General features: G+C 42.1%; 18 protein-coding genes, 3 long non-coding RNA genes and 1 pseudogene across 52 annotated transcripts; 9 read left to right on the plus strand and 13 right to left on the minus strand.

The window, feature by feature from the left end:
• Window positions 1–7,041: 7,041 nt before the first annotated feature.
• Atg17 (autophagy-related 17) lies at window positions 7,042–32,346 on the plus strand. 2 transcript variants are annotated; one of them, XM_077417466.1, is made up of 10 exons: window positions 7,042–8,710; window positions 13,977–14,185; window positions 24,623–24,911; window positions 25,770–26,715; window positions 26,782–26,996; window positions 27,089–27,719; window positions 28,553–29,302; window positions 29,385–29,693; window positions 29,850–30,695; window positions 30,808–32,346. In XM_077417466.1, exons 1-10 carry the CDS (start codon window positions 8,643–8,645, stop codon window positions 30,925–30,927), a joined length of 4,383 nt encoding a protein of 1,460 aa, XP_077273592.1. In that variant the 5' UTR covers window positions 7,042–8,642; the 3' UTR covers window positions 30,928–32,346. The 2 variants fall into 2 exon arrangements, with proteins under 2 accessions (XP_077273592.1, XP_077273593.1); XM_077417467.1 differs by having other exon boundaries at window positions 7,044–8,710; window positions 27,089–27,209.
• Window positions 32,347–33,924: 1,578 nt separating this feature from the next.
• LOC143903668 (uncharacterized) lies at window positions 33,925–45,040 on the minus strand. 2 transcript variants are annotated; one of them, XM_077417499.1, is made up of 6 exons: window positions 44,287–45,040; window positions 38,609–38,711; window positions 38,205–38,435; window positions 37,601–37,870; window positions 37,026–37,119; window positions 33,925–35,591 (listed from the first exon to the last, which is right to left on the minus strand). In XM_077417499.1, exons 1-6 carry the CDS (start codon window positions 44,295–44,297, stop codon window positions 34,252–34,254), a joined length of 2,049 nt encoding a protein of 682 aa, XP_077273625.1. In that variant the 5' UTR covers window positions 44,298–45,040; the 3' UTR covers window positions 33,925–34,251. The 2 variants fall into 2 exon arrangements, with proteins under 2 accessions (XP_077273625.1, XP_077273626.1); XM_077417500.1 differs by having other exon boundaries at window positions 38,205–38,449.
• Window positions 45,041–72,270: 27,230 nt separating this feature from the next.
• On the plus strand, window positions 72,271–74,061 carry Mei-w68 (meiotic W68). The gene is made up of 4 exons (XM_077417567.1): window positions 72,271–72,386; window positions 72,496–72,986; window positions 73,121–73,478; window positions 73,718–74,061. Exons 1-4 carry the CDS (start codon window positions 72,271–72,273, stop codon window positions 74,016–74,018), a joined length of 1,266 nt encoding a protein of 421 aa, XP_077273693.1. The 3' UTR covers window positions 74,019–74,061.
• Window positions 74,062–74,659: 598 nt separating this feature from the next.
• Window positions 74,660–137,789, minus strand: LOC143903664 (A-type potassium channel modulatory protein DPP6). 9 transcript variants are annotated; one of them, XM_077417489.1, is made up of 14 exons: window positions 114,342–114,491; window positions 114,107–114,229; window positions 97,619–97,863; window positions 86,965–87,071; window positions 86,510–86,708; window positions 82,948–83,022; window positions 82,656–82,708; window positions 81,822–82,376; window positions 81,359–81,677; window positions 80,817–80,995; window positions 80,502–80,724; window positions 79,977–80,421; window positions 79,662–79,867; window positions 74,660–79,575 (listed from the first exon to the last, which is right to left on the minus strand). In XM_077417489.1, the coding sequence occupies exons 3-14, from the start codon at window positions 97,718–97,720 to the stop codon at window positions 79,474–79,476; spliced, it is 2,565 nt and encodes an 854-aa protein (XP_077273615.1). In that variant the 5' UTR covers window positions 97,721–97,863; window positions 114,107–114,229; window positions 114,342–114,491; the 3' UTR covers window positions 74,660–79,473. The 9 variants fall into 9 exon arrangements, with proteins under 9 accessions (XP_077273615.1, XP_077273611.1, XP_077273617.1 ...); XM_077417485.1 differs by lacking the exons at window positions 114,107–114,229; window positions 114,342–114,491 and adding an exon at window positions 137,011–137,789; XM_077417491.1 differs by lacking the exons at window positions 114,107–114,229; window positions 114,342–114,491 and adding an exon at window positions 137,011–137,788 and having other exon boundaries at window positions 97,628–97,863.
• Window positions 89,098–143,183, plus strand: LOC143903708 (uncharacterized). Its single transcript, XR_013258792.1, has 4 exons — window positions 89,098–91,607; window positions 100,774–101,010; window positions 141,511–141,639; window positions 142,632–143,183. It is a non-coding gene; the product is annotated as an uncharacterized LOC143903708 (long non-coding RNA).
• A 2,751-nt stretch (window positions 143,184–145,934) lies between these two features.
• Window positions 145,935–155,744, minus strand: LOC143903667 (venom dipeptidyl peptidase 4). The gene is made up of 14 exons (XM_077417498.1): window positions 155,632–155,744; window positions 154,182–154,239; window positions 153,791–154,017; window positions 153,384–153,458; window positions 153,258–153,310; window positions 152,490–152,686; window positions 152,089–152,258; window positions 150,527–150,627; window positions 150,180–150,428; window positions 149,730–149,944; window positions 148,131–148,413; window positions 147,017–147,211; window positions 146,764–146,924; window positions 145,935–146,621 (listed from the first exon to the last, which is right to left on the minus strand). Exons 1-14 carry the CDS (start codon window positions 155,644–155,646, stop codon window positions 146,311–146,313), a joined length of 2,310 nt encoding a protein of 769 aa, XP_077273624.1. The 5' UTR covers window positions 155,647–155,744; the 3' UTR covers window positions 145,935–146,310.
• A 3,623-nt stretch (window positions 155,745–159,367) lies between these two features.
• Window positions 159,368–173,607, plus strand: Vari (MAGUK p55 subfamily member vari). 4 transcript variants are annotated; one of them, XM_077417510.1, is made up of 8 exons: window positions 159,368–159,646; window positions 163,526–163,641; window positions 169,375–169,677; window positions 170,285–170,521; window positions 170,696–171,170; window positions 171,253–171,587; window positions 171,801–171,875; window positions 172,308–173,607. In XM_077417510.1, the coding sequence occupies exons 1-8, from the start codon at window positions 159,547–159,549 to the stop codon at window positions 172,482–172,484; spliced, it is 1,818 nt and encodes a 605-aa protein (XP_077273636.1). In that variant the 5' UTR covers window positions 159,368–159,546; the 3' UTR covers window positions 172,485–173,607. The 4 variants fall into 4 exon arrangements, with proteins under 4 accessions (XP_077273636.1, XP_077273638.1, XP_077273637.1 ...); XM_077417511.1 differs by lacking the exon at window positions 159,368–159,646 and adding an exon at window positions 161,210–161,691; XM_077417512.1 differs by lacking the exon at window positions 171,801–171,875.
• LOC143903646 (uncharacterized) lies at window positions 160,456–161,273 on the minus strand (annotated as a pseudogene).
• A 285-nt stretch (window positions 173,608–173,892) lies between the features above and the next one.
• LOC143903700 (reactive oxygen species modulator 1) lies at window positions 173,893–177,031 on the minus strand. Of its 3 annotated transcripts, XR_013258783.1 has the most exons (4): window positions 176,834–177,023; window positions 176,441–176,579; window positions 176,182–176,357; window positions 173,893–174,696 (listed from the first exon to the last, which is right to left on the minus strand). XR_013258783.1 is itself a non-coding variant. In XM_077417565.1 (3 exons), the coding sequence occupies exons 2-3, from the start codon at window positions 176,569–176,571 to the stop codon at window positions 176,249–176,251; spliced, it is 240 nt and encodes a 79-aa protein (XP_077273691.1). In that variant the 5' UTR covers window positions 176,572–176,579; window positions 176,899–177,031; the 3' UTR covers window positions 175,939–176,248. The 3 variants fall into 3 exon arrangements, 2 of the variants coding, with proteins under 2 accessions (XP_077273691.1, XP_077273690.1); XM_077417565.1 differs by lacking the exon at window positions 173,893–174,696 and having other exon boundaries at window positions 175,939–176,357; window positions 176,899–177,031; XM_077417564.1 differs by lacking the exon at window positions 173,893–174,696 and having other exon boundaries at window positions 175,939–176,357; window positions 176,834–177,021.
• LOC143903683 (endoplasmic reticulum-Golgi intermediate compartment protein 3) lies at window positions 174,397–178,166 on the plus strand. Of its 2 annotated transcripts, none has more exons than XM_077417534.1 (8): window positions 174,397–174,532; window positions 175,082–175,147; window positions 175,219–175,335; window positions 175,410–175,450; window positions 175,530–175,600; window positions 175,684–175,907; window positions 175,993–176,121; window positions 177,434–178,166. In XM_077417534.1, the coding sequence occupies exons 1-8, from the start codon at window positions 174,448–174,450 to the stop codon at window positions 177,769–177,771; spliced, it is 1,071 nt and encodes a 356-aa protein (XP_077273660.1). In that variant the 5' UTR covers window positions 174,397–174,447; the 3' UTR covers window positions 177,772–178,166. The 2 variants fall into 2 exon arrangements, with proteins under 2 accessions (XP_077273660.1, XP_077273659.1); XM_077417533.1 differs by having other exon boundaries at window positions 174,398–174,532; window positions 174,989–175,147.
• Window positions 178,167–178,385: 219 nt separating this feature from the next.
• On the minus strand, window positions 178,386–180,486 carry Mterf3 (mitochondrial transcription termination factor 3). Its single transcript, XM_077417532.1, has 2 exons — window positions 178,791–180,486; window positions 178,386–178,699 (listed from the first exon to the last, which is right to left on the minus strand). The coding sequence occupies exons 1-2, from the start codon at window positions 179,680–179,682 to the stop codon at window positions 178,422–178,424; spliced, it is 1,170 nt and encodes a 389-aa protein (XP_077273658.1). The 5' UTR covers window positions 179,683–180,486; the 3' UTR covers window positions 178,386–178,421.
• Window positions 180,487–180,624: 138 nt separating this feature from the next.
• Tmem18 (transmembrane protein 18) lies at window positions 180,625–185,082 on the minus strand. The gene is made up of 5 exons (XM_077417557.1): window positions 184,735–185,082; window positions 182,380–182,497; window positions 182,251–182,305; window positions 182,059–182,152; window positions 180,625–181,992 (listed from the first exon to the last, which is right to left on the minus strand). Exons 1-5 carry the CDS (start codon window positions 184,810–184,812, stop codon window positions 181,858–181,860), a joined length of 480 nt encoding a protein of 159 aa, XP_077273683.1. The 5' UTR covers window positions 184,813–185,082; the 3' UTR covers window positions 180,625–181,857.
• Window positions 185,083–185,133: 51 nt separating this feature from the next.
• Window positions 185,134–187,909, plus strand: Prors-m (prolyl-tRNA synthetase 2-like protein, mitochondrial). 2 transcript variants are annotated; one of them, XM_077417527.1, is made up of 7 exons: window positions 185,134–185,274; window positions 185,440–185,656; window positions 186,002–186,253; window positions 186,537–186,798; window positions 186,903–187,081; window positions 187,169–187,381; window positions 187,456–187,909. In XM_077417527.1, the coding sequence occupies exons 2-7, from the start codon at window positions 185,537–185,539 to the stop codon at window positions 187,738–187,740; spliced, it is 1,311 nt and encodes a 436-aa protein (XP_077273653.1). In that variant the 5' UTR covers window positions 185,134–185,274; window positions 185,440–185,536; the 3' UTR covers window positions 187,741–187,909. The 2 variants fall into 2 exon arrangements, with proteins under 2 accessions (XP_077273653.1, XP_077273654.1); XM_077417528.1 differs by lacking the exon at window positions 185,134–185,274 and having other exon boundaries at window positions 185,527–185,667.
• A 209-nt stretch (window positions 187,910–188,118) lies between these two features.
• Window positions 188,119–191,984, minus strand: LOC143903669 (armadillo-like helical domain-containing protein 3). Of its 2 annotated transcripts, none has more exons than XM_077417502.1 (11): window positions 191,849–191,984; window positions 191,052–191,238; window positions 190,686–190,971; window positions 190,410–190,543; window positions 190,084–190,294; window positions 189,698–189,992; window positions 189,398–189,615; window positions 188,926–189,158; window positions 188,726–188,852; window positions 188,348–188,622; window positions 188,119–188,259 (listed from the first exon to the last, which is right to left on the minus strand). In XM_077417502.1, the coding sequence occupies exons 2-11, from the start codon at window positions 191,196–191,198 to the stop codon at window positions 188,167–188,169; spliced, it is 2,019 nt and encodes a 672-aa protein (XP_077273628.1). In that variant the 5' UTR covers window positions 191,199–191,238; window positions 191,849–191,984; the 3' UTR covers window positions 188,119–188,166. The 2 variants fall into 2 exon arrangements, with proteins under 2 accessions (XP_077273628.1, XP_077273627.1); XM_077417501.1 differs by lacking the exon at window positions 191,849–191,984 and adding an exon at window positions 191,528–191,823.
• Shop (sulfite oxidase) lies at window positions 191,904–194,651 on the minus strand. Of its 2 annotated transcripts, none has more exons than XM_077417523.1 (8): window positions 194,473–194,651; window positions 193,729–194,352; window positions 193,451–193,637; window positions 193,243–193,368; window positions 192,984–193,176; window positions 192,707–192,910; window positions 192,523–192,582; window positions 191,904–192,423 (listed from the first exon to the last, which is right to left on the minus strand). In XM_077417523.1, exons 1-8 carry the CDS (start codon window positions 194,511–194,513, stop codon window positions 192,182–192,184), a joined length of 1,677 nt encoding a protein of 558 aa, XP_077273649.1. In that variant the 5' UTR covers window positions 194,514–194,651; the 3' UTR covers window positions 191,904–192,181. The 2 variants fall into 2 exon arrangements, with proteins under 2 accessions (XP_077273649.1, XP_077273650.1); XM_077417524.1 differs by lacking the exon at window positions 194,473–194,651 and having other exon boundaries at window positions 193,729–194,120; window positions 194,210–194,350.
• A 142-nt stretch (window positions 194,652–194,793) lies between these two features.
• On the minus strand, window positions 194,794–198,458 carry LOC143903690 (uncharacterized). Its single transcript, XM_077417549.1, has 6 exons — window positions 198,324–198,458; window positions 196,941–197,193; window positions 196,463–196,593; window positions 196,199–196,377; window positions 195,847–196,070; window positions 194,794–195,460 (listed from the first exon to the last, which is right to left on the minus strand). The coding sequence occupies exons 3-6, from the start codon at window positions 196,587–196,589 to the stop codon at window positions 195,292–195,294; spliced, it is 699 nt and encodes a 232-aa protein (XP_077273675.1). The 5' UTR covers window positions 196,590–196,593; window positions 196,941–197,193; window positions 198,324–198,458; the 3' UTR covers window positions 194,794–195,291.
• Golgin104 (coiled-coil domain-containing protein 186) lies at window positions 198,450–204,548 on the plus strand. 3 transcript variants are annotated; one of them, XM_077417468.1, is made up of 9 exons: window positions 198,450–198,668; window positions 198,806–200,504; window positions 200,953–201,223; window positions 201,499–201,902; window positions 202,202–202,737; window positions 202,814–203,073; window positions 203,233–203,256; window positions 203,400–203,549; window positions 203,909–204,548. In XM_077417468.1, exons 1-9 carry the CDS (start codon window positions 198,566–198,568, stop codon window positions 203,987–203,989), a joined length of 3,528 nt encoding a protein of 1,175 aa, XP_077273594.1. In that variant the 5' UTR covers window positions 198,450–198,565; the 3' UTR covers window positions 203,990–204,548. The 3 variants fall into 3 exon arrangements, with proteins under 3 accessions (XP_077273594.1, XP_077273595.1, XP_077273596.1); XM_077417470.1 differs by having other exon boundaries at window positions 198,601–198,720; XM_077417469.1 differs by lacking the exon at window positions 203,233–203,256.
• A 209-nt stretch (window positions 204,549–204,757) lies between these two features.
• On the minus strand, window positions 204,758–217,503 carry Adar (adenosine deaminase acting on RNA). Of its 7 annotated transcripts, none has more exons than XM_077417509.1 (8): window positions 216,772–217,503; window positions 213,694–213,767; window positions 212,413–212,476; window positions 211,309–212,118; window positions 210,827–211,212; window positions 210,401–210,695; window positions 210,127–210,317; window positions 204,758–209,906 (listed from the first exon to the last, which is right to left on the minus strand). In XM_077417509.1, the coding sequence occupies exons 1-8, from the start codon at window positions 217,133–217,135 to the stop codon at window positions 209,808–209,810; spliced, it is 2,283 nt and encodes a 760-aa protein (XP_077273635.1). In that variant the 5' UTR covers window positions 217,136–217,503; the 3' UTR covers window positions 204,758–209,807. The 7 variants fall into 7 exon arrangements, with proteins under 7 accessions (XP_077273635.1, XP_077273631.1, XP_077273630.1 ...); XM_077417505.1 differs by lacking the exon at window positions 216,772–217,503 and adding an exon at window positions 214,193–214,332 and having other exon boundaries at window positions 210,401–210,707; XM_077417504.1 differs by lacking the exon at window positions 216,772–217,503 and adding an exon at window positions 213,885–214,254.
• On the plus strand, window positions 214,397–228,142 carry LOC143903702 (uncharacterized). Of its 2 annotated transcripts, none has more exons than XR_013258787.1 (4): window positions 214,397–214,637; window positions 215,656–215,848; window positions 225,529–225,740; window positions 228,019–228,142. It is a non-coding gene; the product is annotated as an uncharacterized LOC143903702 (long non-coding RNA). The 2 variants fall into 2 exon arrangements; XR_013258786.1 differs by lacking the exon at window positions 228,019–228,142 and adding an exon at window positions 226,060–226,162.
• Window positions 219,055–228,729, minus strand: Jef (major facilitator superfamily domain-containing protein 6 jef). 3 transcript variants are annotated; one of them, XM_077417483.1, is made up of 12 exons: window positions 228,060–228,729; window positions 226,974–227,227; window positions 226,681–226,889; window positions 226,117–226,443; window positions 225,832–225,953; window positions 225,410–225,635; window positions 225,016–225,150; window positions 224,592–224,861; window positions 223,997–224,255; window positions 223,485–223,778; window positions 223,247–223,359; window positions 219,055–222,958 (listed from the first exon to the last, which is right to left on the minus strand). In XM_077417483.1, exons 1-12 carry the CDS (start codon window positions 228,464–228,466, stop codon window positions 222,848–222,850), a joined length of 2,727 nt encoding a protein of 908 aa, XP_077273609.1. In that variant the 5' UTR covers window positions 228,467–228,729; the 3' UTR covers window positions 219,055–222,847. The 3 variants fall into 3 exon arrangements, with proteins under 3 accessions (XP_077273609.1, XP_077273610.1, XP_077273608.1); XM_077417484.1 differs by having other exon boundaries at window positions 223,294–223,359; window positions 226,681–227,227; XM_077417482.1 differs by having other exon boundaries at window positions 226,681–227,227.
• Window positions 228,730–230,751: 2,022 nt separating this feature from the next.
• On the plus strand, window positions 230,752–233,655 carry LOC143903710 (uncharacterized). The gene is made up of 2 exons (XR_013258794.1): window positions 230,752–231,778; window positions 231,888–233,655. It is a non-coding gene; the product is annotated as an uncharacterized LOC143903710 (long non-coding RNA).
• Window positions 233,656–234,170: 515 nt separating this feature from the next.
• On the minus strand, window positions 234,171–236,045 carry LOC143903689 (nuclear receptor-binding factor 2). Of its 2 annotated transcripts, none has more exons than XM_077417548.1 (3): window positions 235,893–236,045; window positions 235,301–235,557; window positions 234,171–235,195 (listed from the first exon to the last, which is right to left on the minus strand). In XM_077417548.1, the coding sequence occupies exons 1-3, from the start codon at window positions 235,917–235,919 to the stop codon at window positions 234,712–234,714; spliced, it is 768 nt and encodes a 255-aa protein (XP_077273674.1). In that variant the 5' UTR covers window positions 235,920–236,045; the 3' UTR covers window positions 234,171–234,711. The 2 variants fall into 2 exon arrangements, with proteins under 2 accessions (XP_077273674.1, XP_077273673.1); XM_077417547.1 differs by lacking the exon at window positions 235,893–236,045 and adding an exon at window positions 235,784–235,834.
• Between the last annotated feature and the right edge of the window lie 10,950 nt (window positions 236,046–246,995).

Raw genomic sequence — 246,995 nt, forward strand, 5'->3', positions numbered from 1 at the left:
AATTCACAGGAAAACGCAGGTAATTAAAACCTATGATAATCGAGAATCTCTCTTGGGCTTAGGGAGTCGGGCCGAACAAAAGAACGTAGGCTCGAACGAACTGACCCTCTGTCAACCGCATATACCTGCTACCTGCTACCTGCTAACCTACTACTGCTCAGAGAGACGCAAGCTTTCGTCTTTCGAATGCGACTGTGAATCGTATATAAAGTAATTATTAATTTTTACGCGAAACGTTTCTAGGAGACAGTAATATCGACCACATTTGTGAAACTCCTAGACAGTGAAAAACGACGGTCTATCTTTATGTTTAGCTGGTTTAGCTGACAAAGAAGTCGGCTTCGAGCGCGGCACCTGGCAACATCGTGTTTGCGGTTCGGGAAATCATAGTCGTTCGATCAAATCGACCGCCTTTATCGTGACGTATGTTCGGCGAGCAGGTGACAATGCCGAAATGCAATCTACTCTTAATTTTAACCGTTAAACAACAAGGAACAGGTGTTGCAGTCGTTATCGACTAATGAGTGCAACCGTTGCGACGAGATACGGCTGGAGGAGATATGCTCCGATCGGTTCGTCCTTACCTCACCCTCGCGACATCATTTTAGCTAAGGCGCCTACGCAACGTAGGTTTCTAATTTTAGACGACGTCTCTCGCGCCGTTTACGCGCAGACACGCGATCGTCCGGTCTAGGATTTATTAGTCTGCGACTGGCAAGCTCAAATAAACTGCTTTTACATACAAAAAAGCGGACTGTCGTTTTTTATTGTCTTAAATTCCAATCCGGAATTTATAATCAATTTTGGAAATTATTGCCTCCTGAAAATATTTCTATAAAAATAATTAAAAGACGGAAACATATGCATCTCTCTGAATAGTTACAGGTAGACGCGATCGACAAAGAGAGCTTACTCGAATCTGACCGATTTGAGTGTCTTTATATGTAATTCCTTCATTTTGTTCAGCTCGACTAGGCACAGGCGGGATCCAGCCGCAGCCTCGCACTTCGTCTAAAACGCGCCCATGATTTATTTGCGCGTCCAAAAATAATCATCGCAACTGTTAGCGTCGCTTCTCAAATATTTGCCCGCGAGGTCGTTTAGGAACGCAATTCGGATCTTATCGAACCGTAATCGAGATTCGGGGAAATACAGACTCGAAAGTGGGATCAAGCGCAATGCTACTATTTGCACGACGCACTACGTATTATGCGACATTTCTTATCTCCTATCTCGCCCCCGATTCTTTTTCCGCTATGCTATACGATCGTTGTGAAAAGAGTGCTACGCATCACCGGCACTATGCGGACGAACGATAAAAAGCGCGGCCGATAACCCAAACAAGAAACGCTACGAGGCAATGGCGTAACGGAGACGCTAGAAAAATGGGGCAGAAAGGCTGGCACACAAAAAGAAAGATGTATTCGTCTCGCGATAAATATTAATACGGTCAGGCGCAGCAAAGTTCGGTCGTTCTTCTCCCGATCGCGCCACCACCACCACCACCACCACGGTAATAAAGACATTATCTATCGATTCGCATCGTCCCGCGTGTCCGTGTATAACAGCGCTCGCATTGTAAAATAATCCGGCATTTTCTGGGTCATTAACCGCGATATCGATCGCGTCGGTATCTCGTCTCGAGGAAACGCCACGCGAGGCGACCGCGTACTCGTCGACTTTTTACCAAACCCATTTTTTAAACCTAAAGCATGCAAAGTGAAAACACGTGCCCCACATTTAACATCAAAATACATAAAAATTCACTCGTACGATAAGCTTATTTATGCGCTGCGCGTAGTTACGCGAAAGAGAAATCGATCGAGTCGATTTTTGGATCTCCGCGTTTACTCATATCAGATATTGCAGAATATCGCGGTGATACGCGCGATAAAATCGGAAACCAATTATCGCACATCCGCCCGAGAACCATCGTTGTCCCTCGTTCGATTAATTGGCATTTTGTGTCGTAACGTCTTTTTAAAACGGCTGTATCTGAGAAGCTGCGTACACTGGACTTGGTTCTCTTCCGACCGTAATAACGCGTACGCCAATGATCGAACGGGTTGAGAGCATACATATATTATACGAGCGCCACGCACGAAGTGCACGTGCGTGAGCTGACCTCGCTCTGTCCACGCACCTCCCGCATGGGCTCTCTCCAACGACTCGCTCGCGGGACGCTCGCGCGGCGCGCGCGGCTGAACCGACAACCGAGAGCGAGCCGAGCTGAGACCTTCGTCCGAGGAGAGGGAGGAAAGAAGACAGCGAGCTAAAGGAAATCTCTCGTGTGTATCGCGATCGCATATACCGTATACGCGATCGGCGCATCGGACCGTTCCCGAACAGAGCTGCTTTCATTTCTAACAGCGGAGCGCGGAGAGACGTAGAAACGCTCTCCCCCTTCCTCCTCTCGTCTTTATATCCTCCCGCACCCCGCACCGTTACTCACGATAGTCCTTTCTCTCGACGAGCGAATTAATCGCGCGACTTCTCCGCGCGCGCGCGTTTCGCACGCTCGGATTTCCTTGTCTTTGACTGTTCCGCAATTCCGCGAGACGCAGAACGTCCCTTTGTGGATTTGTCTTTTTCTCCCCTCTATTCTATACCGTCCTATTAATCGGAGAACACGTTCGAATGAATTCGAATAACGTCATTGTATTATTATCCAGAATTGTTATTATTTTGCCACCTTTGTTCTAGGTTTCTGGCTTAAATGGAAAATCGCGCGGCTGCATATCTCCAACACGCACACACACACACACACACACATTATTATTTCTTCTATTGTCTTAAGAAAAGTAATCAAATGTACTTATAAGAGTATATACATATATCAAAAGTAATAAGAATATTCTTAAAAAAAGACGCAAATGTGTTATTGTGTTATTCGGCGTTCAGGTATATTTCGGCTATAGCTACGTGAACAGATTTGCTACAGTCCCACGCAGACAGGTTTGAACAGGTTTGGACAGGAACAAACCTGTTCACGCGTCTTTCGAGTATTCGTTGACTTCGGAGAATTTACCGTAGCGTGTCGGAGGAGGAGGGGGAAGTGTGCCACAATCCGAACACTTGAGAATCCTCTTCTAACATATAAAAAAAATTAAGGTAACCGCGTACACAAAAACATTGTGGTTACTCGAATGCGTCATCAGACGGAAAAGGCGTTTGAATAAACATCTACGTTTTAAAGATGTGAGAAAAGATAAATAAGAATACTAAGAATATTAATAGATTAAAAGCTGTGATTCCCAGTTTTGTGGTCGAACAGAAAAGACGGCACGTAGACGGAAACAAACTGTTAATTGTTAATTAAGAATTAGGGTCATAATTATGTTGTTCTTATCCTTCTAATCGCACACGCGCGCAATTTGCTATCAATATTATTATTAGAGCTTTATCGGTTCTCGCCAAAACAAATATTAGTTCAACTATGACTACACCCGCGCCTAACCCTTTCTCGGAACTTGGGGCAGCCCGTTCCTTCTTTCTTTTTTATCGCTGTATAGGTACCTATATAAACTTTCGTTGTTGCGTTTAGTTTGTTATTTAGAGAACGATTAATTTCGGAGAACATTGTACATATCGCTTTCATCAATCTATACATATATGTATGTCACGTAAATATCTTGCAAGTTGAATATTATATTACATCAGAAACGTTCAAATTTACTAGTCGCGAGTCAAGAGAGTTTCCGAACGTTATCGATCGCGCGATCGCGAAGATTCATCGAGGATGACGAAACATACCGGTTCTTTGCGTTCGCGAGAATCGTGAAATCGCGCGTCAATCGATACACCGTTTCTAGGCCTAGCGAAACTAAGGAAATGACGTCGCACGTATCACGGATATACGTATAGAAGACACGCGTGGGCGAGATATTAGATATGACGGAAAAATTGAAAAATTTTATGTTTATTCACGCGTACGTATAGGAACTTGTTGAAATCCGTTCGTGGCAAGCCTCGTTTCCGCGAATGCATTTCTAGGAGGGGAAAAGAATCATCGACGATCGACGACGACCACGCGATCGCATTCGAGGGCGAATCGATTGAAATCGGTACGGCCTCTGGGGGACCGCGTATCACGCTCAATTCATTTACGTCAACGATAAATTAAATTCATGATTTTGCGCCTATCTGCCTCGACGCGATAACCAATAAGATAAGTCGTGACACGCATTCCGGCAAATTAAACAAATATACGACCTTGCTGTGCCGATCGGTGACACGGCGAAAGACGCGGCGTAAGTGTATATTATAATACCCGAGTCTGACTCATTGTTTTATCAAAATGTTAAGTATCGGTTCGATTCTTGTCGCGCAATATCGCATCACTGTGAGCATCGAATAATTGATATATCGAATATTCTATGCGTCTTTGCGTCTGCCAAATCGCTCGAAAATATTCTTACAGATATACGCGTCAAGGTCTACGACGGCATACGCGTTCGTGAATCGATAAAACACTTGTGCGTTTTTAGGATACGTTCAACTTTCTCCAGATGAGCGTTATTTCATCCGTCAAAGAACGTCTCGTTCTCTCTTTCTCTCGTCCGCGAGAGGCATATGATTGCGCATTATTACGTACTTGGAGCTCCCCCGGTACGTCACGTTTAGCACGAGCTCAACATCCTTATCAACCGCCACGCGCACGTGCAATTACGACGCCAAGAACGGCCTTAACTGCGTCGGAACTATTCGCGCGACGCAGTAAGCCACGCTTACGCATTCGAATTAAAATTCAGTACGTCTAGGCGCTTCATTGTATTCTAATTACTCGTGGAGCCGTCCGACGCGAATCGCCAAGTGCGTCGCCGAATTCTGAATTCTGTTGGATCGGCACGTAATAACGGTGCTCGGTCAAGATTCTTTACTTTTACTCTCGATCGTCCTTGGCTCGCACCTATGTGAACGAAAAAAGGAGAGGACCTTCGCGGTGGACGATTTTATTTAGGTTTTATACGAATCGAACTTTACGCAGCTCGAGATAAAAGGAGTTCGCGCGTCGGGTCTAATTCGAGATAGCTTGACCCAAAAGTACGCCGAACGGCGTGACCGGTGCGGCATTCCTCTCGTCATAAAAATAATACGGAAAAACGCAAACGCGCGCCCGTTTCTCGACGCTTATATACCGCGTCGTTCGGCGTCACCGCCAAATCGAAAGTATTAATTACCTCGGCCACGGTCCGCGGTCGGCGTACATGCCTCTTGCACGCGTACCGCATCTATACGCCTCGTTGCTAAATCCGTTCTCGCTTTAGCGCTTACGGAGCATCGCACGGACGATCCTCACCTCCGACTTGGAGGTGTCGTCGAACCTCGCGAGCGATTACGGGGTGTCGCGTTATTTTCGGAAGTAATGGAATACGGAATTCTCGGATCTCGAGCTGCTTTTCCTCGAGTCTCGTAATCTCTGCGCGAGGAAAGGAGAAAGAGAGAGAGCGAGTATTTCCGAAAGCGGATACGGGAAGTACGGATATCGATCGCGTGGCGGAGGTGGAGGGTAAACAAACGTGACACGAGTCGCCGGTCGCCGCTGCGTGGTCGAGCGGAGCTCGTTCGAAAGTCTCGGTACCTCCCAATCCTCCCATTCGTCGCGCGCCGTGCGCCTCGGAATACGCTTTGTCCTTTGTCGTCAGGCGACTGCACGCGCGGCGCGGCGACGCGGGCGGCCGCATCCCGAGGTCGCGCAAGCGCGACGAGAGGATCGAACGGCTATAGCGGCACCATCGCCGTCGGCTCGAGTCGATCGCGCGTCGCTACGCGCTACGCGACTTCAATTATTGAGGAGAATCCGTTGCGACGGCGATACGATTTTCACGACCGAATCTTATTCGGGGGCTCGGACTTGCGCCAACGAGCTCTTACGTCGAACGGAGCTTCGCCCTTGCTGCGAGCCGTGAATGAGAACCGCGGAGAAGGGCAGAATGCTTTTCAAAAATAGCCGCTAATGGTCGAAGCGGCTTGTCGGAAAGACGAATTCCGACGCATTTTTTATGGGAGGGAAGGAGCTTGAAAGACTGATGCAACGCGCAGGTTAGATACGAGGGCAAGGGATTTTATTCTTGGATTTTAGGATCTAGTTTTTACGAATCTAGATTTTACGGCATCGGATAAGAGTTTGGCTGTTTTTATTATTTACGGTACGGCCTGAGAAATACTTGGAGCTTTTTCAAGATGGAATACTATTACGACGCGCGTAAACAACGCGCGTAGAATTGCGCGTTCCTCAGTCGCCTTAAATGCTACAAATTTTTTTAAGTGAACGCGGATTACGCGCGAAACGTGATTCACTTGCATAGATTATCTCCGATTATCTGACAACGAGTACAGAGACGTTATCGTGGAGAAAAATATATTTGCAGTGTCCATCAAGTCCGCTGTTTAATTAGCGAGCGTCGGTGCACTCTAGGTCAGGTGTATATACATTTATTCTCCCAACAGGGGAGCGACGCATGCGCAACGCCGACGTCACGAGCGTGATCGCCGACTTTTATCGCGCGGGTCTCACGCTACGTAAATTATCTAGGTGTATTTAGGCGGACGGGCCTAACGGTTAAGCTTAAGTAACGTGTTCAACGTCCCGTGTAACGTTAAACGCGAATTGACGAATTTATTGTTCGAAACGACCGATTCCGTTACGATAACGTTTCCAACGTGAGCTATATATATATATTTAAAGAAATCATTATCTAAATTTCCGTAGCGATTTAAGTGTTAAAGATTCTATTTCGCTTCGCTTTTCTCCAATATGGATGTTTTTTTTTCCTTCTGTTATTTACCGATTAGGTTGAGAAGATGAATAGTTCTAATTCTTTAAAGCGCGATAATTCTGGATAGGTCCGGGATCCGGGAGTGGGAGTCGGGGAGCTCGGGCTCGGAATCATGTCCGTCGGTGGCCGGCGGCCGCGCCGCGCGACGCCAGCTCCGCGGGTCGCGCGACGGCGGCGACTGGAGTCACTTCTCCCCCCACCGCCGCGCCACGGACGTTCTGTCCGCCGTGCTCGGCGCTCGGCGCGGCGGCGCGGCGGCCGCGGCACTCGGCAGTAGGTAAACAGCTGGCGACGCTCCGCGTCAGTACGATACGCGGAACGGGACAGCGCGGAGCAGGTCCGCCCGTCGTCCTCCCCCCTTTCCCCTCCATCCAGTTATATCCAGGCGAGATCCCCGACCGACGCGACGCGCGTTTCTCGGTCGCTGTCCAAGCCGAGCCATCGCCGTCGCGAGTCGCACCGACGCGGAACATTCCCGATATTCTACAGCCGTCGACGAGGAGGCGAGCGGCGTCGCCGTGGAAAAGCAGCGGGGAAAGCGGAGCGGAGTCTCTTTGTTCGACGCGAGCGACTCTGCGCATAGACTGACAGCGGCAACGCGCACGACGCAGCATTGTTTGCGTTTTGTGTCGCGCGGCTGGTTCAGCGTTCTCCCTTTTCGTCGGCCCTCTTCACGCGAGACGACCGACGGTGTCGTCTCCCCGGACGAGTCGGTCGGATTCCCCCAGGAGGTAGCCAGGGACGAAACGAAACGGGACACGGATCTCGCTTTCTCGCCGCGGCCGTCGCCGTTGAACGACGGTGTCGCTCGAATCGAGAAGCGAACGAACGAGAGAGCGCGGTGGTGGCGTAACGCGGCGCGCGAGTGCTTTGTTTTGCCGAGCAGCTGATCCGACGCGACCGCAGCTCGGGCAGCTACGCTCGCGACGACGAGCGCGTTGGCTTTTATCTCCGGCGCGGGCGCGCCAGCGCGAATCGTCCGTGCCCTCCGGCCCACTCTCGCCTCGTAGTCGGGGACCCGGAAGAGATCTCCCCCGGGAGGCGGGAGCAAGCGCGTTCGCCCTCGACGAGGCGTTCCTCGACAGCGGCCCCCGTTGCTCCGAATCGATCGCCGACCCTTCGCGTTGCCAGACGGATTTTCGTCGAGTCTGACGTAGCGCGACGCATCGAGGGTGTAGAAACCGAATCGATTTTAGCGATCGGACGCTCCGCGGGGAGGGAATAGCGGTGGTGAGCGCGACGAAGGGATCTGGGATCGAGGTCCCGAAGAGTGCCGCGCGCGCGGTTCCGACGGACTGCGATTGTGACGGTCGAGCGTTCGAATCCCGTCATCCTGGACGCGCGTGAACCGTCGGGGAACTGCATCGGCTTTGGGAGCGGGGAGGTTGCGACATAAGGTACGAGGTACGAGAGAGACGACGCGACGTCCCGGCGCGTCGGCGGGCCCCGAGGAACGAAGGAAACGATCGGGAATCGAGGATCCCTCTCCGAGGCCACTTCCGAGCGATCCGGGTCTCGCGCGCGCGCGCGCGCGAGAGAGATACCTGGATGATACTCTGCGACGCGGCGCGATTCTCAGAGGCTTTGTCCCGGGATCGACGGCGAGGATCGCGGCGTTGATCGATGCGGCATAGTCACGAGGGGGCCGTCCTCGCGAACGATCGAGAACGTGGGGTACGGCCCCGATCGAGCTGACTAAAGGGAACCGTCCGAGCCGAGGGCCAATCCTACTGCTGACGGAGCCCGCGCCCCGCGGTGGAGAGAGGAATCCGCGACGGGGGTGATACTACTTGGGCCACTATTCCAGCGGTTTCTCCTCTTGTCGTTGTGTCGCCATAAAGGCGCCTATCCACGAGACGCAACATGCTCTTCATCTTCCACGTCGATACCGGCACCACCGTCACCTTCGACATCAAGCTGGCACTGCAAAGGTAAGATACGCTACAACGTTGTGTTCCACCCGTTAAATAATATTTGGCTCCTATTAAACGGCGCGGAACACATCTCGTATTTGCTCTCGAATTACGTAAGGGGTCACAATCGCCTCGCGTCGCGATGGCATTCCGGTTGCGATAATAATAGCGGCAATAATAAATAATAATCGCGCGGCATTTAGCGATTCTCTAACAGGCCGCCGCGCCGAAGGCTAACGAATTGCAAAAGTGAGCCGCCTCCGGGCGACGGACGTGGGCGAGAGACGCGGATTCGCGTCGTACTTACCGTACCTACCCAGTTCACGCCTCACGCCTCGCGCCTCGCGGAGAGGAGCTTTCAGAAAAATCGCGGCGACCGACGGAGACTCTTCCGCGTTGCGTCGCGGATTCGCGCCGAAAATAATACCTATACGCGCGACGAAATCGACGCAACGCGACGCGGCGCAGCGCGACGCACGTGGGTGTGGGTTGGCTCGTGGCGCGCATGGGCGCGCACGAGTTTGACCCAACGGCAAACTCGGCCAAGCTGATGACACGCGCGCGCATGATGCAAACGAGCGCCGCTCTTTCGATATTCCGACCGCTTTGGTCGAGCGGACTCATCCTCCCAGCTTCCCTCCAAACGTTTAGCCGCGAACAGTTTACAGATGAATCTCTTAAATTGGTTCTACGATACGTCGTATTCGACTCATTGTAGAACTGGCCTTGAAGATGAAGAAACGACGTACCTGCTTTCTTTTAAATTTAAGTATATATGTATATTGTTGCAAAAATCGACCCTAGGAAAGATCATTGAAAAGCAAATATCTCGCGAGATATTTCATATTCTATCTTGGTACACTTTCTGATGTGAAATGTGAAATATTGTAAAATACATTGTAAAAAGCTTGTGAAAAAAGTAATGTCATAGAAAGTTGAATCTCGTTACATCCTTCCTCTTTTTGCTCTGCATGCCGTTTTAATTATTGAGAGAAATATTTCCTCTACAACTTGCTAGAATTACTCCGCATTTCGCAGTTTCTCGAATATATTTTTAACGCGGAAACTTCGATATTTTAACTTCGCGATAATATGTAATACAACTCGAAACATTTATTATTAAAATAATATAATTGCAGGTTGTGTAGAGGACTTCGTATATCCAACGAGAATCGAGATATTTCCAGGAGTAGAAGCGACTCACATTTTAATCAGTCGGAGCTTCTTACCGTTAATTATAAAATCGTTATTTCATGCAAATTAATGCGGAAGAATATAAAGTATTTACATTAACGTGCGTTATCTTGCGCAAGGTCCTGTTTTGCGTTCTTATTCCGTCGATAATTTAAGAGGAGCCTTTTAACGTACTATACGCCGCGGTTAAAAAATTAAAATACTTTGCGCGGCGTGCAATTATTTATTGACGTGGACGCGGTAACTGATTGACGACGATCATTTACGTTTATTTTCAAGAGAGAACCGTCAGAAAACAGTCTCCTTGGTAAAAAAAAGTTTATCCCATTTATTACCGTCATTTGTCCACGTCGGGCGACGATGAAGATCGACGCTGGGCGGGGGAATTATAATTTTTACGCATCGGTTTACCGTGTGGGCGTGTGATAAACTGATAAACGACCTTCGGTTGCGGATAGAGACATCGTATCGGTGAAGCGAATGCATCGCGGCATCGGTAGCCCGTTCTACGTCTCGTCGTGGAGGCGATTATGCGCTTTCGAGAAACACACGCGTGGCGCGTGGCTCTGACGCGCGCACTGAAAATATATCATTTGGCTCGCGGCGCGTTCTACATTGTGCGCGCGTAACGCGTGCGCCGAATCGCGTCGAATAACGAGCTCGGCCGCAAGCTCTTAATGCGCAGCGTTCTAAGGGAAGCGGCGGATTACAAGGCTCTCCTCATATTCGAGTGACGTGACGTCGGAGTGTCAATTGAGCAAAAAATTATCGACGACGTTTGACGACGAACGAGAGCGATTGCGTAATCGGAGCGCGATGCAACCTCTGTAATCTAAAATTGACGCGTCGTAACTTTCGGATTATTATTCATTACGATAAACCCCCCCCTCCGTGTTTTGTCTCATATTACGATTTTTTCCCCTTGCTCTACCATCCCTCTATCTACATCGGAGCGCTCGTTTGCATCGGTAAATTAAGACAGCGGTCATCGGCCCCGTTCGCGTCGCCAGCAATTAACGATCTGTGGTCAATTCGCGAGGGCGTCCGTCTCCGTCTCGATTTGCTTTTATTCTCTGTGTGTCTGTCTAGTAATCGCGGGTGCGCGGTTCAAGCGAGAACGAGTAAATAATGTCGCACGGTCTAGCCGTAGCGTCGCGATTAAACGCTGAGCTAGATGATCCGTAATAACAGTGGGATCTGCAAAAACGCTGGCTACCGCTCGTATCTCGCTTGGTTACCTTCGCTTTGTTTACTTACCTTAGTCGATAAGCGCTATCTGCGCGTCGCGCGAATGAAAATCACGCGAGCCAACTTTGCGTTCAGCGTGAGTCGATGCAAAGCGCATTCGCTCTTGTTCGTATTCTTCCCGCAAAACATTCTGCGCGAAAACTCATGTGAAGTATAATATGCGGCCGTCGCAATCATCGTAAACATTGAAGTTTCGTTCAGCCACTTTAAATTATTTCAACGCTTTGCACGTACAATTAAAATATGTTAATAAAAATTCCTCTTTGATTACCTTGTAGCGGTAATTAATAATACGTTTCTGCTATAACAGTCGTTTAATTGATCAAACGTGTCTTGCTCTCTTCTTCGGAAGAAAATCTTTTTTTCAAACAAGGCCTCGTTTCTGAGAAAGGTGACTTTGAAAGTTGAATGACTAAAAATATATCGCGCTCCTTCGAGTTTGGACGATCTTCAACGAGTCGTGCGCGTCATTCAGATTCGCTGTAACAACTATAAACACGCAAATAAATGCATAACCGCTGATTCAAATAAAAGAAGAGTTTTCTCTTCTCCGTTTTTCCGTCCTCTTTCGCTCGCTCGCTCGCTCGCTCGCGAAGAAGCTGACGCCTTGAAGAAATCGCAACGACGAGCGTTGTCGCGTGCGCGCGAGTGAAATACGAGCCGCGTCGCGCCGTAACGTGACGTGCGTAACCATCGACGACACGCAGTCTCGGGACGCGGCGAGGCGCGCGGTTGAACGTGCTCGTAGTCAGCTGTAGCCAGCTGTGTATAGCGTCAGCCACGAGTGACTGGCGATAATTCCGCGCTCGGTGCTCGGTGGCTCGGTACTACGTTTTCTCGATCGGCCGCGCTAGCGTAAATCCGAGATGTTTGATCACTCGCCGCGCGCTCGACACCTCGGCCAATTCAATTTTCGCCGAGAAAACGAAAATTGAGCGCAGATTGCGTAACAAACGACACCGGAGACGTCAATCTTCTTTGCCGCAACAAACCCGCCGTGAAAGGCGGTCAATTTGTCCTCGTATTCGCGAGCGGAATAATCATAGCGACAATTTTATTAACGTCGGCGAGCACGTAACTGCAAGCACGTCGTTCTCCTATAATTAATGCGCCGTGCATCTCCTCGCGTCTTCTCCTCGCTCCTCGAAGTAAGAGCACTCCTTATCCGTTATTTAACCTTGCGCAGAGTGTTAACGATGCCCGACGTACCGCTCCGATTCCTTTTAAACGTCATTTATGACCGCTGCATTCCGCACGAGCCGAGTCTTTAAGACTTTTTTTTAAAACGTCGTAAAGTAAGAAGAACTCATATATCGATCGCGATATTACGAGACACGGTTTTAAAACGATCGCGAGCGAAACGATCTAGTTGTATAAGGACGAAAAAAAAAGGAATGTTAAATGTCGAAAATTAAAAACAGTCGCGGTATAGATAACACTTAAGAGCTTAACGTTACGCGCGATTACGCAACGCTTCACACGCTATGCGATTACGTTTTTTACCTCTTCTTTTTTTCCTTTTTTAATGCACTCGAGCTGCACGTGCAGTACGTGATTGACAGAGTGGTGGTGGTGGCAGTTTAATTACTCGCACGCAGATTTTCGAGGCACGTGCACTGCCACTGTGCTGCAAATAGGTATTGCCCATCGGTTTTGAAAATTAAGGACGTTCTCTCGTCCTTATACTAGAGAAAATCGATTTTCTTAGGATTTTCTTGAAACTGCGAATATACGTTAATTTAGGTGTGCTTTATGCGTGGTATAAATTTCAGTACCTCTTCCGGTATAAAAAATCAAGATACTGAGCCTCAAAGTTTCAACTTTTACTAATGAAAAATTTTCCAGGCCAAACGGTAAGAGATACGAGGTTGGCCAAGAGGACCAAAGTTGCTCCTCTCGTCGAGTTCTGTAAGGAAATAATGCCAAAATTAAAAAAAAATTAAATTTAAAAATTTTTTTTAAACTTTTTGAGGCTCAGTATCTTTATTTTTTATACCGGAAGAGGTACTGAAATTTATACCGCGCATAAATCACATCTAAATTAACGTATATTCACAGTTTCAAGAAAATCCTAAGAAAATCGATTTTCTCTAGTATATAAGGACGAGAGAACGTCCTTAATGGCACTTCTCCATCGCGCGTTGCGTCAGTCAGGGTACCGCGAGCGAGGCCCCGCGATTGTCCTTAACACGAGCGCATCTATCTTGCGTGGCGTAGCGTGGTTAAAGCATTCACAATACGCGTCCGATCGTCTTTTTATCCTCGTTATTTCTTCACTCTTGCGTCGCATCCGGCGATGGAAACGCACCATCCGGCAATTACGATCGCGGTACGAGCTCTTTACGGAAATCAGGTCGTAATCAGCCTAACCGTCTTTCAACCGAACAGCGCTTCTTGCCTAAAGGCGTGATATCGCCCTTGATTTACTGAAGCGGAAAAGACTTTCCCAGTTTCAACGTGCAGGAGGATCGAGAAAAGATACTCGATGTTTAATATTTTCATCTAACTGCACAAACATTACTTAATCTATGTATAATCTACATACATTATATATATCTCAATTATTTTAATATTTTTTTTAGACACGATGTATTTGAAAATCTAAAAGCTTCTATCTTGAAATTTCTGCTACATATTGTCATAATCATTGTTAATAACAGAAATATGTTCAAGTATCGATATAATTGTTTGTTATTCTAAGAATCACGAAGGGGGGGGGATAAAGTTCCAAGAAAAGAGTTGGAGGAAAAGTTTTCGAACGCGAAGATAATCTCTGTTCTATAACGTCTAAGCGTAAGCTCCAGTCACCGATCGTTCATGCGTAATTGACTTTTCTGTGCAGTGTCAGTCAGCTGATGGAGGCGATCGAGAGGGAATGTGGTGTGGTAGCGGCGCATCAGGTGCTGCTCATGAGCGGAGGCGAGTGCTTGGAACCACATGCACGCGTGTGCTCCTACTCGGCTGGAACCGACACGAATCCGATCTATCTGTTCAGCAAGGCCGCCATTGAGAGTAGCCTTCCGCCCACGCCGAGTATAGATTACGGTTCCGGTGAGTAACTATATAAACTTCTTTTTCTTCACCCGCGAATCTTATCGTATGAAATATAGACGATGATTAATAGCACGCCAATTTGCGTAATTATACGTTAATACCGATTATATTAATCGGAAAGATATTTTCTCGCAAGCAAAATATGCTTTTTTTTTAACAAGAAAAATATTAGCACCAATATCGGTTTTATACGAAACGTGACGGAAGAAAAATATTGTTGCGGATGACGTGTATTTAAATGATCCGTGTTTTTGCTAATTAATTAATATCAATTGTAAACACACTTGTACGTGCGGCAATATTTACACCAGCGTGTATCTCGGGATGAACCGGTTTTTTCTGTAGCGCGATAATTTCGTCAACTCATTTGAAATGCCCGATAGCGTATCATTAGGTTCTCACGGTTTATAATTCTGTCAGCATTGCGAGTGTGAGTGATTAATTTTGACCAACGCAAAACCGAAGATGTCGAGAATCCGTCACATCGCGCGGTTTATTAGCATAGAGAGTCGTTTCGGAAGAACAATCAATAAGATCTTTATTGTTATTGTTTTTCTTGGAAAGGAAAGAAGCGGGAGAGTAATATATGCGTCGAAATAATCGTCACCGACTTGATGTTTATAGGAACATTATATTTCCAAGAATATTATATTTTGATATACGTCATATATATCTTTATATTTTTGCATCTCGTGATGAAGAAGATTAAGGAAACAACGCGCGATGCTCTTTTTCAACAGAAATGCGTTTCTGCTCTCATCCCGTTACTCTTAATTCCCGAGAGTTTAATTAGGCTCGGTGATACGCGCGTTGTCCTATTTTATACTTTCTTTTAGTCACTCTCTTCTTTGTTTTGTCCCGTTAGATTGCCGCGTGTCGACTCGCTTCATTACCGCGCCCGTTCTCTCTTTCTCCTCGATATCGTGCGCGATCGAGGTGCGAGCTATGATTTAACAGCGCGCATACTTCTTGTGGTGAGTCGTGTTTCTAGACCGTTCGTGATACGACCCCAAATCACACCCATCGTGAAACCAATACGCCACCATCGATCTAACGCGAGCGATCTAGCGATCGAACTAGCATACGAAGGCACGACTTTTCCGAGGATCTAAATCAGCACAACTTTCTGCATATAAATTATACCGATAAGAATTATGTAAAGAAATATTTCATAAAATTAAAGAGACGATCTTTATATTTCGAATGTTGTTTCATTAGGCGTAAAAAGTCTCTCTTGAAACCATACAATTTTTATTAAATCCATTTTTTTCACAGATACTAATATTTAACGCAAGTAATAAATGTACATTTTGCTGATTATAATTTTTTTTTGTATTTCCTTCGATAAATCTGTGTTTCTTTCTCTGTTATAACGACCATTGGTGCGATAATTATGCAAAAGGTGCTAGATTTATTCCAGTTAATTACACCATCGGGCATATGTTTTCTCGTGCTAACATGTCATGTCCAGCACGATGATCCAGCACACGAGTACGAGATAATGGGAGGTACGGATTATTTATCCGGGACGCCGTTAGGCCGCTAATTGGCATCAGAATGTAGAACGGCAACGGGCGCGTTATGCATCGATTAAAATCTTCATGTTGTCGCGTAAACTTTGCCGGGTCATAGACGTCGACGTCGTGAGACTTCGACCGCGTCGTTAACGAGGCTCGTGATCAACCGTTCGACCTGATTCTGTTATCCACGGGATAACCATCTGGTTCTCCGTTGGCGTGCGCGCGCGGCGCGAGCAGTTGCATAGATCTCGGCGACGTGACATCGAGAGCATCAAGTTCCCGTTGCATATAACGCGAAACTAGGCCACTCAGCGCGCGGCGTGACGCTTTTCCGTGGAGTCACAAAAATAGTCGATCGGTGCTTCCCGAAGTCGCGGCGAGGCAGCTTTAAACTCTGTCGATCACACGGAGGTTTTTCGTGCGACGTACTTAGGAGCAGGCTTCAAGTGCAGTCGCTTCTCTCGATAGACGAGAAGCGGAGACATACGCGTTGAGACATTCGTTGAATTATGGCAGACGTATTTCTACGGTCAATTGAATTACGGCGCGTATACAGGCGAAGGTAACTCAAGGAATGGACATTTACGAGTCCACACGAGGCTTACGGAACGAGCGAATGGAAAGTCCGAGCTTCTATCATTGCTGCTCTGGACTGTCAACGTTATGAACCTCGAACGAACACGCGCGTATTAAATAATAGTAGGTCGTTATGTTCGCTTCCACTAAAGGAACTCCGAGTCGTTGACAATTTATCGAAATGTATTATATCTCGGGATGCTCAACTTCGATCAGGATTAAATTAAGCTCGGGCGACATTGAATTGGTCATTGTTTTGGAGCGGATAGGACGGAACCGTTTATCGGGAATCGAAGACATCGAGATGACGTTGGAATTGTCAGCTGACTGGGAATCAGAGAGGCCTCCATCATTGATCGCGAGAAACACGAAACTTGACGAGATAGTACGGGATAATACAGCAATTCAACGCTAAACATATCGCAGCGTTATTTCTTCAACGATGAATGATTGATTCTTGCTTGAAACGAAGAAGACACTTTTATACCTTGTCCGTTTGTACTTTCAGTGTCGCGCGATTATCCAACATTGATATCTGGTGAACCTCTTATGTCAATTTTTATCAATATAGATTAATCTCGGTTTAACTTACTTTTTTATCTTTTGCTAGTTCTAATAGTAAGAATTAGAATGTCGATTTGAAGCGATCGGATTTAAGTGATCCGAGCGTTGGCTTTGCCATTAAATTTAATAATTTTCTATCAGTTATTGGCTCCGACTTCGCGGTCAACTGAATCTCGCGGACACGAGACGCGAGCGAAATTGCATTTGCCGTAAGATGATATCTTTGGCATTACGCGATATTTCATGATTCCATCTTCGACTTGTGATCTTCGATTCTCCAGAGATTGACCTTTATAAAAATTTTATCACAGGCAAAACGGCACAGGTCTCTTTCTCTTCGTGTTTCCTTATATCAATTATTTCTGGATCGAGAGAAAATATTCTCATTAATCTGCAGGATCGGATAATATTAGACCAAACGAACAGTCGACAAGAAACAAGTAACGATATGTAATATTTAACTATGAGTTGAATCATAAGATATTTATAATTAGGGATCACACATAGTGTCACAACGGTAACGATATAATCGATACATCGATCAATATATCTTGCGTCTATCTTTTGCGCGTTTATGTTGTCGCACGTAGAAACCTTATTGGAGCACTTATTTCCCTCGTATCCATAAATATACGTACCTAAATATACATGCATTCTAATTATCTGCCTGTGACGCGCGCGCGCGCGCGCGCGCGATAAGTCTTCCTCTTTTAATAACCATACGGCACGTAGTCTCGTTTGCGATACGTAATATCGTGGCATTGCAAAAAATTACATCCGCTATCGCGTTGCAAGGAGATACATTTGCACCGAGCCGAAAACAGTAACGATAGCTTTACATTCGGAGTCGACGATCTACTGGTACAAATCACGCGATACAGAAAATTTCGCAACATTGCATAAAACTCGCGGTAACCGCGTTTGAAAGCAAGCGAGCGATTTCCCATGTGAGTATCGACGACGGACTTCAACGTATTTCATCTCCATTCTTATGGTTTGAAACGAGGACAATTCGCAGTCAGTTTACAAAATCTACTCTAACCGTTAGATCTTCCGTCCTGAGACCGAAGTTAAGCCCGAGAACAGTTGCGCCGGGTCACCGTGGCCCATGCATAGGCTATTACGTTTTCGCTCTACTGTATACGCGCGTGTGCCAAGTATATGTGCGTATAAAGTCGATACCGTAACTAGGGGTTCGTTAGGTTACCACACGGGGTGGTTTTTCATTCCTGGCTTTCAGAGAAATGTTCTAAACGAGACAAAGATAACGACACAAATATATTATTATGTATTTCCTTGCAACAATGCTGTCCTGTATTTTCAAAATTATAATAATCTATAAATTGAAAAATTATTTCATCTAGTGTTATTTTAATAGGTATTCCACAGCATGAATAGAGCACATGTATGTCTTACATTATGTTTGAAAAAATTTTGTTTTCACGATTTTTGACTCAACGATACAGAAACAAATTTTACTTTTCGCGGTAATTAAACCTTGTGTTTGGAGCAGAACGCAAAATTTCAAGTTGGAAATTAGCAGAGGATTGATTTGTAGCATTCAGCATTTCGCAATTGCGAGAAATTTAACTTTCTGATGGGGAGCATCAGAAGGGTACGATTGAGTTGTGATATTTTATATATTTTATATCTTGTTAAATTAAAATAATAACGCAGTAATCGATAACTTAAATCGCTTATGCATTAAAGTATCGTTGTAATGTTGCGAAGGAATCGCGTGCAGACTTAAAAGCAAAATTGTTAAGGTAATGTCAGGGAATTGGTCGAAGCAATAAAGCACGAAACACGTCGGGAAAACGTTCTCGCGTTGGTCTGACGCTTGGTCGAGAGGCGGTCGATGGAAACCTCCGGCGCGGCGAGACCTCGGACAGAACCGCGGAAAGCAATAATACAGCGTGCGCGTGTACGAACTCGGTCGCATGTGCACACACGGGGATTACCGTAATCGCGTACATTGCTGCATCGAGTACGGCACAACAACGTTACCTCGGATGTGTGAATGCGCGCACGCGCGCGCATAAATATATTACTGCTGCATCTTATCGAGGCTCTCGTATACAGGGTGACCGGAAAAAAAAATACCGAAGAGTTTAAAGCCATATAAAAGTAGATAACTTTGTCCTAGTTGTAAACATTTCTAAATAGGGTACTGATAACGTTGGTAACGTTAAGCGCGCCGCGGGGATCTGTCGACGAGACATATATGTGCAAGTCGACGTGTGCGTCACGACGTGTCGTATATTTTTGGTTTCGACTACTGGTTTCCACGAATGAAAGCAGAATAAAACAAATATCGTCCATTAATCTCCGTTAAAGGGGTCACTGTTCCACATCTAGGCTATAGACATGTCTATTTTTTGTCTGTTTTTAATTATGTGCCTGCTTTTTTAATTATGCGTCTGTTTAACATTATGTGCATCTACATCTTTCAAGTCTTTTTTTTTAGATTATTCTGTACAATTACTATAGTAAAAGTGGCGACATATTGCGCCAGGCCATTTGCTAAAGCGACGAGAGCACTCCGGTAGGTAAACATACGTGCAATTGAAAGCGTCGGCTTATCGGAACTTTAACATCGTTGCGAGATAACCGCACGTGTCACGAGAAGTCATACGTGTGTCCCGTTCAAAGTAAGATTAATGAGATGACACGTAGGAATCTTGGTGTCGCTGATCACTGCAAGTGTCTGTTGCTTAATGATTTGCATTTACGACTTCAATTTCATATGATCGCCGTATATCATATACAAGCTATTCTTTTGTGATAACATATATATAGTTATGTTTCACGAATCTAGCACGTGAATACGATCACAGGCACAAAAGTCACGCAGGCAGCGCAGGCTAACGTCATTTTCCTTATTCCTATACATATATATCTCTGATATTGTACTGACGTTAGCGTTGGTCAACAGATTTATACTTTCAAATTGCACGAGCTATAATTGCGAATAAATATTTAATACTCGCGCGCACATCGCTGCCGGGCTTTTCTCGTAATAACTGCTCTACTCATTTATAATTCCGAAATGTAATCTTACAAAATAATAGATACTGTGTGCGAAGCTAACATATATCTTTTGTAACGTGTATAGATTGAACCCGATCGAACCCGTAAAATAAAATTTTTGCCCAACCATCATCCTAGAAAATTTTTATTTGCGTTATTATTGTTATATATAATAATAACGCGAATTTATCCGTTATTATTGTATATAACAATAATAACGCATTTTATGTAAATCAAATATCTCGTTACGCGTCACGATCTGTGTGCGCGGCTAGAATGTACGCTATTTTTTGGAAGATGATCGCAATTCGATTACTCGATCGCGCGGCAGTATAGTTATCGCGAAAACAACTTGGTGCACTCGTATGATAAATGCATACTCGTAACGAGTATCTGCTATTTCCATGTGTACGACCGCGTGTCGTAATCATTTCTGCATGACAGTGTGCGTGTGCAACGTGCTATATTGTAGACCGTAGTACTTACTTTAGTAGTTCATATTTTTTTCCCGCGTATCGCGACAGATCGGCCTACGCGATCGGCAAGGCTTTCCGCGTAACGTCGCGGCAAGTCCTTTGATGTCTCCGGATCGCGTGGTATAATCATTATATTATGTAGTTTGATAAGCATACTTGTGTGTGCCTTGCGGCCAGCTCTACTAACTGCTCGGCTGGAGCAGTTTATGATGCGAGACGTGCAAGTAACACAACCGCGATCAGTAGATTATTTTATGTAGATCGTCCTGCAACTTTAAATGTAATAATAGCTTTTCAAAATTTGCAAAATTGAATGTTATAAATGATAAAAAAAAAATCTTTCCCGCGCGTAAGTAGATAAAAGAATTTTTATATTCTCGCTAAGGAAAAATTGGCTTTATCAGACAATTCGATATATCTTTATACTTATTTTTTTTCTATTTTCTCTTTATATATCTCTCTCTTTGTTTTTAATTTACATTCAGATTTATTTGCGTTTTTATATGACCATCGTGTTTCACAGTCCGATTTATCTTTGTAATACCGTCTTAATTAAGGAAAAACTCGATACGAAAGAAAATTAATACATCCTTCTTGCCACGGTGGAGCGCGGGTGAAAGTTAAAGATCGGTTCGGTAGAACTTTCCGAGGAGATTAGAATGGAAATGCACTTTCTTGTTGCTGGCAAACACTCACACTTGGGGGGTGGTACACGGTTCGCGGCATCACGGCGGTTGTTTTATTCGCGGGAACCCGGCAACGACCGGCGCGCGCGAGCGGTGCAACCATGCGATTTTCCGTGTATCGCTCGGCCAGAGCCTAGCCTGCAATTATCGTGTGAACGAGGCCGAGCCTCGCCAATGGCTTTGTTTCGTACTTTAATGGCGACTCTTTCGAGATTCCGCGAAGCGCGCGAGTCATTCGGATCAGCATCGGTCGTGAATCGAGCGACGAAGCTGATTCAATTAAAAAGATATCAAACGATGAGAGAGGAAGAAAAACAGCTGCTATAGCGCTATGTAAGAACGTTGTTTCGTTTTGTGTGATGATGTTGTAATCCGTTGTACCGTTAAGCTTTTCGTAAAACGAAGAAACAATTATACTGGTGAGAAAGTGGAACGACATTAATATATATTTCGTTTCCTCGAAAGTGCTACGCACTCAGTCTATTTCACGGACTCGTCGTTTACTAAGACTCGATTCGAGTGCTTCCTGCTGAAACGCTTGGAGTGCCATAAGCGCGCCCGGCACCCCTTTAAGTATCGACAATGGATATTGTTGAAAGGAGAACGCGATAGACGCGTTTAATGTGACTTTAGGCGCGTCTAGGCATAAACAAGACATAAATATCGTTGCTTTTATTCGACTTGTGCATTAGCATTTTTCGAAAACAGCTTTTCAACAACAGGATGTCATCAGAAGACGTCGGACTTCCCGAAACTACGACGTCGACTATCTAAATGCGTCTTTAGCACGATTTCTCCGCGCTTCAATTATACCGGCGTTTATTGCTTCTCGTCACGAGCCATCGCGTCCGATTTTTATTTTTTGGCCCGTCCGCGCCGCGCGTGCAATTACCGTGCGAACGAGGTCGCGGACTTGGTTGATAGTCTCCGATACCGCATGCATCGACTCTGCCGCGATAACAAGCGCGGATTATAGACGCACGGGATGTACTCTTTAATAACTCTTCCGAGATCGCGAATAAGCAATTATTCCGCTATTTACAATTAGGCGGAATTAGATTCCAGTCTGGCATTCGAATCTACCGGTTGGAAAAACCGGTGGAGTCGACCGAATCGGAATCATTCTCTACCTCGGCAAGTCCCCCACCCCCGCGTAATAAACATAAGTCGTCGCGAAGCTGCGTCTCAGCGTAACGCAGGTTTCCACAACCCTTGGAACTTACACGCGCGTTATACACGCAAACTTTCGTTCAGGCACGTTCTATATAAAAGATACGATCGATGAAATGACGTATACGGTATACCTGCAACAGACCTATAGACGTAAATACCTTATGTTGCTGCTTTATCACATTTTTGTCGGTGTCTCAGACTCGGAATTCTCATATTCTTTCTTTGTTGTATAATGGTATCTTCAGCAGGAGAAAAATAGGGAGAGAGAAAGAGAGGGGAGAGGGAGGGGGGAGAGAAACTTTCAGCGTAAGAAAAATCTTCCATACATAAAATGATGAAGATCGTTGGTTCAACAACCGGCAATGATTTACGCCACGTTATATTTCAGGCTTCTCCGTGCTTTTTTTCACAATAATGTTTATTGTCGCGAATAATCTCTCGCGACTCAATTATCTCCTTCGTGAAAGTTGAAGGAACGTCTCGACAAGGAATGGCGTGCAGTCGATCATGTATACTCCGAAGTAGATTATAGCGAAGAAAAATATGTTTTTGTACGCGCCATTCTCGTTTGCGAGAAGTTTCGCTCAAGATTCTACTCAGATTATCGATTTGTTATGTTACGTAAAGAAATACGAGATAACAGCAATGCACATTTCGGCATAATACTCCGGTCGGAAAATGAGGGGAAAAATGTGCTATTATGTTTAAATGTAATTGCTGAATTTTTACACTCACGAGAAACAGAAATAAAACGTCCATTGTAAAGTTGCACGTACAAATTCGTATCTACATAATCGTGCGCATTTATGTACGCGTCCCGCGGTAAAAAAAAAAGGATTCACGTCGTCTAGATTCTCGGTATGAATGATGCGCGAGCGAACGGAATCAAATCGCAAGGGGACTTTCAGCTCCGTGATCAAAGAGCATATTGAGTAATTTAGTTATAATCTTTTTAACGCGACATAAAAACGCATAACGCGTGCAGAAAGATGAAATAAAAATTGATACATGTGTGAGAAATAATTATTGCTGCCAGGGGTTATCGTAAATCGTGACTTCCAGATTTGATAAGAAATTCCACAGTTTTTTAACCCGTATACATGTTATATGCATCTACAGCATGCTTTGCAAGTTAAAACAGTCAAGCATCAGCGTAAGGAGCCGCGATAAGCAATAATGCTTATATACATCCGGTACACTTTTCTTCCTTCTTCGCGATTATCTGCCGACGACTATTCATTTGACTTTCGAATATGATGGTATTGCGGCATCTTGCGTCGCCGATTGTTCGATCGTGCATAATGACGATACTTTTTGCACTTGCAAATCAGTAAGGTCACTCGGACAGCGGTTTATAGAGATTGAGACCGGTCACATATGCATTATCATCGTTTTAAGCGAGCATGATATAGAATACAGAAAATATCAGTCTATAAAATGCGCCGATATACGTGCCGCGTCATATTTCTTTCCTCTGTCTCACGTCTTCCCACTCTTCCCTTCCTATTTTCCCTCGATTCCCGCACGCACGCATGCATTAATTAATTAAGAACGTGGCTGAAACGCAATTCGTCTCTTGGATTTAGAGTGACGTAAGGTTGTGCCGAAGCGATGTGTGTCGCGGCGACCTTGAATTTTCATCGCGTGCCAAGATTATGCTTTCTGGCGAGCCTCGCAGGTCAATTATACACCTGCCACTTGGTTCAATCTTCGATCCGATGCATAGTTTTTGTCTCATTTCGACAAGCTCGTCATTAACATTTCGCGTTAGCGTTATTCTTGCGTGGAAGGAGAATATTTTCTACATATGTAGTTGCCTTTGTGACACTCGTAACACGATCTACAACGGATTCAAATTTCAAGTTCGTTGTGTAGACTGTTCGTGTAGAGCATTCGTGTCTCATTCGCATCTCCATTTCACTAACTAGATAGGGTCTCATTAAATTCTCGGGTTTAGTCGCGAGTTGCCAAGTTGTTTGCGCTTTCGGGCGCCTGACAGGCACAAAACGATTATGCATCGATTCCCATCCAAGCGTAGCGCGCGATGATCTAAAGGTAATGCAAGAACCATTTTACTAAAGTTAGAATTGAGGTTGCACACGGGATAAATGTAACTTTCTCTGAACCACATTCCTACAGAGAGATATATTGTTGTTCTGTGGTCTTTTCTCACTCAGTATTACACTGTAATTTGCGTGGCGCACACAATTTTCAAAAGAAATACTACAATGTCGATGTAATGTACGTTTTTCTTTTTATTATCATTACTACAGGTTTACCATTATTAGAGAAATATTCCAGGGCCGTTTATCACGTAACTATCGTATTACTCATATAATTTGTCAAAATATGCTAGCAATAAACGGCGGTACCGAGCATTTATCTTGATTTTTATTTATTGTTTATTAGATGTCGACCTGCAGACTCAAATCGACGCCTCGCTGGCGATGCCAGCCACCTATCAGACCCTTTGCGCACGTGCCCATTTGGCTCAGCAGTGTTGCGGCCTGGCGCGAGAGCAGACGAGGATCTGCGAGAGGCTGGTTCACGACCAGCATCTCCAGCAGCAGGGTTGGGCCGCGGTAGTCGCCAATCTCGAGGACATCACGCATATGTTTCAATCACGAGCCGACCAGTTCCAGCAGGCCTTTGTCCTGTACCTGGCCGAGAGGCAGCAACATATGAAGCTTCTTGATAAGTACGATCTTTTTTTAGTTTTATTTCATTGATGCGTAAAAATTGCAGAATCCTATTTTTATTTTCACATTCTTTTAACATCGGCAAATATATCGGAACTAGCTTTTGTAAGAAATTTATAGTCCATGACGTAATTTAATGAAAATAAAGATAGAGATAATTTCAGAGAATTATAGAATGGTGCTTTTACTTGCATGTTAGTTGCGTAAGTTAGTTAATAATTTATGAGTTTGACAATTTAATTGGTAGGACTGCATTGAACGATACAGCGACGCGATTAATGCGTAAAAACCGGTTCTTTTTTGTAGATTTTACCATGCTGATCGAAGCGCGGTACGATTGAATAATAGAATAGTGAGAGTACGGGTTAATAGGCTTAAGATGCGTTGCGGAATATTAAACAAATTTTTCGCATTAAATTACGAGCCAGTATAGCAGTTTATCATAAACGTATACCGTAATACTACTCTCAATAATTACTTTAATTACAATAGGATATAATTACCATTGAATCCACGTTTTAATTATCATAGCTTTGATTATCATGTTTAAATGTGGCCGCTTGAAATTATTATTGGCTATACCGCTAATGAGTAATTAAATGACGTTAGTACTAATTTTATTCAAAGATATGCGCATCAAAATTTATCGTAACGTTTGCCAAATATAAGCAAAAATACTGATTAATGATGTCTGATAAAATATCCTGATTGATAATAAATACTGAATTCTTAAATTGATAATCGAAAGTAAGATAACATTAAAATTTGTGTTTTCTATCCTATTTAAAAAAAAGCATGTTAAATACTATTAAATAGCGAGGTTACACGTGAAGAAACAAATGCAAATTTTATTACAGTTTTAGCGCCGATCTCGGTACTCTTGCGAAAATTCCAATTTTGCCGGCCTTGAGAGCTCAAGCCGAAGGCTTGTTGAGTCCGGATGATCAACCGAGTCAAACCTCCGAAACCGCGTCGGAGGATAGTGGGGAAGTGCTGAGTCTGCTACGATGGATCTCGGCGAAAGACAATCAGAGCAGCTTGGAGCAAGTGGCGGAGCAATGCTCGCGTGGCCTGGAGCAGTTCGATGAACGATTGATGCAGGCCTTGAAAGCGGAAGTGAACGCGGCCATCGATAATGCTAACAAGCAGGATATGAAGGAGATCAAGGGCCTAGGTGAGAGGCTGTTTGCCCTTGAACAGCTGATGGTGCAGACCAAGAGGCTCGTTCACGAACAGGGTGAGCTTGCTCAGGGTTTTCTGCAGAATCAGAATCGCGCGAGCAATTTGGGCGACGCGAGCGTCTTGCCAGATCTTTGCAATTCTCACCGCCGGCAGTTGCTCGTCATGTTGCAAAATCACAACCAGTTGCGCGACATCCGCCGCAGATGCACCAAGGCTAAGGAGGAGCTGTCGGTGAATATATATCATCGTCTGAAGTGGATCATGTACGTGGAAAACAAAATGGTGGAAGTGGGCAACAAACTAATCATATATCACGAGAGCTTGAAGCGGTTGCGACGACATCTGGAGGTGCTCCAACAGATCCACTTGGCTCCGCAAATGTACATGAGCGCGGTGGTTGAAGTTGTTAGGAGGCGCACCTTCTCGCAGGCTTTTCTCGTATGGGCAAGAAATCTGGCGTGTCAGCTGTTGACCGTTCACAGCGAAGAGTTGGCGCGTAGGCGAGAGTTTCAGAGCAAATTTGATGGCCACTTTTTGAACACTCTCTTCCCAGGTTTGGAGGACACGCCACCGCCCTTCGCAACGCAAGCACCTTCCGTCTTTGACAACGGGTTACCTAAGGTAAGATCCGCTGACTTATTAGATTACTACTATTCGCAAATAATTGTTCTTAATATTTTATTATAGCTAACCGCGGACGACATGGAATCGTTGAGGTCGCAGCTTCCGGACTTGGCGCTTACGATTTCTACGCCGGATTTAAGCGGTATCACGCAATTCTTCTTATCCAAGAGCTTTACCGAAGGCAGCACCGATGGCAACAAGGAGAAGGACACCACATCGGTGAGCACCGATATTCCCACAAAGGAACAAGAGCGTACTAGAGCGCCGTTGTCGGACAGGTGAGTTCTTGATAATGTATTTTGTCGCTTATGCAAGTAAAAATGTATATCATATAAACTGCGAATGTTACATGTGTTGTATCGATTTCCAGGGGCGATTTTGAATCCGAAACCGACACGGAGGAATTCGAGAAGATTGGTCAAGCCGGCGTGGACGTGACCAAACCCGGCGTATTCGACGGGGCGAAACAGAAACGGCAGAAGCAATTGGAGGTTGGTGCCTCTCGAAGCGTGTCCCCCGCTTCCTCGACCTCGACTAACGTCTCCCCGCTAAACTCGAAAGTCGCGGACTTAACGACGCGTTCGTCTACGTCAAGCGAACCCGGCTCTTTCCAATTTCCCAGCCTATCCGCCACGAGCGAGCGCCCGGTACAGCTAAGTCCGCTGACCGAGTGCGTGGAGAACGGCGTCGCCGATTCTTCCAGTTGCTTGCTTCGCAGTGGTGTAAGCGGCCTCTCGAACTATCGCGACGCCCTGCCGCTCGAGGAGCAACATTCCCTGAGTCCGAATCCCCCCTCCTTGCCACGGTCCTCCGTCATGTGCGACGGCCAGCATCAGCAACATCAACATCCGCTATCCGGTAGCGGTGGTAGCAGTCCTTCTGTAGGCGTGGGTGCTACCGACTTCATGGGTACCGAGTTTTACATGGACGAATCTCTGCCGAGCAGCCTCAGCGAGCATCCCGCCGACGGTCAGCATCAGGCTATCGTGTTCCTTCTTCAGGTACTGGACGACTTACAGCTCGCTAACAGACAGCTATCGTAGTTGTAGCCGTAAACGTTCCGTAAAGTACCGCTTTTGGCCCCACTACCTATCTCTAAAATTATTAATATGTTATAAAATATACAACTTCCTCTTTCTTTTTCTTCTTCTCGCCTTTTTTATTCTTTTCTATCACTACCCCTCCGCATCAAGATGTCAAATGTATTGCTCGGTACTTCGTCAAACGTACTAGTTGATTCGTTTTTCTTCTTTATGATTTTTAGGTACTTTCGTTATTATTATCTTTATATTCGTTAGGGAGCTATTAGAATTGACTATATGCAAATTATATTTCGTGAGACGTGGGTATGTATTACTGCTTGATTTATGTTCCGCAACCGCTCGAACTAATCGAATCGAATCTGTTGCGCTCCCTGATTTCTGTACTGCTTGCACAAATACAGTGGCACCCGATAATAGACGCGCGTGCATTGAGCACGTGCGTATACGTGCGCGCGCGCGTGTATATATATGCGTGCATCTTGATTTTTTACAGGATAGCTGGAGTCGCACTTGTTTCCCAATCCCTCTCGAGCCACATCCCTTCAGAGCCCATTGAACTCGTCCACACGATTGCTTTCGTAAAGACATTTGTTCTAAATTGAAATTGTTGCAATTTTGCGTTCGTGATTCCGCGCAATTCGTGATTCAAAATTAATCAAAAGAGTGGAGTTTTCCTTGAAAGACTAATCTCCTTGACGAATTCTTCTTGACTACAAAGTCGAGGACAATCCGTTGCACAAATTATGATTTTGGGATACTCATCGGAATATCTTTGGTGCTCGTCATTTCAGGAGAATCTCGGTAACACGCGTGAAGAAGTGGAAAGGTTGCGGTCCATCCTGAAGACTATGAAAACGGTCGTATGCGAGGAGCTTAGTTCTGTTCGGAATGAATTGGCGATTCTGCGAGATCGGTCTAGCGAGGACAAGAGCGGCATCATCGAGATGACAGAACGCGTTCGAGTGGCATTGTCTTTGCACTCGCGAGAGTATGACCGACGTCTTCAAGAACGTGAGCAGGAGCTGACGATCGAGCATGAGTACGAGATAGCTGATGTCAAAAAACTGATGCAGAGTCGCGAAGAAGAGATCTGCACGCTTAAGCGTAATCTCCTGGAAAAGGAGACCGAACTGGCGGAACACGAGCGACTGGTAGCTACGATGCGTCAAAAGTTGGAAGACGAGCAGATCGAGAGGAGGAACCTGCAGACTCGTCTACATCAACAACTCGAGGACTATTCGAGGATACTGGAGCAAGCGCGCATTGACAAGGAAGAGGCTGTGAAGAAAACGAATGGCGAGAGATTCCTCGAGATCACTTCTTTAACGAATTCATTGACGCAATGCCAGACACGAATTCAAGAGCTGGAGGAGAATCTGGCCACCGCGCGCACTGATCAGGAAAGAATGGTGAAAGAGGCGACCGACAAGTTGCAGATAGAATATAAGACGGAATTGGAAACAATTCGAAGCCGCTTTAAACTTATGACCGCTTCTACCATGGAAAGGAGTCCCAGCGATTCTAGTTTGGAGAAGATTGAAGTAAGTAACTTACCAATTTATTCCATTGTTATTGAAAATAAAATGAGGAAAAATGGAAAAATATAAACTTCATTTCTTTCAGCGGACAGACGTTATTGAGCTCGTGAATCACGAGGCGATCCTGGCGCAAGCGAGAGAAGATATGAAAATTGAGAATGCCATGGCGGTTCGTACTGCTATTGAAAAGGAAAGGGCTGATTGCATGGCGAAATTGGATAACGAATTAATATTGGCAAAGGCAGTAGTCGAAGAGAAAAATAGGGAAATAGAGATGTATAGAATGAGAACAGCTGCGTTGTTTGAACAGGGCAAACATTATAAGAACATGATAGATCGATTAATTGGAGAATTCGAACTGAAATCAGAGATACAGCAAAACTTGATGGAGAAGGTATTGTATCACATATCATATGCATGCATATTTATATCCTATGCTATAGTGATGAGTTAAAGAAAGATTTTTTTAGATTATTTTGTATATATTTTCAGATTGATTATTATATATATTTTATCTTTCTTATTTCATCGTTTTCTTTCTTGTATGTAGATGAAAAATCTTGAAGCGGACAAGGCGTGGTTGGAGAACAAAGAATCCGCGGAGAAGGCAATGCGAACGGTCTTGGAACAAAACGAAGATAACATGTATCCTCTAGAATCTGGAGTATGCAAGGACTTGAGCTACGATCGGTTGGATGCCGGTCAAATTGGTCTGGAAGATGTCTTCAAGGAATCCGAAAAATATGAGGTTGAGGTTTCAGAATCAAAGAAAGTACGATTGGAGGCTGATGATGATGATCTGGCTCGGCTATCGAGGCGACTTGAATCTCTCGAGAATGATAACAAGAGGCTGTCCTGCGAGCTAAATTCGATACGCGCGAGTAAAGTGGCGGCCGAAGCAAAAATGGAGGCGTTAATGACAGATAAAATCCGTTTGGAGCTCGAGTTACTGAAGGAGCGAACCAAGAGGACATTTGATATTGACCCGATGCCGTCAGAGACCCGCGACAAGGAAATGAATGCGTCGGTTGCGGTGGTTTCGGACGCCAATTCAAGGGACGCGGCCACGAGTCCAGAGCTGAGTCGACGATCATCTTCCAAATCGATATGCTTCCATCCCTCCCTTCCCTCGTACATACATAAGAAGGTCGCGGAAAAAGTCGGAAAGATGGTGCAACAGGGAATTGTGACCGTCACTAGCTGCAATCCGGGTGACGTGGTACTCGTAGTCTGGGATGCTGTACATGGCAACTACGCGGTATATCAGGAATCTTCGACTTTTTATTTCCTTCATTCGGACTATGTTGACGCACTGGACGTAGGAATGAATCCGAGCGGTTCTCGGAAATGCGTCCTCGCTGAAGTGATCGATAAGGAGTACTGTCATGCGAGGAAGGTAAGATTGTTAGTGATTAATTATTGCAGAATGTAGAGTTGCATTATAATATTAAATAGCATACGATACTCGTTACAGCAAAAAGTGAAATATAATCTCATTGTTCTCCTAGCATGAAAATCGGTATCACGTCCCACGTGGCACGAAATTCTACAGAGTGCGCGCTAAGCCACGAGATGCACGCGCGCTGACAGACGAGACAGGTTTGATGTCGAAGAGTCAACTACCGTAATTTTACGTTCAGACTGTGTCGAGAATCCCTTGATTCTTGCCTAGTACAAGCGCTGTGATCGAGGGTTTGCGTCGGCAGGCCGCGTTCGTTAGGGGACCAGCGACCCGGAACGCAAATCCCGAACTTACGTCTCCGCAACCATCCGGAAACCTCGGATCTAGGCCAAAACCTGCCAGAGCCTCTAGACGCATCCTTGATATCGATGAACGCTGGGGGGAGGGGGGTGACCCATGGAAAGAGGTATGCGCAAGTTGGGTAACATGAAATGAGACGGAAGGATGCGCCGGCGTTTTATTGTGATATAAGTAATTTTTAAACGAGTGAAACATATTTGCCGAATGCTGTGGTTAGCTGTGAAGCGTAACGATATTTGTATTCTTCGACTTTCCTTTTTTCATAACGAAAAAAAAAAACAAAGGAATGTGAGTGTCGTCGACGATTTTCTCTCAATAATTCGAATAGGCTGACCAGTGTATGAGAGAGGGATTAAACTTCAATATTATGGCGGTCTTGCTTGATCGAGGATACAGACACATGTGTGACTTGAATCTTTACTCCTTTTATATAAAAATAAAAAAATAATGCAAAACAAATCCTCGATCTTTGATGGGCGACGATCATCGTTCGTACGCGAACTGTTTCGCGAATTGGTGCAAACACGGATCGCCGATAAAAAAGGCAGTTTGCAAAATATGCTGATACGTAAGATAAACCGTTCGGTAGGATATTAAGCTACCTCGAGCTTCTCTCGAGGAAACGAAACGTTCGTCTTTGGCGTACTGCGAAGAAGTAGTAGTCTGTAATTACTCTTTTGTCTTCTCGATTCGAAACGCACGTGTACACCGCACACACACACACACACACATGTACGTAAGACGATGAAGACCCTTAACACGGATTCTCGAGGACGGACAGAGACATTTAGCTTCCCTTCTCTCTCTAAAACGCCGTTCCTCGTCTTTCGTCATCGTCGTCATTGTTCGTCGCACGAAATCGTATACGGAGTAAAAAGACTCGCATACATCGAACTAACGCAACCGCTGTGTAAAAAAAATGATGATCGCAATGCGTTTTATTATCGTCGTCAAGGCCGATGAAAAGTTATTCAATTTGAATCGCAGATTCGATCTCCGTATGCGATTTCTGTATTCATTTGCACCTACGGTTCTTACTAGACTAAACTTTTTCGTAGGTTCGATAGCGCCAGGGAAGCTCGATGCACCGAAATCCTCCAGGCATGCGAGACTAAATTTCACATTGCTTCGAACTGACTATTTAAGCTCACTTACTTTCACACTTCAATGATCGCTCTCTTTTTTAGATATATTTATAAATTTGCAACACCAACGACGTGGCTATTGAAAATACGCGAGTGATTCTGATTTTATCGTATACATTTAGAAGTAGATAGCGTTTATTCGATCCTTGCAAAAAGAGAACAAAATGCGTTTGCACAAGTGCAATCTGGAACTTCCAAAAAATTCTAAGTCATTATTGTCATCTAAGATTGTATGACCCTCGGACTAATTCAAGTAATTTGAAAATGATCGGAAAATGGAATTCTTTAAAAGGATACTCGCCATTTCTGAAGGAAGAGCAATCTGCTGTTGTAAATATGTGTAGATAGATGTGTCCGTATGCGATATTAATTTACACCTAATATACAGGTCGAGGATTGGCGAGGAAATATTAAACTGCGAAGTCGAAGAGCGGTCTTTCGACATTGTTGCTTATATTTCCGCTGAAAATCTCCAAGTCCTATCTACGTGCATCTTTGAAATAATTTTTTGCACCATGTGACACAAGATAAAGCGTGGCAGTGGCTTTAAAGCGCAATCTCCTAATTATCTAACTTCAATTTTTCGTCTTTAGAAGATACTCTAACGAACCACGTTGTTGCTCGAAATATTTTTCTCGAAGAAAGTGAGGAAGATCTGGTGCGCAACTGCGTCTTTTCTTCGCTCAATTATCAATTGATTTTGATAATTATTTTGATTTTATAAAATTGAGAACTAAATGTCGAAGCAACGCGTTCGTATAAGTTTATTCTGTTTGATTTAGTAATTTATTTGTTTGAATTTATTTAAAATTGATCGGCACCTATTGAAAAAGAAGTACAAACAGAAAATTTTCCGATGAGGAGAAGCAACATTATCGAGGTCGAATTTTTGGAAAGAATAAGTATAAGATAAAAAAAAGGCGTTTAACGTTGTAATAACTCTAATGAGATTTTGCTTTTTTTTATATGCCAAAAGATGTAGCTGTAGAAAAAGTTCCGATTTGTATTTGGCGAAGATTTTTTAATAACTAATTTGTAAATTATAAGAGGTGTTTCGTAAATTTAATTAGATCATAATATACAATTAGGCGATTTGGCAGTAAATTATATGGACGAATAGATTGGTTCGCAGGATTTTCGATTTCGTCTTTGATTTTCCGTTAATCAATTGGCGTTGATTTCTCTTATTGAATCAGATTAAACTGGCGAAGTGCTACGAATGATGTGTATGTTGTGTTAAGTGAGAGCACTTGTTTTTTATAAAAGAAAAAAAATGTCGGGGGAACCAAACAGAAGCGCAAGATCGACCGCCGATCGAGGCAATGATATACGATCGTTTTGATCGAGTTTAAGGATTATATAACAATAGCGATCGTGTGCATGGTGCAATTTATAAGATCGGTTTGTCACGGTTTCAGACGCGAGAGCAAAGCCTCCTATCTCCGTATTCTCCGTCGCATACATCCGATCTCAACGCCGAAGGGAATCGTTGAAATCCCATCGGGGCGCTCTCCTCTCCTCGGTAGCATCTTTCCCTCCCGACGCTGCATCATTTTAGGCTCTCGTTCTGGCCAACCTGCAATCGCGCGGACGTGTCTCGCATCCGTTCCGTTCGTGTGTCCTCTGTTACGTTCGCCGCACGCCAACTCTCACGTGAGAACTCTCTCATAAGAGATAAGTAAGGAAGATATCGCGCATGTGTAATCGAGAAAGTGTAATGCATAGACATAATATTATAATAATAATAGTAATATTGCATAACATACATAACAATTGTGATCGTGAGAGTATCTGTTACGAATAAATCAGTTGCAAATAAATCTTGTGACCTTTTTCCAAGCTACGCACCGGCTCTGCTTCTTGACTTCTTTTCCACCCCGATTCTTGAGACCTACGTTAAGCCTAAACGACCAACCTTCTGGATCAACTTGATAAATTAATTGCGAGCAAATAAACGGGTCTGTCCGTTTGGAGAGAAAGTGCAACACTATCTTATATTTATTTATATAATACAAATGAGTAGAGAGTGGCGACGAGAACGTTCTCTAATGATGAGGAATGTAGTTGTGCGAGTCCTGCGGACATCCCGGCAGCAGACTCGACGTCTCCTCGTTCGCGGAGCTGCACAGCATCCCGACTAGCGTGTAATCTACAAAGGGCGGCAGATCCAGGTCGGCGGTAGCCGGATCGCCGTAGTTGTTAACGTTGGTTTCGTGAGCCGCCGGCCCGGCGCTCATCATCTGCGGCACCCGCTCGAGGATCTCACAGGTGTAATGGCAACGTTCGTTGTTGGGATAGAAGAAGGACTCGGGGCTGTTTCGGGACTGGACCGACGTTTCCGCCACGCCGGAGTTGTGGAACAGCCTCTCCGCAGTTTCCGGCGTCTCTTGACCGCCGTAACAACCCTGAAGTCTCTCGTCCAGGTTCGTCTGGGTTGAATTTTGATGAACGACACGGTTGTGTGGGTGATTCTTAACGTCACCGTGCTCGAACATTTGGTGATAGCCATCGAAAGGATACGGCTTGCCCTCGGGACTGCAGTTGCGTCGCGCCGTCTCCCGCAAATCCTCGCTCTTCGGCCTCTGGTAGAGACCGTACTCCGCTCTGCTCACCATCGGGGGTTGACAACTGTTCTTGTAACATTCGACCTCTCTGCGCGAAGACAAGAGATCCTCCTCCTTGACTTCGAAACTTTCCAAGTGTAACCTGTTGTTCCGTTGATCCTGAGGCCAATAGGACTGCTCATGTTCGTCCTTCGCGTTTCCCTCGACAAAACCCTTTTGATTCTGCGATCGGGGGTAATTCTGGTAGCTCAGAACGTCATTTGCGGGCTGATTCTGATCCTTTTCTTGAACGTAATGGTGCATCGTTCTCCTGGAAGGAAAGCCATTGGAGATCTTCTCGGGCTCGAAGTTGGCGAAATGGAGTCTCTCATCCTGAGGCAGGCTCAGATGACTGCTGCTGGAGTCTTCGCTGAGAAACTGGTTCCAGTAACCCTGATCTTGATTTTGCTGTTTCATCTCGTATTTAATGGTGCCGCTGCCGAGGTCGAGCAACGTTGGTGGCGAGCGAGCCACGTCCTGGGGATTTGCAGAGAAATCCGGCCTCAAGGGTTGGTCAAGTTGAAAGATCTCTTCTGGTTGAAAGAGATCGCCCGTGAAGGGTGGAAAGTCGCCATAGGACGCCTCCTGGGGAACCTGGTTCGGCAAACAGTAACTAACGGGGTTCTCTTGCGGCGGAACGTCCTGCAGCCAATAAGCCTCGTCTGTGGCGGGCAGCTGTTGAGGGTATAATGTTGTTTGATGATGGTGAGACTGCGGATACGACGGTACGTTCGTCTGCAGCGAGCACATGCATTCGAAGGGCGGGCACGAGCACGAGTATCCTGCAACAATTTTGTCGTTACTATCATAATAAAAAATATAATTTTCTCAACACACAATAATATTTCATGTAATAATTAATATTATATGCAATATAAATAGCGACTTGTGTGTCTTTCGTTCTATAGTTATAATTTACAAGGTGATTCAATTTTCACGGTTTACCGCGGATCGCGTTAACCGTGATTAATCTCGTAAACTGAAAATTTTGAAATTTAATGCATTTTATGCACAGAGTCGCGACTCGAGATGATATTACAGCAAAAAAAGTGAATGATAAAAGTTGTCACGTTTATTCTATTGCATTATCTTTGTTCAAAATGCGCGGCAGTTGATGAAACGCGAAGATTTAAAGCTAGCCAATCCCAGGCCGCCTAAGTTGCCATTGGTTACCATTTGCGTGTGGCTTAATGGTCATGGTCGTGTTCGCGCGCTTCACGACGTTCATCGGTGGGTGAGAGGGTGAGTGACGGCGTCGGCGGTGTCGTTCTTGCGATCTCTTGGCGTGAAAGAAAGCGAGTACGTCTCCGGGAAACCGCGAATCCGCTTTCGCTACCGTGGCGAGTGTATTAAACGGGACATTCCTTCGTCAATGTTCGGTCTCGGCGCGACTCGCTTCGCGACGCGAGAATCGAGGTTACCGTACTTACAGTTAAGTTTCGAGCGCCATTACTTGTTGCACCGTGCCGCGACTCGAGTCGCGAGTCGCGAGTCGCGAGTCGTCGGTCGTCGCGAGTGCCGCGAGTACATCGACGAGCTCGAAAGTGGAATTCCGGATCTTCCGCGAATCAAGCGTCGGTCGGTATTAGTGAAATTGCGTTTCGCCAAATATAGTGTCCGTGTTTTGTAAGAAACAGTTTAATGTGAAACATCAATCTGGAGCTGCTGCTGTCGGAGCAATCGCCGGGACGACGAATGTTCGGTGAGTATTCGATTCTCTACTACTTGTGCCCGTAAGAATATTCAATACAGATTAAGCATTTCAGGCCTAAAACTTAATATACAGGATATTTCATAACGCAATCTTAATTCTAACAATAGATTCTCTAACGAATTTATAGATCTTTTCGTAGTGCAAATGTCCAGAAATGCTCCGATAATTGTAGAACTATTAAGAGCTGTATTTTGCAAATTAGGTTTCAGGGAGGCAAATAGATCACAAAATTGTACGCTTCGATTAATTTCAGATAGGTTTCATTGTAACAGAATTTTAATTTGAGGCCAAGTTACAAAAATGTTAATCTCGTCGTTAGATTCTCAAGTTCGCTTCGCGCGCCTGTAGTTCTCGTCGCCGAGGACGCCGAGTATCGATCTGGTCGCTGGCGCCATCTCGCTAGCGCAATTGTCGGCTTATGGCCAAAGGGAAAGTGCATGTCGGTGTATGTGTATTCGATGCTCTCGTATATTTGAACGTGATAATAAATCAAAATAATAACCTTTATCAGAGATCAGTGGGGGTGGCTGCGTCGTTCTCGACGGTTGTTCGAGCGTGTCCGTGCTTGGTCTTTTAGTTCCCCTTAGCGACATTAACTGTAACGAAAACATGCAGTTCGCAGAATTTGTTCATCAAATATCTTTTTTTTTTATCAATTGCAGGAAGGTACGACCAGGCGCGACCGTGAGAATTCGGCTTGATTTCTTCGTTACGGTGAGTCGTTTTTCTTTCCATTTGCAGTTAAATTATGCAATGCAATTACTGTGCATTAATTATATTTAGCTGTAAAATGTTTTTTTTTTCGCTTGCATTTTTTTCTTTTCGCTTGCAGTTAAATTATATTAATGTGCAATTATTGCATTAATTATATTTAGCCGTAAAATGTTTCGTGACGTATAATTATAAATTAAAGAGCGATTAAAATAATGATACAAATATATTATCCGGCCGACATTACTTGAAAAATCTATTAAATCGGTATTTAATCTTATTCGACCCCTGTGATAAAAAGGTCGCGAATCTGTTCTCGGATTAATTAACAATTATAACGCGATCGAATACGAAATAGCGAATTACCTTGGAGCCTAGGGCGGCCTCTCTCGCCAAAAGCACCGCCAACCCTCTGACCCTTCTACCGGCACCCACGCTTCTTCGCGCCTCCGACGTAGATTTTGCTTCCGGTCGCGGATGATCGTGCTGGCCTTTGGCTTGGAAGAAAATCGCGTGCTCCGTGTGTCGCCAAAAGTGCGTGACAGGATAACCGCAATGACCGCGACACGACAGTATCTCTAAGCGACCGGTGCATTGTCTATTGGGGCAGGGTTTGCCCTGTTGCTTCTTTCTGGCCTGCGAATAACAATGTTGAAGCGCGTGTTGAATGCGAGGAGAGATCGCGTCCGATAAACCGTTGACCCTTGATCCCTTGTTCGGGAAATTATCGGGAATTATCTAGAGATTTAATTACGGAATAGTTCAACTAAATAAAACTTTGAAATACTCCCTCGATTATCCACGAGACGTGGACGCGTCGCAAGGTAACCGAACGACGCGGACGCGGCGACGGAATTTTGCGTCGCGACAAGAATGCCGGCGAACGCGTGCGATTATCGCGCGAGCCGCAATTTACATTTATTATCGGGCCGAGATTTATGTTTATCGTTCCGTTATGCGCTTCGCTCACCTTATCGCAGATCGCCGGTCGGAGGTGAACCCTTCCACCGCCGGGCAGTACGCACTCCTGCGAGCACACCAGAACGCCCAGGCAACTCTTCTTCAAAATGCTCACGTTGTGATTGTTGGTGTTTCTCATCGCCCAACCGGAGGCGTGCCTCCTCGCTTCCTCGCAATCCGGCCCGTAGACTCTCCTCACGTGTCCGTCCGCCCATTCGCACCAGGGATCGTATTCCACTACCTGAAGCAAAATCTCTATTTTCGAGATCGCGGCGCGGCGTTCGCAGGGACGCGATTTCATTGAATTTTATTGGGAGGGAATTCGTAGACGCGTCTTATATTGGAAAAATAGGTATTTTGGGCCGAAAATTCGTCGGATTTGTCTCGAGCGCGAGGCGCGAGAAGGGAACTTACCCTCGGAACGTTCGAATCGTTTATGTCCCATTCCTGATGAGGGTGATGTTGCTGCTGGTTGCCGGCGACAGTCGCTGACATCGTCGGCGACCCCACGCGACTCCTGCAAGGAGAGGGACTTTACATTAGTAAACATTTCGTCGTTTCTTCAAATCTTTAAAATTATATCTTATGTAATTATAATCGTTCCAACCGCAATCGGCATCGATGCTCCCGCGAGTGCAAATTCGATTTTGTTGCGGTCGAGGATCGACCTTGGGACCCTGCAATCGCGGTTGTTGTCCGGAATCGAATTCAGGATCTAATTTAGTGTTACGCAATTGCGGTCGTGCCACGAGTCCGCGGCAACTTCGGGATAAAATCCCGATTTATGGTGCGTGCCCAGCCGTACTTCGCGCGATACTTATGGGAGTTCGTGGGTGGGCGCGACACGGAGCACGTTCAACGTCTTTCCGGAATCCTTGCATTCATCGCGATCGGGTCGAGGTGCGAAAGATCGATCCTCGATAACCCGTATAGCTACTCTCGAAATTTGTCGGCGGTGTGTCGTATCCGCGGTACATCTATCGTACGTTTATCTTTGCCGGTAATCGAACGTTTAACGCATTTGAAACGTGCTCGATAAAAGGTAGACGAATTTATTAACAACGTGGATAATATATTAATATTAATCGACAACGAGAGATAATCGGACTACGAAAAAATTATTTCTCTTTGTTTCGCTCTTGTGTACGTATAAATTCAATTGTTCGTCCACAACGCGACGGTTTTGAGATCAGCTTCTCACGAGAATTTGACACGAGTTGCGAAAATCCCTGAAAAAGATGGCGCGAAAGCGCCGGCGCAGTTGATTAATTCGTCCTAATGCGCGTTATTAATAGGGATGAATATACAGCTAATCTTTATGCTTCCAATGATCTTCTTGTCGGAATCTCTCTTGCCCAAGCGGCGCGAGAAACACTTGTGCATAAATCCTCTTATAAGTGTATCTCTTCGCGTCAGCTCGCAAAGCAGCTTCTGCCTTTCCCCCGTTGACATTAAAGTCTGCGCTTATGATCTGTGGCGGCATTACGGTATGCGAGGAGTCCTCGAGTTGCAGCCGAGTATGCAACGACCTCCCGATCGTATATCAAGCCTCGAATAGATTTTTCAGAGCTGCGATCTCCGCGAGAGAAGTGCGAGCGTACAGAATATTACGTACGCGATTAATGAGTAATTGAAGGATTTTTATAATAAATACGAAAGAAAGGCGGCTCTCTCGAGATCAAATAATTTTCATCGTTCTTTTTTGAGGAAATTATTTACTGTGATTTTTATAAAATCGCGCAAAGATTTCCATTATAGATATAATTTGATTGATATCTTTCGATAACGAAATTCGAATAACCGACAGACGCACTCGGCGAACTCGATTTCCTCGGTTCTACTAATTTAGGCGTCGCGGATCCGCGGGCGGACTTGTATATATTCACTCGCTCGGATCGGATTTACTTGTCGCGCGGTATGTTCGTCGGGGACGGCATTTCGAAAGAGTTTCCGCGCCTCCTACGGTGCTCTCGCACAGGTACCTACACGTTAGGTGCGCGCACGCAACGTTTCCGACGGTTTTATCGAGTCGCGCTCGTAGCCGGACGTTTACGATCCTGGAACACCTACTCGAGAACGCCTCATCGCCCGTGGGTCGCGTCCTCAACGACGCGGACCACCTCGTGAAACCCTCCTCACGCTGACATGATCACCGTCGAGGAGCCGTGGTTCCAATTGCCGCGATTACAGCGGCCGCCAATCGCGCGAAGCATGTTTACCGCGCCCCTTGATTCGACGCGCGGGCATTTACCTATCGCCTGACATATTTCGTCTATATAGATTTCCGATGGTGATCATTCGCATCGTTGCGTTGCCTCGGCGCCGCCGGCATCGCAGAAACGCCGCGATTAACGGAATGACTTCTTCTCATTGTACGCCGTCTCGCGCTTGTTGCAATATTTAACATCAATTTTCATTCGGGTATTTTATTGATTAAAAATAAGATATTCATATTTTTTGCTTGCGTCACACACACAGTGTGATCTGCATAATAAAGCAAATTTTAACTAGCAATTATAGAAAAATTATTTATCGCGATATCGATGATATCGACATTTTACCGCGAGGAGAAAGCGGTATTCTTGTTACTTCGCGCCGGACGATAATTCTGCCATCTCTTTCTCGATGATTCGTTATGCATAGCGAGAAGAGAACACGCGAGGCGCGTTTACTATACATTTTACGTCAACGCTTCTCTCTTTCTCTTTCTCTCTCTCTCTTTTCCGTGGATACGGCAAGGGTAGAATTGAACTGGGAGGATACGAGGGGGGACGAGGACAGTTTTAACGGAGAAAAGAGTCAGCTTAGGTGAATGATTGCCCGGATCGGTGATAAAGTCATCGCCTTTAGCACCGAGTAAGATGATACATCGGCGGACGATGCTGCGCCGAGATTGTCTGGAGCCCAAGACGTACGCACACGCGCGTGAACACACGCGTGCATTCTGGCGTACTATCTCGTGAGAGAAAGATGTAGAAAGAAACGATGAGAGAGAGAGAGAGAGAGTGTGTGTGTCTCCGTCTCGCGTCTTTCTCGGTGGTGTGGGTGCGCGTTCAGAATTTCAGATATTAAGGTAGATACGCGCCGCGACGAGGCCACTAAAATATCACGAAGGGCACACCGTGAAAAGGAAGAAATTTCTCGCTCTGTCCTCGTCCCTTCCTATTTCCTTCTTCGCCTTCTCTTTTTCTCTCGCTTATTCGTTCCTCCTGTCTCAGCTCTCTCCTGATTTCTCTCTCATTTTCTCCTCCGTCCTCTTTCCCCTCTCATTCTTGTTCGTTACTGTCCGTGATATCTGTGCCCGTTCCTGCTCGTAGCTGGGCTACGTCTGGATCTTTCCGCGAGATTAGCTCTCGTGCTTCTAAACAAGTTAATTCCCCGCGCTTTTGATTCGAGTTACCGATCGTGTCGTCCATCCGGAAATACCGAGCCGATAGTTATGTTGCCCATATCGTAACTTCACGTTTCGTTCGTTCATATTAATTTTCAAGACATTATTTATTTTTTATTATTATATTTTATATTACATTCCAATTCTCAAGAAAACTGACACATAAAAATATTTTTACGTGATTCTGTGCAAGAACAATTATTTACTGCGATGAGTAAGTTCAAAATATATTCGAAATACGAGAAAGTTATACCACTTAACGTTTAAATAAAATTTTGTGTTCTTAATTGAGAAGAAAATTAAACGATTAAGGATGCTAATAAGCAATATAATTTCCAAGCTACTCTCATTAATTTCTTTGTCTGTGCTCTTCCGGTTGCAAATTCATTTTTTGAATTAAAAGAAAAAGTGTTTAATGGTCCAGGTATTGACAGTTTGAAAGATTCAATGAGAAAAATCACGCGTTAACAACGTTTATTTTTCTTCGTTTTGAAACGATAAGCTCACGCGGTACTCGACACCCACGCGGTATCTCGTTTTTTTTTTGGATCTTGGCTCGCGATCGACACGAGTCAGATCACTCGATTTACGTTCAACGTAATCCCGTGATATAAAAACGACGTGCCTGATGATGGCCATTATTCAGTTTGCGATGGAGTATATAAAATAGACGGTGTATACCTGATTTCGTGCACTGTATATAACAAGTCGTTAAGAATAATAAAATAAAAGATTAAAGATTTATACTTGTGCACTTTTTCGACTTAAGGAGCATTTCACAAACTCATGTAACTCATCGATCAGCTGGCATTTTTTAGCGGTTTAGCGGTGAATGTTTTGGATTAAAAGTTTATCGCGCGTGGTCGATTGGGTGAAAAATATCTTTTAATCGATCTCGAGGACAAAATACCTGAAATGCAACTTTTCAAATTGTTTTTAAAACTGATCAGTTTAATCGGTAAAACCGATTATTAGTTGTTTATATTAAATTCCTTATATTGTTTTGGTCACACCGATTTGATATCAATCTTTGCGGTGTCGTCTGTTTACGAAGACAGCGTATCCACGTGTGATCTCGAATAGCAGAAGAATGGAGCAGTTGGGAGATGGCGCAAAAAATTGAGCAAAACATGTCGAGGCTCAATGAAACGCGATAGAACGAAAGAAAACCGGTCGGGCTGGATTTTTGTAAATCTGACTTTTTGCTGATTCTGTACGCCGCTCCAAGAGCACATCCAGCCGATCGCGTTGATCCCGAGATCCTAACAAGAGAGAAAAGGACGCGAGTATGTACAATCAGTTTGACGCGCCAAGTTTAGAGAAGCACGTTGGTCGCCTGACACGGGATATTCAACCGCAATTAATGTCACGTAATGTTGCAGTGTATTGACAAAGAATTCGAAAATCTTGATAAGAATTGTTGCGCGAATTTATCACAAACGCGACTTTTAAAACTAATACCAAGCAATTATATTTGTAATTAATTTACGCACGATTTGATATCGTCGATGATATAACACATTGTGAAAGAACATTCATCTGGAAGCAATTCAAAATTCCAAACGTCATTTTGTCCCATCCTGCACAACATCGTTGAATTAATACCGGATAAACTGTCAGCTTCCATTCGGCTGTCGCGACATAAAAGGATTCACGACGGGGGTGGGGCTCGCGAGAGGTACCGCGGGTTCAAAGGGTTTCTTGGAGCGACGAACAGAGAGAGAGAGAGAGAGAAAGCGTTCTCGAGATTCGAGATAAAGGGGGATCGTCTTACTCGCGGACATTCATTTAATCTGTCTTCGAGGTGTTGGACTGTGATCAATGGCGAGGCGGCAATACATCTGTAATCGGTTTTTCACAAACCGACTAGACCGACATGGCCGCTACCTCTCCGATTTGGAATTCTGAATTGTATTTTTATCTCGACTATAGTAAAACGAGCGAAAGAGCCGTGAAAAATTTGGGCAATTTTTAATATATGGATCAGAAAACGTTTTTACTATAACAGTTAAATTAAAAGCAAAAATTATTAATGTATTACCTAGGATAAAAATAACTAAAAAATTGTTTGGTTGTATGAACTATATATATACATTGTGCAACAAGAACCTTCTTTCTGATTGTCACTCTTTCGAAAGTGTGAGCAATTTAATATGAGAAAAAATGAAAATAATGATAGCCAGCATTGCTGATAACAATGCTTTCTATCATTACAAATATCAAAGAAGCGACAGCTCGCGCGCACGAATGGTCGTGCATGGCTCGATGAGGCGCGCATGTGTAAACGAGGGATTTCTAGAACATCTAGCGTCCAATCAGGCCTCGTGATAACGCCCACACGCCAATGGGAGACCCGCAGAACGCCCATTGATTAGATAGCAGCTCAATTTCTCTCGCTATCTGAAGGGAGAGAAATCGATGCCAAGCGCAAAAGTTACTAATTTTTTGCATTTATCAAGTTAACTGCTGAATCTTGTGTCTTATAAAGTCTAAGTTTAATTCGGAATGAGAGAAAAAAATAAGAAAAACATCGCGCGCTGAAGCCGGCTTCTCATAATCTGTATACGATAGATATATTAATTTTAACTGTAATCGTAATTTTCCAAAGAACCAATGTAGATCGATTAAAACGTCATTCTCTCGATTCGGTTGAGAGAAAAATAATCGGTTCGAATAAATCAATTAAAACGCAGATACTTACAGAACTACCATAGTCGATGATGTTTCGTAATTGATGTCCGGGTGCTTTGTTGATCAGTCACGATAGATGATTCGCGATCACCACGGGCGTCCTCGCGATGATTTATCACAACTGTAAAAACGCGCCACTTCGAGTCATCGATGCGGGGAACACGAGGAGACTGCACTTCACTCAAGGATAGTTTTTTGAAATCTTCGAAAATCGAAATCTCCGAACATTTCGATCGCCGTCGCGGTATCATGGAAAATAACCAGTTTCTCTAGAATCTACCATTTCAATTGGTGGATTTAAGAGCGCTCGTAGATTCATATTGCTGCTTGACGACGTTTCTTAGGTCGTTTTGACCTTCGGCTGGACTCTCTTAGAGCGAGAAATGTGTTAGTCAAATTCTCGCAGGCGTCTGCGGTACGTCAATCGATGTTGACGTTTGCTTCGGAGGTGAACAGGTGCGTGCCGATGCGTGCGGCACGACGTCGCTGCGCGAACTGAGGCAGCTCCACCACGATGGAAACTAGCTGGACTCCAGGCACGTTGTGCCTGGCAGAACGCGAGTTATACCGTGGTTGCCACCATATGTCGGCAAGCACCGCCTATGGGAGTGGCAGTGGCTAACCAATCGCCGGCTGCTTCCTTTTGAGGGTGCCTAATCGACGATAGCAACCCCTCTCGACTCACGGAGGAATCGATCACCGAAGGTTCCTCCCTGTGGCAACGGGATGTCTCCCGAACTTTGGTTCAAAGCTCTTCGCCGCGGTGCTCCGTTTCGATACATCGAGATTTGTACGGAAAATGATATATAAATCGTAGTTTTAGAAGTTTGTTTTCCCATCTCTTTTGTATCTCTATCCTGGAACAAGAAAGATAACGAATAAATATTCGCAAATATTAGGTAGATTTTGGAAGAAATCGATAAATTTTAATAGGGAGTCTTATATTTTTTACATATTTAAGTTTTGTTTTAACAAAATTAATTATTCGTGAAAGAATCACAGAAATGACGAATGAAATAATAATAAGTCGAGCTTATATTTGTAGTTCGCAATTACTATCAGACATTTAATTTCTTAATTGTACTAAAATTATTTAGCATTTGGCGATATCAAAAACAGTATAATACCAGAAAGATATAATATTTCAATATTCTGCCGGGCAAATACTTAATACTTAAAATTACACAATATCATTCATCGTGAAAGAACTGAGTGTTAATTGACTAATCGTGTGGCGCGATGGCCCGAGTTCGTAATCAGCTGGCAAGAGGGTGTCCCTCGCAGGAACCTCCCACTTCCTACCTTCCCTACAGTCCCGTTGGCGTTGCCTCCCCCAACCCCAGGTACCCGCATCCAAGACAACGGCCCGTTACGCTTCGATCGAACTCCAACCCACGACGCAAACATATCTGTCGAGGTGAACGCGTCCTCGGAATTGTGAAGTTGCGATCTCAACCCAGAAAAAGGACATAGAACAGACGTCGCCTGTCGCGGATATATCGCTGCAACTTTTCGAAAGCTAGAAACAACCGTTTCAACATTGTTCATTCTCTTCGTACACATCGCGAACGCGATTCGCGATCTTTGCCGTTTGTTATATGCAGGGCTTTCTATATAAATTGCATGACGATACAGACATGTCAGATTGCTTTCGAAATTTTTGTCTCACCCTGGACAGCATAAAAAATGATCTTTGAGGCTTCGCACAGTATTTTTATTATTTTATGGGATTAAATTTTCGACGTAGCCTACAACGTTTATTTTTTTTTCATGCTCTTGTAAAATGAGGTTTATCGCATCCGACGATCGACTTCCGCGCTTCGTTCACACGTGCGATTTGGTGACGTACTTTGGCACGTGCGTGTAGCAACATTTCTGGCGTTACTTCCTACCACGTGCATACAGGTGCATGCTAAGACTAGGCTTAGGTTCCCCAGAAATAAATTTTTGGTTCTTAAATAAATGTAATTCTACGTAGAATAAAGCACAGCTTCGATTTCCACAGCAATGAAACAAATTTCGAAGACCAATAAAATTTTTGACCAAATTTTTTAATTTCTGTTTATAACATCTCGACTTTTTTGGTTTCCGAAATTTTCATCATTGCTGTGGAAACCGGAGCTGAACCGTACGGTCAGTAACTGAAATTTATTTTTAAACTAATACAAGCTTAATCCTTAATTCTGCTTGAAGCGGTTTCCTGAAATTGAAACTAAATTTTTAACGTTTTTATGTATTTCTCACAATTACATTTGTATATACGACCTATCTTTAGTAACGTGAAGTCATCTGGAAGAGATCAGACACTACTCTTACGCTTTTAAGGTCTTATTGTTAGATATATTACAGTGTTTTAAAGACCAATTTTTGAAAGTTGGAATGTCGTTAGAACTAGCATTTTACACCGGATGATGACGTCCCTCTCCGTCCCGTCCCTTTCTCTCTTCTCTCTCATCCCCCACATCCTCTGTAGACCCATTAAACATGGAAGGAACCGTGGAATCGGACGGGGTGGAGAGAGGCAGCGGCGGGAGGAGAGAGACACAGTTCGAGGCTGTTTAAATACAGAGGGTGTGCAATCAGGAGTGTTTGCTGCCCCGCGCGAGTGAGCGAGCGAGCGAACGACTGAGCGGATCAAAGGATAAACGTTGGTGGGTTGGGGTGGCTGATAGCGAGCTGATTTGATTGTCGGCCTCCGCTATTGTCCCCGAAACTGGCCTATTGTACGCCTCCGTGACGGTACTCTGGTTACTTGCACACAGGTACCGCTCGCGTGTACCGGCGAATGCGTTCCTGTGCATGACACTATCTCCCCGCGTTCGCGACGTCGCGCCCCGCCGTTTCTACGTAATAAACGCACCGCGAAATCGCACGATGCCAGCCAGCGACCGCTCTCTTTCTCTTTCACACTCTCTATCACTATCTCTATCTTTCCCTTCTCTCGTCTCTCGAGACAATTATTGCGAATTATTGTAAAAGAAAGAAGAAGATCGCGCCCATTAGAATTTTTACGAGCCTTTTCTGACGAGCCATTAGTTCGCCTCGTCGCTTTGTGAAATTTTCTTTATTATACGTAAAACGAATTTCTCTCGTTCTTTTTAATATGTCCTACAAAATATTTTATAAAATGTCAAGATTAACCATAGCTGTAGCTGGGGATTAAAACTATTTTTTGTCTTCTTTCACTCGGTTTTTTTAATAATTGATCTTATAAGCAGTTGCGAAGTGACGGCGTATCGTTCGGGAAGGTCAAATTTTCGGGCTTATCCGCGCATCTGCCTCGCATTTGCATACAATGCTAGTCGCGTGCCTCGGCCGGCAACGTGTAGGAGGAGACTAAACCCCCTCTCTCAGAACTTTTAAATATTCCGTCACCTGTCAGCTACGTGCGCGCGTCCTTAAACGTAATGCTCACTTAACGGCCCCTGATTTTCCAGCGTTTATATCGAAGTAGTTAAACGATTCTGCTCATCACATTCTTCTTATGGCTACCATAATTCGGAGATATTTATTTAAGATACGCATATTTTAGATCTTTGAAACTGGTCTCTCTTTGATGATGCAATTTCATTTGCATTTCCCGATGGCCGTTCTTTTCAGCAATTCTTACCTTAGTTGAGAGCCAGATGACGAGAATATAACGTCGGTAACCCGCTCACGTCTCCGGGCTCGTGCCGGCTGCTTCCGGTTTTTCAAAGCGATGCTGCCTTCTGGGCCCGAGATCTCTGTGATCTGATGTGAACTCCATAATCCATTCAGGACGAGTCAATCCTCCGGCTGCTTTGTAAATCGCTTAGGGTTACGAACTCGCTCGACGGAAAATCGCGTCATTGACATAACGTATATACATACAATACACACGTACTCGGATAAATCCATGTTTGTTACCGTTGTCGCACTTCACGAGGATCAATCCGTTGATATACATTGGGAAAGTAAGTCGGAAGAAAATATTCACCGACATTTGTCAGAATATTACTTTTCGCGTTTACTTTGCATCTCGATTTTTTCTTTCGACGGCGATTTCCGTCGGCGGAAGCTATGAAAACATTACGGGCTTTATGGCGTGCTCTCAAAAAAGCTGATATCTATTGTCCCTGCGTTTAACCGATGTTACCCCGGAAAACGCGCCCTTCAGATCGAGAAAAAAATCTACCCCTCCGTGTATCCCTTAGGGCATTGCGACATATGCTTCGGTACGACCTACGACGAGAAGTTTTAATCGCCGGCCAATCATTTTTCACCTCGGCTGGAAACGCGTGCGCAAAGGGTTGACTTCGACGAAGAGGCGGAAAGGGCTCGTCATTCTTTCACTTTAATTTTTATAAAGCGGCTACGCGATTTGTCTTGATAAAGAAAATTTGTATAGCCTAGGATGATTCACGAATAGGTTTTCCCTGATGATCTTTGCTCTCATTTAATTACGTAATTAAAAGGTCCGTGGTTCACACGGATGATATCTGCGCCCCTTATCACTTTCTTTCTATTCTCCCACATTTATTACATCGTATATCTTATCTGTTAGGTGTCAATAGTAATACGATTCCGATGACTAAAGTTAAGATTAATAGAACTTTCTAACGATTGAGAAAAAGGGGATCCTTTTGATGGTCGTGAAATAATGTTTTATCTCCAATGGGAAAAATTCAACGATTATCTAGAATATTTTTGTGAGTTTTTTTTTTTTTTTAGACAGCGTGGAGCGTCGTAGAAAGTTTTAAGATTTAAGTACCGCGTGTTGGTTTCCCTTCGGTCGAAGGACTCCCGGCTTCTCATTGTGTGCCAATTGAGCCTCGTTTAAGGAGGGGGTGGTAGGTTAAATTGATTTAAATTGGTCTCGAAGAGCGCGCCCGCTCTCGCGGACCGACGAGAAAGGCGGGGAAAAATATCTCGCTGCAATGCTATCACCAAGTCGAATCTTTCTATGATACGGGAGCATTTATAGAACTCCTTACCTGTCTCTTTTCGTAGGTCACTATTATACATTTTTTTGAAATTTCATCGCGTTACGGAGTCGCCCATTAGGGCACCCGTATGCGCTCAGCTGCGAATTCACGATAGGCGTGCACGCGTTATATCACGTATGAGCCTATTTATAGATATTCCAGCTATCGTGTGTAGGATCTTTGGCTTTTCGATTTCAGCCGGGTTTTTTTTTTCTTTCCTTTTCTTCTTCAAATTTATTTCTCGGCCAGCGAGACCGAGATATATCTAAATACACGCCACCACGTCGTGATCGAGCGGTTCGCCGGAACACCTTTTGTTATGCGTTTAATTCAATCGAAAATCAATTTGACACTTTCAGAATCAATTAAAAAATTGTTGGAGATATTTGTGACGTATTTGATATTGTTGAAAGATAACAGAATATATGTAAATTATAAAATGTTAGATAATTCTAAAATTCGAATGAAGATTATGATTTACGGGCTTTGAATCACCAAAAACAATTGTATTATTAAAAATCAGTATTATTAGTAAAAGGTAATGATTACAGATAGATAAGATAGATACTGATTTAATTCATGAAATACGGACATTATCGTGCTCGAGCTAAGAGATTTTTTAGATCACTCTTGAAACGCTAACCCTTCGTTAAAAGACCGTCTCTTCCGTCGCTCTATTCGGACGCACGCGAGCATTACGACGCAATGGTTCGCGCATAAATTAAAACATTTATTCGACCCTCCGTGTCCGAAAATGGCCGATACCCCGCGGAGAAGATCCTCCGCAACGGAAACTAGACACGCGCGGACGATATAAATTTTACAATTTTTAAAAACCACCCCTCTCTTTTTCACGTGAAGGGCCGGCGATCGCTGCTCGGTTTAATTTCACAGAGTTCGCGTTATTAAATAAGCACGGCAGCATGGACGACGCACAAATATCGATCTCGAATGCCGGAATACCAGTCGGGATATTGTTCCACCGGTACCAGACTCGAATAGTCACATCTCCGAAGTCTAGCTGCTTCTTCTATTTGTACTTCGTAAATCCCTGTAACTTTATACGATGGGTATCTCGCAAAAGGGGTTATCAACAAATGTGTTCAAACATATAGGGTGTCACCAGACGCGAAAGGGGCCCCAGCTAAGACTAACCTACCCCTCGTGTCAATAATCAACCCTGTAATCCTTTCAGCACGCGAGGGATCCGACCGATGCGCTTGTAACCGTTGAGAATCGATTCACAAATGACTTCTTAATTTAATAATCATAATCTGTATTCTGAAGCTATGTAAGATCTAAAAAGTTTAAATCTATAAAAATTCCATCAATAAGTTTTTATCTGGAATGTTAAACGGGGCATAGGAGATTAGTGGTTCTTTCTTCATGTAAATATATTACATTTGCATGAAGGTTATATTAAAAAGCAATATTGGCTTATTTTATTAATAATATGTTAAGAGCAACAAAATGCCAGACCGCAAACGTTTCTAACGTTTGTAACACCCTAAAATGGACAATAGCCCCTAACAAGCGTTCTCATGATGGATCGTAGGCATTCTTCTTTTAAACGCAGGCACGAGTCACGACTCGACAAAGAGGCAGAAAACGTGCGGTTCTGCGAAAAGGTTCGCGTTCTCTGTACAAGGCGAATTCAATCCGGAAGCTGGACCGCAATTACACCCACACTATTCGCAATAACAGTTTGATGTTTCAGACGTTGAGTCCTGAACTGAAAGGACCAACAAAGTCGGGTTTTCAAAAGTTATTGCCACTACATCATCGTATGTCTCGACATGAGATACTTCGAAAATGGTTCTCGAAAAGCCGCGGTATCCGTAAAGAATCAGTCCCATCGGAGCCTTCTATTTTTGGGCGCCTTTGGCACGCGCCCCTTGTGGATAGGAAACGCTCGACTTCGTTTACGTCGGCTCGATGAATGGCCGATCGCGGTCTATTAAAGTGAAATGATCATCTTCCATACTGACAGACAAGCAGATTTCTGTAGAGGGGCGAGATAGACGGTTGATGCCTGTCCGTAATTCTATCTGGGAGCGCGCGTTCAGTGAAAACAGCATGCGCGATGTTAGGCTCATAATATAAATGTACACGTCGTATTAACTGAGTTGGATCATCCCACGATGTTTAATTTTTCTCAATTTTTAATCTGTAATATAAGTTCAGTTTGCCTAATTTTTTCATAATTAAGCATTGATATAGACTATTCCACAGAGAATTCCACGGGAAAGTTTTGTGAAATTTGGACAATATTATTACCAAGCTTGCAATGAAATATGTCAGATATTAACAGAAAAATGTTAAAATGAATGAGATATTTTTACATGCATATGACATTTTAATAATTGAAATATGAAATCGATTTTGCATAACATTGTGCTTATAAGGATTGAATACAGCCATTGTCAATTGTTAATCATCAATTTTGTAAGTATAACATGTCTTTTTAATAACGTAATGAGATTTAAAATATCATTACGATGGAAAAGTAAGATATATTTCTCGCAACGTTCAACGTATAGCTACCGCGAAACCCTATCTCTATCAGTGATGTATTAAAAGCGCCATAAAGGGGCTTGTCAAACGGCAATCATCCCCTATTATATAACGTCACTCCCCTCGCGACGTTCCGCCGTCGCTGCTGACTCGTGTGAACTCTGCGGAAAAGATAGGAAGATAGCGGAACTGTGGTCGGGAAATAATGTCGTGGCTCAGGGCAGAAGAGGTAAACTGATCGGTCATGTCATGCCTTATTGGCTCGTCAAGCCGCCCACATCGTGCGATTAAAGCTTTCGCTTTTCGCGCGCAGACTTTCTTCTCACTGCCTCCCACGATACTCTCACCAAATCCCCGGATCGAGGGCGACGCAAAACATATTTAACAATTTAGGAAATAAGTTGATCGAAGGAAATCTCAGACACACAATAAGCATTTATAAATTACCTAATTCGTAATTCTGCAAAGTTATCTAGCGAGCGATCGAAAAGGACGTGGATTTCATATTGAAGTCGTATATTATTAAGTTATTATTAATTATAGATCGTCTAAAATGAGCTTTGGTGGTTTTCATTCTTCAAAGAGCGTGAAAATCACGTGCCTCCTAGATCTGCCGGATAGCTTGCGGAAAAACGTCACTTTGCGGGGCGCGTCGCGTCGGTGCGGCTTCTTATCAGGATATATCCCCGTTTAACGACGCGATGCATGACGGCGGAAGGACCACCTGGCGTTCGCAACCACGTGTCGGATCTAGTGGACACGTGTCCGCCATGCATGTCTTTCGAAAAGCACCGCTCGTGCCATTCGCGTATCATAGCCGTGGAAACGTCGCCTTCACAAGCCCCTTGAAAGTATTATCGCCATGTAGGTACCATTATCTCTCAGTAGCTAATCACTATCGCGCATGTTCGCGGCGAACGAGTCTTTAATTATCGCGTTTATTCGCACGCTAAAGTAATATCTACTTGGAATATTGTGATTGTAACTAAAACTGAGTGTGATTAAAAATCTTTGAAGCAAAGAAATCGCTTAAGGGGCTTTAATTCGTGAATGCAGATAGTGTTCTGAAGTTTGACGGGTAATATACACATTGGCTGTACGAACGGCGCATCGGTAGACCAAACGTTATATGCGAATGCATCTTCGAGCATCCAAATAAACCAATATTTTTCCCATGGATATACATAAGCGATTCTTACGACGAGGGTGCACTTCACTGACAGCATGGGGGTACGGGTGCGCCGCGTACATGCCCCATGCTGCGCGGAGCAATACGCTACCAGTCCGAAAGCAGCCCCATAAACATCCCGCGCTCGCTTTACTCGGACCTCGAGTGCGCTCATGTGAATGCGCCGCTCGAGTGTCTCGCGAATCGAATCGTTACTACTTTAACAAACTGTTAACAGCCGTACGGGACAATTTGTGTAGAATAGCAGACAGCGCGAATAATAATTTCGACGAGCCGCGCTCGTCCGCATTAAAGTGCGCCGTGTAATTACCACGTGTATTCCTTTTTTTCCTTTGCTTTTATAAAACGTCACATTTTTGATAAATCGTCTTTGTTTGCGCGTAAATATTCTACCTTGAAGTTTTTAAGCAGTTACATCTTCAGTATAAAATGTCCCTTGCCTGCAATATTTAAATAAGCTTGAAACATTTAGTGCCAATGTACCATAGACACTCGACAGATTATAGAAGGGTTGTCAATTTTGGTAGCCGGTAGGGCGAAAGACAAGGAGATCGGTGATCGATTGGTTTGTCGGGAGACGAGGAAACATCGACTGGTAAGGACGTCGACAGCTCGAACCCTCCGCCTGACCTTCGATACGGATGCCAGCGGTACAAATGAACGGAATTAAGGGGCTTTTAGAGGCGTACGCGCACACACACGCTCGTCGCATTCAGCAGGGGTAGATAACTCCCGGGAGAATCACGAGGGGGCAAGAGCAGTGGGCGCGGAGAGCGGGGAGGGAACGTTTCGAGGGGTGCTCTTTGATTGGTGTGGGAAGATTCACCGCCAGTTAAGCTCTGCCACTGACTGCTCCTGCTAGGGAATTTCCCGACGTAACACCCACAAAGGAAATGCGAAGGGTGGTCGTGTATATATTCTCTAATTGACGATTACTATCCTGCTATTTACTACCGCTGCTATTTACTTACGTTACTTCGCTAAAATTATCCCTCTAGACTGGGAGTTTCTCCGACACCCCGTACGTGTCGATCTTCCGCGAATTCGAGGACTCGTACGACGTGTACAGGAAAATCAGAGATTTTGGGTCGTCGGGTTCTGTGTACGATTGCACTCAACTTTTCTTCGTATACTAACTTCGATTTTTTGGTGGGGACAGTAGAATTACTGATTCATTGGGCGATCAAACAATCGGGGGAGTTGATGAAGTAGCGTTTATCTAACGGGTGTCATAAACACGCCCTTTCCGTCGTAGCCGTCTCTGGCTTCCCATTGTCTTTCCGGTTACAAAGCCACAAAGCGATCTTTGCGTCGCGCCCGACGATGCAACGGCTCGGCCGAGAAATTGCGCCAAGTCGGGCGAGTTGTACCGGTCGCGGTTTAAGATGTTTATCTTGCGGTAGCCAGGCCGGAATGACGTGCCTTCACTCCGTATATATCTCAAGAGAAACGCAGTTAGGGACAAACGCGCGTGCTCCCGGCTCTACCTAAGATCCTCATCTATAGGGATGGACACTAATTGAAGTAGTTAAAAGGACTATCCTAATCAGGAGCCGGATCCGCAGCTATAGTGCCTTAAAGTGGCGTGACAGGCAACTTCCCTTTAATTCGTTTATTGCCCTTATTATAAGCGCCGGCAGTGGTGCATCAGCTTACAGAATGAAGATTTTGTTAGAGATTTCCAATCCGTAATTTAACGTTACTCGCTCGCCATTCCGAACGATTCTAGCGTCGCCCGATATCGATGACGCGAATCGTCCCGATGTTCTAGACAGCACATCGCTGTACAACGATTGCAGGAACGATAAGCTATCGTCCGTCCGCTAATAATACGTCTACCGCGTCATTTCGCCGCTTTGGAGCATGTATACATGTACGCGTGCGCCCGTACTGTCGAGCGAAGGTATGACGCTCCGATGTTCTGGAATTCGGTCCCGGCCATATGTCGACGAATCTACCCCCCGTGGAGTGGCGAGCGGTCTCCATTCACCGTGAAGAATTTATTCACCGCCGCGCCGGCGCTAATTTGCTTAACCGTCGCGACGCGCGCCTGCTCGACGCGATGTCTGAGGCTGCGAAAGTATCGGTTTCTTCGTCGGTCGTTTTGTCTTAAGCCTTCTATCGGCCGTGCCACTTCCTGCCGATCGTCGGGACCGTGCTCGTCGGCAAACAATATCCATTGCTCTCTTTTGTCTCGCCCTTCCACGGCAAAGGACGCGGTCTCGAGAGCTCGGAAAGCGCTCTTGGGAGATCCTTTTTCGCTTTCGTTTTCTTTACAATGCTAAGGGCAGTGAAATGATACTATTCTTCTGACGCTTTAATTTGATACAAATATGCATGTTCCTTATAGATGAAGCACATAATTATTGATGTTTTTATATTATTAGAGAGAAGGGGAGAAAGAGAGTCAAGTTTTTGAAAATAGAATAAGCAAAAATTTTATATCCAGAATTCCTGGCGACTCGCATCTAATGAGAGCAAATCGAGTTAGCTCAAGTTTCGTGTACATATTCATTTAATTCGTGGCTCTCATAATCTAACAGAAGGAGCCGCATTAAGAGGTGAATCATAGGTTAACACAACGCGGGTTTACGTTATCTCTTTCTGTCTTTCATTCTCCTTTCCTCTCCGTGTCATAATAATTGCAGCTTGGAGCAGGGGAATGGCAGCAGAAAAGAGAAATGGGCGGTAAGCAAAGGATAGATCCCGTGCGATACATTTGTTCCCTCGTGCCACGACGCAATTTGTGGAAATAACGATTGTATAATTGCCTTTTTTTTAGGGTTGGCCTAAAAATCGCGTGCCGCGTAAAACGTTTTCACGCTACTGGGGTCCCGACGACTTTTCGAGAAGTTAATTGTCGTGTTCCGCTTACTCCCGTTTACGGCTATTTTTAACTATATCTTTTCAGTTAAGCATCTTGCGCGATTAATCATCGTAAGTAAGGCGTTACGGACGTTAATATTTGATGGACAAAAATTCTCCGAAAGAAGTCCTCTCGGTTTTATCACGCGAGGAATCACATTCGATGGAAGGTGTGGTTTCGTTATATTGGACTCCATATTGCCACCCCCACATCTGCCATAAATACCTTTCTAATTTATGCCGTTTTAAACGCTCGACATCCCCTTCGATGATGTGCATGAGTCCTCGCGTAAAGTATCTAAAAAAAAAGCATACGCTCTTGTCGCATCGGGAACAGAACTGCAGGCTACGAAGTAGGGGAGGTACGATGGCGCACCAGTTGCTCGGGACTGTAATCGCTGCAATTACGTATGGAAATTTCTGATTCATCCGATCATGTTCGATAACGGCCCTGCTTTTCACATGAATTGCCAACGCTTAGCTGCCCAGTTTCCGCCTCGTTCACAATTCCTCACACGATAAATTCGCGAGCAAATTTACATTAAAATTGATTTGCTCATTGCTTATGAAATACGTATAAAGAATTTGTTTAATTCACATCGAACGCGTGGATGGTAAACACGTTGGATTTCTCGCGGCATGTTTTTCGTTATCGCCGCTGAGTTTTACGCGCGTTTCGGTACGATGCGTCAATAGAAAGATGATCTCGAGTGGGGCCTCTGAAAAGGGGCCTCTCTCCGGAGGAGCCCTTTATGCAAAGACATGTCTGTCGCGATGCTGCGCGAAGCAGGGTTTGGGAGTTTCGGGTTACTGCGCCGCCGTGTGTGGCGCCTCAGGTGTCTTCGATCTCTTTCATAGGTAAATACGCGATTCATAGCTTTTCACAGTGACGGTTCACCGCGACGTACCGGCAGCGCATTACCGAGAAAAATCATGAATCGAAGTCGCGACAGTTCTTTTCGTGCCTTATATTTTCTTTCTATCTATTTATTATTTATTAGTACTATATATAGAACTTTCGTGAGTGTTATGAGTTTATTAGTACTATAGAACTTTCATGATTTCATGAGTGTTATGAGCTTGGCGAAAGTTGCCAAGTATCGACGTAAAAGCCGACGACCTCATCAGGAACCAATGAATAATTATCATCTAGTAACAAGCAAATATCGCGTACTGTAGGAGCAATAATTACAGGCGCGCACGCGTTTCTGCTTCAACCGAGCAGGTGATGCACGAGGCGAAATAGATAATGGCTGAAACAAATACGCGATGATTATAACATACGGGCTGATTATCTGTCCTGGACTTTCCGTATTTGGCTTTTACCGCTCGCGCATGCGTTTCCTGTATCGCGTATTCATTGGCAATATCTGTCTTGCCAATTCATCTTTGGGGTTTTCACCGCGATATCACCTCGGATAAATATGTCCCTTTTGCATCACGCAGTATCATCAGAGTAAAGTTTTTGTTAATAAAACCGGAGATGATAAAAAAATTCTGAAAAAATATGATAAAATTCTATTATTTTCCATTACTTTTCGATTTATCTATATTTTACGTTGTGTCTTACATTTCAAAGAGAAATATTCGCTATTTAGATTTTACAATTTCAGAATTCGGAAAATATCGAATTTGAAAAGTTCGGAGCACATTCAAACAAAAATGTGCTCGATCCGATCGAGTGAGTAACAGCGTCACGAGATGATTAACTTTCCCTGGCATATTTGGAGCGTCATCAAAGCATCGTTTAGAATCATAAATCGAGTCGTGACTTGTACGCAGCCCCTCTTTCGTTCATTAGACACAGGGCGACATCCCTGCACATTTCGACACGAGTCTTTTACTCACCTAGTCTGCTTCCGCGTCAGCGCAATATGCCTCGGAATGCATTCGCTATGCTCCTGCAGCATCATCCCCGTTTATTTTTAGAATCATCGAATACGCGGGTGGAGGAGACCCCCCCTCGTGCTCGATGATCCATATGCGAGAGTAGAAACCTGATGTCGTCGAAACGTTTCGATGCACTCCGCGTAAAACACTTTCGTCATCGTCGAATAATGTATACCCGCGAGTGGAGCAGTCACGTTTTTAGAGATGCGTGCAAATAATATTTCTATGGCTGTATATTGTGTTAAGAGATTTGAAGAATTGCAATCCTTTAATGATAATGTTAAAAAAGGTATATATATATATTTCTGGTGAAACGATTAAAAATCAAACTTACTGTGACAAAGATAATTATTTCAATTTTGAATATTAGAACTGAGCGTTGCCAAAATTACGCAGTCAAATTAAGCTCATAACACTCACGAAAGTTTTATATAATACTAATAAATAATAAACAGATAGAAAGAGAATATATAAGACACACAATAGAGCGAATAATATATCATTCGCATTACTTTAATTCACTTATATAGTTATATCTTTCACGTCGGAGAAACTTGAATGATTTTTTTCACAAATGATAGAGTTAAAAGTTATAATGCCGTGCTAAGTAAGACATTATAACATTATATTCTTTATCATATGAGATTTACTTTGTGATGCGATTATTGCACATCTCATTACCGGTGAAAAAAAAAACAAAATAAAAATCCGCCATTTTTCGTATGCTAGATACGGCAGATGCAATGACGAGTGCTTCAGCGTCAGCACCTGTCCGTACATTATAAGCGCAAAAATAGATAGCTGTCTTTCTGCGTACTTGCAACACGATTTTCTCCGCGTCAGCATCTGCCGAAGCTCCGATCGATTCGGTTGTCCGATTTTCAAGGTTTGAAGAAGATTTGAATAATCGATTGTATCGGTTGGGTCATGTCGCGCGAACCTTACCTTGAGCTCGAGGTTGTATAAGTGTTTTAAGAGTACGTAGATTCTCTTATACTTAAAGTATGAAATACGTAATTAAATGTGTGTAGTTGTACTAACTGAAAAAAATAGTGATATTATCTCGATTGTGATGGAGTTCGTTTTAAAACCGTATTGAGCACGGTGCCGTCCGCCGGTCTTCGTCAAAAGATGCGCAGGGAAACACGTGAGACGATAGAGGGACGTCCCTTTTAGCGCGTATTTAGCGCTGGTATTCAATTTCGCACAATAAAGCGCTTTGTGGGATATCCGTTTACCCGGGGCACGTCGTGCGCGTGCCAAAATGAAAAAACCGCAAAACACTGCGCCGCGAGTCTTTTGTAGAGGAGGCCATGGGACCCCTGACCCCCTCTGCTTATTTTGCGATCGGTACAGGACAACGGTGTTGTTTCGTTGCTCCAGTTCGCTTACTTTCGTCTCTCAGCTCACGCTTTTCTTTAACGCGGTATGTGATTTTTATTTATTTTTCTTAATTTTTTCTTATAATCACACAATTAATCATTCGTCGCGCTCAACTTGGTATTCCGAAGGTAGGACTCGCCTGATATCTTCTTAAGTCGCGCGGCCGCCTCGCGTACATCTGCCGGGTTTTCTAAGGAAAATGATCCGACAACCAACAGTGCCGAGAGGGTGAAATCTTCTGCGCGATAACATCTCTTTCGTGAATAGGAGAAGACCGGCGCGGTGCCCTGCAGGATCTACCGCGCCAACGTGGCATAAAGCGAGAGGCGGCCGTCGCGGCGAACCGCGAGAGTCGTAAGGGCAAATTTTTGACGACCGGAGCGAGCGTGGCACGGAACGCCGCGCGCCGGCCGGCGTCTGGTCGTCGTCGCGAAGAGGAAGCTCCTCGCCTACATTATTTTTCTTCCACTCTACCTCCCCTTTCGTTTTGTCACCCCGCCTGTTTTCCACTTCGTTGTTTTACGGTTCTGATATTTTTATTCGCCGGCGACAGAGTGCCAGTGACACCCTGAGCAGGTGCTAGGCCCAGTGTGGTAGTCTATTTGCGTTGTCTGTCCCGACCGTTTGCACGCCCGGTGAGTCCGCTCGCTCGCTCGCGCGCGTGCGTAAGCGTCGTTTTGTGTATTTGAGACACGTCGGTGGAGAACCGCCCGATGCGGGCTCATTACCGGCACGAGCCAAAGCCGCGCCATCGAGCTATCGGCTCGACGTGACGCGCGCTACCGTCTAGCAAATTGTTTCTAACGGCGACGAGCGCGCTCGCCGGCTGAGGCTATAGGTGATGATATCGTAATCGTATCGTGTCCTCGATGCGCGGTCTCTCAATATTCTCTATTTCGACCAGCGGTACCGTTCTCGTCGCGTTTCGTAATCCGGGTTGATTGATTGAGAAACGGAAAAAAAGAAACACGGGGTGTTGACGAGTATCCGTATCGACGTTCCTCAAAGTATGGGCTGCGTCACATACGTTCATTTACTGTTTTGTAAAGATATAAAAATAATTTCTAAATCGTTCCTATTACAGGGATTATTTAGAAGCTTTCTTTTGTTGTCCCTGAGAAAGAATGATTTACGCAAGGTCGCGGATCACCGTCTCGTGAACCAATTTCTCGTTAAGGACGCATTGGATCCCGCTGTTTATCTCGCCAAACAGATCCTTATCGATTAAAAAAAATCCCAGGAGACAGTAATCGATTGGCAATTCGGTGGCGGAGTCTCGCCGTCTTAATTGCTATCATCGTGTTTCCCGCGAATAATTACTACGCGAATGCAACGCACAGTTTCTTTGCGTCGAATGCCGAGGTGCGTATCGTGCGATATAAAATGCATTTCGAAGATTTATTGGACAAATTAAACGCGTGCGTTTATTTATCGCACATAACAATCCTTTATTGCATATTTAGTAGTTTTTTTTATTTATATTACCGCGTTATATACCCTTGCTCTTATTGCCGCGCACCATATACCGCCACTCCTTATTAGTATTCATATTTTTATCGCGCGTTATTATAAATTACTGCGGTAATCGTAACGATACAGGATCATGAACCGCGCTCGTGCCCACGCCGCGCGAAACCGGCTTGCGAATTAGATGTGGGTTAGGGATCCCAAGGACGTCGCCGTGACTCGTTCCTCTTGATCCTTCTTGCGCGCCTTTTTCTTCCCATTGCGCCTTTCGTCTCGGTCGGCGCGCGTTCGCCATCTCCGTCCGTATCGGCTCGTTCTCCCTCGGATCCGTCGGTGAAGCCGCGTGCGTCTCTCGGCGTTTCTGCTAACACCGGTTTGTGGCGGTCGCGTGCCGCAGACCCCCTCCGCGCGACGCGGATCCGACGCTTTAATACTCATCTCCCGCGAGAGTCCCGAGTCAGCGGCGAGGAAGTCCTGTCAATATAAACGGTCTCGATTTTCTGCATAAAAAGATCGTGTCCCCTGGGAGCATAAAACATCGAGATCCTCGATCTCGGCTTTTACCGTAGTGGCTTTCCTTAAAATTAACACGCGATTCTAACGTCCACCTTTTGAATGTGTAGCGAAACGAGCGAGATAGTTTTGCATAATTTGGGAAAATACATATTTTAGAGAAAATATATACTGGCAATTTAATTTTATTATTTTTTTTACCTATACGATCGACATTGTGACACGTTGGCGTCATGCACGCTATTATAGAGGTGGATACGCGCCGGAGGGATGTTCGATTATCTGATCAGGTTAAACCGCGGGAGGCGACCACCGTCATCTCTTCTCGAACGGTGTGATCACAACCCCTTAGAAAATAAATAATTCGTAATCATCGGTGTCATCTGCGGCGACTGCGCGGCCGCTGTCGATCTCAAGGGCGGCCACATCTGCTCGCGACTGAATACCGATAGTGACATGATAATTTTGTCCTCGGATACATAGTTGATTAATCACCTTCTTTGGGATAAAAAAAAAGTATACTTTATACGAACGGGAATATTCTTCACCTGAGTTGATTTGATTTTTCTTAAGTAATGAGCAGCTGAAATTAACAGCGCATTTTTCGTGCTAATTTTATACAAACTTGCGAATATATAAACGAGGTACTCGAACTTTAATGCATATGTCCAAGGTAACCGAGCCGAACGCGAGAAAAAGATAAAGCGGGTAAAAACAAATCAAAGTCAATGCAGGCAAGCTTAAAATCAACCTCCGCGTATACGCGTATACGTTTAGTCCTGACGCACACACGTGTCTTTATAAAGTCGTCTTAAAAGCGCGAGTGGAGTCCTTTCACGTCAAGATCGCGATGCAGGTGCGACCGTAAGAAATTCATGTTATTACTGTTGACATTTCATAATTATTAAATGACGAGCTTAATTACGGTGCTCGTAAAACCCGCGGAGAAGCGTGACTGGGTCTCCCACGTCGCGAGAGCTCATCGGAGAGCTATCAGGAGCGTCCTTACGGGCTTCTGCGTGTCGTCTTGAACGGTTCCACCAAATGATGTGCCCCGTACGAAGGACGAGCACGATCGTCCCGTGGCTCCCGTGAATCTCGGGATAATCGACGTCTTTTTGTACGGTTGACCACCGTGGAATTTCACCAGGGTCCAAACCAGGGTAGAGAGAAAGAGAGAGAGCGAGAGGGGGTGGAACAGACAGCTAGGAGCTCGGAGGGCTAGAGCGCCCGTGCACGGATTCCCGCGGAGACATCGAGCGTCGAGATTGCAATAAATCAAACGCGCTATTCGGACGCACCTTCGTAGGAGGGCGAAGGGCGAAGGCGAGAAAGGGCCGGGACGAGAAAAGGCACGCTCTGTTGTGACGTTGGATGATAATTTGTCTGGGCATTCCGGCAGTTTGCAAGATTTAGGCACAAAGATCTCTGTGCTCTCATCGCGATAGCTTCTCTGTGGGTTCCGGAGCCGGTTCTTCGACAGTGGCAGGTTCTTCTTCAGAAATAATCAAGTTTGCATCTGCCCGCTTTCTCTCTGTCTTCCAAATTCGAATAATATATACGTCAGTATATAGATATATAGACTAATGCACGGCATCCATAGTAATGTAAGTAATCAATGATTGCGTTTTTTTTTGTCACAATATATTATAATAGAACGGCAAGCTATTTTAGCATCTAAATTGTTGAATTATGTTTTGTTGCGATTGAATTATAATTAACATATAATTCGCGCATTTCATATACTCCATTCTTCAATATCTGATTACTTTGTTATAATTGAGAATAATGTATTTGATAGTAAATGATTTTTTGTAGCGGTTTCTTAGCGCAATTATTTAACAGCGACAGGTGAATCTTTACACTTTGAAAAAATTTTCGCAGGCTGTGCGTTGCACGCACCTATCCTGCTCGCGGCACTTATATACGCGCATGCACAAACGCGGCTAGAAAAATGTCGCAGCTGCAGACAGACTTTGAAAAAGAAAGAGAGAAAGCGGGAAGGAAAAGAGGGAGCAGAGGTAATGCACTCAACCGTTAAGGTTGCCGCGTTGACCATGGGCAAAATGTAATTACAGCAATTAACTCCCGTATCTATACAACTCGTTATCTATCACCCAATTTATCGCGTGTATCAATCGTTTCTATACATAAAAATGAAATCCGTCTATAAAAATGCAACATAAACATCTTATATTTATCGAAGTGTTCGACAAAACATTGTAGGAAGCTTTTTTAAGGAACGGATAACTTAAGAAATTCTCGGATTGAAAAATGTTTTTCTTAGCAGCGACAACTGTATGTTGCTGTCATGTCGCGAGACCGAGTCAGCGGGAAAGTTCTGTGTCGCGTTCGCTATATCGGTTTTGTTTTCATAGATCCAGTAATGCTACCCCCATCGTCTCTTATCATTAGACTTCACGGATACCCGCGTGGCATCGACTTGCGCGTAAAAAAAAATGGAACGAGAGCGAGAAGAGAAAGAGAAATATAGAAAAAAAAGCGATGCACTTGCCTTATCTGATCCCACGTTTCACGACAGATTAATGTGGGATCGAGTCGTGATCAAGCACGGTGAAGAAGTCACTGCGCCTTTTATTGCTCGCGTGATGGATCACTAATATGGGATCCGCCACACGCACGAGAGAGGGGGGAGAGGAGACATCGAACGATCATTGTTCACGAGATCCTTTCGACGCGTACGACGCGACTCTTGATATCCTTTTCATTCCATCATCCCCACCCGCACGCCGAAAGAAGTCAGCCTGAAAGAAGAGCTCCGTCGTTTCCTTGAAATCGCGGATTCCCAGGCGATTATTATCTGTACGAAGAGTTAGATCTGGACACGGATGACGCGTCCATTGTCCCTTACCCTATATCGGAAGAATTTCTTCTCTTTTGCCCGTGCCCTTTCCTCCCCTTTTCTTTCTTTTTTCTGCGCCCTTCTTTATCGGGAGGGTGTCCCCTTTCGCTCCTCTCCATCTCGTCGCAAGGAGTCAATGGCTTCGGCTACGAGGCCCGAGTTGAAACCCGGTCTGAATGAAGACCTCAAACCCGGGCCTGAGAGGAGCGAGAGGCAGGTAGCCCTTCTCTTCGGTAGGTGGGCCGCACAACCGCACTCCCAAAACCGGCTACAAAATGTTTTATTTACGTAGTTCGAGGGGGATCCCCTTCGCCTTCTCTTCTTCCCGGGTCCCGTTCCGCTTTCTCACACTTCGCAAAGCTTCTCGAGGCCTCTCTGTTGTTCTCTTTTTTTCTCTCGTGCCGCCTTGAGGGAATCGCGCAAGGTGTTACACGAACGACCTGATTTCGGGACTTTTGCAACAAGTGCTACTGTGCGACCGGCCGTCGGCCGGCCGATCTTGTACATCTCGTGCCTGCTTCCAGATGTGACTGAGATATAGAAAATCCTATTCTTGCACTCTTCCTCACAAATAATCGCTATTGAAAGATTTCTCTTCTGATCACAATTTCTTTGTCCTTCGTTATTTTGTAAGAGTATCGGACGGATTCTCGTTAAACGGAATCGCGTTAGTCGGCTTTCGCATCACAAGAAGCGCAAAACGAGAAGATAACGTAACCTCCGCCTTTTTCTCTCGAGCAGATGCACGCATCTGCGTTTGAAATTGATCATAATTGACTGACCAATTTACGAGCTGCTCGAAGGCGAATTAATTGTAAGAGAGATGCGACATTAAATGACAGTCAGAGATTATTCAGCTAATACGATAAACATTTTTAAGTTACCTGGAATTATTCTATAGCCTGTAAAAAGTCATATATATATATATATATAGATGTCTCCAATTGTGCAAATAATTTTTATTCGCGAGAGAATTGTGAAGACAATCGAGAATCTATGTGACCGTTAATTAGATCCTTACATTATATTTGTGATTAATTTGTGCATCTACAATTAAAAGACAATATGAGATATTAATGGAATAATATTTATGAAAAGAGATACATTGTTAGATCTTTCTTGCACGCATTTATATATTTATAAAAAGCGCGTTTATTTGCAAAATAAGCGAATAAGGATGCGTTTACTTGCATCGTTGAGTCTCGTTAAGCCGACTGTGCGTCGATACGCACGGAGGGGTGAATCGCGCGATGTCGAAGGCGGCGGAACGGTCCAAAGAAATCGAATTTATGAGTGATGCGCGAGTAAGTACCAGCTGTTCGTTTGAAATTAAACGCCGACTTAATGTTGCACGGCACAAGCGTTCGCGCCCTTGACATACGCGTTCGGGATACTCTTCGTGCTCGTAAATGGCCGTCTCACGCCATTTTATGATAGTAATCATTTTTCTCGGACAGTCTTCCGTGTATTATGAATAAAGCGACTTTTGCAGTACAATCGGGATGAACTACGCATGCGCGCGGGTTGCGATAAAAGGATCCATGTTAATTTCCATTTTTAATTTCTTAAACCAAGTAATACGCGCGGGGCTATTTTCGTGCATTTTAAATCAATTTCTTCACTTTGGTCTCACAAGAAACGATAATTACTTTTCGCCCAACGCTGGTGAATTCGATTTGCGGTCGTTATTAAGGAACGCGCGTGCACTGGAAGATTACAAAGAGGGAGAGCATACGCTAAGAAGAAATAAAAGGTGAGCGTGAAGAAGGTGGGACCGAAGTGTGATCGTTCATGCGTCTCGATGACACGAATACGTACGCGTACACGCACACAAATACGACAGAGATGCGAGAGCCAGCAAGGTCCACCGAGCGACCTTCGATTGATTATTTATCGACAATCTCTACAGTGACACGGTATTGTTGGCTTTCGTGAATTTAGAAGACGTCGCATTGAGAGACATTTCGCAATTTTCTTTCATATCGATAAATAAGACTAGAATATTCAAAATATTTCTGTGCTGTCGATCCTTTAACAGTGTATACGTTTTATTTAAGAACGAAGAATAGATAAATCAGTAATTTGTCAGGAACAGAAATATTTTTCCCCCCGATTTCGAATCCTAAAAGTGTCACGACGACGATACGGATCGAGGTGACGCATCAATTGTGACGCAGTTTCGGAGCTGCGAAAAACATCCTTTTGTAAGGCGATTCCGAGTGGCGTGGGCTTGCGCGTTTAAAAGGATTTTCATTGCGAACCGAAGGGTTCCGGACGAGCTGCTTTTCACGGCCGTGAGTGCGGCAGGTCACGCATCCATTGTGGCGAGAGCTTAATGTCGTTACGTGGAGTCGCGATGTTATATGAGCGCATTATGGCGACGCGCGGTTCGACGGGGCGGCCTCGCGACCACAATACGTACGTTGCATCGATATTCATAGGGAGAGACATTCGACTTCCTCTTCTCCCCTCCCTCCCCCGAGTCTTTCTGCCCGAGCAAAAGGCGCGTGCTCCTTGTCCAGGTGATGCCAGACTGGTTGCCAGACCGCCGCTGCTCATCCGCCGACCGTTTTCCTTCGCCCTTCTCGTTCGCCTCCTCTCGTTTACTCCTTCACGTACGCTCACGGGAGAGAACATATGTTTACGAACAATGTGATTTCGACAAGGGTGCATTCTCCGAAAAGCCAACAAACCTCGGCGATCGCGCCTCCGTGATTCGACAGTTCGTCCAAATTCACCCTCGTTTTTCTATTCCGCCGTTTGTCTTACAATTAGTTGCTTATTAATTTCGTATACTAGTTTAGTAATTTATAGATCTGAAGATTTATTATAGACTTAGATATATGTACCATTACATTCTTTGTAATAATATTAAATAACATTATTGTTCCTCTATTCCTATTCCTATTCGGTAGAAGAAACCGAATCACATATGACAAAGGATCGTCATCTCATTATCGTGATGTCGTTAAGGCCGATCGAGAATTTGGAAGATCTGCCAGCTTATCGGCGAACGTACGTTTCTTATCGAAGCGCCAGTGATCCTTGGGGGTTGAACACGGATGGCTCTTTATCCCTCACCGTTAATTCCCTCTTAAGCCGCGATAAAGACCGCCCTTAAAGATCAAGTAATCGTAGCCCAATGGCATTCTCGTTGCTCTTAATTATCAGGAATTTTCGGGCGTTCGAGATATGATCTCTATCAGTGATGTACTTTATTATACCATATTCTACCGCGTAGCTGTTTTTGAGACATCTCGACCTTAGCAGTTACGAATTAAACGCGGCAAATTGAAAGTTGAAAAAGACGGCACTTTCGGCATTGAGTGCATCGCATGGTGCTCGCGCGCGGCAATTTCCAAGATGAATAATCTTGCGTGCTCGCGGAGATCATAATGAGACGAGGAAACCCGCGCGCGCCAAGAGTCACGGGTTGAAAGGTTAACTCGAGCGAAGCGCGTTGTGCACGCCGCGATGGTAAAAAGAGGTATATGTAATTTCGCGAGACACGCAAAGCTGCAAGGAGATGCGCGAACGAATCAGGCATTATTCTTCGGGAACGCATCTGCTCGCCTCGTAATCGCGAAAAATTCTGTCGCGGAAAAAAGCCGGCAGCTGCAAACTGCCTCATCATGTGGCACACGCCGAACACTTATTAATTCACGCACGGTGCACGCTTTCGCACCTATTTTAATCTATATCTGTACATTGAATCGCTGTATAATCGTCTCTCTTTCACGCATAATTGCACACGCAAATCACCGTCGCCGCGCATTGGGAGAATAAATTATCAAAAAAAAATCACAAAAATTATAGAAGTTGAAAAATGACCAAAAATTATGGATGGATAGATTATAGAAGATTAAGATAGAGAACAAAATTCGCGCATTAAAAGAATAAAAATAATTAATAATTCTAATGTAGTCTTTATATAAATTAGTTATAATATACTATTAAGTGAAATATTTACATCTTGACAAATTTTCTGGATATTGCTTTCCTGTACCAATTTGATATTTAATATAAGGGAGAGAGAAAAAAGGGGAAGGGAGAAAAAGAGAGAGAAAGAGAATGGCAAAAGAATCAAATATTATGAATAAAGTTTAAATAAAACTCTTTAAATAGACTGTTTTATACATTAAAGCTATAAAGTTAAAGAATATATATATATATATATATATATATAATTTATTTATTTTTTCATTAAAAAAGTATTTATATATAGAATATGTGTTATTTTAGTCTCCGGTGGCTTTAGTGGATTTTTTACGAAATTAACATGCAATTGATAAGGTAAGGTAAGCGACCTTCGGAGCAATGTGAAATTCCCATTTTTGTTTTAATTGGAGACTGGCTCGTTATGATCGAACCAGTTTCCCTGGTATAACAGACCTACACTTAACACGTCTGAGATCTGTGGCACGCGTAAAGACGGCTTTTGAGAGGATCGCAACAGTTTCTGTCGCCTTATTTGCCTCAGGCGCATCGCCGACAAGTCGTCAAACTTTTTATAACACACTCTTCCGACTTAGTCTTTCATCTCTAACCTCTTCTTTCTTTTCAATCAAAGATCCTTCGTTCTCTTTTAATTTTTTTATCTTTGATTTACCTCTACCTGTACAAAATACACTTTCCTCTATCCAATTTTCATTTGTTTTTCCTACTCTCATCTCGCTCTCTCCCAACTTCTTCCTATTCGTCATTTTCTCCATCCGTCGGTATCCTTGAGACGTCACGTTCGGTTTCTTTTCTTCTCGGTATAACCATGAAAATATTTGACGTGTAATAAGGCGACGCGTCGAGTAGAGGCTAAGATCTTATTTAGCCTCGAGCACTGGCCTGTTATTAAAGGAATGCTGAATTTAAGGGAAACGAAAGTGCTCGTTAGGTGATTACGCGCGGAAGACGCGTATCAAATTGGTACGTAATACCAATCATACCTTCGCACGAAACCATTTTCTTCATTGTTCCGTCGTCTTGAAATTGGCGCGTCTTTCCGAAGGATTTTAATTGATTTGTATCGAAAAAATAACGCAATTTTGAGATACGTCATTAGGAGCCGCGTCTTGGTATCTTTATGTAATTAAATAAAGTTTGAAATTACGTTTATTTTTTAGAAAGATTTTTTCACCCCAAATCACCGGTAGTCTCAATCAAGTCCTCGATGAATCGTTTAAACGACATCACGTGACGATAGTCGTTTTAGTGTTTTAGACTTTCTCAAGCTCACGTTTAAGTCAAGTACCGCACGTCAAACCCTCTTTATAGTGTGTGAACACGGTGGTTGCTACAATAACGTTGTTCGATCCCTCGAAAACCGCGGCGCGTTCAAGTAGTCTCGATAAGTGCACTTCGAACGATCAATCGTTCACGCCTGTATCGGTAAAACTAGGAAATTCCCTTCGTTCTGAAAGTTAAGCCGTTGCTTTTTGAACTCAGTCGGGCCTGCTCGGTAACATTCTAATAAATGGGACAATTTGTTGTTTCTTTTGTTATATGTACATAATTAATGTAAATATATCGAATACCAAGAGATAGTAACTTTAACTAGCGGTCACCCTACTGACTTTTTCTACTCAAAGTCTGTACGTTAGGCAATGTCCCGCTGTTTCGCAGCCGCGTTCCCCACCGTCTGGACAAATTCGATGCTATCTCCGAAAATCGCCTTGAATGTACCAAGACGCGCCGAATAAAGGAACGACAAGAGATCCGATCTCTTGACGTCGCCGATTGGAAAAACCTCGACTGTTACGATTTTCTGAATAGATTCGAGCTTCGAACATCGTTTACTTGCAGCGTCTATTCGTGGGCATTTAGGTCTTACTTAATCGCAGAATGCCCGGTGTATCGGGTTTCGAAAATCCCTGACCCCAGTATAAGGAAACTGGTTGACATGCGACAGGTATTTTTCAGATTTGATCGACTATATTTGGTTTCGTGCGAATTTAAATCGAGGGGGGGGGAGGTGATATTTGAAGCCGAGAAGATTATCGCGGTATTGAAATTCATAGAATTTCGTAGTCAACTGTCCCTCCACAACTTCATTTCCATTCTTGTAAATCGATAAACCGGAAGTCACAGAATTCGACAGGTACTCCGCGTACGGGTGCTTTTAATACTCCCATCGGTAGCACGATAAAATATTTCTTATGTCCTTCGTTCTTGCCGGCAGGCGTCCAGTTTCCTTCGTGTTCGCGCGCAAATGCAAAAGGGATTATTACCCTGGCGAGGTAGATCGAGTGCATTCGCGTGAGATTTCGTGAATATCTAATCTCGTGCGATTCTTCCTTCTTCGTCGCGTATCCAACTGACATTTTAAGGACGTGCCGACGACGCGTGTTGGTTTATATACGGGCTATTTGAGGGCTGGCGAGGGCATTCTTAGGGCTGTTTCTCCACTGTGCTCGTTGCACAATGTAACACTATCCCCCTTTGTAACAGCGCAGCCTTGGAGTGTCTTTAATGCGAAACCGAGCATGCTTGCCGCCCTGCATTATTTTTTCATGAATAATCCCGTTATGAGCATTTAAGAGGCCGGAACTTTAAGGTGGTGTTTCACTTTTGTTCGCGTGTATGAGCTTGTCAATGCGAATTCGCAGACATTCTTTTTAATTTGTCCAGAATTTTACGAGATAAATGTTCCCAAGTTAATCAATTTGCGTCAAATCGTTTGTTGTCTCTGAAATATTTTGGCACACGTTAGATATCATAGTTGCTCGTTAATATTCATTGTCCCTCCGTTTGCAAAAGTGTTGGAAACCCAGCGCATGTCACGGATTAGGGAAATTTATGTAGGATAGAACCCTACTCGATGCTCGTTATTTCCATTTTTGTCACAGTAGTGTTTCGCATGAATCGGCCGTAATTTAGGAATATGTTCTACGTTTACCTGACTGACACATTGTATGTGTATATGTATATTATTCGAACGATTCTTAAATCTTTATAAAAATAATTGTTTTATAAGTATAATTGATTTTTTTAAAAAAGCTATGGATTTCAATTCGGAAATGGCTAATTTCGGTCACGCTCGCCTTCCGGACGGCTTTCTATTAAAGCAATAGCGAATGCACGCCGAATTTCGTTACAATCGAACGTTTTGCAGTAAGGGGTGTGTGTTTCGCGCTCACAATAAGTCCCTGAAGTGTCTTTAGCACGTACAGTAGCGTGCCGTTCAATGGTCGGTGCTCACAAATGCGCAGCGGGGTGTCCGGGGCCTCTCTCGAGATTCGCCACTTCGATATGAATGTCGGTGATCGGGAGAAAAATTAATGTCTACTCCGTCACGGCTCCGAACGAGCCCTCGCGGCCAATACTTTACCTCGTGGATCGGGACCTAATATGTTTATTGCTGTGAGAATGTCGGCCTCGGATAGGTAGTAGATTTTTATCTGCCAGCGCCTTTTAACTCGTCTCTCGTAACATTCAACGACGACAAAGGCGTATCCGGATTCCCTCTCCGTTTGATTCGGCTTTCGTTTCTGAATCTAATGACGTTTCTTTCGGTGTCGTAATTTTTCATACCGCTCCAGCACGTAGTTCGCCCGATATTTGTGGAACGTTAAATAGGCGCTTTTACGTAAATGCCTAATTAATGCAAACAAAAGCGGGTGGGGTACGAATCAATTCCTGATTTATTCTTTATCAATAGAACGAATTAAATTACCAAATAACTTTTTTGTGAAATATTTTTGTAATACGATACATATATGCATATATATATAATAATGCATATAAATAAATATAAATTAACGAATGCATTATCAAATTGGTTATTGATATTTTTTATTTTTTTTGAAAACAAAATTTTCAGAAATGCAAATTATTTTTTGTATAGGATTACTCCATGTATAATATATTATTTCTCTATGATAAATTATTGGGTTGTTTTACCATAAAAGAAGTACTGGGCAAGTCTTTTGTAATTCCAAATTCGATAGTAGTACTTAATAGTTATAAATTGAACAGAAGTATAATAAAAACTTCTATGAAGCAGCGGCAGGCAATTGTATTTATTCTGCAAAATGATAAAATAAATTGTATATTAATACAGTATATTTTTTTCTTTTTTCTTTCATAGTTCTATCGATAGAAACGGTCTCTATACAAAGTTATAGGTCTGCTTTGCGCAAGCTGAAGGCATCTGTTGGGTTAAAGAAGAACTAAAACTGGGGTTATTGATCTTAAAAGATATTAACTATACACCGAGTGAATAATAATTATAAATAATTAATTGGTTTTATTTTCTCATTTCTCTCACTTTTCTGTAGAAGCATTCTCAATAGAGTGATATATACCATAAAAATAAATAATGAAAAATATATGAAACTATTCATTTATTATATTTTTCTTGATTTAGACAAAATGCAAAAGGCAAATAAAAAATTTCGTGGGCAAACAATCGCGTCGACCGCCGATCAATTTTTGAGCGCTCAAGAGAAATATATTAAAATACCGATAGTCGACAATAAAGAGTTAAGGTAAAATATTCAGAGCTGTGCTTGCTATATTTTTTATTACTCGCAAATAAGTTGACTTATATAACTCGTTGCATCAATCATTATCCTTTTTTTTTGCGTGTGAACTTAGGAAGGATTTAATCGCGCGCATTGAAGCTGTTACGCTGAAAATAATAGAACATATATCTACCGGACAGGCACCGTACATATCGTATTTTAGCGACCAAAATGTTATTTCGAAATCCAGCGTACGCGAAGAGAACGTTCATCCAGAATGCTCAGTCGATCCTCGAACGAAAACGATGTCCTTCAATGATAACTTAACTGATTTTGCCGAAGAGCAAGAAGCAGATGATGGAGATAATCCTAAAAATCCTAAAAAATCGGGAAAGACAACCGTCGATTTTGCGATGAAAAGCAGCAGAAATAAATTTGTTCTAATGGTAGTACTAATGGCCGAGGCTCATCGTTTGCTGTTAACAAACACGGTTAAGACCAGACGATCATTTTATTACGATCTGAAGAATGAGACCACCGGCGATTTGGTACCTAATCAAAGATACGTCGATCGTACGTTGAACGATGTCGCTAATTTATTAGAATGCGCGCCATGGGATTTGAGTGAGTTTGCCAAATACTATTTAATTAGGAGGACTGTATATATATTAATTAAAAATTACATTGATGCGATATAATAATAAATATGAAAAGATGAAGAATATGAGACAAAAATCGATAACTAGAAGTCCTTCCAGGACTGCTGGCAACGGCTAAAGGATTGGTGGCAGGAAATATGACCATCACACTAGTCGACAATCAAGTCATTGATTGTACGATATCGGGTGGTGCGCAGATTCCGCAGATTATTTCGAACGTAACTTCCATTCGTCTGAAAGCCGATTTCGTCTTGGTCATTGAGAAGGACGCGGTCTTTCAAAAATTGCTCGAGGAAAACTGCACTCGCGCTCTAAGATGCATTCTAGTGACGGGAAAGGGCTATCCGGACGTAGCTACGAGGATGCTGGTCAAAATGCTATCCGAGAAGATGGACCTACCGGTTTATATAGTCGTAGACCCGGATCCTTTTGGCGTAGACATCATGTTAATTTATCGGTAATTTAGTCGAAATTGCTTCGTTACTCTTCATCAGTTTTTTTTTCATGTATAAAAAAAAAGAATATATAAAAATTTTCTAATTTTAGCGTTTTATCATACAAATAGTTAAGTATGTTAAGTATAATACAAAAGTTAAGAATGTCGTACTTTACACGATTTTTCAATCACAATGCTAATTTAATTTTTGTGCGGGAAATATTCCATTTTTATGTTTCTATTATACTGGGTTTCCGCAGCTTCGGCTCGTCGACTCTTCGTAAAGAAAACGAGACCCTGGCTTGTCCTAATGCGCGTTGGCTCGGAATTCATCCCTCGGAACTGATTACTTTAGGAGTGAAAACAATTCCGCTCGCCAACGCTGATCTTATAAGATTGAGATCCATCGAAGCCCGGAGTTACGTAAACGAAGCTATATCGAAACAACTGAGTATATTGCGTAAGGGCAAGGCAGAAATAGAGGCGGTGTCTTCTTTTGCAAAGAACTTTTTTACTGCGACGTATTTATCTTATAAAATAGATGGCCAGGATTATATTTAAAGCGTAATATATATAAGATTTTTGAAAAATTGTTAGAAAAGTAGTTGGAATTATTAATTCTATATAATTGTCATCACGTTCTCAATCAAAGGAAATATGAAGAAAAAAAAATTTTAGTTAATATTTTCATAACAAATGTAAATCATTACTTCAAATAACTTCTCGATTTTGTGTGACCCATGCTTCCGGTTGAACAATCCTTTCGGAGAAGCTATCGTTACTATCCTCCAACGTTATAAGCTGCGGACTTTTATGAAACGAGCCTAGATATATAACACTGCTATCGGACGACCGTCTCGATGGGATGGGAGATTCAGTCGGGTCTGTCGTAGTTCCTATATCACGAAGACTTTTCGAACGTGTCTCGTATGGATGTTCGTGCAACCTTGAATATAAAGTCTCGACAATTTTTCAAATAACGCGCACTATAGAGAGAAGATATATTTTAATAAAATTACATTTACCGATTCTCCGAACACTGCTTTAAATTATCTGAGGAAATCGTGAGTTTTCTTTTTCTCGTTCGACGAGAAATCATAATTTCTTAAACTTGCTGTAAAGTCTGGATGTCTTAATTATTATTATACGCCTGTCAAATGTCGTCTGTCAAAGATGCAATGTTGAGGAAGAATTAAGAATACTTCAGATAATGTAACAGTTTATTGAAAACACTTTATCCGCCCGATGTCCGGGCCGAGCTCCGCTGATATTAAAAAACGCAGAATCTTAATAACATGATTATTTCGTGGATGTTACGTGGAAGGTAATTTGGACGACATTCACGAAATCGGCGAGCGCCACGTTATGAAACACAAACGAAGTTGACTGCATTTGCTTTTGAAAATTCTATCGAGTTTGATATCCACGCTCTCTTGTCAATCTGTCAATTTGCAAAAAAGGATTTGAAATATTTTTGAATAAATTTTAATAAATTATGATGATTGAAATAAAATTACAAATAGACTTTGCAAAATATTTAAAATTTTAAAATAATATTTCTGATTTTTATTAAGCGTGCAAATTCAGCGGTAAGTCTCTTTGAAACAGTTTAAGAAAAGTTACCTTTTCTTCTGATAAAAAATATTCCTAAAAAAATCAAAAGTACAATTTCCAACCTGCATTATAGCTCCTGGAGGTTCATTGCTTACTTTTTTCGACATTACCGTCAGTACAAGCCATTGATTGGCCGATTTCGTGGATGTTTCCGGTGCAGGTCCGTGCGAATATCGCCAAAAATTGAGTAGAAATAACTTTCCGTGCCCGTTCCGCGTTATGAATCGAAGGCGAGTATCGATCGAGCAGCTCGAACGACATCAATGGAATGTGTGTCGAGCATTTCGATGAAATGGATATAAAAAACAATCTATCGAGACTCTCTTTCTCTCTGCCGAAAACACCGAGCGGGCACAGACACGTTTGGAGCTACAAATCGTTGAAAAAAAGCGTCGCTTATCTTCAAGAAGTCAATTTGTAGTCTCTTTGTCGCTAGCTGTCATTGATCGTCAAACGATTCAAAAATTTTTTTTAATTTTTTGTTTATTCTCTCCAAATATGAAGAAAAAGAGACCAAAAAATTGGTGAATTATTTTAAATTTATATTTTTTTTAACAAACATCACAGATTCTTATAGATAAAATATCGTAAATTTATTTTTTCTGTGAAAAATCAGTGAAGATATATATATATATATATATATATATATATATGTGTGTGTGTGTGTGTGTCTATAACATACTTTTAAAAATCTAAACTACCGGGTTCAATTAACGCGTTTTGTTTGACGATCGTTCCGATCGATTGACTATGCGACACGAGTGTACTTAATTCGCTTTAATTTATTCATGCGTTCGCACGGGCCCCCCTAATCCTTATATTGACTTTTGCGTGAGAAAGTTATCAGTTTCTTTTAATATATTGCGTGTATATGTGTGTATTTGCGTGTATCTTTATGTATGCCCATACGAGTGTATTTTTCATTGTCTTTTACGTTTTTCTTTTTTTAGCGGCAATAATACGTTACCAAAAGCTATAGATACCCTTATGCGCTGCTACCAAGGTTTCTTTGTTGCGATTAATTTCATAATTCGCATGCTTGTGTTGCGTGCCTGCCTTCGTAATAATTTTTTTTTCCGATGCCCTATGCTTACGTTTAACGATTTGCCTCACTTTCTGCCGTTATTATATTTAATAATTGATTGTGATTTATATACACACGCATACATTCTCTCGCTCTCATTCGCTCTACCATTATTACTCTTTTTTCCCCTCCCCATCTCTTTTCCTCCCTATGGATCTCTCGCATTTCCGATTCCAATCGATCGATCAGTCACTCTCTCTGCCGCTTCTTCGGACTGAACCATTCGCGTTTCGATCGCTCGCGTTATATTTATTCGGGAATAATTGGAAGCGATATTGTTGACAACGAACATTTTGTTTCACTACAAACGACCATTCATTTATCGCGAAATGGAGGAATCCGGTTAAACCTAACGTACGTTGCACGTTAATTTCATCGGAAGATTCATTACACCGTATATAATTTTCAATGTTTAACATCGAAAGATAGCGAAAGAAGATAGGAGCAAATCCTTTCAAAGGATAAATCCATTCAACGGATAATTTTTTTCGAAGCCTCCATTACGCGTTACATTTTTGTACTTTCTACAGTCGACAGCGGGCACATCATCTCGACCTAACGACCCTTTGCATATTCTATAATACTTTTATCCTCGCAAAAATCGCTCTCGCAAAGTCTTCTCGGTCGCGACAGTTTGAAGATACTTCGTAGCGGTTTACAATACGCTCGAACCGTAGCGATCATTCACGAGTATTCATTAAAATTATTAAGTAATTTTCTCTTCTCTCCGTTTCTATTTATTATCGTTTGATTAGTTGCACTAGCCTTGATTGTCGGCATTTAAGGGCTGCTGCGATGGTATATATGCAGCATACACATGGCGACGTGCGCCACTTCCTCGTCTGAGCGCGCCTCTTTTGTAATTAACATTCAGGCTCGTAAATTATCTTATTTTTGAACTAGAAATTATATTGACATATAGTCTCGAACGTTATCTGCGATTTAATAATATTTTTATAACGAAATCATTTTACGTTGTTAATTAAAAAGCTGTAATCCAATTAAGATAATTTGTCTACTCATATTATAGTCTCAATAAAGGTATTTTGTCTCAGTTTATGGTAAAACGGTCTATAAATATTCTAATATTTATTAGAATTAACTGAATTAAGCTTAAATAAATCAACAGTAAATTAAGTCATATAAAAGACTCGTAAAGATATATACAGAGAATATCTAAGCCCATAACGCAAATGAATTGTAAGGCAATGATTCTTCAAGTTTACATACAGCTTTCGATTTTTGAAAGCTGTATATAAAACGTATCATAAAAACGTCGACACTGCCGCAGATATTTCCGAGACGTTTACGAGCTCTGTTGTTCTTCAACGACGTCGCGTTCATAAGGTTTCCGAACGTTCGCTTTTACAATAGTGGAGCAGCGAAATCAATTATATGTGACAATAAGCGTACGATGTCTCGTCATATCTTGTCTTCCACTGTTCCACCTGAAAGTACGGCATAAGCAAGCAAGTACTCGGGAGCCTCAACGTCGTATGCCGATCGCGCCTGATCGATGATCGACAGCTAGTCCTGACGATTGTAAGTATATATCGTCTGTTTAGTGTAGTCGTTCATCCATTCGGGATCGATCGATGTATTTCGAAGAGGTATACAATGAGTCTGATACTCGCACCTTCGACGAGATCCGCGTTCTCACGTGTGTTTCGACAAGCATGATTTCGTAAATCTTGTCGAAAATCGCGATTATTTAAAAACGAGTGATATCGCTCCTTTTTATCTATGAATCACTTACGATTTCTGCAAGCATCGACGCGGGGCCTCGTCGAAGGAGCTCCACATTTCTCTCTTCTGGGTGTATATATATGTACAAATATTCAAAATTCAAACGGGTAGGGAGAAGGGGGAGGGGCGGGTCGAGAGATGGGGGTACTAAGGATCTGTGTGGAACAACTTCTTACGCGTGTAACAATTATGATACATAGAACTAGGCGCCAAGCTGTACAACACAAAACTCACAGTAGCCGTCCGGATTCTATATATAATGGTAAATATACGTCGAATGCCTGTGGACGAACGTCACCGCATAGGCGTAGATACTTTTTCTCCGTTTAAAATCGGGGAGGCACCAGTGACGTAGCTAGAAAAAAAAGGAGAACGTATGAGACGGAAGGTTGCAAACTCTTTCTTTTGCGCAACTCGATTCGAGAGATCTTAGATCTGGGGATCCTCAATACCGCCGTAAAAGCGTCGATCGCGGTCCGCAGAGCCGGGGGGTCCCCCGTATCGAGACATATATTCCACTTATTCGAGCACCGTGATTCGATCAATTCCGTCTGGGAAGTGGGAAATAAAGAAAAGTGCAAGTTTGCAGACTCCCGATAAGCTCTGTACGTTGAAATGTTATATAATCCGTGTTAATCTCGCCTTTAATCGCTCGCTACGAAATCTCAGGCCTTTCCTATGTGAGCGCCTTTGGGACTTGGAACACAGCAAGACGTTGATGACGAGCTCGCAAACACTCGGCGTCGATTTCACAACGTTGTCCCGATGGCGCTACGCGAACGACGCGAATTTTTGCAAGCCGTCGATAAGCTCCGCATGTAATAGTAATTCGGTCTGCGCCTTCGAACATGCGCTTCGTCTTCTCTTTGTTCGTTTCTTGAAACTCGCCCGATATCGATTTCATGGCATGTACGCGCGTTTGTCTCTTCAGTACTTTTGCGACCTGTGCGTCATCGTCGAACAAGTCGCTCGCGCTGTTCGGTGAAAATTTACGATGACTGATTATGGAACTATCGAAGATGTTAAATTTGCGCAGAAAACGCGAGCGGCGTTTGTTCGATAATGTACAAAAATTCCGTCAAGGCGATTCCGTCTCGCTCCTCGTTTTCATCGGATATCCTTCGTGATTTCTAGATTCTCGAATCTCGCGATCTGGCGATGTAAGCATCGCTAGATGCGCTTCCAGAGAGAAAAATGAGTAGTTTCCTCGTAGTAAAGGAATCTTTAGGCAAATGAATACGTTATAACAATATTGCTATAAATGTCACTTTACTCTCATGTTTTCAATTCTTTCTGTCAATCTCTTCGTCTCTTTGCCGTATAAACTCGTACATACGCACGTCAAACGGCGTTTCTTCTTTTCTTAATTTTTTTTTAATAAACGATTGTTCTCGCTCTCTTCCTAACCAACGGTCTGATTTATATCGCGATTCAGGCTCTAAACGAGGAAATCATCCCGTTTACGAGTGTAATTGCCGTGACCTCGAGGACGAGTCTCCGTATTAACGTCCGTTCTGGATGTATCGGAATTAGACGCACTAGAGACAACAAAGGGTTCTTCGGCTTGAGGCACTAGGAGGGATCCAGGGCGAGGCACTCGGCGAGGAAGTCCTCCATGGAACGATAAACGTGGTCGAGCACACCCCTCAGGGCGTGATCTTCGTTCGCGTAACTCTTTTTCGAAAAAGGAAGCGACAATTAGCTCGAGTATTCTTCGACGCATCTGCGTCGTACGTTTCTCGTTCTCTCACCAGTCTTACCTGATATCTAAAGATGACTCCCGCTTCGGACAAAGCCTTGGCGAAGGCAATGCCGTGCGTGTAAGGCGCTGTAAGGTCGGCTAGGCCATGAAGAAGATAAAGGCTGCCACTGGGTACCAATCTCGCCCGTTGCGTAAGATCAGCCTCCACGTAGCCCTTGTAGTTCTCAATTGGGGCACCGAGGACTCGTTCCGTAAACGCGGAATCTACAATTGAGGGAACCGATTTATTAGTAATGTCAACGAGGTATATCGAGCAGAAGGAAAAATTAGGCGAGACGCACTCGGCGCATTTTTGCAAAATTTATATGCTTACTATAATACATCCAATCGGCGATTGGATTCACCGCGACGCCGCACTTGAAAACATTTTCCTGGCTACCGAGGACCATAGCTGTCACGTATCCACCGTAACCCCATCCCCATACGCCGACTCTGGTGACGTCGAGGTACTTGTGCGTTTTCAAAAGCTGTCGCAGCACAGTGAGCTGATCCTGTACCTCGACGCCGCCTATCTTCCTGAAGATATCCTTCTTTCCCTGACCACGGGCGCCGCGTACGTCCAATCTCACATAGACCACGTCGTTGTGACTCGACATGTACGTTCCCCAATCCATCTGGAACTTGTCGGTGACGGCCTCGCTGCCGGGACGGCCGTTCACCTCGACGAGCACGGGAAACGCCGCGTCCCTGAGCTCTTCCCGCCACGAAGGAGGCAATAGCAGTTGCACTTGAGCCCGCCAACCTTGAGGTAGCGGCACCTGCCAATCATTTCGAGTTGTATCATCGGTATAAAGCTGATCGGGATTTAGACGAAATCAGGGCAATATTAAATATCCACCTCGAAGTTTCGCTTGGTAGGCAGTGCCAGCTCTGACAATTTGTCCGCCCGTTGTAGTCTTGTGTCGTACAGCACGCGAATCATCTTATGCGTCGACATCATGTGCACGCCGGCGAGAGGAAGGCCGGGACCTTCGCAGTGCAGTACGTAGTAACCCTGCGTGTCGTTGTCTGTCGACGGACTGACCGAGGCACCGAAATGTGTGCAATTCGTATAATAGAACCTGCAACGTTCAATAAATTTTCTTGTTAATTTTGCACGACCGCGATAATCGATTACATCGGTTCATCTATCTTTCTTTTTCATAAGACTTGCCTACTGCTCCAAAGAACGTCTCCAAGATCACATGTCACGCACAACGGTTCGAAGTGACGGGGATCGTCCGCGGCGGGATCGCGTACCACGTAGAGATGTCTCTGGCCAGGTTTCTTCTCTCTAGTGCCCAGATAGTACACGAGATGCGCCTTAGTGTCCCACGCCAAGATCTCGCTCACCTGTTCAGAAAGCACTCACGCGATTAAATTTCCTTTTATTTTTACGTTATTTCTTAGTATATTTTTTATATTATATTATATATTTCTAACCATTATATTACATTTAATTCTATATATTTTATATCTCTTATATTATTCTTTATAATTCTACAATAATTCGTGATTAGATTTCAGAATAAAATTCAATTTACAGTTTTATATATCATATATTTTGATAAACGTATATGTCCTGGGTCTTGAAACATTTTTTATGTTATATGGCATATAAAATAATAAATAAAACTCTATTCTAAATTTTGATGCAAATTATCGTCCTAAGTGCGCTTTATAACTCACGTTATTCCGATCCTAAAAGCCGCTCACCTCGTAACGACCATGGGAGAGCACCGCTATTCTTTGTTTTTTTAGCGTGATGTGCTTTATATGCGTGAAATGCTCCTTGTCACCTTCCTGCACCGTGGCCAACAGCAGAAAGCTGTCGCCGTCCGGAGCGAAGAGAGGATGCGGTTGAGCATCCAGCCACAGTCCTTCGGGTGCTCGTTCCGAATGAGTCTCCTCACATTCCCACGAAGGAGCGCGGCAAGCCGACACCATAGACAGGTTCTGCATCCTCGTCATCCAAACGACGGCGATCTGCGAAGCGTCGTCGCCAACCCAGTCGGCCGATATCAGATAGTAATCTCTGAAAATATCCGCGAAAATGAATTTCATTATAATATCGGATCATGAACGAGCGAGGCAATATCCTATGTCGTTGTTCAATCTTCTAATACTAAGTATATTTTTCGCAATTAGGACAAAAGAATTCTTCAGTAATTTGACGTACTGTTCGTCCAAGAACGGCGGCGGTTTCAGCCTCTTTTTCATTAGCTCCGTGCTGACGTTCCCAGTACTGTTGTTGTTATTTTCCGAGCTTAAGTTCCCAAGTTCCATGATCCACAGTTCGACCTCCGGATTCGGCCAACCCGGTCTCGGGTATCTGACCGATCTGGAAGGTGGAAAGGATTTGGACGCGCTCTGGGGATTCGGAACGGCTCCGTCTTGACCCGGCATATTGAACCAAGGGAACTCCAACGCGCTCACTCTGGTGTCGTTGAACGTGGCATAGAGGATATGCGTGCCATCTGGGCTCGGCCAGATCGCTTGCGGTCTCGGCAGCACTTCCTCCTGATACAACCAGTCGGGCACGCCGTTGTAGATTATCCCAGGTACGCCCGTGTCGGTCAAGCGAGAGTCCTCCGTCGCGGCGGGCCCCAATCTAAGAAAAATGTCGTTCTCGGAGATCATCAGGAGATTGGACGTGTTGCCCAACCAGGTGGCATGTTGCAATCGCGTCTGATGCATGTGCCGCGATCCTTGGAGGCGAAGGGGTGTATGATGGCTGGCAAATAAAAAAGATTATAAAGTCGAATGTATGATGTAAGTTATATTTAGTGACTTTAATTGTGTTTTTCTATACAAATATATTTTTAGAGACGTATTCAGTGCGGACAATAGTAATAAAAAGATTCAAATAAGTTAGAAAAAAGAAAGGGAGAACGAAAAGTCATAAATTAATATTTTTTAAATTATTTTTGTGTAGTAAATTTATATAATTATATTTATATATATATATTGATCAAAATTGCACTTTTATATTTTGATTATTGAAAACACTTACTCATTCGTGACATCGTAGACAGTGTAAAGTGCGGTGAAAGTGTTCCGAAAGACCTGCAAAATCATCGATTTCTGTACCATATGAAATATAAAAGGATCGGGAAAAAAAGAGAGCTCGCAGTGCAAGGGAATGTGTTTTCGATAGCGATAATCGACAGCTAACTGCAACTAAATTGCGCCGCGTCGTATTACACGTCCGAGCGTTATCGATAAGCGACGGATCAGAAAGTTAGGATGCAGCTGCCGCGCGAAAAACTTTTCACCTGAGAGACTTCCACGTTTAAGCTACTTACCGGCTTGACATTGTGCCTGAACAATACGTAACGTAGATCGGCGCTGCACTCGTAGCCCTGAACGTTTAGTTGTCTCTGAAAGCAACATTTAATAAAAATTACATTACTTTCTGTACAATTCCGAGTAGAATCTGCTCTTAATATTACAATTAAATTCGAGAGCCAATTGTCTTGCTGTTAAAAGTTTTACGAAATACTTTTGTCTTATCGCAAAAAAATATCTTTTTCTATCTTTTAGACACTTTCATCAAATCAATTTTTATTCTGATATAATGTTAACAATTTTTTATATATGCAATATTTTCTTTATATATTTCTTAAATCGTCGTGTTAAAATCTAGAGAGAGAGAGAAAATTTCTTTGAATTTCTTTGAAATTCATTTTTAATATCCTGCAATATTCATGTTTTTACAAAACTTATTCTACTCGCGATTTTTAAATGTTGAAAAGGAACGGACCTAAATTAAGAGATAAAATGTTCTCATATGTACATAAAAGAGAAGTTGTTTTATTATTAACATATATCGCGTCCGAACACCTGCGTTCTGACTCGAGTTCGCCTCCGCTTCATTTTTTTTTTTTTTTAATGCGCAAGGTAATTTTATATCTCGTTTCTGGAGTTTAATAGGTTAGCAATTTTCGTTTGCGCAATTATAATTGGTTTTATGATTGGTATAGCGTCGCGGGTTTGTCGCGTTTAAGCTCAAATTGCGGTAGCATATCGTGCGAATAGATATTACACGAATATCGTGGCTGGGAGTCGATACTTGGTATTCGAAAAAGCTTCGAGACGAGCCGGACGCGGCGTGTCCTGGTGGACGCCAGATCGGATCAATGCGCCGTATATACACTTGTCTATAACGTCGCCTTTCGGTCCGAGAGGGAAAAAGGACGCAAATTTGGAACCTGTCCAGACTAAGTGGATCGGCTCTTTTGCGCACGCACACTTATCGCGCTACCGAGATCGATCACTCTTTCTGTCTCGTTATAAAGCCGCTTCTCTCCTTGTTCCTTTTTTTTCTCTTATTGCCTATGTCGGATCCGCTATGGAAGCATCTTGCATATTTCATTTTCTATAATATTTCCCCACATTTCTGTTAATTTTTTTTATCAGAAACTTGGCGCGTTAAAATTCTCGAAATGATATTATCAGGCGAGAACGTTTAATCGTCGCTTCTTCCCGCTCCGAGCTAGTATCTATTGTAATCGAAATGCCTTTAGACACAGATGGTATCGTTGAACTCGAAGCGCAATATCGCGCAGTACCTATCTAGAATACCTCATATTTACCCCGCGCGTGCTTGCAGCATCCTGGGTAAACCGTGGGATGCTCCGGATTCTATTTTATATGCGGTCTAGTCTTTGTTTCGCAACGCGCCGCGAGGCACACTCGGCTAGTTTGCCAATCGGTAGACCAAAACTGACTTCGATAAAGGGTTCGGCTTATACGCCATATTTTACATAAAAATTTTCTCCATACAGGAACGCTCGGGAACGTTTGACTGTTTATCGATTAGAAATTTACCGGGAGCTCGAAAAGGAGAAAATACAAGCTGAAAAAGCAGTATTTTGCATAAAAATACATGTTTTCTTGTAGACATGTATTTTTGTTTGCGTTCTCCGAACTTACCTCTCGAGGGAACTTTAAACTATTCCACAGGAAAAATTATTTGCTTCAGCCTGGCGGTATATATATATTTACCTCCGTTCGGCCGTTGCCTTTCCTTTATTCACTTACGCAACAATAAAGAAGTTAAACTGTTAAATCATAAATGGTTCAAAATTAGAAACTATTTTTTAACTGAGAACTTTCGAATCTTACAAGTTAAAAATCTATAAATTCATAAGTTTACCCCGCTATTAATCCTATAAGCAAAGAGAGAGAGAGAGCGCTCACATATTTACTTCTCTCTCCTGTGATTTATTCCTTTTCGCGTTCCTTCATTTTCGCATTTGCACGTTCCGCAGGAATATATCTGGCAGTTGGCGCGTAATTATCTAGCGAGTGCGAGGGTCATGTCTCCAATTAATCCTGGATAAGCGCGACAATAGCTCGGTATCGGCGGATTAGATACCAAGGGAGCTAAGATACCTCGGTGCATCACTAATGCGGATATTCCTGCCGTGGTTAGTGATTTAGGGCTCCGCAAAAATCTGATGGAAATAACGGTCTTCTCTTGGCCGATTGGCTCGGTTCTGGCAGAGGGTTATTATCCGGTCACATGAATGAATTTGGCAGCCGTTTGCAAAAATTCAATAACTCGTTTGCTCGAATATTTCCATTCGCAATGTATGTCGACCGACTTTATTTGACGTGATATTCTAAAAACAAGATTTGTTTATTATAACGCGAACTAATAACCTTATTTATAAACACAGAATTGATTCTTTAAATAAATATATTTACACTAGACAGTATATATTCGATAACTCTTCAAATAAAAATTAATTTGATATTATTAATATTTGATTTTGACGATGATTAAAATAATAATTACGCATGAGATGGTATGTACATGTTCAGAAGTCCAAATTAATTATAACTTTCAAATTTGCATAACCGACCGAAGTTATATATACTCAACCATTTCATCTTTTACGTCTTACAGAGTTTGGCGCGCGCGATTGTTACATAATTTAAAAACGGCATTCTGCATAATTAACTGCATAACAATTGTGCAATCATCCCGTAGAAGTTTTATCGTCGAAGACGCTAATTAACAACGACTCGCCGTTGGTTAATTAAATTATGAATTTGAATAATTTAACGCTCTTTAGATTCCAAAATTTGTACGTTTAGATTATATGTATATTGATTTGATATTTAATATTTCATGTCCAAATATCATCTTTTTCATCAAGATTGCAAGTTTATAAAACATCGAAACGAAATATAAGCAACCAAAGTTAAGTCGTACTAATGATTTTTTAACAAGCTTGTTAATAAATAATAAATTTCGAGTCCTTCGGGAAGGTTTCAAGTTTCTTCGCCTTTTAGATTTCTATCTCTTAAAGTAACTTTAATCTTCTAATCCCTTACCGTCGCGTTAGAGCAACAATACTTTCTTTCTTCATAAATAATTCTTCTGATACCTCGATTCATAAAACTCTCCCTTTCTCTTAAATAATTCCAATTATTTTCTTCTCCTTAAATATATCTACCTATCTTATCCAGTTTATATATCTAATATCATTAAGTATATATATATATATATATATATATATATATATATATATATATAATTGAGAAAAATTCTTAGAGCCATTGCCATAGAAAATCATCTTCTGATTTTTAAATCATATTACAAATCCGGCCTTAGGATGTTTATTTTATATATAACATATATAACGCAGGATTATTCAATTAATAAATGTAGGTTGTTATTTTATAACTTTTCGGAACAAATTTACGAATTGGAAATTTATCGTCATGGCACAACGTGATAACTCCTTTGTGTTTGCACAAAATTTACGACCCCACGATATACATATAATATCACCGGCATCGTTACACGACTCAAAATGCAAAGAGCGCAGTGGCATGCACTATGTGTATACGTACAAGCGTGTGATTAGAGACTAAAAGGGACACGACGTTGTAGCGGGTGTCTAGGAGGGTGAGAGAACCATCGTCGGCTTGATAGACGAACTTTTCATGGGTTATCCAAGTCGGTGGTAACCTGTGCGGTGTCAGGTCATCACGAAGGCACTCGTCTAACGTAAGACGCCTGCCACTCCAGTACAGGAGTTCGTCAACGTATCTGTAAACACGTCAAATTAATAAGAAAACAAATTTAAGTACAAACTTTTTCACGTATTTATAACAAATAAATCGAAATTATTTAGCTTTGACTATAAGAGATACACACTTGAGGGGTTAATGTTTTTTATATTATTAGCGAAAAAGAATTTTACATCATCTTTCTCTCTACTATATGTCTGATCTGAATTGCGGAGAATAGATTACTAAAAGTTCAAATAAAAGGAAGAGAAGGACAGCAAGTAACGCGAACTCACCCGAGGAGATAAATTGCCGTGACGATGCCAGCGATAACGAAACCGATGACCAATAGTGCGAAAACTATACTCCGCCAATTGTGGCCGCCATCTCCGTACGTTAAATCCTGTGAAAGAAGATAATCTCACACGTAATTATCGGTTGATCCGTCAGATCGATCGTTTATAGTGCAGAAGCGGATTAATACAAGAGAACATGCAAATTACGAATGTAAAGAGAGAGAGAGAGAGAGAGAGGGGTCTAGAGGATAATTAGAGGAAGATTTAATAACAATGTGTGGAAAATGAGCGATCAACATCACTCTAAAGATTCTGTATCTAAAGAGTATCTACACATCTAGAATATTTCCACTGTGCATATCATGAGAACATGTAATACATATTACATATATATAAAAAAATACTATATATATGGATATGTCACAATCACTGCGTATAATATTTTAAGAATGTATCGTCGAGATAAATTACACAAACATACACGCACACACACACAATATGTATAAAAATTAAATTATTATTACTCTACAATTTTTTACATCTCGGAAATCATGTGTGATTTTTTAATATATTAAGAAAAACGTGTCGCGACACATTCTCGCGGGATTTTAATTTTATTTTCTTCGTTTGTTAAAATTACACAATTTTGCTGCAGCCGGGACATAAAATTTAGGAAAAAGGAACAGAAACTAAATTAATTTACGTAATAATTCTTCTTTTATTAAAAAGAAGATAAATTCTATTGTTAAAATAAATTGGATTTAATGTGCGACAATAGCTTATTTATATCGAAATTAATTTGAAATGCGCAAGAAATGGTATACGGTGTGCATTTATTTTAGAATAAATTAAATATTTCGTAGCAGCGACATTTTCATTCACACGTGGCATTCGACTCTCAGCGCCTCGTTTTTCGCACGGCATATAGTTCGTCGTTGCGTATATACACGGTCATCGTTCTGCCATTCGCATATTATCGCACTTACACTTCAGAACGCGCAATCATTTCCTGCGATTATTACAATTAGCAATTACCAGTTCGGACGATTAATTATCTTCCGCAATAACGATTCATAATTGTATGGAGGCTATTTATCGAGAAGCAGGTTTGAATTATCTGTCTGAAATAAAGGAATCAAAACGACCTGAAATGGTAATTATGAAGTATATTGTTTTTGAACGATATTTATAGGCGAGACAATTATTTAACGACGCTATTTTTCATATTTTATTGCGCTTTAAATTTTTCATCAATCTAAATATAATTCGACCATCGTTTTCGAATGGAGAGCGCGAAATAATATACGAACCGCCGGACGACTCAAATAACTAAAAGCCGAAAAAACCGTTGTACGGGATGATTCGCCGGAAAAGAAAGAAAGACTCCATTTCGCGCGCTCGTCGGCATAAGCCCACAGCCCACATACTCTTTTTCCGGCTCTTTTTCGACTCGACGTAATTTCTTTTGAGAATATCATTTGTTCAATCAGACCTTTTACTACTCGTGCATGCATGAAATTCGTCCGATCTTATCGGATTTTGAAAATCGCGATAAAGAGTTAACTGCGCTCATTGTTCATCTATAGTTGAGACGTTTCTTGCGGTAATATCGTGTTGCCGTTTTTAAGAACGGGTTTTATTCTCGTATAGATCATAAAAGCGTTTTTGGGGTCGCGACGTTCGATCGTACCGTCGCGCGTCGTTAAGAATATCGCGGTTTTCGGTTGCTCTCATGGAATGCGTCACCGGCTGCGTTATGCATATTGCATACGAGTTATGTCCGGCGCCTGTATAGTCGGCCTTCTGTCCACCGGCACCGGACCGGATAACACGTGCAAGCGGTGCAGGTCATGTAATACAGATGAGTCGCACCGGATTTCGTACGAGGCGTGAGCTATACGATGTGCCGATCGTTATGTATGTACCTGTTAGAACCGCCCCGCACGTGTTCCTGCACGCGAATTTGCTCTCGCTTTAGGTAAACGCGAGAAAAGCGACATTTATCTTCGATCCATTTGGAGATCGGGCGAACGTTGTCTCTTAAAAGGAACGAGAAAAAGATTCGTCGACAAACGCGTCTTTCACGCGAATAATTAAATCACGTTGAGGTAGTTTCCCTGATCGATTCTTGCTGTATATAAACAGTCGTTTAATTCAAAAATTGATACAGCCGTGTATCGCGTGATGTATAACTTATTCTCCTCTCTTGTATTTACTATATACGTTTGTAAAGTTCGCGACAAGAGCGATAGTTACAGTTGCGCGGCACAAACGTCATAACTGCATCCTATTGCTCGAAATAACACCGTTAGCCTTGGTATTGAAAAAATAAACGTATAAGAGAGAGAGAGTACCGTTTTTCTCTCTCTTTCTATCTTGACTACGCGCCATTAGCGATGCAAAGAATTCCGACCTGGAATATAGTTTGAAACGATTTATCTCCTCGAAATAATCCCCCCCACCGTTTTATCTCGGATATCGCCGAGAATGGTGTTGGTCCGAACTAGACAAACGATCGCGACCGTGCCGCGCCGATTGGCCGACGTTATGCCGCGCGGTAATCGCTTTTGGACGACCCGACCTGTTTATCCGGATAAATAATCGCCGATGTCTCGTTCGAGCGATTCGCCATTTCCTTCCCCGACACCCGGCTCACTCTTTCCTTCTTCCCCGCCGATCGATTTGCCACCTCTTTGAATTCAAAACGCATCGCGTCGCGTGCACGTATGCGGCACGAGATATATAGAGGTGACCATAAATTCGCCCCCGCGCGCCGCGCAACGCGACAGCATCGGACTTCGCGAGCTGATATCTACATTGCGAAGTGTTGCACGATGCAGACATTATTTTGCGAAGATTCCCGCTGCCTTATACGGCAATAACGGGAACGGTGGAGATAGAGCATTCAATTTTTATCACCCGCGTGCAAGTTTCGTACATCAAATATTATTCCGCGGTGTGAAATCAGAGCATATAGCTATAATAACGTACGTACGTCTTTATGTATGTATGTATGTACATAGCAAACATACATACATACAAGTATACATGCACGCGTGAGTATGACATTATCACTCAGAAAGTCGAGATAGTTTTGGATGATAAACGATATTGTATGTTACATGATATTGAGTGTTAATATGACAGTGCTGGTTCCCAATTTATTTTATTCTCTTGCCGAGCAATTACATTTGCTTGGTTATCTTTATTTTTATTTAGAAGAAGCGTTTATGGGAAGCGACTTATATATTGAATTAAATAATATACGATGCCGCTCGCGTATGGTGCTAACGTTTATTGATTTTGTACTTTATTTTTTTTACAGTTGACTTTATCATATTGTACGAAGATTGAAAAATCTTGCGACAGAAAAGAATTATAACTAAAATAAAAATATATAACAATTTTTTTTACAAAACAAATATTTGATGCAGAAAATTAAAATTACATAAAGAAAAAAATTATTCGATATTAGCCGCCAAATTTTGTTCGATATATCAAAATTTAATTTTTATCTGTTTCAGCTGCATTTATTTCACTTTTCTCGAGATTTGACACATTAATTTTAAATAGATGTAGTTAAAGAAAATTAATCTTTTTCAATGCAGTAAATGTTTAATTAAAAGAGAGAGATAAGAGACCTGTTTGCTGCAGACATTCGTTTGTGTGACGCGTTGCGTTACGGAAAAATAGAAAGCAGTTCAGATGTGATGCGATATTACCGTTTTTAAATATACTACCGTGCTGTCGCGTAAATACGCGCCTTTACGTAACTCCTGTGCGACGTCGCACCAGGAACAAATACACATGTTTGAATAAAATCTTTGTGATTGTCAGTTGAGGTCCGACAGGGAACAGTTTTTAGATACTTACGCTGAAGGAAACTTTCAATATTTTTCCCAACTGTTTTACTGTTTATTTTTTTCGTTTTAATTACTCGCGTCTGTGTTTCATACAGCCAACTGGCGAACGGCCAAACGTTGCGAGGCAGTCGGTTCATTAAAATTTTTTGCAAAACTTATCGCAAGCGATGTTCTACCTTTACATATACTGTTCTCGTAAAAAAATACCGTTTCCGATAAGCATTAAATAAATTAAAATTTATTGGAATATTAGACAAGCCGGGTGGCGCTCGTTATGATGATAATAATAATAATAATAATAATAATAATAATAATAATAATAATGCAATTTTATAGATTAATTCGTATTCTGTCACTGGCGCGATGAGTTCGTCCAACAAGTTCGTCCATTCAAGAGACATAATAGTTTGTCAGACGAAATATACCTGGGCTTATATGCACATCGAACCAGCCGAGTACAATAGGGATTAATTCAAAGGAAATATCTACAGCGATCGTGCCGTAATTCGACATGACGGTTTTCGGGTATCCCACTATGGCGTGTAGTGAACTGTAACGGCACGATAGATAAGGTTGTCAAGTACACGGATGCATCGGCACATTGCATTCATTGCTGCATGTGTTCTCGGTCACGCTGCGTTTAGCTTATTTTCGTCAGTTTACGAAGCGCGAAGAGAACGTCACTGACAAGAGCAAGTTCATTCGTTTTTGCTGTATGAAATTTTAACGGCGATAGAGCCGTCGATCGCAACGTTTTTTTCTGACATTATTGTTCGTGAGGTATATACAAAAATATATAAAAGTATATATTTTTAAGAGTATATAGGTAATGCTCGATACAAGAAAATCGAAAGTAAAGTTTAATACATCATGTATATCGACGTGTAGAACTCTCATGCAATCGAACAATAATGTTTGATTCTTTGCCAATGGTAATGACAAAATTTATCGCCGACGATAAAACGGTGTAAGTTTCTTCCAATATTTGCTTTCAATATTTATCCCTATGACTAATTACGCCGAACTGAGGCGTTTCTAAAAATTTTAAATTAAATTTTTGATACACGGTGCGGTTATTTTCTCGTTTCGAATTCGCTGCTTTGTCATCGGATAGCTAAGTACACGGTCACGGAAGGCGATCGTTATTACAGCTCCAATAATGCCACGCGATACTGTCGTCGCGGCTACCGTTTCGCGATTCGCTACCGTTTCCAATTGTGGACCGTACAGGCCAATACGGCACTGTGCAATTTCATGCGTTGAGCCACGATTGAGAGAATTCGTTGTATTACCGCGAGGACGTTAATAATCGATAAACTGGTACTGAGTTCGGCCGTTGGAAATCTCACGACAATAGGTTGGCGCGTAACAATGCAGTTATTACGAAACGCGATCGCGGAAGCGAGAAAATTATTGGGCCACGGCACGTCGCTGCATCGTGAGAATTCGAGGCACCTGTCGGCGTCAAACCCACAACGGCGCACAGTGTTTTTACGCGGCAGTGCTCTGCATTTACGTGCGTTTAAGTCTACTGTTCTGGCGGAAGTTATTTACGACGTACTCGGGCGCCTATCTTTTTTAAATGCCCTTTAAAACCGAAACTATCGTTTTACTCCCGTAAAGCGATTGCTTTACCAGAGATCCGCCCCGATTACGACACGGCTGCGATAAGCACAGCCAGCCGTAACGTTCGGGTAAATTGCACGTTGAACTTATCCGCTATCTGGATCGTCGAGCGAAATCTGGATTGTAAAAGTGTTAAGGCTGTGATAGCTTATCTTCCGAGAGACTGGAAGTGGTCATGGCTGCTCCTTCCTGTGTCGTTCGCGAAGACAAAAAGTCCGTTTGTTTCGTCACGAATAATCGTCGGCACTGCGCACCATCGTCGTTATTTTGGGCTCAATGGTGCGGCACAAGTCGCCGTTTCACCCGACACCAATAATTAATTCATCCGTTCAAGAGGCACAGATGCGCCGACCTGACTGACGAGCGCGTTTCAGCCAAGTATTTGCAGCCTATCCGCCGCCCACCTTCCGACTCTCCCTCTCTGTCCTCTTCCTCTATATCCACCTACACGTATATCTGTATACATTTAAAATGATAAACACGCGCGCATATTCATACGCGTCATTACGCCACGTGTCAAAATATCGCGCGGCCGATCGTCAACGACTGAAATTACTCGCGATCGATCCGCGCCCCGCGAAAACGATCGAGCGATAACGCGCGGTGTCCGCACGAACATAATTCCGCAGATCGATCACTGGTTTATGCGCTCTTCGTCTCGTCCGACAGTTGGTCCGTTCTCCGGAACTATCGGCGCCCGACTAACCGTGTGTGCCACGCTTCGTGGACGTGATTTTCTTGAGGGCGGAGAAACGCCTCTATCTCTCCCGGCGCGGCGTCCTGCTCTTTTTGCCGTACTCGGACAGGAAGTTCAAAGGGGTGACACATGTGCACACGTACGCGAGGCCGCTTCATGTCGAGATCCTCTCGGGGTCACGAGATCAGTCGTGCAAAAGGGCCGATAATCGAGCGTAAGCAAGCCGCGCCGATAACGCGTTTGACTGATTTTAACGCGGCAAAATTTTCTCTGTCGGGCCTCGGCGGAGCTTTTTTCTTCGCGATTTCGCGTAGGAGACGGGATAAAAGGACCCGTCTCGAAAATCGTACACGACAGGCATTAATTCCCAAGCGCGTGTATCTGATTGGAAATATAATTCCGTGAGAGTTTTCGACGTGATGAGATGACAAATGTGGGGACGATAAGCGCGGTTTTAGGATGCGGCCGCGCTCCGAGAAATGGGAACCGCGACGTCAGAAGTCAAACGCAAACCCCGAGAATTTCTACGTGCCGGTCGTGATACAACAACAAGTCCGGGAAATGGTGCGCGCTGAACTTGCGAAACTGCAGCAAGTTACAACGCGGCGGTTCCTCCACGAGAGGTTTGTAATGATTTTCCGCATCGCGCGTCCGTTCAAATTAAAGCTAGGGACGCCAAGCGTACGCTGGCTGATTAAACCGTTATTTCGCTCGTTTTCGCTCCGCCTGAAAATTTATCGCCGTTTCTTCGGAACGAATACACGTTGATAGAGATCTACATCGGGGCATCACGTTAAAGTGGCTCCAGGATCAAGCTAGCAAGAACGAACGAACATTTACGCATGGACGAACGTGCTCGTTTTTGCCATCCACACTCATTAAAGCAGGCGTTCATTCGTGTTCGCGCTATTTGCTTGATCTGATTCCATCTGTGGAAGAGCTTGTATGATGTCCTATATACGTGTACTGCAGAAGTGATGAATAACGCTATCGATCGCGATGTGTTTCAGTCGTCGGCGGATAAAGTCAGCGCGTGCTCCGAGTTTCGAGTGACATTTTAACCTTTTGTTGGAAATTTTCCGAGGATCCCGTAGGTGACATCGAGGACACCGATGTCGCGTGCGCGAATCGGACATCGGCGGCCACCGGAACGGCAACGAGTAAAACCAACGGCGTTGTTGGTTTTGTGGCGGCGGCTTTGCCGAACGTGTATGGGTTTCCCGGGGCGTATTGTGTTTGCGTGCGCGTGGGTTTGGGGCACGTGCGTGTGCATATCGAGGAGAGCGAAACGTACGTATGTAGCCACCGCACAAAGGGGGGCCTCGATTTTCCGTTCTTCTAAACACCAACCCCCGCCCATCCGTCGGTCTCGTCAGGTAGTCTGATAATTGAATTACTCTAGGTTTGTGTGTGCGCCGGCTAACAGAAGTTTTCCCCGATTCTGTCGTCGGAATCCCTCTACCACGAAGGGAGTGCGCAGTAGCGTGCGCCTTGTTCCTTGTGGTTCTCCCTTCCTATTTTCTGTCCGCCGACGCGGCGAGTGATAAATTTGTTTACGCTCGGAACTATCGACTGGACACCGCACACACGAAAATCGCATACCAATGAGAGGAGCGGCAGACTGATCGATTACCCGAGACATGCGGCGTGCTATTAAAAAATTGTTGAAAAGAGTCGACTAGCTGAATCTGGTTAGTCGAGTTAATCGACGTTGATGAATTTCCCATTGGTTTATCAATTACGAAGCTTTTGTATCGCGGACAATTTAATTTCGTCGCAAGTCGCAATCCTTTGAACTTTGCGAGAAATCTTTGAACAGTGTTAAGTATGAATTATTTATAGCTCTTTTCGATGAAAGCTTGTGGATTCGAATTCTCGATTGTCAAAGGACAAACCGTGTCAGTTGTTTAAGATACTTGTGACGATTTTCTTATTCCCTTCAATCGACTCGCAGAGTCAGAAACCACAGTAAAAGTCAAAGGTGAGCAAAAGACAAGCAGACACGATTCGTGGAATCTCACTAATAGTTCTGCTAATAGATCGACGCGATAAAGGGCGACAGCGGTCGTTAACGAGCAGTTGTTGTATAATAAAACATGGATCTCTTATGAGAATTCGGTCGGTCGAAATTCTCACTCAATGGCCAAATAGAAAGGATACGAGATAAACAGCTAATTTTTCAGAGCGTCTCTGACTGAACACGAATAAACCGCACAAGTGATTTCGATTGTAATTGAAGGAACACGCGCGGGCGATAATAAAAGCATAATAAAAGCGGCTGTCGCAGTATACATTTTGCTACTTGATACGAACGCGATTTTCGCGAAAATATAAGGACATCGTCGGATCGCAGTCTTTGTTCCGGACGGCCGGTTAATTTAAATATAATTAAACTACTTCCCGTGGAAACGCGGAGACGGAGGAGGGCGTTGCGGATAAACGGCGGGCGGAACTATAGTGTAACACTTTCCGTGGACTTGCAAGTGCTCATAAACCAGAACGAAAGAGCCGTCTGCCGGGTGAAAAAGCCGTTTCACGTAATAAGACGGCATGCCTCGAGGGGACACGCGTGCGAATTGTTTAGCTTTCCGGAGTCTTTTGTCACGTATGAATATGTGACTCTATTATCACTTTCTCGATCACTTTCCTCGCAATATAACGGCTCGATTGATGGTCACAATTAATTATCACGTTATTCCGCGGCTTATCTGAGTTTATACGGACTTACACGCGTTATATTGCACGACCTGTTTTTACACACGCTCGAGGGAACGTTGACGTCGAGTTAATGAGACGTTAGCCGTTTATTTAAACGCTCGCCCAAGAGTGTTCTTTCCTATTTCGTCGCTGGACAGGTAGCGAGCGTAATTGACACCTTTGTCAACGTGGGCGTCAATTTAAAGTTGAGATATCGATCGGTGGCCAAACGTTGTAGGAATGTCGTAGAATAATTGTAAATTTAGCCCTTTTGCAGAAAGGCTAAGCAAACAGCTTCCAGCCTTATCGAGATTTCAACGATTTTTCTACCTGATCAACGATGTTTTGTGGAAAGGCCAGGCCTTTTGTGAGAGAATTGACTATTTACAAAAATCGTGCAACACGAATATCTAATGTTTATTCGCGATAGTTTGTTGTGTTAATTACCGCATCGGGAACGATATTCGTTACACCGAGTTATATTCGTAGTTTATACGCGACGTAACTACGCAATTTAAATGTATTACTCTGAGTGGTCACTGCTATCGACACTTAACGCAAGTAATTCTACCGCTTTGCGAGCACGTGAGCTCACGAGGGATTTAATCGCCGTATCCGACATTCAAACCTAATATTATCGTTTAAAACCCGTGTCACACTACGCGGTCGCGGATCGTAATCTAGCCAATCATAGACGAGCAGCTCATCGGTGATTGGCTGACAATCGATCCGCGATCCGTAATCCCAATCCGATCCGTGTCCGCGATACGTAGTGTGACACGGGCTTTATGTAGGACGATATACAAAATGCAACATACATACAAATCATGACGATTTAACATCAATTAATGACGGGCGTACGAATTTTTTTTTTCCAAAAATCTAGAAATAACTCAGTCGCATGTGAAGATTTAAATTGCTTCGAGTACCATTTGAAACTATAAATTCTTGAAAAGCTCTGAAAGTGTCGAATGTCTTAAAACGCTGAAAAGTCTAGGAAATCTTTCCTTAGAAACGCTCGAATATCTAAAACGCTTAAAATTTTTAAAAATAAAATTATTATATATAACTGTATATATAGAATAATGCGATGAGTTAAGATAATAATATAAATTACTATGACAGAAAAAACATATGTATGTAAATATATATAATTTTTTAAGATATTCAAAAATTTTAAGATTTTATTTCGAATAATATTCAAAATATTTGATGTATTTTCGAAGCGATTCGGTTTATCTCGAGCCCATCACTGTATCGAACATTACCCTGAAGTTTTTATACTATAGAAAAGTTATTAGAGAAAAGAATAGTGTGTGTGTGTGTAACATATAAAACTTTTATATCTACTATACTTCTATATTAGATCATTATTAATTGAAAGACGGGACTATCTCATTAAGCTATTTGAAAGATGAAGCTATTTGAAATCAAATCTTGTTAAAGATTTGATTTTATGCATTCACAGATCTATACTAACAGTCCAGTACACTGACCAATCACTAACATCAGCCTTATACATTTTTCTACGTTTTTCAATCTCAAACCGCAAACGTTATCATACAATACGGATTATTAATTCGCTTCTTTATCGTAAGCTTGATTTCTCGTAAGCTCGATTTTTTGTTTGCGAATTAATAACCGGTACTGTACCGCCGTTGTATCGTCCATCGATCGTACACCTATACATGCATTTAAATCTGATCATGTAATCCACGAGAAATACTCGATTAGGATAGGGATCACTTGGTGAGTCGGCTGAGCGATTTACCTCTTTTACCTGGGTTGACTTTGAACGGGGATCGGCGACCTGGACGGTCTCATCGGGAGGCAGCCGCCAGGAGTTCCTCTCGATGTTAACGCTGGCGTTCATAGCGGCCTCCTCCTCCGCCTCCCGTGTCCTTCGTCGGTCTCAGCCACTTCGTCTTCGCGCGATCGCTTCCCCAAGGTCCCCAGGGTAACCCCCGGGCCACTCCTGGGGCCGAGGTTTTATTACGCCAATCCACAGTTCTTCACCTAAAGAAAAAAAAACGAGACCTAATAAATTATACGGTAAAATATGACGTGAAGCAGCGGAAAGATATACATTCGACCAATCTAACGGTGAAATTACCGAATGAGTTGATAAAAGCTGATGAATATTGAATTGGGGGAGATGGAATATCGAAGGATGGCAGGAAGGTAAAAGGAGATAAAGAAGATAGGCTGTAAGCTCATGGGTAGCAGAAACCGGGGGAGTGAAACTCAATCTGAGCTTCGGCCTATGAGTTAAGCACGGTATACAGAGATAACGGCAAATTGAAAGCCGCGAGCAAATGTTGTCAGTACGGTACAAAGCTGAAGTATACGAAGTACGTTCGAATATATATATATATATATATATATATATATATATATATATATATATTCGCGAGTAAAACGACAAAAAGAAATTTCAAATTATTCAAGACAATCAGCCATAGCCATACAACTCGATTGAATTTCTTTTGGTATCCTTTTATTCGTATATCGCGAGCGTTACCAGAAGCCAATCGACGATCGCTTCGACGCTCAACGTCATAATTTTTCCGGAGGAATTTAATATCCGCGCGGTACAATTACACAATGCCTCGAATTCCGCGAGAAACTTGCGGCGTGGCGCTTAACTCGGGATTTGTACTCGGGGTGAAGAGGAAGAAAAGTTGGCTAAGTTATTGCGCGATTTTTTTTGCGCAATGAAGTTGCAACGGTGTGTGTACGGTAACTGAAATGGGATCGCGATAACAAAGTACCGATTTCGGCTGCCGCGAATTTATGGGGCGTAAAAGAAATACAAAGGCGTAGCGGGAAGAGAAGGGGCAGCATCGAAAGGGCGACCGATCGATCTTTCCGTTCCTGTTTTTCCCGTCGTTACGCGGAATAATGCGCCGCTGGAGACTCGGTGAGCGGAAATACATCTGTAAAGTTACACAGCTCGGCTAATCTCACCGCAGAGTTTAACGCGACGAAAATCGTTTTACATTGAGTTTGGATCCCGAGCTCACTCGCGTCTCGAGTTATGAAGTGTGAGCGGTGATTATCATAATATCATTTTAATACGACAGCATCTGAGAAATTATCTTGTCAAAAACTTTGAACGACATTATGAGGTGCTTACAGATGAAGGTTAACTCTTCTTACAAATAAATTTATCAAGGATGCGCGCTTGTATTTCTCTTTTTGACGAGCGTCGAAAGATATAGGAATAAAATTTATCATCTATCGTTGTATTTACAATATACCATGGCACGATCTTGATTGTATAATTAACATGTGGAATACATGTGAATATATACCATCTTCGCGTACACAGATCACAGTTCAATCTTCATGTTCTTAAATTAAATATTGAATCGCCGCTCCGTCGACCAGACTCGAGAAGGCTGCGGTAAATGTCTCTGTTAATCGTTTTATTACTTCTCCGAACAAACATCGATACGTCAGTAAGAGGATGAGATAAGAGTGCATAGAGAAAAAAGGCGAAGAACTCCGGCGAGAAGGAGCGTTGTCCTCGCCGCGCCATGAGGGATGCAGCGGTAGCGCGCGCCGTGTTAGCTTCACATGTGACGTCAGAAAGGTTACGTCAGTGGCGCGGCAGACTGTGTAGGTACTACATACCCCTCGGTGATGGTGGAGATGGAGGCTGCGCTGCGGAAGGGAATACGGGGAGAGAGAGAACGGAGGGACAGTTGAGAGGTCGCGGAAGTGAGGAAAGGAGGGGATGCGTGAGGGTGATCGCGGGTGGATTCGCGGATGCCGCACGGAGGACGGGGCTGACGCAGAATAAGGTCGGCCACCCCGGATCTCCATCCCCCGGATTTCATTCATCAGTCACAGTCAAGCGTGGCCCGCGCGAGAGCTAACCGGATTAATCCTTTCGCGATTGTCTGCACGGCGGAAAAGACAAAGCCGAACGCGACTTGTGTCGCAATGGAATTTCTAAAAGCAGCGATTACAGGGCGGGTACCGTGGTTGCGTCAAAAGTGTAAGTTCGTCTATTATCTCGGGTAACGCGATAAATTAATGGCCCCGAGTTAAGAGAGGAATTGTTTCTCGCCTCAAGAGAGGTAGACAGATCAGTTTAATTGTATAGCGATGCAAAATGTTTAAGATAACAGAAAGGGGACCCGAGTCGCCCAAGTTTATTTCGCTGTGATAACGGTTGAGTCTGACTGACCCCGTGTCGTTTTATTCGATCTGCCTTGTATCAACATCGTAAATCAATTCCGAATCTCCGTTCCGCAAGAAAGCCCGTAAGTTAAATGCGGACAGGGTAATCGAATTCTCACTGCGAGCATCACGGAATGGATTCGCAATTTCGCTAAGCTCACTTCTGTCGAACTTCTTGCAAAAGCATCCTACTTCGTTTACGAGTTATATGGCGCCAAATTGGCTCGTGAAATATTTCATACGATTCCTCGGCGGTCCTCCTCATTTGATCGACCGACGGATCATATGGGTTAAATTGCAAAATTGGCCCATCAAATGCTTGCCTTCTTTATAATTATATAAGCGTACGATTGTAGGCGAGCAAGAAATTGATATATAAGATCCAGTAGCTTAGCAATCGCACCCGATATGTGAAAATTCTTGACAAAATTCGTTTTCTGTCACCCATATTTTTCGCATTTATACGTCCGCAATGTGAATCTTTTCCTGCTAAAATGGGACAGATATAGCGGCGAGCTCTGCCAAACGACATCCTGTATGACGAATTCTGCAGTATCCTCCAGATCGTATCTGTATCGCACTCTCTAAGGATGAAATTCGTCGTGACTTATTCTTATTACTCTTTGAAGTGGAATCATTATCCCCAAGCCGGAAGCAATTACGCTCCTCCGTCTTGCGGAAAGTTCCAGATTCTCGACTTTTTTTTTCATTTTTTTCTCTTTGTCTATTGCATTCTAGTGGAAGACGCAGACGATGTGAGGAAATGCCTCCGTGAGGAAATATTGGGTGTTACGAAGATCGATACTATACGAGCCGCGCCGACCTTTCCGATGTTTTCTTTCTGTTGTCACCTGGTTTTCATTTCCATGTTACATCCACGACGTTGATATCGAGAATTTTCCTCTCGAGGCTCGTGGATTACTCGAGAAGTCAAAAGCGTCAATCTGTAACCATCGACTGACAGATAGCTCGTAGGTATGTACATACGCGCGTTTATCGAATTCGCAGTATCACGCGCGCGGTTCAACAACTGTTTACCCATTTATCGCGTACATTAAATCTTTTTGCGACGCAAAATTAGCTTTTTTAGTTATTCCAACGGCGCAACATTGTGCATGCTTTTGCAGACATCTGCCCGATTTCATAACAACGCATGCATTTTTCAGGTCTTTGATTTCAAAATTAATGGCGTGGTTGAAAATTGCGCAATTTATTTCTCGGTTTAAAGCCCGTTGGCACATCACGTAATTTATATTTGCGAAAATTTTCGATTTAAGTACGAATTTCCAATAATTTCAATTACAAAGGAAAAGTCAAGCGAATATTACTACGCAGAGTATTGGTACGCGATGTTACGACATACATTTGTGAAAGCGCATTCTGAGGATCAGTTTCTCGTTGCAAATCGACGCATTGAAAAACTCGCGTCAAAACCTATTTTCGAATCAAGATCGCGAGAAGAACGGAGTATTCTCCATCGCTGAACGTTCATAACTTCATTCCGGATGGAACTTCGGTAAAGAGGACTCGATATTACCTCTTCGAGGGAATCGATGTTTCGTAAATAACGTTGTGCTCACGAATCACGATGAACGCGCGCAATAGCATGCACATAGCATGTCGATGCATGTTGATTCCCCAAGCGCAAAGTTAACTCTTTCAACTGCCGGTAATCGATGTCCGCTTACGCGGAAACGCAGTTCGAAAACAAAGCCATTTGTCTGTCCCTGGCATCCCTGGGCGAAAGAAGCGAGCTACGATCGGACGCCGGCTGCGCGAAAAACGATGATGAATGCGCCGGAATGAAGCCAGCTTGCACTTCAACGCCGATGATGATCCCGGATTCCCTGTTTTTCACCCTCTCGCCGCTGAAGAGGAAAACGCGAGTCGCGCGGACAGATTGATGATGGTTCGTCAACGTGTTCCCGAATGTTTGCTTTGTACTTTGATCACAACTCGTATTAAACTCGAACAGCGTGCCTCTCTGATGAACGTGAAAATGACTTTTGCTTAACGGAAATTCAATTTAACGCCTCTTTGCTCGCAACTTTTGGCTGTTGCGATATTAAATATCTTGTGCAACTAGAGAATTAAGTTTCATAATAAGTAAGCTCCGTATTAAAATTCCGTTAAAGGAAAACCCACTTTGAATTAACGAAGCCTGTTAACTTGCAATAAGTATTATACTCACTCGATTATGTCGGGGTTGAAACCTTCCCGAGAGGAGAGAAGTTTTCAAATATACATATTTGTGAAAATACAGTCTTGTAATCCGCGATGTAATGGCAAATTGTGCCGTGATAAACTTACATACAAGTGCATTTAAACAGCAAAATACATTAGAGGAATTTTTCTCTAATTTATACAAATGATGGCGACTTGCTCGATGATATAACATTTTTTGATTTTTTATTCTTTTTTCTCAGTTATTACTTAAATTTCTACTATTCTCTTTCAGCTTTTCGCCTAAAAGTAGACGATGAAATTGAGCCAAGTAATTTGGAAGTAATACATGGTAATGCTAAGGCAAATGAACGCAATTAATTGAGTATTCAGGAGACAGCGTAGAAAGAGAAGTAATCTTTTTCTTCATCTATAACAATCGATTATGTAGAAAGAGTAAGAGATTTATCGTGCACGGTCGAATCCAGGGGACAAATAGTTACTTAACTGTAATAGATCCAACTAATTGTCGGGAACGAGGTAAGAGTTTCGCTGTAAAAAATTTCAAGCGCTTTAATCGATACCTAGGACCGATTACTGGAACTATCTAAATTCGTTCGTCTTGAAAATACGACTGTCTCGTGTTTTTCTGGTGTATTTTCCTTCTCGGGACGCGAGACACATTAATTAACGGTAATTGTGGGATTCTTCGTGACGTCGACGACGGAGACGCGAACGAGCTTCTTTTGTGTACGTTGTCTTCCAGCAGTGATCCAAAAGGGGAGAAGACTGATCGCTCAGCGAATCCGCGGTAATCGCGTTATTGTCTCCTGAAACTACCTGTTGTATCCACATCCGAACGCAACTGATCAATTTGCTTCGAGAGCGAACACGCTTAACGTCCGTATCAAGCCTATCTAACTTGATCTGAATACTCGCTAATCTGAATACCTAGTACCGAGTACTTAGATATCTAATCTGTGTTCACGGAATTACTCGATTTATCTGAAAGAAAGAGAGAGAGAGAGAGAGAGGGGGGGAGGAGGGATAGAGAGATTGTTCATGCAACATTAGAGAAAATTAAATAGCACTTGGAATATAATCCGCGTACATGAACCGTGTGGTGGATGTATGTACAAGAAAGTCGGACTCGCAGAGTTTTAACGCTTCGCTAATCTTGGGATTGTTATTCGTGTCAGGGCGAGGTCGACGAAAAGTCCGCGGGAACGCGCGTGAACGTCAACGGACGCGTCTTTTGCGCGCGACACAGAAATAAAGCGAGAGGTGACCTGGCTCGTAACCAAGACGGTTAATCTCGCGCCCCCCGCGCGGACCGATCTGTTCGACGACTACAAATCCGGGGAATATCCCGTCATGCAGTATGCGGCATGCGGTATGCAGCCGCGCTTGCGAATCGATCTTTTCCCGCGCGTACGATATCCCTCCATCCAAGTTACGGGGCCGATCTAAAGTTCAACGTCAAACTCATGACTTTATTTTATCGCAAGTTACTACGGGAGAGAACGTGCTTCGAGTCCCTTCGGATAATGATTAAATGCGAATGAGAATTTTTCATCGATCTACAACAATGGAACAGCTATTAATTATAATTTGATCGTACGACGTCATATCATAATATGGAGCATTATATCGCGACAGTGGTGCTTAAGGGATAAGTTATTAGACCGAGATACGGAGGTATATACCATAAATTCGCCATGTCGCCGATAAGCTTTAATCTTATGAGCAAATTTTACGTAAATTTTTTATGCATTTTGCTAGCAGCTAATAAAACATTCAAGTCTAATATGGCTTGTCTTTAAGATTGCGCATTTTCTAGCATATCTCGCGATAAGTCGTCGGCACATTAAATCTCTTTAATTATGGCGCATTAATTAAGCGAGAAATTTTAATTCGGCGGAGAGAGCGTTCAAAGGATACGTGATCGTTATCGTGAATGAAACTAAATGGATAACGCGTATTCAGAGCTACGTAATTATTCTTGGCTCGTTCCGTTTTCGTGCGGAAAAGAAGATCCGGAAGAAATGAAACAATCGTGTTTCCGCATGCGCGCTTATGTCCGCCTCGCGGCTCCTAATTGTTCCTCGGGAATTGCCATCGCCGCGGAAATCTTCGCGAGAAGATTGACGTGGCGTTCTCGTCTCCGTTTCCGTATAGTTTAATCCCTTACGCGGCCACTCTGCAGGAATTCGACTTAATTCCTTCCGTGAATCCCCTCGCGATATCCCGCCGCGCGGATCCTGAAGAGAGAAATCTTCTCACCCCATTGTCCCGTTGCAATTTCAGCGTTTCGCATTTTCGATGTATCGCCGGCGATCGCGCGCCCAAGTTTTATCCTCTCCCGAGTCGAGAGTTCGATCCTTTCTCAGAAACTTTGCGCTGCCCTTCGAGAGTCTCGTTTTATCTCTAGATCCTCTTCGCAAAATGATCCTTCCCGGCCTGATCCTAACAGAGATAACTCGAGTCCGTGTCTTTTATTTCTTAATTCCTGTCCGGTGTCCCCCTGGCGGTGACTCACCTTCTCTCAGCCGTGGAAAGGCTGCAACTTTCGATGAGAGGTCGTCTCCACCGAAAAGATTTGCGGAAAATCGATTTCTTTTCCTTTCCAATTTAGTTTTACGCAAAAATCCCATTACGCGGTCCAACATTAAGAAAGTTTTATATACTACCTTTCAAAATCTTTTAAAACATGTTCGCAAAATCTAGTTATGTATCTTTTAATCGTAAATCATATGATGAAAATATATCTAAAAATATCGTCTTCTACAGAAATTTTTTAATTGCTGCAAAGCAATTCAAGTACCTAAGCAGACATGCTGAAGCATCTTGAAAATTTTGACGTTTTAAAGACAACCACACTTGATTTTAATATGCATTCCAAGGTGTTTTATAGGAAACTGAAATTGCACATATCGTGAATTTGACAACTCCAGAATGATAAGGATCGCGTATTTTCGCTATCGAAGTTATAATAATGGATGGTTACAGCCGGATCCTTTCCGGTTTTGTATAAATGTCTGCGAAAACTTTTACGCGTTTCCGCATGAATTGTACACGAAATGTTGCCGACGTTAGGTCAACGATGTAGTTTCGTCGCTCTTCCGCCGTGCGATCTCAAATTTTACGCGACAAGCGAATTGGCACGATTTCTCACGTCCGTCTTAAAAATGCCTAAATAAAAACAGCTGCATTACGGAACTCGAGTGGAAAACTGAGCTTACTTTTGCTGAGCTCGCCATTTCTCTAAATGGAAGTATATCAATACTCAAAAGCAAAAGGACTTGATCGAGGGATGGTAAAAACGTGATATCGAAACGCGCGATGCGCGCAGTTATTCACAGAATTGACAGGTGCAACGACGAGATCTCTCCGAGTGCATCTGGAGCTCTGCAGACTCGGTCTGAGGATGCAAATTTAATTTTCACGAGCGCGGCAAAATCACGAGCAGTCTGGGAATACCTACGAAATGTCGCGCTTAGTCTCTTCTTTTAAGGCTTTTGCTTTCGACGCGAGTTAAAATTTTCTGCGAATAAACGTCACTGCCAAGCAAGAGCCGGATAATCCATTTGCCGCGGTACATTTGCCGCGTAATGCCTATTATAACTCAAACGGCATTGTGTCGGTTATTCCAGCGTGAACGCACGTGTTGCGCCGCTTATCGGCCACCTTCCGCGTGGACGATTTCGCGGTAGACGAAATACACGTGTCACATATATACATATATATACACACACATACACACAATGTTTTATTCCTATTAATAGGACCGCATTGTGTCCGACGGGTCGCGCTGACGTGTTTGGTTGGCGGTAAAGAGCGATTGGAAAAAATATTTTTCTGTTCAAACGATAAAAAAACATTTCCACCGTGTCCGCACTGACGCCTCTCGTGCGATATTAATTAATTACCGTCCTGACAACAATCGCGATTAATTGCGATAAACTCCGGCAATATTCTTCGTGAAAACAATAATGCTCGGCGAACGCCTGTACGTGTGCCGATGCACAAGCAACTTTTTCTATCCGTCAGCATTGCTGCATTCATCCTATCTCGTGTGGCTTTCTCAAAAAATTTCGAATTGTTTCGTAGGAAAATTAATTAAACTGCATTTTTATTTCACAGTACATTTGCGCTTATAAATATTATAAGAATGTCGGATATACGAAATTTAACGCGAACGTAGGTATATTCACTTAACTTCCGTTGAACTTGTTTGTTTTGACTGGTTAACAAATATTATTGCGTAACTTGTGCGTACTGTTTAGAACTATATACGATATAAATATCTCATACGCGTAATAAATTTGAATTAAAGTTTCTTCATTACCGCAAAACATGAAACATATAAAAGTTTATTATTTTACGAACTATCGAGTACTAACTATTCCATATAAAAATGGAAGTTTTTATCATATAAAATTATTGCGAAGGAGCTATACATTCTCGAAACTATTGAAATCAGTTACTGTTGAATAAATTTTAACATATTAACAGTCATTGATAATGCACGCACGTTTTTACACACGGGACACAGCAAACAAATATTTTACATCGCAGGCCGAAATACGCCATAAAGTATTCACGAATGCCATTCGGTTTGAGACTCCGGTCTCTTTTTTTCATTATTTTTTTTATTGCACACGCCACTACTGTAAGAGCGGCAGATTGTAACAATAAATATCCTGCATTCGCGGCCACGCGGCCCGCGCGTTTTGTACGTTTTCAACATAGCTTGCGGGTACCGTTTCCGTTTTCCAGACAGATTGTTCTCAAACAATAATGACTTATATGACCATTAAAAGTGTTCCTTTCGTGAATTTTATTTTATCTTCCCTTTTGACGCAAAATTGACTTTCCCTCAATTACCCGAACGTTGCATCGTTTACGTCTATACATTCAACAACCTAGTGTACTTCGTCCATTTCGTCCAAAAGCGGATGTCGATGTTTCGGCATAGTTTAAAGTACGTGATGTAATACGATGTTTACGACGTCATCTTACGCGTTTTACGACGACGGCCTTTTCCGTTTGTGTCGACCCGGGCTGAGATGACTCCGCTGTATAACTCACCCTGTATATACATATATTTACGATGTTTGGCTTTTGCTGGGACTCGAAAGCGCGATGAGTGCGATCGCGGGAAACTGAAATTCCTGTCGATTCCGAACATGGCTCTCCGCCAAGAAAGACTATAGGAACCGTGTTTTGAAGATTCTTTTCCCTGCCGACCCTGCCCTTCTCCTCTCCGATTCTCTCTATCTCGTCGTCTAAAATTGACCGCAATAAACCTATAAAAATTTTGCCTAGATATAAAATATAGATCGGGGGGAGGAGACGAGAGATTGGTAGAAAAACCGCGAACGAAAAAAGAACGCACAACGCGACGTTTGGTATTTCTACTTGCAATATATCATCCCCTCCCCTCGTACATCTTGAATTCTGAAGCTAAGATCTGAGTGAACTACTTGCGTCTTGCGGATCTTCGAAGTTTCGAGAAAGGTATCTTTTATTTTTTTTCTCACGTTTCCTTCAAATTCTTCTCTTCTCGAGTCGAAAAGCATCTTTCTCGCGCGAAGTCCATAGGTGCAACATCCTTTATGTCTATGTCGAACTGCTATGTCGAGATTGCCAAAGTTACTTTCTAATTGTCCTACTTTTCGCGATGAAATTCGTAGCTTATTGTGGTACGACGTTGCAGGTGGCTTATCACGCCACGAAATAAATGTTGCGAGGCTTTGCATTGACGCAGCATTCTCGAAGTTTCCGGCGTGTTTCAATCAGAAAGAGTTAGCAAGCAAGCGCTACCGCCAATCTACCGCATTGCAGCGCATTAATTAATTGAAGACGAGCATGGGCGAGACGTACTCGGATCGACACGGCTCGGATATTCCTTCTCGTGATAAATATTTTTTACACGGTGCACGGGTCGAGTACACGGGCTTACAAGAAGCATATTTATCTTACCCCATGAATCTTTATTCTATTTTTGAAAATATAACTTGAAGATGCAAATTAAATACACACTGGCATGGGAGGTCATTATTTTAGAGAATTAAGCTTTTTTTGCCATATTCCGGAATTAATTTTTCAGTTTTACTTTATATCTTGACGGAAGAGGTTGGATAATTAAATATCCTTAAGTCAATTACGTATTTCCATCACCGGTTTAAATCTAAGGATAAGAGGGAAAAAGAAGTAGAGGAACCTGGAGCAGCTTCAGAGAGAGCTGAATACACGTGTGTTCTCACGCAAAATTTCATTCTTTCGCTCTTGTCATGCGATTCCATGCATTATATCTTTTCTCGTCGTGTTATTCGAAAGTAAAGAGACGATCGCGAGAATCAAAAGAAGAGGGAGAGAAAGAGGGAGCGCAATGTAGAAAAAAAAAATACGCGATACAATGCCGACGATGCTGCGGATTCTCGGATTTTCATGGAATGCGATGCACGAAGCTTATCGCCCGTACGAATTTCTCTGAGCTCGCGTACACGCGTGGTACTTATAAGTGCTCGTAATTTTCGTGTCTGGAATTAATTTGCTGCTGCAATCGTGGAAGTACGCACCGACGGATTTTGTCATTCGAATCTCTTCGAGGACGATGCGCCGTAGTCAAACGTCCAAAAAAGATAAAGATCCAAACGCTCGTATTTCCGCGTTGAGTCATTCTGAAATATCTGTTTCACGCTAATTTCAGAAATACGATTGATAATAACTCGCGGTGACCAAAAATAAAAGATGAGAAGATATAATCTGGATTCTGGAAGATTGTTAATTCAGAATTCTAAATAGCTTTTACATTTACACGCTTCGCATTTAAAACCACAAGTCTCCATTTTTGAGAATATAATTTAAAAAAAAATGCAAATTAAAGACACACCGGCGTGGGAGATCATTATTTTAGAATTAAGCATTCCATTTACTTTAGACGAAACTTATATTTTTTTTTTTTCAAGGAAGTAAATGGAATATCTGAAAATAATGTGTCTCCACGAGGGTTTCTAGTTTCTATACGCGAGAATTCCCCGCAAAGCATTTCGTGAATAATACTTACTCCTTGCGTCGAAACGAGGCCGGCGTTCGGCAGTGATTAATTTCTTTCTCTCGTGGTGCACTTTGCACGCGAGAATGAAGATTTTCGAGAAACTTTTTTCTCTCGTTTCCTTGTCGTTGTGAGCTTTCTCGTCGCACCTTCATGCTCATTAGTTCGTCAGTTCTTTCGACGTCAATGTCGGCGTATAGGTACTCACTGCCTATAGATAGATCGTTCTTTCAAATCGGGGCGCTTATACTCTTCTGGATAGGCATTGTGCAGATGTTAACGTGACGTAATTTAAAAGCCGCCGGAAATGTGAAGCCGAGAACACCATTAATCCAACGCCGACCGCAGATATTCGAGTTTCTTCGATTGCCTCTTTTGCCGCTGTTTTATTTATATTGTAGTTCATATTCCACTGCCGTATCACCTTGTGACAACCGTAACTCTTGAAATGAATATGGAGAATATAGAGAATGACTTCGATTCGATTTCATTCGACGATATCACGTTTCTAGAGAAGATACATTAATAAAAAAAAAAAAAAAATAGAAACTTTGCTGTCGCATCGAAACTGTCGCTGTTTTGTATATTTGATGGAAACTCACCATGTTAACAAGTTATTCGACGCTACAGCAGAACTTTTAGTTCAAAATAGAAAAATATTGCCGAATAAATTTGGAAACATTCATCTCAATAATACGAATTCATATTGCAGAGAAAATCTATTATCTGCAATTATGTTTCATTGTCACAACGAGAAACCGTCATTTCGTTGATGACAGATGAATCCGTGTGTTACTATAACAGAATCATTTTTCTAGATTTAACAAAACTATTTTCAACACATAAAGCATTTTTAAATCTTGCTGTTGTCCATTTTACCACGATAACGTGAAATGAAGAGAATTTTTTCACGAACACAGATAAAAAGAGGTAAAATATGAAATAGCTGTGAAAACTATCGAAAGAGTTGCTTTGAAAGATTAGATCTGCAAACTTTCACATTTCCTTTATGCTTTTAGATTGTTTTTTTTATATAGCGAAGAAACGTTTCAAATTTCCTCTACGTGCTTCGTAGTCGAGAGATCGGCTAAAGTGTTGGATGTTTTGATCCGCGTATTCCAAATCTCGTTATAATTGTCATAAAGCTCCGTCTGGAAAACTACCGCGGAGATAGCCGACGGCGATAAGAGCGCGAGGGAGCGGGAGGGACAATCAACGAATTACCGTCGAAGTTAAGAATCTCTTCGTCGGCGCGTCATTATCGCGCGGGACAAACCCTGATGTCGGGATTGATTATCGCGGCACGCCCAGCGTTACCCGAGTTATTCGACGCAATTACGAGAAATTTATCTCGCCACCGCGCGCCGTTCTCCATTTACGTCACACCGCGAAAATTTACGCAACTCCGCGGCGAAACCTGCGCGTAAATTAGGCTGCTTTACACGCCATTCCCGGTGGCTTGAGAATATTCCGGGACGTTTTTCTTATTTCTTTCACCGGTGCGCTCGCTTTTTACTCCCAACGCCGACCGTAACGATGTTAACTTTGGACTGAATTGTCGCGTGAACCAGAGACGAGAAAGATATAGATATACCGTTGTACGGAGAGAATGCGCGTTAAAATAGTCTATAAATCTACAGATCGGCGGACGCTTCTGGACCGGTTAACAGATTTACGACGTCGGTGTTGCGCGCGTTAGCCATCGAGCTCGCGGAATCTGCTCGCGGATCGGATATTCCCTCGTGATTAGTAGGACCGATTGGATACGTCACGCTGCGTAATGAAGTGCCGTATCTGCGACAGCGGAAGACATCGGATAGCTGCGGGGGGCGAGGTGGCGGCGCGACACCGAAGGACAATATCTATACGGTCGGGAGTTTGAGTGCGGTCAGGCGCGTGATTAATTGCCCGAGTCTCTCGAAACGCTGACTAAAGGCTCGCCGTTCCGCATCCGCGGATCTGGCACCGGATCGCAAAATTAATAACTAGCAGCGTTAGATGAAAGGTATATAGGCTTAAGAGCTTTCTCACCGGTAACCGGCACGCCCTGGCAACTGTCGTTCAAAACCCCGTCGTGCAACCCCGATCCCCGAAGACACATCCGCCCGTTATGGCCACGTGTCAGCGATTTTTGCGGGGAGTCATAATCTGACGCCTATCTCGTTTCCCGCGACGAGAGAGAACCCGAGCGATGCGGTTCTTTTTTTTTTCATCGATCATTTCGCATATGACGCGCAAACGACTAATTAGATTAGAACGCGGTATTTCCCAAGATTACCAGGCACTGAGATATTTAGAATTTATCGAGTTCTCGATATCGAATATTTATGTTATACGGAGAATTATGGCCGAAATGGATTATATACGATATTTTATGTAAAATCTTAATACGTCGGACGTGTATACAGAAATGGAACTAAGCCACGAATTTTTCTCGCATTTCTCTGGCGACTACTTTTTACTCTTTTAAACAGAACAGATAGAGATTCCCCGAAGAATTGTCTTCGATAGCTCGCGTGCGTACAATCTGTGCCTTCGGACGAAAGATGGACGATTTGATTGTGAAAGATGTGCAGTTCGCGATGAATTTTGAGACGAGCTCGAAGTGTGGACATAATACAATCGTCGTAGGGAGAGAAGACCTTAGACCAATATCAAAGGGGAAATTGTTGCTGCAATGTGAGACACAGTTAAATCATACTCGACCTTGCAAGACGTCCACTCGAAGCCCTCAAGAAGGAGATGAAAGATAATTGAACGACGTGTCGAGGACTAGTATAAAAGTATCGCGAGTCCACTGCGACGATTCACAGTTAAATCCGTTGACACCGATCTCGATACATATTTATTATTCATTAAAACGTGGCTCTGAACGGTGTTTATCTTCGCGAGTAGCGATTAAGCAGATCTGGTAGCTGGATATTAATAACTCAGATCACATTCGTCGCGCGTCACGTGCTTGGGTTCCTCTAATAATACTCATCTATTCTTACCAGAATGCATTGCAGCAGGTTTACGAGCTCCGCGACACAAAATGTGCACTTCGTCAAAGAGTCAAACTAATTGCAAAGTATCTTGCTAGGACGAAGTAGCAGGGTGTGTGTTTGGGTCACTTCTGTAATATATGTTCGCTCGCAAAATTTCTTCTGGGGTTTCGAGTCAACGTGATTCTTATATAAAAAAAAAAAAAAAATTAGGTTGGATGCATGCATCTTGCTACGGCTTGCAATATAAAACTTTCAAAGTTCTTAGCTTATCTCAGCGCATCTTAGTATAGGGTTGGAGATTGGAGTCGGAGGGAGAGTCCTATTGATAGCATGGAAACAATATATACATTTATATTTACGTATATTATTTTCAGAGCTGCTCATATATAAGGTAATACTAAGACGCTATCTCAGATATCGTATTTAAATCAAAATAATAAATTGATAAGAAATGATTCAATTTAATTCACACGCGTTAGACAACTATCGAAACGTTCCAAGTTTCCTGCCGTGAGGCAAACTCGTTTGCATACTTTCACCGTACCGTATGACGGGGCTTCCAGATGCTATTTAAACTTTAAGTGACTTTGTGTTGAAGAGCCTTAAGCACGCTAATTGAAAACAACGAGCCACACCAAAGCGGCCACAGGCGAACTAACTATGGCCGTGGCGATTCGCATGGCCCACTTAGACGGATCAGAATAGCATGAGAACTGCGCGACGAAAATTTTAGTCCTCTCTTCTTCTGTGCATACGAGGTTTCTCGCGACGGGTAAAATTCTACCGTTCCCTTGGACGACAATTTAGGATCGCGATCAGAAGTTACTGTATGAAAAAATATATATATTTAAAATTGTGTACCTTACTCTTTAGTGCTACAATGGGTTTAATCATTGTTTCGACGATCGATAGCTTAATCGTGAGATTATACCTGACACTTTTTCAAAAGTGTGTGAGAAGATCGTCGGTTACATCGTAGCGTTAACAGCGGCGTTTAGAGATATCGCAACCGAGAGAGCTCTCAAAGCGCGACGCGGAGTGCTCTCTTCTCAGCGTGACATGCGACAAATTGTGGACCGTATCAGAGATCGCCAGCCGGCAGGTTCCACGGATCGCGCGAATCTGCAAATCTCTAAATGCATCTGCCCGCTCGCACGAAAATCGCGTCTAAACGTTCCGCGTTTGGAGGTACTTTACTCGGCGTATTCAACTCTTCGGCGTACAAAGTTACAACGACGAACAGAGCGAGGATTAACTCAACTATCGGCGTAACTTGAGTAGTCTGAATATTCGTATCCGGCTGAAGCGTATCCGTCGAGTAAAGATATTTCGACGAGCGATGCAGTAGAAACGGTCGCTATAAGTCAGCCGTGACGCGCAGCCCGCCGAAGCATTGACCGCGGCTGTTGCAGTTGCAACTGCATTGAAATTCCTCACGGTCGGGCACCCTCGAATCGACCCGAGTAGGGTCGTCCTGGTTTTTTGCGAAACTTGACCGGACGCATGAACTTGCGGCTCCAACGAATTCATTGCTGTCAAATTTCCCGTTCATATTGCCACTCTTACCGGCTTAATGTCGTTTCGGAAGCTGCGACGCGACGAGGAGAACGATTTTATATTGGAATTACATATTCCCGACGCATAGAAAAGTTTATAAAATTCTACATAAAGTTTTAACGCACTCTCGGATAATTAATTAAATTCGCAGTAACCAACAAACCAACATACAATCGATTTAAATGTTTTCTTATTTAGCTATTGTATATATATTCATTTTTAATATTTGTGAAATTGCTTTATTTACATACGGAATTTATTATAACCGCGATTTTATTCCGCGGTTTTATTATAACGAACTTACCAATTTATTAATTTTTATTAACACTTTCATTCGAGCTTATCACTTTCATACACCAGTAATAATGTATCACCATTAGCCGCGGTTGTCAATGCCATTCAAAACGGAAGTTTCTTTCACATTATTCTGCAAAATTCACTAGGAAAAATGATAATGTCAAATTTTGTAGACAAACAGCATCCGTTAAATACGCTTTGAAAATTTCACTGAAAAACTGCAGCGCTGTCAAGTTACGTACCGAATCATTTTTTCAGCACTCTCCCGGAAGTAAAACTTATGTTTGGACGTCGCACGATTTTCGCGACGCAAATAAATAGCGTTCGTCTCATTCGCGCGTTCGTTCTTTCCTTCTTTCTTCTCGTTTTTAGAACGGAGCTCTAGCGGCTTCGGACTTGCGACTGAGTAAATATTCGTCGTCCGTCTAATTTTCCGTTCCCTCTCCTCGCGTTCGTCGCTCTGTTGCAACTTTGGTTGTCTGGTTCTTTACCTATCTTCTCCTCTCTTTCTCCCTCTTTTTTATTTTCTCTTTTTCCCTATTTCTCATATCCTTGTTTCGGAACATAGAAAAATGACAACTTGGTACGACAAATAAAAAAAAAAACAAATAAAAAAAGAGAGAAGAACCGCGAGAGGGCCAAATTTACTTTCGAAAGAGTACTTGAATACCAAATAGCTGGGAGCACTTTGGCTCGATGTTTTCAATCGATCTAGGATTTTCTGGCCTAAAATGCAAACCCCATCCCTCGTGCTTTTTGTTCTATTTTCATTTGATGATCTCTCGTTGTTCGTCAGTTTCGATAACCGAAATAGAGAACAAAGGAAAACGCGGGAAAGGGAAATGGGGAAAAGAGAGAAAGAAAGAACTAACATCGAGGTAAATAGTGCTTCAGGAAATACGGTTGATGGGAAAATAATCGAAAGTGACGTGCATCTCCGTGCAAAATCATAATTGTGATTCCGCATATATAATCATTGCACGCTTTTTTAAAGCGCGGAGTATGGGGCATTTAAAAGTATGACTTTCCCTCGGCATTTGCCAACGCTGTTTGACTAATGCATGTACGCAAAGTGATATTGGATGAAATATCATACACGGTAATAATCTCGTGTTTTCTTTCGAATGCCCTTCTCGTTTCTTTGAAGCTCATGCTGTTTCTTCTGTTTTTCTCTTCAAAACAAAGCGACAAAACATCAAAGGCTAAGAGGAGACGTACAGTTTAAGCCATTCAATACCGGTCCTTTATTTGTTCAGACAAAAATTTGTATACTTTATGTCAAAATCAGTATTGTGACACACCTCGCAAATCGTGATGAGTAGGTATGACTAATCTCATGTCGATTTAAGGGTTAATAACACTGTAAAAATTGATGTTGATAAGCTTCGCGATTATTTCTCGCGGCAGAGGAACCACGGCGTCTTATCGGCATTTTTAATTACCTTTACCCGAGATTGTCGGCCTCCCTAATTCAGCTTTCAACGAGCGACTATGCCGACCCTCCGGCCGCACTTGCGGACAATCGTTTTCCGAAATTCCAGAAGAGAACGGAGGAAAAACCGAAATGAAACTTCGTGAATTGGGCCACGGTATAGAAGTAATATAACTTACGGAAAAGTTAGTTCGCGGACTGACGCTTGGGGTGGAGAAAGGGGAGATAAGAACCCATAAATAATATCTTCCGATTAAAGAGAGACGGTGCTTCCGACTGCGCTATTAAATTGATCCTAAAAATCTATCGTCTCGAAAGTGTAATATTTATCTCAATAGCATTATTTTTTTACGATTAAAATTGAGAGTAATTTATCGCGAAAAATCTTCGTGTGAGACAAAATGACAAATTTTGTGCTAATTTTTATCAAACTAATTTGTTTTATTTTTGGAATAGTAGGTACTGCGTTAGGATAAAATAAAATCGAGAATTATTTTACATCGAATTCGCTTACAAAAAGTGCTGGTTTCAGCTAACACGACGAACGACTCTTCGAAAATAGACGCGCACCCAGGCAGTTGCCGGGCGTTATTTCATTCTCGAAATTGACAGCGACATTGATTTTCCGACGCAACCACGTGCCAGTATCACGGTCGAAATAAAATTCGTGAAATCGGATTCTCGTGACATAGAAAACGCGCGGCCAATCGACGAAAGATTGAGCGCAATATTCGGCGGTCAGAAATAACGGAACGTTTAGTGTTCCTCTATACGCGAGAGCTTTCGCACTCACGGATCAAACTTGAAGGATAATCTGGGTCTCCGGGCGTACTCCGAATGGTATTTGCGCGCGGAAGGGGTGGTTGCTCGGGAGAGGACGCGTGTTCCCAAGTGCAGGAATACCGAATGGTCCCGCGCGCCGTCCATTCAAACGCGGACAGCAACGGCCGACACGCGGGCCGGGCGGCGCGGCGGGGTCGGCGCAGGGTTAAAGATCGATGTCTCGATTCTCCGGCGCGATACACCGCGAAATTACCTTCCAGGTGAGGCCTGTCGTTCCCATGGAAACCAAGCTAGCCCTGGCTCCCTCCCTCCTTGGTCAAGACAATCTACATTCTCACCCATCCGATCGCCGGGAAAGCGTTCTCGCGAAATGAGATGTGTGCTCATCGTCGTGACCCTTACGCGTCCGATCTCGTTACGAAGCACGGAGAGCGCGAGCATTTCGCCGGGGCTTTGACTGCCCGTTTTGGTCGTCCGCGGCTGATTGTTACCGCCTATACGACAATTCATACCGTTACGATTATTTGTATGCGTTCAGGTAATAACGCTAACGAGTAATGACGGCACTGATCACTCGAGTGCCCAGTTGGTATAAATCAAATTAACCGATCGCTCGTCGGATAACGACCGTTGACTTTTCATCCCGAAGCGTGGCTAATTAGCTAATTCGATACGGAGAACCGATGGCAGGAAGCGTGTACGTCCTTAATGAGATAATAATTTGCATATTAATGCTCCCCATCGGAAATTCACTCTCGGCTTAGCACGATGTAACGCGAAATTTTACCCGCGTTAAAACAACGACCGCTTCGCGTCCTCGCCGCGTTAATCGCCTTGGCTGTTGATTAAAAATCAAAAGCTACAGCGCACCAAGAATTACCCGGCGCTACACGTTCTGATCGACATTATAATTATTCCTCGGAATTAATGGAATAGCTATAGAGAGCCGCGTCCGGTACGTTGCAGCATATTTCAAATAACACGATATTCCCGGTACTACTAGCAACATATTTTTTCATCGAACGCGTTAACAATTTCTCCAGAGTATATAACAATGTCGGAAGTAACGAAAAGAGTAATCGTTCGATTTCCCAGCGGCGCGGAGCGCCGTCCTTTCGCCATGTATCCCGCGACACAACCGATCGCGAAGAAGCAGAGATTCTTCAAAAAGTCACATCATAAGGTGCCAAGACGCGCGCCGTATCGCGCTGGCACACGCGGCGTACATCGAGATATATAAAAAGTCGCGACGTCCAACCTCCTCCTCCTCCCCCGCCCCTCCGGTATGCAACGTCCCTCCGTCGATGTGAGACCAAGTGCCGACCGACGAATGTACTCACCGAGATAATTTTCGAGACGTCTCGGGGATCGGGTTCGTCCTTGCCAACATGACGTCAGCTTTAATCCTCGCCTTCGAGGAGTGTCGTTTCGAAGTCGGATTTACCCCGTCTGAATTCCGAAGAGGATCTACCCTTCAGTTGACACGTGTGCGTGCCCCTCTTTCGAGAGGATCGATAGAGAAACGACCACGCATCTTATCCCTGGATGAAAAGGGAGAGAGAAGAGAAAGGGAGTCCCTTTGAGGGTCTTTTTCTTTCTCTTTTTCATCTTTTTTCCTTCCTCGCGATATATTTAATTACCTATTTAAACGTTCCATCTAATTTTCAATTTCGAAGCTATCTCGCGTCATCCCAAGAAATATCCTCTTTCTTCTTCTGATTGTCAATCCATCTCTCTGCTATATATAGTCTGAAAGTTCTTCAAACGGCTAATCTATTGATTCTTTTACTTATCCAATTGCATCTACATTAAACCCTTATTCCAATTCGAGTTTCGAAAAAGTTTCAGCGATTTGTATTTCTGGAGTTTTTACTGACGAAATAAATTAAATAACGAATAACGGAATGTGAATTACCTTTGTATTGTGTAACTTTACAGAAACTTTTGATTCACCAGATCGCGCTTTTTTTATTAACATAAAGAATTAAATATCTATTTTTTACTCAAATATTTTATTAATTATCGTTTTTACAATATTACGGAAATATTATTATATTTGAAGTCTCTGAAGCTCTCGCTCGAGATATATCGCTGAAATATAACGTGCCTAGTATTTGTGGAAATTAATAAATTATTATTTATTTTTTAATGTTTTAATTTTCTTATACTTTATATTTTTTCCCATTGTATGTGCTGAAATATTTGCATATTTCCACGATATTTGAACAATTTGCAAGATTGCAACGTTAATAAAACTTAATACGGCGTACGCCGTTTCCATTAATGGGTCAGTATCAAGCTTTCTGCATTATAATCACTCGTTTCCCGAAAATATCCGAAAATATATTATTTGTCGGCTTAGCTAACTGAGCTGTTGTGAAAGAGGAGATCAGTGCCTCTTTCTCTCACGGCATCCTCGCATCCTGTTTCACGGATATCGCGGAAATGTCGGCAGCTTGTCGGACATAACGAGGCATTCCGAGCAAATCGTCCCATAATACAGTTACATTCTCGTCACGAGACTAGAATCTACAGAAAAGATATTTCGAAGCGTCGTATCCTTGCAGTGCATCGACTCGCATAGTTTACTGCAGCTCCGTTTACATATTTAGCGGATAGCAATCCTTTACATGTACCCACTTTCTACTCTATAATGCACACTCTGCCTTTCCCGGCGAGGAAATAATTCTTCGACGAGAAATACATATATATATTCTTCCCGTAAAGCTTTCCCACATATTTCTCCGCGGACAACGTTTCTTCTTTATAAAGGAGAGTACATTTTTTTAACGGCGTGTGCGCTTTAAATTAAAACCTATACTTCCTTTGTAACCGGTTAATTGTTATCGGTATCGCAGAGAGTTTTGTTTCTCACGTTCTCTCGACGACCTGATTCTGTTAAACAAACAGTGCTCGCGGCAGATCACTGAATGCGAAATAGATCGTCATTTAACCGCCTCCTCGGTGGTCGTCTACGTTTTATATATGTTGTATCACGTACATCTATACACACACGCGCACAGCGCAACGGCCCTAGAAGGGTCACAGTGATATCAAGACGGAAATCTCGATATGCAGATGAGGAAGGTTGAATATAGAGAGCGAGAACCTGATGGACCAATCGTGGCGGAGGTCCGCGACTCTTTTTTCTCTTTTTCTCTCCTGTTCACCCTCCAGGAATGAATTCCTCATCTTCTTCATCCCTCCACTGTAGAATATTCAATCGCTCATCCTCTCCGTTTCGTCAGCCAAGCGTGTGTGCGAGAAATTCAAGCGGGCTCCTTCACGAAGTTTCACCCTTTTAACTGAACTAAAAGCCATACCTTTTCTCCCTTCGTTTCAAATGCCGAATATCTCCTCTTCTCGACTTTGCCTCGATTTTTCAGTTGCATTTTTCTCGGCCAGGTCGCTAATGACTCCATTCGGACTTGACGCACCTGGAGTATGCAAATGTCTCACAATGAAAACGTTAGCCCGGTGAATAAGAAATAAGCCCGCGACGGCAAAATTGAAGATCGTAATTGAAAGGAGCGCTCATTATTAAATTAGCCGGGATATCATGAATTTTGCATTCGACGGGAAAAATGCATCGGTCGTGTTTTTTTTTACAATATTCATAATATTCGACGATAAGAAGAACTTTTCTTTCGATCTAAAGTTTTTTTATCAATATTAATTACGGTATTGCCGCGTCGTCGAGTCTCGCGGTGAATTTTGCATCTGTGATTATTCGGCAGCCCGGCAATCAACCGATGTAAAACAATTATAGCACAGCGCGAAGGGAGCTGAACATATAACCGCCCTCTGATTACGCGCTTGACCGCACAGGATACGCCGCCGCACGCTAATTACATTGTAATATTCAGGTAAATGGTATTTCAAAAAACTGCGCGACAACGCCGACCGTCGGCTTCGTTGTTGTATAGAAAATGCTAATTACATAGCTGCTTTGGGCACGTCCAGTGTAGTTAATTCAAAATGTCGTATCAACACCGTGTTTGTGGCGAACCGCGGGTCTCGCCGCGCAATTTAACCCGAGCATTGTTTTGATGGTTCTCGGCTATCTTTTTTGCTCTCGCAGAGAAGTTTTCTCCTGTCCCGTTAATTATCCGTAGCGTCTATGAGCGCGCGCGCGCGCGGGCGGCCGTGCATTTTATCCATTGTACATAGCTCATCCACTCATATATAAATGCTAATGAAGAGCGCGTTTATTCTTTATCCGTCTAGTTTCATTTCCGTCTCAGACGTGTCGCCTAAATTCTATTTACGTAACTCACAACAAGTAAATAATTTTGATTTCTGTTTCTACATTTCCATCAGTAAGTCGCGTCATTTCGAATCTGCTTCGAAGAACAAACATTAAACGAGGTCCCCTCGAATGGAATAACGCAATCAGCTTCCTCTACGGCCGGGCTTTGTTAGTGCTTTTCTCCCAGCAATGCGGATTTTCGCAGGTTGATGAAAGAGCGAACTCAGCGCGATAGCGAGGTGAATATAGACGAGAGAGCAGAACATGTGCTAATAAAATGGATATTATAAGTGCTTAAATCCGAAAAAATGTCGAGTTGCTTTCTGATGTTCCTGATGCCGATATGTATTCTGCGTCTACTCGTCCTAATGACGAACGCGGATTATACGACGCGATCTATTTCGTAAAGTTGTAAGTATTTTTCGCTGAGCCGTTTCGACCGTTAAAATGTCGGAGTGCGATGAAAAAGGACCATTCTAAGGGAGAAGCCCTTGGTCGAGATTTATTGCCGATCTAAAAGCGACGATTCTTCAGTGTCAGTTTTTCCTTCGACAATAGAAGAAAAGTTTTCACGAAAGGGAATAGAATAATAAAATACTTATTCCGAGAATTTTGATTTGCTTTATAACGCGTCGAAGACCGAAATTTCTTCTGCCCGATGCATGCGGAATTACTTCGCTAATGAAATTTACATAAAAGGTATATGCTGGGGTCTTCTCTCGAATTGATAGCAGGGCCTAACTGAAACTATCTCCAAAGGTCGGCGACGGTTATGTCCGTAAAGCGGATACGTCTCACGTTATCTGTTTTTTTGCATCAGTCCGTGCCTAGAAAATTGTTAAAAAATCCTCGAAGATGGATCGCGGGTAAAAAAAAAAAAAACGGCATTCCCATAGGGACTACAGAAAAGTGAAAGTATCTTGGTCGGGCAAGACTAAATTCCCGTTTCCGCGCGTCTCCCGATATAACGTCGCGACATAAAATGTGTAACTTTGGGATTTTTATCTTTCTTAATTACGAACTCGCGTATATACTTCTTGCCGGTGCGAATGTTTCTCCCTTGATAAGAACGCACGACGGACGACGAAGAAAGCGAAGCATGCGAAATTGCTACCGTCGACGTTACTACAATATTTCAATGTAGAAATATAATATAATATTCAAGGCAAAATAATGAAACGCTATTTCCGTGCCGGGCTTATTCTCGCCTTTCTCTTCTCTTTAACGGGCTTCTCAGTTTATTTACATTCTTTCAGCATTTCTTCGTTTGCATTTTTCTCTCTTATATGGCGCTTTCACATCTCATCAAAATCGTCGATGATCGGTCTTTGTCGGTTATCGTTATGGATTTTTCGACGAGTAAAAGAAGCTTCAGTATATACTCATTATTTAGCTCGTTCTATTTGCACTTTGTTACTTGTTTTGCGTACCATTACTTTTTGTACACTTTAATTGTCATCGCACGTTATGTTTCAGTCTTTTCCAGTAAGATATATATTCCGAGATATAACAATAGAAATGTAAAATATTTTATAATTAATCCTTTAAAACCGTAAAATTTGTACACGACTAATAAAGGATCTACAAAAAATTGTGCTAAAAATTAGCACTGAAACGCATGCGACATTCGTAGATCTTTCGTATAGATTGGGGATTTCATTGAACAAAGGGAGAAAAAAAAACGCGCGGACCGAGTGACCCGATCAAACCTGAAATTGGCCCGGCTATCCGTCCTTTTTAATCACCCTTGTTAATTACTAACGGTTTTCTCTTCAGCAACTGGCTTTTCCGTATATTTGCCTCCACTCATCATCGCACGCTCGCGTCTCCACCGAACGATCGTCAAAGTAACTTTTTTCTAGCGGAAAATGAAAATATTTTAGATTCATCCTCGCTCTCGTAATTTCTGTTGTACGTTCGAAAGAAAGTGGGGTAATGGCTTAAATCCAAAAGGACGTATTTTTGATCTTTAATCGTTTCTTTTTTTATATAAGCAAAAGCAAAGTAACGCGCATTACTGTCTCATTTATTTCTCAGCGATTACCTTTCGCGAAGCGTGTCGTTGTCTTCTCGAGTATTTTAAGAAACTTCGATCGGTTTTCACACAAGAGCTATGTGACTAGCTCGGAGTTTAATTTCCAAAGATTGAAGAAAGAGAGAGAGAGAGAGAGAGAGAGAGAGAGAGAGAGAGAGAGAGAGAGACGTATAGAAAAGGTCAGCGTAACAAACATTGAATTTTATTTATGGCGAATTTCCAGACATTGATTTCCATAGCCGACGACATGTGTGCACCGTCGACGTTTTATTTCTATCGAAAGAGGAAAAAGCATGCTCGCCATAATTAATTACAGAATTACTCAAGATTCGCACCGCGTCTCGCGAAGCGGATAATCGGCTTTACGAAAAGGGGTCTCTTTCTTGCCCCGAGTATCGTCGGCTGCAGGTCGTCCGGTCGCGTAGATTTTGCTCACTCCCTTCGGTTTCCTCGCCTCGGATTAACTCCGAAATGCGCTCACGGGGAAGGCGATTAATCGAATCGGAGAGTACGCGCGCGGATTCAAGTATAGAGAATTCCGCGAATTCGGTTGACGAAGCTTGTCTTGGCCTCGCGCCGCGCACATGTCACCGCACATTAGGAGCTGGGTGCTCGAGAGGGTGTGGGCTGCTGCCGTTGGAAATGCGGCAAGCTTTCTGCATTAACACATAGGTATATGGAACCACGCGCGAACCTAACCACGTACTACTCGCGAATGCGAATGTAGTATATAGTAACCGAATAATGTGTATTCGCGTCTCTGACGTGAACTGGACATGTCAGGTCTGTGACTAGAAGCGAAAGACCACTCTTGCGAGCCCTGTTTGACTATTCATAAGTACGGATACTGTATTTTGTCGCGTCGTACTTCTCTCTCTCTCTGGTGGATTATAATTTCGTCCCGGGGTTGTATCTTCGGGGCGCGAAAATCCCGACGACGAAAACCGTGTTTAAATCCATCTCCGCGCGTCCAATTCGACGTGTACGTGTCCGTATTTTTTACCATTTTATTTAAGTCAACGCTACTTGTCGCGCGACATGAGTGGAAAAAAATATTCCCGGCTCGGCTACGAGAACCGAGCTAAAAACGTAGCGGCTTGCTTCAAGCGAGAGATTAATGAATCCCTATATTAATGGACGCCCGAGTAGCTTTCGACATTATCGACTAACGCTGCAATTTCTCCTTCCTCTCCCCCCTCCCCTCTCTCTCTCTCTCTCTCTCTCTCTCTCTCTCTCTCTTTCTCTCTTTTTCTCTATGTGTGTACCGTGACTCTGTATATCCGTATGCACGTCGAACATCCTTTTCACGTGCTAAAGATTTCAATTCGTCGCGAATTTAACGCGAACCGGAGACGAGAGAACTACGAAAGGATCGATCGAGGTTTGTTTGCCGAAAGCTTGCGCGCGGAACCCCGGAGGTGGCTGCATCCGCCTCTCTCTAAATATGCGATGTAATATTACTGGATACCGCGCTCACTCTAACGATTTGCCATCGCTCACACGGTATCGCTTGCACCTCGTTTACGTTGCGCAAACGCGCGGTTATCGTCCGAAACAACACGCGATTTTCGCCACATCAGACCCGGAGAAAACGTGGACAGCGCAAACGTATGCGAATCCTTCCGTGACCGATGAAGAAACGAATCATGAACCTTCCGAGAATATCTCATACTATACAGCGGTATACTCTATGTCATTGTTGTTCAAAAATATCTTAACATATTTTAGATCATCGGTTATTTGTATGGACAGTCAGGCATTATTTTAGGCGGTCAATAATATTATGTACTGAAAGCATTTGAAGAATTAAAATACACATACACACATATATATATAGATATATAATTCACACGTTGAAATGACACATAAAATAGATAGATATATATAAAGTGGAGTTGAGTTTTTATTTTAAAGAATTTTCACGAGATAAAATCGTATTTAAATTATTTAAATCCACTTTAGACGATCTATAATTCATCAGATTTTAAGATAGAATCCTACTTAGAATGAATTTTTTTATTCACTCTTGATTATTTGATTGCAGATTTGTTCATATCCATATTAAATCTCTTTTATACGATCATGCGCCTTTTTGTGTTTGATAAAATTCAAGTTATATATTTTTCTGTATAAGTAACATATATAACTCCCTATAAAATGTTATGTTATAACCTCTTTATTTTTCTACATATTATATTGTATATGTGGGTGTGCCCGCTTCAAAGTTACGGTAAAGTATTAAGAAGTTTCTAACACCGTATGGCATCGTTACCGCGGAAAGGACTAGTCTTTGCGACGGCATCCGCAGTTAAAGATTAACGTAAGAACTACGCACGACCAAAAACTTGACTTTATATTCGCGCCGTTACTTATGCAAATGCCCGCCGTAACGTGAAACTTATTAAAGCTCGCCTACAGGCGTCAGCGTCAGGAAAGCCGCCTCGCGCGCCTTATTGCAGGAAGACAAAACTTTGACAGTTGCCGCTATTGGGTGGCCGTATAGGAACGTGGATGGCTTCGTAGAATAATAACAAGATACCGATATATATACCTAACGTTTCCCTTTTCATATTTCCAACATTATCCTCGTCGCGTTGTCGCAGAAGCGGCAAGATGCAAAGTGTTGGTACTGGCGAAGAAGAGAAGATTATACTTGCAAGAGAGTACATATTTCCGTGCTATCGACTTACTGGTAAGTGTATGTACAAGAAACATTCTCCGAGAATGACGACGAGATAATGACTTTCTCGAATCGAATCCCCCGATATATTTTATAGTCTTGCAAACTTGGACGAAATCGCACCTTACATATACACATATCCGTTATCATATAAATAAAACGGATACTCCCGCGTATAAGAACTTCCGGGCGCAAAAGCAAAGTTGCGCGAAATAAGATTCCCCGGCCCCGCGTGTTCGCTGCGCGCCACTTGGAACTTTCTAATCAGGCCGCTATTGATGAGGTGAAGAACGAGGAAGGAGCGGACAATATTAACCCACGATAGTCGAGCTCGGTGGCCTAATAGAGTAACTCAATTGTTTCTCCCCACTAACCGTGCCGGTAATGGCTTAGCCGAGGGCGTATTTTGCTAACTATAAAGTTTCTCAGAACGCAGTTAGAGCCCGGTAGGATAGGGCGCGGATAGTTTATTCGGTGCGCACAAGAGGTGTCAAAGGAGATTCTCGGTCCATTACTTTTCTCACGTAATCCCTTACCGTGTGTAACTGAGCGGATTACCAGATTGCCAGTTTGTCAAGTTATCAAGGATGCGAAGCGCGTGCCGAGAACTATCAATAATTCTGCACTCCAGAAATAGGATAACATTTTCCATGACGCAGGGGAGTTTACGTTTCTCGCTTTGGAAAACGCAACAGATTAAGGAATTCAGTGATCGCAGAAGCGTAAGTGTCGGAATCGTCGCACTTTTGGTCAGCACAAAGTTTCAGGGCAGGACTGCAATTAGCCGACTGGTTCGTACAAGTTGGTGTCCGAGCCGGGCGTTGACGCGAAAGAGAACGAAGAGGGAAAGGCAAAGGGCGGCAGAATGTGTCCACGTCCGTGTTCAAATGAGAAACGTGCGAGCAAGTTCTAAAATTAATCCTTTCATTTTTAAATGCGCGGTAGAATGGTCGAGCTAGTAGATAATCATTGAATCTTGCGTCTGATTTGCGGTCGTATAAAATTATATAATCGCGTATCTTCCTTTAGAACTGATGTAATAATACCGCCGCTTGGTCTTAACAATTCTCTAAACGAATCGGAAAATAGTTAAGGACGAAAGAATATTTCGCGCGAGTTTAACGAGTTTATCTCAGATATATGCCACAGGTGCTAGCGGCCCCCGCGACGTGAGATATCTCGTCATCGAGATATCGCGTCAGAAATCGCGATTATTTTTTACGTCTAGACACTCTAAGACGAACGCGCCCGAGAATAATTATCGCGAAATCTCTACACCTACACGAGACATTCTACGTTAAATTCTCTCGCGCATCGTTCACTCGGGCGCCCGGGTTTCATAATGTGCAAATGTAGTTTTCCGCTGGAAACGCAATTTCATTTTCCACGACAAGGAACAACGAAAGAGACGGTGTAAAAAAAAATTGCGTTGTACGAAGCGTCGGTGCAAAGTGTCGTTTACGCTCGCGTCATTCGTTCCTGAAATAATTGTAGTTTCGGCTGAATTAAATTAACAGTGCCATAATTGTCGAGATGCTCTATTTTTTTTTTTTTTAGAGAGGTCGTTTGTTTCAACGCGTCGCAGAAATATCGATCTTGACAATACTGCATTAACAAAAATAATAGTAACAACGATAGGTACATGAATATAAATTAGACAGAAGACGATAAAAACAACACTTGTACAATTGGTTCCGGAAATTGAAGCGATATTTTTCCCTGCATTCCGCTGCGACGATGACACATTAATATGCGACGTACAGCGGAATATTAATTGTTTTGCGCGGAAAGGAACTTTCGCCCGCGATGTGATCTCGATGAAAAACATAATCGGGTCTAGTTTCCAGAAAACGATGCGAATAAATATCTTTCGCGCAGCATTAAACCGTCTGTTTCTTCGAGCACGTTACATTATGCGAAATTCTCTCTTTTTTTTTCTTCCTTCGTGGAGAGCTTTTTGCTTCAACATACATCGAGAAGCCCTTGAAAGGGATGAATGCTCTTTGGGAAGGAGTCTCTTTTTACCGCGTCTTGTTTCGGTCTGAAAAGGTGTTTTTAACCGTCGTTCTGCCACTGCCCCAACCAATCTGGTAAGAAGCCTGTACGCTTATACAGTCTCCTAGAAACCGCCGAAGAATTCACTTCGGGATTCATCATAGGGATTCCGCATTGAGAATTGTCGTGTACGAATAAATTTGCTCCCCCAACGTCTCGGAAGGTCAGCACGATGGAGATTTCCTTCGTAACAATTCGGTCTTGGGCGACTTGATAAGAACCCCTTTACGAGGATACATTAAATAACGAAATGGCTTTCCGTTTTAGCCGAAACACTCTTCTCGCAATTCTGTATTAAACACCAGCCGAGTTTGTACTGGGGTAATTTTATTATTCGTCTCAACAGAGAGTAGATACATACATCTCGAGGATTTGTGTCTTTCGGCTTTTATACATTTTTATGCCTTTTGACGGAAAATTTTAATTCTATTTCCCCCACGAAAACGTATGCGCGACTCGATTCAATCGTATACGTCCGGGAACATAATCCGCTACAATATTGCAACGATTTCAACGCAGCGGGCACCACGCATGCGATCGATACCGCTGCGTCCGTGCCAGCTGACTTGACTGACTAATCCCGAATGCACGTGTGTGTATGTACGTGCCGAAGAGACGTCACGTTGTTCGCGTAGGACAGTGCAAGGAGAATCTCGACGGCAAGAGAGACCCGCCAGAGCGGGAAATGTCCCCGAATGGCGGCGACGTCGGCGACGGTTTAATTGGCGACCCGCATCCTGTGGGCGCCACACGAAATCGGGCGTCTCGGGATCAGGGAAAATATCGAATTAGCGATGTATGCGCGCGCGAACACACAAATCTCACGTACTCGGGCGTTTCTACCGCGGCGTAATCTTAAACCGTGCCGATTCCGTTGTCTTACAACGCGTCGCTCAAACGGGCGGACTACTAATTATTCGGCATTGTGTCGAGAACAGTTTGTGGGTCTCGACACAGTCGGTTCGCGAATATACACGGCAATACAACTGGCTAATTCGCGTCATGAATGCTAATCGCTCGGGATTAATTCGGAATAACGCCCGGAGTTTTCTGCTTTGACTCGGAACCGTTGTTCGGACAAGTAATTGAGTACGCGACGATGAGCACCGGCATTATTTCAACACAATTGCGCGACGTGAGAGAACGGACCTAATTATGCGACGATAAACTAACTGCACATTTCTCGATAAAGCGAATTACGTCGGTGGGAAGATAATCGAAATAGGACTCGTGCGTATGATGGAGAAAATTGAAATGTTCAAGTTGTGACTAATAATATTGCGACGTGGAGGAATAATAACTGAGTTACTCAGTGCTTTCGGGCAACTTAGTCGGGAAATTTAGTAGATATAGTATTTCAGGTGAATTTCTCTTTGCAGATGGAAATAAACGGAAATTGTTCTTTATTTTCATAAAGACTAAATTATCTTTTTCTATGCAAAATTATTGCACACACCTTACTCTTTTAATTTTTATTCTATATTGTGAAAAGTTGGAATTTTTCAAATGACAGGAAAGATAATAATTTTGATGATGAATGAGCTTCGTGCAGAGTATATTTTATTAAAAGAAAACAACGTATAGTAAAAAAGTTGACATTTTCCGAAGAATATTCTGCATCTATCTATAACTAAATTTGAATTAACAATATGGAATATAATAACGAGATTATCAAAAAGCGTAAAGTGCTACGTTAATTCTGAAAAGAGAGGCCTTTCTATAAAACACGAATCAACCATTTTATTGTATACACTTTTATTTTATTACAAGTAATAAATATAATTTTGTGAAACAAGATATATGAACAGAATTCGGCGATCACCACCAAGTTTTTTATATCAATAAAACACTTATCCTGCGAGTTATGAATCAAAATCGCAATAGCAATAATCTATAAATCGGCGATACGCCGGCAGATCTCTCCGCGTCACCACGCCGGTTTGATGGCCGCAGGTACGAGTTTTCCGAAAATTAACGGCTACGTGCCTTATCTTCGGGACCTCCCTCTTTGCCTTGATATCCTCCAGAGGGAAAATTAAGCTATAGAAAGAGAAAAAGAGAGAGAGAACGAGAATCGCGCAAAGAAACGCGCCAGCATCCGGAATCCAGAGTCTCGATTGCTCGAGCCATTTGCTCGAAAGTAACTCATCCTTTCGTACGTTCTGTTATTCTCTGTATAGTAAAAAAGAAATCAGGCAGAGAATTGATCGCATCGTAATTTTAAAGTTAAAATAAAATGTAATATTTATTATTTTGACGAACATTATTGCGAGCAAGTAAAGTATCTTGATGCATGGACAAAGTGATGTTTTGTTATAATACAACAATAAACAGTGATCCGATATTTTTGCGATAGACAAGTGCGATTTATCGCACGTCATTAATTCCATTTTTTGGATATTTGATTCGAGAATCGAGCAGTGACACGATAAATCACGCGGAATTCGTCGCGTCGTTATTCAATACTAATTCACCGGCCGATGACGCATTCGGCCGGCGCGACTGTAATTAATTCCATTATATAGAGCTGGACGTGATTGCGCCGATATCTCGTGTAAAAGTACCTGCTCTTCGTGGCCAAAAATCTTATTAGTACCATTAAACGGACGCTCGAGCCCGTTTCCTAAAAGATATTAAACGAGATGAGTAGAGACGAGAACGCGAGCACGCGAGGACGACGGGGCAGAGACGTGTAATGGGATTTGTGGTTACTCTGGCCAGTTTTGTGGTTGTACATCGCCGACACGTAGGTACACAACAACGAACCGCGACGACGAAGCCACTCCTTTGCTCTTCTCAATATAAATACCAGGTAATGAATCCCGCGTGAGCTCTTAAATGCCAGAGTGCACGCTAGTCGCCGTTCATTCATTTGCCACGAATGTCAGAATGTCTTATCCATATGGTGATCGTCAAGCAGCCATCGTTCCATTATTTTTTTTTTTTCGAGAACGCTGTAACGTAGATGAGAAAAATAGGCGTTCACGCGCGCGCGCGTGTCAGAAGCGATTGTCAGGATATGAAATGGACATTCCGAATCCTTTCCGCGGCTCGGGGATGAAATTGCCGGACAGATCGATCGGGACAGGCGGTTGCTTTCTAGATTGCCGTTATTCCGCAGAGAAAATGATTTCTCGTATCGAAGCGCATCATCGCCTCGTAGGGTGTCAACAAGGATCGGCATCGACGACCAACGATTTCGCTCGAAAGTAGACAGTGATAAACCGGAATAACACTTAGCAAAGATACAATATATGCGTGCGTGTGTGTGTGCCGTGAAGTGCACATGTGCGTATTCGCTTCATCTTCCGACATTATTTTCCTCCATCTCTCGCAACGTGAAGAATCGACGTATTATTTTACTCGTATCTACTCGTTGCTCTGCGAATAATTTAAAAGAAAGCGAATAATTCCCGCGAGTCGTATTTTTCGTTACAACGGAGATGAATTGTTGATCGAGCGGTGACGTGCGCGACGATAGCTTGCGTTCGCAAGCACCGCCGCTGAAACCGCGCGCGAGCGATGGGATATTAATGCCTGGTTCAGCCGCGCATATACGCGTGATGAAACTGCGATAGAAATTGTCGTGTCATCGACAGAATTCATTTACCATACGCGCTCCTGGTATTCAGCTCGAGATTCCACTGCGAACAAAGCCATCGTCCCATCGTCGTAACGCCACCGGCGCGGCGCGACGCTTTGTTGGAGGCGATGCTTTTATTCCCTGCAAAATCGAAAGCAGCCCAACAACCGAAATCCATCCAAATGGATCGCGGAGTCTTCGAGAATCTCGCGAGGAATGCGCGCGACTTGAATTTCATTCTTCCAAAACTCCGAAATTTTCGCGACGTTGAAAACGGATAAATTTGTCTGCTCCGGAGACGAGTCTCTCGCGCGAAAGCGATTGAGAACATAATTAATTCTTATTCGCGTTGATAAACAGCGCCGTCCATCTGCGACGCGACGCATCCGACGAGAAATCAGGACGTTTATTCGCGAATAAACGTTGGCTATTTTCGAAGCAATCGCTCAATTTTGAAAAATAAATTCCGTCAGCTTAACAAACTCTGTCGATAGCGGCGATAGCGATGGGACGTGTGTCGTGATAGTATAAAATAAAAGATAATTATAAAATATTTCTCTTTATCGGGGAGATGAATTTGACGAAAGTGTGAAATGTTGCGTCCGCTCGTTCGTCTCCTTCCTTCGACGATCCGCGTCAAAGAAGTCACGCCAGTAACAGGCAATAACTCGTCGGTTTCATTTCGCCGCGGAAAGTGCAAAAGCTCGTTTCCCGCGAGCGCAAACTCGACTTTATTCGAGCGAACGCGACATCTGCTCTGTGCATTCCGATTTTCATTTACTCTATTCACGACAATCGTCAGAAAAACGGTATCTTTCGCGCAACATTTCAGCGACATTAATTAACGGCACTTAAGTCATATCTACTTGATCATTCTCGGTGAGAATAAACGCGGAGCTCGAAGCAGTGCTAATTTTCGCGTATAGTTGCGTCCGATATGTCGCTTCTCACCTGCGTGTCCGCGCCCGTGACAATGATACGCGAATGCGATTTTAATTCTCATTTTGTAAATTAAACGCCGCGCGCATGTACCAATGTATCGAGCTTGACGGGCGGAAGCTTTCGCGTGAATACACCGTCACGCCGCGCCGCGCGCCGCGCGGATGCACCCCCGCGGACGCGCAAAATGCCACGTCTCTTTGCGGCACTTCTCTACATTGCAATGAGATAATGCAACAAAGATTAATTCCTTCCAGTACGGGGATTAATTCTCGTAGGTTAATGCGCTTCATGGATTTACCGCATCGCGCGATGCACGATCGCGGCTGTGAACGGCCGTCCGAGAGAGAGAGAAAGAAAAAGTATCGCTTTACAAAACGGATTACGAATGTAATCCGACGGGATATGAAGTAGTCGCGTGGAGAGAAAAGGAAAAAACACCGTGATTCGACGCGCGAAGGCGCGACGTTGACGATAATTCCTCTGGAGCTCAGGAAATAATGACCCGGGTGAATAACAATCGGACGCCAATAAATCATGCTTCGGTAGAAGAGCGCGCTGATGTTCATCGGAACCGTCGTGATAAACGACAGAGTCTCACGCGTCGATACTTTATCGTCAATTAAACAGAATTGCCGCGAATACCCGGCTTTCGTTTCGTGAAACGGCGCGACCGACGATAATGGCGCATCATCGATGTTATTTTAAGTGTGTTTAAACTAAAAGACGCATATAATGCGCGCATCGCGGCAATTTGCAGTAAATCATCGATAATTAAACGGCATTATTACGCTTCAGCGTTGATTAATTGGAAATGGTCGATCGTCATTGGCATAATTTTCGAGAGGCAGCGCTTTATTCGGGCATCGGACCAAACTATTATTTTCTCATTCCCCGTCTCATCTTCCTCCCTCATGTACTACTGTTTCGCCCGTGCGAAGATGCGGAAATATCCGCTTTCCCTGTTATCGATAGCCTTGTTGCTGGGAGCCCAGCACCATCCGATATATCCGACACGAAAACCGTCCTCTGATAATGAAAATAATACGAAAAAAAGAAGGGGAAAGAAAACGCGGACGCTCGAGAGATCGGAATGCGCCGTCTTCGCGCTAAAATTATATCGGATACTGGAAGAGGAATCGGAATCCGTCGAGATTAGATTGGGCATCGAAACAAGCGAGATTTCGCCGCTGAGAAACTAACGTTCCCTGCGTGGGGAATGGAGGAACGTACTAAATTTTTCAGTTGCAAAAAGTTTCTGGGACAGGCGATTCCACATAGAGGAATGTAACAACATAAAATTGTAACGACAGGAAGCTCCGTCGATTTCTGATTCGAGAGAGCGAAATAATCTGATCGGATGATGTGTCTCCTCGTACGGGCACCGGATTTCCGGATTTCCACGATTTCCACGATTTTCACCGTTCTCCACGGCCGCTGCGGAGTTAAGCAGGGCACACACACTTTTCGTAGAACGTAACAGTAAGGTTTCGACTCTATTCGTGTTGCTCGATTCTTACTTCTACGGTTACTGACGGCCGATTCGAGCAACGCGATTGGTCGAAACCTTACTGTTACGTTCTATACGAAAAGTGTGTGTGCCCTGCTTTATTGTTGTTTTGCGATTTGCGCGACGAGTACGCGCACGTCGTTAAGTATTCCCGGATGGCGTCCTAATTCACCGGTGGGTTCTCCAGGTAGAAATTCCGCATCCCGCGGAGAATTTAAAATTAGGAGAGGAAAAACTTCCGCGCGCGTTCGCGCTCGACGACGACGGGGTCAGAATTTCTTTTGTCTCTAGAGACATTCGCGCGCGTCCGTTAACTCCCTCACATTCTAATTTGGCCTGTTGGCCTACTTGAAGTAGCGGCTAACTTGACCAAATCGCTAAACCGAGAATACCGACTCGCGAAATTGAAATTAATGATTCCCTACTCGGCGCTCATCGCGATATCTTCGCCTAGAACGAGTGCGTGATCCTCTATAGTGTCGTCGTCTGCGCGAAAACGCGGGTAAAATTAACTTTCCCGCTGTGCAGAGGTATTTTTGTAATACATGTGATGCCAACGGTGCGATCGTCTTCGAGAAGTAATTCTTCTCTTAAGAAATCTGTTGATGACAAACACAAATATATCATTCTTAGATGTAAATAGGTAACTGTTTTATTTTTTGCACTATCCTTTGGACAAAGTTACAAAGTTGGAAGTCAGAAAGCTTACGACGGGAAATTAATAGATGTGCGGACCGGAAATGACTGTCCGTACATTACGGTTAGAAACGGCCGAGTTCGCGAAAACGATTTTGTTAAAGGAAATTAGTGTGCCGCCAAGAGAAATTATGGCTCGCACTGCGGCAGTGTCGGAATCCGACATTCCGATTCGATGTCCGATACGAGGGTAACTTTGTCAGCCGCGCGCGGTTACCGAAGTTGAAAACTCGTGTCCCTCGATTAGCTGAGAATTTCCAGCGTAAGGCGCCGCCATAATTCGGAGAGCGCATCGGCTAGTTTAATTAGAAGTACGTACGAGTGTCGATAACGTGATTATCGGACGTTAACGAATGCCAGCTTGATACGCTCCCTAAGAATGAACACCAACCCTGTTCATATCTTCGGACGAATGTCAATAAATCTGAATGCGAATTGTAATTTAGTTGGCTTCGATTATGAATAGATCAGATATTTAAATAAGATCGGATGCTAAAATATGCGGGGAGGGCGCGAATCTACGGGCGATGATGATTAATGCAAAAATCGGCGATAAACTTCGCGCGATAGCGATCATCGCGATTCCCGGCTGTTGTTCCCAAGACACAAACAGCCGGCGGTGGTTTTTACGAGCGCCGTCGTTTTGCATCATCTTAAATGGACGCGAGAAGAATAAAACGAGCCTACCGACGCGATCTCCTGGGAGTCGCGTGTTCCAACGACTCTGTCACTCTCCTTCGTCATGTGGATCAAGCGGTCTTAAATGTGTCTCGCTTCGGCAAATATTACTCGTGAATGTGTAAGATGTTCCATCACACCGGGGTGGAAAACCTTAGGGTATGTGACAGACGAGGGGGAAACGATAAGGGGACATTATTTTGATGTCGAAGATAATAACTCTTTTTTTCCCGCATACATAACTTTTTTATATTTTATGTATAATGTGTATGCATATATATGAAATATAATATATGTAAAAAATATATGTATATATATATATAGTATATGTACATAAAATATATATACATATATGTGTATTACATTCTTTCTAAAATATTCTCATGCTCGCTCAACAACGTCGATGAATCTTCGATATACAGTTTCATAGGGATGTATTTCGTGGATCTTTATTTTACTCCCGATAAAATGTGATACGTGTTTGGGCAAGCTTTAATTAACACGATCGTTTCTCACGTTACCGGAGATACCGGGACCGTATGAACACGCTCGTAGCACGCTCGTCTATTCTGTCGACCGGGATTCATCGACAGCGGGACCTCACGGTGTACCGGCCAAAATTCCTCGAGCACACGATAATAACTGGACGGTTGACGTTCACGTCAACGCGCGCATTGTGCGTTACATCATGATTCATGCTTGGATTTCCAGTAATTAATGCATAGCCTCCGGAATGCCGCATAAGTCGAGTGTCAGTGTCGAAAAATGGATCGAGAAGATCTTCAAACCGCAATATCGCGAGGAAGATTTAATTTCCAATATAGAAAAAGAAAGGAGTGACATTTCTTTAAACAGTAGAGGAATTTTTCTACCAGTGGATTTAATTTAAAGTTCTTACTGCTCGGTAGAACATCAGTTTTTATTGGATAATTATGATATCAAATTTTCCTTTTTTTTTCAATTATCTCCAATTAATGCGGATTCTTTCACGCAGGAATGCGCTCGTTTATTTAAATTGTTGCGAAATTAGAGACTAACAAGACTTGACGATACTCGTGTAAGCGTGTAAGTCCATGCAAAGGGAATTGAATCACGTTAAATGCCTGCGATATCAGGTTATCGAATATATTCACGCATGGGAGGCCGTTATCCGAGAAGACAGTCGAATTGTGGCGTCTACGATGTTGCAATAAAGCAGCGGAGACTGCGGAGAGTCGATCGTCGCCACAGACGCCGACGCGTTTTGGACCGTCAACGAGCGATGAACGGTTATTCTCTAAGGACACGCCATCGTTGCTCGGTACAAACCGGAAAACTGTGCATATCATCGACATAACCCAACGCAGTTTCGTACGAAACGATCAGGAGCGATAAACACGAAATGAAATCCGGACCATTAGACGAGTTTCGTGAACATCGCGAAGAAATTTTACACCAGGAAGAGACTGGATTGAAGGATCTATCGACTTTACGATCGCTTTGCGTAATCAGATAGAAGTATCTTGGGAAAATGTAATTCATCAAACGATTTCTGAGAGAACCGCGTCGTTGGGACTAAGTTTCAAAGTAATCCTCTTGACTTTTATTACGGCGAAGAGGAACGTCTTCCAATCAGCAGTCGCGCGGAATCCGCAACCCGGAAATTCACGAGTACTCTCACAAGTAATCATAATTATAGATCAACGAAGCTTGGTTAATTATTAAATAGATTTTACAAGTTTTTTTTTATAACGTAAATGATAAGATGGCGTAAAATACAAAACGTATACGTTTCGTATTTACATGGCGTAAAATACAAAATACGTTTCGTTTTCCTTCATCGTAGAAAAACAAGAGGATGCATATCGCTCGATGGATTATCAGTTTTCGATAAATATATATATATTATGAACAAATAGAAATTGTTCCTTGTTTGTATTTACGACGAACCTTTAATTTGTATCGTTAACAAATATTACTGTCGTAGAATCCTTATTCAGAAGATAATAGAGACGCGCACAGGAATTAGAAAAGAAATATCTAAATTTTTTGTACTTACGATTTAGAAAATGCCATTCTCAATCATGCCATTGTCTCCGTCAAATCCTTCACATTTAAATAAGCCGACACTGTTGCGAATGCTTACTCCCATTCACGTAGCGCGATCTGCATCCGTTCTGAAGTCGCGCTCTCGATCTCTCGAGCAGGACGAAGAGAGCCGCTTGCGATTTCGAACGCCGTCAATAATCGTAACTTCGTCCTGTCGGAGTCCAAAGATCTGATCTTGCTTACCTCTCAGCAAGAGCGGGCACGAGCAGGCAGCCGCATAGGACAGGAAGACAGTAGCTGGACGATCCTGCTGGCTGCCTCGAGAGAAGCTCGCCCGGGCGGCATGGCTCCCACCTCTTCAGCTCAATCCTCCTGGCCGCTGTTGCCCGGCGAAGGATGTCTCACCGTTCGTCACTAATTCCCGGGTAACTCGTATCGCCACTCTTCGTACCGTCGGCAATTTGTGACTCCTGCGTCGCTTTTACGTGACCGCGCACACCATACGTCAGCAAGTAACGCCTGTTAGCAACAACCCTCCCCGCACCAGGAAGTCAGGCCGCGTCTCTCGCGAGGGCGACCATACCGGGTGTCGTCGCACCACGTCGCGTCGCGCTACCTCTCATCGGAGACGTGGACGCCGCGCGATTCGTTCGATCGTCGACTCGACGAAGAGAAGACCGAGAAAGGAGAAGAAAGAGAGACAGAGAAAGAGAAAGAGAGGAAAGAGAGAGAGAGAGAGAGAGAGAAGGATAGAAAGAGAAAGAAAGAGAGAGAAAGAGAGATGTGCGATGCTGGCAGGACACGATAGAACACCACGGGGTAAGAACTTTGCGGTCGAAACAGATGTAATGATGATGACAACGACGGTGACGGCGGCGATGACGACGATGCACCGTGCAGAGTTCGTATGACTGACGACAGGATCAGAGACGGAGAGAGGAGAGCACGGAGACCTGGGCACAGGACACGATGGCCCGGCCACTGCGCCGGCACTGAGGCTACGCCGCAGCCTCGGCCTCCTGGTACTCCCTCTTCCTCGCTTTCTCCTGCTGTCCCGCTCCCGTTCTGCCCGTCTCGCTCTCTTTCTCTCTCTCTCTCTCTCTCTTTCTCTCTGTAATACTCTTCCACCCCCGCCGCGGATCGCTCTCCCTTCCTCGCGCCGTTACTCGCGCGCTCTTTCTCTCCGCGCGCGGCCATGTCATGGTCGGCAAATTTGGAGAACCCTCTTGGCGCGTGTGTATCAAGCTCCCTTTCCCTCTTCGTCTCTCTTCCTTCTTGCAACGCAAGCACGCGTCTTTTTTCGAGAGTCCAAACGAACTCTTCTCTATAGCTTCTGAAAATTTATCCTCCGTCTCTTTTCGAAGGACCGCCACCCTTCCGTCATCGTCGCCACGTGAATTCCTCTCCCTCTGTTTTACGCGATTTTTCCCTCTGTCGACTGTCTCCAATTTACTCGCGTTTCTCTCCGTTCATCTCTTCTTTCTCCCCCCTCTCTCTCTCTCTCTTTTGCTCCTATTTGCAATCTTCTCTTCCTTCTGTCCCATTCCTATTCGCGTTCTTCGTTTTTCCTCTTCCTCCGTTTCTAAAACTCTGTCTCATGTCTTCAGCGCAACGTTTTCGTCTCTTTCTGGTCCGTTCTCGCGTTCACCGACTCGAAATACTTGCTCTCGCTTTCTCACAGTCGGTATATATCCACGTCGCTTTTCAGCCATCGCTGCTTTCTCTCTCTTTCCTGCACATCGTCCATCCCCTTTTAGTCGGACCGCTTGAATACCGCTTCCTTTCCTTCTATCTATGTGACTACTTCTCTCCGTGTGACTTCTCTCTCGCTTTCTCTCTCTCTCTCTTCTCTCTTTCGTCTGTGTTTCATACGTCCTTCCTTAACTTGCGTATCCCTTTATCCCTCCATTCGCGCTTTCTGTCCTTCCTTCTCACCTACCACCGACTCCCCCACTAGCTGCGCGCGATTCCACTCCTCTCGCTTCCAGGATCTTCCATCCCTCTTCCATCCGTATCTCGTACCCTGACTTTCATCCCTTTCGTTCAACCCGACGCGCTCCCCTCCGCTCTTCCAACAGCGCCGCGATCTCGTGTTCTTTACATCTGTCGCGTTTCACCGCGGAATTCAACCCTGTACCGTCGGAGGGTGCATCTTCTTCGCCCGGCGTTGCTGGGCGCGGAAACCTCGCGACACGTTCCTGAATCAAGTAAAATACAGTCGTTCAGACTTTTATGTCCCTCCTAAGAATAATACGCTATTTGCGGACGGACGAAGTACTCCTGATAATTTATATCGAACACACACCATGAAGCAGATACACACTATGAAGAAGGACACATGCATCATAAATTTCAAAACGCTATTATTGCATTATTATAACAACGTTACGATATATAATTTCAAACATTATTATTTGAGGTAATTTTGACGAGGAAATAATATGTAGTAATTACAATTGCAATTGGAACTCGCTAGGAGGAACTTACGTGGCATTACATAGAAATGCCGGCGGTAATATCAGAAAGCGTACTTTCTCGTGCGGACTTTAGCGAGTTAATTAAAGGTTGCCGCGAGACCGTCGTGCGAAACCAAACGTATAGAAATAATATCGTCCAGTTTTTCGCCTAACCGCAAACTGGATTTCCGCATTCCCTTGAAAATCAGCTTGATGATGACGTCCCTAACGGAATCCTTCTCGCGCCTTCACCTTCGCGCGCAAAATCAGAGCGAATCGCGAAATACCGTATCACGTTCTTCAATTCAACCGCGCACTCTGCTATTCAACCACTGATTCTCTTTCTCATTTTTTTCATTATCTTCACTTCTCTTCATAGAACTTTGTTTAATTATAAGTTAATAACAAAATTAATTTATTTTAATTTTATTTTATGGATATATATAGAAAGCTGCTTTTACATCTCGCGTTTAAAACTAAGTGTGATCAGGCTTCGGCGTTTATTTGACGACAATGTCGATGAGAAAAATCTGAAGTTGAGAGCGCAAAAACCGATGGAGAAAAATGCAGTAAAGGGAATTGAAATGCGCGACGCTGTGTTTTTAATCGATCATTAACTCCGTTTTAATCTCGCGAGAAATATTCATCGTGCTTTTTTTTATTCTGAGTGACCTAGCAGTTTCTTTTGTACTGAATGATCTAGTCTAGACGGGATGATCGTCATTTCAGATAAAAATTGACTTTTACGGAATTTATTATATCTTATCTATATCTTTTTCAGCTCAGATTTTTGCGCGGTTTTTCTCCTCTCTCTTTTTCTCTTTTTTTCCCCTCTCTCTTTCTTATTTTCTTCTTGAACCAAGCAGCGCTGTGCCGAGATAAACGTTCGCGGATAACGGAATCGAGTTTCCTTATGCTTATTTAACTGCAAAATGGACGGAAGAGATTTCTGTAAGAATTCTTGCAATATGCTTCTTAAACTATTTTACTCAAATAAATATCCAATATATAGTTCGATCGATCTTTTTAAGATTGAGATTTGGAGAAATATAAAATGCAGCTTTTCAAAGTTGAAGTTGGAAAAAAGTTTTCATCCGGTATTCATGAAAATTAAATATTTTTTCAAATATTGAAAGCCTTAGATTTCTCTTTTTGAATTTGTTATCATTTAATAGCGCAAAGTGAAATATTTTGAAGATATAAGAAGTCTACTGGCATTTTTTTAATCGACTACCGAAGTCCGTTTTTATAAAATAATTTACAGTATTCTTATTATTAACTACACTTATTATTATTCTACACTTAATTTTTAAGTTGTTTATAAAATTTTATACTTTTATAATTAGGTTAATAATATTTTATGTGTTCTTTGATCTTGTAAAAATATATTTTTCTTTAAAAGTATTTTTGAATATTATGAGACAGATATTAAAACAAAACCTGGATACGTTCCAAATAGTTGATAAACGGTACGGTCACAATTCAATTATAGTTTGAAAGAGGCAACTCGTATAATGTTGCGTTTCGCTACTGCCTACATAAAAAGATAATGGACTATTGTTTAAAGACTAGTATTTACGTACGGTATTACGGATCCGAACTGCAACGATGCCGCGACGTTGTAAAATACCTCGCGTGATACCGTCGTGTCCGTCTTGCTGTTTTATACGCACCCTAGCTTCCAAGGATGCGCGCGCGAGCGCGGAGCGCATATAAACGTCGTCGGTTCATTCCATAAATTCACGGAGCGACGAGGATAAGCTCGCGGCACGGGGTGCGCGCCGTTATAGGTCGGTGCCATGCGTATCCGGCTATGCTGGTATAACGACGAGTCGGATACATAAAATGCGTCCGCGTCTTTTGGATGATCCAAACACAAATCCTGCGACGCGGACGCCGGACGCCCTATCGGCCTTCTCTTTCGGATATTGAGCGAGTGTTCGTTAACGTAAGACACACGTGACTGCCTATTCGCAATAATAACTCTCTTACACGCGAGACCGTTATTAGGCTTCGCAAAGGAGAAACGACGAGAATAGCAGTGCATAATTTCGGACGTAAGTCTCGTCGTATCGCGTATAAAGGATTCGCGGTGGGGTATCCACCGCGCTACCAACTGGTACCATCTGAGATCGTACCGAGGTCGACAGTATAGTCCAGCACCTCCCTTCGTGGTCACGCAAAATGAAAAGCCGCGGCGGTCTAGCCTTATTCAAGGAATATCGATTGACACAGAACAAGAAACGTTGCATGCGCGTCCTTGACTCCGAAAACCTTTCCGTTTCAGAGGCCAGGGTCGGCAGGTGAGAGATTAATCGTCCATCAGGAAATCTTTCGCGCGCGGGGCCGTAAGGACGGGACCTTGATGGCTGTTCCTCGCCTGAGACACCCGTCCGATCGCCAGATAAGTCACACGGTGAGTTAGCGAACATTGCTATTTTCTTTTCCAAGAGAATCATTAATGCGACTCGATAACGACACGGGGTTACAAGAGAGAGAATCGATTTGAGCTAAAGGGGATCTCGCCGATACTTTGAACAATAATCAAATAAAACGCGAATGAGTATTATGTTTTCACATCGTCCCACGTCTTCGCTTCTTCTACAATTTCCGTATGTTTATTCGTATGTTGAAGACGCTTTTACTTTAAGATGATATTTATATTAGGTCGGTGCGAGAGGTTTGTCGTTTTTCCATCGAGCTTTGTACTAAATAAAATCAGAAAATTTAAGTTCCTTAAAAAAAGGATTGAAAAATTTTTCCTTGGATGAAAAAAAGGTATCCAGAAGCTTGTGGCAACAATTTTCCGTCGATTTTGTCGAAATTTTGTTTTCAACTTTATTTGACAAATCTTTCGCATCAATATAATATATTACGTTTAATATTACTTCGTTTATATTTCGGTAAAATAGTTTGCAATTTCGATCCGATTCTCTAAATCTCGCAACTTTTCCCCGGCGGTGACATTTCGCGCGAAGGCCGCAGGTCGATTACGCGACGATCGTCGCGGTGGGAATTTCTGCGCGAAATTCGAGTTTCGGGAGAGCTACGCGAAAATGAGGCCGGCATTGATGTCACGACACACTGAATCACACCATACAACGTTGCGATTCTTTACGCAATTGAGATAGACAATTATTTTCGATCAAGTTGAATTGATAGTTTATCATGTGGCACCAGATACGAGCTCTTAACGGCGTGATTTTCTCCAAATGAGAGGAAGCTCGTGACGATACGTAAATATTTTCATTCAAAACAACTTTTTGTCAGAACCGTGTTGCTAAACGAAAAAAACAATAGGCGAATCGCACGTCGCGCTCCGTATTCTGCGCGTTCCGCACGGCTTTGACATTTCCGCTTTATCAATTGACTTTTTTTTTCGCAAAAAGCTATTGGCACGCGTTGCAGGTGTAGGTAGAAACGGACGCTCTCTCGTCTCTCTCTTTCCTGCCGTTCGCCGGTCACACCCATAGTGACGTTATTCGAAAGCGTGCTAACGCGCGCAACGCTTTCACGGTAACAGGATTCTTCAATAGCAGGATGAACGTGCCATAGACATCCGATCATCCGAATCTACCACGGTTCTTCACTTTCTATGGATACCATTCGAGCGATGGATCGCAGGATCTCGTTCATGATGTCATCGGAAGCTGCCAATATGAAGTATATTCGCCTAACTCGGGGATAATAACAAAAATCGATTAACATTAGTACGTGCATTCGGTTTCACTTGGGAATTACTTCTCAAGATTTCGTTAGTATTTCCTCTTTTCGTGATATTCTCATTATCTTCGTTTAAGCCATTTCCTTCTTCTGTGTAATTTTACGAAAAATCTCGACTACCGATTCTTATCCTCGTTATATATATATACTTTCGCTACCGAGATTCTCCTGAGATATCAAATAACAAAAAAGGAGCTACTCGTCTCGCTTATTATTAAATAAAATGTAATAAAATTATCTGCGAGGTGTATCAAATCAGTTCGTCGCTTCGTTCTGGTCGCCCACCCAACCTACTTCCCGACTGCGTCACGGTCTGCCCGCTTCCTTCAGAAACTTTCTGGCCAGCGAAAAGGGTTGCGTCTCGTTGGTTGGACTCGCGCGCGCCATTCGTCCCGTGGCCGAAGATCGCTATCCGCTAACCGCCGATAGCATTTACGAGCGATGAAAAGCGAACGAGGGAGAGATGACGGTGGCTCGATGTTTGGCATTGTTTTTGCTCTCACCAGGAACTTGCGCGGCCGACAATGGCCGGCGCGCTATAATGTCTCCCTCGACGATCCCGAGCGCTACTACAAACTCTGCAGTCCGGGAAATAGACTGCCTCCCTTTTGTTTATAGGAAAGGAATTATTCGCCGAGTAGTCGTACGCGAGCCGCGCGTAGTTTCCTCTTTTCTTCGGTCTCGTCACAATTCAATGTTAAAGGCAGCTCTTCTGCCAGTTCTGCCGCGACGTGTACGTGAATCGATTTTCCTGACAACTTCTAGACTGATGGTAGATTTGTCTCACTATTTTGACTATTTCTAGCGACTAATGCTTGTGCATTTTCTTTTCTGTACTTACTTTTAATTGCACAAGAGAACAATATATTAAACGCATAATATGCAATATAAAATATTATTAATTAGTCAATCAATCGGAATCAGCATTTCGATTGTTTCTAAATGTAAATTTAAGTCCTGTTCCTCCAAAAATATCTTTTACGGCCGCGATTTAACCTTATTGGAAAAGAATAATTCCAAAATGTATCTAAATCTGATTACTTATCGTGAACTCGCGTGCCGAGGTAACCTTCGCGATATTCTCGAGCTATTAAAGCATCATTTAAGCCGTCGGCATGTGTGTACCCGGATGAGAGAGGCCTCACTCCAATTCTCATCGAGGTGGATATTCAACGTCGTTAATCGTTAATATTATTTCCTTGCAATCTCAACGATCCGACTTGACGCGAACGTATGAGAGAATGGAAATATCGATCCCCGCTGTCTCTAACGCTATTACGTGAGCGGGGCGCGCCGCATCCGTATTATATCGTGTGCGAACAATTAACAAGATTATACCTAATTTTATTATTAAAATCTGTTGATAATGGATGGTTCGCAGCGTTTAATAACATGATGCGATAAACGGATAAAAATACTGTGGAAAAATGTGAGTGAAAAAAGACATTCTCGCATAAATTGATGGTATCAGCGCTAAATAGATATAAGGCGGCGATTACGCAAATAACGAAAATAACAATTTAAAATTGAAAATTCAAATCGTAAAGGGCCTTCTTGATCTCCGCTGACCGAGAAGAGTCACGAACTCCGTGAAAACTCGCTTCGATATTTGAGCAAACATTTTTCTCCCCGACTGTCGAAGATTCCAGGTCAGTGAGCCAAGTTGCCTCGAAAATTCGCCCATCCTCAACACACAAGAAGGACTCGTGGACACGATGGATGGAATGATTAAATTTTCCCAAAAGTCACTTTGTCCAGGCCGACTGATCGAGTTGGACAGGTAATAAACGACGTGACGCAAAAATATAAGTTAAGGTCAGCGGTTGAAAGAACGAGAGGAAAGAACTGTATATTATACATTTCACACGAAGGAAAAACACAACACGAAACTTATTTTGTCCTGACCGAAAATATGAAAATCTAGGTCACTGAACAGTGGGATAGAATTTGAGATCCGTTGCCCTACGGATAACATTACGATTTTTTTTTATTTTTAGAAAGTAAATTAGTATTGAACTCTCTTATCTACGAATTTTTCATATTGCTACGAATCCTTTTAACATTCGAATTGTCAAAACACATGTAATCTCGGCGATAGCTGCTTACAGAATAAGCACATCAACGTAAAACGAGAACATCAATATCGCATCAATATCACGAAAAGGGTGCAACAATATAATTTTGTTAGACTGAATATGAAATTGTTACAATAGAACAATTATTATATTATTACATGGAAAATATACACACAGATTAGGATGTATGTTAATCTAGCAAGACAGCAAAATGTATTTTTCAAAATTCTCTTTATTTGTTGTTAGATGTGAGAAAATAAATCCAATTTACTTTGTAGGAAGATATCAAAGACAAAAAATATAGTTTTTAAAAGATATTATCTTATGTAGGAGTTCCGTATTACATATATGTATACATATATTCTATGTATTTTTATCAATTTTGACTAATTAACGTATTCACGCACAACATTTCCCCGGAAATATGGCACGAACGAAGTTCTCTTCGTTCCGATCGACAGACAAGTCAAGAATTATTAAATTAATTGCAATTTGTAATTCGCACTAAATGTAACAGGAACTTTTGCATACTATTTACAGGCAAGAAATTTCTTTGGTAAAGATTTGCCATCGAGATCAATGAAACGAACGTGAAAATAAATTTTACAACGTATATATATATATATATATATATATATATATATATATATATATATACACACACATATATATAAAATAAATAATTATCTCTTTCATAAAAATTTTATATACGATCATATTCAATCCATTTAAATATATTGATGGCATCAATAAAAAATATTATAATTGCACTTTTCAAATTTATTTGTACGATTTGTATTTAGTTACTAAAAAAAATAGTTTCTAAAAATTATAAGAATCCAGAATTCTGTATTTAAGTGTTTATATGTATATTGGGGCATAAAGTTTTGATATACAATATATTTTGAAACAATATATTTTTATACGCTTTTGCTAAGTGCTGGTAAAGAGTAAAACGTTCACGTTGCTCCAAAGTGTACTTATAATATTTTCCATTGCTACCATCGATATTTTCAAGATTAGGTCAAGGCAAAATATACCTCAAAATAGCTGCCCTTAATCTTAATGATAAGCACTTTGATGCCATTAATATTAGTAGAGGCACGTTGGGTAATTTTTTCACGTCGAATCAATGTAAAACAAATCGAAATCAAGTCCGAGCAAATTAAAAATAAGTCTTTAATCATTCGCGATTCACGCCGATTGCGTTTCTCGTGTCATAAAGATCAGGCATACAGCGCGAACGATTTGTAGCCGCGAAGATGATTCTCTTCTCTGGCGATCCCAGGTCAGTGGTCCCACCCGAAGCATTCGCCCCAAAATTTGTCCATCGTATGATAGAAGTGAGGTAACACGTTTCTGAGATCGTGCGCCTCATCCGTGTACGTCATCTGTTCGAACAGGATGTCTTTATGCTCCAGCGACTTGGCGAGCGCCATCGCGTGCTGGTAGTGCACGTTGTCGTCCTCGCTGCCGTGTATCAGCAGAAACTTTTTACCGCGTATTCCCTCCGATCGCCGTAAGATATCCGTGCGTTCGTAACCGATGAGGTTGTCCTCTTTCGTCGGCAGTCCCATGAATCGTTCCGTGTAGATGGAATCTGTAACAAATCGGACGACGATACTGAGGAGACGTTGCCGGGGCTCAATACACGAATTGGAAGTACGTCAAGATCGTTTGGAATCATCGTAAAATTAACGTTATAAGAAATTAGACTTGCACTTGTTTTTTCTTTTACTTACCGTAATAAATCCAGGAAGTCACAGGCGCGACAGATATACCGCACTTGAAGACGGAGTTGGCATCTTGCGCAAGCACCATGCCAGTGGTGAAGCCGCCGTAGCTCCAGCCCCATACGCCAGTCCTGTTTGCGTCGATCCACTTGTACTGCTTCTGCAGAATTCTACGACAAGGGACGTTCTCATTTTCAGAATGACGTTCGCTGCGGAACGGAGCGGAAACGGAGCAATTTTCGATCACTTTCGGACTACTCACGAGGTGACAGCGATCGTATCTTCAACCTCTACGGTGCCTAGCTTTCGATATATCTCGAAGAGCATGTTGCTGCCTTTATAGGCCGATCCCCGTGCATCGATCCGTGCATAGACCACGTCTCGGCTGGTCGTAAAATAATGCTCGTATCCGATTTTGTGGTCGTCGGTGATCCTGGCCGAGTTCGGACCGGCGTAGCTACGGATTTTAAGGTATTAACCAAATGTTTCAACCGAAACGAAAACACGAATCAAAGAATAGCTTTCAGTTTTCGTCCCCTCAACATTACGCGGCATTCGATTTTATCCAGAGCTCCGAGCTACAAATGGATAGTATGAATGTCTAAGTAGGTGGAGCGCTCGATACTTCTTAAAAAAGAAGGGAAAAGTGAGCGAGGGTCATTAAAGATAATCGATCGTTGCAAAAGCCCCGGCATGAATCGGCTAAGCAAACAGACCCGATCAGCGGTCCAATTTTAAATGGAGATTGTAATCCTTTTGCCGATCAATCATAACGTACGCCGATTCTAACTGTGCCGTAGCCACTATTAATGATATATACCGTACATATAACGTACTAGCACACACATTATCAAAATAATATAAATAAAATATTAATTTTTCTTCGAAATTATATCCAGTTAGATTTGCAATTTATAAAGCATTAGGCAACTATGGCTTTAATTTTACTCAAACATTTATGCTTTACAAAACGAAAACGTTCTGTTAAGTAAAAATGTTTCTTTCTTTAACGCTGTTGTTTTACTACGTAACATTAAAATTTTTCGAAATCTACACGTGATAATGTCATAAAGATACTCGTAGATATGTATTTGTCTTCAAATCAAGCGTAATATAAATATGCAATACGGAAATATATATCCTCACACACAATATAAAATTGATTTTTTATTGTCTAATATACATATGTCGCTAAATTTTATTCACTATAAATTTCGTTTTTTTATATTCTTATCTTTATGATCAAAAAGTTTTGTTGCTGAACGCAAAACCTTTTTTTAGTAAATTATCGCGTGGAGAAATGTTGACTGATATTTTTATGCCGTCTTAGCAAATTTCGTTACTTATTATTCTATCAGAGGAGCTTCGATACTCACACGAATACCAGCAAGGGATACGATTTGTTTTCGTCGAAATCCGGCGGCAGGAGCAATCTGACCCTGCAGTCATATCCGTTCACGGTAATGTTGAAATCTTTTTGTTTCGGCATCAGTTTTCGCGACAAAAGTTTCCTTGACAGGTCGTTATTGGTCCAAGTCGAGACTGGCTGATGATTCTCGTCGTAAATCGTCACCGTAGTCGGATCAGGCCCGGCACAGGTGAGGGCGTAAAACGATCTCTGGCTCGAAAAAGACGCGGTCGCGTAAGTGCATTTGTTTCCTGTAACATTTACTTAAATTTGTCGGAATGTTTCCATGGAGAAAACCCATTTTCTTATTCTACGTAATAAGATGCTCATTCCCGCCGCTTCAATTTTGTCCGACGTTGCCCCCGTTGTTCTGCAGTTATATTTCCGCTTTCATTTTCGGATATACATTTTTGAATATATAGGTATATACACGTATGTAATATCGAAACCTGTATAAAATTCTGCTCACCAACGCGGCGTACATTGCTAACTCCTCCGTCGAAGGAAACAGGAGGCATAAATGTTGACACTTTCTACTTTTCGCCGAACGAATTTTAACGGATACAGGGTATACCTGGGATCGACCGAGGTACAAAGACCTCTCATAGACGTTGATTTTTCTCGTGGGCGCAAATAGCCCGGCGAATTAATCTTCTTTACGCGATAGCGCTCCGTCTGATGAACGCAGTTGCCGCCGATAGCCGGAAAAATTTGTGCGAAAAGTAATATTTCAGTCTCACTTCGTTTACGGGACGAGACGTCTCGCATGCGCAGGAATTAAGATTCCGAATTTTTCGGAATCTCCTCGCGTAGCGATGGGAGGAGATAAGTTCGCGCAAAGATAAGTTCACGCCCGGGTCTATGCGGGAGGAGAACTCAGAAATTTTTACTTGAATTCGCGCAACTTTCGGCGCAGTGCAGAAATTTGCGAGGGAAAAATTGTGGCGATTTTCTACGGGAGCGAGGTTCCCGTAGATTACGTCAGATAGTCGCTCGCGTAGATCTTTCCCGCGCGAGTCTATCAACCCTCTTCCCCACGCATATACACATACGCGCGCGCGCGCGCTAAATATTCATGAACTTGCGACTTGCGGCTTTTGTCAGATGAGATTACTCCCGATGGACTTTTCGTTTTAATTGGAACGTGTACCTATCATCTCGAACAAGTTACAAATACCGTTGACGATGAGTCCCGAAATTTCTTCGCCACTTATACGGGACCCCCCCGAGTTTCCGGCCTCATTAGATGGTCGGACGCGAATCTAAGTAAAACGAACGATCGGACATTAAGAATTATGAAGTTTTCATGCTTCTTGCGTAAAATATTTTCCCCATGAGAGACGCCGTAGTTTAAATAGAATATTCCGACGACGCTGAACGTTCTCGTGAGATAGGGCCTTCACGTTCGTGTACGTTGCAAGCTCATCATCTAAATTGATGAAAAACGCCACTCTTCTCTTTTCCTCTTTCTGTATTTCTCTCTCTCTCTCTCTCTCTCTTTCTCTCTCTCACTCATTCATTCACTTACTCTCTTCTCTTGCTCATATTCATGATTTCGAGGACTCACCTTCCGGCGTTAGCAGCTCGCAGGATATGCAAGTCGGTTCTTGGCTCCCATCCAGAGGCACCGAATACAAATTCCTCTGGGTCGGTTCACCCGGCGCCGTGGCGAGATAGTAAACTCTGCCTCTGGGCGAATCGACTGCCAGGATCGTGTGAACCTCGGAGGGCCCGGGTGTCAGATCTACCGGTTTAATAAACCGATCGTCTTTGTGTTCGTACCTAACGAGACAACAGTAAAATTACGAAGAAAAAAATAGCAAATTTTTAAAAATTTTGTACGTTTTGAGATCACTATGTCAAACTCTTTTCTTTCTAAGCTACGAGTTTGGAGAAGCCTAATTTGCAATTTATTCAGAACCAAGAAGCAAAAAATTTCAGATTATTCTGAGAGAATCGCAATTTTTTTCGTGAATTTATAAATATATTTTTGTTTATAAATTGCCTAATATCTCACCTGTCTATATGACGGAATCTGCCGGCACTGGTGCCAGAATCCTCTCGCCGTAAATACAAAGCATAATCACCGGTTTTTATAGGAATATTCGGTTGAAGCCAGCCCTCGGTCTCCTCGTCGAACAAAACCGATTTGATATCCCCTTGTGCGTTGTACATCGTCAGCTGGGATTGGTTCTGTACACGGTTCGTCCATGTCGTGATCACGTGTGTTTGGTTCCACCAATTCACGTTATATAGAATGTTATCACTACGAATGTGAATGCCAAGTAGCAATATGTTAAACATGATCGTAAAATCGTCTGAAGACCGTTACGGAGATAAGTTGTTGTTAATGGGAAAACTTGCCTCGTAACCACGTCAACGGGCGCTTCCAAGGTGACTGCTTCTGACGATGGATCTGTCAAATCGATCACCGATAGAGTTACTTTCGGGTTCGGTGTACCTACCTGTGAAAATATGTGTATGATTTTTTTTTTCATTGATATAAATGATCTTGCAAGTTACATGACATTATAAAACACTTCAGAGTATAATATTCTTAAGGGGTAACGCCACTCTAGCGCCCCCTAATTTTGACAATTTTTTATTGTTTAAAAATAAAACGTTTTGTTCAAACGTGCACCATTTTTACAACAAATGATATTTTTTAATTTCCGTACGTACTTCCCGAGCTAATCTTATATAAAACTAAAAAATTTTTTGTTTTTTGTTCCTGGTCAAATATTGGAGGAGAAATCTTTCCGGCCGCAGAACACTTCCGGCTTCCTTTGCTGAGCTCTGCGGCTCCGCCATTTTGTAAAAAAAAATTGAAAAAAATTGTGAACACACTTTAAATTCAAGAAAATAATAAAAAATAATTTAAGTTTCTGAAGAAGTTTGTAAAATATCAAAAAATTGTTTTTATTTTCTTAAATAAAATGTAATTTTACAAATATATCATTGATAACTGTAACTTGAGAGAAAAAAGATCATAGCTTAAATTCTGAAATTTTTGAGAGGAGATTTTTACCCTTTTAGAAGATCTGAAGCGAAATTGAAAAAGAATTTTTCAACTCCGTACATGATCTCAGAGTTGCAGCTTTTTTTTTATCAGTTTTTCACAGTCGATTTTCAAATGGCACCACATGGCGCAGAAGCATCACCGAGGAAAAAGCTTGAAGGGATTTGAAAGCTGAGATTTCGGGGCTTTAAAATATCGTTTTTTAGAACACCCCTTTACCACCATTTCTCGCATAAATACATAAATTTGTACTTTATTTTTGTCTCTAATTTAAAGTGAAGCGTAAATGGAATAATTAAATATATTCGATATAATAACTGAAATAGTTTATAATTTGATTAATCCGAGTGACTAACAGATAGTATTATAGTTAACAAAGAGAGATATGCTTGTTGCTTTTGATAAATGAGGGTCTGATATAGGGCGAGAAATGGTTCGCGGGTTTTTTTCACGGAAGATTGCGCTTCTGCCAGTGCACTTTGACAATTGGATTATCCGTACGTGCCGACACACGCACGCGGAAAATGGATCTATGGTCGAGTAAGTTCGAGTTAAACGGAAGAACGACGGTTCTTCCAACTCGTTACGACAATAACCGATTTTGCCGAGTGGAGATGATTAGTCGAGTTCTCAATGGTGACTTATCAATATTATCGTGTCGGGATCATGCAAATATTTTTAGTAACGATATCGCTGAATTATTGATAAGATAGTAATAATTTGCAATGTACAATCAATAGCTGACATTTTTTGTTGCATAAGCAGAGAAGAGAAAGACATTTAAAAGATACTATCGATTTTAGAAATGTTGAAATTCGAAATATCTATTTAAAAATATCACAAAATAAGTATTCTCAGTCTTCACAAATTTATAGATTTAGAGACGTTTTTTGAAGTAGGTTCTCACCTTGGGGTACTTTATCTTCACTTCCGTAGGATATTGGTCTTCAAGAGAACCAGGGATGCCATAATGAAAAATGGCCATGTCCTTTACTTGAGTATCGTTGAAGGTTGCAAAGGCCAAATATCGTCCATCCGGTGAATACCACGTCGCGGTCGGAGACCCAAATACTTCCTCTGTAATCAACATTCGCGATTATGCCTGTCATTTGCAATTACACTTCGCGATGTATAATTCTTCTTCGGATCGGATATATTTTTTTTTAATTATATATAGATATATTTTTTTCTTTTTAAACATAATATAAAACGTTTTGTAATATATTCATGTATCATAAAATACTTTTGATATAAATATTAAAATTATTTTATGTAGATATTTGTTTGCGTCACAGAAGACAGGTTTACCTTCGTATACCCAGTCCGGAATTCCATTGTAAACGATTCCGGGTTCGCCACTAGTCGTCAATCTTCGTACTACATTCTGGCTGCGATTGAAAGTCATATGATAAATATCGTTATCGAGAACGTAAACCAAGTCACTGCCGATCGGCGACCATAATGCCAGCGAGATAAAAGCTTCATTCGCAATCTCTTCAAATGTGCTGTAAATATATAGGAAAATTTTTGTTACAAGTATTTTCTTACGATGGAAGAAGAAAGCTCGTTTAAAAATATTTACGCAGTTGTAAACGCACAAATTTTTATACCAGTTATGACTGAGATAACGATGGCGATGGAGATAACAACGATTGGAAAACTGGATAGATTTAGTGAAATTGGATTGAAAAAGAAACGAAGAAGGTTGTGTTATGCATTTTGAGATACCTGTACGTATGGCAAAAGAAATCCTCATTGAAATAATAAACAAATTGAGATTTCTAAAAAAAAGCAATCAGACAAAAAGTCAAATTTTACTTTATTATGCTTATTAGGAAGTAGATACGATTAAATAACTTTATCTGTACGGTGTCTTTAAAATTTATTCATATCACAAAGTGATGAGACCCAATCGCGTTAATTTATTGCTTCATTTAGAAATGTAAAAGATAGAAATTCGCTGCGTAGACCACGCTTGGTTTCGCAATCAAGCTTATCGGGGAATAGTTAATATTATCAGCGGCAATATGAGCGACAATATATGCGCGCTATAAAAATATAAACGAATAAACTTACCCGTTCTGCACGTCGTACACCACGTAATTTTTGACGGTCGAGTGTCTGTATACCTGCGAAAATCATTTATTTGAGTTCTCATCGTATTTCAACGAACGGAAAACTAGTAAACAATTGATCACTCACAAGTTTAGTATTGTAACTAAAGAGAATGTACTGCTTGTCGGCCGAAATAGCTGACGTGCCGAATTTGTATGGCAGCTGAAACAAGTTCAACATTGAATTTTAAGAAAAATATTTGTTATTTAATTTAAACGTCTTGGTTTGTAGCAATTTATCTTGTGAGAAACGTCGGAGCAAATAATTATCTTAGAACAAATTGCTCAGAACGACTCGTTCAAAGTATCGGCAAATTGAAATATTTTTTCATAGATAACAATGGCAACTCGTAAAAGAATACTTCATATAATTTTTATCGCGAATATCGCGAGAATGTTTATAATATCTCGGAACATCTCTGTGATAACGAAATGTCAATTGCAGATTGAAGTTTCAAAGGTTAAATTATACAGTAGATCATAAAATGTCCTTACTGGTAAATCCGTTCCATCAAAAAACAGTTTAGTCTTCCCTGTCTTTACATCGGTAATTGTAATATCGCCTAAAATTATGTTCCGAACCATAAATTCGTTATCAGAAATCCACGTGCCGTTGAAGCCGAACGAGTAGTAGAGGTAAATATATATCTCCTCCAATGAGAACGGTTTCCTAACTTGAACGTCATACTTGTTACGAACATCGGTGTCGTCAACACGTGGAGCTACACAAATAAATTTAACAAATTTAAAATATAAACAACATTTGGATCAATATTCATTGAGCCCGCCGGTATCTACATTTCCATAAGTAACGATTAAACTGCGTATTTGCCGAATATTAATTACGTTAATAATTACGCAAGGCCTATTAAATCAATTTACCTACCTGTTCGTGATTGGCCGATGACGATCACGAAAGCGAATAGTATCAAGAGTTGAAGAGGCTGAAAGAATTTCGGATTGCCATGAAAATTTGTCTTGAATTTTTTCCTTTATTACGATCACACGTACAATACGTACATAAATTCCACGAAACAGACTGCACGGACAGAATGTATCGCGCAAAAAATGTTAAAAATAAAGTTACTATTATTGCCCAAACTTCTAACTACGTTCGTAACTTTGCGAATTCTCGACTTCGGTTTGTGATAACCGCGAAAAGCTTCGGTCCGTTTTATGGATCGTTGGCATTTCTTCCAGCCAATGAACAGTATTTTTACGAGGAAAAAGATCACTTTTCTGTTTCTTCGCCCTTTAAAATTGTAACTTTGATCGCGAATAAAAAAACAAGGAATAATCTTATTAACGATGAAACGGAGTCGACCTGGAAGATCCAAACTTTTTCTCTGTTGGAATCGCCGATATTTCTATTTAATTGGAGATTAGCATTTTTCTGTTTGTTCTACGCCGCGATTATATCGATTATAATCTTTATAATCTTTATAATCTTATCATTAATACGAATAAGAAAAGAAATTAAGATTAATCGAGATTAGAGTCAGTCAACGTTGACGCAATAGATCTGCAGCGTTAGGGAGAGGGGTTTTAGTGGGTGCAAGCTCCACATATCCTGGGTAGCCGGGGCCCACAGGAATGGCAGGAATTTCCCCTCTTCCGCGTAAACAAAAAAAAAAGATCCGCAGTGAATCGAAATTGGTGACAACCCCGATATATCGGAAGAATCGAACCTAAAAATAACTTACTGCTACGAGTTTAATACCTCGAGCGCATCGCCGTGTATATTCTACGACGAAGAAAAGGGACGCGAGGGAGTTCAGATGGAAGGCGATAAATCGAGACAGTTCGGACCCTCGAAACTTTCCCATCGGTGGGCGCGCGTGTCTGACGAAAAGTGCTCTCACGGACTTATCGATTCGATATGTCGGGACATTGTGCCTGTCCCATGAGCAAAATCGAAACAGAAGTAAGTCGGATAAAAGCCCTTCCACAATAATGGTAGATCGCGAGTTCTGATAGGTCGATACTTATTTTCGCGACTGTTTCTTTTCAAATGTATCGCGACGGGGAAATGGATCGGGGGACAAGTGGTGCAAAAAGTATAGGGTATTGAAAACATATCTCTCTTGTCTCTTTACTTCTTAGAAATGCCCGCTTTAGAGCGATAGTAAGAATTCACAGAAATATACGACTCAAGGGTAAGTAAACAACTCTTCTCTTTACATTTTGATCGAAGACGCTCGAGGGAATTATCGGGAATTAACGACAGATTTGTGGGGGAAAAATCGGTTTCTTCGTCCGGCGATTGTCGCAGAACGAATAAGGGGGGAAAAAAAGGAGAGAGAACGGCGGATTCGCCACATCGCCGGACAACGTACCGTGTGTCTCGCCATGATAAATCGGTCGATCTACGAGTCGCAAACTCCGGATGGTAACGATCGATGAAACCGCTGTTGGCGCGGCGCGACGGCCGATCTCGCGAGTACGCCCGACGAAGACTAATATATCGCGTACTTTCTCAGCGTGTTCGCGGCAGCAGCGACACGTGCTCCCACCTCTTTGGACAAATCAGGGACATACCCACGCGTGAACATGCATCTTCCGTCGTGTTTGTGTTTCTGTGTGCCTTGGACTTAATTGTACTCTAATATTTGTCGATATTGATAAGGTGATCTTTTTATACAACGTCAGATTTATATGAAGAAATGACTCTTTTTCATGCTCCTAGATAAAGATACGGGGAAAAATCCGTAGATATTATTGAATAGGTTTAATATTATCATCTCTCAAAGTTGCAATATTGCGTTAAGGAAAGAAATTGAAAGAAAACTGTGTGAAAAAATGTAGAAAAAAATTGTGGAATAAATTTCAAATATAACATAATGTATGTACATATAATCGTAGATCTTTTTCAAAGGAAAATAAGCGATATTATATATAATAGTATGATTATTAATTCTCGATTTTTATTACATATGTTACAATTATCGTTGATTATAATTATTTTGATTTTTTTATATTAAAATAATTAGCGTAATTGTGTGTTGAGCTCGATATCTGTATGAAATTTCTAAATCGCGCTGTATATAGAAACGAGATACGACTTATCGTTAGTATCAGCTGACTTCCGATGTTTTACACGTATTTATACGCGATAAACAATATTACTTTTATGCACGATTACGTGCTTTTCTTTCTGAAACGTCACGAATTTGACAAACGCGCGTCGTTATAACGATAAACTTTATAATGACATCATAAAATTGTGAACGTCGTGACAGAAATTTAAAGGCAATGCGACGTACTGCACTTAAATCTCAGCTGACTGTTATTATTATCAAGGCCGCCTGTTATTCAACTACACGCGCAATAAGAGACGATTATCTCCACACGCTCCTGCAAGATAAGAAACTAATACATACGCTTGGTTAGTCCAGCGCCGAATATGTTTATCAATTAAATAGATTGGGAGATTGATCAATTTCATCAATCGAGATTGTTTCTTTATTAAATGGCGAGAGGTAATTAATTTGATTGAGATAAACTTATCCGGTATATAGAGATTATTATTCGAATAAATATGAGTTGATGCATTAAATAGAATACTGTCTTCAGAAATGAGAAAGATATAATTTATTGTCTTTCCTTAATTTATTAAATGAAGATGAAGAATGAGCGGAACATTCGTTGAGGCAGCAAGTATACATCTTTCGCGTGCGCTTGCTGTCTAAAACTGCTGTCGGCAATAAAGGCAGAAAGTTTCTAACGATTTCCTCCTGTCACGAAACATGTCGTTTCGAAATATTGCATCGCGCCAGGCGCGCACCGTTTTCTATATTGTGATCGAAACGCACAAAGTACCAATGTCTGAGCGCGCGCGCGCATGCACACGCACTCGGTTCCTTTTAATCTTTTTACATAAAAGCTTCTACAATAAAGATGTCGAGCTATCGCACGTCGTTCGGTTGTTGCAAAAAGAAGACCATATATCACTATATCGAAAAAGGAATTCGTGACTCTTCAACCGTAGGCAATAACACCAGCTGGAATAAAAATCGGAAACTATCAATTCCTCGATGTCTCTTCCATCCTTGATTTTATCATATGTTTCAAAGAATTTGTCATCGCAGGTAACTTAAGAAATCTCACGTCGTGCCTTTATCTTTCACAATGGTTGCACTCTGGCATCTCAGTCACCATATATTCTTCTAGTCTTTTTTTTTTCACAAACGTTTTCCACACTTGAATCAACATCCAAATCTTTCGCTCCATGCAATGCGGATCGTGAAGGACACGCTCGTCATGATCGAAATTCCACGTGGGGAAATCTCAAGCCGTGGTCATCGAGAGAAAACAATCGCCCGTCCTTCGTCCCACAGCTTCATCTCGTCGCGTAGCGAGTGACACACTTTGCGGGATCCGATGAAGAATTGCCATCATCATCGTCATCGCGCGCGGCCGCGTCTGTCTTCATTTCGCACGTGGATCATAATCGAATCCCTGGCTCGCAGCAATCAGTCAATCTGACCCAGTCGTAAGGTCGCCGGCGCTCTCGCACCGTTGGCGATCGGACGAAGAGAAGCTCGGAAAATCGCAACGCGCCGACATCGGGCAGATACGGGGTGGCGATTATGAGAAAGATACCCGCAAAATGCATCTTTAAGTAGACGGAATATCTACAAAAATGTCTCCATAAAATCTGTATATGTTTCGTTTACGTTCCTTCTTTTTAAATTTGTAAAATGGAAAGCAAAGCGAGAAACGCGCGCTGACGAAGATCTGGTTGGGCGATTATTATTTTAATTATTAACATTATCTTCGTCGATGATTGCGAAAGCCCAGATTATCTTCTCCTTCATTGGAAGCCTAGTTTTTCTACGCTTCTTCAGCTTACCGACGTCCTCTGCTTTTTTAACGCACGGGAATATACAAGTGCTATTTTTGATAAGCGAGTCCCAAAGGTGAATGACTCGGGATTGAAGTCATAACACACCATTTATTCATCTTTGTTTTTTTTTTTAAGGCATATTACATAATAAAGCTCATTGCGGTATATTGGAGGTAGTCGCCATCTCGTCTTAATGACACAAAATATAAAAACGTCGCGATCTGGGTTACCTACCGGTAAGCCTTGCATTCAGAGTTCAACGTTTACCGCATATCTCGGAACTTCTTCTGGCGTCACTTGCCAGCAGCTGTTAAAATACGGTGAGATCAAGAGAGGTTTTGATGTGCTCGAGGTACTCGAGTATATTATCTTATACGTGCTGCACACGTTGATAAAATTTTGCAAAAAATGTTATATCAAATCTTAATTTAGATAGAATTTAACACTAATTTTTACATGACGATTTTAAGCTGAGAGGTCGATCGATTGGATATTTACTTATAGAATAGCATGGATCAGACCAGCGTTATTAATAAAAAAAGATTTCGGTTTTCTAAAATATTAAAATGTGAAAAGAAAGAGTGATAACATAGAATCAATTATTAATCTCCGAAGCAAAATTCATTCATTTTTTTTAACACGTTCTCCCAACGTTCATCAAAATAGCATTTCGCAAATTTGAAACGTCAGCGGCGGGGCGAGAGAGCAAAGGAGGAAGTGTATTATCCCGGAAACTTTCGGAACAACAATTTCTTGCGTCAGCCCTCTTTGGCGCGCAGCCCCGTAAAGAATATTTGCGACCCTTTCATGGGCGCGTTCACTATCGATCGGGGAGGATATAACGCGTACCAGTCGTCGTTGCCACGAGTCGAGGAATTGCCAGGAGAGAGCAAGAGAGAAAGACAGAGGAAGAGAGCGAGCGAGAGAGAAGGAGAAAGAAAGAGCGAGGGAGAGGGAGATAACCAGGGTGCCACAAAAGCCACCCCTTTCGGACCGTCGACTATAAGTACCGATCGCGGTCGGTTCGCGTGGCTCATGTGCGCCCCGTGGTCCCACCGGCGTGATATAGCCTTCGCGTACGCGGAAAAATCACTTCGACTAGGAGCGCCGAAGTCGTTTCGATCTATGAATAGATCCTGATCAGTTTCCAATCGCGCAACGTCCGTCCGTTCGTCGTCCGATCGAGCCGAGGCCGAGGGCCGTCGATTCGCCGTCAGGAAGCCGACGGCTCGCAATAGCACGTGGAACCTTCTACGAGGAGCGCGGCGAACGATGACGGTGATCCCGCAGGATCGGAGTGCGGTCCACGAGGAACCGTCGTAATGGCCGGTCTCGCGGTGGCGGAGGACCCGAGTGATCGACCGGGGTGACATCGCTCGGGATCATCGAGAGAGGATCAACCGAGATGAGGAGGAGCAAATCGGGGGGGAGCGTCATCGAGGACATATGCGGGTGTTCCGCTCTGTCGTCGATCGTCCGAAAGAAAGATCTGAACTCCACCTCAGGTAAGCCTAATAGGAAAAAACTTACGAAGTAACTTTTGGACCGGAAAGATAAATCCGCTTCCGCGGAGCGTGTATCATTAGATGCGAGATTTCCGTATGGAATTCCTCAAGTTTCGATCCGTTCGACACCTCCTCTCGCGAAATATCACGTGTCGTTTTTCCGATTTTCAACGATCGAGGTATTTAATGTCACATCGTTGAAGTTCTCAACGAGCGAATGTAAAATACTAAAAATGCACCGACTGCTCTATATACGTATTATATACAATGTAACATTCCGTACGCGAATCTATCGGTACCGGCGCGGGCGGGTCGTCCAAAGTTCATCCACGGTTCGCGATTCGATCGATCGTCACGCACGTGTTCTCCGAACGACGGAAAATCCCCCGCGATCGATGAGGTGCTCGCGGCGCGCAACCTTGAACGAGAAAAGCTACCGCTGATCGTTTCCTCCTTCTCGCATCAGTGAGGAAGACTCTTAGAAACACTTCCGGCGTCTGGTTTCCGGATACCAGAGAGATCCTCTGCTTTTATCGGATTTGTTCCCATCTTTCTCTGCCTCTCGTTCTTTTCGCTTTTTGTATGAGTTACGCTATTTATCTCCATCATCACGCTTTCTTCACATCTCCTCGAACCAACGAATGCTTTTTTTCTTGTTGCTTTCAACGATTACCACGTTGTTTTGCCTCTCGCCGTTTTCTCCCTTCGGAGAAGACCCATATTGCATGCCAATTTCATTTTTATTACTGAACGTACTGTTAATCGAGATAAACTTAATAGTTGAGATAAAAGGAGCTACGTTTCCCTACGATAAAGTTAATAGTCGTCATCAAAAAGGTGTTACGAAAGTTGCGCCGTCACTCGAAAACGAATAGACGTCGTATATTTACTCCGCTCTCGTTATTGCCCCGATTCTAAATTGAATTGATCCTAGTTTCTTCGATCTTTCTACACTTTCGCCGATTCAGCGATACGATAAATCGCGCCTTACCCCCATCGGGATACGTATCGTCACTTCGGGCACAACAAAAGGAACTTCCGTGAAGGAAGATCCTGAAATCGCGATTGATGCTGACAATCGGCGCACACCGATATTCCCGCCTCTTCTCCACTTTTCTTCTCTTCTTTCCCGTTTCTACGTGCTCTGCCCCCTCCATTGGTTCACCAGCTGGTTCGTTTCTGACCGCATGGACCCCGACCCTTCGTAGAAGCCAGTTTTGAATCTCCGAAGCCAGTCGGCAGCCAGTGGCGCTTACGTTTCCTCTCGATCGAAGTCCTCCCCTCCGATTTCTCTCGTTCACTTTTCGTCTCTCTTTCGTCGCCCCGGTTTCTCACATTTCCCGCGCGATTTCTTCGTGTGTGATATTTCGGCGCATACATCATCCAAGGATTCCGAGCGTAGCGAGCAGCATAAGTTACGTGACTTCGAAGCCGTGCCGTGTCAACAAACATCGTCGGGCCTGCCTCCTTAGTCGCCCCACTACCTTGGCGGGGTGCCGCTTGCGGTCCCCTCGTCTGGACCAGGGGCCCTCGGGGCCCCCGGCCAGTGTAAGACATGTACAGTGTTTCCATTCACTGCGAAGCGGCAGCAAGGAAAGCAACGACGGAGACGTTTTTCCTTGATAAACTGTGTCGAACGGTGAATTAACGATGTAATTAATGCGCAAATGATTAAATAGTGATTTGCGATTCGTGGCGATCTCGTGAGTCTCAAGTTTTTAATCTCGAGTTGTGTTCCGCGTTAAAAGAAGATAAAGTGGTACTTTGATCTCGGGACAACGACAATTTTACGGCGCAAAAATGTGATGGAAAACGTGAAGGAGTAATAATGTGAATGTGAGAAAGCGTAAATAAACTCGCGGCGGAGTTTTATTGAAATCGAGAAGGCTGTCCGGGGAAAACGGAATCTTGTGTTTTGGAAGGGAGTACGAAGCTGAATGTCGCTATCATGGTTTTTTTCGGAAGAAAAGAAAAGGTGGAGGATCGGCGATTGTTGGCGAGCATGGACGCCATGAACGGCACGATTATCCATCAAATCGACAACGGTAAAGTTTGTCTATTGTCGCGCGGCGACGGAACATCGATGCGCGAAGTCGTAGATTAGAATGGTTTCTCGCGCGCGTAATCAACGAAAGCGACGTTTCCGGCGAAATTGTCGTCACGACTTTCTCGAAATTAAAGGGAAATATTTCCTCACTTTACGTGTATTATACAAGTACGCATTCTTGATATTAGGGAAGCACAATTTTCTCCGAACATCCGGTGCGGGAGCGAGTGCAAATATTATCGCCGGCTGCATATTTTTAATTCCTTCCCTTATTCCCACCCTTTCCCGCCCGCGTTTGCTTTTTCCTTTTATTTTAACGTCGTCCGTGGTGTAACGATTACGCCTTTCGGTTAATGACTTTCAACTGTAAATAAATTCATCAGCGCGTAGCAATATCCACTTCGGAATTGCGTTTAATGAGCTAATTAAATTGGTAATATTGTTGAGAAAGAGAGTGAGAAAGAAAGAAAGGCGCAAGAACGGCGTAGTAAAAAAATAATCAATTTATAATGACATAATTTGTATAAATAATTGTATATATAATTTTATACATATTGTCGTAATTATAACTACTGTTATAATTATTATATTATAGGTATATACATATATATTTTAATGTATTACATGCTTTATTGCTTTTATATTATAACACGATGTCGACGCTAAAGCAACAGACGTAAAAAATATATTCACTCAATTCGTGAGCGTGAAAACCGGTAGCGTATTCCGTGCACGTTGTGTCTCTCAACCATGCTTCAATGCTTTATAATGGCATGCATTTATCATTCATATGCTGCATAGTTGGCGCAGGTTATTGTTACATAGTCAAGTGGCTTTTCATCGAATAGTCGCGAGTTCCAAACGCGTAACCGGAGCATATAATCAATTGACAAGCCGCGTGCGGTTCATGAAACATCCACAGCCGTGTTTCTAAAACTGCGAACAAGGTGTAAATTTTTCTAGATATATTTTCGTTTCGTTCGTTCGTCGTAGAGGTGGTAATCGTACAAATTATGGATAGAAATAAAGAATATATTCAAACGGATTTAAAGGAGTAGCAGAAATATCGCGATCGATAATATCGAACCGCCAACAGGTGTAACTCTACTTAAATGGAACGTGATAATAATGCCTAAGAGGCCTTGGGGAGGCGTAACCACTTAAAGCCGGGAATAGAGCTGACGTTAATTGAACTCTCTTGGATATATTATTTAACAACTTTGCGCTCCGCGAGACCCTTGAGCTTATTCGAAGTATAAGATCAACCCCGTTGTCCGCTTATAATTTCTCAATTCCCAAGAAAAAGTTATAAATTATTATTCTTACTCTCTTTCTAATTATGCGCTGAATTTCAAAACTTCTTTATTCGCGTCAATACAATAAACATTTTTTGTTAGTATTCATATCCGAATGTTGTTCAGAACTCTTCTGAGCTCTCGCGCGTATTGTTCATTTTGTAAATTTATTTCGATTTCGTTTACCTTCACTTCATTTCGCGCTCGTCAAGAGAAAGCGATGAACAGTCGTAGAAAAAAATGTTCGAGGCTCAGGTCGAGGGAGATCTCGCGTGACAGGCCACCTGTAGCTGACGATATTGATCAGGCCGAAAGATGGGCCACGCCCGGGTTCACTCTCGCGTCGCTGCGACCCCCGTGTTGGCATCCCACTTCTCTCTCGTCACCCTCTTCCAGCCTCTCTTCCTCTCTATTTCTCTTTCTTTCCACTTGCTGCCATCGCGATCACATGCCGCATGCCGCATACGGCCGATGTGCTCTTCCCGGCACCGGTGAATCCGCAGCTGATTATGAACAAGTGCGTCGTTACTGTTCCAGCCGCGTTCATGCACGTGCGCGACAACATCGAGGAGCTGGGCAAAGTCGCCGACGACACGGATCTGCTGTTCCTGAAGGGCCTCCTCGACAGCCCGGTCGTCACGTCTCTCGTGAAGGTGAGTGATCCTTAGATCGTTTTACGAGATTACCCGAATGCTTGGATCTCCGTTGACTTCTTCGACTTTTTATTCGTCAGTAGATTAGGTATGAGAAACACCACAAAAAAACATCTTATCTCTCTCATTGGCGTTGTATTTTTCAATGTAAAAGAATGTGAAAAAAGAATTGAATTTTTCTTTTCTTAGACGTGAAAGGGTTCCTCTCTTTCGCTTTTAATTTCTCGTTTTCATCGTTCGGCGTCGGATACGAGAAATTCTAACGGGAAACGACATCGATTCGCAATTTTCCTCACTTTGAACGGGTCGTAAAAGCGCGAATGGATATCATTCCCGTCTATACACATCGCGCGCACAGCGTCGAACGCGTGTCCGTGTGCTCATCAAACGGTGTTTACTATGATCGTGAAAATTTATGAGGGACCCGTCTGCGATTCTTACCCATCGGTGATATTTCTCTGATTATGTCGTTGAATGGAAAAAAAAATCGAAACGTTCGCTCAAACGTTCTGGCCGTCTGCCCGAACAATCCGTGTCGTTGAACCGTCCTGCGGCGTGAACGTTGATCGATCATTTATAGTGGTAAACGCGTGATCACGACCGAAATAAACCCGGTTAAATCGGGAAATATTTTTGTGTACGGCTACGGTGTATAGTGCACGATTCCTGCGGAGAGAAAATGTGCAGTTCTCTAATTTCTAAATATAGTTCGAAATCTAGGCTGATGCAGCCTCCACGAGGAACTTGGGCAGTAACTTACCGTGGAGCAGTAACGTTTCGATCGTTTATACTTAACGCCGGTACTCTTACTTTAACGCAACACAGTAATACATAAATTTAACTTGATATATTTACTCGCTGTGCGTCCAAAGAATATCCTCACCGATGCAATACTCCCCAAACTAACAGCTATATAGTTCTAAAACTTTTTTATAATATTCCCTCTGAGTTGAATATCGCTTTTGTAAACTCGGCACATCAGATACCCCGAATTTCAATAGAATAAGTTTCGTTTTCCTACAATTTGGCTTACAATTAGGAGCGCGGATAGTATCAGTCCGTTAGAATCCGGTCGAGCCGCGTGCTCTTCCGGCGTGGGTCGCGGCGGACACGGAGAGCTCGTTCGTCGCTCAGAATGGGGAGAAAAAAAGAGAGAATTTCGGGAACCGAGAGCGTGCCGGAACGTTAATTTTATTTCTCTCCCTCGCCTCCTCTACGTGCCTTTTCACGTACCTGCATCACGCGCTCGAAACATCCGCGCGACACCCACGCTATTTCGGTCGCGACACACTTCCCGCGATCGCGAAGAGAATACCGGCCTTCGACGAGAATATTAGCGGCGATAGGCTAGGAAAAAGATCGCGTGCGTTCCCACTGTTCGGCTTCTCGATTGATTGGACTTTTCCCTCTTTTTCGAGGCGATTTTTCATATTGAATGAGAGAGTCTTTTCATTCTCCCTGTTCGACCGCATACGCGCGTTTTCCCCCTCGTCCGAGAGAGTCGGAGACCTACATTCCGATAATTGTCTACCGGCCATCACAGGTAGAACACGTGCACCGCAGCAGGTAAAGAATGTCCGGTGTCAAGAAGCCGTTAAAGAGTCAGCTCACGTCTCCCGCCTTTTACGCCGAATTGAGCCAACAGTGGAAAGTGCTGACGATCACGACGGGACGTCTTTGCGGAAAAGCCAAAGTCGCAAAATCGAGAAACGTCGAGAGGATGTCTAATTGAGATAATCCGATTATTTGAGAAACGAGGTGGCAGAAAGAGAGAGAGAGAGAGAGAGAGAGAGAGAGAGAGAGAGAGAGAGAGAGAAGAGAAAGGAGAGAACCCTCGTCAGACTCTCGATTGCTGATAATCACCTGGATGAGGCAATTCACTGCGTCATCCCGCAGGAAACGTTATAATCCCGCGTGCGAGATGCTGCGAGGCGCGGGAGGGGGAGATTGAGATTTACAGTCGCTCAATTGGCGAAATTGCCATCTTTCTCTTCGTAATAATAATTACGGATAATTGGCTGCGACCCCGCGGGACCTCTTGATTGAGCGTAGGTCACATCAGGCGCCTGCGAGCGGAGTCATCGCTCGCGCGCGCCGTGCAGAAATCCCAGGCGCGAGCATGCGTGCCGCGACGGCAATATGTTTTGTAAGTCCGTACAGCGTGTACGACGAGACGATATGTAATTTCAGTCGGTGAGTCGGCTTTGCGATCGCGCACGGGAGGAAGTGGGAGAAACACACACGCGACATGCGTGTCGATCCGCCTGTGTGGGTGACAGGACTGTACGTTGAATTCCGCCGTGGCTCTTATCAGATGCATACATATGTTCTTTCTTTTTTTTTTTATCTCGCACTTACCTCGGGTGAAGGTTCTCCCACATGACCGCTACTCTAACTCGTGCGTAGAGATATCATTGACGAAAGACGCTTCTCTTTTCTTGTTGCGAATACAAACAGTAGCGAAATTGATTTTGCTCTGATCGTTGCGGCGCGTGTTCAATTGCTGGACGCGCAGTTACGTCACTCGGCTTGACGTTGCTCGTAACTCGACTCGTGCAAACTGCCGAGTCCTCAAAACGGTGACACATTTAATAACGGAGCGGTTCAAGTGTTTCCGGTTGTTAAAAATGACTATATGCAGCTTCGGCCAATAATGGGAGCAATTTGTTTTCAGAATTGGAGTATCTTTACGACTTGGTCGAAAAAAACACCTTTTTTTCCTACCTGTCGTAGAATCTAGAGTGACTAATTTGCACCAAACAGGGCTTTCTTTTTCGTTTACAAAGCAAACAATCGGAACGAGGTTCTTCATTGTGAGCTTCCACCTGTCCCACTATCTTAAACCATTTTCGAGAAATGTCAAATTACACATTGAAAGAGGACGTTGACGTCGTTTCGATTGCAGCAATCCTCTGCAAACAGGATCACTCGTAAAGACTCGTAAACGTGACAAAATGCCTCACTTGTGTCAACAGCGTTTTCTCTGTCGAAAGCGGTAAATATTGCGGACGTTCCATATTCATCTTTTGCATGTTTTTTCATGGTAATGAAAAAAGAGGAATGTCCACCGTTTGTTTTACGGTTCATCTCCGAATTCCGAAACGTTTCAGCGGAAAAGGTTTGACTTTTGGATCAACTCCGAAGGCTTGAATTATAAAATTGCGTCAAGTATGTCATATTCTTCATTTAATTTAAAATACACCTGAGATAGAATCATAATTGGTGCGGACTCGGGTGAGAACGAGAAAGGCGCGATAAACAATAGAGGCAACGAAGAATATGCAAAGTGTCCAAGAGAGACGGAGCCTGGAGTGTCCGCAAAGACGCACGATTTCGCTTCGTTTTGCGCCGACCTTGAAACAGTGGCACCCGGACGAGAGAGCTACGCTCCTGGAGCGAACGTAGCGGAGTGCATGCCTGATGCCAGGCCAGGAGAAGGAAGGGCCCCCACCTGTTTCAGAAACGGCAGGCGACTCGCCTGTGTGAACGGGCTGCCTATGCGGAGGGAGGCCAGGCGACGTCAGTATAGGCGCGGCAGACTTTTCTGACTTGCTGCTTACTACGCGAGAGTGTCGCGCGTACGTAACGAACTCCGAGAGCACCACCCTCGTCAGCATCCTACCGTAGTCGCTTCTGCCGCCCCGTGCGACAGACGATCTGGTTTCCCTCCGTTCGAGAGAGCCGGGCTTTCCCTCGCCGATCGATACCAGACCGCGGGGGCACCGACCACGACCAGTTAGAACCGCTCAGCTTCACCAGTTCGCACGGAGCACCGCGTCGCGACTCTTTCTCCAGGTGAGACGTCACTCCTGAGGAACGCGGGAAGCATATATGTAGTTCGTAAGAGAGGCGTCTGTCGAGGTGGACGGAAGATTATCATCATCATCATCATTATCCTCAATTTCACGTTGCTCCGCTTCGCGAGTGGGACGTGAGCCGTTTGCCGAGAGGTGCGACTGAAGAAACACGAAAGTACCGTTAGTGGAGCGATTGGGAAAGGGTTCGGACGTGCGATAACGACGGGGTAGCCGGGAGAGAATCGGCGGGATATCGTATATGGCTCTAGCGATCGTCAAAGCGGATTGGGATTAACTCGATAGAAAAGTGAAAACGTAAGAGGCTCGACGGGCTCGACTCGCCTGATGATACTCGGGAGAGAAACGTGGGGACTCTCGCTCGCGCTTTGCCGTAATTCGCGCGGCAAGGTGCGGCCTTTTTTGCGCGAAGATCGCTCGCAGATCTCCCGGTCGCCCCCGTTCTCTCGAGAAGTGAAACGATGTCCGAGCGATTCGTCTCGCAAAAGGATCTCTGCAGCGAAGCGGATAAATAAATGCCGCAACTTTATAGTCCATAAACGCAAGTGCGGGGTGCGGGTGCGGCGCGTCTCGGACGCAGCCTCCGGTAAATCTCGCGTTCCTCCCGACGCAATCGGATACAACGCTCGTTGTGCGCGAGAGTCCGCGCGGAGTAAACGGGACGAGAAAACGACCGCGGCCGACTTGATGGTCCGCGACGAAGTGCGTCGATAAATCTCGCGCGACGGACGTCGATTTACGGATTTTCGCGTTTGAACTATACCACGCGAGCACGTGGGCGAGGCGCGTTGAGCAAACAGATCGAACAAATACGGGAAACTGTAAAATGTCCGGAGGAAGACTCTCGCGGTCCTCGTAGCCCGTTAATCATCGGGAGAAATTGTCCGCAACGCGCGTCGCGAGAGCACGTAATACGATGTGTATGATAATCGTCGCGCGGGAGTTTGCGATTCCCGAGAGGAAATAATTAAACGGTGAATCATCGTTCTACGGCGACGATCTACATTTACTCGTCACCGTGCACGATAATCGCAGAGTGATCGAGGAAAGATTTGCGGGCTTACAGCGAACGTTTTTCGTTTATTTTTGTATCATCACTATTATCATTAGCGTTACAGTCCTGCGTGGGGTCTTGGCCTCCTTATTGATTTCTTTGAGGAAATTTGCAATTTTTATGAGAAGGGATTGTAAGCCCGTTGCCCAACTTTTATACGTCCCAAATTTCTCTTTTTAGATCTCGTCGTATTTCAAAGAAGCGATACATTCAAGCTGAATTTGTCAAAAGAATCAGGTCATTAAGACCTGTATATTCGTCTGTATATTCGAAAACGCGCCATCTCAAACGCGTCGTCGAACGAGTCGGCACATGACCTACTTTTCCAATTACTTCATTGTAAACTCAGAACCGCACCGGGTAGGGTGGGACTAAATGTCTTTCGTGTCGATTAAATTAACTCTAATCCGATTGAACTCAATCAGCGTTTACATCACTGCATGTCACTGATCATTAACGCGTTAGCATTTTTTTCCCGTAATTCGTAAATTCTTACACAGCTCTTTTATGTTTGAAGAAATTTGTTGATTTAACGGCACATTGAACCAATAAATTTCTTTTTTCCATCTGACCGATTATTATTATATTTTCGCGGGTTACAAAGAATGTAGAAATAATTACGAATCTACAGGCAGAGGGCGAAACAGAATAAAATAATGAAAAAATAAGTAAAATCAGAAAAGCGTCGCTCGAACGTAACGCGACTGGAAAAGAAACGTTATCACTGCAGGTTGAAATTATCAACAAAACGCACCAGCGTGAAAGAGATAGGGTTGCGGAGGAGTCACATTTTTAAGGCCCGTGAGAAACCAGTTTTTAACAGGTCCTGATTTGAAGTCCACTCTCTTCTTGTCTGCGTGCCAGGTGCAGGAGCGTCTCGAAGACCCGCCGGTGCCCGTGGAGCCGGTATGCTCGTCCGTCTGTGACATCGTCGACGAGGTGTGCCACGCATTCCGGGCCTCCAGGAACCCGCACGCCAGGGAGTTGGTGAATCTTCTCGGCAACGCGTATCTGAGAGCACTCCTCGAGACGCACGACGCGATCGTGGAACGCAGGGAAACGCCTTCCACATCGGCCGATCCGCTCGTGTTGACGATGCCGACGAACAAAAGGGAGGAGATGCCTATCAGGGTGGTCGGCCTTCGGAGGCAACCGGACGAACCCCTGGTAAGTCCAGACGATATAGGAATAAACTCTCCAGCAAAATAAATAATTGTATCATTATTTATTATTTAGATAGAAGACAGCTCGCACTAATTCTAAGTCTCGATGTAACAGTCTCTCTCCATTTAAAAGTTCCTCTCCGTTCTTTTTTAAAACAACGAACATTCATTTTCTTCTTTCAAAATAATGTAGTTACTGTAAACATTTAACGAGAAAAATATTCGACACGCGAGAAACTAAATTTAGTATTATCTAAGACGAGATTGAAAAGGTTATCGCGAAAGAAGCTCTCTACCCGCGAGAAGCTCTTAGCCCGCCAGCTATACGCTCGAAGAAAAGACAAAGATGCCACTTGCAGTTCGTAAATAAGTACGAACGTTTATTTCTCCGGCATGCCATGTGTTTCGGCGATTTTCTGGTACTGCGCGCTTCTTTAAGATACTCCAACGCGCCGAAATATGGCTAGCGATTTTTAGCGTCGTCGCTTAAGGCTTTATTAATCGACATTGGGAACTGCTGTAATCTCGCAAACGAAATGCGCTTTATTTAACTCGACGTAGCTAAACAAGGGTGAGGCACTTTTGTTATTTCCGTGTCCGTATTCTTCCAGGGACTGACAGTGCAGGTAGATGAATCTGGCAATATGATCATCGCCAGGATTCTCGGTGGCAGCACGGCGGCTCGTCAAGAGCTTTTGAAAACGGGCGAGGTGATACTCGAGGTCAACGGCAAGAGAGTTCGAAATCCCGAGGAACTTCAGCAGGCGATCCAGGACGCCAAGGAGAATCTATCCTTGAAAGTGGCTCCAGGTATCGCTTCGGACGCGAATCGACCTCTCAAGTCCACGGTGAGTGCTGTAGGCTGTTTTTCCACCTCGATGCCTCTGTTAACAACTCGTGTACTCATTCCCCTTTCTTATGGCGCTCGTTCGGGCGCGGAGAACACGACGTCGGCGTCGTAATCGCCGAGAAAATTCATAACAATCTTATCGAACCGCCTTTGATTTGATTTGTCATTGCAGTGTTACATGAGGGCTCTCTTCGACTACGATCCCTCGGAGGACACGCTTCTGCCCTGTCGGGAGATCGGTCTGCCTTTCCAGAAGGGCGACATCCTCCAGATCGTCGACCAGGCTGATCCGAACTGGTGGCAGGCGCGAAGAGTGGAGGGCGAGGGTCTCGGATCGCCCGGGCTGATACCCTCGCTGGAGTTAGAAGAGCGCAGAAAGGCGTTCGTGCCGCCCGAGGCCGATTTTGTTCACAAGATCAGCATCTGCGGCACCAGAATATCCAAGAAGAAGAAGAGAAAGATGTATCAGTCCAAGTCGAACGGCGAGTTTGACAGTGCCGAGTTGCTTCTCTACGAGGAGGTCGCTCGGATGCCGCCGTTTCGACGCAAGACCTTGGCTCTGGTCGGTCCACGCGGCGTAGGTCGACGAACTCTGAAAAACAGGCTAATCAACAGTGATCCCGAAAAGTTCGGCACTATCGTACCCTGTAAGAAAATCTCGATTCGCTTTTCATTGATCAAGGTAGATATCATTGATTATCATACTGAGCGAGCGTGATTTGTTCGTAGACACCTCGAGACCGCCTAGAGTCCTCGAAGAGGACGGCAAGAGTTACTGGTTCACCGATCGCGAGTCCATGGAGACCGACATTAGGGAACACAGGTTCCTGGAGCACGGTGAACACGGCGGGCATTTGTACGGCACGAAACTGGACTCGGTGCGGGAACTGATAAGGGCCGGCAAGATGTGCGTGCTGGACTGCAGTCCGGCTGCGCTCAAAATCCTCCATAACAGCACAGAGTTTATGCCTTATGTCATATTTATCGCCGCGCCTGGGATGGAGCAGCTGAAGTCTTTGTACGATCTCGGGAGATCAACCGGTGCCAGCAATCGAAATCTAACGGTATTCTAAAGCTTGCGCCTATATTTTTTATAAAATTCGTCTTCCCTACGTCTTTTCTGTTAAATTTCTACGTCCTCTTTGAAGCTCCTCTTACCGACTATCATGTGATGCTAGCAATCTATTTGCGACAACTTGTTTATTTGGTCGTTTACTTCATTTTTATTCCATCACTTTAGTTAATTCGTTGTATAAATTTGATGTTGGCTTTGCTAGTTCGACCGTCAGAGTTCCATCAGGTACAGCTCGAGAAGAGCCAGGACACTGGAGTCCCTCGCATCTTTATACGAGGTTTGTATCGCATGACTCTCGTATTGTTTTATTATGTTATTTTTTTGCAGCATATATTCACACACCGTCCATAATTTGGAATGTTACAAAATTATTAGTAGCTATAGATTTAATTATATTTCCGCACGATATTTCCCTACGTTTTAGTTCGTAGAATAGAACCCTTCAATGCTTGGTCACGGGAACCACGAAAATGTCAACTTTCTCTTGGCAAGTTCGCGTCCTTACCAGTAATCAAATATCTTTTTAAACACTTTTCTTTACCGTAATTTTAAGGAAATCAAGCTACGTTCGTGATCTCGTGTAAAATGCATTTCACACCGCTTTTATCATGAACTATAATCATCGTACAAAAGCATTATCTTAGAAAAAGAATATTTTTACACAATAAGACGTTGGAAGCAAAAAATTGATTGACGATTCATCTGATAGGAGGACGATTTGAAATCCACGTTGGAGGAATCCGCGGCTCTGCAGAGAGCCTACGAGAAGTACATCGACCAGGTGATCGTGAACGAGGACTTCGACAATACGTTCAGGCAGGTGATCGCAGCTTTGGATGCCTTAGCCACGGAGCATCAGTGGGTGCCGGTCAATTGGATCTACTAATTGATTCCTGAGCGCAGCTAACGATATCGGAGGACACGATAATCAAGAGTCAGGCGCTGCAGAAGTTGTACGCGCGAATAAGAGAAAGATTTTTTATTACTGCCTACGTCACGTACGAAAAACTGCGAGATTACGTTGCGGGAAATGGTATTCGGAATCAGACTCCGTTTGCCGCGCGGTTAAGAAAGCGCGAGGCACGTGTAATCAGAGTACAAAGAATGCTACGAATATCTCTCGCCGCGTGAAGCGATGTCGAACGTTGTCGCGTGAAAGGCGCGATCGAGAATCTCATTATGATACCGTTTATGATTAAATACACCGTTTACGTTAGTTTGTTATAGATTTACAAACGACCCGTTCTGCGTACGAAATTTCATCGAACTTTATTTCGCATATATTACTAATATATCAAAATATCAAAATTATACAAAAAACCTCGAATTTTCAATAACTTATTTTTGACGGATCGACATAGCGGTAACGATATCAGAGAGTTATATTCAAAAAACCGAAAAAGAGACGCTTTTTTACAACGAAGAAAGTCATATCGCATGTCTTACTGCCAATCTCAACAACGACTGTAGTAGCAACGGGTCGATTGATGTGTCAGACCGCCGTCCAGTTAATTTTAGCGTACTTTTAATTTCGTTAACGATAATTAATTAATTTAGTTAACCGCGTACGCACGTACGATCATTTAGCTATTTGAGTTCACCATACACCTTCCCCGTGAATTCTGTTTCGTGTCTCATTTTACACGCTAAGTAAATATTCCTGGCATAGAGTGCCTTAATAACGCAAAGCCTACAAATTGATGCGAAAACCTTATGTCGACAGACTCGCCTTGCATTCGGGTTTTATGGAGAACAAGACTAATAATGCCTTTTCTGACGTCCGACAGACAATCGCGTGCATACATACACATCCATACGTATTCGAATTTTTCACCTTAACATACCTCTTCCGAAAAAAAAAGATACATCCAAAAGGGTCGCTTTGTACAGATACATAACGACTACGGACATATATATATCTGTATGTTAAATCGAGACACCTGTCCCGAAGAGCAACGTGACGCACGATGTGGAATAAAGTTTATCGAGCATTTGTTGCGAATTATAAATTGTACAACGAATAGATTATTATTTCAGCATTCCTATCCTCGCCTCTTTTTCAGCGCTTCACAAAAGAACGTTCGTCGAACCATGTTACTAACGATAACTCTATAAGGATTTAATATATTTTTTATCTTCATCGTCGAAAGTGTGTAATTAGGTATGGAAAAAAACCACGCGTTTGATACATGGTGAATTATACGCTCTTTGTTCTTTTTTAATACGAACGACGCCATATCTGTAGATTTTCCGCATACGTGTAAAAATTAAAATAAAAGTCTCAGGGGAATTAATCTCTTTTTACAAAGAATATCGTATTTATTTAAAGGAATACGAAGAATTTATAACTAAAAATAAAAATGTCCTCTCGGTTCTTTGCTTATAAAGTCTAAATTTAGAAATTTTATTATAAAATTTACTAATTTGCGCCAATGAGTGACATTACAGGAATAACGAATTGCCTGCGGCCGAAATAGAAAATAAAATAAATGGAGAAGAATCGCGAGAGGCCGGAGAATTTTTCTCAGCGCGGAAATAGCGGTTTCGAGATTACGAGGCCGGTTTGCTCGCACCGTTCGCGCTCCAGGTTCCTCTTCTCTTTCCGTCCGACGGGCGTGGACATACGTCCGTCTCGTTCGTGGGTGTAGCCGGAGTAACCGGACGGCGTGCGAGAACGGAGCGGACGGGGGCCTACCGGCCGCTCGGCCAATGGTAGCCTGCTGTCTGCCACGTTTCAAGGTGGCAGGGTGCTGGGTGGCTTGTCATGACACGTACGTGTCGTACGGGAAAATATCGGGTCGTCGTGTGGAGCGAACGCCGCGTACCGTCCCCACGCCGTCGTCGGGAAGATGCAGATGCTACGGCAGCTGGACGTGCACCCGAAGGTGCGCGAGGAGGCCGATATCCTCGTGAGGACCTTCAGCGGCGCCATCGGTAAACACGCGCGGGTGTGCCGTCCGTCGCCGGCGCGAGCGAGACCCGGAGAATCGCCCACGAGGACCGTCGACGAGTCGTTTACGTTCAGCTGCGTCAATTAGCGTTAATCCGGTGTGAGGTGACGCGACACCGGCGAGCGATTAACCTCGTAGAATTCTCTCCTGTTAACATGCCATTTAAAATTGTTAAATACTTTGTTGACTGAAACATTTCAATGGGTTGTAATACAACGCTTTAATTTGCGTCCTGCGATACTCGTATAAATGTTCCTAGTTAACTCGTTTTGTTTTACCATGTGTCTCTTGTCTCTTGGCATTTGTGACAAATATTGTTGTTTACACTTGGCCAGTGGTAAATAAAGCGCAGCTTGACGTGCTCGAACCTCGTTACGATTGATAAGAATCGCCGATCTCACGTTACACCAGTGCAAATGACGAAATAATGCCTTTTCAGTTACAATCATTAGTACAATCATCATGGGCATACTGTTTTTGTCAGAAGTAAACTATTATCTTACACCAACTATGAGCGAGGAATTATTTGTAGATACATCCAGGGGTTCTAAACTGAGAATCAACTTGGATATAACAGTCCCAGCAATATCTTGCGATCGTAAGTACAACTTGTACCCATACGTAGGCGAAGAGAGAGGCGATGTAGTCTGTCATTTCAGTATTTTGCAGTTTTATCGATAGACGCCATGGACACGACGGGTGAGCAACATTTGCACATAGAGCACAATATTTTTAAAAGACGGTTAGACCTGGACGGCAAACCTATAGAGGATCCACAAAGAACAAGTAAGCGTAATGTTCCTTTCGATATACGCAACATCGGCTAGAAACGTCATGTAAAAAAATGCTTTATTGCGTAGATATTACAGATGCAAAGGCTGTCAGTAAAACTACGGAGAAGGTAACGCAGGCTTTCTATAAATATCTTCTGATTGAAACGTCCGTTTGCAAATCAGTTATTATTGGCAATATTTTTACAGGCGGTAGAAATCGGTACGACCACAGAGGAGACCTGTGGAGATTGCTACGGAGCGGCCACGGACACTATGAAGTAAGTACTTCACGGTGCTTCCTACTTGTTAAGTACGTGAAATTTATTTGAACACATTTATAAAAATTTTCTTTCGTCCGCAGATGTTGCAACACCTGCGAGGACGTGTGGGAGGCCTATAGACGCAAGAAGTGGGCCCCGCCGGATCCGGCTGACGTTAAACAGTGTCAGAATGACAAGTCCATGGAGAAACTCAAGCATGCCTTCACGCAAGGCTGTCAGATCTTCGGTTATATGGAAGTGAATAGAGTCGGCGGTAGTTTTCACATCGCGCCAGGCGCCAGTTTCTCGGTTAATCACGTTCATGGTAAACTAACGAGAGTTGCAGTTCCCCCCCCCCTTATAATATTCCCTGTACTATGCTCTCACAAGCTCGTTCTTTGACGCCACAGTGCACGACGTTCAACCTTACACTTCGTCCCACTTCAATATGACGCACAAGATCAGACACTTGAGTTTCGGGCTCAACATCTCGGGGAAAACAAATCCTATGGATGACACGACCGTAGTCGCCATGGAAGGTATGTACGTTCATGCTCCTTAACGCTATTTTTATTAAAGACTTAGTGACTCGCGCTTACAATTACAAACGGTTGCAACGAAAAAGATAAGCTGCGAGATACTCCGTGACGTAGCTCCGCCCATGCGCTAGCATCGTATCCCTGTTCCGATGGCCATGAACGTGCCGAATGTACCACCACCTTGAAGCATCACCTTGCCAACGCTGTTTAATAGTTCCCTTCCTCTCAGTCCGTACCTGGCGATAAAAAAATCTTGTAATCACACATATTCAAGTTGTCCAACGCATGTGTAGGTCTTTTCTGTGCACGCGTAAAATACCTAAGGGCAGAAAATCCTCCGAAGAGCGCACCAGAGGCCATTCCCACGCAAAATCCGATTGTGAAGCCCAATTTCATTCTATCGAAGCAAGTCGGTCCTTGCTGGTAAGCTCCTCCAGGTACCACCGGCATCTTGCAGCCTGCAAAACAATTGGAGTTCCAGTGTTTGTTCCCGCAAACTATTTTTTTTTTAATTTCTAATCTTAAATCACAACCTCTCCATTCTGGCGAGAGGAACTGAATTCACCTCTCTTGAAAAGCTCTGCGAGCCTTTCATTTATGACAAATAGAAAAATTCTCCAAATTTTTAATGGAAATGCAAACGTTTTTATGGAGTTTAATTGACACACACGCACACACACACATATATGAGACTGATCGTGCACGCACTTACTGTTAAAGTGTCCGTTACGTAATCTTGCGGCGCGAGCGGGCGATCGGGGGTGATTTAACTCTTACTTTTCAATTTTGGAACTTGGTCGCGATCCTGTGCAATCGCCGGAACTTTTCAACGCATTGCTCTCGTATCACAATATCGGGAAGGCGCCATGATGGTTCCGCAACGTGAGTCGTGAGTGTCGAGCGAGAAGACGGCCGCGCCGTCTGCTATTTCCGTTTCGTCTGCATTTCGTCATTCGTGGCGGGAGATTTAAATTGCGCGTCGCTGTGTACGAATCTTGTTTTTGAAAGAACTTATAGATGGAATTTTCTCGGAGAGAAATTAAGAAACTTGAAATTTTCATAAAACATTGAAAATTGAAATCATATCCTTTTGCAGAACAGCGTATAATTGAGACTCGCTTTTGTCGATGAATTCGAGAACTATTAAAACTTCTTCATTACGAAAAGCGAAATCCTTTTGCAAATCCCTCTCGTACCCTTTATCCACGAACGTACATTTATAATTACACGCTAGAGACGATGCGTCTAAAATCCGAATCAAACGTATCCAGGTTTTTCTATCGATATATACGATGCTGTTTTCTGCTTTCAGGCGCTATGATGTTTTATCATTACATCAAGATCGTCCCGACGACGTACGTCCGCGCGGACGGTTCGACCCTCCTCACAAATCAGTTCTCCGTGACGCGGCACTCGAAGCGAGTATCCCTGCTCACCGGCGAGTCCGGGATGCCCGGTATATTCTTCAGCTACGAGCTGAGCCCGCTCATGGTGAAGTACACGGAGAAAGCGAAGTCGTTCGGCCACTTCGCGACCAACACTTGCGCGATCATCGGCGGCGTGTTCACCGTGGCCGGTCTGATCGATTCGCTGCTCTATCATTCGGTGCGCGCGATACAGAGGAAGATAGAGTTAGGGAAGTACAATTAAACACTTTGAGCCCGGCAGCAATGATCACCACTGATCCTAACTCTGTCCCTCTCTCTCTCTCTCTCGCCAATATTTGCTCGCGTTAAAATCGTCCGTTTTATCTCCAAAGGGCCTTGTTAAACAAGGCGCTGAAAATGGATTGGGATTAGTGTTAATTGATGCGACATGGCCTTAGGCAAATAATTAAGTTACGATTAATTAAGAAAAACTCGATTTTCCACTGGAGATCGAATTTTCACGAAATGGACTTTTATCGCGTATTTGGGTACGACTATTCTTATCTTGCATTTATATTAAAAGTATCGCAAATGTATTAAACAGCGATAATTTTGTTACAAGTGCAATTGGGAATACTTTACAGTATCGTCTTCGTGCGATTTAAAAAAAAAAACAAATTATACATAACTTATTAATATGCAGCGACGTATATATATATATGTTATCTACTTCTTTTTTTATTTAATAGAGGATAATTGTGGTTTCAACGAATGCGATGTAAAAAAAAAACTTATTTATACGTGATGTACATAAAAATCAGCAAAATACACGAAAGCCTATTGAAATCTCACGGAAACGGGAATACCGCTACTAGAAATTATTCGGAAAACGAAAAATATTCTATCAACATTTATTTACATACTGTATTATAATTAAAACGTTTTGAGAAACGCATTGTAAACGTCGGTGGATGTCTGTGCGATGTCTCTACAAAAGTCCACGTCTGTACCGCTAATTAAGGCTCGTGGTGAAACGTACATTGGTTTAGAAGGATCGTACTGTGCCTTTTTCAATTCCACCAGGAACAAATGCCTCTGCTCGAGTCTGGTTTTCCTGCAAAGCAGAACGTGTGGCACCTGCACGATTAAGTCACGTTGCAGCTGCATCTCGTTATGAGCGTATTCGAACGTACTCAGCAATTTCTCGCGATCTGAAAGCACAATTTAAGAGACGTCAAGCACAATTTGCCTTCGCAAATCCTAAAATTAATCGTTGCCGCGCAGGCGCGCGCGCGCGCTTACTCTTGGTCCATATCTTGGGCAGCGTGAGAAGCAGTCTCTTCACTTGCGTCTGACCGAAGCCCATCTCCTCCTTGATGCTGAACGTGTTTTCCAGCAGGTGCACCATCCTGTACGTCACCACCTTGGGCCCTTTGACCGTCAGGAATCTCACCTCCTTGCCGCGAAGCTTGAAGTTGCTCTGGAAATAGCCGAGCCTGTTGTCTATATCCTTCGTACCGTACAAAAGCCAGTTGGGATTCTTGCAGATTATGGTCTGTATCATCGGCTTGCTGTAGTTGTGCGCCCTTAGGTATCTTATCCTCGTGTGCAGATCGTCCATGTCCTCCTTGAAGATATAGGGATTCCTGGTGATGAACTCGCCCAGGTAATCGGCGGGTACCCTGCAGTCGTGCAGGAACCTTATGTACGGCATCACGTCCCGCTCGAAGTCGAGGTTCAGGATGTACTGCACCATCCCCTCCTGCGCCTCGAACTTGTACAGAGCGACTCCGAGCTTCACCAGCTCCTGAATCGTGCGGGACTTGTTCGCGTACTTGGCAAAGGTGAAGGTCGGAGTGAGGGGCGCACCGATGTCCGACAGGTCTTCGGTGCACACGTCCAGAGGATGCGGCAGCTCTATTTCACGATCATCAAGATAGTCCTCGCAAGCGGACGGAGTCGCGTTTATTTTGCTCGGGCTTAGGTTAGGTCGCGGTTTCAGCGCGTAATTTCCATCGGCGGCCTTCGCCCCTTCCGGCAAGACCCTCGATTTGCAGGAGGCTGCCTCGAAGCCTCTCTCGAGTTCCTTCGACACGCATCGTCTCGGCCCGTCGCCTCTCGAGACGAATCGCGCGATTAAATCCGTCGCGACCGGTCGTGCCGTCGACGCGAGCGAACAACATCGTCGAAACATACTCGATACCCGTTCCGTTGCCGCATCGGCGTCAAGCAATTTAAGTCAAAGGACCGTGCGACTGTCGAATCTTCCTCACGTACTTTTGTTAAAAAACATCCTTAACAATCTGTCATTCACCGGATAGCTCGTGGAATCTTGCAGTTTGCTTTGCTCCTTTGCTGCCAAAAATACAATAAATACATGAACCTGAGAGCGCGGCCATTTTCTTATCTAAACGCCTCCAGGATCGAACGATCGAACTACGTACTACGTAGCCACGTTTGCGAATCTTCTCGGTGGGTAAAGAATTCTGGTTCCGTTCGATAATAGATAATAGTGATAATACACAATCAATAATATTAATATTAATAAAGTAGCATAAGCCCACTTTAGACGATTTATAATTCACATCGGAAGAATATGCAGGAGAATATTTTATTCATGTGCGGTGTAGTATGAAAAAGAATCGAGGTCAGAACACGTACTTAGATAAAATATATGTTAAACTACGTGTGTGTGTGTGTGTGTGTATTAATATATATCATATTATACATATATTTAAATAATAATATATTAAAATACATTCTCGTATTTATATATAAAGCATGCGATATAAAAGTTAGAGACACGTCAGATTTCTATCCTCAGATCGTGTAAGGTGGGCTTTAAAAAATAATTAAAATTATAGATATATATCTATATATATATAAAACATAATTATAATTAAAAATACGTGGACGTTTTTGATTTACTGACTTAAGCCAATGATGCTTGGTACAGCGACAGCAAATCCGAGAACGTGCGTCGCACGAATCATTTTTAATGATGCGCGAGAAAACATAAAAAAACGAATTATACGCACGCAAGTATGCATTGAGATTTGCAATTCGCCGAGTCAGCGTCGCGTGGAAAGGAGGGCGAGCGGAAAAAACGGCAGAGGAGCGGGCGGGGACGCGTGCGTTTGTATGAACAAATACTCTTTATTATCTTAAAACGATTAAACGCGCGTAATATTAAATATAAAGGCGGCAAGGTAATGCGCTTTGATTTTACATCAATATACAATTCAGGGAATGACGCGACACACCACACCCCAGGGGGGAACATCCAGCATTCCTTCCTCAAAATCGCGAAGCACGATTCGCGGAAGGCCACAACATTCGCAAAACTCACGCAAAATTCTCTCACGCATGCTCGTACACGCACACACACACACACACGCGCGCGCGCGCGCGCGCGCGGCGCCTGCGCACACAAATATACAGGTGTTATTGTGTATTAAGGTCCTTAATTAATGTGTTATATCTCTTTACGGCGGAGCTGTTACGTCAAAAGTGACATGTCTGCGCTATTTCATGTAATAAGTACGTTAATTACACATTAAGAACACTTTGATTCTCACGACCAGTATTTGAATATCGAAACAACGTAAATAAACTAGCGGAATGTTCCCCGTCGGACGACTTCGACCAAACTTCAAATTAATTCGTTCGGCAATTAACATATCAAGTGCCCGTGCAACTCAACGTGAATGGAATCGTTAATTTTTTTTTTATAATCATTATCCACGCTCAACGTAGAAAGAGAGATTAAATATCGAAGACGACAAATACACAATTAAACATTTTTGCCGTTTGCAAATAACCGCCGATTAAGTTAACAATGTAATTATGGATATGACTACAATTTGGTCGAAGTCGGCCTTTAATGTTAAGACAAGGACAAACCGTGGCTTGCCGCATGTTACTCCTCCTGCGTAGTTATTGTTCGTAGCCCGGCCGATTATCTCTCGTCAATCCAGTTTGCGTTTCGCGCATCAAGTGGTTTAATTTCGTAAAATCGTTGTGTGTAAAACGGCGCGCGATGTCGGGAGGTACGTTCTAACGGAGAGTTGTTCGACTAGGCAACTCCGACGTGCGTTATCGTTCCTACTGCGCTAATATATTGTTGTATGTATTTTTTCCCCTCCCCTTTTTCCGTCGCGCAGGTCTCAGCGTGAAATATCAAACTAGTCTAATCGGCGTTTCGCGATAAAGGTCGGAACGCTCGTCGAATCGATGGCCAAGTGTACGCGGCGCTTTATAAAATCTATCTGTAAGTCGACATAAGTATAATTCTAGCGATTCTCTCTTGTCCTTAAATAGCACGTACATCCTCTCGTTCTACTCGTGTCATGACTAGATCTCCGGATCTTCATTCGTGCTTCGGTCGAGCGGCCGTTCTCTCGTTCGTCGTCTCCCCGTTCGACTGACGATTTTTAGCCTGCTGCCGTAGCTGAGCCCGCTTCAGGCTCGTCATCAATTGACTGGATTGATAAAGCCAACTGGCCTGAAAGGTCAACGACGATCAACGCGCGTTCAAAGCCGGGTTGCTCTCGGAAGTTGCTACACTTACCACCATGATCATGCAGTTTATTAAAATGGGAACGGAGAAAACGACGGATATGAACAGGCCTTGCGAATCGAAGTACTGCTGTCTAGAGAATACCCTGCGAAAGTTGTTAAAGGGGATTATACGAAAACGAACCGCAAAAGCTCGGAGGAGGGGAGCCGCATTGATACGCCGCGGTCGCAGTTCAATACGTACATCCAGTTGGTCGCCGCAACCTCGTTAATACTTTCGGAGAAATAAACCAGGAGCACTGAAACAGAGAGAGCTCGCGGTAACGGTTACGGAAACTGGGCGAAATCCGTGGTAATTACAGCAGATTCTTACGGAGCACGAGGAACAGGATTATCTGAAAATTCGCGTGGTTCCTCGTCATTAACGCGGTCATCGTGACGGCAACGTGAAAAGTCAATAGCGCGGCTAGCCATGGATCCCTCCAATCGATCTGCAACGGTACATTCATACGAGACACATTAATATTCTTTACTCCAGAGCAAAAAACTGATATCGCGAAACGTTATCTTTAAATAAAAAAAACTTCAATGTGTTATCTTATGGGTCGATATCACAGTCTCCGATTAACGTGATCCTCCGATTAAACTCACTCTTCGTCTCTTTCTAGGACAGTTAGAAAGAGACGCAGAGTGAGTTTAATCGGAGGATCACGTTAATCGGAGACTGTGACATCGGTCCTATCTCTCGCACACAAAGTATCTTTTTACAACTCTTAACAGAGCCGCGCGGCGTAAAAAGAAGCGTAACACACGTTTCTCCCTCTCCCTATCCCCCGACCCCTTTCTCTCTCAATTTTGCGATTTATTTACTTGCACAAGTGGACGATAATCTCCCGTAATCTCCTTACAACGAAAGGAATGAAGAAATTCGAAAGCGGGACGCGCGATAACCGTTTAAAAATATCCAGCGAGATTCTGGAGACTGAATTACGTGTGTAACGCGATGCGTTTTCGTGGGGGAGGGGGCGGCCACGTATCTCGGCAACGGGATGCCCTTGAACGAATACGACGACGAAAATAGAGCGCCAATATAATCGGCGATTTTTCGCCGCCGCCGCCGCCTCTTCGTCCAGGACGATAAGAGGGTCGCGGCATCGCCGGAGCCGCCAGTAGCCGGTATTGAATTCCATTCTTGCCTCCCGTCTGATACGCGTCTCGTCGCGCACGCGACACCGGCGCGGCGCGGCGCGGCGCGGCGATAAGATAAGGGATCTGCGCCTCCTCTGCGGGATAGATCTCGGCGTTCGGAGCTCGGCGTAAACAGCGCGTGGCGCGCCGTCGAAAACGAAAGTTGCCCGAGCGGCGAATGTAAATCGCCGGCCACAGGAATCTGGAACGCGAGGATGTAGCAACTGATAGTAGAGCGATGCGCAGAAAATATGCAGAATTACGTGAATGACCCACGCGAGGGGAATCCTACTCGCTTAATTAAAATGTACGCACGAATTTTATAAAGAGACTGTCACGTATGGCGCTCGTAACAATGACTATAAAATGGAAATGACGTGATAAGGTAAAGGTACCAATACCCGGACACCTTTATTATTTATAAGTATATAACGCGAATTAAAATCAAAGATAAAAGTATTTTTTCTTGTAGTTTGAAACTTCAATTAAAATATCCACAAACGTTTATTTTCATAAATTTATATTTTTTTAAAGGTATCCAGACACAGATACGTGTCCAGGTATTGGTACATTTCCTACGCTTAAGTGTCCGCGGGTATTGGTACCTTTATACCTTACGGAACGGAAAGGAGTGGATTTTTTCATGATTGACCGCGCATAAATTTCCATTTCAAATCCACGCAAACACGCGTATATATTTACGCGCATTTTTACGTGGCGCGCGACGGTTTCTCTTTCTCGAGCATCGTAAGCTGGAAAAAATTGCGGCAGGTCCGGTTTTTAAATCGCTCCTTCCGTGTCTCCTTCCTGCCTTTTAAACTTCTAATACTCTTGTCTTTCGGTCGTCGAGACTGTCGAGAGACGCGCGACGTCCGCGGGTTCTTTTCAATCCTCGCGACTCGCCTCTCCTCGTATCATTTCTTCTTCGTTCTCTCCAAATTCCGCGGCGTTTTATTTCAATCGAGAAAGCGCAACGTGTGGAGCCTGCGGCGAGAAGAGACAAGGCCTTGTAAATGTGTCCCGATGCGGCGTTATCTCTCCGCGTCACGCGCCTGATCTCGATCGTCGAGATGTATACGAACGAGCGCGTGCGGAAAATTATCTCGAGAGGCAGGACGACGCGATCTCGTACATTTTTTTGACGGTAAACGTCAAGAACGAGAGAATCACCGCGAAACGGAGAACGCGCAATTAACCGTGACATCATTCGGCGTGTCGCGCCGCTGCTTTCTGGAACGCGACTCCGGTTTCTCCGTCACACGATCGAAGGAATCGAAAAGATCGAGGACGACGCAAAAATTCGGGATTCCAATTACGCGATCAGCTGGGCATTGCCGAGACGCCCTTTCGAAGATTCGAGAACGTGAAAAGAGGAGACGTGGGAAAGAAAGAAAAAAAACGAGGGACTCCGGGGACTGTCGCGCCAACGGGAAGCGACGACAGCGGAGAAGGAAGACGGGAAGGAGAGGGGAAAAAGGAGGAGGGCAGCGCGAAGGAGAGCGTACGGATACGGACGGACGGGTTGAGACTTGAGACTCACGCTCTGCAGGAAGGGCCAGATGCCGTCGATGCTGTCCGTGGCGGTGAACAGGCTGTGAAACGGCTCGTCGCTCGACATCGTGTGCCTCTCGCGGCGCGCGACGGCGACGGCGACGGGTGCTGCGACGTGCCGCGGGGACGGTGACGGTGACAGCGGTGGCGGCGACGGCGACGGCGACGACGACGACGACTGGCGGGCGCCGGGAGAGCAGGCGGTGACAGAGAGGAAGGCGAGCGCATCCGCGCGGCGAGGGCGAGGATATCCCAAAACACACGCGCGCACCCGTTCTCGCGGCCACCGCACCGGTAGCGAGTCTCGCGACTGACGGACTGGACAGACCACTGACCGACGGGAACGACGGGAGCGACTAATTGACCGCGGACCGGACCGGATCGAACCGAGCCGATACGAGCGACGAGCGACGGGGGGATCGCCTTCGCCTGCGCGAACGGAGCGAAGTTGGCGGTGGAGCGAAGCGCGCCGCGCGGTCAATGCGCGCGACCGCTCGAACGGAGCAGGGAGGAGGGGCGGACGTTAAAGGCATGTTCACAGTTCTTTCGGATGAAAATTACTATAGGTTATATCATCAATTACAAGTGCATATCACGCAATTGTAAATTGCATTTAAAATGAATAAATCTGGTACACGATACTAGAAATCGGTCCGAGTTTCAGTTTAAGCCAATCAACTTGCGGCTCTTACAGAAAAGTAGCACTCGTCGGTCGGCGAACGTTCCAACGTGATTCGGCCGGTTTTCCCGCACGTGCATCGTTGTCAATTGTTGTGTAAACGTCCTCAGAAATGGCAAGTAAAACGAAAATTATTAATCTGACTCGGATGTCGAGGATATTTCAACCCCTGGCGACGAGTGGATCGCTCGATAGCGTGGAAAAGACAGAAATTGCATCGAAAGGTCATAAGGTGTGTGCAAGGTACTTTTTTAAAACATTAATTAAAAATATTTTGAGAATACTTTCGAACAGATGAATGGATTCTTTGGGCAAAGTGTTTATTGCACTGTGTGCGTGCTTTTCCAATCGTTGAAAATCACTTGCTTGATGCAATAATATTTTGTTAGGAATTGTAATGTTAAGACGATGTGTTTCCTAAATTTAAAATTAAAAACTAATAGTTCCTTTGAACGAATTATGTCTAAGCTCGAATATTCATTTAATTTTTATATGTTCCATATAAAAGTTCCCGAATTAAACGACTGATTTTCTTTCGACTCGAAGGCTTCGTCTTTAATATTTTTAATTGTTTCAGTTAATGATCAATTATGGAATCATTAAACCAGTTAGCATTGGCATGTACGCCCTACTGCCGTTAGGAGTGCGAATTTTAAATAAGTTAATCCAACTGGTCGACAAAGAAATGGCAAATATCGGCGCGGAAAAAATACTACTTCCAGCGTTGACTCCAGCTGCCCTGTGGAAGAAAACCGACAGATTAGACTCCACTAAAACCGAGTTGTTTACAGTTACGGATAGACACAAGAAGATGTATATATTGAGCCCAGTAAGTAAGAAATATATATACTACTGTATTTTCCTATTAAGTTTTATATTTTAGATAAAATTTTGGGTCCAAGTTTCTTGGAAGAGAAATTGAAAATTTTATTTCGGGAATAGAAAAGCCAATGACACATTTCAATTGACAAGAAATTTTTCTAAACTAATAAGATAAATCTTTTGACTAAAAATGTGTAACGTGTTTATCTTCTATTTCGACTGAAAAAATATATGAATGCTAATTTTATTAATATAGAAGTGTGCTTTTGGATAAACTTGTTTTATTATAGACACACGAAGAAGCGATCTGTGATTTGGTGTCATCGGTAGGACAGCTCTCTGCTAAATCGTTACCGTTGAAGTTATATCAAATTTCGAGCAAATGGCGAGACGAAATGAAACCGCGGCTTGGTCTCCTACGTAGCCGAGAATTTATCATGAAAGATTTATACACGTTCGATACTAACTTGGACAACGCACGACATACGTATGATTTAGTCTGCGAGTCTTATAATAATATTTTTAGGCAGATTGGTATAAAGTACATAAAAAGTAATTAACATTTCTAATTAAGTACTAGAATCTGCGTATTCATAGACGCATAGTTGTAACGTTGGAAAGGCCTTAGAGAATGATTTAATGATAAATGTTAAAAGGCATAGGTGATGTGGGAGCAATCGGAGGCCTGATGTCACACGAATATCATTATATATCTGATATTGGTGAAGACGCGATACTTCAGTGCCCCTCGTGCAATTTCTCTGTTAATCAGAGTATTTCCGAAACGAGTTGTCCGGAATGTAAAAATGAAATGCATCGACATATTGCTGCTGAGGTAATTGGTAGGAATTTCTAAGAAAAAAATACTTGACAGCTAATGTCACAAAAAGGATATGTTACATTGCATAAACGGTAATCGCAGGTAGGGCATACATTTTTGTTAGACACAAAGTATTCGCAGCCGTTAAAAGCGACGTATCTGGAGCAGAATAAATCGAAACCTATGGTAATGGGCTGTTTCGGTCTCGGATTAAGTCGTATCATTACGTTAGCTGCCGAAATCTTGTCGACGAATAACGAAATTAGGTGGCCTATAAAGTTAGCGCCATATACAGTATGCATCATACCACCAAAGGTAGTAAAGTGATAAATATGACTTTATCTCTGTTAAAGAATATTCCTTATTATATACTGAATTGGGACCCGTAGGCTGGAAGCAAAGAAGAGGATACGTCTGTCTACGTCGAGCAGCTGTCTGAGATACTTTGTAAACGAGATATTGATGCGATATTGGACGATCGCACGCATCACACGATCGGCAAACGGCTGGTGTTTGCACGTGCATTGGGATACCCTTACATAATTGTCATTGGCAAAGCGGCAACCCAATCGGTTCCTTTGTTCGAAATCCACGAGGTGGGCAGTTCAACTTATCGCGAATTATCATTGGATCAAACAAGTGATTATTTTGATAATATAGATTTTAAAAATTAGAAAAAGATACGGACACACACACACACACACACACACACACACACACATGTACAGTATATATTTAAGAAATAAAATTAAAGTACCAATAAATGTATTTTTATGCACGTTTTATATCTTGACAATGTGTAACTGTACATTTTTATGAATAATATCGATTTCTTGTTGTTCATATGATAGTCTTCATATTATTCATACACATACGGTATGTTCTAGAGATTGTTTTAACGAAGTAAAATTTTAATTAAAGAATTATAAAGAATAACAAAAAAATATATTAAGAATGATAAACAATCTTCGGACATATCTCCACGAATATACATTTGACTTTTGATTAATTTATAAGAAAAACTGGCTGGGAATACGTAAGAAAAGATACAATAACCACACACAATGTTGAAAATATATTGCGATATATACGTTTTTACATTATGAAATATTTGAAAGCTCTTCTAGTATAGTTTGCGTATCTAAAGCATTAAGATCTATCGAAGCCCGTGTATCCACTATCACTCCAGTCACCTGAAAATGATAACGTGTAAAATATCACTTACAGAATTTTGATATAAGACGAAACAAATATATAAATCGATGTATTTTATTTTATTACCATTTCCTCAAAAAACGCAGTATGATTAGGCTTTTCCGAGTATCTCTCGTATTGATCCAGATTATCCTGCAGTTTTAAAGCGAGACTGTCATAATTCTGTATTATAATAGCTAGAATTTGTTGTTCCGTTGGTGTCGACAAGCTTTCCTTCGCCAGCCACGCAGCTATCTTCGGTGGAAAATGATTTACTATATCCCTCACATTGACGAGAGAATTCGTTAATTTGAGCGCGTGTTCTTTGTACTCGTACGTTTCACTAGTCGAATACCTGAGTGCTAGAACATTTCCAGATATACTCGTTATAAAATATTTGCTACTCGTACTATTTACTATTTTGCTTAAAGCACCAAAATTCTTACATCATTAACAGCTACTTACCCATGGCATTTAGATTGGTGAAGATAAGTCTCATACGGATAATTTCGTAAAATAATTCATCATAACTATTGGGTGACGATAGGAATGTATCAGCGTACGTAATAAAGAAATTTAAAACGTTCACCACCTGTTGTCAAAAGTAATCCAAGTATTATCTTGTTCGACCGTATGACAATGCAGTTTCGCAATTGTCTCGTTACCTGAATAGCTAAAGGAAATATGTTCATTTTTTTAATAAGATGACTTTCGTGCGTTGTTAAAAATTTAAGTAAGTTAATTAGCGCGGTCCAAAGATCCCGCCACTGATAACCAAGCCTGACACGGCACCTCTTCTGATAGCACAGCAGTCTTTGTAAAACGCCGATACATCGATGATATAACTCAAGCGGAAATTTCTTCATCATATGTGATGTTATGAACTCGACAAGCAGATCTATAACAAAACGATATAGATAACAATCATTTTAAGTAACATAATGAAAAACGAGCATTTAAAACGTTCTTTAATTTATTATAACTCATCTCGAAATTTAGAACTATTTGCATAATATTTTATAAGCTGTAAGCAGCAAATGCTTCGACACTAGTGGAACTCTGTCCTTATTTGGTTTCTATTATATTTCGAGAGAACATAAGAAACACGAACTCCTGAAACATATATTGAAAAGATACCGAGTAACGTAGCTGCAAGCGGTTGAGCCGGCGCTGCCTTATCCTGCAACTTTCTATGATGCATAGGTACTCTATGTAGCTGAACTCTAAATGCGAGATTCGCGTCGTGCATTAAACTGTTTGCATATTGGTCCTCCGCAATGCAGCTTAGTATCAAGAAGCACAGCTTCACATTATTCATTATAGCCTCCGTTCGAATTACTTGCATAACTATCGAACTGTAATGCAAATGCAGATATCTCACAATTGTTAAGCAGCGAATCATTAATAATTTTATAATAATTTATATTATATTCTCACCAATACTGCAGGAAGGTTGCTAGTAAGTTGAACGGCTGAGCCATCACGTCGGGTGGCGAAGCACCAGGAGCTACCGCGTTCGGGCCCAGGGTATTATTCGGCGATGGAGGTGCACTAGTATCACTTTGCGTATAGGCCAAAGTAGTTACAAAATTACGATTTAAATGTGTAGCCTCATATAAAGCTAAAAGTAAAGCATTATTCGCGCGAACTTGTTGGGTTTTCGCTTCTTCCTCTCCGACAAACATGCTGCCAACTATACTAGTTAACGAAGACAGCCAAGATGCTTGTATTTCTGAAAATATATCGCATTATTATTACACTGAATGTTTACGTTAAATATTATCTAAACAGTTATATTGCTACTATTATTGCATTCACAATACCCGCTCTTTGTTGAGCAAATTGCCGGCAAAAATCCGTCAATGAACTCGATATAGCTTGTCCATATCCATTGAGAGCTAATTCATCGTCCAAAATTGATAACTTGACGATATAGGGATTTGCACTTTCGTATTTCCGATAGTTGACTAAAAGCGTTAACAGTAAAACTGCATCGTGACCGTGACGATTTCTAGCAGCTGTATCTCTCAATAACTACACAAAATAATATAAGCAATTATTAATACGCGTAAGATCAAACTTTATTCAAAATTTTATTTAGAATTTTTCATGAAAATCAAAAATTACTATTTTTAAATGTCTAACATACTTGAATTAGCGATTCAAAAACACTGTTTAACATCACATATTCCAGTAAGGTATTTTGGCTGATATTATCCATACCGGTAACTATTATTAATAACAATTTCAGGCACAAAGCTTTCAAACTATCCGGATATTCACCTAAAAAACATGTATATATTCTGCTCTTTCAGTACTGTTATTAATTTTTTCTTTTTTTAATATATATATAATAAATATAAAAGAAGCTTGAGAGATGTGAATGTTCCGAAAACAATAAAGATATATATTACCTATATATTACCTGTTAAAAAATTATTACAATGCTGCATTAACGTGGTCATCCTCTGCTCCGCAGAATCGAAGCCTACTAGAATATCTATCAAATTAAATCCATAGTCTCCCTGGTTGGCTTTCTTGTACATGGATTGGATGACGGCTGCTAAAGTTTGCAGTGCGTACACTATTCTAAATGGATGTTCATCGACTAACGTGTCAACACAGTGGCACACCAATGCGTTCAAATTTTCTTTGCTCGCATTTAGCTGTTCCGACGTCATATGTAGAATTTCATTTTCGATGTGAGGTACCTACAATATATATTGCATGAAATAAATGTATTTATCTTCGATAAGTCGGAAAATGGCAAAAACAGTCCCAGGATACGTACCATAGGTTTAATGAGGAACAATTCATTCCAGAAATTTGGATGAGCTAGCGTCAGGTCTTCGCCCTTAAAGAAACTCTCGTAGATCGGTACTAGCTTGCATTTGTGTTGACGTTTGGCACCGGAGCCGCTCCTTTTTCTCATAGCCATTGGTACGGTAAAACTATTTTCCTCTGTTCATATTCAAACTCTAAAAACATGTTGGCATATAAGTTCTTTCATAACGTTGCGCTTGTATGATAATCTTAGATCTTCCTAAAATAACTTTTCTAAAAAAAATCAGAGGCAGTACTATGCATCTTATATTTATCTAACTCTTTGTATAACGAATAAAAATATCGTTTAATATATTTATTTATCAAAATTCGAAGTCTTGCTCTGCAACATTTCAATGTAACACTGTTACATGATCTATTATTGTGATCTAAAGATGTAAAATTTTAGAGATCAAAGAATGATTATCCAATATTAATTCTCACCGAACTTCCTAGAATTTATATATAATATATATATTATATTGCGATAAAACCAGTCTTTTTACATCCGATATTATTCAGTTAAAAAAATAGTGTTTTTAGGTTATGAAATCGACTTGTCAGCGAGCGTGCGCATTCTCTGGAGTACGAATCACAAGAGTGCCGAAAGAACAGTGAATTGCTCCTCGAAGACCTCGTGCGGCGAGAGCACGAAATTCCGGATTTAGAACCGCCAGTTCGAATAAATTCTCCGTCTTTATTTAGAAGCATGGAACTTATTCTCTGTATTCTCAATCAATATATTATACTTCATTAAAAACTCACTACATCGTACGGTTTGTAGACCAAAGGAAGGACAACGCAATTCATTGCTACAAGCTTCGTGATTTTACGAGTATTATTGCATCGATTTTTCCTACAAAATTGTATATATAATAATTGCGATAATTACATATCAATTCATTATAATGTATAATGATTTCTACCTTAAATTACCACATCTTTATCGTTTAGAGAAAAGAAATACTTGAAAGATAATAAGCATAATTTTCTCTTTTCGTATATCACAAATTTTTTTTTGTAGAGAGAGTACCAAATTCTTGACTTGCAAGACTCAAGATAGACGATATGCCAATGATCAATGGAAAACCAATTCGTTCATTGCTTCAATTGAATTTTAATTTTGTGATACGCGTTGCAGAGCAATCCTCTTAAATTATAGATGTTATTGAAGCTTTCCGGTTGGACGTTATATGCCGAGTCGACCGCTTTCGCCCAGATTTCAACCTCTTTGGAATTCTTGTCCACAGGAAGCTCCACGTTCCACAATGTCCAACTCCAGTATCGACCTTCCTTCGCCTGAAGATCCTCCGTCAAATCCGCTGTGCGCCAAGTCTTACCTTTATAATTAAAAAGTGCGAAAAAGTTGATGGCGAGAGATCGTTAAAAAAAGCAAAATGATCAGGCTGATTTCAGCCTCATTTTCTCGTCTTTCTCACCTTTATCATTTGTGACGTCAATACGGATTACCTTGTGGCCACCACCGGACCATGCGTAACCTGACAAAGTAGTAATTGTATTTTACAAACGTTTAAGAAATTTAGGATGCAATGCTCGTCGTAAAAATAATGAGACCAATTTGCGTAATTCAGCTTCATGTGACTATTCCATTTTCGCTTTTACCTTTCACTTGGATTTTGCCATTCTCGTTGACTTTGACCACATCTGAATTTTGCGGCTGACAAATGGCCGATATTACAGGCATTTCTTGTATCGCGGGCGATTTACCGAAGTCCACATTGTCCCAGTCTGTGTTCGGGGAGAATCCTTTGTAGTCGCCCTGTTGCCACTGCGACTGACTCTCTTCCTTCGACACGCTAATTTTACCTGACAAATATAGCTTAATATAAGTACAAATTCAATAATTTTGCGCAATCGGGAGCTTGAGAATTTTCCATACTCAGCCATTTCACGTTTCTCGCCCCAACGACACCAGGTACAATCACTCTAATCGGGAATCCGTGATCTCTGCTCAATGGTTTGCCGTTCATTTCATAAGCCAGGATCACGTCCGCTCTCGGATCCATTGCTTTAGAGATAGGGATGCTTGCCCCATACGGCATACCAGATGGATCCAGATCGTATCCCTCAAACTGATAAAAAATAATTAATACTTTTTTCAATGCTTTTCCAATGCAAATAGTAAATTAAGAAAATACCTGAACATGATTAAATGCATCTTCGTTAATTCCTAAATCTTTTAATACGTCGCACAATCGTGCACCTGTCCATGTCGCATTTCCAACAGCACCGACGTTCCAGTTAATGCCTTTCAGTGTTTTAATCTGTAAGTAAATTAAGCGTCATGTACCTGCTATTAGTTTCAGTAATTTGAGCAATAATTCCTTAATTTTTGTATAGATCTACCTTCGACATGTCTGAACGCCTGTTTCCGCCGCACATTACGGCCGCTGTTATCGTGTGCTTTTTATACTTCGTTATCGCCTTGAAGTCAAGCGTCTTTTTGGTCGTTCCTTCTATCGCCAATTCTAGCGTGTAATCCTTCAAATCTATCTCAGGAACGGGTAAGTGATTTCTCACATAAAAGAAATCGCTGAAAAAAAAGTAGGATACGATATCAGTTGCAGCGTAATTGAAATGTGTATCATAAAGAAAGGAAACCAATTTGAATATTATACACTTACTTTGGTGTAAGAAAACTCTCGACTAACAGCGACGATGACGGTTCCGCGCAGAAGGGTTTATTGCCGTTAATTATTAGGGCCTTATGCCTGGCGGGCTCGTTCGCGTACGGATCGTACAAATCGCTCTTACTAGATTCAGCGTCCTCCTCCGATATATTTCCGATTCTCATGGATTCCAGCAGGGAGTGGATCTCCGGCGTATTGTGATTCGCGAATATGGTCCAAAACGGATCGACGGTGCCGCCTGCAGCCATCATAATTTTTGAGGGGCCACCCGGATGCTTGTCGACAAATTCCGTTATATCGTATACACCCTGCCCGAAGGTAACCCAGATACGATTTTCCTTGCTGTCGTGCTTCCCCACTTCTTCCAGAGTGTAGGTCTTCATGTCCTTGCGTAATTGACCACATTGTACGTTTTGCGTTGCGCTGAGAGCGTAGACGTTTCTTTTGTATTTGAAAGTGATGTAATAAGATATACCTAAGGCGGCAACGGCAACACACGTTGCGTACAACGTAGCAGGATCTCGCGTATTCCTCGAGGACCCATGCTCCTTCTCCGTGGGAGACTGCTGGCAGGTGTTATAACCTCTTACTATCACCTGCAGCGGTGGTATCTGCGATCTGAAATTAATTGGTGACACACGTGTGAAATTATACACACAAAAATATGTTGTATAAAACATAATACTGTTTGGAATAGCTATTGTAGTATTTTTAAAAGAGTCAAGCCAATATAGATACCTCTGTCTAATTCCGTGAAATATTTTCCAGCGTAAACTCATAACGTTGACTCGCGGACGGACCGTTTAATTGATATTTCCGTGAGGTCAACTGCGTAAACCGGTATCAACCAGTGATTGACGTCTCGTCTGCCTTGATCGGTCTCGGACGACAGCTGTGTGTCTACTGTCAACTGTGTATGTAACAAACACGTGGAGAGTGAGAGAAAAGCAGAGGAAAGGAAAAAAGATGAAAAGTGCTAAGAGTTCAGCTCAAGTGCAAAACCCGGAGGTTTATCGATCGAATGTCGCTTTTTAAATTCAAAGTTTGGATTCAAATGCGAATTCGAATCTGGGTGTCATATCTATGATAGACGCATAAGTCTGAAGAATGAATAATAGTAGATTATATAATATGTATATCTGAAATGACCAATAAAAGTTTTAGAATATATCAAAATCTATGTTGCGTTCTTGTCAACTATATATGCATCACGTACCTGATTTGCGAATGTGAAAGTAATAAGAAAAAAAAACTCAATGTATCTTGATAAGAAAAAATATATTAAATTAAACGTATATATCAAATTCATTTCTTCGCTACAATTCATAACAAAAATAATTCGCAATTTTTTTACATATTACGATAAAAATGATTCACGTTTTTCTTCACATATTTGAGATATCGTATTTCTTTAATCTTTAATTACAACGGAAGTTCGCGTTCTCGTTTGTATACGTAAATAAAATAAAATTACACTGCGAACTCGAGATAATATAATTATGAAAGAGCAGTATAGTGAATGAAGAAAAAATTTGTCTCTTGTTATAAAACTACAATTTAAGAGAACATATTTTGGGAATCCATAGATTGCGGAGGTTTACGGTTGAAGGGTGTGCGAAAACGAAACCCATCAGCAGTTCTGCGCGCTAGCCTATTATTCAGTTCGATCGATCCCATGGGCGTTACGATCATGGATTTCGGACGATCTGACGATTCCATGGAGCACCTACAAACAGCAATGAAAACGGATATCACATATTATTTTATTTTCGAATTATTTACAGATATTCTCTCTCGAATTATGCAGAATGACGATATACACGTTGCATATTAACCGTTTGTCAAAATTTATATTATTAAATGGCACAATTTTATTATGCAGGCTGCAGTCCATTTGATGCTACAAATGTTTCGAAGCGTTCTCCTTCTCCTTCTTTCTTCATTGAAAGAAAGGAGAAGAGGAATACATTATTGCTGCTTCGAAACATTTGTGGCGTTAAGTGGACCGCAGTTTATGCGTTAAGTTTACGCGAATATCAAAAGGAGATCCGTTTTTGTTACACCGATCTTCGGAAATGCAGTACCGCATTGTTCAAAGCTTTTGGACTTTACCTTGATCGGTCGGATTGAGAAATCGGCACAGAGATACCGAAGTCGGATGGCGTTTTTATCCCGCGGTATGCAGACCGCGGAGTTACTCTATGCATCTGATAGACCATCAGCTTCTTCTCAAGGTTATCCTTATCGGTCTTCACGCTCATGTACTTATCCGTCAATGCCTTAAAATGGCGTTGGATCAGCCAATATCGGGTTTTCAGCAACTCGTACTTCTTATCCTTTAGAGCGTATCGTCGTACACAAAAATTCAGAAGGATATAAAAGATGTAATAGGAGCGATATAGGTACAAGATCATTAAGAAATTAGGATTAGGAGAAACCAAGCGATAAGAATAATTTTATGTACAAGTTCAATGAAGCGCTGGCTCAATATTTTCATCTGGTTGCTCCGGAACGTGTCGACTTTCAACAACATTTCCAGAATCTCGGCGAGCGGCTGGAAGTACGGGATCAACTTCGGCATCAGCGGCTCCTCCAGGGCCAGCGCCATGGTGCCATGCTGGCATTGCGGACATTGCTGCTCGACTGTAAAATAAGTCACAAGTGGCGAACGGTTGAAATCGTGGAAAATAGATCGTAACGCGAGCGAGAAATTTTTCTCGAAGTTTACCTTGCCGCAAACAATTCTGGCAGGAAATATGGCCACACTGGGTGACGTGATAGGGACGCTTTCCTCTGTACAACAGGGCGAAGCACTTGTTGCAGATCATCCAGTTCAATTCAATCATTTCCGACATCTTGCTGAAAATTGATCGTAAAATGTAATTTTCGCGAGACTTATACTGATCTCTCTCGCGATTCAAAACCCAGGGGTAGAACAGAAAGTCACAATGAAGTTCAAAATAACGTTAAAATGGCGATAAAGTGACCGAACATCGTTGCCATCATTTTGACATTATTTTGATTCTATTGTGACTTAATTGCTGTTCTACTTGGGAAGCAAGTCCGTACCAAGTCGTACAGTGATATCGTAATTTCAAACACGGACATTGCTGATTTTCGATCGAAACTATGCGTAAAAGTGTGCGTAAGGCGTTAAATGAAGTTTATCTACTAGATATATATACGTTATAAAAATCGAAACTTACTTCCGTGTATATTCAACTTGATTAATCGAACGCTATTTAATTCTCTGCATAGAAAAAGATACGGCTAGAAATGGCGGAATGGCGCTCGGAAATCAAAGCCGCTCAACGTTCGCGCGTCGCGCTTTTTTTTTCACGGCGCAAGTAACAGGTAGATTGGTGACTCGCGGATAAAAGAGACGGCGACCAATGGCCGCGTTCAGCAGACACAACTGTCGAGTTCGTCTTATCAACGCTCTGCGTTGATTGGTTGGTTCTAAAAGTAAGAGCCAATCACGTAACCCCTTTAACCAATCAACTTGTAGAATGGAGATTGCGCACACGTTTCTCTTGCAAATAAATTCAATAATCGACCTCCTATATTAGGGTTGGTTTATAATAGCCGTAACCGTTGATTTAAGCCGTAATCTTTAAGAAATTGACCAATCACAGTCGAATGTGAGAAGAATAATCGACTGTGATTGGTCAATTTCTTAAAGATTACGGCTTAAATCAACGGTTACGGCTATTATAAACCAACCCTTAGCTTCTAACCGACCGTTAAATTCTCAGAATAGCCAATAGGAGTTGGCAATTTCGATAAAAGTTAACAAACGTTGGAAATAATATAAGTGGCCGTCACTCTTCGTGACTTAGGGCCAAAGCACATGACATGGCGTAGCGATCTACGACAATCGTAGTCGTGGACGTAAGTAACGCACAAGCTTTGGCGTAGTGCGTTATGTCGTATGGCGAGTGATGGCGAGTACGAGCATTATTTTTTTAAAGATAAATATTAGATAAATATTAAAAAATATATAAATACAGATAAATATTCTTAGAGTTATGCTATATAGGTCTACAATGCGAGTCGTAAAGTCGCGTGAGTCGTAAGACGTGACCATGCACAATCGAATTTGAGGAGAATAATCGACTGTGCGTGGTCACGTCTTACGACTTACGACTTTACGACTCGCGCCGCATTGTAGACCTACGATAAGGCCATTGCGCGCGCGCGCGCGCGCGCGCGTACACACACACGCACACGAGCACACACACACACACACACACACACACACACACACACACACACACACACACACACACACACGCACACACACGCACACACACACACACACACACACACGCACACGCACACGCACGCGCGCGCACACACACACACACACACACACACACACACACACACACACACACACACACACACACACACGCGCGCACGCACACACACACACACACACACGCACACGCGCGCGCGCACACACACACACACACACACACACACACACACACACACACACACACACACACACACACACACACACACACACACACACACACACACACACGTCGCGTGTCGCGTGACGACTATTGACAGTTGTGCGTTACTATTGACAGTTGCGTGGCCGGGGGTTGGCGGGCGGTTCCTCGCGCGTGGGTACGCTTTTTTTCAATTTTATAGAGAATCTCGGATGCGTCTCGCGACCCGTCTGCCCGTAATGCCGGGGCTCGGCAGGCCCGCGCGAACATTCGCGAATACGACGAAGTTGTGAGGTTGTGACTCGTGAGACACGGCTGACCTAACAGCACCTAACAGACGTTGTACAACATACGTCTGTGCTTCGATCGGCATGGGCGAGAGTCTGGAGCCTTTTGGGGACGAGACGGATTTCGCCGCCGTGGAATACGACCGGGTCGACTCACCCACGAGGCACGACGCCCGTCTGCTCGAAGGTACAAATCCCTTGCCCGAGGAACGGGGAGACGACACATACCCTTTACACGAGTTTAGTCCATTAGCTTATTCGATGCCTTCTAAGTAGTTTATTAATTTCTGAAGAAAATGATGACATTATATATTTTTGCACCAGGAATAACAATGCAGGATAATATTTCGCAAGTTCGAAGTGACCGTTGTGGGAGCAACATGTTTGAAAGCAAAAGCGACTCGGCGTTATCAAGGAGGAATGGTAGGGAGACAAGATCAAATTGTTCGACGGACGATATAAGCCTACCCATCACTTTCGAGGAGGATAAGTCTGTCGCTGACGTTTCCAATACAAAACTTCAAGCTTGCCAGTTGTCCAGTAGCGAGAGTCGCCTTTCGTACGACGATGAATCTCTTCGCCATTCACATTCCCACTGCACGAGTGCTTCGTTACCTGCGATAGCATCTTTGGATTCATACTTAGTTAGCGATCAAGTTAGAGCGTTTGAGAAGAATGTACTTACGTGGAGAAATGTAGCGACAGCTTGCACCGACGAGGAAGAGACGTTGTTCAATCGTTTGAACGAGATGAAAAATCCTTTATCTCATTCACAATGTTCCATAAATGAAAAGACAGTTAAAGCGTGTCAGGGTGATCGAATGGAAGCTGAATGCGAGAAAAATTACCTTAAAGAACGGATTGCAGAAGGTGACGTATCCGAAACAAAACAATTTTCCGAAGAAACAATAGATTCACGATTACGGATAAACGATAACGAGACTGCGAATGAGCGAAATCAAACCGAGGTAGATATGTACAAGAAAAATGGACCGAGTTTAACTCCGACACTAAGTATTAATGCGCGAGGTTCAATATCCCGGCCAACGTTAGCCGGTGATAGTAAACTCGTAAAAATGTCTCTCCTGAGGAATCCAATGAACATAATGCAGTCGAACGTTCAGCTTTTAAACAAGAGCCGTAACTTTTTGAATTTCATCACGGAAAAGTCGACGAACATCATGGAAAAGGCTTTACTACCGCAGAATTTGGCGTTGAAGTACAATCACATATCGAAATCTATCGAAACCGATGCCGCGGGATTTTGTACCGATAACGCATATCCTTCGACTAACGTAACGTCTGGATCAGATACAGATTCAGCGACAAGTCGGATTAATACGACGGATTGTACGGTAAAACAAAATCACGACAAGAGCGAGGATAACTTGGATAGCGTGATGAAAAACGAGAAAGAGGCTTGTACGCAAGAAAACAAAACGTACGATGATCCTGAAGAACAGCTGTTACATAATAATCTTGAGAATGAAATATCAGACGAGAAGACGTATCGCGTACTTAAAAACAATGATAGATTAGATTGCGACGTGATCGATGAACGAGTAAAACGCGACGCGTCGTCGGCAGAGGCGGATGAAAATAAAAGTTTTCTGCAGACGGACGAGTTGTATGATGACCCGTATAAAGAAGACTCGTCTGATTTTGGTGCATTGGCAGAATCAAATATTTTAAAATACGGCTCTTTAGAACATCCGTTATATCTTGCCTTATTGAAGGATTATACCAGTTTGAAATTCGAGCATTCAAAACTGAAGAAAATGGAATATTTAAAGAAGTTAAATCGATCGAATAGCTCGCTTCGAGAAACCGAGACGAGTACGGACGCGCTTATCTTACAAGTGGAGAATTTGGAGAAAACTGTCAATGAATTAACGGCCGACTTGAGCACATCGCTGGACACGCAAGAAGCTCTGAAGAAGGAATGTGCCGCGGTTAATAAGGAGAAGGAAGACATGGTAATGAGATATGTAACCAGCGAGAAACAACTGATTGATATACAAAGGTATTTGTAAAAAGAATAATTTAGCTTTGATACTTTTCATATTTAATTGAATATTGCTTTATCACGGATAACAGCTGGTCAGTGATTGGCTCCTTATAATACGCCCAATCTCCGGTTTCCGTGATCTAAATCTTTTTCAGGCAGGATCGACAAAGGTTGTAAAAACTAGTATTGAGACAAAAGAATAATTTTAAAACGTTATATGTATCTCAAACTAATTAATAAAAGAAAAGAGAAAGTGTCTTCAAGACATTCTCGTACTTTTGTACGTTGTTACTTTTGTCGGTCATGCCTGAAAAAGATTTAGAGCACGGAAACCGGAGATCGGGCGTATTATAAGCGGCCAATTACTCTGACCAGCTGTTATCCGTGATAAACCAATATTTAATTAAATATTAAATTACACCTACAATTGCTTTGTTTAATTCTCGATGTATGCAACACATAGAGTGAGGGATTCCACGGAACGTAAAGTTAAGGAACTTCTAAAGGATCAGGAATTACTGCAAGGCAAGTTGCGCCAAGCGCAGGGCGAGCGCACAAGAATATGTAACATTTTGGACGGAAAATGTCGTGAAGTAACCGATCTTCAAAAGGAGGTAGAGAATTTGAAAGAGGATGTTAAATTGAAAGAGATTAAACTAAAGTGGACGCAAACTAAGCTTAAAACCGAAATGGAGTCGCAGAATGATACCCAGCAGAAATTGGATAAAGCTTTGGTAAAGTAAATTACGATACCATTTTATTTCTTACGTAGTTTAAATCGTGCGAAAGGTAGTTCGAAAATTGAGTTTTGGATTTAAAAAAAGATATTTTTTTATTACCTTTTGATTGCTATATATGTGGGTTGTTATAATTATTTACGATTATTTTTAGCGTGAGATAAATTTTCTTAAAAGTTATCCAATCTTAGTAATTTTCCCAACATTTCATTGCTAATCACCATTAAAGAAATTCAAGTGGAATATTAATATTATTTAAATGTATGTTGCAGATGAAAATAAATGATATGAAGGAAGAGTGCGAGCAGATACGCCGCGAGACGCAAGAATCATTTCGTAAATTTCAGCAATCTGAAGAGAATAAAGCTGTGACGTTGGACCAACAGTTGAAAGAGCATCAGGCACGTTTGATCTTGGAAAGACACGTTACGGAAGATAAAGAAACACTGAGGCTTCAATTGCAAAAGGAGCTAGAAGCACTAAAATCTAAGCAGCAAAACTTAATTGAAGAAAATAAGAAGCTTAGCCTAAGAGTACAAGAGTGTGAGAAAGTTCGATTAAATAATGAAAATGATTTGAGTGATTTAAGGATCGTTGCGGATCAACGTCAGCAACAAATAACCGAATTATTAAACCAAGTCTTTCAATTAGAAACGTTAAAACTTCAATTACAACAGTACGTATACTATATAGTTTCAATATTATATTTTATAATTATTTTATAATATAAAAAAAGATATTATATATTATAAAGATATAAAAAATAACTTGGCAAGTCGTATACATAAAAAATGATAATTGCATTATTAATAACAAAGTCTTTCAAGCTACCTATCATCTACAGATTCTTGGACAAATCTTGAGTTTAAAATTTGTTTAGTTACTATATTTTCATAACTGAAGATTTTATAATGTTAAATTTAAATCCTATTTAATGATTATTTTAATCACTAAATATTTGTTTTGTTTTTACAGTAAAGAAGAGTACATAGCGTCAACCGAAGAAAAATTATTGCAATTACAATCGAGCAACGAGGAATTGCTATCCGATATGCAGGCCTGTCGCCAGAAGGAAGCGAATATGTTAGACTTTACGCAAAAATTAACAGACACGAACGTACGTCTTCAATCGGAGTTCATCGCGATTCAAACAAAGACGAATCATCTCGAGTCCGAACAAGGTCCACTACGTGAATGCATCAACGAATTGACCGGTAGAATCAAAACTTTAGAAGAAGATTTGATGCAAGAACGGAAAAAACGGAGAGAGGAGTGTGAGATTCTGGCTAAGCATGTCGCCGAACAAACTCAACTCGCGCAGAACTTTGCCCAGAAGTTGGAAGACAGTCAGGGTGAAAATGCAGTATTAAAGAGGAAGCATCAGGCTTCCATAAAAGAACTGACACGGGAATTGCAACAATGCCGTAAAAAATTAGAAACGTTTGACGTCACATCTCCCAGTAATTCATTGGACAATGCATCTAGGACTGGATCTAATACTTCCTTGGCAGGTTTGATATAGATAGACCTCATTGATGTTAACGAGTTATTATAAATTCATATCACAATGTGTATGTTTTCTTTTAGGTGATACATCGAACGGTGCCTTATCAGATAACAACGCTAGTGATCACATCAATTCCATAGATCTTAATAAACAAGTACTAATGGATCGCATCATCAAACTCCAAAATATAAATGTAAAAAGGGCTGAAAAGTTGGATTTTTTAAAAGGACATACACAAATATTACTTGAAGATATACAGAAGAAAGAAAAAATAATACAAAATTACATTTTACATCAGAACTTTGGAGCTTTAACTTGTAACGAAAGAGATAAATGCAAGGTATATGTAAAAGTACTTTTTTAGTTAATTATATTTTATCTTATTATATACAGAATATAGAGTAGAGTAGAGATGTGATAAAACTAATTTGTTCAATTCGCTTTATTTACTGGATTAAAATCTTTGTAATAATAGATATTTTCGTTTTTTATATCCAAGCATATCAAAAGCAGAAGAGATACAGTAAGTGTCAGGAAACAGATTCTCTAAATAATGTTAAGAAGCATTGTCAAACATAGTTATTAGTCAATTTTTATACATATATACATATATGTATTATATTTGTTTATTTATATGTATTCTAAATAAAATATACAAATTTGCAGGCAGAATTGGCACGACGTGGAGGTATAATGGCATCCGTTTACAATCATCGAGTTTCGGATGAAAATATGACTCTAGAACTTTCTTTAGAAATAAACCAAAAGTTGCAAGCGGTTCTTGAAGACGCGTTACTAAAAAACATTACCTTAAAGGTAAATATATATATTAAATAAAAACTATAGCAATAACGAAATAATTATGTGATATCAAAATGTGTATATGAGCTGTTGCATATTGAAACGAGCAATTTTTGGAGTAGTAAACCTCTAGCTATTTCTTACCTTTCGGAATTATGTCTTACAATTTCTTGTAAGACATCTAGTTGAACTTACAAACTTACTTTTCTTTCTGTGATGTTTCAATTTGATTAAAACCAAGGAAATATTACCTTTTCTGTTTCAAAAAATGATTATTTTATTAATTAGTCATTTATTATTTTAGAATATTTTATATAACGTTACTGAAATTTTACAATTTCATCATTGCTTAAAATATTTTGTTATTTTTACAGGACAATATTGATACATTAGGTAAAGAGATAGCAAAACTTCATCTAAAAATGGAGCATCAACAAAAACAAATTGACAATTAATAAATAACTAGTTATTACATGTATAAGTATGTATATATACTCACACATATATAAATTATAAATATATATGTACAATACAATTATTTTATTTTGAATTGTATTTAAAAATATTTGTACTTATGTAAATTTATTTATTATATCTAATTGAATGCATGTGTGTGTGTGTGCTTATATGCTATATATATATATGTAGGTCCAGAGGCATGTTCCGAGACTGTTTACGTTTTTTGAAATGTACAGTCCTGGAATATAACGCATATATATGTAATCAGATTCAAAAAACTGTCCCGAAAATTGCCGTAGGACATCAATTTTTTCCAGGACAGTCCTGGAAACTGCCAAATGTCCCGGAATATACCGATATCAAAAATAAAAGTCCCGGAACATACTTCCGGACCTACATATATATATATATATATATATATATATATATATATACACGCGCGTATATATCGCAAGCGGAAACATATTTCTTATGTTTCAATGCTTCGAAATAGATTCAAAGAAATAAAATCATGTTTTACGTCATAATATGTATTATAAAGTTGTTTAAAGAATATGACATGTGTTTTATTTAGTCGAAACTAGAATAGATTCCTTATTCCTTATGTAAACGCTATAAGAAGGAAAGAACAATTATAAATATCACATTACCGTTATTAAATTTGCTCTTAGTACTGCCTTAAAAATTAGAAGAATCGATGACTGGGAGTAAATCATTACGTAAAGAAAGAGGTATGGAAGCAAGTAATGACACAACACTACGAATCTGGTAAATAAAAATTTATTTTGTAAGTTCAACTAGATTGTTTTTAACTTCTGAAATACTTATATCTAGAGGCACTAGTCAAGCTTAAAATCTAACCGACTACAAATTCATATTACACTCGACAGTTATAATACTTGATTTATGCTCAGGATCTTGACCATAGTACATGCTTGAGCGTATAATGAAGGATCGTAATCGAAGTAAAATTGACTAAATCTAGTGATTAATATTCCTAAAACTTACTTCGAGTGGTTTACTTTGGGACTTTTTTTTGTTCTTTTGAGGATGAACTATTATTACTGTAATGTACTATCATACTGTACTATACCGTATCATACTGCACGGTGCGATAATAAAATGTAATTATATACGTAAGATACTCGCAAACTCACGTTATGTGATGGAAGAGGAGATCAAAGGAAATTACCAATACCTAGTCTTACTCTCAAATAAGATTATCATTACTCAATAAGGTATACTATAAAATTGGACTCGTCTTCGTATTGCGTATTTAACGATAAAATATCATCATTTGTCTTTCAATATCTAAAAATTGTCTATCTAAGAGTTAAAATCACCTCTCGTTCTTCTTTTCAAATATAATCGACGATGTCATCATTAAATCACTACAAATATTAATACTGACAACTAATACCGCAATAATAGTAACGCCGAGTTTAATGCTTATATGTTACTTCGAGTGTCATACGTGATAGAGAGATTTGCTATAGACTAATAGATTACTGCCTGTTTTATGTCACATACGATTTCCTTATAGAATATTGCAGTGTTCTTGAACTTTAAATCACGCTTAATTTGTAAATACATTTCTCTGTGCAAACGATAACTTACGAGTGAGGATTCAGATTTTTAAATCTTTCCAACAAGTCGTGTGACTATAATACATTTTTTTTACATTTTCCTATCCTTTTGTTCTAAATAAGCGTCATTAGATACACATGTAAAAAAAATCGCATACTTTCCTATTTCTTTTTTGTTTACTTATGTGCAATTCTTTTTAAGAAAACGATTATTTTCGCTAGTTTTAAATATGTGCTTCCAAAACTCAAACCTATTTATACTCTTGAATCTTTTGCAATTATTTGCATACTGCTGAGATTAAAAATCTTTATAGATTGTTTCACTATTGATTAATGAAATATTCAACTATAATAACTGGAAAGCATTGGAAAACATAATAAATTGGATGATAAACAAACTGTTACCGCAAGATCCATTTCCGACAAATGTCTCTTCGCACTTTCCGTTGAACAAGGCGCAAGGAAGTAGAGAATGAAAGAATAATCGTTCAAATATCTCGTGAATACATTTTCAATTAAATAATAAATTAACACAAACAATTTTTACAGTGCGAACAATTATCTTGTAAGTTATGTCAGACAGTAATCTCGATATTTCGGATAGAAGATAATTAGAATGGACTTTATATAAACTTTGTAACGTAATTGCAGCGCATTTACAGTAAGCGGCAAGTTATAATTGTACGAATGATACATATATGGCAAGGGAAGGCGGATTGTCCGCGGATGTTTCAATACGTGTTTATATTATGTTACAATATTATATAGTTGTCTTTTTATATACGACTATCCTCCAGTATACATAGATGTACACACACACACATATATATATATATACACACGTATATATCATGTTACATACATATGTGCACATATCTGTACATAATATATATTTTTCGAGAAAAAATATATATGTTATGGGATATTCTGTATATATAAATGGAGAACCAATAGAGACGTAATATTGGTGAGCATACCATTGAAACATCCTTTCTATAGACAATACACTTATTCGCACGACATAGCGCATATTATATATAATTCTTTCCGCCGTCACTATTGAAAACCTGACTATGTCATCCTCTCGACGAAACATATCTATTACAAAACGAGAAGACAAAGCAAAATTCGTTGAGCTGTTGGTGCGTATTGCGCTTGGCACAAATACACGACTGGTATCACAAATTGACTCCAACGTACGCGAGCCAAACACTTCGTCGCCGCACGCAATCTGTTTTACGGGAACGAGAAACAGCATGCGAAACAGGAGCGATAAATGGAATGTATCTCGCGTTTAGAAAAATAAACAAATAAGCTGCTCCTCGGACGCAACGTTTTAAATGCTCCGATAATCTAAATGTGAGTAATTCTGAATGTAAGTATATCAGCTCGTTGTATATTAGCTGAAAAACGTAAGACGCGTAGGAAAAATAGGCGTTCAACGGTCACTGTAAAATCGATTGCGTGCGACATACGCTTAAACTAAAGGTTCTTGTTTCCTTCGCTAATACGAAACTTTCCTTGCGAGAATAATATCTATCCGAAATAATACTTAATATTTTGCTAACGCGATTACCTACATATAACGCTAAAATTAATGGTTTTTGGTTTCTTCTTGCATATTACGCTAAACCATATTAAATAAGTTCTCTATGCAAAACTGGACCAACGCGGGCAGTGTGTCACTACGGCAGAATTGCATTGATAATACTGGCACAGTGAGGCAATGACCTTAGGATTCTCTCTACATGACTAAGAGTAGTTATATTAACATATTTATTTGGAAAACTATGTAATCATTCACACGTCGCATTATTATTATCCTGTTCATCCTATATCATCAATCACTTCCACTTAATTCCTATACACGTATATTTAAATACGTATTTAAAGTAATAACCAATCATTATATTGAACTGACAATTGCAGATTTAACATGCATATATAAGTCCTAGTTTATATCAGATAAAATTCTGTCATAGCATAAAAAAAGTGCGTGTGCTCTAAAATAATGTTTCATTATTCATTGCCTTGTTTTCCGTCTAGCATTTCATGCTGCTTTCTGCGTGAGATCAATTTTTGTGATTTTATACCTTGCTGCTCGCGAAGAATATAGCACAGTGAGTGGTAAAGCGTCGTACGTTATTTTAAAGTATATTTTATAATCGTTTCAATATAAGTCATAACAAACTTTCGTTTTACTTTCCTGAAATGGAAAATACAACTAGACGACAAGAAACAGATGACTATGCAGCTTGCTACAACACTGGGATTTGAAAATTTTATTAAAATAGTTTACAGTCAAAATAAACTTTTAACAAACCAACAAACAGCGCAGTTGTATACAAAATGTAAAGGAAGTTATAAATGATAGAGAAAGAAATGTGCAAACATGTTACGGAAGAGAAACAAAGCAAATTAGCAAAGAAAATGGGAAACATATAAATGATAATTCTATATCATTTATAACTTCTTTTACATTTTGTGTACACTGCGATATTTGTTACAGAGAAAAAAAATATTCACGATTTGAAAATATCTCTAGTTTCACCGTGGAAATCTTGAAATGTGATTATATTATTGCGTTAAACAAAGAAAACTTGCTTGAATGAAGTCATTCATATAGTTCAACCAAGAAAAAAATGTTGAAATAAAAAGTTCTTGTTGATAAAAAGTTGAAATAAGAAATTCTTATAAGAAGATTAGTGATCTTGCTCGAGCCTTTTATAAATGCGATAAATGTGAAAGATGTTCAAGTTTTGTTGCACCATTTTCGATCATGCACCTTTTTTTAAAATAAACTTTGATCAAAATTTATCGACATAAACTAGGATTATCCAAGACTTTGCAATGAAATACACGGACATTCGTTACGATCCTGATATTAAAATACATGCGATGCGTTTTGTAATTTGCTATTGAATATTTCTGCCTAATATCTAAACAATAACCTCTGCTGCAAAACATATCGGAAAGTAATGATTAAAATTACATTTCTTCTGAATTTACAGCAAAAATTATATTTCCGAATTCCAGCAAGAATAAAAAATAAGATAATAAATTGCTGCCATAAATGGAAAATTGCAATTTATATGCGAACATTTATGAGAAATTCTGCCCCGCCTTTTTCGCTGAACTTTGCAACGATTACTTTTTACGATTAAGACCCATTTGTCAGATCTGAATCCAATCACAGCCGTTGAGGATGCAAAGTGCAACTTAATTCGTTGCTACGATATCTAATGACCTACAAAAAGATCCCAGATAGCATTTCGTTAACTCATAAATAATAAAGTTATGAGTCTCGGATACTTCGAGATAGAAATACGCAAGATCGTGATCGACGCCGCTATAAAACTTGCATGCACACTTACGCAAGGATATGTTCATTGTGTATGATACATGATGTTGTCACGCGTGCGTATTATATGCATTACATCAAGCGATAGATCATAATTTTGTAAAAAAAAAAAAAAAAAAAAAAAAAAAAAAAAAAAAAAATGCGATTACGCGTTAAATTTGCGTATCTCTGACGTAGAATGTTATCTGGGGATGTCGTAGGTGCAATGCATTCATATATAAGACACTAATGTTGCCTCTTAAAACTATTTTGAACTCAAATCCTTTAGATTTAAAATCGTAATTAATTAGCCTTATAGCTTATGCGCAAATATATTATGCAAATAGGTAAACAAAAGTAAAACACATAGGAATGTCGATAACACATGACAAGATTGTTTTGCACAAGGAAAAGATTATTTGTACAAACTCAAATATATCCTCTAGGTGTTTCGTATAATGCAGCAAAATGTAGAAAGATTTCTGGTGAAATTAGAAAACTGATGAGAAGCAATACGTTACGAGTCACGTTAATACTAAGAAATCCTGCATAGATATGTGCTGAATCGATTTTTTTTGTCAACAATTATTGCTATTAACAAGTCAAAATGATAGAAGCTCCAAGTTTTGATGTGAATCTTCTTATCGACTACAACGAAATTATTAATAATTATCAATAATTCGTAATACACTCTGAACACCATAAATATATCGAGATCATAGGGCGCAAGAGAACACTTGCGCGAAATCCTACGATTTATGCTTTACTGATACCAAATTCTGCCATATCATAACACGCCGAACGAGCGATCTATTTTGCACTAGGAACTACGTATTCGATCATTGGAGTTTTTGCGCTTTTTATCATGTTTTTATTACTCTGATTTAGTCAGATATCGATGTCGAACGTGTCTTGCTCACACGGCTTTTTCACCCAATTTCCAAGCTGTGCTTTCACGAAAGCATCCTTCAATTGACGCTTGGCAAGCTGCCCAAGAAAAAAAAGAGACGAGATATGCTATATAATATTTAACGAAATATATCGAGCAATGACCAATATACATCTTACACACACACACACACACACATATATATATATATATATATATATATATATATATATATATATATATATATATATATGTTGTTGTGTGTGTGTGTGTGTGTGTGTGTGTGTGTGTTATTATTCAAGAGATGCAATTACTTACCGAATAATCTTGTACTGAAGATTTTGCCTCGCTGTACTGGCGACATCTGTCCTTGTCAATATCGTTTATAGTCGGAAGTTTAAGTAAGAGATTAAAGAACCGCCTGAAAAATGCTTGTTTAGATATCCTAGAAGGTTTCATCAGTTCATCTTTGCCAGTTGTGCAATTTATAACTTCGGCTTCGGTTTGTCCTAATATGTAATAAGAAAAGAAAAATTTGTTATAAACTATCCTGCATATTAGTTTCTGTAAAAGACCAAGAAAGTGTACAAACCGATTGTCCAATTGACGCTATAATTAGGCGCTTTTCCAGGTTGCCTGACCTCAGAAGATGTGATTAGACTCATTAATGGTTTATTAAGTCTATATGGCGGTGGTAAACCCTGAATAGTATGTTCAATGCGACCGCACACCGCTCTATACATATGACTCGGATTCAAGAGACTGCCGAGGACAATGCTGTGGAAGTAAATTGGCTCGATGAAGTGGCTTAGGAGTGCACCCTGCACACCAAGTACGTTCCACCGAGCTATTTTGTCCGAACACGACATCGTCAGCAGTCTTTGACCCTTTAATTCAAGCTTGAAATTAAAATGCCGATAAAAAACAATCGGCGCATTTGTATAAAACTGTGCATTTGTATTAAAAGCAGACGCACGTTGAAAAATGTGCATTTGCCTTTAACATAAATAATACATACCATCATTACACCATCCCAGGTTTGAATACTCTCATTACTTTTTACAGGAATAGTTCCTTCGCCAGATTCTATCTTTGTACGTAATTGACCTCTAGCTCGTCTATTGGGATGCTTGTCTATGTTATCGTTGTCTTCGTGAGGTGAGAAAATTCTCGCATCTCCGCAGGGGGCGGTATTGATATATAAATGAAATTGGATGCCTTGTTTTAACTTGAATCCCTTCTTAGCTGGCTCGAGAATAGATTCGAGGCCTTTCTCTTCAGTGTGCAATTCTAATTGTTTATAAAGATACTCACAGAGACACCGTCGTGCTACTACTTCTGCATGACAATCATTTAGAGCGCCACCAGTTTGGCTCAAATGATCGCCCGAGATGCATTTCGTACCTTTAACAAAAAAAAAAGACATTTTAGTATATACTTATTAATTATAGATGTTGTGTCTGAATATAAAATAAAAGGTATAAAATAAATCCGTCTTACCGGTAGTGACACATATCAATTCTACTTCTTGTCCTTTCGTTATTACAACGCCAGCTAAAACTTTACGTCGCGCGTGTTGCGGTTTGGATTGAATAAGTTCGTGGAATTTCTGGTTAACCATCTTGCCTATTTTGTCGGCCAGCATTTGCGGTAAACTCATTTGCTCTTGAGAAAAATTGACGCGCACAGGAAGTGGTAAACAAAACGAGGAAGTCTGGACGTTTCGCAATTTCGCCAAAGCGGCCTTACTCGCCGCGGCTTTCGCCAGTTTCTTACTCGGGCCGGTCCCTTCAAACGTCTCGCCATTAATAGTTACCGATATCGTAAACTTTGCATAACTTTCCCCGGTATCGGATATACAGTTATATACGACTCCTGGATATAATTCGTTAATCAACGCCACTGGACCTTTTTCTAGGATCTTATTAGTATTCTTCGGCTCTTGTGTTAGTGTTTTAAACGCATTGACAAGGTGATTATCACGTTCCGTGACGTCGCTCGTAAAATCTGGCTCGAGAGGCACAACAGGCTGGCAAGTATTGATAGCTTGGTGAACCTCAGGTGTATTTCTAAACTGAATGATGTTCCGTAAAGCAAGTTCAGCAGCCGCGTGCTTTGCCATCTTTTTGGTACGCCCTTGCCCTTCATACGACTGTCCGTCAATTTGTACCGCAATCGTGAATATTGGAGCGTGCGTTGGTCCAGTCTGCCCGACCATCTTGTACGTAGCTCCAGTCTTCAGCTCGTTTAATGCGCATACTGCATTTTTTGGTTGTGGATTTTTATGACGTTTCTTCGCGCTGATAATATCTAATTAAATAATAAATTAAAGTTTGTTACTTCTGCGTTATCACATAAATATCAAACATTAGAAAATTCAAGATTTTTATATGATCTGTGATACCTTTTACACAAAAATATATTTTTCTATAAAAATTTCTTATTAAAAAAAAAAACGGAATAATAGTAAGTATAAAAGCGCAAATGCAAGGTGATATTCTAATCTGGAATTATTTCATTATATTAAAATTATTTAATTTAGTTTGTTTTGTTATATTAAAATTACTTAATTTCGGATATATTGTAACAATAAGGTACAATTACCTTCTAGATCTGCCTCTGAGGATCTCTTGAGAATTTGAGACTTTGGTGTATTACCTTGCCCCATCTGCAAGATAAATTTGATATAACACGTGCCACACCATTATACATACCGCCAAGGCCCAGTTTCACAAGTGTCGGTTAACTTTTAGCCTTGGATTAACTCACTCTTCGTCACTTTCTAATGTCCATTTCTACCAACGTAGATTAACTTTAATCTCGGTTTAACTTGCTTTCTATCTTTATCTAACTCTTAAAATTAGAAAAAGATGAAAGGTAAATTAAACCGAGATTAAAGTTAATCGGCGTTGATAGAAATGGACATAAGGGAGACGTTAGGAGACGAAGAGCGAGCTAATCTACGGCTAAACGACGTTCGTAGAACTGGGCCTAAGCAGATCGTTTTATTTTAAATCTCCGTACTACATTTACCGATTCGTTTCACATCAGTACAAGAAATCGGAAGCATAAAAAGAACTCGCAACTTTTTGTCGTCAAAGCTTCCAATATCATTCTAATGTTGTAAAAAATCAACTAATCTGTCACAAGTCACAAAGCGAGCAGATCTTTTTATCATTATCAAGGACACTGAAGAGAGAACCGTCGCTGAATGCGATTTTGGAATATTTTTTACTGGTAAGCTGATGAATGTAAAGGTTAATTTTAAGAAACTTGATGCACCACAAGATTGCTAATCAAGAATATTTAGTATTTCCGCTTAAATATCTAGCATTCTTTCCTCGGCTCAATGATTCTCAGGCACGTGTACGACTGTATATACGTACCTTTTCAAGTTCAGTTTCATTTGTCCCTTAAATAATCACAAGAACAAACCAACCGAAAAGCGTCTCAAGACACAAACGTTCTCTATCTAAAGACACTCTTCGAATAAAGTTCTGTATTAGAGTATTAACCGATTCGAACGAACTTGGTTTGCATTGTTTTAATTATTAAATTAATCGAAACCGTTTCTCGTGAAATTGCATTTTATAAGAAGCGTGCAAACAAAAACGCTATCAGGCGCTCTTGGCTCCTGACCTACCACAAGTATCTCACTTCAGATTTAACGGGGAGGAAAACAAATTGTTTGGACAAACGCATTCGAATCGAAGCCCGCAAAAATTTCCAACTCAGCTTTCGTCGCAAATCAACTTCGGTCGAATCTGTTAACAGCGAGACGATCTCGCTGAAACGGCGCGAGGTACTCTCTAAACAGGTGTTGAAGATAGGTGTACCCCCCCCCCCGGTCAAGTGTCGTAATTATTAAAATTCATGGCGACTCACCTGCGCCGCGTGACCGCTCGGCAAGCCCTCCGACAACGTACTACCGTTAGCGGGAGTCATCGTCACGCCGCATTCTGAAACGAGAGAAATACCGAGGCGTGACGAGGCGTATGAAACACGCGCGGGGCGCGGGGCAATACCACTGCGTGAGAGCGCATCAGCGGGGAAAATCAATAGAGCCATCTCCGTACTTGTCGGACTCGATTGCCGGTTGTTATTCAGCAACGCCAGCCCGTTGGACATGCTGCGCCCTGCGCCACTTGACTCGCGCCTCGCACTCGCACCACGGACGAGAACGAGACTCGAGAGACCCCGGTGGAGATGCACACGGGCACACAGGCGTCGGGGTCGGGGAGCGTGGGAATCCGTGCGCCGAACACGCGCGACCGTGCGTCGGTGTCGACTGTCGACTAAAGCTTCGGTTCGGGCACGGCTACTCTGCCATCCCGAAAATCCGCAGCGCCATTGCCGTTTTTTTTTTTCGCATAATCGACCTAACCTGATCCCTCGGCGGAGAGGCGGGCAGGCGGCACTGGGCGGCAGGCCTCCAGGAGTCGTCCGTGCGTGCTGTCCGCCCTCGAGAAAAAACCGTCAATCGCTTATATCGCTTCGCAGTTCCGCGTGGAATTTAACCCCCTGCTCTCCTCGCGACGACGAACGTTCGTCGTTCGAGACGGAGAACGCGTGTCTGCGAATGCGCGAAGGCTCGCAGGCTCGCATCACTATTAGCAAGTAGCAAGTAAGTAGTATCAGTGGCGTTTCTTGTCTAGGGCGCTGCGAGCGGTGCGCGGTGCGGTGCCCCTGCGCCCTGCGCGCCGTTAACACGGTGGCACGATGGGGAGGGGACTGATAACCGAGAAGGGACGAAGGAGAGAGACGTGCGAAAGTGACGAGATAAAGAAAGTTTCTTCGAAGTGGAACACCCGTCCGTCCGTCTTTGCAAGGTAAAAGAGAAGAGAAGAGAGAAAATCAGAGAAACAATGCCGCGACGCGTTCAGTCGGGTTTTCCGAGGCACGATCGAGTCTCGGAGGAGAGACGAGAGACCCGTCTTGAGGCGCCGGGCGTGCGAAATTGGCAAAGTCATGGTGGAACTTTAAAGAAAATTTCCCCCGAAATAATAATCCGGGATAATCCGTCTGTCTTTGCGACACAAAAGAAAAAAATTAGAAAGAAAATAAGAGAAACAATGCCGCTACACATTATCAGTCGGGTTTTCCGAGCATGTGTTTCGAACAATCCGTGTCTCGCTTTAAAGAAATTTTTCCGAAAAAATATTTGTCGTTCTTTGTAACGTGAAAGAAAAAAAGAAAGAAAGAAAATAAGAGCGAGACTGGTCGCTGCATTCAAGTCGGTCGGGTTTTACGCGCGCACGTGTTTCGGAACACCCTCACCCCCGTCTTAGGGCCGGGGCACGAAGTGTCTGAGCAGAATAGCTGACTTATAATTTCAAGACGGTGCTTTATGCTAAATCTTTGTTTTTAGCAACGCACAATACCGTCTTGTGTCTCAAGTCTTGAACGAGTGTACAAAGTGTGTCAACATTGTAAGATCAGCTATTCTGCTCGGGCCCGACACATTGCCGTAGCGTTTTACGCCACCTTACGTGAGAATTGCCTTACGCCACACGTAAGCCAAACGTACGGCAACGCACATAGAAAAACGTAACGTAACGCATGTAACGTATGATATGCTACGTTACGTTTAATTTTCTATGTGCGTTGTCGTACGTTTGGCTTACGTGTCGCGTAAGGCAATTCTCACGTAAGGTGGCGTAAGACGCTACGGCAATGTTCGTGCCCCGGGCCCTTTTACTTTCGAAATTGACGACGGGGACGTGGGATATCAATTTCTCGAGAAAGTAAAGAATTAAATTTCTTCGAAAACGGAATATCCGTCGCTCTTCAGGCGCGTTCGCGGAGCACGCTATTAAACGCTATCGCGTCGCTCTGTCCTTATTCTAGATCCAACGAGCGACGAAGATAGAACGATGCAATGACGTTAACAGCGCGCTCCGCGAACGTGCCTAGCAACGTTAAAGAAGAAAAAAAGGAGAGATACCGCCTCTGCATTCAGTCGGGTTTTCCGAGCGCGAGTTTCGGAGCACCCGTCTCGCTCTCGAAATAAGGACTGAGGAGGGCACGCGACGTTGACGAGGTAAAGAGAAATTTATCCGAAACGGAATATTCGTCGCTCTTTGCAATGTAAAAGAAAAAAAAAGATCGAATAGAATAGAATAGAATAAGATATGCGTTCACAATTCGGGTTTTCGAAGGACGAGTTGCGGATCACCCGCCTCGATCGCGTCCCTCGCGCCTCGTGGCGATTCCTCGTCAATTTGTCACGTGCACACGTGCGCACCCAGAAGATTCACACCCGTGCACGAACTGTCTCGAAACCTCCGGTTGAACGTGAAGTTTCTTCTTTGTTCGAGGACCACGTAGGAACTGGCTTGATCAACGACGTGGGTGGAGGCGTCGCGCTGCAACGTGGCGTTCAAGATAGGAGAAAGGGGGAGGGTGTGCTTTTTCGATCTCGTTCGATTTCACAATGCCGAGCTTATTAATTAATTGAAAATTTTCGTAACGATTCGACAAGGGCTAAAAAAAAACGTTTCTCTCTCTTCTATAGTTTCTATGCCTTTGAGATAGCGTCTGTTATCCGGAAGGACTTCTGGGACTCTCATGTTTTTTTTTTAGTAACGAACGAATTTTCTTTGTTTTTTAACTTTGCTCCTTCCGATTCGTTGATCGCCTTGCCGAGTCGCGACGTGTTAAAAATTAAATTAAGAGAGCGCGATGGGAATAGTATTATACGATTGACGATATCTTTGTTAGTTATGTTTTTATAACAATTACAAATGAGCCACTTGAACGAAAATTATCATTGTTACAAAATATCCGAAATTAAGTAATTTTAATACCAACAAAACAAACTAAATTAAATAATTTTAATATAATAAAACAATTTTAAACTTAAATTCCAGATTAGAATATCACATTGCGCTTTTTTATTATTACTAATATATTATTCCATTTTTTAACTTCTGATGTAAGTTACGAAGGAAATTTCATCCTTACCTTGCAAGTTCTCGTATTTCTTCACTACAGCCTCAACGTATAGGGAGTCGCGCACGCCGCGTCGCACGATCTCGTTGTATCCGATGTAGAGGATGTCCGGATCGTCGGCGAACAGTCCCCGATTGAAGCACTTGACAATCGTCCTGAGGTCCAGGTGATTGATCAGGTAGCGCAGCTTCTGCAGGAGGCCCCTTCGCGGGAGGCTGCAGAGTTGGGCACGCCACGTGACATTGCACACGCGGTAGAGGCGCGTCGAGCGTTGCACCGCTATCCGCGTTATCGTGATGACGATTTCATAGAGATCCTGCCGTTGTACAAGTTGTGCGGTACTCATCTCACAAACGCGCGAGTCGCGAACGATCATTGCCTAGCTCGCGCGGGCACGCGCGCAGGGTGAAAGGGGAAACAAAAATCTCAAAACTCGGACTTTACGAACGAAGCGTCTCGCTCAACACAATACGGTTTGTTTATCTTACATTAATTTAAAAAAAAAAAAAAGTTGCTGCTCGCGCGATAACGATAACGGCAAATTGATACGATTCGATATCGCCTACACGACGCGCCCGGGATTTGTAAAAAAAATCACATCAATTTGCCGCTACTGTTACGGACCGCACTCCCCCGACCGACACGTTCACCGTCGCACGCTCATCTACGAGCAATGCCGGTCATGCTGGATCCTACCGCGCATGTATACCGGACAGGATACCGATGAGCGATGTAAACACTGATCTATTCCACCTTTATTTCTAAACAGACGCTCGTTTCAATAGCAGCCCAGGTACAATTCTCACGCCTCAGGAGTGTTCAAGGAGACTCCGAAGCCACGAGTAAAGCGTACTCTTGAAAGAAACGGTCCTTTTTGAAGATAAGATATTCGACGGTCTTCTCTTCGATTGCATTCTTAGTGCACTCTGAAAACTAACTGAAAGGTAATAACACGTGCTATAGGTTTTTCGGTTGCCAAGGTCCTTTGGAGGCCCTCCGGAATGTGAAAGTTATTTAGTAAGTCTTACTGCATTCGTCCGTTTAAATTACAGATGAATGACGCTTTCAGGTATTGGGTAAAAGTACAAAAGAGGAAGGGAGAAGGGAGCAACTTGCTATTCGTAAATTTTCTAGGGAGAGCAACAACCAAGTTGGTGAAAATTCTAGAGTATACCTTAAAAAAGTCGGGAATAATTGTGCTCTAGGGCCTAGGGCTAGGGCTAGGGTATTAGTAAAAAAAAAAAGAAAAGAGGGAGAAAAGGAGGCACTGTGATTGGAATTCCTATAGGAACTCTTCGTACTATTCGCAAATTTGTCGAGAGTGCTCCTGAAGATAATCGTTTTTACGCTTTCTCAAAACCGGTTTGAACGTATACACATTCGAGTAAGAATATTTCCTAACTTTTCAAAAAAAATTTTTTTTTTCAGGTAAAATTTCCTTTGTTCTTACTCGAAACTTCTTTACCAATTGGAATTGGATTAACTAACGACGGGTTTAGTCCAGAACTTAGGTTTTTACCGTTTATCTGTTATATCGAGGCGATCTTTTATCTCTCTCGCCTCTAGTGGAGCGAGAGTTAACTGACATTCTTTGCAAGATTAGAAATACTGCTGGTAGGAATCGATAACACCAAGAGTAAAGTAGTAAGCCAGTATCCCGAACGTACTTTTATCGATAAATGTGCGCATTTATCGTTAAAAGTGCGTCCAGAATATAGGTCTTAATATATACATACACTTTACTTTTGGTGCTATATTGATATATTTCATGCTTTCTTCGTTATCTCGTTCTCGCGCGAATTCCTATTCTTCGTGTCGCTAATTTTCATACGAATAAGCAAAAAAAATATAGGAGGTGGATATTTAGATGAGAGATTGAAAGCATCTGATTAGTTACATCATATCGTTGCCATATTTCGAAGTATCGTATTGATATACTCTCTCGTGCTTAATACATATTAGATAAAATACATAAATAGACATTAGACCGCACTGATTTTCGTGACGCCATTGCTCTTTTGGCTAAAGAAAGGGACAGAAATCCTATCTCTTTCTCTCGCTGTCTCTCCATTCGCGCCTGCGTGATGTTACATTACAAAACAAGGCGCACGTTGCTTTTCGTTTTCCCCATTCTTCGATTAAAAAGAAATTCGATTTTAGATAGATCCCAAGATTTTTCCAGATAATTTTATCCAGTCATTGCAATTTGCTGTGCAATTATTATAGAAGATTATTTAATTATTGTTGAATTGTTATGACGGGCGAATATTATTTTGATCTGAGACGTTTCGGGAATCTTGATACAACCTGATATACCGTTTATTCAAATTTCAACATAATATGCGTGCAGTATATCAGAAAGATTCAGAGACAGATATTGCACACAGATATTGTTTTACTTTGCGTGTATATGTGTGTGTAACAATTCCGAAAATGTATATTAATCTAAAATTTAAGGAAGAGATGATCTTCAAATTCGAATCGTGAAAAGCGGCGAGATTTCGCTAAATCGCACAACAATCAAGTATTCTGAGATGAAGCGAAAGCATGAAAAAAAACAAAGACTGATGACTTATTTTGATATCTTACACATATGGCTTCTTATTCCAAGAACAATTTTATAGAATCGTATTAGGTAATCGCTAATTATTTCGCATCGGTCGGGGACGCGAGTAATTAATTCGAAAACGCAAGGATTAATCAGCGAATTAAAGGGGAAGATTAATAAAAAAACATAACGGTCGACGGGATGGAATAAAAATCGGTTCTAAGTGCAAGTGAAACTGTTCTTAATCGTAAGCACATGACATTTGCTACACTAAGCCTACGCACGATGTTTCATGATATGTTAATTGTGACATATACATATAAACCCTCACGCACTTTCTGCGTTCGCCATTCTTCTCGAGAATTTGTCTGTCTTCTTTTTTTTTGCTGTGTTCCCCGAGAAAAGGGATTACAATAATACTTACAGCTCCTTTTCTTTATACATATGTCTGTTTTCTCTTACACGATTTCTACGATGACATTAAAACTGACTTCGGTTAGAGACGTGTGTTAGAAGATCTATAGTTTGGTGCGCTATGATTTACGTCGCCGCGGTGGCAGCATCATTTATATCTTCGGATGAGTTGCGGGGTAAAAATTGTTACAATATTGAGTTTCAAGCATATACTTAACGTATGTATAAGTACCACTACGACAATTCAGGGAAACTCGAAGGAAATCTTTGGCGAAGTTATGTTACATCGCAACTTAATATAAGTTACAGTTCTATTCCAACTGAAATCGATCCAGTTAAAAGTCTAATCGGAGAGATATCTGAGATACTAACATGATTCAAAACTGTCAACAACGTAACGTGTGTTAAACATGTGAAAAAAATCAATTCGTCTAATGAAAGACCGCGCTTCAACGCGCATAATATGGATGAGCTAGCAACTCCATAAGATATCCAGAAGTATAATGTAAGAGCAGATTATCTTCGTGGTACGAATCTAATTGATATATATAACGTCCCTGCTAACATACACGATACACAATCGGATATTCATCGTACATTTACATTATATATATACATATATTATCTGTATATATATAATTGTGACTATATATAATTTATAATACAAATACGCACACACGCGTGTCCAAAGTGCCTTCTCGAATCGGTTGCTACGTGCGTAAGACATTTTATATTTCAGTCTTTATAACATTGTATAATCTGGCTGTCCACAAAACATCGATATGTGTGATTACCGATACAAGAAATATCACTTATGGCGTTACACTCCTCCGGTGTTTCGCAGACCGTACTTTATCCGTCGAGAAGATGGCAAATCGTTCGTTCTCCAAACGAGAACAAGGTTCTCGAAAACTCGAAAAAAAAAATAAGATTGCCAAAAATGTTACTGACATTCTTCTCTTAGTCGGAACTTTGTTATCGGTTAACATACGGTTTGCGAGGCACTACGTATACAGTATACGTATGATTCTTTTGCAGAGGTATTCCCGGAATAATATTCGAATTAAAAGAGTAGAGATACATTGCATACATCTATTTGTTCTTGTTCCTCGAATAATAGCGAGTCTCCCGGTAGAAGCGCGCGTGAAATAGAAGGCGACTCTCGTATTCCCGGCCTCGGTAGTAGATAAAATCGTGCTGCTACAATCTTTATATATATATATATATATATATATATATGTATATATATATATATATATATATATATATAATATTTGTCTATATATAATATATCTAATTTTTTCGTTTTCCTTTTTCAACAGTATTATACAGTTTTTTTTCTCACACAACATATACCTTATACACACATACAATAAAAGTATTTAATAGATAAAGTTCATATAATTGTAAATAACGATCAACAATCTGTTTGAAAACAGAAAACAAGTGAAAACAAGTGAATAGTAGAGTCTATACTTAAGAGCATGTAGAATATTTACAGGTGACACAAATTGTCTCTTTAATTAATTTAGCTCGTACACGTTCTCTTTTAAATTACCGTTTAAATTATCGATGAGATCAATGGATCTGCTACGATACTTATATTTGTCGTATCAAATCTTGCAGGCCTTCTAGTTTCTTTTGTATATTAATTTTCTATTCGGTTTCCGCCGATTTAGACGTGTCTCGCCTAGATGAAATCTCACGATTTGTTAAATCGTGTATGTTACATTTTCTTAACGACTACCACCGCTTTGGGTGGCATTTGAATGGCTTTTTCGAAGTGAGTGCGACGTATAGCTATTTCGCTGTAGTGCAAACACCAATCGCTACTTGAATGTTACCACAAAAAACGCAACCGGTATTTATGAAATCTATAATACGTATGGTAAAAACAATTATATAATAACATAAATAACTCGCTTCTGTTTTCGTACAAACGTCATTAAAAAATACAGTCTAAAAAACAATCAATTAGCCTAAGAGAACTTCGAGGACTTAAACTTGATAAAGCTCTAAGAAAATTAACAGCGCGCTAAAACCTCTATTAGTGACATTTCTGATACATATATATCTTTTAATATTTAATATTATATATATATATATATATATATATATATATATATATATATAATATTCTAGATGTTCTGATATTCTGGATATTTGAGAAATATGACATCCAAAAGGTCTATTCGAACTAATAAATTCGACATTCATCAATGAGATTATTTTTCCTTCTTAATCGTACATACGGGAAGGTAAAAAGAATCGTCAGGCAGAAATAGAAGAGTAACGTGTCGCACAGAGCATCAGGAAACTTTCGATAGGCACTTTCGATTAATTTGGATTTAGTCTTATCACTAATTCCCTGATACCCTCGACTCGTGAACATCCGTTTAGAGAGTCAGAAGGAAGCAACAAATATAATATATAGTGAACAAAAAATGGATCGCAGAGGATGAGCAAGTAAAGAGGGGGACGGCGATAAGGCTGTCGTCAAGATTTCGCAGATCTACTGAATAGGTTTAGAAGCGTCGATTCACTTTTCCTTTTTCGTTCGTCCGTAGATATTTTATCACAACGTACGTCTCGATACATACCATACAACGGCGGCGCAAAAGCGACCGCACGCGCGTCCACGTATACGTACGCCGCACGTATGCGTGTCACGTTTCCACGTACAACGCACACACATGTACATACGTTAGATAGGAAGGCGCATAAATCCTGAACGATACATCCTTTGGTTCGAAAATTCGAGGTCAATTTTTTCGCAGCCTACAATGTTCAATGACCGTTCAAATTACAAAAGATCGTCATAATGTTTGATCTTCAAAATATTATAACGAATGACCCTCCACGACGTACCGGCTACGGAAAAGTCGACTCTAAGTTAAAGACTTTAAGTACGATTAAGTTTAAATCCGAGTTGTAAAGTTCGTTAATCTTATTATATGTATTACAGGTGGCTTTGCACACGTGGATTCCTATGCACGCATACGTATACCTATCTGTATGGATATTTATATTTACGTTACTATTTGTTCAGTAATGTCTTCTCAAGCGTTCACATTTCAGTATATCGTAGTCGTGGGGAACAACCCGCGGCATCGACAGATCGAGTCGTTACCAGTCGTAGTCGTGTTGATGAAAGGGATTGGTGCATGGTTGTTGGGCGTGTAGTTGGATAGTCGGTTTTACGACATCGAATTCCCTACCCACCACTTCACTGTAGATCTATCAAACAGGAAAGTATATGTCATCAATTTTCTCTATGTAATGTAATACCATTTGGAATATATTAATTTTTGTTCTCGTAGCAAAGTATAGATAGGATTTCTTGTTCAGCGAGTGTGTAGCCTCTCGTAAAAGATGCGGCCAATAAAGCCGACAGCGTTCTTCCTCCGTTTTTGTTTCATATTTTGTTTGTCTGTCTGTTTGTTTGTTATTTTTTTTCTCTTATCGACTGAAATATTGCGTCCTCTCTCTTTGCCGGACGTTTTAATGAGAATGGTTTTACTGAACCTGGAAGCTCCTACGAATATACTCGTCCTCCCCCTTGCCAGTCATACCGTAATTATATCCCCCTTCGCCGCCACCTCCGCCGTTTAAGAACGGATTCGTTGGGTTGCCAGGGCCTGCGAGTCGATGAGAAATTAAAAAAAATTAGACGATAAAGCCCATAGAAAGTTAGGTTCAAAGTAATTGGTCTGGAGAAAAAAAAATCGGAAAAATCTCTGCTTTTCCAAATGGAATTTCTCACCTCCGTTAGCACCGGGTACCGCGAGATTTCCGCCAGCGGTCTGATAAGTCGCCCCATAGCCAGCATCCTGATTAGCCAGTTCGTGCAAGCGAGTGGAACTTAGAGCACGCGGTATAGCGTTGCTCGGTACACCGTGCGGTGCCAAATGGGTAGCCTCGGCTACCTGGTGCGGATCTTCCGTTTGTGGCAGCTCGGATACGAAGCCGGTATCCTTTCTATAGAAATTGATGAACATGAAGGCTAGTAGGACAAAGATGCAGATGAGACCGTACACTCGGAAAGTCGCAGTCGTACCTGCAAATCAAATTCGACGATTGCTGTCCGATGAATATTGTCACAAATTAATACAACATTATTGTGTGATAGAAATTTCGCAAATCCTTAAATAATTTATAATATGTGAAAAAGCCAAAATTATACAAGTCTGAGATCGTTTGGGTATCGAATCAATTGTTTGTGAAGAGCTGTACATGTATTATCTTATCTCGAGGCATTGAATGTTAAAAGCTTACCGTAAGCCGCGACGAACATGCCACCAATTACCGCACCGCAGCCTCTTCCAAGCCCATGGTGAAGTCCCTGAAGTACACCCTGCGCGCTCGAACGCAATTGCGGCGGCGTATTATGAGCGATGTAACTGCAGCACGCAGCCCATACCGCCGCGTGCGTGATACCCTGAATGAATTCAAAGGGTAATACCCACCATGGGTTTTTTAGCCAAGATATGTAGAGGAATCGGAGTATATTTCCACCCAGGCCCAGACACAATACCTGAAATACGTTATAATTATTTAAAATATTATAAATATGAGATAAATATATAATTTATAATTGACAGAGCGTGGAAAATAAGAAAGGCGCTCAGTATATTTTTCTCTTATTTCTTGTTGTAAAAGTGATATCACATTAATTGTTAGTTAAAAATATGTCAAGTATTAACATAGTTTCGCGATTAAAATTGCGCAATCGTTCTTCGAAAAGGTTTCTCTAACTTGTTGAAAAAATCCGCAAAGAAATCATACCAACGTGTAATTTTATAATTAAAATTTAATTAGTTATTACGCAAGTTCCAACATAGCTTACTAATATATTGAAGATTCGTTTTACCTTAACGTGTCCGATCTGTCGAATAAGTTTGAAACTGAAGAAATACGCGAAGATCTCGGATATATGATTGATCACAGACGCAACGCCGAATAGAGTCGGCGAACCACCGTAATCCTGAAGATGCCAGAATAGGAAAGTGAAGATCAATCCAATGCCAAATCCCATGAACCAAGCGACGAAGAGGAACGACGCGCATTTTAAATTCTTGAATTGCTTTATTACTGCCAGCCATTCCGGTATTTCCTTCATCGTTTGGGCGAACATTTTAGTCTAAAATTAGAAAGTGGGCTCATTAGAGCGTGACATTATTTGTAATGCTAATAATTTTTAAGATTGCTTTACGTAACTCACTTTGTTTATTAATAAATGTAACATAATAAGAGTTTTCTATTTATAAACGTCTTGATAAAAAATAGATACGCACCTTCCCTTCGGGAGGCGGAGGCTTAGGATCTACAGCGGCGGAGGAATCCTGGAGCCCAGGCAGATTAAGCTGCTGGGATAACTGGCTTTGCAGTTGCTCTTCCCGCGTTGGCTCGGCTGGAGGTTTCGCCACCTCCTACATATGAAATATAATTAATAAAATTTCAATAAAGTCCATAGACGGTTGATTTAAAATTCATTTCTTTCTGTGGCAATTGAAATTTCTGATTAGTGATTACGGAAGAAGAGTAAAAAGAAGAAAGTTTAAGAAATCTATCACGTGAGAAATATTTACGAAAAATACGTTTCAATCCTAGTGATTCTTTAATACAATTTTCAAGCAGCGGTATTTTATCGTATAGATCTATAGATTATAGATATTGAAGTGGACTTACCGGCTCAGCGGGAGCAAAGTCATACTTGAAATTAATTTGAGTTGCCGTTATCAACGCGGCACCCATTAAGACGCTGAATATCGCAAAACAAATCGTGTAATTTTTTTCTCTCTCGTCAGGCCTACAGGGATGATCCGGAAATGCGGTACTATGATCGAGAGCGATTCCGACGAAGAACATGGCCAAGCCCCATCCGAGACTTCCAAACATGCGTTGATGACCGTACCTGGTGGTTAAATTGATCAACTTTACGATCACCAAATGCAAAGTGGAGTTGGACGAGCAATCGGATGTGTTTATTTGAAATAATTTATTAACTTCTCGAAGTAACGTAAGTAAAAAAATTAGCCTCTCGAAAGTGCCTAATTATAAAAAAGTAAAATTGCCTCATTGTTCTTTAAACGGTATACTGATTATATTACCTATCGGCGTCTTCACCGAGTAAAGTAATAACAGCTGAATCGGCTAATGTTATGGCAGGTGCCGAAAAAAATTCACCGACTACTACCAGCAACAGCAGAAGGAAGAATGTTTTTTGAATATCCTAAAAAATCACACATTCAGTCAATATGTTAAATTATTATTTTTTTGCCTACAAATCTCTTTCTTACTACATTAAATATATCTATACTTATATCTGTATTTTACAGATGGCAAATTATAGTTTTTCAAGGCATAATAAAATCGGCCAGACTTGTGTGACTTACCGGCAGTCTGTAGACTATAGAACTGAAAAGTGGCTTCACCCATTCCTTATTCTCTCTTTCGTTATAATTCAAGGCGTTACTAACTGACTGAGGAGACAACTCTCCCCCGTGCGATCTTAAGCTCCTGCGACTCCTTATTAATATATGCATGTTTCTTTTGTTTTTCTTTTCATTGTCATCGATTTTGATCACGTCACCCTCGTCCGAGAATGTTTGCCTCTTATTCACGTCTCGTTTTACCATTATCTTCTCCGGCGGTGGCTTCACGCGCGTTTTGGTGCGAACGTAAGCCTTTTTTGGAACTGTTCTGTCAGTCATTGGTTCATTCTACAAAAGAAACACATTTATTAATGTATATATAATTGTGTAACTTTATTATGTAATATTAGCAAAGAATACACGCTAGGAAATATCTGAAATTTTATAATTAAATCAATCATAATTTTTTTAAGCAGAACACGCAACTTTTTTATGGCAGAATCTGATAGATTCTAGTGAATTCAGATACATATACGCATTATTGTAAATTTTATCATGTATAAAAAAAGGCACAAGCGTTTGTACCATCATGAAGCGTTTGTACTCCGACACATCGGCTGGACGATTTTTCCTTTGCAACGTTTCAAAATCGATCCCCCCTGCATCGTCGACATTGCTTTCGGACAGTGACTTGTATCCAAGATCTTCTACATCGCCCTTATCCGTGACGGATGTCTGTCTCCTGACTCTATTATTTCTCAGATCGTACATAGTAGAGCCATCATTATCGAAATCTATAACATCGTTTCTCTCAATATCGTAAAATCCAAATTCCTTCGGTTTCTTCATATAGTCAAGTATCTCGTTATCGTCCGTACTTCGTCGTAATCTCTCGAAGACGACGTTGGACGCGACCTCCAGATACTCCTCTTTCTTCTTGGGATAGTACAATTCATCCAGGTCGGTCGATCTTTTTACAATTCTTTGTTCCTTGTTGGACGCCTCGAGATAATAAGAACTGTCATTGCTGACCACGCAAGAGGTGGGCGGAGGCTGAATGAAGCCCAACGGTAGAGTGAAAATGATCCAGCAAGAAAGGGAAGCCAATAGAAGAAGTTTGCCTTTTTGCCATCTACGGACAAATGGAAAGAAATGTAAAAGTTCACTTATTGTTCCATCTTTCTTTCATTTTCGAATGTAAATATTCTCAAAAAGGCAAATAAGAAGAAAATGCTGGTCACAAATGGCTCGCTGCATATAGATTGATCAGTTTTTTCGCGTGTCCCTGGCCTTATTATGCTCCGGATAGCTAAGTGATAAGAATTCTTGCTCGCGCGGTAGATAGAAATTCTCATGGATTTGATAAATTTGTGTTTACGGTTACCGAAGAAAATCTACATTCAGATACTGTGTTTCTAGGTCCCTTTTTTTATTATTAATCTTGCTGTATTTTCTAATTTGTGTTGGACAATTATAAAACTTTGTTTTAATTTTTAGCAGGTGTCGCTGGTTTTATTAAAAATTACGATAACACCATGTATTTTGTATCACTAGAAAGATATTCTTTTTCGAATGAAATATATAGAAGGATCATAAGTGCGCAGATTATATTTTCTTCTGCCAATCTGTGATTTTATTATTATTTTATTTTAATAAATTTTATCGCATAATGAAAAAAAAATATAAAATTAATATATACGTATCTGTTGCGTATCGAGCAAAGATCACGCGTGATAAACATCATCCGCGGATCCTAAATTGTTAAAAAATAATGACCTCAAATTGATAAGGCAGCTTCCTCAGCTTGCATTTATCTTTAATCTGAATCATCACAAAATGATCCCTACTGCTATCTCTTCCGCTAGACAACGCGTCATAGTGCCATAGTCCAACGACCAATGATATAATCTTTCGATTCATTAGGCTAACGTGCACACATTTCGATGAAATGAACACGGTCTCACCTGTCGGCCAAGGAGCCCCAGAAAGGAGCGCTCATGAATTCGATGAACGGCCTGAGACCGATAAGAAGGCCGCATTGACCCGCGTTCATGCCCATCTGCTTGAAGTACACCCCCATAAGCGGGAACAGGGAGCCGAAGGCCGAGTAGAAGAAAAAGTAGAAGGTCTTGACGGTGAGGAGTTCCTGGTCGACGGTGCCGAAGAGGTACTCCAGGATGTCGCTCTTACCGCGAATCTTGTGCGTGGCCTCCTTCGGTTGGGGGTACATGGTAGGATCGACCTCACCCTCGGCCTGCGGGTCCACCTTTGGCCTGGCGCCCGGCATTTGGGGGAGAGTTCTGCCCGACGGTTGGGCAGTCGGATCGTTCGACACGCCATAATCGTAATCCTCGTGTCCATAGTTCTGCATGATTCCGAGCTGGCTTTCGCGCGGAACACCGAAACTCACGGCTCACCTGACCGAGCGTGAATCCCCAGCCACCGGATGGAACGTGCAACCCCCTGTTACATTCGCGCGACGGGCAGGACGCGCCGCGGGATCCCTTCGCCGTCCAGCAGCCGTTCCACCCTTTTCGTCGAACCACCGCGGATTGGACTCTCCGATTATATCGACTGTCAAACCGGTGCTCGGTTCTCCTTCGCGGTCGAATCGATGTCGGGCTGTATGGGGCAGCTTTGCTTCCAAAATCAATATACGTGCTACTGCGCCGGCGTAACTTTTACCCTCTTACTACCCCTGCCGACGCGACATTGTCTCAATGCCATATCGACGTGGCTAGTCTTTCGGCAGATACTATTTTTTCTTCTCTTCCAGTTTCATTGTTCTACAATCTGTCATCCCTTTCTCTCTCCCCTCGAAGAGTAGAAGAATGGAAGCTATCAAATTTTATCCATGATCGCATTTCCGGACGAGAGAAAGTGCATCTAAATTTTAAAGACAGATCAACTCGAACAAATTTTTATTTGACGAGAAAAATCATTGTTGTAATTCTCTGATATACAACGTACTTATACCGTTGTAGTCAAATAGAAATTAGAAATCTACTCAATCAAGATCACGTGCGAAATTCAAGAAATATGCTTGCAAAATATAGTTTTCCATCGATTTATTTTCCTAAAGTGAAAGCCGTGCTTTCTTTATCTATATTGCTAGTAACTCGGAAGGTATTAATACTGCCGCTGAAGAAAAATTGATTTCAAATTTATCAAAGGATCTATCATTAAAATTAACGCGATTTGTGTATCGTCTTGTAATATTTCCAAACTATAGAAGTGTAATATTTAAAGATATATATGTGTGTGTGTGTTTTTGTGTGGGTAAAACTGAAAACTAAATAACAGCGAGATTTATTGGAAGAAATAAATAATTGCTTTATTGCGTCGTCATAACCGTATAAATATGCATTTTGAGATTAAATAATTAACAATTTCTTATGTACAGCTGGCCGTGTATAACGGGTAATTCGTATTTCATGTTGGTATACGGCATTCTCGTAATTTTTAAACAACTTTGGGTATCAGGTTCATGTGTGACTGCGCCGGGCACGCCGCCGAGGAAGCCGCGGTCGCCGCGGTTGACGATCGTGCAGGCTTGGGCGGTCCTTGAAACATGCAGGTTTTCGCTGTCTTCAGAAGACGCCCGTTGTTCGCGGTTCGCCAATAAACTGTGCGAACCGCCTGCTTTCCAGCGACATAGCTAACAGCTCCACCGATCAGCATCTGCGAATAAATCGTTCCGTTAGATGGATTTCGTAATGTAAAGAATATTGATAATGTGCGCGTGTAGAATTGTATCAAAGGAAGAACAAATATTTGTAGAATGGAAAATAAGTAATAATTCTACTCAAGTGTATGTACAAATGGTTTCTTTGTTGGAAAACTTTCTGCAGTGCATTAGTATTGTTGAAAATCCTGAAAAGTCTTGTGAGTTTTAAGTACTTAGAAAATCTTTTCTCAAAAGTGTTTGCAAGTGTCAAGCACTTGCGAAAAAAGAAATCTTTTCTCGAAAATGTTTGGAACATTTAAATGCTCGGAAAATTCTAAGCGTTCAAAACTCTTTCAAGATTTTTTAGGATCATCAAAAATACTCGGTTCCCAATAATATTCGAAACAATTCAATATCTTTTATACGATAAAATTATTTAAAATCTTTCGAAAAAAGAACTTGAATATCCATCACAAAGAAGAGACAAAGAGACAAAGAGAGCTTTTCCCGTTCTTCGTTGCTCACTGAGCGAATGTGAAAACAGAGAAAGGCTCGACGTCCTCTTTGTCTCGCAGGATATTAGAAGCAAGTAGATATAATCAACGGAGGTCCAATAGATCTATGATCTCGCGATACGTTTGTTAAAAGAATGTTTCTCGTATTTAGTAAATGTTAAGACAACTGTGGCGTTTCTACAGACTCGTCAAAGTCGCAAAAATTAGCAATAAAATGAAATAAGGACTTACCTTGGATTTGTGCGGTATATATACTGCAAGTATTGACTAGATCGTTGGAATGAAGCTTGATAGCTTTCGTGGAGTAGCAAGAGTTGTTATGTTACGTTCTTGATTTGTGCCCCATTTGATCGCGCAGAGGTGAGGACCAGTACTGATGCCCGAGTCGCTCACGGACCGGTATTTTATATACGATAAATACAACGTCACGCCCAGCATAAAAGGGGGGTCTTTTACGCGTCATTCACGACAATTATATCGCCGTCTCCGCCGGGAAGAGGATTTTTGTCCCCCGGGGGCGGACAACGGGGGGGGGGGGATTGTGCGATAATTGCGTGTCTCGAGGGTCTTTATCAACTTTTAAGCGGAATTGATAAACTCTGAGGCACAGCGCTGACGCATATTCGCGGGTAAAGATCCGCAGCAGCACGGAACTATGGACTATGTACACCGTGTACACGTTCGTCGCCGTATTTGCGCGATCGGCAAAATTGACGATATTAGCTGTAAAAGCGCGGCACGAGGCTTGACGTAAAACCACGAAGAGATAATGCGAGATAATGTGGAAACGTGGAAACGCGTTTAATGCAGCACGAACGACAGGCGTCATTTCGTATCGCATCCGCATCGGTCGTCGACTTATATTGCCAGTTAAACAACAGAAGCGGAACAACGTAATTAAAAAATAATTAATTAAAAAATATGGAATAAGATTTCATTTTTTTATCCGCATTTTTCGTCATGCTTATTTGATTCATTTTACGTACACGTGCACGTATTTAAGATATAAAAGTTAGATTCTCGAAGATACGTTTAACGATTAAAATATCAAAATAAATCGCACGGGGTGGTCCTCGAAAAACTACGGAAAGCTTGCTTCACCTATTTCATTAGTGAAGCGATTAATATTATGTAATACCTACTTGAGACGAATTGTCGAGATAAGTATCGGTAGATCGTACGCAAGATATATTCTTTCTCGTAATGTAAATTTAAGTTATTTGAATTTATTTTTCAATGTCATTCAGATAATCAGACGTGAAGCAATGTAGCCTGATGAAATTACACATCATATGTAATAATAGCATAGAAAACTTTCCACCGATATTCATGAAGAATGAGTCGAGGGGGTACAAATGTATCAATGTCTAAAAATATCAAACGAGCCCGATAACGAACCATATCTTTTTGCAACCACCAGTCGGTTAAATCCAGCGTCTGGCAGATATTGCACACCTGCTATCGCGATATCTCATTGTAGATATAGCATAAGTATATATACGTGAGTCTTTGAAATTCTATTTGATTTTTTCAGTTATTCAAGTACATGGTTTTTATGTTCTTGCAATTAGATGTATGCCCGTTTTTAAATTCTTCTTGTTATCTTCCAGACGAGGTCAATTTTCACGATATCAACCTGATATCGCCTCTTATTTCAGCCCGTTTAGCACGTCGTTACAAAAGTTATGCATTGAAATGTTAGATGTACATAACGTGTCGAAATAGATACAGCTAAAGGGAGAAAATAGATGACACAATCGTGTATGCCCCGATTTCCGAGTATCACATCAGACAGAGTTTTAATTCGAAAGCTTGATCACAAGGTCACAGTTACAGTCAAGATGTAGCTTCCTGGACGATTTTCGTCGAATAAAATAATTCCACGTTGATAAAACGAAGATCTGCGATTAAAAAAGTGGCGGATGTTTGAAGGGCGTCGATAGTCTGGAAATTTTACAGGAAAGTAATATATCTTATCGATATTTTATTAAATGTTTTCTTCGTCGGGCATGGAAGTTTGGGGCCAGTTCAAGCAATTTACGCAATTACGCATAAAGATGATAAATTTAGATATGCATTTGAGATTACGTCGATGGAAATTTTGTATACTAATGCCGCGCTGGCTGCCGTGATTAGTACACGAGGCCCCGTTGCGAGATATTATAAAGAAAAAAGAAATCCAGCGTGTGTGGATAACGGGGAGCGCACGGCTGAGACTCACGTGACGTTCTCATGCCATTGTAAATAAGTACACTGGTACGACATGTGATCGTGATACGCGATTAATTTCGATTAATTTCGATAAGAAAGCTTCGGGTACGTTGGCGTCGTAAAGTATCGATCAGAAAGGTGTGACTTGATAAATAAGTAATCGGTCTCTCAGGACTTTCAATGTATAAAAAGACATATTATTCTTCGAAGTTTTTCAAAATAGAAGGCAATATATATAGATTTATGCAAGCAGTATTTATGTTAAATTAATTTACAACTAATAAATATAGTTATATTTGGATAATACATATAATAATAATAATTATTATTATTAATTTATTAATTTACAGTTGACAAACTTAATTGTAGTAAGAAGATATTTTATCTCATGCCATTTGGAAAATTTTGTCAAAACTCTATTAAGTTTCGATGAGTTTAGAGATTACTAATTTTATATAAGTTATATGTCATGCGCGTTGTTATACGTGGAAAAATACTCCCGAGTCATTTGCAACAACATTTTTATGGCGTCAACAATAATTATCACATGCTCAACTTAACGATTTATTTGGCAATACTGGTTTAATTATCTTCATAAATATGTTAAACGTCTTGTGTTTATCTCGTACGTGTGCTTCCAGATACTCAGAAAACACGACGTTATAATAGTTGCTCTCCATTTACATCAAAACTCAGATAATTCTCACTTGTGGCGTCATAACTCAGTTGAATGCACGTTCTTTTTGCATGCTGGCAAGTGAGATTCAACTGAGTTTTTATCCACAATCGAAACCGTGTGCTTTAATGAATCTAATAGACTCACATTAAAAGTGAGGCTACGAATCTGTATTGTTATGCGATAGCTTTGTCACCAAAATAAACAGGTAAGTACAAAATGACTTTATCTTACCCGAGTATAAAATACACAACTGAGTGACTCAGATCACTTGAGTGTAAATGGAAAGCAACTATAGATATACATATACACAATATATGACTACTTTTAATGATTTAATTTATCTTATGACGAAGCTGGAGCCGACATCTGTTTACAAAAGTTTGCGATACTTGCTAGACGTGGAGTCTGCTCTTTACACCCGAGACAAGAAATGACCTTATTTAATTTCGCGAGAGATCTGCGATATATTAAAAAAAAAAAGAGAAAAGGAAATCGGCAAACACTATTTATTTAGGAGCGCATCAATACGGGAGGTTCTTTTAACAGAAGAGCATAAATAAAAATATGTAATGATAGATCGTAATACGATCTTGAAGATAGCATTTGTCTACGTGATTATCTTTTAACTTGATATATATCTTCGCTGGGGGCAAGACTCCCAGCCTACTTATCGTCCGATATCTCGTCCGATACATTATCAATTTTAATTCTGGAAAGGCCCTGGCCACTTCAAATTGGGACGTTTACAAAGTTCAAGAAGCTGATACAGACAACTTATAGTTATCATTGTGAAATTTTTATCCAAAGACATTTGTCGGAGATATTAATAATATTAATAATAATAATACTGTTGAAGAGATATTGTATATTTATCTTTGTTATTTGAGATTTGTTGTTAAAGTTAGGAATATTCAGATCAACATAGAAATTTTAAAAAATTGAGAATTAATTTCTTGCGACACCCCCGCGAACCTCCCGCACTTACATAGAATAACTGCAACACTTGGAACTGAAACTTAAGCTTTATTTGCACAATAATAGATCACAGAGGATTACAATCTCAGAACTAGTGACCGAACAACCGCCCGCGTAACACTCGGCTTGCTCGGAACTTCTATTTACAAATCGACCGCTCATGATCTGAGGAATCTTCGCTTATTATTATTGATTTTTTCATAACTATTAACTCCATACAGCTGATTCAATACACAGCCGAACTTTTGAACAGATCTTCAGCGTATATTTAAAAGGATCACAACAAAAAATATATATACATATATGTATATATACATATTTTTTTTGCACGAACACCTTTTACGTCAAAATTTACAACATAAGAAATACACGTTGCATTTTGCTATATACTGTTTATATAAAATTTATAATTGCATACACTCCAATATTTGAAATACACTCCAATAGTAATATTTGAAAATATGATGCTTTCAGTACTAGTCATACTAGTCGTGTAATTGGTTAATATTAATTTCACTTTAAAGTTCTTTCGCAAATATTTCCGAAGCGTATCTTAGATAACTTGTGTTTTATGAAGACGAGAAATCGAAAAGTGGCATTTCCAGAGGTGTCAACGGAGGTAAAGGATCAAGACACAGGGGGTGTTCTTCGGCTCTGATACCGTCATTAGAATTGACAGACATCGCATAGAGACGCTCTGTCAGTTGACGCACTTCTTCCTCCTTTGCCTCTAGCTGACTGAGCAAGCTCCCTACAAGCGATCGCAATTGGCTGTTAACGGTTTTGAGCTCTTCTATAACGGTACCTGTGTCTTTTGGATGTTTGAAACTTTTCTCTTCGGCACTAGGCGGTAGCTTGATATCTATCAAAGTCAGAAGACTGTCTTGCTCATCGATAGTTTTGTATATAGCTTGACGTAAAGAACCATCGAACTTGTCAATTCTTATGTCCGCGTTATCTCTCTCGCTGTATCTCGCTGCATGCTTATTGAGAAGATCTTTCTGATGATTCTCTAATGTTGTCTTGTATTCTTCGTATTGCGCTTGTTTCATTCTAACAAATAAAATTTCTCACAATAATGAAAAGTCATATACGTAAACGTTTGTGATGCAAGGCAGCTAATTTGCAACTTGAAAATATTATACGCACGTAACATACCTGACAACAGCTGCCTGTCTCTTGTGATAGTCTCGTTGTAGATTGAGGGATTCCAACGTGACGAGCGAGTGAGTCGGTGTCAAAAATTTCGATGTGTTTTGGGGAGATAAAGTGGACGCACGTACATGAATGAGACTGGACTCAAGTTGTGCATGGGCCTCTGTTAGAAGATCAGCCACAGTCTCGTGACACTTGGCCGCTTCCTCAAACTTTCCCTCTCGCAACAGCGCTTCTGCTCTCCTCTGCTTTTCATGTGCCTTAGAATGAAAGCATCGATCTCATTAATTGAACGATTCATAATAAATAAGATACGTAGGAATAAGTTTCCCGCGAGAGGAATAATCCTCGCTGTTTATTCAATAAAATAACAGCTGTATATTAAAGTGTTTTTGTTGTGTCTAATTCATTTCTAGCTCTATAAAATACAGTGTATCGACGACTCTCCTAAGAGATATAAGCAATCATTATTATTTTTTACTCAACTCGTGGAATATATATATATATATATATAACTGGCATGTAATATTAAATATAAAAATATATTATATAAACAATACAAAAATATATATTAGGTGAGGAAAACAAGACTCACCAGATTCAAGGCGGATGTCTCCATCATCACTAATTATAGTGGGAAGCAGTTACAGAGAATGTCCCTAGGATCATCTGCACTATCTACTGTATACTCCGGTGGAAAAATATCAGAATTTTATTATTAATCAAAATTTCTACAAAAATTTTCAGATTTTATCAGAATGCTCAGAATTTTTTAGATGTTTTATACAAATTGGAACGTTTTTAAGAAAAACTCGGACAAAATAAGAATAAAATATTTTTTCGCCACTATATATCTTTGTAAAAATCTGAATATGAATATGAGAAAATCTGTGCAGTTTTTATCAGGAATTTTCATATATACGGATACCGAAAATCTTCATCCAATTATTTCTGAAAGTATATCTGAGAAACTTTATATATTTTTTCAGAATTTTTCATAAATCCCAATTGTTCACAAAATTTCTGAAAAAATCTGAAAAATGTTTTCACCAGAAGATTCATGCAATAAGGGTCGTAACACACGTAGAACAACTTTAAGTGGACCAATCACATAGCCGCGGGAGTTTCAGAATGGCAGCCTTGCGTTCTCGAGAATTTTCGATTATGATTGGTCGATACATTCACCGCTTGTCCATTTCTATCACATTAGATTAATTTTAATCTCGGTTTAACTTACTTTTTATTTTTTCTAACTCTTGAACTAAAAAAAGATAGAAAGTAAGTTAAACTAAGCTTGCAATTAACCTGTATTGATAGAAATTGACATAGGAGTCTTCCTGCTATTTTTTTTAATATGCCGTGGCCCTAATTAAGTTTCTTTAGCTTCACGACAAGGCACGAAGGCACGATCGATCCCATTCGATAGCGAATTAATATTGCGCCCAATTTCAATGCATTTCTTGACATTTTGATATCCAATAGATAATATGTGTTTTCAAAGTATTTTAGATATTACTTATACTTTTCCCCTAGCAAACTTTTTCCTTGGGAGGTTACGCCACCTTGTTGACGGAATTCCAACATTTTTATAATTTCTTCTTTACCTTTATTTTCATCAAAACAAACAAATTGTAACTTTAATTATTATGCCAGTTTAGTTATTTCTTATTTTTCTTAATTATATATGTGTCTCCCGAAACTTGGAAGAAATATCACTTTTCAGCATTTTATGGAGGATTTTAAGAGTGTGCTAATGCAAGATAAATAAATAAAGCATCTATCTCGAATAAAAACAGTTTAAAACTGTGACAGGTAGTTTGGCTACATTTTTTCTTACGCCATCGCCTTCTATGCACAACATGCAGAAGTAAATAAATAACTTAAGAATTATTAATATTATTATAAATTATTTTAAATAAAAAAAAATCACAATTTTCACAATTTTTTTCATAGACTTTTGCGTTACAATATATCTGCGAATTTATCCCACATATGAGAATTATGTAACTTAGAAATGTCTTACACAATTTATGACCATAATTTTAATCATATAATCTTCGATACATCTAAATCGATTTTTCTTTAGTAAGAATATTATGAAGACATTAGTTTTCATAGACATAGTAGACATAGACGATTTCAAAATAAAGTCGCACATATGAGAGAGAGAGAGAGAGAGAGAGAGAGAGAGAGAGAGAGAGAGAGAGAGAGAGAGAGAGAGAGAGAGAGAGAGAGAGAGAGAGAGAGAGAGAGAGAGAGAGATTCGCACATAAGATTAATTAAACTTAAAATTATCGAAAATATGTACGTCGCCTGTCAACGATGAAAGGAGATTATTACCGAAAGAAAACGAGTTTTCGCGCGGAGAGAGAGAGAGAGCGGGAGAAAGAGATTATCAGATAAATCGCGGCCCCGTCCCTAGCGAGTTTTGCCGCGCGTGCGCGCGCGAGCGGTTGTTCTAGTGAATGGGCACGGCCCGTGAACCAAGAGTCGGCGGCGTATGAATGAAATAGTAAATATAATTGACAGAAGGGCAGGCGCGCGCGCGGCGGGCGCGTGTGCCGTGTGGGCAGGCCGGTCGAGAGCGCGTTCAGTCAGATCGGGCCGGAGCAGAAAACAGGCGGTAACGCGGCGCAGAGCCGCAGAGGAACGGGAAACACGGAGCGGGGCGGGGGGGGGGCGGGTGGCGGGGGAGAGGAACGGGGAACGATATGCATGTGGCGCGACGTCGCGCCGCGCAGCGCGTTCGCAACGCGCGCGAACGTAGGATCGAGGTCGTCACCTCTCTACCATTTGAGGATAAGCGCGATATCCTTCGCTTCTTTCGTCATATCATTGGTTCCGCCGATCTGCGCGCGCGGCCGGCCCGTTAATCCCGGCTCGTTTCTCAATCCGCCTCTCGATCCGTCGCGCCGCGTCGCCGGTAGCCGGCGGGCGGAAGGGGTTCGAAGATTTAAAAATGATCTTAGAAACGATGATGCGCGCGCCAATATTTATTTATATACGGCCCAAGCGAGATACGGGATCGTATTTTGGAACAACGCGCCGCAACCTTTGCCATAATCTCGTATTATTAAAAAAAATAATAATAAAATGAAGAATGTTCCCTCCCCACCCCACTCCACCCCCAAGGATTTTTCGTACGTTTTGTATTCTCGGCGCGCGTTTGGTCCCGCGGAGATCCGCCCGTGCGTACGGCCGATGTATCGGCAGAAGAACGTCGAAGAATATGGCGAGTTCTTGACCGGTCTGCCTTCTCCTTCTCTTCACTTCCCCTCCCTCGAGCGGAGTCGTCGAGTGACGACCAAAGACGGTAGGAAGGTACGGTTTCCGGTCGCCCACGCGACAATCTAGTCGGGGCTCTCTCCTTCTCTCTCCTCTCTCTCTCTCTTCTTTTCTCTCATCTCGCGGGGCCGCGGCGATCGTTGTGAAAATCCTCTCGATTCAGGTGTATAGATAGAGCTTAGGAGCGGTAAAGTCTGGCGCAACAACCCGCTACCGTAGTGGGGCGCGATGGGGGTCTAATATTTGCGTATCTCCGCGCGCGCTGAAATTTGTCTAATTCAAGAAAGCAAATTTACCTGGTTGCACGCACGAAAATGCAGACAAAATATTTAATTTCATAACATAACTTTACGACTGTGTACTTTTCACGCGCGTTTCCTCAAAGGAGCCTCTTCCGCTACGTCTCGCTTCATACCTTTGCCGCTCGGGAGTCAGAATATTAAGTGAAAAAGTTCTTAAATCTGAAAATTGATTTTTGTACAGGAAAAGATAGATTCACGACTAACAAAAAATGAAATATATATTTTTTGAGTTTAGGGATGTTAATAAATTATATCGCTGGCGAACGAAGCGATTGTACGATCAAACTTCCTTGATCTAACGTTATCGGGGTCGAGTAAACACTCTCTTTCTCTGCTAATATTCTAATGGCTTAATCGCGTATATATCAGTAACTTTTTGCGAGAGATATTCGCGAGAGTGCGTTTTACTCGATTTCCCGATACCTCGACGAAGTGGTCGTCACGGGGGCACGTGGGCGACCGGAAACCATCCCTCCCACATTCGCGTGCCCTACCTCCTCAAAGGGAGTGCTAAAGAGAAAGAGATTCATGAAGAGCGAGGAAGGATAGCTGAGAGAGAGACAATTATGAAGATCCGCGTGAATCTAAAAAGCGTGGAATCATAATTTCGCGCGCGGAGACGAGAATCACGATTGCGAGTAAGAGTGGAAGGACGGGAGGGGGAGAGAGAGGAGGCGAGAAACAAGAAATAAGTGGAGAAACGGTGCGTAAGAAGGAATGAAGAAAAACAAGGGAAGAAAGGGAGAGAGAGCGAAGAAGAGGGAGGACGGTGAGACGAAAAGGACCGGCGATGGAACGTGGAAGAAAACGAAAAACGAACGGGTAAATAAAGATCGACCCGTCTCCCACGCTCGTGACCATTGTTATTATATATCCCGTGGGGTATTGTTCCCATGGGAAAACTGGACAGGCTCGTTCTACCACCTATGGCCGTGGACACGATGAGGAGAGAAAGGAGAGGAGCCCGAGAGAAAGAGAGGTGTAGAGACAAACCGTGCGCTCTCGCTGCACCAACACACGCGGCCGTTTATGTGGGTCCACGCACGGAGAGCGCGTACGACCACAAGTCGGCACACCGTCAAGTTTCACGTGAGATGGAGCACGACTGTACGAAGCGATGATGCACGCACGCACGCACGCACGCACGCGTTCACGCGCGCTCACGCGGGCGCACAGATTTTAGATATTGTGGGGGACGTTCACCTCGCATCTCAGACCCTCGTCCGAGCTCGTTCGCGGGTCCAGAGTGTATGCATGCGCGTTAGTACCATTCCCGTACGAGACGTTATAAGGAGTATCCGGAGATACTCGTGCGTGTATATGCGTGTGCAATGCGTGTGTGCAATGCGTGCGCGCGCGCGCGCGCGCGAGTGCCGCACGCACACGCGGCCACGCCACGAGTGTCCACGACGGAGGTCTTTCGGTGGATGCTTGAGGAACAGGGTGCGGCTCAACCTACCTCGCTTGAATTACCTACCAATATTACTGTCTAGGTAGAGGTATATATCCAAACGCGAGCGAGACACACAGCGCAGGATACTATGCCATATTTGCATCCTTGATCCAGGACACGCGCGTATCCGCGAGAGTGTATGGGTCCCCCTTTTCTCTCTCCGTCTCGCCCGGCGCATCTTCCTTCCGCGTGGTCTCTCATTATCTCGGAGAACTTGGTTGAATTCTCAATGAGATTTGTTAAATCATCAACGCGTCCGAAAACGGTGTCGGTTATACCAGCGAGAAATATATTGCGTTACATCAAAATAATTTCGAAAACAAATTATTCAGAAATAAGTTTTTGAGGCTAGAGATAAATATTACATCCATTATATATATATATATATATATATATATATATATATATATATATATATATATATAATGTTCATTCAAGGCGATTAATTGTTCACAATGCAATTGTGTTTTCTTGTATTATTATTTTTCTGCCTGGAAGAAGTCAGTTCCGAAATGTGGTTCCCTGCTGCGTCTGCACTTTTGCATTTGATGGGCCGGAAGACGCTCGTTGAAGCGAAGAATGTGTGGTAATGAGAACATTGACATGATTATTATCAAAAATTGGGGAAAAAGGCGGAGCTTCTTTTTAAGAAAGAATCTACACGCGGTAATACATAATCGTTGTTAAACCCAAGTTTATGATCTAAAAAGAATAAATTAAAGTAATATAGTGGCAATACTTTCTCGATAAGGGGTTCCATTTGTACAATTCATCTGTGAACGCATTACGATTACATATATATGTTTTTCAGAAAGAGATCTTTTAAGTTATTCTAAAAGGGTGTAGCGCGAGCGTAAACCTAAATCGACGTTATTGTCACGCGGGACTAGAGGGATGAAGATCGATAAGAGCTAAGGAGATCATCGGCCGACGCGACGCGGCGTATCACGGTAACCCGTTACTCGAATTCTTCGCATTCCCGTGTCGTTCCGATGGTGGTAACGCCATCGGGAACACGGTATTCGCGTTGGTGCGCGCAAGACTTACCTTACCAAACCGGATGGTCTCATCACGCAGAAACCGCGTAATTAATTGATATCATAATGGGGACTGCCTTTACCTCGCTTTACTGAGCCAAAGTAGTCAAACGTATACAGAGTGACTCACCCAGTAACCTCCAGAAAACAGGAATTACGCGCGCGCGTGAGTTGTTTGCGCGTCTCTCGCGTTTTACTCGAAATTAAAGTTAAAACATCTAGTTTTACGTTTATTTATTTTCGCGATTGTAAAAGTAGCGTCTCCTTACAAAAGAGATGTATAGATATAAAGGCGTGAAAAAGCGGCCCCGTTCTCTTTTGTGGATCAACAAAATGATAGCGATGTATCTTTTACCTATAGAAGTTGCAACAAAACAGCCAGGGAACTTTGAATCCCTTGGATTTAATAATAAAGAAATATGAAGAAATATGGTCGCGAGAATTCTTTAGTTCTGAATAGACGCCTAGCTTGAAACAGGAACTCCACGCACTATTTATGGGCTGATCGCTATCTTCAATAGTTTCCTTTTTATAGCGCATTTTTTATTACATCGCTCGCGTGTTTATCCTTTTGCGTTTAGTATCTTATTTACAACATAAATAGATCCTGTTTTTATTAATTATATAAGTAACAGGCTTTAAAATAAAAATTAGCTCGTTTTTTTATTAAATCTAAATAAAGATAGACGGAGAATCGCGCCTTTGTTATGTCGACACTTGACACTTTCATTTTGGTTAAAGGAAACTCGAGTAAAGATTGAAATGAAAGTTACATTTATATTATACTTTTAATATGACGCAAAAAGAAATATAATTCTAATTTTATAATAGTAGCTTACAACACATTTATTTCTGTGAGTTTTAACAATTCAGTAACTTTTAAGAAGTATATTCAACATATGTAATGTAGGATTATTGGCGCAGAGAAAATAAGCATAATAATAAATAAATAATAAAAGAGATAATAGAAGAAGCGAAAGAACATACACGTAACATTGTAAATTTGGACTACTCGTTCCATTTCGCTAAGTAACTCCTGCCATCTCTCAGTATGAGCCACAACTGTATCATAAGCCAAGTAGCTAGATATCAGTGACTGGGTTGACAAGCTGGGCTGCGTTCCAAAATTCACTCTAGTTAACTAAAATGCTACAGTGTACGTGACGTAAACTATAGATTTTAGTTACCCAGAGTGAATTTTGGAACGCAACCCTGTAGCATAATAATTGCTGACTACACAGTTTTAAAAACATTTACAAAAATCCAAGCTTCCTAAATTATTTAATTTTAATTATTCAATTAGCGATGTCTAACGTGCGTGTATATAGAATAATAAAAAATAATTCAGAAATACATATCTCACGTGTTAAAAGCAATGCCTATATCATGTGAAGCTGCGCAGATTTGAAGCGCAATTGTGCGCGTCTGTAACTGTTGAAAAGTTTTTTATTAGTTAATTATAATATTTTTATTAGTTAATTTAACAAATTATTAATTTTTCAAGCTTTATATTTAATCTTTTGCCACACATGTGTGTGTGTGTGTTGAACATTTACGGATCGAATTTGCGTTTTAGATTACGCTCCAAATGTAACTTCACGCGTTAAGGCATTTCCGACGACTGTAAGAGCTTTTCTAATACGATAACATTGTTATATCACGATGAGATTATATTATGTTTGTCTCTCAGTGAACATCGCGAGCTCTTTGCTATGTAATTGATGAACAAATTATCTTATAAGTCTCATATTACACAGCTTCAATTTTTCACGAGCTTTGCTTCGCTCATCGGTATCTAACCGCAGTCCCCACCCTGTTTAAACGATTCCTTTTTTTTCTTCACTCTCAGGCCTCTCGATGTGTGCGCCTTATAGACTTTCACCGAAAGGAACTTAACCGTTCATTCATAAATTGATGATTGAAGGTTCTCCTGCTCTGTCTGGTCACGAATGATACGTGCACGCCACGTTTCACGCGCACAAGCGACAAGAACTCGACTCGGTACATCGTTTTTTTTTTTTTTTTTTTTTTTAGATATTATTATACACCGCAGTCACGACAGACACAGCTAATGCATGCCGGCAAACATGCAAGAACCGACAATTTTCACTAAACGCTTTGCGACCCGACAAGTTTAACCACGCGCTAGCTAGTTTTCAGAAGCGATTGCAGTAATATGTCTCATAACGCGCTTAAAAATCACCCTTAATCGCGTAACGATTTGCACGAGAATTCAATTTCAAATTTTACGCTCGAGGATGTCTCAAAGAGATTTTCAGGATATATAGTTTAAGGTCGTAAATTTCTGAAACTTCACCTTAATGATAATTATCACGTGCATAACTTATCTTGGTTTCTGATCAAAATTACCGCGTTATGACTGTTACGCGAGTGCCTTTAGAGCTTGCTTTTCTCGCGCGATAAAATTAGTACGCTCGCAAATCACCGCGGAGATTTTATCGAGAAGGCAAATATGTTGATACACGTCAGAAGCAAAAATGACAGAAACGCATAAATACGCGATAAAGTACTATCGGGAACGCATCGAGGCGATATCGCGCGCGCACGCCGTGAAAGGGGAGAAGGGAAGATCCGAGGGGGAGAATCGTTGCCCGTGTAAAAAGAGGAAGAAAAAAAAGAAGAGGACGAGAGAGGACGCGCGCGCGGGGAGCTGAGGTAACGAAGGAAAGAAGAAGATCGTGAAAAGTATCGAGATAGCGAGAATATAGGAGGAGATATCCGACGCAAGGGCGCGCCGAGGACTCCACACGGGATGGAAAAGAAGAGGGAAGAAAAGAGGTGTGGCACGGATCTCTCTAGCATTGTGTCCGAGACGGGCACGGGCGCGCGCGGCTCGCGGCGCGCGTTCGCGTGTCAGGACTGGTCCATGTGCACCATCCAAATCTATGTATACGCGGCGAGAGATGTACGTGCATTAACCGGCACTCTCTCACGCGCACAGAGAGAGGAGAGAAGTCGCCTTCGTGTGTAAGCGTATATACCTTCTCCGCGACCGACCGGCCGGCCAGCCAGCCGACCGGCCGACCGACCGGGGCCCCCGGTACACGTATATACGTGAGCCCGTTCCGTGCACGCACTTGCGTGTGTGTCCTTTAGCGAGGCGACTTACACACCACAAGCGTACGACAGACCGGACCGGTATTCAGAGTCTCTCTCAAAGGAGAGAGGAGCGAAAAAGGAGAGAGTAAGACGCGGCGCGACGCCGACGGTGCGAGGCGGGGTGGAGAGAAGGCCTCTGGAGTAAGAAGAGGGAGTAGGCACGAGCCTAACCGCAATCAACGTCCCACGCGCCTGGACCAACATTTAGATGCCTTCTCTCTTTCTCCCTTTTTCTCCTCTTGTCCTCTCTCCCCTCTCCCCTTCCTCCTCCTCCTCCTCCCGCCTCCCTTCCTCTCACTCTATATTTTTCTGTCTCCCCGACTCCCCGTGTCTCTCCCGTTCCGTTTTCGGAGTTTTTCATTTCCGTAGAGATCGCGCAGCCGTTGTTATGCCGATGAGCCTGGATTTTTAATATTTCACGGATACGAACGACACTTCGCATCTGTAGCATCGGAATCTGAACTCGCTAAGATCATAGTTAAGAAAGCAAGAAAGCATTTAGCATTTGTCTTGTTTAATTGAAAATGTGTTTAACATGTATATATGTATAACGAGTGATCGCTAAGAACTTTTAGCCTTTTACCATAAGAATTTTTCATCACAGGATGTAACATAATACGTAGGGTTCACTTCAGCGATGGGCTCGGCACTTAAAAAATGTAGAATAAATTTATATCAACTTGTACTCGCTTCGTCTCGTTATTCTGTTACTTGAAATCTATTGATTACAAAAAATCCATCGACAAGATTAAAACACTCTATTCAATGAATCGAACAAGGTTTCCAGCAGACAACATTCAACGTGTAACGAAAAGATAAAAAGATGAATGACAATAACCCGTTGTTGTCCTTACTTTAAAATATAAGATGGTTGTTTTGGTCATATTTTATGAATTTTTATGGAAAAAAGTGCGGGCGAGAAATAAAATGATTGTAACTCTGAAACGAGAGAAATCGCATACATTTGTACGCGAACTTGTGTTTATTATCTTTAAATGCTGAATTTATTCCCGAAGGTCTCATATATTACGTTACACCCTGCACGGGTGCATGTATTTATAAATTTTTTTCCAGTACATTTATTCGGGGATGAAGATACGTTCGAAATGAAATAAGAACCCATGAAAACCGATTTTAAATGCGTTCGAGCCGATCGGAATTGCGTCGTAAGCCGAATACGTATTTTGCAGAATAAGGCACGGTTGTGTAGAATACATTGGTAATCAGTTGCCTCAATGTTACATTATAATGTTTGTAAAAAAAAAACTTGCTGGCTTACAAAATGTTCTTATCACCAAATTCGGGATTTATATCAAGATAATCGCATAGTACGTATCTAACTCTTTCTCTCTCAATTATAGTCGCACGTGGTCCCGCGTGAAATAAGATCCAGGATAAATTACGGGCAATGTCATCTTCTCTTCCCCGGGTATCTCGTTCCCACCGTTTCTCGCTTTCTCGTACTTACACGAGATCGTTTTTCCATGTGCGCGAGGCGCGCGGTAGATTACGATTTCGATCGGGAACGACGAACGCGACGGGCACCGTTGTGTTGTTCCTAAAAAAGGAGAACTCGCGCGCGCGTTGCGCCCTGACGCGATAAAGAGCAACGATCCGGGGAGTTCCAAGTGGTGGAGCACCATAATAGCCAGAACGGAATCGCATTAGGGCACGGAGAATCGTTTATTCGGTGTTTTATCGAACCAATATTATGTACACCACGTATACGTACTATACAGTATGTCACTCTTCGATATGTTTTTGTCTCTTCATCTCTGCCTGTGTCTCTGTGTATATTTGTAGCAATCATGATAATGGTATTTACGACACTTACACATGACTGTCAGAAAATTAAGTTCTCTCTCGCTCTCGTAAATCGATAATCTCTATTGCCATCTTTTGTAGTTTACTGTTACTGTTGGTCATTGCGAACATTCTCTTACGAATATTGTAAATATCGGCACGAATTTAGCAACGTTTTAGTAAACACTTACATTGTCTAACGTTTTCTCCAAATATATTTAGTTTGTCAAATTATTAACGATCCGTAATATTTGCAGATTTATTTTACTGCTGCTTTGGTTTCTTTGTACTTTTCAAATCGGCTGTATTTTCCTTTCTCTACTTATCATTTTTCTTCCTTGTTTTTTTTTTATTCATTTATATAATTGACGTTATCAATTTATATTATTATTAATATAAGCATTGTCTGTGTATAATAGTCATAAAACTGAAGATGGTTATCGTGTATCTTAGTACGTTCCCCAGACTCCCGATGTCAGAAAGTCTGCTACGATCGTCAAGCTTTTTTCTCGTAGGACTATTCAGCTCGGCCTGGAATATCAATTAAATTTGCCTCGAGCACATGAATACCGTAGCCGTGATATTGCTTTCGTGATATCTTCTAAGGAAGGGAATCAGACGCAGTTAGATAGACACAACTGATATTAGATATTGTATATCGGAGATTATATAGTGCATGATGCACATTGTTCACTTTA

This window comes from Temnothorax americanus, unplaced genomic scaffold (assembly GCF_048541705.1).
Source record: "Temnothorax americanus isolate GAGA-0224 unplaced genomic scaffold, ASM4854170v1 Scaffold49, whole genome shotgun sequence".
In the NCBI taxonomy this organism is placed as follows: Eukaryota; Metazoa; Arthropoda; class Insecta; order Hymenoptera; family Formicidae; genus Temnothorax; species Temnothorax americanus.

Bases quoted from the DNA above. Each gene is read 5' to 3' on its own strand.
- Prors-m (XM_077417527.1), top strand. From the start codon at position 185,537: ATGGCAAGTAAAACGAAAATTATTAATCTGACTCGGATGTCGAGGATA. The intron at 185,657-186,001 runs GTGTGTGCAAGG...TAATTGTTTCAG, and splicing joins TTGCATCGAAAGGTCATAAG to TTAATGATCAATTATGGAAT. The intron at 187,082-187,168 runs GTAATTGGTAGG...CGGTAATCGCAG, and splicing joins ATCGACATATTGCTGCTGAG to GTAGGGCATACATTTTTGTT.
- LOC143903690 (XM_077417549.1), bottom strand. From the start codon at position 196,589: ATGTCGGAAATGATTGAATTGAACTGGATGATCTGCAACAAGTGCTTC. The intron at 196,378-196,462 runs GTAAACTTCGAG...CTTATTTTACAG, and splicing joins CCAGAATTGTTTGCGGCAAG to TCGAGCAGCAATGTCCGCAA. The intron at 196,071-196,198 runs GTACATAAAATT...TACGCTCTAAAG, and splicing joins GCCAGCGCTTCATTGAACTT to GATAAGAAGTACGAGTTGCT.
- Tmem18 (XM_077417557.1), bottom strand. From the start codon at position 184,812: ATGTCGAGCGACGAGCCGTTTCACAGCCTGTTCACCGCCACGGACAGC. The intron at 182,153-182,250 runs GTACGTATTGAA...CAACTTTCGCAG, and splicing joins GTTGCGGCGACCAACTGGAT to GGTATTCTCTAGACAGCAGT. The intron at 181,993-182,058 runs GTAAGTGTAGCA...TTGACCTTTCAG, and splicing joins TAAACTGCATGATCATGGTG to GCCAGTTGGCTTTATCAATC.
- Atg17 (XM_077417466.1), top strand. From the start codon at position 8,643: ATGCTCTTCATCTTCCACGTCGATACCGGCACCACCGTCACCTTCGAC. The intron at 14,186-24,622 runs GTGAGTAACTAT...ATTGTTTATTAG, and splicing joins GAGTATAGATTACGGTTCCG to ATGTCGACCTGCAGACTCAA. The intron at 29,694-29,849 runs GTATTGTATCAC...TCTTGTATGTAG, and splicing joins AGCAAAACTTGATGGAGAAG to ATGAAAAATCTTGAAGCGGA.
- LOC143903689 (XM_077417547.1), bottom strand. From the start codon at position 235,819: ATGCCAGTTATATATATATATATATATATTCCACGA. The intron at 235,558-235,783 runs GTTGAGTAAAAA...TTTCATTCTAAG, and splicing joins TATATATATATATTCCACGA to GCACATGAAAAGCAGAGGAG. The intron at 235,196-235,300 runs GTATGTTACGTG...TTTATTTGTTAG, and splicing joins AGACAGGCAGCTGTTGTCAG to AATGAAACAAGCGCAATACG.
- LOC143903667 (XM_077417498.1), bottom strand. The intron at 152,687-153,257 runs GTAAGTTTATTC...ATATATTTACAG, and splicing joins GTGTACGACGTGCAGAACGG to CACATTTGAAGAGATTGCGA. The intron at 148,414-149,729 runs GTGAGTCCTCGA...TAAATGTTACAG, and splicing joins CGAGCTGCTAACGCCGGAAG to GAAACAAATGCACTTACGCG.
- LOC143903664 (XM_077417485.1), bottom strand. From the start codon at position 97,720: ATGAACGCCAGCGTTAACATCGAGAGGAACTCCTGGCGGCTGCCTCCC. The intron at 86,709-86,964 runs GTGAGTTCGCGT...ACGTGTTTACAG, and splicing joins ACGGCAATTTATCTCCTCGG to ATACGTTGACGAACTCCTGT. The intron at 79,576-79,661 runs GTAAGACTGGTG...TTTTCGAAAAAG, and splicing joins GAGTCATCTTTAGATATCAG to AGTTACGCGAACGAAGATCA.
- LOC143903700 (XM_077417565.1), bottom strand. From the start codon at position 176,571: ATGCCGGTGGTACCTGGAGGAGCTTACCAGCAAGGACCGACTTGCTTC. The intron at 176,358-176,440 runs GTATTTTACGCG...TTTTATCGCCAG, and splicing joins GGAGGATTTTCTGCCCTTAG to GTACGGACTGAGAGGAAGGG.
- Jef (XM_077417482.1), bottom strand. From the start codon at position 228,466: ATGCAGAACTATGGACACGAGGATTACGATTATGGCGTGTCGAACGAT. The intron at 225,954-226,116 runs GTAAGTCACACA...GTGATTTTTTAG, and splicing joins CTATAGTCTACAGACTGCCG to GATATTCAAAAAACATTCTT. The intron at 225,151-225,409 runs GTAAGTCCACTT...TTTCATATGTAG, and splicing joins ACTTTGCTCCCGCTGAGCCG to GAGGTGGCGAAACCTCCAGC.
- LOC143903668 (XM_077417499.1), bottom strand. The intron at 38,436-38,608 runs GTAAGTTCCCTT...ATTTTGCTTCAG, and splicing joins ACGATTCGAACGTTCCGAGG to GTAGTGGAATACGATCCCTG. The intron at 37,120-37,600 runs GTAATTCGCTAT...TTTTCGTTACAG, and splicing joins AGGCCGCCCTAGGCTCCAAG to TTAATGTCGCTAAGGGGAAC.
- Adar (XM_077417509.1), bottom strand. From the start codon at position 217,135: ATGATCGTTCGCGACTCGCGCGTTTGTGAGATGAGTACCGCACAACTT. The intron at 213,768-216,771 runs GTAAGGATGAAA...CTCTCGTTTCAG, and splicing joins GAAATACGAGAACTTGCAAG to AATGCGGCGTGACGATGACT. The intron at 211,213-211,308 runs GTAAGACGGATT...TTTTTGTTAAAG, and splicing joins ATTGATATGTGTCACTACCG to GTACGAAATGCATCTCGGGC.
- Shop (XM_077417523.1), bottom strand. From the start codon at position 194,513: ATGAGTTTACGCTGGAAAATATTTCACGGAATTAGACAGAG. The intron at 194,353-194,472 runs GTATCTATATTG...AATTAATTTCAG, and splicing joins TTTCACGGAATTAGACAGAG to ATCGCAGATACCACCGCTGC. The intron at 192,583-192,706 runs GTAAAAGCGAAA...CTACTTTGTCAG, and splicing joins TGGCAAAATCCAAGTGAAAG to GTTACGCATGGTCCGGTGGT.
- Mei-w68 (XM_077417567.1), top strand. From the start codon at position 72,271: ATGCAAAAGGCAAATAAAAAATTTCGTGGGCAAACAATCGCGTCGACC. The intron at 72,387-72,495 runs GTAAAATATTCA...GTGTGAACTTAG, and splicing joins GTCGACAATAAAGAGTTAAG to GAAGGATTTAATCGCGCGCA. The intron at 73,479-73,717 runs GTAATTTAGTCG...GGGTTTCCGCAG, and splicing joins GACATCATGTTAATTTATCG to CTTCGGCTCGTCGACTCTTC.
- LOC143903669 (XM_077417502.1), bottom strand. From the start codon at position 191,198: ATGGCTATGAGAAAAAGGAGCGGCTCCGGTGCCAAACGTCAACACAAA. The intron at 190,295-190,409 runs GTATGTTAGACA...TATTTTGTGTAG, and splicing joins TTTTTGAATCGCTAATTCAA to TTATTGAGAGATACAGCTGC. The intron at 188,853-188,925 runs GTAACGAGACAA...TTTTGACAACAG, and splicing joins TATTTCCTTTAGCTATTCAG to GTGGTGAACGTTTTAAATTT.
- Mterf3 (XM_077417532.1), bottom strand. From the start codon at position 179,682: ATGTTTCGACGATGTTGTTCGCTCGCGTCGACGGCACGACCGGTCGCG. The intron at 178,700-178,790 runs GTAAGCGCGCGC...TTGTGCTTTCAG, and splicing joins GCCCAAGATATGGACCAAGA to ATCGCGAGAAATTGCTGAGT.
- Golgin104 (XM_077417468.1), top strand. From the start codon at position 198,566: ATGGGCGAGAGTCTGGAGCCTTTTGGGGACGAGACGGATTTCGCCGCC. The intron at 200,505-200,952 runs GTATTTGTAAAA...TGCAACACATAG, and splicing joins CAACTGATTGATATACAAAG to AGTGAGGGATTCCACGGAAC. The intron at 201,903-202,201 runs GTACGTATACTA...TTGTTTTTACAG, and splicing joins TTAAAACTTCAATTACAACA to TAAAGAAGAGTACATAGCGT.
- Vari (XM_077417510.1), top strand. From the start codon at position 159,547: ATGAGGAGGAGCAAATCGGGGGGGAGCGTCATCGAGGACATATGCGGG. The intron at 171,171-171,252 runs GTAAGAAAATCT...ATTTGTTCGTAG, and splicing joins GTTCGGCACTATCGTACCCT to ACACCTCGAGACCGCCTAGA. The intron at 171,876-172,307 runs GTTTGTATCGCA...TTCATCTGATAG, and splicing joins CCCTCGCATCTTTATACGAG to GAGGACGATTTGAAATCCAC.
- LOC143903683 (XM_077417533.1), top strand. From the start codon at position 174,448: ATGCAGATGCTACGGCAGCTGGACGTGCACCCGAAGGTGCGCGAGGAG. The intron at 175,451-175,529 runs GTAACGCAGGCT...ATATTTTTACAG, and splicing joins TCAGTAAAACTACGGAGAAG to GCGGTAGAAATCGGTACGAC. The intron at 176,122-177,433 runs GTATGTACGTTC...TTCTGCTTTCAG, and splicing joins GACCGTAGTCGCCATGGAAG to GCGCTATGATGTTTTATCAT.